At 41.2% G+C, this 286,269-nt stretch overlaps 9 protein-coding genes across 22 annotated transcripts; 4 read left to right on the top strand and 5 right to left on the bottom strand.

Moving 5' to 3' along the window:
• Positions 1 to 19,745: 19,745 nt before the first annotated feature.
• CFL2 (cofilin 2) lies at positions 19,746 to 25,925 on the bottom strand. Of its 2 annotated transcripts, none has more exons than XM_030481727.1 (4): positions 25,400 to 25,925; positions 23,573 to 23,880; positions 23,399 to 23,475; positions 19,746 to 23,307 (listed from the first exon to the last, which is right to left on the bottom strand). In XM_030481727.1, the coding sequence occupies exons 1-4, from the start codon at positions 25,400 to 25,402 to the stop codon at positions 23,195 to 23,197; spliced, it is 501 nt and encodes a 166-aa protein (XP_030337587.1). In that variant the 5' UTR covers positions 25,403 to 25,925; the 3' UTR covers positions 19,746 to 23,194. The 2 variants fall into 2 exon arrangements, with proteins under 2 accessions (XP_030337587.1, XP_030337588.1); XM_030481728.1 differs by lacking the exon at positions 25,400 to 25,925 and adding an exon at positions 24,004 to 24,421.
• A 7,071-nt stretch (positions 25,926 to 32,996) lies between these two features.
• Positions 32,997 to 35,868, bottom strand: LOC115606210. The gene is made up of 2 exons (XM_030481726.1): positions 35,493 to 35,868; positions 32,997 to 34,103 (listed from the first exon to the last, which is right to left on the bottom strand). The coding sequence occupies exons 1-2, from the start codon at positions 35,651 to 35,653 to the stop codon at positions 33,431 to 33,433; spliced, it is 834 nt and encodes a 277-aa protein (XP_030337586.1). The 5' UTR covers positions 35,654 to 35,868; the 3' UTR covers positions 32,997 to 33,430.
• Positions 35,869 to 38,906: 3,038 nt separating this feature from the next.
• Positions 38,907 to 104,008, bottom strand: BAZ1A (bromodomain adjacent to zinc finger domain 1A). 6 transcript variants are annotated; one of them, XM_030481723.1, is made up of 27 exons: positions 103,091 to 104,008; positions 102,216 to 102,365; positions 94,376 to 94,654; positions 82,563 to 82,706; positions 73,978 to 74,079; positions 72,615 to 72,702; positions 71,862 to 71,996; positions 71,064 to 71,166; positions 68,829 to 68,995; positions 68,004 to 68,099; positions 66,028 to 66,166; positions 65,434 to 65,580; positions 62,937 to 63,032; positions 62,583 to 62,807; positions 61,773 to 61,938; positions 61,385 to 61,498; positions 60,062 to 60,186; positions 58,305 to 58,913; positions 55,336 to 55,499; positions 54,995 to 55,149; positions 52,476 to 52,624; positions 45,613 to 45,860; positions 45,267 to 45,493; positions 43,921 to 44,405; positions 42,688 to 42,833; positions 40,490 to 40,577; positions 38,907 to 39,961 (listed from the first exon to the last, which is right to left on the bottom strand). In XM_030481723.1, exons 2-27 carry the CDS (start codon positions 102,326 to 102,328, stop codon positions 39,771 to 39,773), a joined length of 4,701 nt encoding a protein of 1,566 aa, XP_030337583.1. In that variant the 5' UTR covers positions 102,329 to 102,365; positions 103,091 to 104,008; the 3' UTR covers positions 38,907 to 39,770. The 6 variants fall into 6 exon arrangements, with proteins under 6 accessions (XP_030337583.1, XP_030337585.1, XP_030337580.1 ...); XM_030481725.1 differs by lacking the exon at positions 62,937 to 63,032; XM_030481720.1 differs by lacking the exons at positions 102,216 to 102,365; positions 103,091 to 104,008 and adding an exon at positions 101,440 to 101,696.
• A 31,576-nt stretch (positions 104,009 to 135,584) lies between these two features.
• LOC115606206 lies at positions 135,585 to 161,674 on the bottom strand. Of its 2 annotated transcripts, XM_030481716.1 has the most exons (9): positions 161,406 to 161,674; positions 149,689 to 149,810; positions 148,450 to 148,588; positions 147,471 to 147,592; positions 145,631 to 145,741; positions 141,304 to 141,410; positions 139,509 to 139,599; positions 136,894 to 137,029; positions 135,585 to 136,432 (listed from the first exon to the last, which is right to left on the bottom strand). In XM_030481716.1, the coding sequence occupies exons 1-8, from the start codon at positions 161,569 to 161,571 to the stop codon at positions 136,913 to 136,915; spliced, it is 975 nt and encodes a 324-aa protein (XP_030337576.1). In that variant the 5' UTR covers positions 161,572 to 161,674; the 3' UTR covers positions 135,585 to 136,432; positions 136,894 to 136,912. The 2 variants fall into 2 exon arrangements, with proteins under 2 accessions (XP_030337576.1, XP_030337575.1); XM_030481715.1 differs by having other exon boundaries at positions 135,590 to 137,029.
• Positions 161,675 to 161,753: 79 nt separating this feature from the next.
• Positions 161,754 to 177,065, top strand: SRP54 (signal recognition particle 54). Of its 3 annotated transcripts, none has more exons than XM_030481709.1 (16): positions 161,754 to 161,987; positions 165,405 to 165,513; positions 166,972 to 167,063; positions 167,635 to 167,719; positions 168,686 to 168,790; positions 170,214 to 170,280; positions 170,367 to 170,424; positions 171,130 to 171,280; positions 172,068 to 172,216; positions 173,529 to 173,629; positions 173,741 to 173,827; positions 174,189 to 174,262; positions 174,520 to 174,628; positions 175,430 to 175,600; positions 176,102 to 176,197; positions 176,856 to 177,065. In XM_030481709.1, the coding sequence occupies exons 2-16, from the start codon at positions 165,436 to 165,438 to the stop codon at positions 176,945 to 176,947; spliced, it is 1,515 nt and encodes a 504-aa protein (XP_030337569.1). In that variant the 5' UTR covers positions 161,754 to 161,987; positions 165,405 to 165,435; the 3' UTR covers positions 176,948 to 177,065. The 3 variants fall into 3 exon arrangements, with proteins under 3 accessions (XP_030337569.1, XP_030337572.1, XP_030337571.1); XM_030481711.1 differs by lacking the exon at positions 161,754 to 161,987 and adding an exon at positions 162,006 to 162,186 and having other exon boundaries at positions 176,856 to 177,055; XM_030481712.1 differs by lacking the exons at positions 161,754 to 161,987; positions 170,214 to 170,280 and adding an exon at positions 162,005 to 162,186 and having other exon boundaries at positions 170,342 to 170,424; positions 176,856 to 177,055.
• Positions 177,066 to 179,131: 2,066 nt separating this feature from the next.
• On the top strand, positions 179,132 to 195,601 carry FAM177A1 (family with sequence similarity 177 member A1). Its single transcript, XM_030481718.1, has 5 exons — positions 179,132 to 179,469; positions 183,608 to 183,784; positions 190,800 to 190,866; positions 192,474 to 192,571; positions 193,364 to 195,601. Exons 1-5 carry the CDS (start codon positions 179,383 to 179,385, stop codon positions 193,574 to 193,576), a joined length of 642 nt encoding a protein of 213 aa, XP_030337578.1. The 5' UTR covers positions 179,132 to 179,382; the 3' UTR covers positions 193,577 to 195,601.
• A 756-nt stretch (positions 195,602 to 196,357) lies between these two features.
• On the bottom strand, positions 196,358 to 212,936 carry PPP2R3C (protein phosphatase 2 regulatory subunit B''gamma). 2 transcript variants are annotated; one of them, XM_030481714.1, is made up of 13 exons: positions 212,813 to 212,936; positions 211,955 to 212,082; positions 210,697 to 210,801; positions 210,006 to 210,118; positions 209,119 to 209,216; positions 205,906 to 205,976; positions 204,708 to 204,840; positions 203,475 to 203,530; positions 203,326 to 203,401; positions 202,560 to 202,696; positions 200,780 to 200,917; positions 197,473 to 197,532; positions 196,358 to 197,373 (listed from the first exon to the last, which is right to left on the bottom strand). In XM_030481714.1, exons 1-13 carry the CDS (start codon positions 212,922 to 212,924, stop codon positions 197,302 to 197,304), a joined length of 1,299 nt encoding a protein of 432 aa, XP_030337574.1. In that variant the 5' UTR covers positions 212,925 to 212,936; the 3' UTR covers positions 196,358 to 197,301. The 2 variants fall into 2 exon arrangements, with proteins under 2 accessions (XP_030337574.1, XP_030337573.1); XM_030481713.1 differs by having other exon boundaries at positions 196,358 to 196,787; positions 212,813 to 212,925.
• An 85-nt stretch (positions 212,937 to 213,021) lies between these two features.
• PRORP (protein only RNase P catalytic subunit) lies at positions 213,022 to 259,899 on the top strand. Of its 4 annotated transcripts, none has more exons than XM_030481705.1 (8): positions 213,022 to 213,127; positions 213,664 to 215,049; positions 217,277 to 217,324; positions 222,984 to 223,116; positions 235,635 to 235,742; positions 256,816 to 256,964; positions 257,618 to 257,813; positions 259,486 to 259,899. In XM_030481705.1, exons 2-8 carry the CDS (start codon positions 214,049 to 214,051, stop codon positions 259,612 to 259,614), a joined length of 1,764 nt encoding a protein of 587 aa, XP_030337565.1. In that variant the 5' UTR covers positions 213,022 to 213,127; positions 213,664 to 214,048; the 3' UTR covers positions 259,615 to 259,899. The 4 variants fall into 4 exon arrangements, with proteins under 4 accessions (XP_030337565.1, XP_030337567.1, XP_030337568.1 ...); XM_030481707.1 differs by having other exon boundaries at positions 213,022 to 213,146; XM_030481706.1 differs by lacking the exon at positions 213,022 to 213,127 and adding an exon at positions 213,256 to 213,574.
• A 3,925-nt stretch (positions 259,900 to 263,824) lies between these two features.
• PSMA6 (proteasome 20S subunit alpha 6) lies at positions 263,825 to 277,479 on the top strand. The gene is made up of 7 exons (XM_030481717.1): positions 263,825 to 264,070; positions 268,280 to 268,374; positions 269,688 to 269,769; positions 270,016 to 270,171; positions 272,016 to 272,194; positions 274,368 to 274,462; positions 276,173 to 277,479. The coding sequence occupies exons 1-7, from the start codon at positions 263,995 to 263,997 to the stop codon at positions 276,228 to 276,230; spliced, it is 741 nt and encodes a 246-aa protein (XP_030337577.1). The 5' UTR covers positions 263,825 to 263,994; the 3' UTR covers positions 276,231 to 277,479.
• The last annotated feature ends 8,790 nt before the right edge of the window (positions 277,480 to 286,269 follow it).

Below are 286,269 nucleotides of genomic sequence, written 5' to 3'. Positions count from 1 at the left end.
ACCCCACCTAAGGAGTTTCCATCTTGGCTGTTTATACACTGTCCTCGATGTCCACATAACCATAAGAAACTAGGTCAATGAACTAGATACAACCCAGCAAGAATGAAATTGCATATTGTAACTGAGGCAATCTTGACAGCCCTTTGGTACCATCACATTCCTCCCATTCTTCTCTACACACCCTGGCTGTCTACTTCACACCAGCCCCGGTCTTCAGCAGGCCCTGACTCCAGTCAGCCTATCTCACCAGCAGAAATATTACATGGGATGAATGAAGGGAAAAGTGTTTTGACAGTGCGTTGCATTGGCTCTTAGAAGGATGCAGGAGTTTGAAGCCAAAAGAAAGCAAAGTCTTGGGACTTTCAAATGACATCTTGAGAAATTATTCCCTTTACCAGCAACATCTCACTTTTGCTCCATGACATGCTCTGATTCACTTGGCTACTCATCTTTTGTCTCACTTTATCCTCCCTGTATTCCTCATTTTTTCTTTTTGGCTTCCGTGTTTTATTTTATATCATTTTTAGCTGCTAAACTCTTGAGGCAAGGATTGTCATTATTCTGAGTTTACAGAGCCAAAAGCAGAAAGAGAGACCGATCCGGCACCAATTAGGGGGAAACTGCTGCCCTATTGTAATCCATAAGTCTTCAGATTCAGAAACATTCCCCTGCAAAGACTCGTAATGTCAGTAGATGGTGCTATATACATATTTTTAGGAATGCCTCCCGGCTTTTTACCAAACAAGTAATATTTCCTTTGTGTTCGAGTGTGATATCCCCGGAAACCTAGAAGCCACATAATTTAAGAAATATTTCGGCTTTTATCAGAGAGTCACTGCAGAAATCTAAAGTCTTTCCACACCATGGCATCATGTCATATAGCACTACCTGTACTGTGTGACTAATCGTGGAGTGATTCAATGAATGCATTTGATGCCTGCAAGTGCTGTAGTTCTGATATTTCATTAGCTGATATGCATCTTTAAAAAGCGTGAGGAACTATTCTTCACGCACTTTTCTCTTTTGAGAAGTCTCTCGACCTTCCTCTCCAAATCTAATTAACTCTCAGTTTCCCTCAACCAACGTCATGTGTTGTTAATACGAAGCTCAAGTAGAACATCTTGCAGACAAACTGTAGTCATCAGGACCAGCTTTCCTGTATCTGTGCCAGACTGATTCCTCCTTTTTTGTCTTTGAGATGAAAATATTTTATTCCCTTATATACTTCATTTAAATTTTCTCTGGTGCTGCTAACTGAAACTGTATTAAGGAACCATATCATTAAAGCTATATTGCAAGGCTTTTTGTGGCAGAGCAGATAATTACATTTTAAAAAGATAAATCAATATTTACCTCTTATTTCAGTTGAAAACTAGAGCTTTTAAGTGTAATGTTTTCAGAAGATTAAGTCTGAAGGAGAAAAATGCTTCAAAACCTTATTATAAACCCATCTAAAAAGCTTAGTTAGCAATAGAGGCTTTTTACCTGTAATATGGAGATACGTCACAGCAGAAAATGACTATCGAACTGATCATATTCCTTTAGAAACACAAGGAGGATGTAAGCTGTAGGATTAAAAGAACAGAGAGGGGGAAAAAATGTATGATATTCTGGAGAAGAAAGCAAAATATAGCTTAGTACATTATGTGCCGAGTAAGTTCTAGCTACTCTGAGGAACAATAATTTCCATCAGAAAAAAATAAAAAAAAAAATCTGTTTCTCAGTGTGGAATAGACTTCTCTGAATTCCAAAGCATAATGGGGCCATATGCAAATAATAGGGATGTGTGGGTTTCTATTCAGACTGCAGGGACCCTGAAAAGGCTCACTCTGCACTTTTAAAAATCCTGGCCTCCTTGTGCCAGATGCTGACTATACGTATGCATATAGATTGTAATGCAATTCAGCACACTTCTTCCCTACTAAAGAATCAGATTTTTTCTTTTTGCCTTTTTAAAATTCATTTACATGGCATTATAGATGCATTCTGTCTTTGTCTGCCATGAATGACTTAATGCCCATATACAGCTACACTGATGCAGAAAGCTGAACTATCTAAAGCCTCGTTTTTCACCAAAGCCATGAACTAATGCCAAGAAGCTGTAAGGGGAAGAATATATTTTGCAGTAAACAGAGGTAGAAATCCCTTATTGTGAGCTCTGAACCCTTTTTTTCCCTTCCTTGGATTGCATACTGTTATTAACCTAATTGTCATATTTCTATAAACAGATTGTAGGCAATCATTGCTCTACACAAATACTTCATTGCAAATGGATGCACAAGGAGACTGCATCTCTCATAGCTCCTATAGGGTTGTCTAGGAAAGAGCTTATAAAGCAGCTCTCTCCTTCCCTGGCACACAGGGATGCATAGAAATGTTTACAAATAAAATCACAGGCTGATCAGCATTTCAGCTGCCTGCTCTGGACTTAAAGCCATTGAACTCATCTCTTTTCCTAAACTCCAGTCCCTCCTCTTTTATAAACCAGCTGAAACACAGAGCACTTCAGAAAATATTCTGAGAATCCTTTATCACTCTTCCCAATTCTTAACATGTCTTTCTTCAAGAGAAAGCCAGAATTTCTGGCTTCATCTTTGCTTCAGACTAAGGGTTTTGCTTGCACCAACCACTTGCACAAAATTCTTTAAATTATTGTAACAGAATTTATTATTACAACCGAAACAAAAACCTTTCTGTTTACATCATCAGCCTCAGCAACTGCAGTGGTAGGAGCATTATGGGAGACTTCCCCAAAGCAGTTTTATTACTCTTTTCACGTCAGATGTGGACGAGTCTGAGGTAAAAATATGGAAGGCCATTTATAGTAGCGCTTTCATCAGGGCTAGCACTGATGACTCTTGTCAGGGCTAGGGAATAGTAAAATCGATTCAGGAAAAAAACTCAGTATAAATAAGGCCTTGTTGATGAAAGTGTGGCCAAGAAGGATAAAAAGCAGATCTGCTAACACGGACCTCATACACGTCATTCCTCAAAGGCCAGCTCTGCCCAGGCAGGGCAGCACCACGCGGGGCAGACAAAGCGGCTCTTGTCATGTCTTGTCACTGGTACAATAATGGGTATCAGGAAGGACTGCACAATGCTGCCTATTTTGCCAGAACAGACTGAATGACACTTTCTGCCTAATTCAGTAGATACCTATTGTTGGGAACTATTAGTTATTATTTGTCTTTTGCTCCTTGTTATCTGATTTCCTTTTCTTCTAATACTTTTTTGTTTGTTTTTCAATTATTTCCCCTCTTTTTATTATTTAGCATTTTCCCTTCCTAATCTCTCATTCCTCTTCCAACTTGTCTCTTCCTTTCTCTTTGTTAGACCACCCTACTCCCTGCCCCAGTTTCCTTTGGTCTTGCCTGAGTATAGCTGTTCTCTCTAGCTCATCAAAAAACATCACCCCTCCCCTCACTCCCAAGTCTTCAGGTCCTCTGTAATCAGTCCCAGCTCACTCCATTTTTGTCTTTTCTTATTCTCAGTCTTATATTTTATATTCAGTCTTCTGTTCTTCTCATGTGCTCTTCACTGGCTTCTTATCATAGAATCAGCTAGGTTGGAAAAGACCTTTAAGATCATCGAGTCCAAACTTTTTACCCCAGGACGGCCAAGTCCACCACTAAACCATGTCACTGAGGGCCTCATCTACACATTTTTCTGAACGCTTCCAGGGACAGTGGTTCCACCACTTCCCTGGGCAGCCTGTTCCAATGCCTGATCACCCTCCCAGTGAAGAAATTTTTCTTTGCATCCTGTCCAAAACTTCCCTGGTGCAGCTTGGGGCCATTACCTCATGTTCTATCGCTTGTTACTTGGGGAGAAATGACCAGCCACCTCCTCTCTCCATCCTCCTGTCAGGTAGCTGTAGAGAGCAATAGGGTCTCCTCTGAGCCTTCTCTTCTCCAGACTAAACAGCCCCAGTTCCCTCATAAGACTTGTTCTCCAGACCCTTCACCAGCTTCGTTGCCCTTTTCTGGACCAGCTCCAGCACCTTAATGCCTGTCTTGTAGTGAGGGGCCCAGAACTGAACACAGGGTTTGAGGTGCAGCTTCACCAGTGCAGGGTACAGGGGATGGTCACTTCCCTAGCCCTGCTGGCTGCTCTATTTCTGACACAGGCCAGGCTGCTGTTGACCTCCTTGGCTGCCTGGGCACAAGCTGGCTCATGTTCAGCGTCCGTCAGTCAGCAGCCCCAGGTCCCTTTCTGCTGAGCAGCTTTCCAGCCACTCTTCCCCCAGCCTGTAGTGTTGCATGGGGCGCTTGTGACCCAAGCGCAGGACCCAGCACTTTGCCTTGTTGAACCTCATACCATTGGACACAGCCCATTGATCCAGCCTGTCCAGATGCCTCTGCAGCCTTCCCGAGATCAACACTCCCAGCCAACTTGGTGTCGTCCTCAAATTTACTGAGGGTGCACTCAATCCCCTCATCCAGATCATTAATGAAGATATTAAACAACACTGGCCCTAACGCTGAGCCCTGAACGACACCACTAGTGACCAGTCACCAACTAGATGTGACACCATTTACCACCACTCTTTGGGCTCTGCCATCCAACCAGTTTTTTACCCAGCAAAGAATACACCTATCCAGGCCATGAGCAGCCAGTTTCTTCAGGAAAATGCTGTGGAAGACAGTGTAAAATGCTTTGTTAAAGTCCAATTGACAATATTTACAGCCTTTCCCTCATAAACCAGGTGGGTCACTTGCTCACTTAAATTTCATTGTTGCCCTCTTTTATGTCTGGCAGGTAGCCACAATCTTCTGAGTTCTCCCCTGAAAACCTTGGGTGAAAACCTAGCACATCCCATGAAGGACAGTAATATTAGAGCATCACTTGCAGCATAAGAGAATGTTATGACCACTAACCTGGTCTGCTTGAGGCAACATTCACAAGTTTGCTAAACAATAACAGTGCATCCTGTATCTTCCTACACATATCAGGTGAGCCTACCTGACCGTCATCCTAAAGGGCCAAAGGGGTCTCATTTCAAATGATCAAAGATAACCCAAGAAAATTAAAAAAAAAACCAAAACAAAAACAAAAAACCAAACACCTGCATCTCCTGGTTGTCATTTCCTGACTTAACAGCTATGGAGATGTAGGTGGCTGTTAATTTTAAATTGTGTTGGATAGCCAGTAGGCATGGGTTAAGATGCAGCTGCACAGAGCACTCACTGTTAGCCTTACTGCAGTTTTACTTCCAGCTGTCTGGTTTTGAGTTAACATCTCCTGAGACAGCTGGCTTGGCTGATGGTACTTACTGCAAAATGGCCAGGATGTGCAGGGCAGTCATAATAGCTGCACTGAATAACTGATTCCCATAGTGTAGCCACCAGCACTGGAGCTGCAGCCCATGCTTCTGGACAGGCCCGTTTTGTCTGGTTCATCACACCATCTCTCTGGATCTGGAGATGCTCAATGTGAAACAACTATAGAGCACATTTTGGATTAAGCCTGTCATTGTGGTTTAACCCCAGGTGGCAACTAAGTACCACGCAGCCGCTTGCTCACTCCCTACACACACACCCCAGTGGAATGGGGAGGAGAATCAGAAAAAACTAAAACCTGTGGGTTGAGGTAAGAACAGTTTAATAATTGAAATAAAGATAATGATGATGATGGTGGTGGTGATGAAGAAAAGGGAGATAACAAAAATAGAGAGAGGAATAAAACCCAGTAAACACAAGTGATGCACAATACAATTGCACAATACAATTGCTCACCACCCGCTGACCTATACCCAGCCCATCCCCGAGCAGCAATTGGTCCCTCCCAGACAAGTCCCCCCAGTTTATATACTGGGCATGACGTGCTGTGGTATGGAATACCCCTTTGGCTAGTTTGGGTCAGGTGTCCTGTCTCTGCTTCCTCCCGCCTTCTCATGCCCCTCCTCACTGGCAGAGCGTGAGAGACTGAAAAGTCCTTGATCAGGGTAAGTGCTGCTAAGCAACAACTAAAACATTGGTGTGTTATCATTATTCTCGTACTAAATCCAAAGCACAGCACTGTACCAGCTACTAGGAAGAAAATTAACTGTATCCCAGCTGAAACCAAGACACCCATCAAGGGCCAGGCTGCTGCTGGAGGGGAAATCCTGCCTCCCCGTGTGTCCCTACTCCCACTGCTGTCCCAGAGACAGGCAAATGAGAGAGCTGATCCAATTTACCTGCTTTTCTTGCAGTATCAGTTTCCAGCCAGCTCACTTGAGCCAGTACGATAGGAAAAAAGAGAAAATATGAAGGGTAGCATCCCACTTTTCAGCAGCAGCAGCACTTTAGATTGGCCTAAACCAATCAGGAAGCCTTGTGGCATTACTAATGGATTATTTCAACCTGCATTTCAACAAAGATGAGCTCACAGGCACATTACAATAAAGTACCCTGCTGTGAAAACCCAGTGGGTACACCAGCAAAAATTCAAGTGGCTCCTGCTAGGGTGCTTTAGAGTAGTGTGGTGGTCTTAACTGATGGACAGGATGTGCACCAGGCAAACACACCAAGCCTGTCTCAGCGCAAATTCAGCTGGGATAGCTTGCATCACAACAGAGGTCTGCACAAAGCATGCATGCCTACAGATAACAAAGGCACTTGTCCATCAGTAGGCAGCACAGCTTTATGATGTTGACCAGGACAGGCTATGATCTGAAATAAAGGCTAATGGAATAGCATTTGGATCTCCATTAGCACTTTATTGAGTTGCAGTAGTCCCGTGGTCAAGGCAGAGGTAATATGATACTATGAGAGGCTGTATATTTGTGGGCAGAAATTAGAACTGTAATTCTGTATTTGAGAGCAAACAAGCCATGTGTTGCAATGTGGGGATCTGAAGTGTTCGGTATTTGAGACACTGATCTTCACTGCATGTGTTCAGAAAGACGCATACTTGTGATGTCCACAAGCAGGTCCAGGATCAGCTCTTCAGTGTTTCAGAGAGCACTGTTACAGGATCAGGTCTTCAGAGAAGAACTGAGCAGTGCTACGGATGCTTTTTGTCCCAGCTGGTCAACGTATGGTGGAGGGAAGAAAGAAAAGCACAGGTGCTTTGACTTTGTTCTTTCATTTTCCACGCTCATGCCTTTTGACTTACAGATTTTTGCACCTTTACGGGAGGATCTTATGGTGAACAGGTGAACCAGCCTCACTGAGAATTTTATACATGGCCAAAGGGAATGCTGGGACACATGGGTAGCTCTGCAAACGGGGACTGAGCAATGAGAAACAGCCCAGGAAATGCATCCAGTCCTCCTGTTGGGATGCAGCTCTCTCCTTCCCAAGGTACAAAATCAAATCCAGAACATTAGTTTAGGTTTAGTTTGAACTGCTGTGTTCAGATCTGTTTGCAATTATCACAGCAACTGTGACATGTAGGGCCAAATCCTGCTGATAGATGAAATAACATGGGCACCAAAAATTATTCTATCAGGGCAGTGTTTGACTCCATGCAAAAGGCAGAGGTTCAGAAACCTGTTCATTGCTACTGAGTTCCCAAGCCTCCCTGTTATCTCTGTGCCCTTATGGTAGACAGAGTTCACAAAGCAATACATACCAGGAGCGGAGCAGAGAGCTGTGCCTCAGGACTGGTAAGGTGTCCTCAGCCACACCAGGGGTAAAAAAGGAATAAATTCAGGCCCTCTTCTGGAGTGGGTGCCTAGGGCTGTAAGTGACAGCTTTGGCACTGAAAGTATAAGGACCTGCAGAACAGAGCTACAAAAGAAACACAGACCCTTAATAATCTTTATTCTTGAGAATTATTTCGGGGATATTACCTACATAAGCAAGACAGTCAGGAATGCACCTCCATCCACTCAGCTCTTCTGCTAGTGCAAATCAATGTTTTTCCATTAAAGTCAATGGAGCTTTGCTGATTACATGAAGTCAAGATCATTATGTACAATTTATTGGCTCTAGTCATCTGATAATACTCTACAAGGGGAAATCTTTTACCTCTGCTTCCTTTCTAAAGCACAAAGGACCCATACAGTTTCAGATCACCATATTTTGCTCCAGTCCTACCTTCTCTTAAAAATTCCTTTTGTTATTTCTCACTTGAGGGGGCAGCTATGACTAAGTGGCTGAACAAAACCTTCAGATTTACCAAACCTGCAATGCAGCTCATTTCCCACCATTTAAGGCAATGCTATTGTTGGAATTCGCACTCTGAAATCTCCCCACCCAGAGACTCAGTGCTGTAGGACAAAGGTAGGCACCAGCGTAAAGCCCCATTGCAAATGCACCACATAAAAGTTTTAGGTTAAAATTTGCCTTTCACATCTCATAGGAGAAAGAGTTTCTTTGCTGTATTTCTTATTTTACATCCCCACATAATCACCCAACTGTAGCACTGAAGACTGAGGAGTTGCAGTAATATGTCCTCGCAATGGATTCCCCTTCCAGTCTGGGCTGACCTTTCTTAGCTCTGGACTTTCTGTAAGCCTGTCTCCCAGTCATACAGTCACAATATCAGCTCTGAGCCACCAACAGCTAGGACTTTTGCTTAATCATAACTACTTTATCTTACAACGTACAGTAATTTCTGCTCCATAAAACATCCCAGTGTGCTGTAGTGGTATCAAATCCTGCAAGCACAGCAGAATTGAGTTACACCAAGTCGGTACCTGTTGGACAAGCTTATAGGAAAGGACAGCAAAAAGTGTCATACTGATTCATTAGGTGATGTTCTTCCCTGTGCATCAACTCTGAACCAATGCCCTAAGGTACACAAGGCTCAGACTTCCACATGAATCATAAAATGTTTTGGCTGCTTGAGATGTGATTGTGTATGACATGCATAATCTTTGTGATGAGGTAAAGCAAATAACAAGAGCAAATAAGGTTCAATCAGATTCAGTAAGGCTCTCTGTTACATCTGCATGTTTTCAGCTCAAGTTCCCTCCTAGCATTCTAGCAATTCTTCTAACCCCCTCCTCTTTGGGTCACCTGCAGTTCACTTCTGGTTCTGAATCTAAAACACATCAACACTGAAATTTATTTTAAGTATATTCAATGTTACGGCTTAGCATGAAGTGCTGCCAGCTACTGATTCATATTGGGCAACCAGGCTATCACATAGGGCTCCACAGTAAGATAACAGCATGCCCCATAGTTGAAAGTTGGCTTATGATGCTTATAGAATTTGGGAATGCCGCCCACACAGTTTATAGCTGTTTCATTCTTTTCATGTTTCCCCTCTTTTGTACATTTCTGAGACACTGTTTTATAATTATTAATAGAATACTAGAAAATCCCTTAATTTGTTCTAATTCTTAGCATTTTTATTTTGAATGAAATACCAAATACTTGGGGCTTAATTTATTAACAATAAAAGTGAGATACCGATCTCTTAATATTAATTTTTAGATGTATTCAAGAAAGGGACTAAATCAACTAGGCAGTTGCCAAAGCATGTGTGTCTGAGTGATGATGAATGATGTCATCAATCCTGAATGATGATCAGGATTTTATGACACATTTGGAAAGGAAACGTAAAAAAAGATAAAGAGGGATATGGAAGTGGGATGAAAATACCCACTTATCATTGCTAAATTATTCTAGTCTTCTTTGATATATTTATTTCATAAAATGATTGCCTTTTCTTTAATGAGATAGACACTAGACCTAATCTTGCTGGACTCCTGAGTGTATTTTGTATAACATTAATTAAGATGAAAATCAAGACTAACATATGAACTGTAAAGCATATAAGAAGCCGACTGGATGGGAGTCTTCTGTCAGGAGAAAAGGAAATTATTAATGCAGTTTCCTAGATTCACTCTGGGAACAATCTTATTTAATCTTCTCATTAAGGACCTTGGCACAAAAAATAGGAAGTAAATGAGCTAATGAAATCTGCTGACAACACAAAACTGGAAGGTACTACTGATACAGAAGAGAACTGGGGTATCATGCAGTGACCTTTATGACATTAAGGACCGCAGTAATAGAAATAAGTTGGAATTTCATGGTAAACAATGCAAGGTGATGATCTTAGGGGGCAAAAGAAATTTCTATAACCACGAGGAAAAAGCAGAGGAAGAGAAAGAAGTAGAGGTATCAGTCACATGATATATATCAGACTTTAATGGAGGAAGGCATAGGATCCTGTGATGGCAGAGAAAGTAATGCATTAAAGTCTTTCTAATATGTAGTGATAAGGCATGGTCAAACACATCCAGGAAAGATTCAGACTGGACCAGGTACCAAGAGGTGCTGCTAGAACAATTGAGGGGATAAAGAATATATTTAGTCTGGAATTAAAATAAGGCTTAAAAACATCAAAGCAGGATTCTGGAACATCATCTCCCTTGTAGTAGTAGAAAGAAAAATAATAACTAATTTTAAGGTGATCTTGCTAAATCTGGGAGGAAGAAAAAGGGGAGAGGGGCTGTATGGCTTGATAACTGGCAATAGCAAGTTTTTGGAATGAAAGCCCCATTGGGTGGCATCAGGTCCTCCATTGCCTGTCAGTCCGATTTGCATAGAAAAATTATGTGCAAACTTTCACATGCACAGCATGGAGTCCTGACCTGTACCACACCTGCTTACTGCAGACATTTCAGGTGGTGCGGAACATCATATGGCCAGTACATGGGTACAGGAAGTTTGTGTTCCTTTGGCTACGGCAGCACTATGCTTCAGCAACGCACAAGACCGAACAATTCCTACACAGGAGGAAGCGAACAAAATAGCTTTGATCCACTCAGTGAGTCCACTCTGCAAGCCTGGCAGTGTGGGTAGTGCTGTATTTGCAGCAGGAATTGATTTTTATAGCTTACAGAGACACCTCTCGCTTCCCAGATTGTGAGCATGTGGAAATATTTCTTGGCATCTCATCACTGGAGCTTAGGCTGAGAAAAACACATTCACCTCTGAGCAAGGACAGTGTTTGAGAGAAGATTTCTGGAGGAAGTAAATTAAACATACAGTGATGCTATGCCATAAAAATAAATATTCTTATGACAACTGAATCTGATTCTTAAAAAACCCGACCAGGCTTATTGAAGAGAAGTACTATACAGACTATGTGTTAGGTGTGGAGATGTTAGTGTCCACAGATACTACAGTTAGACCTGGTCAGGGCGCTAACATATGAATTGGAACCATAACAGGTCAAGAGAGAGGTGGATTCAGGCTTCTTCCATAATGGGTGGATTTTCTAACGTGTTTTCTTATGGTTTTGTGTAAAAAATGGAGGGCACTCACCCATTTTCTAATTAATATGGCAATAAGACTGGGCTGTGCAATGTTTGTGGTGAATCCAGTGCTGCTAGTATATGCTAGTCCTATTTAAAGTACCCTTACTACACTGGGGATACTTGGGTGGGAGAGCCCAGCACTGCCTTACAAATGGGCCTTGATGTCAGTACTGTTTTCTGAACTTAAATTCACAAAAATGAGGCGCACTTCTGTGCACATACAGAACACAAGGAGAGAGTACAGGGGTGCTGATCCAAAAAGATTTTAACAGATGTAAATGGCCACATGATAAAACAACAGCATTTATCATTGCATTTCAGGCATTTAAAAAGTGAGCACTATTAGGTTAAATTAATAATGCATATTTAACATAACATTTTGAGTAAAAGAATCATGGCTTCTTTTCCTGTATATATTGAGACCCATCATATTTCAGTCTGGACTATATTGTCTTTGTTGTCTAAAGCTGCAAATCTGTGATATGTGCTCTGAAATACACATAATGCATGTAAAATATTTGTCTTCATCTACTGTACACCCAGAGCATTCCTCTGCTGTCATTAACGTCACACCATGCTGCTCTAATGATTCCAGACACTAACTAACTTGTAATACGCATTTCTAACTTTCACTGATTTTAATGGAGCTACCCCTGATTATGCCTGGATTACATTAATCCTGACAAAAAAAACCCCAACATATATACTTGTATTTGCCAACTGTAGGAGAGGATCAGGTTCGAGTGTGACCTCACAGCAGCCTTCCAATATCTGAAGAGGGCCTACAGGGATGCCAGAGAGGGACTCTTCATCAGGGACGGTAGCGATAGGACAAGGGGTAATGTGTTCAAACTTGAACAGGGGAAGTTCAGGTTAGATATAAGGAAGAAGTTCTTTACTGTGAGGGTGGTGAGGCACTGGAATGGGTTGCCCATGGAAGTGGTAAATACTCCATCTCTGGCAGTGTCCAAGGCCAGGTTGGACAGAGCCTTGGGTGACATGGTTTAGGGTGAGGCATCCCTGCCCACAGCAGAGGGTTGGAACTAGATGATCTTAAGGTCCTTTCCAACCCTAACTACTCTATGATTCTATGCGTGCACCGACTGAATTCCAAACACACGTCAGGTGAGCCATTTTGCCTATTACTCTTGTTTTCTAACTTGTATGTAGTAAAATCATAATTTACTTTTCCACTCAAATCACCACTAGGTACAAGTCATCCAGAATGCTAACAGAGTGCTGAGGTTGAGCAAAGTTTGTCTCACCAACTAAATGAATAAAGCAAACCCCAAACTCTTTAGGAGTGCTGCCCTTGGATATTCAGAGCTCTGTAACATGCTGCACATGAGCATGCTTGCCCACACCCTTGGGAATACTATGGCATGGCAGGACTCCCAGTCTCCGAAAAGCTTATAGTCAGAACTTTAGAATCTGAGGAATTCAGTTAATTCATATCATGGATCTTCAGGGGGGAAGGGTGGCCAGAGCACTGTTCAAAAGAGTGAAGAGAGGAAGCAAGAGCTGGAGTCAGGCATGCACATGTCTGATGTAGCGTAACTCCATTTCACCTTATGTTAAAAATTAAAATGCCTTTACATGTCTGTGCGGCATCATCAGCACCTGAGATTTGAGGAACCAAATTTCACCACTGCTGTAGCAAAAACGGTAGAAGTCAGAGTTCTTTAAAGCATGTGCATGACAAGAAGCTGAGATAAAAGTGATCATCGGCCTTTCCTGCTTTTTGCCTGAGATTTCCCAGCAGAGACACCTATGACTGTGTCAGAATCATTCACTGCACTTACTGTACAAGATGTATGTAATACAGTAGCCCCGTGTTGCCTGGAAATGGACAGAGCAACATGCAGGAGCACAGTGGCTGTCATGAACACCAAGTTCAGCTCCTCCACAGACACCCTGCATACCATACACTGACTTAGACCAAGACCAAGGCAATTCTCAGAAACATCTGAAACATTTCAGGCATTGTGCCTTCCTAAACAAGCAAAAAAGTAACCTTTCCAAAGTAAGTGAGAAACGTAGATTCCTAAATTCACTGCCTGGTCAGGCAGGTATAAGCACCATACCTGGTAGAAAAGAGGGGGAGCATTCACCCGGCTTCTGGAGGAATCCCTCTCTCATCCCATATGCGTCATTAGATTGCCTTCACTATGTTGTCGAACAGCACCCTCAGATGGCCCTACTTCATATTTCTCTTTATCAGACTTACTTTCTTTTTAAGATCAGGAAAAAGAAATAAACCCTCACTGCAACACTGTCAGTTTCTTATGCTTGTGACTGCAGAGAAAAGCCCAAGGAGATGAATAAGCATAACACAAGGTTTCAGAAAAGGAAGCAGATGAAAACTCTTAGAAGATATTATGTAACTATGGCTACTTCATGATTATTGAACCTTTATTTATTTTTTGAACACATAAGGGGGTAATATGGCCTTTAATCCTTGTAGCAGTTTTCTATACATTTTATAATACTGAGATTTTCTTGATTTGCCTACGAAGCAGTGCATTTGACTATGAAGCTATGAGCCATGCAATTAACTTTCAGGCTTCTATGTTGGTACACAGTTTATTTCATACTGTTTCTACAGCTTCACTTTTCAATATACTATAAATTCATGCATCCATAGCATCTCCCCACTGTAAGTACTTACCACTTTTGTGGAAGTTAACAGCTGAAACCAGATGCTTTAATGATTGCAAGAAAGGACAGTTCAGGCTTCTGGCACTGAAGAAAGCATAAAATATCCCAATAAGGCAATTCCCCATCTGAATGGTGGAGTCTGGATTTCAGAGTTAAATCCTGTGGACAGAGAGGAACTGTTCAAACATCTGAGAGATTATTTCAGACTGTTTGCCACTTTGGTAAACTGTAGCCAAGTCTACTCTTTGAACAATTTCTTCATAAGGTTACATATTTTTAACAAAAGAAGCCAGTAAATGGATCCAAAGTGTTTGGATTTTTTTTCTTGTTTGCTCTATGTTTATGATAAAGACTAAAGCACACTGCTAATGTGGGAGAACAGGACCAGAGGAGAATTGGAGCTAGCAGGGAGGAAAAAGGTGGTGATGAGCAGAGGTGAAACTGGGGTAACTGAGATAAATGTGAGGATTAGAGGCAGCAGGTGAGCAATTTCTGCATGCAGGCCAGAGGGGGTAAGACGCTTTGGAGGAGAAGCGACACAGGAAAGTAAGTCAAATGGAGGAGAAAGGCTCAATTTCATCATTTTTCCAGTTAAGGAAACAGCAGGACAATTACCTGTTCAAAGGAAACTAAATGTTACTGACAAACTCTGACCTGAGAATATTTTTTATTCATTTTGCATACAGCATGACTTGTAAATTCACTACCATTAAATTCATTTAACGTCAGTGATAACAGATACTATGCACCACCAACACTCTATGTACTCTTTCACACTGTGCCCTAAAGATGGAAAAGCAAGCCTGATAACATTATAGCAATTCCCAAAAATAGATTAAGCAAACTGGTTGCTTCTATAATCTCCACTTTAATTTTTGGACCTGTAAAAGGCATTGGAGAACTACATTTCCACTAGTTATGAATCATGTCTTTAGAAACATAACATGTGAAAACATCAAAACATTCATCACAGGTATAAATACTCTATCCAGAGAGCTCCAGGTTTATAACAATGGCAAATTATCTCAGACTAATATCATAAAGTAGCTAGACTATTCATCTCAAATGCTGCTGCAAGGCTCATGAGATGGTCTATGATTATTTCAGGATTAAGCACTACAATAATAATCTCATTCCCACTGAGTGCTCCTAAATACTCTCAGCAAACCCATTAGTCCCTTTTCCTTAACTGTGATTCCATCCCTGTAAAAAGAAATAGCTCTATAAAACTGGGTCAAGCAAACAATTTACTCTTTCCTACAGTAACTGTATATTTTATATACATAATACCTCCTTCCTTTGATAACAATTTAATCCGGTCTGCATTAGACTGAAACATGACGCAGTGTGGAGAAAGTGAGAACACCAAACCCAAGTAACTAATAAACTAGGAAGAAGAGATTTTCATGGGCAATTTACAGCATAAGAAACTTGTTAGGAGAGAAAAATTTAAGTTTTTTAAAGTTGCTTTTTTTTTTCTCCCAAAATATGCTCTTTGGGAGGAATTTAAAATATTTTGGGAGGAACATAAAATAAAAATTTTATGTTTTTATCTCATAGCTCAAAACCGTGTGCATGTTCATATTAATACTGTAAAATGTGACTTACAAAAATCCTATGTTCTTGCCCGTTAACCACTGAATGTGATCCAAACACTATTTTGAGAAGAAACTGAGAGGCTCTGTATTTGCACACAACGTGAGATGCTGATGCAATGAGAAATAACTCTTCTCATCTTCCCACAGTTTGCCATTACAGTGGAAAGACTGGTTATAAACACCATTTCTAAAAAAAAAAAAGGGGGGGGGAGAAGTAAAAGCAGGAAATTCCAGGTTCCTTCAATATCTGGACAAATAATATTTAAAGCACAAGCATGAAAGTATATTATTCCATTTCCTGGATATTAATTAGTAAACCTTGGGAAAAATCTTACCCTCCCTATTTCCCAAAGAAAACAGCTGTTAAAGTAAGATTCTGAATTACTATCACTGTTAGATATATTTTTATGTGGACAATTACTTTGTGCACAGGATAACTGCACAATAAATAGAGCCACTTGCTTCTTGAATCTGGTGCGCACAAAGCTACTACTGGAAATATCTCAACTTTGTATTTCACTATTAGAGCAACAGCAGTCCTAGTGTTCCTGAAGGTGTCTTGAGCTGTCAGACACTCTGACTTCTGAAGTAGAATAGAGCAGCAATGTATAATTGTGGAAAGAGCAATTCTAGAGTAGGCCTAGCCTCATGACGCTACAGAGATGTTGCAGGGACAGAGCTAGAGTGCCAGACACTCAGCCTCTCACCACAGCTCTTTTCTGCATCCCACCAGGACATGCACAGGACTCAAGTTTGACAAGGTCACATTTTGTACCTGTCACAATAGCTGAAAACAATTCTGATGCCCACATGTAATTCCAGTGCTGTATTTTGGCCTTATGCTGCACAGTGCTATGAGAAGCATTCTCTTCTGCCTTCTGGAAATCAGGAAAAAATAAAATTCATAGCTGAAATGGTTAACTGTATGACTATAAGAAAAAGCTGTAATTGCAGTCTGAACATTCCATTCAGAATGAAAAAGGAGGTGAAATGCTTTAGACAGTGATACCACAGTAACCTCAACACATCCCAGTATAGGAAATTTATCCAGCTGTGCAAGAAAGCAAAGCAAACTGCTCTAATGTGAATGCTCCAACACTTCTTCAACCCTATCATGAAGATCTATGGCATGGGTTCAGTCAGGAGCTGTCTGGAAGGCCAGTTGATTTGTCTTCCTCATTGCAAAACTGAGACCAAGCTATAGAAATAAAATTGCCTTAAGTTACTACTAATTTTGATGATGATGACTTTTAAATGCTTATGTTGTGTTATGAGCATCATATTGGCAATGCTGGACTCTAGGCAGTTAAAGCTGTAATGGAATTGAAGGCACTGAATTAAAATAATAATGAGAGCAAAGCAACTACCAGAATTATTGAAAGGTTTTATGCCTAAATATAGCTTGTCCTGAAGGTACTTCCAACCACTGTTGAAATGAATCTATAAAACTGGCTAGAATCAAAGCCAGGTGTTTTTGTCAGAACAGTTACAAAAAAACATTTAAAAAGTGGTTATCAGTGTGAGCCTGCCAGCTGTTTCACTCAGCCTTACTAGTGAGCAAGGCATTCAGCCAGCTTGTAAAGCCTTTATCTGAGCAACATTAAGACATTCTTTTCTGTTTCCACAAATCTCCTGGGTTGGGCTGTTGCACACAAGCCTGAATGGGCTGACGTTCCCATCAGAATAACCCAACAGTCAGGGATGGCATACAGGGCCAAACATGTTCGGTGGCCATGCAGGCTAATGCCATGCATTTGTTTCCTATGGGTGCTCTACAAGATGCCTTTCTACTTTAGTCACGCAGAATAAATATTGTTTAGGAATTCTGGTTACGTGGAAGGAGAGTTCTGGGAACTGATTTTGAAGTGTGGATGCAGAGAAATAATGCAGCACTACAAAGGGAATTCACTAACGCAGAAGAATAAAAACCTTCAGGTGACAGATTCTGTAGAGTCAACAAAGAGCTAAAATTATGCTACTGCTTCTTAAAAGAATTTATGCAGGCAGTGAATTCTGTGGACCGGGAAGTGTTTCATCTCTAAGTCATGCTTAAATAACAGGGCTAAGACTCTATAAAGTATGGCCATAAATTACATTTGTCACTTGCAGTCACCTAATTAACAACTATACCCGTTCATCCTCATTCCCAGCCAATGTAATAGCTTAAATATTGTATTTGGTGCAATCAAAAAATACACATTTTTAAAGGGCTGTTCAAAGGCAGCTTAGGTGCATCACCTGTATGGTATTTCTAACCCAGAGCCCCATTATAGCATGGCTTCATGCTTGTAGGAATAAAACAAATTTCACTGGTACAGAGCTGTATGTTCACATTGCATTGCTTAAAAGCATTGAGACAGTTGAGACTGTGGAATCAGTATGTTCAGGCAGAGCAAAAGATAACATAACCTCAGCCTTTACAGCTGCAAGCTCAGGCTGAAATTGAAAGGAAACAAATCCTCTGCTGTAACCCTTTTTTCCCCACTAGATGCAAAGGTCTCTATGAAAAACTGCTTCTTCTAAACCTTCCTCTGCTTCTCTGCACCTTGTTTGCTACATGCACATTCAATTTTCTGTTGAAACAGCCAAAATGGAAGAAAAGCTTAGCTCTCACATTAGCCTTAATAGAAGGTCACAGATGAAAGCAGTGCTGCCACTAAGAGGAAGCAGACACAAATAAGGCTCTCTAAACTGGTTCTCAAAATCACATCTCTTTTTTCAAGCCAATGTATACCCTGCAGCTGTGCTCACCAGAGAGTAACTGATGCTTTTAACTTTCTGCATAATAGAAAAGCTTTTGAGGAGCATAATATTACAGCATTTAGTTTTTCTAAATCAAACCCCTACAATCACAAACAAGAAAGGAGAAAAATAGATACTAAAAGGTAGAAGTGGAGATTGTCTGTAAAGCTTTACAGAAGATGGAGGGCAGATGGTGGGGATTTGCAGTGACACAGCTGTTTTTAAAAATAAAGAGGTGGAAGAGGAGAGGCATGATTACAGCTACACGCACATTCCTAAGCCTGTTCACACAAGAGTAAAAATTAAGCTAGCAGCAGGAAATTGAAGTTTGTGTATGGTTTTTTTTTTATCATCTGAATTGACATTTATAAACTTTTTTTTAATAGTCAGCGACACCTTCAAGTTCTTTTTCCAATCATTCATTTTCTAAGTAACTATGAAGGAAAGGTGACAACAGAAATATTACCTACTATCAGATATGAAAAAGGCAACGTTGAAATTACTTTCAGTGCCTCCAAATAGCACACATTTTTGCTGTAAGCCTTATAATATAAAAAGAAAATGCTATCAAGTAAACAACATAAATTGTTACCCGTTTGAATTTCCTACGAAAGGCTTTAATTTTCCACTTTAGGGTTTATTTTGGGGTTGGTTTTTTGGGGTGGTTTTTTTTTTTTTTTCCAAATATTATTAGTAGATTGCAGAAATAAGCAATGCAAGGAATAGTAACATGTATGGGGGTTATTGTAGATTCAACAGCATGGGAGGTGAGGCAGGGAAATGCCCAAATTCAACAGGGTATCAAGCACTGTATATGAATATAGCAAGAACACTTTTTAACCAAGCAGTAATTTGTATTAAAATAATTTCACAAAGAGACCTTTCACTCATTTTTAATGCATATTCCCATATATGTCCCCTACAGCCACAGAGAAAGCATGTTAGGCAAACACTAAAAAGACTCTTACTCTACAGTGTAAAAGCCTGCCTTCTCTAGAGAATCCAATGAAGCTGTTTCTTGACAGCTTTGTTTGCAAGATAAACTCTCTTCCAGTTAAGCAATTCCTAGATCCAAGAAATTTTACATTGAGAGGACAGATAACCACTGATAGCAAGAGGATTATCTTTTGATCATTCTTCATGGAGTCTCCTTTGCCACACTACATCAGCTCACTTTCTTCCTGAGTACTGAAAATTACTTGTCAGTGTAAACATATTTTTTGCTACCTTTAAAAAAAAAAAAACAACCCATTCCATTTTCTCAACATATGAGCTAGGACCCAGCACAAGAACAAGGTTATCCAGCACCAACCTGCTAAAAACTTCTTCATACCTACCTCCAGAGCCATTGGTGCTGGCTTTTGCTACCACTGGGTACTGAACTGAACGGGCCATAGGTGAAACCCATTTCAAAAAATGCACATATTCCACCCATTTACTCCACAATCTCTCCTTTCAGTGTCTGGGCTGCTCCCAATCCAAAGAGAACAGCAAAGCAAATGGTGCAGGTGCTGCCTAGCATACAAACAAACTCAACAGCTGAAGACATTTAAATTAATTTTATTTATACCAGGTTTTCAAAATCAGAAATATTTCAAAGAAATTCAATACTTATAGACAGGTGCTACATTGATGATCTTTGATCCACCATTAGTGCCATGTTCTCACTCTACAACCATTAACTCGCCACCACAAACTAAGGGGAACTTACAGAAGTTTATAAAAAATAGGCAGACATGAAAATTTGGTTTATACTGGAATTGGCATAAGAGTAAAGCTTATTATCAAACTGTGGCAATTGCTGTATTCCACCACTCGTTCTGAGGGAATGGTATAACAAAAAAAGACTCTCCCGCTTAGAGAAACACTTTGGGTTTTAACTGAACACACTCAAAATCCATCTAATGATCTGACTAGGAGTGATTCTTACACTCAAGTCCGTATTAATTTAAGGTTTGCACTTCTAAAATCGCCACAAGCATAAACCTCACCTACTTACCCGGTCTTGGACCGATTTCCCTTTTTGGAGAAATCAAACCCGTATGTCTATACCTCTTCCAGGATTTACCAAATCAAACAAAGAGCTGCTGGTTTTAAAGTGTATCTTAAGAAAAATGCCATTTCCACACAAGCTACCCTCATGAAAGTTTCATCTAACATTTCTTTATCAATAAAATAACTGCAGCTGAGATACCCAAAAGTCACGTCTACACGGAGATACACAGAAGATACTCGAGAAGATTTTCCTCCACTTCTCTATCACAATGAGGCCCTCACCATTTTGCATAATGACAGAAAACAACAGCTGACAAACCATTTTGGAACAGATGCCAGCTGTCTCTCATTTGTTTTATAATTCAAACAGTAACAGTTCTGTAGCACTTTATTGGTTTGGTTTTTGTTGGTTTGTTTTGTTGTTTTTTTTAAAGCAAGCCATCTGAATTGGACCTCGCATCAGTCAGTCAGTCATTTAAAGAACAAACTGAAGGCAGGCTGATCCATTTGGATCCACAACTTGTTTTGGTAGGAATCTTACATAAATACAGTTTGTGCTTCAATTTTGTATCTACTTGGACTGAGTGAATATACACCTAAGCTAGTTTAAAAAAAAATAAACTTGAATATTCAACTCGGAAGCCACAGACATCTTTCCAGACTGTTTGCAGCAGAGACAAACAATAAATTTAAACACAGCACTGCTTAAAAAAAGTTTACTGTCTAAAATGAAATTCAAATGGTTTATTAAAATTTAACATTTTCCGTTTTGGCTTTTTTTTAAAGAAAGCATTTATACCTTGTGAAAAATCAGTTAAAAGATCATTGCATTATACTGAACTCAAGTCAAACATAAAGCACAAAGTAGGTCTTTACATTAAACTGGGCTTTGTACACAACGTGAATCATCAGAAATAGACTATTTTGAGAAATAAAAACTTGATTTTTTTTTTTCTAGACAACATGCATACCATCAGTTACTTCTCAACCTTAAAAGGTACCTGAAAGGAGAGTTTTGTAGAACAAAACCAAGACTCATTAACACACTTAGTAAGTCAGTGGTCATCATGCCTTTTCAGTGAAATTCTAGTAAATTTTAGTCTACATAGAACAGCTAACACAATGAGGTGTGCAAGTCATAGGGATAGCCAGAAGCCTGAAACGAAGTCTTAAAGTTCTACAGGACAAGAGAGCCTGAACACAGTACCACCATGTTATTTGATCTATTACAAAAAAAGATTTTTATTATTATCCGCTTCCTTGCTGAAAAAGGGCAATGGACTGCACACAAACAGCCTGCATTTAAAAGCTCCACAGTTCTACTCTACCAACTTTTTAAAATAAGGTAATGATAAAGAGCATTCCTTCTAGCAGCCTGTACAGTTCAGCTGCCAGTGGCTGCCTAACAGCGCTCCTTTATGCATACCAGGAGAATCATGTCCAGTTTTGCCATTTGTGGATAACGATGACAAGATACAAAAGCATGTGTTTGCCATAAATAGCTCTGGCTAACGGAGGATTGTTCACACAGAGCAGATCAAATTCTCTATAAGGAGAGCATTATTTGGCTCCCAGCCAAATCATGTCCCCAGTGCAAGCCTTGGTAGTGGCAAACACTTTCCAGTTCTATTTACATAGCCGCTAACAAGTAGAACCGTTCATTTAGGCTGTTTCTTGTACCAAGTCCGTCTTAACTGCAACACTAAAAAAAACCCCAAAGATTATTTACTGGCTTCATATTCTGCATACGACTGACATTACAAATCATCTTACCGAAAAAAAGACGGCGAGCTGCAAGATTTCGTGCCAGGTTTTACTCTGACATGTAGAACTTTAAGAACGTTCAGGTACGAAACACACTGCGTGGTTAATTACTTCGTATTTTTACATGTCTGATACAAGTGTTTCATGGAACAAATGGTCTCTAGTAGTGGTAGCTTCTTTAACGGTAAACTAGGAGCAAGTCCTTTATCGAATGATCGGAACAGAGCCACAAAGTATTGTAAAGCAGTACCTAAATCACAATTAGGAATGAAAAATTCGCATTATTCAAGACGAAATTAATGACTGTTTACCTTTACAATACTTTCCACAGAAGTTATTTGAAATATGCTTAAACATACTTAAAAACTGTATTTTCCAATGAAAACAAGGCAACGTTCTGTAATAAGCCACAAGTTTTATTGCAACGTGGCCAGTTTTTGATCTCAAAAAACAACGTTCCATTTAAGGCTCTTTTTAATACAGAAATTGCCACCATGACTGATGTTTTACAAAACTTTAGTGTTTCAAGACTCACATGGTAAACAGATAACTTCTACTCCTGTTCAGTAGTGTACATTCAATGGAAAACAAAAAGGCATCGTAACAGCTACTTCATTTATAAAGATATGCATGTAACAGGAATGAAACTGAGGTACTACAATAATTTGATGACACAGTTACAGCAACTTAATTGGCATTCCTTTGGGGGGGGCAGGTCAAACATATTACAAAAAAGTGCTTTAAATGCATAGTGTTGTGTGCTGCCATGTCACAAAAATAGGCTTGTCAAGGCAGGTGAGGTGTATGAATGCACAAGAGCCTCATGGAACTGCAATCAAGTGCAACTGTAAGTAATACTGTATAGAGTCGACCATCCGACCAGTGGACAATACTTTCAAGGCATTCCGTTAGCTTACCCTTTGCTGTCTACTAGACTATTTACATTAACTATCAATCACATTCATTGTACATGTTGCAAGGAATGCCTGCGACGTCAGTTTTGGCTAAGAGTATGACGTGAAAGCATTCCTTGGATCCTACATAAAACTACCAGGATTAAACAGTCTAATGGCAATCACTGGTAGACTGCTTAACAATGACATCTCCTTCAGGGGCATTAGGGAAGGGCCTTATTTTCTGAGGAGGGAAGGGGATGGGGAGACTAATACTATTCCAATTGAATGAGCTGCAGAAATGGAAGCTCCTTAGATCCAGATGGCACTTGTCTGTCTTTTTATAAGGGTTTTCCTTCAAGTGAAACTACCACGTTGCCTCCCAATTTCTCTCCAAGTGTTGAACGGTCCTTAATATCATCCAAACCATTTACTTGCCACTCATGTTTAATACCTGAAAGACAGACAAACAACAATGTACTTGTGAGCACCTCAACATCTGAACAGCATTATAATCAATGAACAAAACACTTCTAGGTCCATACCTGTAAATTTCTTTTTAATGGCATCTTTAGAGCTTGCGTAGATCATCTTGCTTTTTAAAGGCGCGCTTTCAGGAGCCCTTTAAAGGAAAGAAGACCACGACAAAACAGTTATTCAGTCATCCAGTGTTAACTCCAGAATGCTCAATTTTAACAGCAAGCTTTGCTTGTACACACCAGAATATAAATACCAGGTCTTCTTTCTTAGATTCCTTTGTCTCGTATGTGGCATCATACAAAGCATATCGGCAATCATTCAAAGGTAGTAACTTCACAAAGGCTGTATAGGGGTCCTCCACCGTATCTCCAATGTCACCAACCAATATCTGCTTTGCCTCCTCTACAATTATTTGTTTTTTGTCATCACTTAAGCAGAAGAGAACGGCTTTCTTTCTTTTTTTAATCTCTTCTGGGGTTGAAGATTTCCTTACTTTCATGTCATTAAAAACCTTTATGACTTCATCGTTCACTGTTACTCCAGAAGCCTGTAAAATGAGATCAAAGGAATACCGTAAACAGCAAAAATTAACACTCACTAGAAAAGATGATAGCCCACAGTGCTAAAGAAGTCTGCCTGCCCCCATAAGAATAAAAATACTATACTAAACCTGAACACACTACGGATTTAGCAATCTTCGCAGGATTGGAGCAGAAGATATAAAGGAGGTGTAAATTCTGTACTCTCTTGTTGCAGATCTCAGCATCTTCAGCTGTGATTCTGGATAGCGGTTTTATAGAGCTAGGCACACAACTGTACTACTCAAGCAGTTTTCCATTACCTTATCATGCATTTGGCACATTTGGGGAAGGGGGGAGAGTGAGCGGAGGGGAGCGGAAACTGAACACAAGAGATGAGTCTGTAGTTTTGGGTTGGGATGGGGGGTGGCTTTTTGTTTGGTTGGTTTTGTTGGGGTTTCTTTTAGCAGAACAAATGCCACAGCAGCAGCTCACATCCAGCACTGTCATGACTCTCATTCTGCTGGGTGAGGTAAGGCTCTACAAGCAGCAGAAATGTTTTCTGCATTGTGTCAGTTTCAACACTGCGCTTTAAAAACTCCTGAATTTTACTTCACGCTGCTGCAGGAGCATTATTTAATTGCTCTTCCTTCATACAAAAACACCAGTTACAATGTGCTCAGCTCCCCATACGGCTGGCAAGCCGTTCAAAACCCGAGCCTAAAGCAGCAAAGAAACAAAACACTGACAGGGCAAGCGGGGAGATCACGGCAAAAAGAAAACAATTTAGCAAGCCCCACTGCGAGCGAGCGAGCCGAGCCGAGCCCATCCGCAGCGCGCTTGCTCTCGGTCCAACAATTGCATGCGAAGAGGCGGGCGCTGCCCGGGCAGGCTGCTCGGGAGGCAGGTGCACGGCTCGCTGGGAGCCGCGGCTTTGTCCCCAGGGGAGCCCGCTGCCCCCTCTCCCGGCTTTGTTCGCGGGGAACGGCCGTCCCGCCGCCCCGCGCCCGCCAGCCCTGCTCCCGGCCACCTTCGCTCCGCCCGCAGCGCTGCCACACGATCGCTCCCGGCCGCCCCGCTCCCCCGCCGGCCGGGGGCACCCACCCCCCGGGCCCGGGCCGCAGTAGCGGCTCCCCGGAGCGGCGCCGGGAGCCCCTCTCCCCGCACGCGCCGGCGGCCGCCCCCCGCCCCTCACACCGCCGCCAGGCTGCTCGCACGCCCGAGCGATGCCGCAGGGAGCGCTGCGCCGCCCGCCCGGCCCCGGCCCCAACCCCAGCCACCGGGCCCGGGCCCCGGCCCCGCCGCGGCCCGCCCCGCCGCCCGCTTCTGCCCCGCGGCCGCTCCCACCGCCCCTTCCCCCAGCACCCGGCTAAAATTAGACTAAAATGGCCGCCGGAGGCCTCGGGGCCGCGCTGAGCCGAGCCGGGCCGGGCCGGGCCGGGCCTGCTCAGCTCAGCTCAGCCCCGCGCCCCGCCGGGCCGCGCTGCCGCTGCCCCCACAGGCCACCCCCGCCGCCCTCCCCGCTCGGCCGCGCCGCGCTGCCCTTACCATGGTGCCGGGGCGGCGGCGGCGGCTGCCTGCTGTGCGGGGCTGCTGCACGCAGGAGAGCGCTGCGCTGCGCTGGGGGCGAGGCGGGCGGGGACTCGGGCCGGGCGGGGGATGAGCCGCGGCGGCCGGGGAGGGCCGGTCACATGGGCCGCGCCGCCACCACGTGCCGCCGGGCCGCGCCGGGCCGGGCCGTCCCCTACGGGGCAGGGCAGGGCCGGGCCGGGCCTGCAGGCGGAGAGGAGCGGCCGCCCTCCCACCGCGCCGCGGCGGGGCCTGGCTGGGTACCGGCGCTGTTCCTGCGCCCGCCGGGCGGGCCGCTCCCGCCGCCTCGGCCTCGCAGCGCCCGGCGTTCCCCCTCGGCCGGCCCCAGGCCCACCCCGGCGGGTCGCTGGCTGTAGGCGGGCGAGGCAGCCTCTCAGCCGGGCGTGGAGCAGAGTAGCCGGTAGCGGCGTCAGGTCGGGCACGGTTGCGGCACGGCCCTTTCTGGAGCCAGCCACGACTGCCCGGAGCGGGGCTGTGCCCTGCCCTGGCCAGCCCATCGCGGCTTCCTTCGCCGAGGCGCTTTGTGCGGCTCGAGTCACCGTTCGGCATCGACCCCGGTTCACCCCTTATGGCCAGGCGCTGTCTGCCCGCACAGGCCGGCATAGATAGGGGGTATGTTGAAGTTGCAGCGTGCCACAACTCATTGTCCCCCCTTGAACAGGAGATGAGCTGCTGCCATGGCTGCCCTCCGTCTCTGTAGGGAAAGGCCTGGGGCGCCTGGCGCAAGGACAGCACGTTCTCTGTTTTTGGGAGAGCTGCTCAGACGATGGGGCGGGACACAACACGTAAGGCAGAAGGAGCAGCATTAAGAGATAGGAAGGTGCCTTACGTGTAAACAAGGAAGGATAACCCTCCCGAGAGCGGTTCACTTGTCCGTACTGAGCTGGACAGGGCTTCAGCTGCAGGACACCAAACAGAACATTTTATCTCTAGCCCATGAAAGCGGACAACAGAATTGTCAGCACTGTGCAGTGCTCTGCTCCCTGGACTGGTGGTGTCTGAAAACCCACAGTTCCTAAACGTGCAGGGTCTCAGCGTACGTCTGAGCACGCAGCCTGCCTTGTGGCCGCTCAGCCATCCCTCCTCATACACCTGAATTGCTAGTAGTACCTTGGTGGAAACCCACCAGTAAGTGCTTGTCAGCATGCGAGTAGGTATATACATGCATGGATACACACATTCATATTGCGTTGCGTGGGAGATGTGGGATTTTTTCCCCTTTATCCATTACTTTTTACCACCGCATTGACCAGATGAGCCACTATGTTTCTATTCACCGTTTTGAGTTATCTCCTGCTCTGTCTGTATGCAGAATTCAAGACTGAATTGGATTAATCAGTATTCAAAATTGGCCCATCAGCCTTGAAGTCACTAACCAGGAGTTGTATCACCCCTCAGCTCCTCACAGCCACACGTCCAGGACTCACCACCACCACTAAGTCTGTTAGACTCTAGTTTTTCCCAGCTGATGACCACTCGTGTTCTTACAGCCTGTTCTGTGCCAGCAACATGGGACCCAAGAAGGAGTACCTTTATTGCATATTTGCATTTAAAGAGTCAGCCATTACCCAATTCAGTTTTCAAATACAATGGGTTGCTTTTTGATCGAACAAGTAACTGGTTAGGAGAGGTGAAGAGCGTTACGGTAATTAATAGCACTAATCCTAAACCGGATAACTCTCAAGAAACTGTTTTATGGCTAGTTTAAACTAATGAAAATCGATAGGATATCTTAACAGTCCTGTTTCCAGGTATTTGCTGCTCTTGTGCAGCTTCAAGGGGTGGACTTAAGTGGTAGCACATCCTCATCATCACGATGGTTCAGTGCATCCCAAAACAGTCTTCATGACACTGCAGCGTGGCATGGCATGCTGTGTGTGACACGCGCTGTTCTCAGTGTCCCAAACAGAGGTCTGTGTCCTTGCAGCCACACACAATGACGGGAGGCCACTGTGGCAAACAGCAGCAGGGGGGTTCCTTCACCCCGTAAGCAGATATGCGTGTGTGTGGTACATCCTCCAGTGCCAGTGGCCACAGTCACTGCCAGGGGCTCAGCAGGTTTCTCCTAATGCTTGTGCATTACCATGAAACCGCTGTGGGTGAGGGCCCTATGCCCCCATGGAGGGACTCTGCACTGCACATCCCAGGCTCTTAAAAGCTGGAGAAAGAGTTACCAGCTCCAGAGTTGCATGGCCGGGTAGATGCTCTGGGGATGACAGCTCCATGACTCACCCTCCATCTTTACTGCCATGGAAACCGAATAATGAGTCAGAAGTGCTTGTTATTCTCTTCACCTCCCAGGGTGCACACCTGAGGCACGTCGGGCTGCTGCTGCACATGACTGACCAGTGCCTGCCAGTCATCGGAGCACAGAAGCAGCAAGGGCTGAATGAGGACTATTTTGTGATTTTATAGACATCTCTAAGAAAGAAATGAGTTTAGCAGAACCGGAGAGCCTTTCTCAGGGGTGAAAAACGGGTCACAGCTGAACAGAAAGGGCCCTCTCGTTTTCGAGAAAATGAACAATGGACTCCTGGTGACTGCAGCAGTCAGAGAAGGAGCTTGTGGTAGAGCCTAGTGGTGACCTTGGAAGCCACAGAAATGGCCAGTATCCAGCCAAGAGCAGTAATGACCAAGCAAATCTTACTGCTGGAGCACGCTCAGACAAAGCTGGTTCCTCACCTTGGCATCTTGCTGCACTCAGGAAGCATCAAGTTTCACTACCCTTGTGCCACAAGGCCTGCATCCCACCAGGCACCACCGAAATAGCCCTATGATTCAGAGAGCCCAGCAGCAGCAGCACTAAAAGCTTTGTGAATGATACCCTATGCGGGGCACATGCCTCTGAGGAAGCCCTCTAAGCCTCCCCTCACCCTCTGTGGATGGAAGTAATGACTCACCGTGAAGCAGAAGGCACTGTTTGTTTGGATTCAACTCCTGGATGCTCTTTAGTGTGAGGTGATTATAAGGGACCAAGTTGCTTTATGCATTGAAGCTCTCTGAAATCATAGTCCTTTCCTTCTGTATGCCGTACATCCTCTTTGCTTCTCTGTCAATGTCACTAAACTCAGCACTAACATTTCAGCCTCATTTCCCATGGAAGCAAGGCCTCTGCTTGGCCTCCTCGGGCACCCCCTCTCTCACTTGGGCTAGTCCTTGTCCCAGTGACTTTTTAACTTTTTAGCTTATTTGAGTTAAAGCTGGCAGAAGGATAGAGGTCACAAAAGTAATTAAGATCCTTAATTAAGTAATTAAGTTTCATAAAATAATTCGAGATAGAAGAAAGTGGGGCTGTATGTCTGCTGGTTCAACTCCGGAACTTGCGGGTTTCTGCTAAGAGACATCAGATCTCTTACGGTGTAGCCAGATTACTTCAGGAAGAGGACTGCAGAGGGAAAGCAGAGGAACTTGTGTAGGTGTACACTGAAATAACAGGAAATCTTAATACCATTCAGTTAAAAAAAATCGACCTGTTGTGGGAGAAATCCATAGGAGACTGCATTTGATGAGATGCGTCACTCAGGGCACTTGCCTTCCCTTTGCTTTCCTGCCTACCTCTGGAAAATGTCCAGTTTCCCTCCAACAATTCTGTATTTTCAGTGGGAGTGCAAAGAATGCTGGATAAAATCTTAACTTCTTGTAATGTAAGAGAGTGTTAGAGAAAACCCCGGTGAAAGGCGAACACTGAGGTTTTACATCTTTCCTTACACTGTGGACAACATTTCTTTTAAACAATTATACGGCAAATATATTTGACTGTAGGTAGTGGATCCTGGCATGATTTTGCTCCAAGTTAGCGAGACTTGCAGTGTCTCGCATGCGCGCTGATCCTGGGAGCCCGCAGCAAGGGGCAGGATGCGTGTGCTGGTGTGGAGCACGGGTCCCCATCAAGCCCTGCTGTCAGACCAGGAGATGGATTTCCCCCCAGGGGAAGCTCTGACTCCACCGCCCCTGGCAGGGTCCCTTCTGCTGGCTTGAGCAGCCTCTTCTAGCGGTGTGGTCCCAAAATCCCCCTGGGGCTCCGCGCTATCAGTCAGCTTCTTAACGGCGGGGGCCGGCTGAGGATGAGCGAGGTGCTGGCCGCCGCTCCTCGAGGAGCCGGGCCGTGCCCGCTGGCCCCTGCCCACCGCGGGGATGGGAGCCGGGCTGTTGCGTCACCCTCGCCGGGCGCCCCGGCTGCCCGTGCCAGGACATTCCTGCGGCTGAGTCATGGCCCCGGCTGCCACCCCGCTTCCACCACGCTCGCTCGAGGGTGCTGCAGCCTCTGGCTGCCCCAGGTGTGAGGGGCGGCCGGCCTCCCCAGCGCCTTCCCAGCCTCCACCCAGCGCCCCAGGGGTCCTCCCCGCTGACCCGTCGCTGCACCGAGGAGAGAGGGCTGTAAGAAGTGGGGTAGGATTTCCCGGAGCTGCGATGCCAGCTTGAGTGCTGTGATACTTCGGCTGGTTTAAGCAGCCCCTTTCCCTGCCAAGCGGAGCTGCTTTCCTGACTGTGCAGTGATGTGGCTGAAGAAAAGCCTTTTTTTGTTCCCTTGGAAAGCCGTTCAGCTGTCCACGTTCCCCGGCCAGGTTCACCTTCCACCAGGTTCACATCTGCCAGGCGAGCAGGCAGGGGGAGGCAAGAGGAAGCAGAAGCAGCAGCAGCAGCAGCAGCAGCAGCAGCGTAAGGCCGGCCTGGCCTGGCCAGCAGCCGCATGCTCCTGGGGCAGGGTGGAATTCCCCCTCTCCCCCCGTGGCTGTGAGTGCCGTGCTGGTAAGTCACACGTGCCGGTGAATCATAACGCCGGGCAGCCGCGGGCCTGTCATTGCTCAGTGGACAATAAAAGAGAGATTTAATTAAAACGTTATGTCTTGTAATGACATCATGTTAGGGGTGGTATTTAAACACAACAAAAAAGGAAATAAAAACTCCTCCGATGAGGGAAATGTGGAAACTAACGGCAGAAAAATGGCTAAAGAGAATAAAAAATTCCCCTGAAGTCTAAAATACAGGGAAACTCTGCTCAGCCTTATCAGTAAAAACAGGAGATAAAAGTTACATGCAAGTAATTGGCACATATTCGACATTCACAAAGGTTTGCACATTCATAACACTAGAAAAAGTAGCTACCGTTTACCCTGCTACCCTTCATGAGTTCCTGTATGCCCTGCAAAGTCCATTTTCCTCATGAGCAGTTTCTTCCCAAGCCTCTCTTCTTGCTGCCTCTTGTTCACAGCTGAGATAAATTTATAGCATAACCTCGGGTAAGGAGGATTTATAAGATCAGCCACTGACTATAGCAGTTGTTCAATTTATTCACTTTTCTTTCCCAGACACCTTTCACTTCCACGCTAAAGGCCGTATTTCTTCTTTTCTTTTTCTTTTTTTCACTTGTAACATTTTTATTTCAAGGTCTCAAAGCTGTTTATTAACATCATTAATGAGGTATCTCTGCCTGATCAGTATTACTTGCCCTGATGGATCAATTGCCTGGGGTCACCTGGGAAGGCTGTGGTGAGCCCGGGTGCCAGGCAGGGTGGCTTGGATCCCCATCCCTGCGTGAACCCCCAGACCATCCCTCCTCCTAGGGAAGGAAATGTAGGTCAGGCAGAACAATTATTTTCTTGAAGCCTCTGTTTCAAGCAAACAGCAAAGTCAGCCTTTCCTTCTCAGTAAGCGTCCTCTGACAAGAGTAGGTGTGAGGAGTTTGATGTTGGCTGTTACCTCCCTGCTAGTGATGTGTCAGAGACACATACATCTGTACATACAGTGAAGCAGAGCCCTGCTGTATAGCAGATGTGGATGCTACTTTGTAAATCCTGCCTAAAGAGAGGAAATGTAAAAAGCAGCACCACTTTCTGGGAGCACGGTAGTTGCTGTGCATCACAGAATAATGCTTATTACAGTGGAATGGCAAGAAAGGAGCCAAAGCGACCTTTAGAAAACCGGGCGTCTATGGCTGACCTATACGCAGGCTAAGTGGATTAGGGGGAGAGCTGCCAGAGCACTTTGGAAGAATGGGCTGTAACACTAAACAAGATACAGATTATGTTATTTGATTCTTCTAATAAAATAAAAGATGAGAAATGTTCTTCAAGCAGCCAAAAAGCAACAGCACAATTTGCTGGATGTATCAGTCTCCTGGAAAAAACTCTTCTGGATAATCCATTGCCTTTGGGTTCTTGTTTTGTATACATAACTTTTTCATATAAAATGAGCTGCTGGCAGAGTCTCCTGGAAGTGAGAATCTCTCACAGGAATAGCATGCCAGCTGTGAAACCAGTATGAAGAAAACCCAAACTGTTCTGTGGTGCTGCCAGCATGTTTCCAGCTGAACTGCACTGTTTGTAGCTTGAAACACATTATTCTCCTCCTGTGTCTGCAGAAGGAGCTGCTGCGCAGGGGAGGTAACACGCCTTCCCACGCCTGGGAGCTCCTGCAAGCGCCTTCCCCAGCCCACGGCATCCATGCGCGGCTGCAGAGGAATCCTCGTACTCCACGTACACCGTCCTGGCACTGTTCAAGGACACATGCACCAGTCATACAGAGGAGGTGCTGTTAATAGTTTTGCTGGTCTCTGTCAGGAGTTCCTAGCGCAGCTATAAAGCCGGGCTGCCAAGGTTAGCAGGGATGTTAATCAGCGCGATGGCCCCAGGAGGTGCAGTTTCACCCCTCGCTGACCTCTTCATGTTTATGGCAAAAATGCTCTGCCTTTGCCCCCAGAAGAAAGTTGTCTGTTACCGCAGCGGGCGTTCAGCACTGTCATGCGCCTCGCTTGAGCCATGCATCTCTTCCTGCTGCAGTGTCCTGCTATGCACGTGCTCAGCAGCGTTCAGCAGTGATTGCTCTTTCTTCCATATCTTGCAAATGGAGTGACAGTCCTTAAGCTGGCAGTCTCCAAGTTTCTCCCTCCAAGCTCAGGAGGTCAGATCTTGCCACCTCTTACACTAGGAGTAGACTTGCCCCAACACAGAAGCAGAATTTTTTGTTTCTTTTTAAATCAGAATGGAGAGGAAAATGTGGTTGTTTCCTCACTCTGTGCTGTGGCTCAGCAGTCGGTTCTTCACTTCTCAGTGTGTAAAATACAGGTACATAAATACAATAAAACTTACCCAGAGGAGGAGTGAGGACAGCATTAGTGTCACCAAAATAGAGCCACATCTACAGCTGTCCTAACAGTGGTCTGGTCTTGTTTAGGTTGCTGAAAACTTGTTCAGCCACAGAGCAGTGACTCCTCTGTGGGGAGGAGCAGGAGAGCTGGAAGGGGTAATGTCCTGCACGGCTTCAGCCTGGTTCACAGGAGAACAACTGCCAACAGTTAGGATGCGGTCGGACATCTCGGCTGATGACACCGTTTAAACTGACGCCCCTCCAGGAAAAGGTGGCAATGGTTTCAGAAAGCTCTTTCCCTCTGGATAGATGCATGTGGACCTTCGAGACGCTGCGGCTGGCTGGCACGTAAGGAATGTAACGATTCAACTTTGTTACGTTCTTCTTTACAGAAGAGCCCCCTAGAACTGAGCCCCCTGAGACAACCGGGCCTCCTGGTGGGACGAGGAATCCTCGTTTTCCTGTGGCCAGACAAGTTCAGAGCAGCACCGTACACAGGTTGCACACAGATTTTGGGCGCTAATCCCAAGTCTTGCAGCCTTGGCCCGATTCTGCTACTAACCTTCCATTGCACCGTGCATTGCCTCCTACTGGGGTTATGTTGTCTCACATTGGAATGAGGTCCTTGGAAAATGGGCTGTTTCTAATCATGATCAGCACTTCTAAGCCATTGTAGGTCTGATTTAAGGAAACATCTTTGCAATACATAAAATAATCACTAGGAAAGAAACAAATCCTCTCCAGGAGATGGAGGAAGCCATCACAAAAGTGCCAAGACAGGGGAGATTAATTCATATGGCCTGCTTAGACTGGAAGTTGCAAAGGCCAGACAAAGAGGACGACAGACACTTCTGGGTCTGAAGTTTTAATGCTATTAAAAATCGCTCCAGACAGACCTAGTACTCATTTTGCAGCATTGCATCTGAATGGAAGGAAATTCTGTTTGCTGAAAGTTGAGCCCAAGGACTGGTCTAAGAAACCTCTTAGAAGCAGAGATGGACAACTGTGGAAACAAAAGATGCGCTGACCAAACCTGCTCAAGCATTGTGAAGCCCCCTCACAAAGCATCTTGCTTAGAAATTTGATCTTGCCTTTTAAAACTGCTACGTTTTTCTTTTTCAGATAGCAATCTAAAAATACAGCATTAGCTAAGCCCAACATGCTAAATACATGAGTTGAGATCACTTTCTGGTGGTTGAGGATGGGCTTTAGGATGACAGGGGCACAGGAATATTTATAACCCTTCCTGGATTGCAGGACCTGTCGGTCAGTGCGAAAGTGTCCTGTGGTGACAGCAGCGCGGTCGAGCGGTGCCAGGACTGCAGAGCCCAGCATGTGACCGATGGTGGGATCTGCACTGGAATGCTCGCGAAAGGCAACTATGAAGCCCTGATCCCACAGGCAAATCCCTGCGCTGCCCAGAATCAGATTCAGAACTGCCATCCAAAACCCAAACATTTCAGCATCCTGGCTCACATTTCTGCCGTTTCGAACGCATGATTCACAGCAGCCAAGCCACGGCACAGCCCATGTCTTCAAGGTCCTTTCCTCCCAGACTAATTTCATCTGTAAGGTGCTTGGAGAAGAAAAATGGTGAAGCACGTAGATTATCATATATGTTCTTATAGGACTGTTAATCTAGGAAAAAATACCTATATAAAGCCTAACAAAACTGGTAAGCTAAGAATAGCAAACTGACAAAACTTGAATTGGACTGTGTGTCACCCTAGCAGAGCAGGAATATCCTCTATGAGACAACTGTTGTTACAAGGGAAACAATGGCACAAGCATGCCATTTTCTGCTCCTCCACAGGGCACTGTTAAACCCGGCTGCACACAGTGCCAGAGTAACTGCGCTGCGACACGGTGCTAGCACAGCGGCACTACGCTACTCGAATAGACCGTTTCCTTTGTGGTTCTTTGAAACAAGCCTGAGAAAGGAAAAGTGAGCAGCTGCGGAGGAGAGTAAGTGAAAGCTGATCTTCTGCGGGCAGTGGCTGTGGAGAGTATGCCGTCATCCAACATCCCTCTAGGAAACTTGGCCCAATCGAACATTTCTATCGTCAAAAGCGAGTGGCCTGAACAGCTGGATGCACCCTGCGAGCAGCGGGGAGGGCGCAGGCTCAGCCCCAGGCTTGCTGCCTTCTCCTCTTCCAGCAAAGGCTGGGGGTACCTCGCGTGGCGCCAGCCTACCCCATGCCCAGAGCCTCTCCCCAGGTATGCTCCTCTGTGCGTTGAAGCCCAGAAAACACATTTTTTCCCTTCTTCTTTCATACCTAAACACTTTTAAAGGTGGAGTCGCACCTAAAAGAAGTATTCTAAAATCAGTTTCAGCAGTTTTTCAGAAAAGCAGCACCACAAACCCAGGAAACCAATATGTTGTGGTAGAGAAACAAACCCAAAGTTGGCCTCTGCACTTTTTGGAAAACATATGCAGCTTGTGGTCTTCTGCCACTGTAAACATTTCAGGTGTAGTTTGTACTGATGCTGAATGTTTTAATGCACTCCAAGTATTAGAAAGCATTGGAAAAGTGTCTGTTTGCCAGAATGCAGCTGCAGGTGATGGAGTGTTTCACCAACAGCAGGTCAGATTTGTTTGATTACTTAGAAAAAATATGCCCAAGTTTAAGTGCAGCCCCAGCAATACATTGTCACTGAGGCTCAGGCGAGGGGACGCTGCTGGGAGCGGGGAGGCAGGAGGACAGTGGGCTTTGCTCCCAGCACCACTCGTGGTCTGAGTAAATCGCAGTTCCAGCAGCACTTTCCCAGGTACTGGAGATAAACCTTTAATGAAGTACAGCATTAATGATAACCATTGTTTAATAGACAGGGGCTTACAGCAGTTAAACATACAAAACTTTGCACAAACATACACACATAAGCCCACAAACACATTTTAGTGATCTTGCTACTTCAGCATCCCTCTTAGGAAACAGACGGGAAACAAGGTGATGGCTTTACATACCTGTCTTTATAATTCTTTTGATTTACAGCACAAGTCATTTCACCTTTTGCGTTGGACTTAATCCAAACATCTTCAAACCTGAGTGCCTCAAACCAGGAAACTTTCTTATTGGTGGTGACTGGAGATTCTCCAAGAGGGGTTGTTACACTGATAGTGGACATACAATCGAGCACTTAAAGGCAAAGTTTTACTAGGGTGCTGTTTAAGGAGGCATCAAATTAAGGGAAGAACATTGCTTGTTGAAAGGCAGGTGGGAGGAAGAAGACATCACTTGGTCCTGATGGCAGCAGGCTGAGAAACCTCGGAACATCCGTTTGGAGCAGGCTGGGTAGAGCACAAGGAGCACCTCTGCAGAGCCGGACCCAGAAGTCACTGCTGTGACAACCAAGGCAGCAGTTCAGCAATGCAGGGGAGAGCTCAATCAGAGTTAGAGCAGGCGAGCCAAATACTGTGTGGAAAAGTGCCTGCAGTCATCTGGACACTGGCAGTTTCTTCAGAGTGAGAAGGCTCTTGCAGGGTAGAAACAGTTCTTGGTAGCCTCAGGAAGTGTTAGCTGGAATTGGTGCAGTTGACAGTGATCCACCTGAGGCAATGTGACCAGTGCTTGGTATTATTCATTGAATATACCCAGATAAAACGAGATTACCAGTCCAGCAGCAGCATGGCCTGGGCAGGACTCTGGCGTGGTCTGGTCTCCATAGAGATCTGCTCCCTGCACACGTCCCTAGCACAATCTCCACTTCTGGACTGTAACACTTCCAGGGATGGCTGGTTGTGGGGCAGCTGGTGACTGTTGGGCTGTGCAGGGTCTGGCAACCTTTTCCTCCTTGTAATAACACATGTAAGTTCAGGCTGGTTTTCAGCTGCTTCTTGCTGGTTTCTAATGCCCCTATTTGCTAAGATTATACTAAAACCATCTTCCTTTACTGTTAATACTAACATTTACAGGCTGTCTGCTATGACAGGTAAAACTTCATGCTCCACACAAGAGCCATCCAGCACTTGGGTGCCAGAATGGTGGCCGCAGCCCAAACCCCACAAGAAGAGCGCTGGCTTACTTCTGTCACACACTCTGGCAGCCCAAAGCAGCTCGAGCTTTCCAGCACTTTCAAGGTTTCCAGAAATTAAGCTTCCAACAAGCAAATGTGACACCTAATGTGCCAGCCGAGGTGATCGCTTCTGTCACAGCTGTGGTACTCTGGGGCTGCTGGCTGTCACCCAAGCATGAACAGCCAGCATCAGCTTGATGCAACCACTAAACAAGGCTACATCCAGCCTTCTCCTCCTGACCTCACCCTGCTTGGGTAGGAAGGGCAGCTTCCAGTAACAGCAGCCACTGCAGGGATTTGTCTTCTGCATCATTGGCAGAAGGTGGTGGCCAGAAGGTGAGCAAGTTGTATTTGAGGAAACACTGAGATTTCCTGGAAGAGAGAGTCCTTTGGGTTGGAGCCCAATTTCTCCAAAGGACCTGGCCCCATGGTTATGAGAGAGTTATGTACAAAAACCATCAGAAGAAGTGGCCCAGGGTGGTTACCCAGTAATTCCTAGCCCTGACATGAATGACAGGGGCTGAATTTGCACAGCAGAAAACCAGCAGGTAGAGCAGCCTCTGGGTACCTGCCAGGTCTAAGGTATATTGGAGCTGCCAAGAAGGGAAAGACTTTCACTATCGGATCTTGTCAAAATGCTGCTTGGAGGACAGGCGCTGGACTTGGAGCCTGTTTTCCTGCAGTGTCTGGTACAGCCTGATTAGTCATGGCTCTGAGACAAAGCTGTTGACCCTATCCATTTCTGCACCTTTGTGAGACACTGGCTTGGAGCCCTCTGCAGATACTGCACAACGCTTTGCCTGGTGGTAACAGCACATGGCATAGCTGGTCGTGGTATGATACAAGTCCGTTTCAGGAGAAAGGTGGACAAGGAGCACAACTATGCCATGATTATGACCAGGAGGCAGATCTTAAGCAATCCCCGTTTTTCCAAAGGGATATGCCTGGGGGAAATAAACAGCCAAAGAAAGACATCTTGACATAACCCAGAGAAAACATAGCTGAAGTCTGAAAATGCTGCACTGGAAGTACTGACTTGGGCAGTCTACTACCAGGAAACAAAGGCTCTGCCCATGCCCTGTGAGCACCACTAAAGCCAAGGGCATCTTGCACATGCGGCATATATTTAAACACAGCTGCTCAAAGGAGAAGTGGCCACTTTTCTGATTTCACTTTCAGCATGTTTAAACAAGGCCTTAGGCTTGAAAACTTAATGACAAATTACTAATTTAGCTCATGGCACAAGCATACAAACACCACTGTCACAAGCAGAGAGCTGGGTTAAACTGTTCTCACCAGCTCTACCTAAACTCAGACTTACCATGGTGTTACTGAGGGGAAGCTATCGAAGGAAATAACCTTGGTGAAAGAGCGATAGGAATGAACAGCTGGGAGGTTGGGGACAGTAACCATTTAAATTGCATCTGCCACAGATGGACTTGCTCAGCTCGCAGTGCTCCCCCCACCCGAAGTATTCACATTTAAGTCAATGGGGACCATTCATGTGAACAAGAACTCGCACAACTGTTTGTGCAACCTGCTAGTCAGGATGTTCACATCCTTTTGGGACTAGACAGATGCAGGGATATCAAGTACCACCTACACCCTGCAAAGAAGTCTTCTGCTGCCCACGTTCCTTGCAGAATTTGGCATTCTTTGTGGTGGGAACAAGAAATGCATCTTTGATCTGGACAGGAGAGATGTCAGCTCTGAACAAGGGAAAGCTCACACAGAAACTCTGAAGTATCAACAGACATTTCTAAACAATATCCCCACTGTTCTCATGCTTTGATTATTAAGAAAAACCCCACCCAAATCCAACACTTCAACCTGACCAGTCTCCTGCATGTTGCCATCCACTCCCTAGGCTCAAGGGAATGCCCATTCTAGCCACCTCTTGCTACCCCCAAACTTCTGCTCCATGCTGTTTCCTCAGAGTGTGGCATACCTCCAGGTGGGCAAAGCTGGTTTTACAAGGGTCTTAAAGGTAGTGACTCAAACCAAGTTTAATAAATTTAAATTCATAAATATTGAAAGTAAAACTGCCAAGGAAAGCAAGTAGTTTAAAGAAGCTGCTGGTCAGCTAAACAAAGCTATGAGGTTTTACACTGTTAGGATAAAGATCCAAATTAAATAACTATACAACTTATGCACATACTTCTTACATTACTCCTTACATGTTGGTGAACATTTGTGTCACTCAGAGAGCAGGTATCACCCTGGCTGCAGTTGCTGAAAATGCTGGCTGGGGTACTCACATGGAAGCCAAGTTCTGCCGTGTTCTCTCCAGCAGCTTGTCCCAGTGAGTTAGCAGGGAAGATGGTGTAGCAGTGTAACGCGAAATGAAATGCCAGTAAGCTCAAAATACTTTGAAAAATGTGTCATTTTATTTGTGCACTTCCAAAGTTGTACGTAGAAACTTATAGTACAGTCCCGTAAATTTACTCATTGCTAGAAGAACTGCCAGGGACACGGGAAGGTGTTTATTGATTCATCATCAAGTTAGAGGGGAATAAACCAACAAAAAAAAAACCCCAGAAAAAAAAAAAAATTAAAAAAGTTATGGAACTCCTCCTTTTTTTTTTTTGTTTTTTTTTGTTTTTAATCCCCAAGTACAAATTTTATAAATACAAAACAAATTCACAAATTACTTTGAATGCTAAATAAATATCTACTTAATAAACTCAGACTGAATACCTCCAGCCAGCACTGGTACAGTACTTAAAAAGATATGCAGTTGTTCTCATTCATGTGTAGTGTTGAGAAGATACGCTCAAAGAAGTTTCAAACACACACACACAGTTTCTTCAACTGTGCTACAGCAGAAGATTTTATCTGAGTTGATAAAGCCCTCCATACCACAGCTCCTACAAAATCTAGAGGATGAAACAAGGTCATTTTGTGCAGGAAAAAACAATGTTCTTCTGGAAGATATTTGGACACATGAATGTATTAAAAATGTACAAAACCTCTGTAAACCAGTACTGTATCCAGTACATCTATCAAAATTATTAGACACTGAATAAAACTGTAGCAAAGGTAATCTTTCCTACATTCTCCTGAGTGCTTAATATTACATTGAGAATATAGTGCAGGCCACACTTCAAGGTGGTTAAACAGTTGTTATTGCTTTATACAGGTATGACGACTGCGTGATTTAAGATTTAACATTTCATTTTAATGAACATAGCAGATTCCTCAAAAAAAAAAATCCTTTGGAAGGTAGAGGTTAGATTCGTGACTTCTTCGCCGTGGGAGCGGCGTGGTCCACATTACCTGATGTGATTGGAAGTCCAAGCTTTTGAGCCTGAATGTGGAAGAAAGCTTGAAGTCTAGTTCCAGCTTTTGCTTCACTTGTGTTACGAGGGTTGTATTCAAAGCAGTTCGAAAACATCAGCTCAATGTCTTCAATGAATTCCGCTAGGAAATAAAAAGTAAATTAATTGAGCGTGTCTCAGAGCAGTACGATAAAGCAGTATGACACCACCGAGTCACTCCAGTGATCCTACAGTCACAACACAAAAATGTCTTTGCATGTGTCAAGTGTCTATCATTATATTAGTGCCATGTAAACATTCTTGAAATTTCTCTTATTATCAATAAAAGAACTACAGATCCAGCAGTAACAACAGTACCTTTTCTAAATATTTCAGTGCCACTCGCTGACATCAAAGGCTTGAGAAATTACCAGCAGTTCCTCAGCTGCTCATTTCTTACCTATCTGTACATCATCCATCTTGTAGTAAAAGAACTGTTCAACAAATCTTGTTTTAAAATATTAGTAAATGCTCTTTTAAAAAAAAATAAAAAACCAAAACACACCACTAAGCCCCAAACCAAACACAATTTCAGCTTCCTAATCCTCTGACACAGCTCTGGTTTATGACAAGAACTTCTTTTAAAGTGAGAGAAGAGGGTTCATTACCTCTTTCAATAAATAATACTTACATGCTAACTTATATTCACATTTATTCACTTTTTCACGGATAATATTTAAGGCAATAGGTTTTTTGATGATATCATAGTAGTCTGGTACCTAAAAAAAAAATAAAAATAAAAAAATGAAAAAAAATTTCCATAGACAAACAAATGGAAGCGTAAAATTCTACCTATAAACAAAATTAAGCAAATGATGTATTAGCAGAAAGCATTTTGGTTTTGGTTTTAAACCGGGCAGTCACAAGCAACCACCTCCATCTCCAGAACCGAATCTTAGTTTTCAGGTATTGCTTTTTCATTTCTGTATCATTAAAGTAGCAGACCACAGCAAATATTAGCCACTGAATACATCTAATCCTAAATACCCTGTGAACAACTGTAAGGAAATTGCATGAACAGATAAGCATTACGATGTTCCCATCTGTCAAGTGCAAAATGATTTCCAAGATTTAAGAACCTTTCATTTTCCTGCAACATATTACTATATTAAAAGCTCCTCAATCATGAGTAATGACCATTTTTACTCCACTGCTATTCACTGTGTTGCAGGAGAAGTGAAATCCTGATACTCCATTTAGTTGTGCTGAAGAGAAAGCAGTGAACCTTTCTGTAGCAAGGAGAACGCAGTATTCAAGTACCAGAGAGAAACAGTTACTCGTAGCAGTGTTTATGTGATAAAAGTGAGGGGAGGAAAAGGATTGTCTAACTCTTAAGGACACTGATCATTTGGTTCACAGATTTTGAATTCCAGGTAAGTACCAAGCTTAGGGTGACTGTCTCATTCACAAAGCGGGGCAGAGGGGTAAAAGAAAAGGATATCTGATCCAAATGTGACTCCCCCCCCCCAAGAAAAGATACCCACATGCACCATCATATATGTTTTAAACCCAAGGTCTTGTTTATGGCCTGTAACTTTACTATATGAAGTGCAACCTGCAAATGAACCTAAAGAAAGAACTAGTAGAGATATAGAATTAGGTTGACACATTTTACCTTCCTTTCCCTTTAGAAGTGCTGTTCACATAAGGACTAAAAAGAGAGTTTTCGTTTTCTGGCTTGCTGTGCACTGATTATTCGGTGTATTCTTTACATTGTCTTAAAGGCAGCAAAAAATTTAAACCAGAATTTTTGTCATGATGAAGAAAATGTGAGCTACTCAGGTATGGATTTTTCTTTCCAAGCTATACAGAGACTGGCCCTTAGTGACTGATTCAGGCAAACCATAACACACTGAATTCTAGCAGTGTCTTTTTAGGATCAAAATTAAGTTGAATTCTCCATCCCTCCTTGCATTCCGTAGATTCTTGCACTATCCACTGTAATTACTGTACTCGAGTAGGCAGACGCTAAGTCTCTATTTCATTCAGGATTCCTCTCCTCCTCCTCTGCACTTACATCTTTCATTCACGTTTGTACATCATTCTTTTTGTCCAGACACATTAATCCTTCCAGCTATCTGTGACTCTGAATTCAGTTTCAAGCCTTCATTTAACAGCTATCACTGTTAATTTTAACAGAGCACTTGAACACCGAGCTCTAGATACTGCTCGTATGTCTGTGCAGAGTTGCTCCAGAGGCCTTGGAGAGGACAGGCACTTGGTTAGGGTATGACATTTCCAGCAGTGCCTTACAACCGACAAACCTGTGCCACCTGCAGAAAAGCAGACATGCCTTGGGAACTTTTACTGTAATACAAACCTCTAAAGCAGCGCTTACTTTGGGTACCTACTTACCATCAAGTATTTTAAAAGCTAAACAAGAAGAAAATAATTAAGAACTAAGCCAAGAAATTCTCTTTTTTTACTGCATTATAGTTAACATCAGAGCAAAGTTTTTCCTACCTTGTTATTTTACTGCTGGTCTGTTCTCAAAAATACCTTTGCGTAAATTGAAGGCTAATCCAACTAATTAATTAATCAATGTAAGTGTACCTTTAGCAGTCCCATGCTCGACCTTTTTTCCCCCAAATCAAGGCATTTCATATTTTTAAATTCCTGACAAGCATACTTTAAAATTTCCCCAAAACACGTCAATTGTAGAAGTTATTTCTGGCACCAAATATTTGAGCTGAAATGCAAGAGTTCTCCCGAATCACATTGCTTAGCTGTATCCCCATGTTTGGGCAAGGCTATAAAATCCCAAATTTTTACTGGCAGCAAACACGATTCCCAACCATTATCATTCCCCTCTGCAGTTCTATCAGTTACCTGGATTTTGGAAACCAGTTTCATGAAAGGCCAGCTGTCATCATGTCGTACCAGTTCCACTACGAGTTGTTCAAAAGCTGAGAGTTCGTGGACTCCCCCTTGACGTCCTGAACTTCTCCTGTTCAATGAGGTTTGAGGAGATGATTCTGGAAAAGAAACAACACCCCACCAGATAAAAATAAAAACCTGAGAAGTAAAAAGAAAAAAAATTTCAAAAAGCAGTGAAACACCGTTATTCTTGGGTAGTAAAACTGCAGTTTCAGGACACAACTCATGTAGTTTGGCTTCAGGTATTAACTATACTACAGCCTTGTTATTAACCACTAAATGTCTCTCTTGCAGTACAAAATGCAAAGTACCAGGACTTAGCTGGGATCCTCCTCCATTCTCCTGCATCACATTAATTTTGGAAAGGATTTTTTTCCACTGATTTCAATTTTAAAACAATTTGTTAAACATTGAAAGAAAAGCCCTATTAGAGAAAAACAGAATAAGCCGCCTGCTCATAACTTTTGCTTCCACAAAACCTCTATTCAGAGTGGTTTTATCTGCTTTCAAGAGTAGTCAGCAGGGTGGTTAGAGGATAAGCCCAGAAACTCCCAATGGTAAAGGACAGAAATGGTGCAGAATACAAGGCTGCCACACTGGAGTGCAAGCTCTTTCACACTCTTCAGTCTCACACTGGGGTCTTTCTGTTTTTAAAAGGTTATTGTAGCTTTCCAAGTATTCCCCTACCATCAAACACTTGTTATGAGCTTAACAAGCAAGGACACTGTTAGCGCTATACCAGATAGATGACATTTTTCTTCTAGTAGCAGAAATATTGCAAATATTGCAGATTTCGCTACCTTGCCTATATCTGTGTTCTGCACTGTTTAATAAAACAAACCCACAAAAGCTGTAAGTAAACATTTGCATTTTTAAGGGTTAAGGCATAAATATCACTTTCATATTTTCTATCCACTTGTTAGCAATTGCTCCATATTGTTAGCAAATATGAAACTTCAAATATAGGTATGATATATCTCCTTGGCAATTTAAGTATTTGCTCTTTAGATGACTGAATTTTCCTTTTTGAGGTTCACTTCTGTCACTGCAAAAGAAGGGATGTGCCTTGTTAGAAGTGGTAAAAATGCCTTCGGGCATCATTTCTAGTCTCCTTGCTCTTCCACACAAATATTTTAGCAAGGAACAGAACATGGTTTTCGTTCTGGACAAACACATTTCTCTAACCTGTGGATTGTCGTTTCCTGCCCCTTCTCTTGGGTTCAGTAACAGGAAGAGAAAGCTTTGAAGTAGAAACTGGATACTTTCGAAGCCGCTCGGTCGGGTCTGTGGTATCAACAATTCTAAATCCGAGAGAATTGGAAGGGCTGTTTTCCAGTGTGTTATCAGCATTCTTTCTTCCTCTTCGTCTTCTTCGAGGACTGAGTAATTCCACGAATACATCTGCTTGTAATGAACTTTGGCTCTGACGAGTGGTCCGGCTATTAAGTCTTAAAGAAGGCTTTGTCACTGATGGAGGGGCTGATTTTACCTTTCTCAACCCCCTCCTGGTAACTTTAGATGAAGATTCACTTTGCTTAGGCACGTTCTGCTGACTCCGAGAAGCATATCTTGCCTGACGCTGGCTGTTCTGACTTGAGAATGGATTGTTGAGTTTGGCTGCTCTCATTTTTAATGGAAACTTGACCTGAGGTCTTCCTGGCTTTGACGGGCTACAAAAAGTGAACAATTACATTTATTTATCCTCAAATTCCGTGCCTCTCTCTTCCCTCAGTTTTCTAATTCAGCATTTAAAAAACCCAACCATTCAAGGTTGGACTGGTAAGCAGCTGCCTTTCAAGCTGATGCAGCCATCCAGTTACCATTATCTTAAATACTGAAGTCTCTTAATGAGCTATTACGTGGAGCACCTACTGTAAAGAAATGCTCAGAATTCCCATCACCCCTTGCAGTTTGTGCATTAACTGGAGCACCAGCTATCAATTTCTTTAAATCTCTTGCTTATTTCTCAGAGCAACTGTAACTAACTAGGATTTTTAAACTACATTACCAGCTATGTAAATAAACTGCAGTTGTAGAACACTCAATATAGAAGTTATGCTCTAGTCAGGGTTTATAACTAATACTCAAGACTCTCCTTCCATTACAGGAGAAAAGGAAGATCCCAGAGATAAATTTACTTCTCAAGGAGATGCAAGTTCTCTCCAACCATTGCATCCCAACTGTCAGATCCACAGTCTTGCTTCAGTCAACAGGTTTTCTACTGTTTGAAACTCTCTCCACTTTACATTGAAACAGTAGCTGTACAGAACTGCAACTCTGATGGCCATCTCTCACCTATATATCCTAGGCTGGAATTTTCATCCTGAAAAGCGAGTGTAAGTCCAGTGGACTTAAGTTTTGTTAATATTAAACCCATCAGTAAGAGCCAAATTCCTAACCAGCTGACATTTTTTAAAATAAACATCTTTTTCAGACTGGATTTTCAAGATATGTGCTTATGTGAACAATTACTCCACCTAATAATAAAGATATTTCAGTAAGACATCTCCCCTAAAGGGGTTTCCATTTACCTCATCTCTTCTTCCTCTTGGGATTCATCCTCCTCATCTTGCTCTTCTTCATAATGCTCTTCCTCACTTTGCCTCACTTCATCATAATTTGCCTCTTCTTCCCCTTCTCCTAGTCGTTCAGCAGTCTCTTCATCGCTTTCCACAGAAGGTCTCTGTCTGGAGGAGAGGCGTCTAGAGCGCTGTTTTGGTCGGCACTCTGGGCAAAACCAGTCTCCTTCAGGAATGACCTACAAGCAGAAGGAGAAAAAAAAAAAAAGGAAGAAGAAAGCATTAGTAACATGCAATTAAGTCGTAAGAGCTATTCCAGTTTTGTGTGAAAAGGAAGCACTTCCTTTTCTTCAGATACCTTCAGCTTGGGCCTGATGCAGTAAATATGATAGCCTCGATCGCAGCCATCACACAGCACCATGCTTTCTGCATCGCCTTTCTTCCGACACACTTTACAGCGAGCATTGAGGATGGACTTTGACCAGATGACACTTCGATCCAGTGTAGACAGATGAAGGAAGACTTGGGACAAGCTGGTAGAAGAAAGAAGTGACTCTCTCCAGCGATCCAAAACTGTTTTATAGGCCCGTCCACCATCACTGGCATCTTCCATTAAAGAAGGGGATGGAAAGAAAACAAAATACCAGAATGATCAAACTTGTCAAACATCTAGGTTATTCTAGACTATGATTCTCATAAGGCTCTGATTCTCAAGACAGCAGTATTAAACTGGGATAATATTATAACCTTTGTCTTATCTCTTCAATACTTGAATATTTCCCCTTTAGTTTCCAAGCTGCTGATGCCATAAGATTTTCCTCTTCAATACCAATTCAATTTGGAACTTGCACATACATGGGACATGAGTAAGACATAAAAGTATTACTCAGATAACAACCTGGAAACCTAACAATTTGATTGAATTTATAAAAGAAAATTACTTAAGATTAAAAAAAGACACTCCCAATTTACTTTCACTTGTATGTACATTTTAAAACCACAAAATATTTACATTTAAATATTGTACCTAGCATTAAACAGAGACTTTGCTGGCAAAAAACAGCTTAAAGAGCTTTTCTCGCCTGTACTTCCCCAGTATAATCTAGCAGACAATCTTTCAGCCCTCTCCCCACGCCTCAATGCCTTTATTCCTGTCCTGCACTTCACAAGAACCTGCATGTCTGTGCAGCTAACTGTACTGGGTGACTGCTCTAGTTGAAGTATTACTGTTTTCTCAGTATTTTATAAGCAATGTAGCACACATGAATCTGTGGTGCACACCTAGTGGCAAGCCAAGTCAGACCTGGGACCCTAATTAAGTTAGAAATAAATGCAGGAGGGGTGTAGGGGGGCGTGGGGGGGGGGGGGGGAGATGAGAAATTACAGTCTATTTTCGAACAGGTTTGGTCTGCAACCCAGGCCACCAAAGCAGCCACACAAATACACATACAGGGTAGCGAGGGAGGAGGTGCCAAATGGGAATGAGCAGCTGGGAATTACAGAATCAAATAGGCTGTTTGAGGGGCTAGAGAAAATGAGAAGATATAAATGACACCCTGCACTGCTGCTGCTGAGCAGAAGGGGAATTTCTTTATAATGCTGAAAGCTATTTCTTGTGTTTTAAAGCAAGAAGGTTTAAGGAGAGGAAGACACAATACAGTAGTACTTTTGATTATGGAAACGTTCACAGGTTTCCCTTCTAGAAGGGATAGTCCAGTTATTACTGTGTGACCTTCAGCTGATTAATGCTGCACTCCAGTATAAAATGCCACCTTGCCTGACTTGCTATAGTCACAGTGGGCACAGGAATGGCATACGATCCACCTGCCAAATGATTTCTCCTCAGCAATAGGATGAGAAAACATCTAATAATGACCAAAAAGAAAGAACAAAAATGAGACTAATTGCTCTTCTGGCAAGGCCTTTCGGACTGTCATCAACTGGCTGCCAGGATTTGCCTAATCTTGCATACATCTGCATTAGCAGCAAGCAGCACAAGAGGAGTGATGGGAGAAGGCAGAGGATAAACAGGCAACACAGCTTCATAAATAAAATGCAGCCACTCCTGAACTGCAAATTCAAACCTGGATTTCCTAAAATTTCCTATTACTTCATCCTTAGGTTTCCTGTCTGAAGTTCAGTCTTACTAAGGATAGTGGACAAGTGCAAAAGCAGCACTACAGTATATCTTCCAAGTGTGTTTTTAAAAATCAGCAAGAAGCAATTAAATCTACTTGTCAGGACACTAGACTAACATGAGACCAGTTCAGTTCTGCTGCCAATTTCTACTATCACTCTGGCAAAGACACTTTATCTTAAGCATATATATATATATATATATATATAAGATTGGCAAGCATTTCTTTTGCTGACAATAGCAGCTTGAGCATAATTACTTTTTTTTTGGTCGTTATTTTTAGCCTGAATTGGTTCACCAACATAGTTCATGACACAACACAACAAATATTTGCACTGCAAAACTGCAAATGCAATATAGAGATAGAAATTACTGACCACGACCTGCTTCAGCACGTCCTGCTGCTGAAACATGCCAAACAACACCCGCTGCTTCAGATCCCAATTTGTAAAATACGAATAACACTTTTTTCTTCCATCCATCATCTTTCTCATTTATATTGTTAACTTGGAGGGAGAAACGGCCTCTTCCTTTGTGTCTGAGCAGCTCTACACTGCGCAGTGGGATACCCCTCTGTCAGCTAAGCCCTCCAAGCCTTGCTACAATGCAAATGAAGTTGTTTGACAGATCTATGCACTCATCTATCAATAGCTATTGAGTTCAGGGAAGGGTTTCCATTTTAGTATTCCTAGAAAGGATATGCAGTTGCACAATGCTGTGAAGTTTTAAAAAACCCCAAAACACCCAGAGGCATTAAAGTTGGGGGGGGGGGGGAGGGGAAGGATTATGTGAACATGAAGATTTCTGTTCCAAAAAAAAAAAAAAAAAAAAAAAAAAAAGCCCTTCCCCCCCCCCCCCCTTTTTTTTTTTAAATCTTTGAGTTGTATTTGTTTTATTACCCATGTTTAAACCTTCGGCTTCAATATAAAATTCCTTCAATTTAAGGAACTGGCTACAAAATTATTAAAGTAAATAAACAAAAAAAGAAAACCTGATAAAATATTTAATAGTTTTTAATTCTTAGCAATACAAGTAACATTTAAAATTTACCATCTCTTTGACTGCTCTTGTCTTCCACTCTCCTCTTTTTATCCCCTCAGTGCTTCCTTTCATTATCTTCTGCATTACTCAACATTAAATGCAGTTATTTCAAATACCTTTTTGAAGTGTGGTGATTTTTTTTTTTTAATTAATTTTTATACTCCATTTTGTGTAGTCTAAAAATGTAACTAGAACAGTGGTTTCTAACATGTGCATGTGGAAAAAGGTAGGCAGGGAAGGGTAAGAGAATAATGTGCACGAGGGAATTGCACATCCCAGGATTTACTTCGACTCCCACTACAGAAGGCTTAAACCTACCCTCCCTTATCTTCCTGTCCATCTCCAGTACAAATGGCTATAGGAGCAGCTTACTGACCACAGGTTTCTCTCTCAGCAAACACCTTGTCTGGTCTATGCTACCGCAAACCTCCTAACATCTCAAAAATATAGCCAGTTTATGGGCACACTCCTCAAGGACCGAGAGAACTAGCTCGCCTGCCACATGAAACAACATTCTTAAGCCATTTTTGCGCAGGAGTGTTCTTGAGTATTAAAATTATGTGTAATGAAATGATTTCTAAAACACAATTCACCATTAAGAAATGCATACAATTCATGCTACATTTAATCACCAAACAGCAGATTAGGGGCCATCTAGCAGCTCTGCAAGGCAGAGGGTGCTGTTTCAGGGGCTTTCTAGATCTCCTTTTGCATTGCTATCTTCTGTGCCAGTCTTTTCTTGCTCTTCCACTTGAATATTTGGTATGCACCTCAACTCTAAACTTATCAGAATCACCAGCGAGGCTCTTGGCAGTCTGATAGAGCCTTAGAACAAAAACGGAGCAGAGAGGAGCAGCTGGTCCTTTTATTGCTGTGCTGGGTCCCTTTGTCTGCTCTGCACCCTGGAGGCCACCGGGATAAACTTGCCAGTGACTGCAGTGAATTTCACTGCGGTGTCTTTAGTACTAGAAGCTGTAAATAGACTGAAAACTAAAAATTGTGAATTATGGCTCCATTCCCTAATAGGAACTGAGCACAGTAAAGGAGGCAGGAGGAGAGAAGGGGGAGCAGAGAGGGAAAAGAAACTCCACAGTGAAGGGAATGACTGAAATAATGACAAAGACAAAGCATGTTCAGCTTGGCTTAAAGCAGAAATGCAGGGGTACTCTTTTTACCTAAAGTGTTCCCCTGTACCACTACCAAACAGAAGTCCTAGCACTTGCTTGACTTCCAATACTTTTACCTCAGCGATAACTGAATCAGTCTAAAAAGGTTGGGTTTGTCAGGTTTAACATTAGAAACAGATAGGCAGGCATTTGGTCTATGGATGGTTCAATTCAGCAGTTGGAACAACTATTAAAAAAACCCTCCTGTTAGAAAAGAAACGAGTGTATGGACACACTGGACTATATAAGATCAAGCATAACAAGACAGCAAACAAACCCAAAACCCCCACAAACCAAAACCTAGTGGTTACAAACTAAAAGTTAATTTGTATTGTCAAAGTACTGCTGGCCACTTTCTAGAGGGGCCAACAGAAGAGGGCATCACAGTTCTGAGCATAAGGCAGTCCCCCAGCAAGCAGCAGCATCCACTTTGTATACAAAGTTCTAGTAACACTACTAACACCTCCTTGTCAAGTTAAGTAGAAAACTTTTCTTTGCTTGTTATACATGCACAAGTTGCAATCTAAGAAACAGAACCTGCTGCAGGAGCATGCAAAGACATTGTTTCCAACTGGGGAGCTTAAGGTCAATAAAAGATGATACAAATTTTACACTCAATTTTTCAAATATGTCTGAAACACTGAAGAGTTATATCCAGAAAGGTGTGCATCCAGAACTGCTGCTTGACTGCTGAAGTGCCCAAGTTTGACAGATGCCTCTCAAACACACAGGTTTCCTTAACACTTTGCAGTTGCATGTTCTGGTCACATCCACAAGTTCCCAAGTCAGAGTACCTTTCATATAACTAACTGCCTCATGGTCATAAAGTCAAAAGTGAATAGGTGTTTTAAGCTTTCTTTACTACAGAGCCACACAAAGCCACGGCTCCTCCAAGAGCTCTCTAACGACAAAACTAAAACCTTGCCTTCATTCATTCTCGTCTCCTGCTAAAAGCAGCCCATTACGCAACCGAAAACATGAGACACTTGGCACCGAAGGTAAAGCAAGGAAGAGGGAACACGACACCATCCCTTAATGGTTAGGACAGTAAGCCAGAGCAGAGCACACCTGGGACCCTTGCTGCTCCCTCAGCTGCAGGTTATTCTATATATTACTGCAAGCTTACAGCAGTACCATTCTTCACAGCAGAAGAGATGCGCAGGCACACTACGGTATACAAATACATGAGATTTAAGACATGCAAATCATATAATATTGCTTTCCCTATATACTTTCTTTGCCACACAGTATAAGGCATCCAAAGGAAAACAGGATTCCCAAGTTAAAAACAAACAAGAAACCCCAGCATTGTTCAACGGGTCAGGCAAAAAGATGAACCATCATTAGATTATAGCAGAGTTGGAACCACTGGAAAAAAGAGATGCAGGAGGATTGCTAAAAAACTTTATCTCCAATACTTCAGGGACACTTCTCTTTCAGTCTGTTTCCTCTAACTCAGGATGTCCAATCTATGGCCATAACCTACTAATAACCATGTTTTTCCCCTTAAGGGCACACTGTAGTAAACTTACAGCTGTCAGCAAGATGCTGCAGCCAGAATACTGTCAGAGAGAGTTTGGAAGTGCAGGCATATACTGCACAACATATTACAACCTGCACATGCAAAGTAAGTACAACAAACACTGGACGTACTGTTAATTAACTCTCATGCACATGTTGTAAATCTAGTCATATAGCAGGAAATAAGTCCTGTTATGCCTGGCTTGGAAAAGGCAGACATACCTGAGTTGGTGACCTGCTGAGTAACACTTTTAAACAGATGCAGTTTAAACTACTCCTGTGCTCTCCCCTTTCATCTCAATCATTTGCCACACTTCCCTGTTCCAGAGGTCATCACAATGATAATGAAATCTTGTGGAAGGGAACCCATGCCTGCGTGTCAGAAGTCTCCGGCACAAATTAAGCTCAAACTCATCTTCAGTGGCAATTGATACCCAGACACTAGACTCCGTGCAGCAGCAGCAGAGGTGCAGAAACAGTTTTAGGTCAACTGGGCCATGGGGCACTAACGTCAAACGTTAATGCACCAAAACCTGCATTTTCCCCAGAAAACAAAGTGACTTTATGCAGTTTGACTCTCTCACCCCCAGAGCACATCAGAGGAGTTAAAACAAGGAACGTGTGTTAAAGTCAAGCTATAGTTTTGCTTTGGTTTAATTTTTTCTTACAACCTTTTATTTCCAAGTTTTGCAGCTTAAATTAAAAACCTGAGGATCTGAAAGTTTGCAATGTAAATCTTTACTATGTTATGCCATAAATATGTTATTGATGAACAAGGTGATCCAGATAAACCAGACCTATATCGCTTTCACCAAAACAGTATAAAAAGGAACATATGTTTTTGCAACCTAAAAACCACACAGAATAAACTCATTGTATAGTTGCATGATACACTGGCCTCAACAGTAATGCTGAATTACCGAGTATTCCCCCAGAAAGCTTACTCATTTCTGCATAAGCATACAATTTGTCTCCCAATGATCATTATAATTGTAGGGCCACATAAACAAGATCACTGAAATGATCCAGGTTAAATAGGCATATATTTAAGAGTAAAATATGCTGTTACTTAATACATGTAAATTCAGGACATGCAGAATAATAAGAGAAATATTAGTATTTCCTCATGATCTAAGGCCTTATAAACTGACCATTTTTTTAATTTTAATTTTTAATTTAATGACATTTCAAAATTTTACAATGATAGATTACCACAGGTTAGTTATTGTTCTTTTCCCCAACATGTCCCTCTAAAGCATCCAGTCTTACAAAAGAAGCCAGTGGATTTGGGTGGTTTTCTTTTTTATTACAAAATCTTAAGTAAAATTAGAGACAATTTCTATTTTGAAAGCTTACCAAGAGGTGCTTTGAGGAACCTGCGCTCAATTCCTTGTTCTATCTGAAGCAGTGCAGATGCCAAGTAGTGGACCACATTATTAACTGGCTGAGGAGTACTTGTACTTGTTGATGCAGCACTTGGAGCTTCAGTTTTTAACCCAACGAGTCTAGAATAGAAATGTAGTAAACTATTGTGGTTTTTTTAACATACTTAGAATTTAACACCACAGGTATTTGTTTAGGTCTGTATCTACAGTAGATTTTTATTTTCGTTTACATGCACGGACTATAGACTTGAACAGATACTACACAGGTGTGATTAAGTTAACCCAGTTCTCAAGTTTGCTTAATTAGTCTAGTCAATCTAGATAAATCATCTTTAGGAAACAAAGTTAATAATTGTATTTGAAATGTAGAGAAGATTTCCAGAAGATTGGATGCAACATCCATTGGCTAGTTCCTGAGAGATTTTCGTGAAGACTATAGCCCAAATAATTCTTCAGTGAAAACACTTCCAGCGGCAAGGTGAAGCCTTTTAGAATATTTCCATCTGCAGAAGTTCAGCTACATGTATCCCCACAATTAATAAGATTTTTGAAAATAAATAAAACTAGAAAGTAATTTTAGGATGTTAAGGCAAGAATTGTTAACTTATACGTTCTCATCCTTGGAGGATTCTTCTAAAATACTAACTCTTCAAATAACGAGGTAGGTTTCCAATAAAACAGCCTTTTTTTGACCAATGACTAAGTAAACATTTTAAAGTGTAATTTTCCTGAACCACAAACATTAAGTACAGTGTCGGAGAGCAACTCACACTAATGAAAATAAAATTCAATTTCTACTGGGGGTTTATTAAAGAAAAAAAAAAAAGGGGCAGCTAATTAGACTGTCTGGATTCTGCTTTATTCTGGTGAATGAGCGATGCTTTTGGTTGTCCCTGTTCTTTTTTTCCACACTTAAAAGCTGTTCATTATATTTTGCAGTCACACACATTTTGAGAGCCTGAAAGCAAACAGAAAAAAAAGCTGCACAGTTATTTACATTTCACTAGTCAGACTCCAAGGTCTTAATGAGATGTCACTCGCTCTGAGGTGGATAAAAGGCCCAGCATCAAAAGCAATCTGTCACATGATTTCAGAATCCCATAGTCTCTCTTTTAATATGCAAGACTTTATTCGAGTAGACTTTATTCAGGAACTTTGACAGAGTCAGTATCAAATGGAAAAAAAATGAAGCAACAAGCTTCTGCAGCTGAATCAAGCTGGCAATGGAGCAAGTGCCCAAGGTACTGGAGACAGATAAATTTTAGCTTCTTAATTAAAACAGTGGAATATTTCTATGTTGTGGCTTTTACGAGGCAAATGTCTGCAAATTGTGTCATTAATATAAAGAAGGCTGACCCTATCCATTCTGCACGTAACTAGAGAACACAGATCCAAAAGGCAGTGTTGTATGAAAATACTAATTCATCAAACTGAAATAAAAAGGGGAAAACTTTAAAGAAATTTCAATTCCTGTATCCAACAGAGCATTCAAGACTTCATCCAGAAGTACAGCTTTCATAAAATAAAAGTCTAGTTCCAGAAAAACCTCACAGAATACACAGGCAAGTAGTACGTTAGCACAATGATTGCCGCCAGTGAATCTTTTTCCTGCAGTATTTCTATATTCACATCCTATCAAGGCATACAATTGCATGTATTAAGTAAATTAAGGCAGAACTTTATTTCTGAAAAGTAGGTAACTTCTAAGAATTAAATATTTAGAAAACTTCGCAGTTTCTATAATCCGACTTACAACACACACTGATACGGAGTCCCACATCTGTCTCAAGGAAACCCGAAACCCGAAACCAACAAAACCGACAAAACACTTTTACTGTAGCACCACTGTATGATTTGAGGTTTCCTCTCTTTTACTATGTTGCAGCTTGCTCTCCAGAAGGACAGTTGTTCATGAAGCTGTATGACATCTCTGTTTTGCTGCAGTGCTAAATGTTAACGCAGACCATGGCCTGTTGCACCGATGGTTCTTATTGTGACACATGCAAAGGTGCAGTGGGCAGTTCAACCGGCAATTTGTTACCATTATCATTTTCCCTTTTAAACGCTCCCCTCTTTCCACAAAGTGGGTTGCTACTTTTTTTCCCCCTCCCCCTCCCTCCTTCTGGAAAGCAAAACAGAACTTGACAGATTAAATTTACTCTGCATTTTAAATGTTTTCATAATGAATTCACATATCCCTTGTTTGATAATTAACATCCACTTTGAGCAGTGTAATATCTGAGTAGAAGTAAAAATTGGTGTCTTAGTCTTACATGGTAATAGAACAGTGTCACGTGAAAATATATGAAATTATTTTCATATGTAAGTATAAATAATATAAACCAATGCAAAAAACTCACGTTACAACTCGAATCTTAAAAAAATACCATTCCAAAGAATTTGAGGGTAAAAACAAATTGAAGGTTGAAAAAACAGAGCGATGCTACAAAACTCATAGGGAAGGGCCATTATTTAAACCACAGCTCTTACCTGTCTTTCACAATAAATTTATCTTGATCATCAGTTTCCACTTCTTCGGATTCTTCATTCACAGTTTTAATTATACCATTTTCTTTGTTTTCATCATTCAGAAACTCATACCGCCCATGTTCTAAGGCTGCTCTCCAAGCCTGTCTGTCTGTAACCTGAAGCAAACATACAAATTTGAAGTTTCTAAAGATTCAAAGGATTCAAACTTTTAGTGCCAATTACTGTCTACACAATTTAATTATGCTTTCAGTAAAACCTGTAACATGAAAACCATGTTCTCATTTAAGCTACAGACTTGACGGCACCACTGTGTTCCTAGGTATTCTACAGTTCACAAATACCTTAATAGCCCCCAATGTTCCCTGGTAGATCCTGTCTTCAATGTCCAAAAGAAAGTCTCTAAGTCTCAGTTCAAGCTGCTTCTCTGCAGATACATGAGATCCATCATGGGCATTCTGCAACCTTCCCCGTCCTGAAGGAGGTCTGACATCACTTTGAGGTTTGTCTGCAAGAATACCAAATAAATTCACGTTAGTGGACTTTGTTCCTTAAAGTAGCCACTGGTGGAGGGAACAATAGTAGTACGGGGCAGAACAAACTAAACACACTGGTTCAAAACTCCCTTCGTGTATGTAGTGACAGTTGCCAACACCAACATCTCCACGCCAACTAAGGCATCAGATCGAACCAAGCAGAATATAATTTTAAGGGAAGACCTACAGATTAGCATCTACTCATCCCAACACACAAGATGGGAAATCCTTGTCAATTTAGAAGTCATTACTTTGTCTTAAAATACTTTCTAAAGGAGTAGATAATCAACAATAACTCTGTTGTAAGTGCAAGGAATAAAGTCCGTTTTACTTGATAACCCTTACTTTACAGGAGAACTCCTCAGTTTCCTTTCCTGCATGGATCTTTATCACAGCAACATTTAAAACAAGCATATGCAACTGACAACTGCAAAAACTAACAGAACAATATGTAACCCCTTTTAAAAACCTAACTTTAAAACAAAACAGAAAGGTAACATGGCACAGGCACAGACTAGACTGACTGTCCCTTCTAATTAAAGGTTTTGGGGGAAGAAAAGGAACAAGACAGCAAGATAATTTATTAAAAAGAAGGCAAGAGCTGATGATGGGCTGTCAAGCAAAAACCTCTTCATAAGATAACTCAAAATTGATACAAAATACCAAAAGCCACTGAAATGATGCCCAGATCCTACATTAGTGCTTGCAAATCTGCATAGGTGGCAAACATTTCTGTTCACAGGATTTACCTTAAATCCTATGAATGCAGGAGTGAAGAGGTATGTGCAAGAACTTGGAGGTATTTAATAAAAAGTTACCATAAAGCTGTTATTAAGGAAGTACAGGATAAATTTCTAAGATGCTGTCAAATGCGGAAACAATTCCCTGTAAGTGAAAGTAACTATGCAAATGTTCTCAAAATGCACGCTAGCATACTCTGACGTCTGGATGTGGGAAACATCCTTTTTGGATTAAAAGAAGAAATGTTTTTTCTTGAGCAGAACTGAAACAGCAGCAATAAGCTTGCAAATAATTGATGAGGAAAAGTCAGTGGATACTGGAATAGAACCAAGTGATAGCACATATCAACTTTATTTCCATTCTCTCCTGAGTGGGAACTGAAAAAGGGAGGAGGGCAGCCTATAGTGTAAGAGAATCACAGAGCGGTTCTCACTTGCCCTGCAAGTTATCTGAGTGAAGGCAATAGGGTAGCAGTTGAAGTCCACAGCAGTAAAGCTCCCTCCAAAGTACAGCTACACATGGCCACTTATCACTGCTTGTCACACAGAGGAAGGGGCACTGGTATTGAACCACTGCGTTTGAATTTTTTTTTAATTTCTGTTTAACTTCAAAGCTACTTTAAAAAAAAAAAAAAAAAAATCAGTGTTATTCTACAATTAGAAAGAGATGAAACATCTACAGCTGTGAAAATCAAGTTGCTTCAGGGCAGAAAGCAACATGAAATGCAACACACAAAATACAGATAAAGGTGCAGCAACTAGGGAAAGAAGGAACCACACACATACATAAATATATCAGAAAATGATAGAGATTTTTCTCACCAAACCCCACAAACATAGCCATAAACCTCCAAATAAAGCTTAATTACTATGCAGAAACTCTGTCCCATGCTAGTTTCCACTGAAAGAAATGGTAGATCAGGTATGAATTTACATATGCGATGCATTCACAGCATGCCCTGGCATATACACACTCCAGTAAAACAGAACTCGGCTCTGGTGCAAGTAATTCTCCCTTGCCCCAATACGGATAACGCAAAATCCTCACAGTAATTTTGCATAATTCAAAACAAAATGCAATTTCTTAAACATTACACTAGGGGGTTTCATTTTGGGAACATCCTCTAGCCACCAACACACCACAAACAAGCCAGCTGCATGTTTGTCTATGAAGAAATGATTTGCCAATGAATGGCAAAATACTTGGCGAGAAGAGGGGACAAATCCCCTAAATCCTAGGTCTAGGATGGTTTTAAGTACATTCCTACATTTGAAACCCATAAAAACAATACTGCTCTGCAGACGTCTCCTCCTCCTGTAACGTGTCTGCCGAAAGAAGGGAAAAAAAAAAAAAAAAAAAGGGAAAAAAAGAGCAGTGTCACAGAATTCGCTGCACTGATGTTAAGCCACATAACCAACACAGCTACACTATTTTTCTCCTCCCAAAGGAATTAGTATGACCCTGCAATATGCATTCCCTTGTTCACAATAGGCCAATAAAGGCTTTCGAAAGACTTTCATGCATTATAATGTTATGAAAGAGCATGTCCTACTCAGAAATCAAGGTAATAGTAATTGCCTCTCTTTGCAGTGTTTCCATCTCCAGTGTCGTATCTTGTGTCTGCTTTCGTCAGACTGGAAATGAGGACATCAGATGATCAATACTATGATTTACCTTTAGCAGGTATTAATCTTTATTCCCCAGTTAATCTTTTCCCAAAGCTCAAATTACTTCCTAGAGATGTTTGTTTAAAAGCCAATCCTGTGTTACTAAGCAGTGAGAAAACAGAAAAATTATTTTTTTTTAGGATAAGCCACCAGAAAAATACCAAAGATCCATCAGAAAAAAAACTCCAAAAACCAAAAAAAAACCCCCCCCAAAAAACTCCAAACCTGTTTTTCATAGAGTGAAACAATTCTTAAGAATAATTCTTATTTCTTAGCACTTGCAATTAAATAAGAATTAGAGGTTTCTAAAAATATTCTATAGAAGTTACAGCTGCAGAAGCAAGACCAAGGATTTTTCATTTCATTTACCTGGAATATTGAATTTTTCCACAGGAAAACTGCTTAGTTGTTCATATATTCTACTTTTCTCTTGTAAAAGAGTTTCTTTTAAGGCACTCTCCCTATGTCCTCGGGAATTGAGAGCCTCTAGCAGTTGGTCCAGTTGTTCCCGAGAATTGTAAAAGCACCAACGGTTTGGTTTATATACTGGCCTTGGCACCTCTACGACAACACTGGTGTGTGAATCTTGGTCAATATTGGAGGTAGATTCAGAAGATTTCAAAGACTCTCCAGTTTTACTGAATACCTGAGGTTCATTTGTGCAAGACTGTACACTATTCTGAAAGGAAGAGGTTCGAGGCAACAACATGTCTTCTGTCAGACCAGAATAGTCCTCTTCTATAAACAATCCAGGAACAGAGGGGAAAATCCAGTAGCGCCGGTACAGACGATCACGACCCAATGGGGTTATATTTGTGCAGGCTGTTGCATTCTGAATCTTTTCTAACAGTTCCTTCTCTTTCTTTTGTTGCTCCTGTTTTAAAGCTTCTTCATCTTCAGCAGTAAGAGGTTCACTCTTTTCACAAGCAGTCTCGTCTTGTCTTGTAAATTCTTTATATCCATTTTGCCCTCTCCTTCCTAGAAGTTAAAGGAAGAAGTATGACAGCAATGTGCTTACTCACAAATTCTTTCCTTAACCAAAAACTCAAGTAAAGGATAGGTTTTTGATCTGTGCCTTTGTGATTATCAAAACTCACAGTCTAAGACCGTAAGATCAGTCAAGAAGCAATACTAGTTTTACTAAAGAAAAAAATCAAGTGATTAATCCCCTTCCCTTGATAAAGGGGTAGCCATCTTTAACATACTTTCAATTTGCAGAACCTAGACCAAGTCTCATTTACTGACATGGTCATTTTTAGCACCATAAAAGCGCCTAAAATTTTAAGAAAAGTATGTTATAGAAGTACCCTATCATGATAAAGTGAAATTCTAGCAATTTCATTATTGAATGCAAACTGTTCTGGATTTAATTTATCATACTCAAAACACTAAACTTAAACCCCACAAAGACCTCAAGCAAGACCAGAATCCCTATATAAGAAGTTTTATCACAAACTCAGTTACATTACCCCTCCTTTTTTTTTCTTCAATATACATGTACTACTACTGCATCCCCTCAACTTATGCCAGCTGAATATACTCCAGTTCCCATTTTAGTTTACCAAAGAATAAGGTCCTGACAGTCATCTAGAAAAGTACATCTTCTAATTGACACATGCAAACAGTGAACGATGCTGTTGGCACTCAATTTCTACCAATTTCCAGTGTGACTTTCAGTTTCCCCAATTGTAGGAATGAAGTAACAGTTATTTGCCCTCCTGTCACAAGTCTCAAACATGGGCACTCAAGAATCTTGAAATTCTGTTTAAGGTGAGTGCACTACTCATAACTTTGTCAGGCAACAGCCTGGGTTTTAGACAATGAGGAGTCCAGAGATCAAGTATGGAAGAAAATGGAGTGTGAAAGAACATACAGCTGGAATGCTGTAACTACATCAGGCCACTTCAATGCACTTAACAGCCCATTATGATCTTGTTTGGGTGGTTTTTTTTGGTTTTGCTTGTGGGTTCGTTGGTTTGGGGTTTTTTTTCCTCTTTTTCTTTAAAAAGCTTACAAGAAAGATTGATGCTTTACAAAAATTTACTATAAAACCCAAGAACTTCCCAGATGCATGCATGTGTGTGTGCATACATGTACACAAATGAACAAATCCATTATAGCATTACCCCTTCTTCGTTTTTTGTTTGGTCCCAGCTCTTCTTCATCCTCTGTCACTGTGTCCACGTCTTGCTCTTTACGTTCGACTTCTTTGCTCTCTGTACTAGTATCAAGATCTTCCCGTTCCTCCTCCCTGACACATAAAAAAAATAACCAAAAGGTAACTAAGTGACCAACTATTGAAAGTCAAATAGAATGGAAAAAAATTACATAATATGACATTTTCAACACAAACCGCATTTTCCTCTCAGAAGTACTTAAGCTAGTAGAAGACCTATAATGCTTTTAGAAAAATGAATTTTAAGTCATATAATATAAAAGAAACCCACTGAACTGTAAATGGAAAGTTCCATATTAAAGACAAAAAACTGCTCTTTGGTATTCACTCTTTCATTTGAAGAGCATTATTGTAATCAGATGCTTTTTCGAGACATTTTATAGTGTAGTTCTACTGACCTCAATTCTTTTCATAACTAAAAAAAATGCTTCCTCAGCAAAATGTATACTGTTCTATAAAATGCTTATTACACATTTTTCCCCTCATGTAGCAAATATAATTAAAAACCTAAAGAACTACATGCAATCATTACAGGATAATATTTCCCCCCCCCTCACCTGTAGTTTCAAAAACATACCACAAATCTGCCTTTGGCCCATACTTACCTTTTGCAAGCAAATTTATTTAACTAACACCCTTCCTCAAGCAGGTAAAGATACACTGTTGTATTTACACTTTGCTTTTTTTTTTTACTGGAATCAGATAGAGCTGCATCTGCATGAACCTTACCATCTGAATCCATATAGCTTTACTAACAGAATAAAAAAATCTTGGTTTTATGGAAATCACCTGGGATAGCACGGCATTAAAACAAAAACAAACAAACAGACAAAAAAAACCAAAAAAAAACCCCCACCAAACAAAAACCACTATTAAATTTGATTTATAAACTGTCATGTGAGGTCAGTATTACATAGCTCAGATCAGACCAGTTCCGCAAACTAGAATGATCTATTATGCTTATATTCATAGATCTGAAATCAATGCAAGACAGCAAGTAATACAAAAACACCCCAACATTTTGTAAGTTTCTCATGTCAGTAGCTCTTCATAGCATTATGAGTATAATGGAAGTTGATTTTAAAAATAAAAATCTCTTTCACAGAGCAATTCTAGAACACTAAGAAGAAAAAATAAAATCAACATTGATGGCTATATACTTAAAATATACCTTCGCATATGATTGAGAAAATGAAAACTAAGTAGGAAAGGTCTGGCCACATCACTGAGAAGTGCTCTATTGTGTATATCACAGTAATAGCATGTATCATACCCAACAGATAGTTCTACTGCAGCATTTCTTTGCTCTTCCTCCTTCAGCTTGTCTTGTTTCTCTTTCATTTTTAACTCTTGTTCTTTTAATCTTTCTTCTCTCCTCTTACGTATCCTAATAGTAAGAAGGATATAGAAAACCAGTTGCAATTAATCTCGTATCTGATCTGGCTGCATCCATTTTCTTTTATACTACAGCATCACCTAAAAATGTAACAGTAACATGGGAAAGCACAACGCTTAGCACAATGAGGTTTCACTCCTGCCTAGGGTCTCAGGAAACCACCACAGAACACAAACAGTACTACTGGTTGTCACATACCTTTTGTAGCTGAAGAATTAATCTAATTTGTTGCAACAAAATTTAGCTTTCCATATCCTAGTTTTACCTTGCTGCTGCTGCTTCTCGTTCTTTGCGATGCTGTTCTGCTTTTAATTCTCTGAACTCTTGTTTTGCCTGTCGTAACACATCAACAGAGTCCTCAATGAAATCTCGAGTGGAGACGAGAGTCAGAAGTTTCCCACAGAGGGCATGAAGGATCTTCATCTTTTCTCCTAACAAAATTTAGACCACTTCATTATACAACTGATAAATAAGCCTTACACACTCCAGACTGATGATTGGTTCTCACTTGAGAAAAAATGAACAGTCAAACATTTGTAGTATAAGCGTACCAGATGCACTCGCAAAGAAGCATTTCCTGAAAGATATGCTCTGCTCAGAGATGCAAGCCTTTATTTTTAATTTATTAACTTTTAGCACTGAAAGAAGACCTAAATTCAATATTAGCTTCAAAATGGAGATAAAGTAACAGTAGGTAGTATTTTTTTTCTCCATTTCCAAACAACATACAAAAGACCTAAACCAGAACAGCAATAAAGAACAGGGGCTGAATGAAATACTCAGGTGCTTCTCCCAGAGAGATCCCCTTCCGCAAGTGAAACTAACCTTTTTTTAAATGGGATTTCAAAAAACTACTCAGAAGTAATGAGACTGCCTAGCTCTGCAATCTCTGATCTGCTTGTGGGGGCCAGAGCATAGGGGGTGGCTGTTAGTCTAGGTGACCTCCAGAGGTCCTTTCCAATCTAAATTATTCTACGATACAGTAAATTTCGACCATTATTGATCTGAAGCAGTTACAAAACCGATCACTTGATGAGCAATCGAATAACCTCTAACATTTATTGTCTTGTATTACCTGGCAACAAATCATACACTGAGGTACTTGAAAGTTTCTTCAAGAGACCAGGATTACTTAGTCTCAGCTCCATGCAAGCATCATCAGTAGCATCAAACCCTCCTCGTTTCTGGTAACGGTATTTCGCATTGGCTGATGTTACATCAGCGCCTGACGCTAGAATGTGAAGTCTGAGAATCTCAGAAAGAGTGCAGCTATCAAGATCCAAGTTTTTCAGATTGCAGCCTACAGTTGAGAAGAATGAACAGTTATTTTATATAGGCATTTAAATATATATGCATATTTAAAAACGTGCTTTAAAATACAGAGCAAATTAATAACAGCAACAAAATAAGAAGTGAAACCCACACATACCCTGATGTAACTGGGGCCATGCAGCTGCCAAAGTTGCAACTGCAGACAGTGCAGATTTTGTGGGGTCTGTATCTTCATCCAAAGCCTCTGTTAAATCTTTAAGGAAATAAACACTTTATTCTAGTGCAAATTAAGACTTGTACTGTGGAGGGGAGGAAAGCAAGCTGGTTTTTTGTAAGTTGCAGACAAAGCGGGAAGAGGGCCAAATATTTACAAAAGCATCAATGTATTCAAAACTCAATTCAACATCCAAATTAAAATTTACATGTCTTTAAATGCAACTAAAAATCCAACTAAAAGCTAAGGACATGCACCACATGCTATAAACTGTTATCCCTATAAGCTGTTAAAGCAACCACAATGCACAAAACATGCAAAATGGCAACATAAAAGGCAGCAAAAACAAATCCGTAAACACGCTTGAAAGCAAAACCAAACAACAATGCAAGAACACCCATATTTCGTTCCCTCAAATTAGCTGTTATTTCCTATCATCATTTTGGTTTTACGAAAGTCCATCCAAACCAATCACACATTTCGATACTGGTTATCACCATTCACTGTATACTTTTAATCTGTAACTCAGACATAGCCTTACTGTCTTGCACAAATACAATTAATAAGGCATTACAAAGAAACCACATTTCACCAAAACAAGCATCTGCACTTCATAAGGAGCATCACACATCAGCAAACTGACCAGGAAAGCAGGGCAGTGAAAGGGAGAAACAGCAAAATTCCTGCTTCTTAGACACAAGTTTCCTTAGCACTTACAGGTATTTCTCCAGAGGGTTGGCAGATTTTTTCCAGTGTTGTATGCGGTTTCATCTATTTCACTTTATTTAAATCCAAACTATTAAGCAGTTATATAGCCACCAAGTCGGTAAAGAGCCACAAACCCAAACTAAGACTACATAAAAAGCAAATCCACAACAGTCTCGTATGATGATTGATGTTTGACAACTGTCACCCAGACACTGCAAAAGTAACTTGTGCACCTCCTCTCTCACTTATCTGTATAACACGGTTTGAGAAACTACTGCACACACCAAAACCTGTACACACCCGTGGTGGTTGCTGTTGCAGAAACACTGTCTGTACAAAATTTCAGCGAGCAAACATGCTGACTACTACTAGTTTGGTGAGCCAGAATTACAAAGCCAAGAACATGTAATTCTTTTACAGGAAAGAAGATGTCCAAAAGTGACAAGAAATTAAAGTTCCAAGGCAAGTAACAGATAAAAGTGCCCCTCCCACAGCTCTGCTAAACTAGAAGCAAACCGGCAGATTTTTTGCAATTGCCAGACCCATATCATCAAATTAGAACATGAAAGTTACATTTTTTCTGATCAGTCCTATGAATAGTAAAGAATATAATCAACTATTCTATGATTACCTGATAATGGCATCCTTGCTTATATTGCCCAAGCAATACTCTCAGTAGTTAAAAGATACCATTTAATTGCTAAATGCAACAGTAATTAACATTCAGTCTAAATCTGTTAACACCGTATCAAATCTGTAACTTCATTCAAGTAACAAGAGCACACTCCACTGCTGAAGATAGTGCCCGTGTTTTATACTAAGGCATTTTATAGACTGGACATAAATCTTAAGAATGAGAATATTCACAGTCTTCAAGGAACGAATTAAAGGAACCTCCCTGTATCTCATGCATCTGTCTTACGGGGGCACCACAGAATTCACTTGACCTCAAATGGGGAGTGCTCTGATGTTCCTGTCTACTGCTAATGAGAAGATTAGCAGAAGGGTCAAAGCTTCTCTTTTAACTAGTCAGCAAATCTGGCAGTCCATAAACAGAGGACCACACAAATTCGGAACACAGCCTGTACCTTCTTCTCATCAGTGATTAGCACACAGTAAATGCCTCTGAAAAAGCGGGCAACTTCAGCTTTAGAGTAAAGTCCAAAGGCAGAGGGACTCCAAGATCCTTGACTGGAAAAACGCAGAGACATGGTAGTATCTGGGAGTTGTGAATGAACACTTTTGAGTCTTGAAGGGCAATGAATATTGAATTCTTGATTTACAGTCATGCTGGGGAGTTTTAAGTTTTAATCCAGTTAAGTCCAGAATTATTTTTTTTTAGCTACAGATAGAGACCTTTGAGAAGACTTAGGAAAATGCCTTGTTTCCTGACCCTCAGGAGAAACATCTCACAGTGCTGAAGGAAGAAGAGGAAGGTGAAGATAAGTTTTCTCACCTCCAAAACATTAGCAGTGCTGCTAAAAGCTTATTATGCTTTGCTGGATACAATCGTAGCAACAATAAGCTTGTTTTTTCTCTATTCCCCCAGAACCCACCCTCCATGCCCAGTTGGAAGCTTTACTTTCAGATAAAGGAGAAAAAACAAGACCATTTACATAGAATATCCATGCACAATAAGACAAGGTTAAACAAGGGAATGCCATAAATCATGCAGTTTGAAGTTAATTCCAGTGGAATTTCAGTTTTTCAACAGTAAAATTAAGGATCTGACCTTTGGTCTCAGCATCAGCTATTTGATCTTTGGCCACTTCCTCTTCCTCTTCGGCCATTGCCTGAAAGATGGCAGTCAGGAAGAAAAACAGCAATTCACATAGTGGGCCTTCAGTGTCATTTCCTACAAGAGCTTCCTCTAAAACTTCTGTGAATAAAGTTTAAGAAGCGTCACTTTTGCCGCAAAGTTGGAAAACGATTATGTACTGAAGAACAAAAACATTTTTTTTCCTTCAGGTTGATAAGTTACTTTTCCATAATTTACTGCAAATATTCCTAAGGTGATGGTGTCGGAAACATGGTGTCCCACAAAACATTATTTTCTTAATATATAACTGCAAGGGTAAAGTACAAGTAGCCATTTTAATAAGTAGATTAACAGCTTCTACACTGAAATTTTGATTTTTATAAACATTGCAAAAGTTGACCGTGAAGAGTGAATTAGATTGATATGCACATGTAAGCACTGACACATTAAAACTGCAGAGAAGATTTTGTAGCACGAGTACTTGGGTGCACCTAAGATGTTTGGCTGTTTGGTAGGAGAAGGAACACCACAAAATCAGGGCACCTTGCCACACAAATGACAACTTGCCTAAAGTCACTCCTTCAGGAAATTCATCTTGAAGATCAAAAAGTTCCCCAAAAGCATATAAAAACTCCAAAACCATCAGAGCATCACCAAAGATCTCAGGAGGAAGCCTTGTCTTCACTGGCACTGGAACAGGAAGTTCCTGCAATCCAAATGGGACAACTTAATATTGTATTTGGTTTCTGCAGAGTACGCAACTGATTAAAACAAAACAATCTATGATTCTAAGGAGTGTATCTGTTGGATTTCTTTACATTTTACTGAAAGTAATTCTGCAAGACACAAACAATTATCATGGTAACCTCTGTGGCAATACTAACTTTAAAAACTGGCATGCATGCAACTTGATGATATCTCAACATTTTGAGATAAAAATTTATTCATGTTCATGCAGTTGAACGATTTTGTATATTTGTTTAAAGGAGCTCAAACCCACTACAAGTTAAGAACACTGGCTGTCAAGATTTTTCCTTTAAACCTGTATTGTTTCGCAAGAGTTTTGTATTTAAGTTTGCTGGAACTGCCCAGACAAGCAAAAATAAACATATTCTTAAAAAGTTACTCATTATTGCTTGCAAAGACAAGCAAACAAAAACCCAACATGTTCCCATAAAAACACACCCATCTAATACTAGGATATGCAAGATCATGTCTAATGACTGAGTGTTTTGGTATTTGGGGTTTTGCATTGGTAAGGCAGTTACCCTAAAGACATTTTAAAGGGAGATGATGTAACCATGTAACAAGACCACTTAACAGAGACACCATCTCCAAATCCCAGACACCAGTGTGCAATACCAAGTTTGATTTTCAAACAAATATCTTAATGTAACTCTCCAAGATTTGTCTCACTTCATGTTTCTTAGTGGACAGAGTCAAACAATTTCCAGAAAGATGGCTCCTTGCCACAAAGGTGGAAGTTCACAAACATCAAGGAGAATAATGCCAAACACCATAAGGCATTTCATACATTTCTGGAGAAGGGCATTTTCTGAAAAGCAGTCCTCACCTAAACTCATCTTTATTTATAGTCTTGCTAATTTTCACTGTAGTGGTACTACTTTCCCACTCCTCCCTTTTTCTTATCCAATTGAAACACAGCAGCACTGTTTCGCTCAACTTCGTCTTGTTTTGGCAATGCTCTTCCCTTTCTTGTTTCTTCTCCTTTTCTAAACACAGCCAAAAGTTTTCACTCTCATCTTCAAGGGACTATACAGCTCTCCTTGCAAATACATTCAATTCTCATATTGCTCCCAACCAGTGCTACCCCTTCAATTTATTTAACACTCTTCTCTATTCCCACTTGTCCTCCTTGCACTTCTCACGTTTCCCTGTGTATTCCGAGTAAACCCCCATCCTTGTGTTTCTGACAATTCTGCCTACCTTTGCTATCCCCTGCCAAAATTAATCATAGTAAAGCGTACATAAATATATACCACTAGACAATCTTCTATTATGTACAACCACACAAGAATATTCTTGTTTAGAACATTAAGTTCTTTGGGAGGTTAATTCTTGTGAGATTCTACAGGTTTCCAGGATCATCCAGAAAGATGCTCATTAAGCAAGGATACTGCTACAGTTTAAATCAAAGGAATGCCACAGGGAGTCTTTCTATCTTTGCAGCCAAAAACTTCATTTCATTACTCCAATCTTTTAAGTAACACAGGTCTATTCGAGGTGAGCACATCTTGTATATTCAAGAGAAAAATCAGGCATGCTCAGAACCCTCCACTAAGGTCACCGCTTTAAAAATACATCTGTTCCATGTTAAGACTGAGAACAGCCTGTCAATTTTTTTCTGGAAGGTGAAAACGCAGATGGTCCTATTAGCATCACCACTGGGAAATACTACACGACTGCAGGTGATTCACAACCTCCTGCATTCAGATCAGATCTAGATCCACCTCTGCACTCAGGAATCTAGCTTGGGGACTCCTGTAAAGTACAAGCTTGACCTATTCCCAATTCAATCATACCTTAAGATCATCACACTCCATATCCTCTCTGGGCTTACTCCATTGTTTCAGGTATTCCACATATTTTCTTTTTTCTTCACGCAGCTTCTCTCTTTCCTGAAACAGTGCCACAATTGTATACAAAGTATGGTCAGAATGCCCTATTACAGTTTCTAGAACTGCATCACTTACTGTCTTAATCAAAAAATAAAATCAAATTTAAATTAAATTAATGTTGGTGGGGTTTTGTTGTTTGGCTGCTTTGGGGTTTTGTTGGTAGGGTTTGTTTTGATTTTTATTAGTGTAAGCATATGAGGGGGGAGAAAAGATCAAAAAAAAAAAAAAGTATTTATGCAAGCTGCCACAAAAAAAGATCATCAAAATCAGTAGTGGATGTGGCGAAATACAGTGGAATAAATAATTTCTTCATATTCAAAGTGACAAAAAGTTATTTAGCAGTTTCTATCCAAAGAGAAACCACAAGGAAACCCACAACCATTTAACACACTGTGAACCTGATCCAGTACAGTCTTTAACACTTCAATAGAAGACAACCATCAAATCAAATACTACCATGCATTATCGACAAAAAAAAAAACAAAACCCACCACTTTACTTCAGAAGTTCAAAGCGAACTTTTTGTGAACTAAAACTTTAATATAGAGAATTTTATCCAGAAATACAAATCCATGAGATCTTATAACTGCCTATTCTTCTAAAGTGCATTTCTATGAACTGAAAACAGTTAAAGGAAAATAACTTGAAGCAGACAGCACCTAAGAAACAAGTAAACTAGAAAGCCATTGTACTGTTTCTTATGAAATATATATACTGCAAATGCATTACTTTTTCCTTTTCTATTTTGAGTCTCTCTTTCTCTTCTTTCTTCTTCATCCTTTCTTCTTCCACAATCTTCTTTAATTCTTCTCTCTTTTTTTCCTTATCTTCTTTCTCCTTTTTCTTAGCTTCTATAGCATTTGCCTTCTCTTGTTTTAATTTAGCTTTCTCAAAAGCTATAAAGAAAAAAAAACCCCAAACAAACCATAGTTATTTTTTCTTTTATAAAATGTTAATTTTATTTATGTGTGCTAAATAGTCTGATGCTTTTATAATTACCATATGAAGAAGATATTATTATGAAGACTGAACTGTTTCTATGCCAACCAGAAATTCAATCACTTGAAAGTTCTTTAGAGAATCAGAATTTTGAGCCTGTTACACGTTTTACAAGGTTGTCATCACTGTAATAAAGTCAAATTTCTCTGTTTTTATGAGTATACAGAAGTTTATTACTTGTTTATTGGTTTCTATCAAGTGACATATAAAGATGAAAACTGATTCCAACCACATATAATTACAGCAACATATTTCATATTTAGAAATGACTACTTAATAAAAGCATATCAAAACTAAGTGTTGCATATAAGCATGAAATATTTGTGACAGTAAAAACCTTTAAATAAGTGATCTTTAAATATTTAATTATTGCTGAATTGCTGAAAAGTCAGTATGTTTGAAACCTACTTAGTATTTCAGTGGGTGTTGTGCAAGTTTCACTTTTTCACACAATTTAACTGGAACTCTAATTGGTAATAAATGTTACTGCCTGAGGAAACCCCGATTTCTTTGTAGTTGTCTGCAGAAGAACAGCAGGATACAAATTTCCACTTTCTGTGGACAGACAATGTCTGTCAACCCACTGACAGGCTAACAAATAAAAGGGGGTCAGAGGGCTTACCATTTTAATTGAATAAACAAGAAAGCTAGAATCAGAAGTGAAGAAAATTAAACAAGAACCTTACTTCCTATTACCAAGTGGATAGCACTCCAAAAGGATTTTGATTACATTTTCCTGTAAAATTCTGAAAATGGGCTAGATTGATTTCACAGATAGCTACTACACATGCCAGCAATGTCTCTCGCTCAGCAAACTGGGTTTTCAGGTACAAAAGGACAACACAATGATAAAATTAAGCCAGAACATCTTAACTAGCCTTCTAGAAGCTGTAGTTAACACCACACAAGAAAGGAAGCAGCTTTGATGTTGATCAGTATTACCTTGTTCTGTGCTGTTCTTTCCAGCACATAAACAAATAGTTGCTAATTGTACAAAAAAGTGGACACACAAGTTTAATGGAGCCCGTTAACCCTGGCGTCCCAATCTCCTATGAGGAAAACAGCCCTGACCAGCCCCAAACAACTTTGCAGTTATTTAAGCAGATGTTGGACTAGATAATTTCCAGGTGTTCCTGCCATCCTAAAACACTCTATGGTAAGGGAAATGAGAGGTAGAAACCAGAAGTTCACTGAAGTATTTCCACAGATGAAAGCTTTTTCTTAGGAAAGACACCAGTGCTTAAAATCCAGAACATTTTCTTGTCTGAGCTTTATCTCCCCAAGATGCACCACTTTACCTACTTAAACCCATGCAAAAGGCATGTGGGTCACCTTACGTCATTTGAAATCAAGTGTAAATAGATCTGAAACAGGTCAAAACCAAGACAAAATAATGCAGTCCGTCCAAAATAAAAGTATCTTAAGTGATTTGTGCTCTTTTAATTGGAAAAAATTGATAGCATACTGTAAGTAATCTTGAAGAACATTTAGACATACCTTAAATATCTACACAGAGACATCTTCACAAAGACTCAACAATTCCCTTAAGGATTACTACAGGTTTAGGAAGAACCGCAGGGTTTTTTAAATTCTGAGGTAGCTTTTCCATTTATGCATTTTCCTCATACAACAGATTGTGTTAAATGTTCATGTTTTGATATAAATGATTTCACAATCCAAATTTCTGCAAAAATTTATTTTGCTCTTTATTGATCTGAGATAGAAAGCAACACAGCTGGACCACAAGCTTCCTACATTTCCCCAGTTGAGTAAAATAAAAAAATAACACACACTAATTCAAGAAATAACCATTCTAACCACCAAAAGGAGCACTTTGCAATAGTGCTGTGGCACTTATTACATTTTCCCTATGAAAGGCACAACATCAAAAATACTCTAATTATGGCCTGCTTTCGGACCTGTAAAAACTGGTTCTACTAGTCATAAGACTAAACCTCAACTTACCCATGGCCTGCATATCTTCCTTTTGCTTCTGGAACCTTGTCTTTTCCCTTGCTACTTTTGTTTTGTTTCCTTGTGGATTTCGTTTAGCCACAATCTCGTCCTCCTAATAGAGAATTTGGAGAGGGAGTGGAAAAAAAGAACATAATATCTACAGTGAAATGACCAACAGTAGATATTCCCTTTTTTTTTTTCTCAACAGTTCTCTAAAGAATAAAAACAGGTTCTGAGAATTTCCCACAAAGTCCTCAGAGATTATAACTAATGGGGGATAGCAGTGATACACAACCTTTTTCTTCTAGCAGTGACACACAAACTTTTTCTTCCAGCTTTCTTTTTAAATAGCTTCATGCACTAAGCTTTGCTGTGTTTAAAGATAGGCAAGTGACATAACTGCTGCTGAGGGCAGGTGACATAGCTGTATCTAAGAGTACAAATTAAAGTTTTTTAGGAAATTATTTACTAATCATTTCCAGAAGGGACAAGTACTCTATGCACCTTCACAGCACACTGAAAAACTAGTTTCTTGGTGGGATCACAAAAATAAGATAGATAAAAATAAGAAGATAACATATCAATTGTGATCCCTTCTACCAGCTTAACTGTAAAGCAATCTACTTGAATAGCAATTATGCAATACATCCCAATCCATCCTAAAAAAAAAAAAAAAAAAAAAAAAAAAAAAAAAAAAAGATCTCAACAACCTTCTATTCCAACTGTTATGAAAGTTTAGAAAAAACAAAGGAACTTAAAGACTATGCTGATGTGTCTTCAACTGGAATGAAAAATGTTATTACTTACAAGACCACTGGATGCCCTCTTTGGAGGTCTCCCTCGCCGTTTGCTTGCAGGACTGAAGATAAATGTGGGTGGGTCATCAGGAAATAAGTAGGAGAAATTTTGTTCTGCTAGATTATATTTTGCAATTGATGTTGCCTTAAAAAGAAAGATGAAAACACATATTCATTGTGAAATTCTTACCTTTTCATAGATATAAGCTAATTAATGAATCATTAATTCACAAAAGACAACTGTAAAAGCCCATTCCAGCCACCAGAACTCTTCAGTACGTTTGTCTCACTGAAGAACTGGAGAACGAATTCAATCTACAGTAAAATACTTTCCACCTAAAAGCATTACAACAGGATAGTATCAGCTTACTGTACCAAAACAGAAACAGTTAATTTTTATTTGACTTAGAAATACCAGCTGCATACCCTGAAGAATGAAAACAACTCATATGGTAGACTAAGCAAAAATATATTATGTTGTAATAAAAACATTCTTCTAGATAAAAGCTGCCATTTTCATTTTGGGGACTTTTCTAAACTGGTAGCTAAAGAAGAAATTAGAGAATAGAGAATTCTGCTTCATGTACAGAAGAACCTGTACCTGTACCTACCATCCTGTTTGCAAGCAAAAGTTAACAAAAACCTGTTTTTACAGGTTTACGGAGTTCAGTATTCATCCTTTTATTTTGGAAAAGTTAAATACTAACTCAGTATATTATACTTACCAAAAGCTCTATCCCACAAATTATTCCTTCTTATTTACCTTAGTTTTAATGACTCCATCATGTGGTTCACAGTGTTGTTTCAGAAAAAGTTTAAGTCTATCACGAGAAAAGAGATGTTTCCTCCGGCTGTATTAGGAAAGAAAGATAGCATTATCAACTACATCTTTGATTATTGTTTAAGAACAGCTGACAATATGTGTAAGAACACATGTAACATCACGATTAACCTTTTTCTCATTTTCCTATTTATAAATTACACTCTTACCATTGTAACTAATAGCCACTCTTTGCAACCCCAATTCAATTAAAAATTTCCTTACGAATAAAACAAAACCCAAGTAATAGTTCAACAATTGGTTTACGCATCTGTAATTTTTGAAGATCTGGTATGTCCTCTTTTATAAGACACAGACCAACTCCACAGCCTATTCATCTCTGCTAGATCTTCCAAACATTCTTTTGTATCACAATAGCTTTTAAAATCCCTAAATAAAACTAAAGTCCAACTGCTTCAGAAGACAGGAAAAACAAACAAGCAAACAAGAACAGCAGGAAAGCAGCATTCGCATCTCTCAAAGGGGGAGGTAAGGCACAGATGTCTCAAGCCACCAAGTGAGAGGGGTGAATTCACACACTGCTTTATCAGGCTGTGGCTCTCCTCACTACAGGACAGTGTGCACTCTGAACACTTCCTGGCATCCCAGGGAACCTGCATTACTTCATGAGAAGGAGAAAATTAACTACCCAGGAGTAGTTATTGAAAAAAATTAATCTCTATTCATGCTGGAAATAGAAGACTTGAAATCACTGAAGGGGGTTTTTTTCCAAAGTATCCTTTGTTTATAAAGTTTATAAACTTAATTTAAAGTTTATAAAGTTTCAATGCACAATCTACTCTTAAAAAAAAATGTTTTAACTAAGTTCAAGACAAAGTTATTATTTAAGAAGCAAAACCTCTTTGCAGCTTTCTACTTTAAAGCAGCAAAGCAGTCTGATTGTCAAGGTTTTTTTGCTTTAATGTTTCTAAACCAGTAATGCTACCAGAGAGAGCGAGCTCACAATGCCATTACTTCATCAATACTAGAGAAAAAGGTTCTCGAACTTTTTCCATCTACTCCCATCAGACTCAGAAGTAGACACAGGTATCAGAAGCAACGGCAGGTCTCCTCCATTTGCCAACAAAAGCAGAGACTTGTAAAGAGTGGGTATCTCTGTTAATACTAAAAAGCTTAGAACCCTTGCTACAGAAAGCCTGTGAAACACAGTACTTTGTTGCAGTGCCTCTAATTAATAGTTCTAAGATATTGTTTTAAAATACCATTTTATATCAAAACCAACTTTCAGTGACTTAAACAACTTGCAGTTATAAAGTACAATTTTAACTTTCACACTAATTTTTACCTTAGTTGAGATGCTTTAACGATAACAGTTTCATATAAATCTTTTTTAATAGGTTGGACTTTGTATTTAAACAAAGAAGGATCAGTTATGGCTTTCTTCTCCCTAAAAAAAAAAAAAAAAAGAAAAAGAAAAAGGAAAAAAAAGTTAACTACATTGACAGAACACCAGTCTTACATTGTACACATTTAATATTTTTATTTGCATACAAAATGGACCTCCTGAAAATACCCGGCCATATTTAATACAGGCTTTAACTTCCACTGGTACCAAGGAGGACCTATTCACTTCTGCCAACTTTCCGGCCACTACATTTAGATCTGCATCAAAGCCAGTTCCTGCAAGGAACAGCAAAATGGATCGGGGATGTTGGTTTTCTTAGCGGGAAGATGGGAGATAAGGGAAGGGAGAACAAAGAGGGAGATGAGTAATGAATACATCCCTATCCCTTAGAAAATCATCTCCTTAATACTCTCAGTACTCGTGATAGCAACACAAAGGCAGGAAAACAAAGAAAGAGATGATGAGAGACAGAGTTAAATACAGCGAGGAAGAAGAGCAGCCATAGATCTATGGATCACATACCAAAATGAATGAAAATCAGACAGCTTATTTTTCTGAAATACCGATTTAGAAAAAACACCCTCACCAAGAACATTCTGAAAAATCAGAGGAATCACAAGGCAGTAAATTTATGCTTTAAAATAAATGCTTATCAAGTTACATACTTTTTCCCCCCAAAGCATACTTCCCGTTTACAGTTATTAGCCACAGAGAACTAGATTTTTTTTCCCCATGGAAAATATTTCTTCAGTTTTAACATAACAGTAACTGTTCTCTTACACCTCTTCCTAGGAGAAAAAACACCCAGGTATCATGTGCTATCAAAACAAAATTCACTCCTTTAAAAAACAAAGAGAAGGTTTTTGCCATAGACAATATACTTTAAATAGTGTGATATATTTATGGACAGACTTCATGAACAGAATTGAACTACTGAGATTTTCTTTAAATAATGTTACATTTTGCTATTAAATAACAGTGCAGCACTAACTTATCATGGAATGGTAATTTTTGATCAGAAGTCATATTGCTTTATCAGGACGAACTCAACTGTCATCTTGTTTCACTAGTAAGGGATGATGAAGTTATGTGATGAACTAGGAGATTTACAGCTATACATTTCATCATCAACAGTCCTTCTGGCATTTACAAAATGCCTGAAGGTGGAGTCTGTGACAAAATAAAATAAATCAATATACCACTTGCTATTCTTCACCACTATGAAGAAAACACAAAATGCAGCAAACTGTACTTTGCAAGGTTGTTGAATATGAAATTTGCTCCAATTCTTAGTTTTTCCGCACTAGCTCTGGGAAACAGAAGCCCAAAAAATGCAACATTCAGATGCCTAATAACAAACATATTAATTCATATAAATGAAGTGTAAAAGAAACAGTACTTATTCACAGTCAGTGTCATTTTAGATGAGAATAATTTGCAAATTTCTGGATAAAAATAGTTTACAATCACTAAATGATCAACACATAGTTAAAAACAAATGAAGGGACAGAAGATTCAGAGTTGTAAACAGCAATACATCTACTGGACCTACAGGTAAGGACTGGGATACATACTGTTTGCTTTGCATGATGCTATCCAAGTTAAAGTTTCAGGCTGAGTCACTCTGACCAACTCCAATTTAAGAAAAATAATAAAACCTCCCACCCAGCTAGTCATATTAGCAAAAAAGAGATAAACTGTATGAACAAAGTAAGTCAGTATACCTATTGCTAAGGTTTTAACTTCTCTGCCTATAATTTTAAGTTTGTTAAAAGAGGCTGCATATTTTGCTCATACTGTGACTTCGTCTTCCATGATCACCTTCAGTTTCAATATAGGAAAGCTAAAGGAAAGAAGGCTGATTCTTTAGGAATTTCTGGATAGTATCAAATACTAACTTGTTCCCTCACCATTCACCCCTGCATCTCCAGCCCTTTGGTCTAACAATTTAAAGAAAGACCTAACAGATAATGTTCAGGTACAAAATAAAAGGCATCAGAGCACCAACGTTATACCAAAAGTGTATCAGTTGATTTATACTATCTGTAATCAAAAGCAGGGCTCAAAGAATAATCAATTCGTTAACGCTTACACCATTAACCTTTACTTTTTAGTTTGAGTAAATCTCTCTCTCACCTTCAGTGGATCATATAACAGCCCCAACCTAATTTCCAAACACACCCAGTTTTTTCCGCTTAGTTTCTGAGTTTCCTATGATTACCCTAAGAAATTAACATATTCCCAAAATCCTCCTCCATAAATCCAAACTTGAAGTCAAAATTTTGCTTAGTGCAGAGAGGAAGAAAAAGGTCATTCAGTTCATGTAGAAAGCTTTAAAAATTATATAGCTTATCTAGTCACTTTGGCATAAAAGTCATAACATTTAGTTATATTTTACTTTATAAAGCATTATATAAAACACATAAGAGTGTCACGGTTTAAGCCCAGCTGGTAGCCCAGAACCACGCAGCCGCTTGCTCACTCCTCCCCTTTCTTCCTCCCCCCGCTCCCAGAGGGATGGGGAGGAGAATCAAAAGAATGTAACTCCCACGGGTTGAGGTAAAAACAGTCCAGTAACTAAGGTACAATACAAAACTACTGCTGCTACCACCAATAATAATAATAAGGGAAATAACAAGGGGAGAGAATATAAAACTGAAAAGAAAATAAAAACAATAAACACAAGTGATGCACAACACAACTGCTCACCACCCACCGATCGATACCTGAGCAGCGATCTGGGCCTTCCGGGTAACTCCCACAGCTTATATACTGGGCATGACGTGCTGTGGTATGGAATACCCCTTTGGACAGTTTGGGTCAGGTGTCCTGTCTCTGCTTCCTCCCGGCTTCTTGTGCCCCTCCTCACTGGCAGAGCATGAGAGACTGAAAAGTCCTTGATCGGACTAAGCATTACTTGGCAACAACTAAAACATCAGTGTGTTATCAACATTGTTCTCAGACTAAAGCTGAAAACACAGCAGTGCACTAAGGAGAAAAATGACTGTTACAGCTGAACCCAGGACAGTATCCACCCCTTATTCCATACCATTCACTTCATGCTCAGATCCCACATATTTCAATATGCCATTGCTTTTTGTCTCGTGATATAGACAGAGATATAGATATACACACACACACGAAGAGACAGATATCATTCTTTAGTCTGTGGACTATGCCTATAAAGCTCGCTGAGTTCATTCAGTCCATGTCAAGCTCCATCTGTCGTAACAGTCTTTTGGGCAGGAGAGACGGTGTGTAGTGTTGGACTGTTGCCTGCTGATGACACTGCTGAACTCATCTTCATCAAAGTTCATTCTTTGTTGGGGTGATGATCAGAGGGAAGTCAGGGTCAGTCGATGGTGACCTGAGGACAATTCTGCTGCTGCTGCCAGCTTTTCCCATGATTTTATTCTCTGCTGATGATCATGACAGCACATATCTTCTTTTCAAAGCCCAGAGTGACAGAGATGGGCATCTAGCTGATGGGCTATAGAAGTGTTATATAGCAGGCAACAGCATATAATTGAGTTCATTGTCTGTTTTCCCCCAAAATTAAATCCCCTTGAGGTACACATCGGACTTCCTCATCTTTCTGCATTACCCACCAAGTATATCCAGGTCTCTGAGCAAAAGCAACCCCACGAGTGGGTTTGCCTTTACCTGAAGCAGGAATAACCCAGACTGTCTTCCCCAACAAATTCTTTATGTGCACCACAGGAACTTTATCCCCCTCTACAGTACGTAAAAGTTCTGATTGGGCTGGGCCAGCCCTGTTGGCAGATCCCCTGGCGTTGACCAACCAGGTGGCTTTTGGTAAATGTGTATCCCAGTGTTTGAAAGTCCCACCACCCACTGCTCTCAGTGTAGTTTTTAACAGCCCATTGTACCGTTTGATTTTCCCAGAGGCTGGTGCATGGTAGGGGATGTGATATACCCACTCAATGCCATGCTCTTTGGCCCAAGTGTCTATAAGGTTGTTCCGGAAATGAGTCCCATTGTCTGACTCAATTCTCTCTGGGGTGCCGTGTCACCACAAAACTTGTTTCTCAAGGCCCAGCATAGTGTTCCGGGCAGTGGCGTGGGACACAGCGTATGTTTCCAGCCAGCCAGTGGTTGCTTCCACCATGGTAAGCACATAGCGCTTGCCTTGGCGGTCGGTGGGAGTGTGATATAGTCAATCTGCCAGGCCTCCCCATACTTGTACCTCAGCCATTGTCCTCCATACCAGAGAGGTTTTAATCATTTGGCTTGCTTAATTGCAGCACGTTTCACATTCATGAATAACCTGAGCAATAGCGTCCATTGTTAAGTCCACCCCTTGATCACGAGCCCATCTATATGTTGCGTCTCTGCCTTGATGGCCCGAGGTGTCATGGGCCCACCGGGCTAAAAATAATTCACCCTTATGTTGCCAGTTGCTCTGCTTCCATTGCTGCAACCACCCCCACAGGGAATTTGCCACCATCCATGAGTCAGTATAGAGATAAAGTACTGGCCATTTTTCTCGTTCAGCAATGTCCAAGGCCAGCTGGATGGCTTTCACCTCTGCAAACTGACTCGATTCACCCTCTCCTTCAGCAGTTTCTGCAACTTGTCGCAGGGGCTCCACACAGCTGCCTTCCATCTCCGATGCTTTCCCACAATACGGCAGGACCCATCAGTAAACAAGGCATATTGCTTCTCACTTTCTGACAGTTTATTATATGGTGGGGCCTCTTCAGCACGCATCACCTCCTCTTCTGGTGACATCCCCAAATCTTTGCCCTCTGGCCAGTCCACGATGGCTTCTAGAATTCCTGGACGACTGGGATTTCCTATTCGAGCTCGTTGTGTAATTAGTGCGGCCCACTTACTCCATGTAGCATCAGTTGCATGATGTGTAGAGGAGACCCTGCCCTTGGACATCCAGCCCAGCACAGGCAACCGGGGTGCCAGGAGGAGCTGCGCTTCAGTGCCAATCACTTCTGAAGCAGCTCGAACCCCTTCATAGGCTGCCAGTATCTCTTTTTCAGTGGGAGTGTAGCTGGCCTCGGATCCTCTGTATCCCCGACTCCAAAAGCCGAGGGGTCAACCTCGAGTCTCCCCTGGAGCTTTCTGCCAGAGGCTCCAGGTAGGACCATTCTCCCCAGCTGCGGTATAGAGCACATTTTTCACATCTGGCCCGGCCCGGACTGGTCCAGGGGCTACTGCATGAACTATTTCTCGTTCAATTTGTTCAAAGGCTTGGTGTTGCTCAGGGAAATCATTCTTCTTCTGGGTCACGTGATAGAGAGGGCTTACAATCAAACTGTAATTTGGGATGTGCATTCTCCAGAACCCCACAACACCTAAGAAAGCTTGTGTTTCTTTCTTGTTAGTTGGTGGAGACATTGCTGTTACCTCAACCCTTCCTGCCCCACGTTGGGTGCCATAAAAGACTGTCGTGGTTTAAGCCCAGCCGGTAACTCAGAACCACACAGCCGCTCACTCCCTCCGTCCCTTCCTCCCCCTACTCCCAGTGGGGTGGGGAAGAGAATCAAAAGAATGTAACTCCCACAGGTTGAGATAAGAACAGTCCGGTAACTAAGGTATAATGCAAAACTACTACTGCTACCACCAATGGTAATAATGATAAGGGAAATAACAAGGGGAGGGCATATAAAACTAAAAAGGGGAAGGAAAGCAAATAAAAACAATAAACACAAGTGATGCACAATACAATTGCTCACCACCTGCCAACCGATACCCAGCCTGACCTGAGCAGTGATCCAAACCCTTCTGGGTGACTCCCCCCAGTTTATACACTGGGCATGACGTGCTGTGGTATGGAATACCCCTTTGGCTAGTTTGGGTCAGGTGTCCTGTCTCTGCTTCCTCCCGGCTTCTTGTGCCCCTCCTCACTGGCAGAGCATGAGAGACTGAAAAGACCTTGATTGGGCTAAGCATTACTTAGCAACAACTAAAACATTGGTCTGTTATCAACATTGATCTCAGACTAAAGTCGAAAACACAGCACTGCACCAGCTACTAAGAAGGAGAAAATTAACTGTTACAACCAACCCCAGGGCAAAAGGTTAGACCCATTTTGCAGCAGAGGTCCTCTACAGCAAGTCTTGACAGGACAGCTCTGACAGACCATCAGATCCAGAGGAAAGAATACACATATCTAGTAACTTAGTAGATATAAACTGGGGCTGACTCACCCATATACTAGTTTCTACTGCACTCAAGTAGCACCTGGCAGTGTCTTCCATTTTTTGAATAAGCTTATTCTGAATCACAAACAGATAATAATCTCATCAGTCCCTCAATTACTTTGGTACACTGACCACATGACCTAGATATAAATTTGTGCTTACAGTCCTGATGTATTATATTCAGACAGCACAGGGTCTTAAGGTAGTTTTACCAAGAAACGCTTGAGTCCTTGTCCTGAGTTACCATGTCCAGGACATGGCTATCTATACTATCTGGTCTGAGTTCTGCTGGAATATAATACCTATATCTTGCTTTTACTGCAGAACACAATAAAAACAGGTCAGCAGGAACATTTGTACAGAACATGTGGCTATTTCTGCCCCACACAGACAGGAGTAGGGTCAGAGAAAGGTTGGGATCTCTAATGACATCTATTTTCAGTTAAGATTCTCAAGCCTTACAGATTCTTTAGGAAAAAATATTTGCAGATGGCCCATCAATCTGTGCTGTGCTCCCCTCCCCCCCCTCACAAACACACACAGCATCTGCTGTACCATTGTTTAACAGCACTGCAGCTTTGCACGAAGGCTGGGTCTCAAAACCTGGAGATTTGTGTGCAGATGGAGGCAGAACTGTGGTTCTGCACAAATCAACTTAATGTTGGTCTCAAGGCAAACAACATCCATGCTCTCCACAGTTTCTCCATAAGCAGCAAAATATAGACCCTGAAGGATTAGGGCTGCAAAACCATGTAATTCAGTTCAGTGGGATTTCGTATTGTTACAAATAAGGGTATGAAGAACCATAGATGCCAATATACAAAACCTGACAACAACACTCTACCTTCAGATAGGTTTTACAGGTACAACAAATACTTCCAAAGTTTGCATATACCCAGAATATATCCAGAAACTAATTCAACTGTTATTACACTCTTGATTTGTTAAAGACTTTCTTAAGTGAGAGGTTTGTAAGAGGACTGCAATTTAAGTTTGTAGTATAAATGTTAGTTAGGTATGCCATGAAACAGTGCTTCAGAATTTTGTCTATTCTCACCAGATTTCCCTAAGAAATGATCTTCCCTCCCATCTCTGCATTGTCAAAATAAGTAATCAGCTGGGGAGAACCACAGACGGAGTGTAAGACCCAGTCTTACTACCAGCTCTGTATGCATGGAAGTGACAGCAACATAAAGGGATCAAACCCACAGTCAGCTCTGTGCACGCTTGCGTAATTCCAAGAATAACCTCCTTTCAAATGCCACATGCCTTGTGGAACACAGAAAATGCATTTATTCTCTCAAAGACATAGGACGTCTTCATGAACAAGTTGGACACTGCCTTCAAGAGACAGTAGAGAATTTTTCAAGTTATTTATCCCATGTTACTTTCTTAGACAAGCCAGGAGCTACACCCTACTTATTCAAGGCATGTCAGGACATAGAAGTCCTCATGCAGCCATCAATGAGAATAACTTCCGCATCCACGTGACATCTCAAAGTCAATAGCAGTTTGTGTAAAGCCTGTATGTTTCTTGATACAAGATTGGGGCCCACTTAAAAACCTCCTCTTTCATCAACATTGTGTTTGTGTAGCACAGAAATCTTTCCTCTTGTTATACTGCTAGGATAAGCTGCACATATAAGCTCAGTTACTGGTTGGTAAAGGGATATTCCAAATTAAACACCACAATTACAGCCAAAAAGCTCTCTTATTCAATGTTATTAAGCTACTCCAGCCTACAGGCAATTCCTTAAGATAAGACATACACTGCTGTTTCATTGCACCTAAAATCATAATCAAATCATTAAATACAATGGTATATGGACATATGCACAATGAAGAAAGCTTTGTATACTTTTATATTTTGTGCACAAACACATTAAGTCTCTGGAAAGACTTTGCAGAGAGTTCCAGCAAGACCACGTCCTCTTACTGTAAGGCAATCTCAACTCAGCCCTATGAGGGAAGTCAAGTAATCATACATCATGCTAAGCCATACCAGACTGTAGAAACGCAGAACATGACTGCATTTTCCATGCTATAGCAGGACACGTTCTGCAGCACAGAGACGACTAGGCATACATGGCTCTTCCACCGTCTCCCAACAGAAACACTGCCATTCCAAACAAATTAAACAATGATTATTCTGTAGGTACTCCATTTCTCATAATGCACAGTTCTCTGGTGGATTACGCATAGCATGTTCAGCTTCTCACCTTCAGCTGGCTGAACACTCGTGATCCACACAGAACAAGTAATCTGTTTCAGTCAGACCCTGCCTTGTCTGCTTTAGTTTCATTTCCACCCAGCCCACATGCTTCGCACTGTAAAAGTATCATTTACCCATTTTGTGCAGAGCTATTGTGCGTTTCTGAGTCGTCACTGTCACTGATGACAATTGTGTCTCCGTCAGTGCTGCTGGCGTGGCCATTTGCCATTCCATTGTGATGGGCTGGAGCTATGACTTCCAAAATCTTACACTGCAACCTGAAATAAAACACAGACATTTATTACCATCAAAGTTTTTCACTAGTGAAAGGAGTCGAAAATTGTAGATGTTATTTTAAGAATACATATATAACTGAACATTGTATTGTCTACTAAATAAATTCTTAAGAGCCTTGCACCAAAATACCAGGTAAAATATTAATTCAATGAGTTCCATTTAATAAATGAACAATTTCATCTGCTTACACAGCTATCAGCTTAACTAGTCAAGACAAGAAATCAAGTCACTGCTAGAATCATTTATGGCTGGTTTTTTCCAGTTCTCACTTAAGTAAACTAAGAAGTTAACTTTATGTGTTTCTTTAAAACTAGACACCAAATCTTTAACATTTATTTTGAAAGCAGTCTAAGAAAGCAAAAGATTTTCAGATCCTAAAGTATTTTTACTTATAAGAGATCATCTTCTACTGCTGTCGATGACCTAAATAAACAAGGCTGAAATGATCATTATGCATCTAATCTTAATAATGGCCCATTTATCTGCTGACACATATTAAGGCTCCATCTGGCATGCACACAATTGACAAAACAAGTCTATCCCTTCGCCATCCTGAATGCTAGTTAGAAAAGGCAGAATTAACTACATATTAAAAAGTATAATTAATCGACGCTTCATGCTGGATAACTGTATTATAGCTGGTTCTTGAACACTAACTTTCATCCCTTTCTGGAATTCCAGGGTACATATTTTTCAGTTTAATCTCCTAAAGCCTTGTCTGCTTCATGAAAACTAATTATTACAGTCACTGGATGCTGTCACATATTACCACTAAAAGCTCAAAGAATGGGGGGAGAAAGAACACAGTGGTTCTCTTCTCTGGGCACCAAACACTACCAATAGAAATGAAGAAAATGGAGAATACATGAAGCACAGGGCTTGAACTAGTGTGGCATCATGCCCAAATCAGAAACAAACAAACAAAAAAAAAATCAACAAATCTATGACAGGCAAACTCAAAGTGCTCTTCTATCCAAACACTGGCAAAAAGGAAACAAGGTCAAAACATTTCTTAGACACCTCTTTCTGCAAGCAGACAGTACCACCAAAACCTGCAGACATTGGGGGGGTGAGAGGGGTGAGGAGGGAAGGAAGGGGAGCAGAGGAAGAAAAGTTGAAAACATTAAAATATCCTGTGTCATATTCACTTGTGAATTTAGCTAGGAACAGTAACACAGTTGGTGCACATAGCTAACCTCCCCAAGCCTCTCTCCAACAGGAACAGAGCTTCAGGATGCTCCAATAGGGTATGTTATTTAAAAAAAAAAAAAAAAAAAAAAAAAAATTAAAAATCCCAAAACAACTATTAATATCCTTACATATTCCTAAAGACAACATTATGACCACAGGGACACCAGAGCTGCCTGCACACAAAGGCAGCCCAAACCCGCTGGCCCTGCTGACCGCAGGCACACTGCCATTCCACCGCAGCCAGTTTCCGAAGCTGGTCTGGGGCTGGAATACACATTTTCCTGGTGAATGGAGCCCAACCTAATTAACTGTGCAAAAATAAATAGACTCCACGAACAGAACCAAGAGCACCCAAGCACGTAATGGAGACAGAGCCTCATGGATGTTCACAAAATCAGTCTAAGTCCAACAGGGCTTATTAAGGTCTGGCCCAGGACCAGACTTTGGCTGAGTCCTAAGAGAAAAGTCTATCATTACAGTATCTTGGTTTTCCAATATTCAGAACATCACAGCTTCCCTTTCATATTAAATAATATGGAGCTGACTGCATGACAATGTGTATCATTAGGCTGGCTTTTTTAAATCCAACAAAGAGCACCTGCTAAAAAAACCACTTCTTAGTAGAATTGTTTTTGTTTCATATTATAAGATGCATTTCCTAGAAAGTTCAATTCAACTTTAAAAACACTTTAAAATTAATTTCTAATAGAAAGTAATCAAAAGCACTAATGCTTAAGGCTACTGACACTTCTTCAATTTCATTCAGTATTTGAAGACCACTAGAGGGAGCGCACATACACTAAATCTGCAATCACAGTAAAACAGCCACATGAAGGCTAAATCGGAACCAATGCTACCCAATGCCATGAAAGGACAAAGAGGCTGAAGCACACACACACGAATCAATCCTTCTGGACAAAAAGATTTGAATATTTAGCCACCAAGTGTTTTTCCAACGCTTAATTTACCTGCTTATCCATTGGACAGCCCTGTAATTTACAGGGTATTCTATCTCCTTCTGTGAGAATCAAAGTTAAATATTCCATACACTTGATTCAGTAAGTAGCAAAATCCCCAATAGAGCTACTTCTCCCCCCTCCCCCGCCTTTTTATTACTAAACAGGAAGAATGACTAATGGAACCAGCTATCACAGAAAGCAAGTGATTCTCCATCCTCTATGCCTTCATTCAAATCATTACCATAAATCTTTGGGGAAGGAATCAAGTGAAACACACATTACCTGGCTCAATAAAAACATAATTCAAGGAAATTTAACGGTTACTAATAGACAGCAGATTGAAGAAAGTGATTCAACCCTTCCTTGTGGCATTAAAGAAATAATCTACAAATGAAGACTTTTTTTTAGCCTTGCTACAGTCAAGTCATGGCTAGTAGCAGCCAATTCCCTGGGCTACGAGTGACAGACACTCTGCCTCTAGTGCGAACAAAAGTCTGCTTCTCTCAACAACCTAATCATTCCCCAAGTTCACTTATTACAACTCTTCTTCTATTAGGCACACAAAACAGCAGAGATGAAAGCTTAAGCAAGACACTCAAATGAAGCATGCTACTTAAAATACTTTCTGAAAAGGATGCCTTAAGATCTTGACAGAGCTCATGTCAAAGTCAAACCATGCTCACTCACCATTTCCCATTAAAAAAGAACTGGGGGCACCTGAACCTAAACAGACAGCAGTATTAAAGTAAATATATACTCTAATATCCCCTTCAGTCAGGAAGCACCTTCTTCAAACAATAATAAATATTGGGGAGAAACTTAGAGCCACACTAAGTGAATCCCACAGGTATTCAGAAAATGATCAGATAAATTGAAAATAGAGCTATCATGAACTTTTACACAATAGTGCCAGCAACTCTAGCTCAGACACTGACAGCCAAAAGCTAGAGGAGTAAGCCTGCAACAGGACTACTCTATACTCAAGCAGTTTTGCATACCTCTTTCTGCACTACAAGCTGCTAGCAACAACAGGGTACATGTCCTCTGACCTGTCCCAAGGACGGCCTTTCTGCTTACAGTTTTATTTCTTGCTATGCTCAGAAACCAGACCTCATGCTCTTTGAGGTCTTTTCATGTTATGGGAAAGGTTCCAAGAAGGGCTTGGCCTATATTATTAAGGGAAGAGGGGAAATATGTTGAAGAACAACAACACAGGAGCCCCAAAAAGTTTTAAACACAAAGCCAGAGGAGGTATCACCAACATCAATGTAATTTTTTTTAAAATACCAGGGCACATCTTTCTCAAATGAAAAAAACCAAAAAAACAAAAAGCAAAAAACAAACAACAAAACCAAAACCAAAACAAAACAAAACACCCCCCCCCCCCCCCAAAAAAAACCCAAAAACCACCACATGAGATTTTCCATCAACTTCCATGAATTTTGGGTATGGCTGGTCAGCTGCAGAAGTGAAAGAACATAACTGATTCCAGCCATCTAAGGGCAAGAGACACTGCCTGGACACTGTGGCACAAGACACAGTTTCTCTGGAAACCTAGCTCCATCGGTATCTCTCTAGAACCATGCTGGGCTCTGCTTTGAAGAGCAGCTTGACACAACTAGCAGAAAACTTTAAGTCTGACTGAACCTTGTCCCTGCCAGCAGAATGGTAAGGAAGCAGCAGGGTGAAGGTGTACAAAAGCAAACTGTTCCTGCAGCCTCTGGCTGCTGCTCCACAAGATACAGAGATGACTTAATAGTTCAACACCACCAAAATCTTCCCTTGCCATTCCTCCTTCCAGCCACACACTTGGTGCAGTGCTTGCTTTTTGTAGCTCAGGCACTCTGTATCATTTTTTGATTGCCATTAAATTGAATTCAACAATGTGACAAAAAAAAAACCCAAACAAAAAAAACAAACAACAAACCACGAACAACCACCACCACCCCTCCCAAAAAAACCCCAAAGCCCCAAGCCATATCAGCTGTCACACCAGCTACATCAGGTGGCTCACTGAGTGATCTGATGAGAACTAAGCGTGTGCAACAGGCAAATATTGGCCACAGACAAAAGCAGAGAAGGAAGGAAGAAGTAGTAAGACCTGTAAGACCTCATTCATTTAGAAACCCCGACACTTCCAACTTCTTGAGTAGCTCAGTGATTTCAGCAGTTTATCCTTACTAACTGAAAAGTGACATCTAGGCAAGTGAACACTGGAATACCAGGAAAGCCTGTTCCAGGTGAACCACACACCTAATAAGTAGGTGGGCAAGACATGGTACATGCTTCAAACTCGCCAGCAGTCCAAGTCATGAGTGATTCAGGAAAACACAGAACAAAGGGTAAGTGTAACTTACTTGCCATATTTCTCTTTCATTCAGCTCAGCAACTCAAAAGCATGTACACAAGCAGGTATCTCCATCTACCTCTGCTGAAGCAGAACATCACAATTTGAAGAGAAAGAAAAGATGCACTCCATTCTAGCGGTCCAAAACAAGCCATCACAGGATGTCGAGTGGAAACCTTGACCCTGACATTATTGGCACTTTCACTTACTCTTCCCAAACACTGAGTAGGCCCTTTACATCCAACTAAGGCTGAAGTTACAAGCTGTGAGAAGGGAGACCACTGCCCATCAATTGAGAGTTCTGCACAACAGCTCTTGATCTGGCTGGTGCTAACTACTGTGATATAATAGTCTGGCACTCTGCTATGTCCTCATTTCAAGTCAAAAACACAAGATACCTTGAAAGCCCAGGTGAGTTACAAACATGCCTCTGTGCTTTACAATAAGCAGACAAAAAAACATCCCTTGGATGCAGAAGGCTGTTTCAAATGGGGTGGTGGGGGAATACTGGAATACGTTGATGCCAACTTTTAACATAAAACCCATGATCAGTGAGTCAGATGCAAAAGAAAAAGTATTTTTAAAAAGACACCCAAATAAAAATAGTTTTTCAAGTACTGAAATTTTAAAAGCACACCTTTTCTAACAGTATGTAAAGTTAGTTGAATACAGAAAACCCCAAGAGTAACACAAGAAGCTATGGCAGCTAGTAACACAAAGAACCAAAAAAGCTATAGCCTCATTCTGTTTTGTCAACCTTTAGTAAGTTTTTAAGAAGTAAATGTCAGATAAGCGCAGCAAGTCATATCTTTGTCCTAACAGTTCTCGTACACTTGAAAGTAATCAGAGACAAAAGCGAGACAAGATCTGAAGGAGTAAGTGACATCTTTTACTAAGCTAACTAGCACAGTTTAATGCACACACAAAACAAAAGCACACAACAAGGAGACGTTTTATGCACACAGTGGCTCCCTGAAGTACAGCAAGAGCTGCTATTTTCGAGTTCTAGCATCTTCATTTGTCTGTCAGTCATGCATGTTTCAAAGAAACTAGTAAGAAACATGATTTAAAAACCACACAACAAAAATCATAACACAAGCCAAAACCTGCATCTTTACGTGTATAGTTAAAAAGTAGAGAGTGTGCACAGAAATGAGAGCTAACAGAGTGGCACTGCCCAAAAATACTTGTAACAGGTGTTCAACAATCTATAAGAAAGGAGTTGCAGGTTCTTTCCCAAATACCATCACCTCATAGCTTCCGTTAGTCAAATACAAATATAATTATTAGTCAATATAATTATTAGTCAACAAATACAAATATATTTATGTCTCAAAGGACTGAAGGGCAATGGAAAGTAAAATCCTTAAGCATGATTTTTCCGATGTTGACTGATCCTTCAACAGCAATGCTGGAAGAGTGCAAACTGTACTTGCTCTATGAATGAGTACGCTGCTCTCCCATAACATCAGCTATGTTGTTTCATAAGCACTGCACTAACGTTGCTACTTGAATTCAAACTCACCTTTTGAAATAAAGTAGGAAACTTTCTTAGCATGCAGACACTTATGCTTAAGCCTTACCACTACAAGAAACGCACTACAACAACTTTCTGATTCTCTAGACATTAGCCCCAGTGCCTCTGCATCCAGTCAGCTTTGCAGCCTGCATGTCAAAGAGGAAAATGTGTTGGTGGACCAGAAAATAATTTAAATTCATTGTAACTCATTAGAGTAGAAGACACTGCCTTCTACTACGTAGTGGTCTCATACTAACTTATCAAAGTGCTCAGGAAACAACTACATATAAAAACCAGTACTACCTTGTTGACAGTTTGAATGAAAAAGTTGGAAAATTAGCTGTATCCTTATCTCTTACAAGGATTATCTTCTACCATCCTAACTCCTTATCAGCTAGGCACAGTCATGACCAGCAACACACTTCCTGTGCCCCAGTTAAGACTTACAGAGATGAAATCAGTATGTAAATCTTTTAATTGGCCTAATGCAGTGGTTAATCCACCCCGAACAGTCCTAAAGCACTGGGACACCAGCCAAACAATTGATGAGTTGAAAAAAAGAAGTTTCACTTACAGCCAAGGTTGCTCTGTCATTATTTAAGTTTCCTACAGGTTGGCAGTGGTTGACATCAGATCATTCAGATCAGAGAAAGGATGTTAACCTATACCCAATATGTGCTCAGATGCAGCAATCTTCCCAACAGAGAACTTTGTCTACTACTTCTGTAAGTAGGCTCATTTTAAAAACACTTAAAGCATTCTGGTGTTGCTTACTCACAGGCATTAGGCAAATATTCTTTTGCAGTGGTGTCATCTAGTGGTCAAATCCAATGAAAAGAGATATTCCTTTTTAGCATCTGCCATGTTCTGTATGATTTCTTCTTTCTTATACACCACCTTTAAGCAACCTATTTTAGTCTGCAGGTGGTTGACTTTTAATTAAGTTGCATGCTAACTGATGGACAACAACTGGTCATCCCCCAACCTCTGTGGGGAAGGGAAGGCATTGTCACATAAGCTATTTTTAAGGGTGGTGGAGGGGGAGCTGAAGAGCTAGTAGAGTTGTCCAACCTGAAACCTCAGATCTCTTCATTGCTCAAATGAGACTGCAAGCTTATAGATTAATTAACTAATTATCACATTGCTCACTTGTATACCCTAATAAAGACAGACATTATTTATTGCGATAGCACCATACTCAGAACACTGATGAGAAATCACAGTTGGTTGTTTACACATGCTTTAAATCTAGTTTTTCCTCCAATAAATTACGATAATTAAAAAAAACTTAAAAAAGGCAAAAAAGGCACACTGCTGACCTCAAGCAGAAAAGAACAGGTCCTACAGCTGAGTGAGTTAGGCTGTTGAAGGTTTTATTTGGTGTGCCTGAGGCATTCGCTAAGGTTATTTCAGGTAGGCCTTCCACACCACATTGTTCAAACTTTCAGGTAACTGACTTCACATGTCCAGATGTTGAAAAGCAATTTCACAAATTTTAAGTACCAATAATACAACACAGTTCTGAGACAGTAACAAATGGACAGGTTACTGCAAGAGATGCCTTTTTGTGGAGGGAGAAAAAAAAAAAAAAAAAGACAACTAGTATGTTATGGGTCTTAAACTAAGTTCTGATGCGCAAATAAAGGAAGCAATTCCAGTGATGTGGTCCACTTTTTTCCTCTGCTTCAATAAAACATAAAACATTGGCTACTTATTACTGGCTCTAGTTTTTCCCCCCAACAAGATCTCAAATAATTTCCATGCCTTTTTCAATAAATTACTTTCCATAAGCAGCAAATTGACATTCTGAATAACAGTACTTACAGTCTCAGCTGTTTTCAGTTCCTTGGCAACTCAGACAAATTCAAACTTAATTTGAGATTAAGTTTTATGTTTATATTATGTTTCTGACCAATGTTTCAAATAACAATTTAGGCTTATACAAAGACAGTACTAGAAAAATGTTGTTACACAACTCCTACAGTTCTTTAAACAGAAATTCAAGTGCCTCCTGTTTTAAAGCCTAGCACAGCTGCCACTTTGGAGAAAAGTCACACCCAGTTTGGCCAGAAAAGCTGCACACATACATACAAACAAAAAAAAAAACCCAAAAAAACACCCTGGTCATTTTTAATCAATACATCATCTGAAAAGGTTAAAAAAAAAAAAAAAAAAAAAAAAAGGCAGAATTCTCTCTTTGTTGTTTCTGATTACCAAATTGCACATCATTTTCGGAGACTACCTGAACACGAGTCATCAGAGGACTTGGGGGGGCTTTCTCTACAATTTATTTCTGGTTGATAAGGGCTGTTAAGACACTAGACATACCAAAACAAAAGGAAGACAGAAGAACATCTCCCAGAATGAATTCCTCCCACCAGACTTCACCAACAAGGCAGTAGCAGTCAAATTCAAAATTGAGCATCACAACAAAAGGCTAGAAACCCAAAGAGCCTGATAGAGACGTAAGGCCAGAAAAACTGACAGGGCATCAGATTCTGCAACCAGAACTCACAGGTTGGATACAAGAACAAGTTGCAAGCAAAATCATCTTCTACTTAACCTCTGCACAAAGCACTTGTCCTCTTACTATCTCTAGATCACCTGTCCACTGCTTACAGTACTACAGGCCACTTCACAAGCTCAAGACAAAACCATTTGCATTAAGCCAAAATGCTAACCCTTCTAGTGTTTGGGGTCCCTCCCATTTACTTGGTTCAAAATCTAGAAAGCTGCATCAAAGCAATCTATCCTTTGAGAGTACTACATGTGCAAAGTGAGGGGTTATAAAATGTCAGTACCTAAATTGCTTGAGCAACCCCTGTTACATGTCCATTATGTTGTAGGCTTTGCATTAAGTGATGCAAATAAATGATCCTGCTGGCATGTGCAAAAAACTTCATACATAAATGCAGTGGAAGAGTTCACAACACCATGACACAACTGGGTTTTCATGATCTGCCAATTCTGTTGGTTTTATAGGATACTACTACACTATAGATGGACTGTGATCTTTTTTGCTGGAAAAGACCACAAAAAAGTAGCTGCACAACAGACGTGTAAATTGCTCAGTTCAACAGCCATGTTATTTACAAGTAACATGAGTCGGTATACTTAATCCCCAACGTAGTACTTCAAAATACAGGTCAAAGTCAACTGTTAATTGAGCAGAATAACAACGCCTCACCTCCTCCCACTTCGTATTCTTTAATTATGTATCTGTAACCATACAAATCCCTCTGCATTAGTTGTTATTTGCTCTATTTCCTGGATTTAGTATTAAAGGTCTGAACTAGCTTTCTGCTATCATTTGTCGAAAATATCAGTGGCATACAATCAGCTTCAGCAAATTTTTCATGCTTCATTTCACCAGACAGAATTTTCTACTTATGTAGTTTAACACATACAATCCCTAGCAGGGTAATTCTTGATAAAAATAGATTCTATCTGTATCTTCAGTATTTTGAATGGTATCTAGCCCACCCCAAAGTCTTAAGAAATCTAGTTTATATCCTGTAAATACATTGATCTGCGAAAGTGGAACACAAACACAAAATTTTTAGATACATACTTCAACACAATTTTGAATAACCAAGAAGATTGAATTAAAGTCTGGTAAAAAAAAATAAATGATAGTGCTATCTTCATGAGAAAGAATCGTGTCACAACTTTACCTGAACAGAATTTAGCTTACATGGTAACTAGAAACCATTTTGTTAGGGCAAACTTAAAAACTGATTAATGGTGGTGTAAATAGAAAAGCAAAAGAATTCTGAATTTCAAAAGATGAAGAAAAAAGACTTATTTATTGCATAAGCCTACTTTTCATTTAAGCTTTAATAAAAAGCTAAGATGAATATGCATAAATATTTCAGCAAAAGAGTTTAGAAAAGTAATAGGTTGATCTCTTGGCAGGGAGGAGGAGTTTGTTCTTCTAAAGCATTCTTTTTGCCATTAGCTTGGAAACTGACAGTATCTTCCAGTATTGAAAACAAAGGCATTTCATTGAGCAAACAAAAACCAGCACCTGAATGACACTGACAGTTCACAATATTGAGGTTTCTAGTTAAAAAAAAACCCAACAAACAAAAACAAAAAAAAAAAAAAAAAAACCCAAACAAACAAACACGAAAACAAACAAAAAAAACCAAACAGAAACAAAAACCCACCAAAACACACAACTTAAAGCAGAATGACTGTAATACTAGTGGTAAACTGAGTCTAATCATTAGATAAAGATGAGAAAGATAGAAACAAACATTCAGATACATTCAGAAAGCAGCCACTCTACTTAAGTTGTTCTTGTCCTGGCTCTGCAGACTGGGACTTCGCTGGTTGAAAAGAGTAGAGCAGAGAAGAAATAGAAAGCTTTTCTATTAAGCACTGACCTTATGTACATGCTCATACAAATTTCCATACAACTTATCCCCTGCAGCTCACCACAGATTTTTCTTCCTGCAGTAGTACAAAATCTGCCTCAAATAAGATCTGTATCAGCCACTAAAAAAATCTCATGCACAATAACTATTCTCCAATGACCATTTTGAACCAGCCCACTCTTATCACCAGATTATGTGCTGAGACCTCAGGCTACCCATAGAAACCCCATCGACTCTGCAGTGTAAGCTGGCACCTTTCTCCTGAAAAAAGGAAAACAAAACAACCCCACAAACAACAAAACAGTAACAGCTGAACCCACAAAGGCTTTAGCACGCATTCTGCAGGTACTTCCAAGTTGAGCATGTTGAGTCCTTCCCATTTTAAGTGTGCTAGGTGAAACTACAAACTCATTTAGACAAAACATTGACCTTTTCCAGTTCTCTCCCAGAAGCTGCTTTAAAAAAAGACTCAAGCTAGTCACATGCTGTAAAACAACTTATTTGTACTACAAAGCACATGTACCAGCGACATGAGAAAGAAAGTATCTGAAGCTCAAAATTCTTCCATGTTTTTAATCAAACTAGGATAACAATAAAAACACTTGCAATATAAACATCAGTATAAGAGTAAGCACAACACTAACCCCAAGTGTGGGAAAAAAAAAACCCCATCACACTAAATCCCAGATAACCACTTATTGCAAACCTTTTACAACTCCCAACTTCTGAGAATGCAGTCACAATTTTCACTACTACCTAAAAGGCAAAATTCCAACTTCTACTGATACTTCAAAGCTTTTAGTAGTTAGGCCATTCTGAGTACACAAAACACCATGTGATGAATTACATTCTGGAGAATTCATCAAAACTTTCATATGATTTTTAATTCATAGCTTCCCCTAGTTTCTCATTAAATCCCATTCTACAAACAATCCACCTTTCTCGCAGCTGGGAACTGACATTCCTTTGCAAATCCACCACACAGACCAAAAAACTGCAGTGCCCAGACCCAAGAGAGCTGTCCTGCTTCCACAGCTGCTTCTAAGCTAAGGAAAGAGATACCAAGCCCAGCAATTCAATCCTACTTTTAATTAAAAGTAGGGAGGAACTGTAAAAGTACCACTAGCTTAAGCATCACACCTCACTTCAGATGTGTTTGATGGAGTTTATTATCCTGATTTTTCGTTTAAAAGAAGCACACACAAAAATTACCCACACCAAAAAGAAAGACGTATTTATTTTTAAATATACTTACCTTGCACCATTATTTCTAACTACTTCCACTGTTTCACCAACAAAATAACGATCCTTGACATAAGCAAAGATTTCATCACAGATCTCATGCAGTCGGGAGCAATGGGTAAGGGTTGCCAAGTAGAGAACTGGAATGATGAGTGCCTCTGGAAAACTTTGAAGATTCTGTCTGGCTTTCTTCTCCGATTCCAGTGCTTCCTGATATGTGAGTCCTGGTTTACCTGTTACAGCACAGCTCCACACAAGGCTGTTGCACAGAATAATGCGTTCAAAAAAATCACTGAAAAGGCAGGGAAGAGAGAGAAAGAAAACAGTTCAGTTTTGACTAACATTTTCAATTTGCTCACAATTAATAAAAAAGCAAATTTCTTTTACAAGCCTGAAATGAAAAGGCAGCTCTGCTCCTGCACAGGCTTTTGGATAATCAAGTGTTATTTACCACTTTTTAGCCACAGCATGGTAAATTGCTATTGTAAAACCTCCTCTCACTGCTGGCTACACTAACAATATCAAGACCTGGAAGTGCTGCAAACCAATGTTCATACAGAAGCCTTACGCATGAGAATAATCACACTGTGTTTAATAGGTGTCACGTCCTCCTCACATCCCCCACATTTCCACAAATATTTTCAAGAGGAGGGCCTAAAAGTGCACAAACATAAAATAACCTTAAGATCACAGAAACACGTTGAAACTTGAGTAAGTTTCAGATTTTGAGTGCCCTAGCTCACAAATGAAGATGGGAGAGGTAAAATATTAATGTCAAGTAGTTCTCTAAATAGTTTTTATTCCTTCACTGTTTGCATTTCTCTCAGAAGAAGCATTAAAGTATTTTTTAACTACAGATTCTTCTCCTCCCTTGTTCCATTAGCAAATATTGATTCTCCTCCTTACCTGTATTCCTAATTAATGCTAAAATTACATTGCTATTGCTTGCTTACTAGTTATGATATTGGAAGCAAGAAAGAGCAGCTTTCATTAGTCAATATCTATCAATTTTTGACAGGTATCAGACAAAGAGCAGTTTGTTAAAACACTGTAAATGAAGTAGATGATATAGGCATTCACAAAACCATGTTAAAAATGTATCATACACTATAGATCGGTGATCAGACAGCAGAGCAATATTTTAATATGCCCCAGTTCAGACAATGATTTTTATCTGCCTTCCTTTAAAAATCTTAATGGACTAGTATGGATAAGTATGCAACACACAACATGAGAAATCGAGGTTTGCTCTGCCTTTTATCAGTCCAACATAGGTATTTCACAGCAGACACACAGTACTTTCAGAACACTGAATGCTATCCAAGATACCTACACTGAAAATTCATTCATTTAAAAAAAAGAAAAAATACACTGTGCAGGGTTCCCATTTTTAACAGGGTAGAACTGTATCAATCATTTCTAGTAATGGGGCTGGAGAATTGGACAGTTCACACTGTGTTTTTTTCTTGCAGGCTCCCTTGCAAACTCAAGCTGGCAAACATGCATCAGTTAGCAGATGACAATGTTCACTGCAGATGGATAGACGAACCATAACATTTTGTAAATGAAAATGGAAATTCCAGATTGAGGACAATGGAGGGTCCTGGCTCAGATAATCCTTTCTGTATGAGCACAGGATTCCTCTAAGTGAGAGATGCTTTAGGAAGAACATCAACTGCAAGAAGGGGAAAAGGACAGAAGAGATATATTATCTAAATAATATTTAATAGCTACCAAAATTCCGATTTTTATATCACTTGCATCTAAAATATCTGCCAGTACTTGGGTCCAACACTCATAAGTAACACAGAATAATTTGGGTTTGCTTATTCTAAACAAGGAGAAGAACAAAGGAGAGAGAATGAGAGAAATTATTTTTCGATATATGAAGAATGGATGTCTGACAGTCATTCTTTGTGTATGTTTATTGCATTTTATCGTGTGTTATCTTTAAGGTATAGAATAATTACTTAAACATTTTGAAGAACAGGTTAGACAAAAACCTTTTTTTTTTTTTTTTTTTTTTTTTTTAAGGTGATGGAATACATAAAACATGATCTCTTCAGGTCTCTTCCTGCCCGACATTTCCATACTTTTGTATTAGACTGACAATTTTAGTAGTCTTAGACTTCAATGGATGAAGTAACATTTACCCAATCTTCACGCGGTTGTGTGTCTCTACATACATTTTTGTGTCTCACCGAAGAGGTTCCTGATAATTATCTTTAGCTAGAAAAGTGAAAAACACCCTGAGAGTTATTAAAAAAGTATCAGAACATAATTTTCAAAAAACGTGACATTAAAAGGAAATTAAGAAAAGAAAAAAGGGAGAAAATTGGGAGCTCAGAGAGTGAGCAGAGCCTCTCTCAGAGAGGCCGAGGTTGACGCTGGCAGTGTCCCTTTAAGAGCTGCTGTTATTCTTTGTGAAGGGACACCGGGCAGTCACGCTATTTAAAGCAACAGCATTGAACTTACAGGAAGAAAAAAAAAGGGGGGGGAACTTAAAAAAAAACCAAAAAACCAAAAAAAAAAAACCAAAAAACCACACCAAAAACCCCACAACGAACCCCCTCTCTAAAAATTTTTGACCATTATTATTACAAGTGCAAAATTCTGAGATTACTTTAACTGAAACATATTTGAGGAAAATCTGTTCCATTTGCATACAAGAGTAGTTTGTGCCTCTAGTTTTATTCTCCCTCATTTCCTCTTTTGTTTTGTGTGGATTTTTCCCCCATCAACTTACAGGGAAAAAAAAATACATTCGATTTTGAAAGCATTGTCTTTAGCTAGTCATTACCTATAGCACATCAAAACCATCTGTGGCTTAGTCTGTTAACACAGTTTTATTGCAATGTTTTAATGATCTCACTTGAACTTGGTTTGAGAGAGAGGAGAAAACAAAATCCCAGCAGCAGAGCAGTAGATGTTATTCATAGTATTCTTTCTGTCCCTCAGTGTCCTTACCACAAAAATATTTAGGAAGAGCAGACACAACAGCTAGCAAACCAAGAGAATGGTAGCAACAGCCATGATACCCCTTCTCTTTACTTAAAGAGTAATAACGCACTTGATCATATTCCACATTCAACTTAAATTCACAACAGCAAATGCATCTGCTGCTACATCACCTCTGAAGCCTTATCTACGTCTTTATCCAAGGTATTATGGTCTTTGGGGCTTCCTCACTGGTTCTAGATCTCTCTGACTCTTAACAACATAGAGAAGGAAGTTCATACAAAACGTCCACAAAGCTCACTTGCATGCTCCCACCCACCTGTGAGAAGCCAAAAGGGACTGCAGTGCCCTAGTGAAGATGCCCGTTACCAGCTCAGCTACTCAAGGAACAGGAACTAAAGGCAATGGAGTTGCCTTTGCAGTAGTAATTAATGCTAACTTCTCGGCTGAATGTCTTTTTTTTCATTTATATCATAGTTTTCCATACAAGGTAGTGTAAACAGAAAAACTGTCAGCAAAGCATTGAGAAGTAGTTTAATACTGCTACTTGGTAGGTAGTTGATAGGAGGCAGTGCATTAACAGAAGCTAGAAATAAATTACTTGCAATGTCCGTGCTGACTGCACTTGCAGTGGATGTAAAAATTCAGCCTAGAAATTACTTGAACTAACCAAGTATTTCCATTGAGTCCAAGATCTGCTTTATTTTGAGTGTGCTGCAAGAACATGTTTCTTTCAAACCATTTACTTTTATTCATTTTCTTAGCATGTATTAAAAACAAACTAGGAGGTTCTTTTTTTAAAAGAGAAGAATTATATAGAGGAGAATGTAAAATACGAGAAAGTCACATTAAGTGAAATTAGAGGAAAAAGCAGGAAAAAAACCCCAATCGAATGGCTAATTTGTAATAATTGTTAATTTTCATCCTGAAGCCCCTATGAACCCCTCACATATATAGTCTATTTAGTCTATGGGAGGAGGGTCATCACAGAACACCAACTTGCCATTCCGTATCATAAAAGTATTCTTGTACTCTGCCCTGTCTCCACAAGTGATCAACAACACATATTACAAAATAATGCCCAAAAAAAAGGAAAAAAAAAAAAAAAAAACAAAAAAAGAAAGAAAGAAAAAAAGAAAGAAAGAAAGAAAAAGGAAAAAAAAAAAAACCCACAAAAAAAAACCCAAAATATTTATTCCTTAATATCTACAGGTTAATCATGCATTCAGGAATATATTTCAAGTTATAAGCTTCTCTTCAACAAAACAGAAAAAATCCCCCCAATTTAACTAAGGACACTTTAAAAAGTCTCTCGAACAGATCTGGGTTCTACTGTAACAGAGAATTCCACAGGCCAATCTATAAAGAAGTTCCAGTAAGTTTTGAAGATGCAAAACAGCTCTTTCCCCCTGTGTTTTAGAATGAGGAATGCTCCTACCACTGTATCGATACTACTCATAATTTTCTTTTTCAGGCTGCCTTCACAAGCAAGACTTCCCATACTCTAATAGTAGCTTTCACGACACATCTCCATCAGCTATTAACTTTCACAGACAAGGTGTCAAAGACTGGTGGTAACATCCCACTGCTTTAATGTGTTTCTCATGCATCCCCCGTAATTGCGTTTCCAGCTACTACTGTGGCTCCAGAGACTCTCACTGTTTGTCTGTCCCCAGGTCTGTCCCTCTAGCCCGGAGTACAACCAAGCACAAACAACATCAGTTCCTCTAGTTCCTGTTACTCCTGATAAATGTAATCAAACACTGCCACATCACTGCAACCCCTTTTGAAGGGTTACAAAATTATGTGATGGCATTTCAGATTAAAAAGGAAACTGGGGCTGTTCAGCCTGGAGAAGAGAAGGCTGCGTGGAGACCTCATAGCCGCCTTCCAGTATCTGAAGGGGGCCTACAATGATGCCGGAGAGGGACTCTTCATCAGGGACTGTAGCAATAGGACAAGCGGAGTGGGTTCAAACTTAAACAGGGGAAGTTCAGGTTAGATATAAGGAAGAAGTTCTTTACTGTGAGGGTGCTGAGGCACTGGAACAGGTTGCCCAAAGAAGTGGTAAATGCTCCATCCCTGGCAGTGTTCAAGGCCAAGCTGGACTGAGCCTTGGGCGACATGGTCTAGTGTGAGGCATCTATGGCAGGGGGGTTGGAACTAGATGATCTTAAGGTCCTTTCCAACCCTAACTATTCTATGATTCTAAATAGATTCTTAACAGGAAAGTCACTTTACAAAATATTTGTCTTACCAAATTCTCCTCACATTAGCGTAATGATTTCTTATATAGAGAAGAGTAATACTGATGTAAGATTTGTATTCATCTCTACTAAAGCTGTCATGTGCATGAAAGAATCTTTTCAATACTAAGTTTGTGCTCTACAAAAGAAAAAAAAGCCAACCAAAAAACCCAACAAAAAACAGAGAACAACTTAAGTCTTAACCTTTGTCACAATTAAGCGTGTTCATATAGTTGAGAAAGGGGGTGAATCCAGGTTACCATATGTATCTTCACAGCCCGCTTAGATCTAGTCACTGTAATTTTTAAATCCTCCCCTCAAAAAAATTTAAGTTCCTATTGCAAAAGTAGATTCAGCCCAATTTAGACAATAGTTTTCTTTCATGAAACAGCTAATACAATTTTTAAAGAGGGCCTTCCCTATGCCTATTAATCTAATTGCCCTTGCTTAGGCAAAGAAATGGGAAATGCTGTTTCCAGAAGACATTAGCTATTTGAAGCATCACTTTGCAAGTAGCAGAGAAAAACTTGCTGACGGATGACCCTATTTTCTCCAGTAGATTATGCCACGAGCAACTAACATCAATTTAAACTTACTCGCCTGTGCCAGGACACCTTGCTAAATAAAAAAATACTGAACTTTTCAATCCAAAGCACCAAGTTTACCTAATCTAAAAAAAAGAGCCAGGAAAGAATTAAAGGGGAGAAAAAAAAAAAAGGTGTTTTCCCAAATACCATACTCTAAGCTCTGACCTCTGAGCTAACCACCCGCTAACACTTCCAGGTATCGCCTGTGTGAACACAACTCTAAATTTATCCCTTAATTTGTGAACTTTGGTTAACTATGGAATTCGGTCTTTCATACTACTTCTTAGTGACAGAATCTCTGCAGTGTAAATAAGGCTGTCAGAGGACTTAAAATATTCACCAAACCCTCTGAGAGCAGAAAGATGTTTTAAAAGGATACTTTTCATGCTGAAATCTTAGCAAAGCTACACATAGCTGAAGCATATTTCAGCACAGTGTCAACAAATACGTGAGAGTCATCTAACTATGTGATAATAATAATTGTAACCAGAAAAGCAGCTTTCCAAATATTGGAAGTTGGGGGAGGGGGAGTTAATTCCTTCAAGGACAGGAGGTTGTCAGCTCTTGCTCTTTAGGTTCTTACACACCCTATAATGAAAACACTCCTTACAAAACTCCCAACATCACATTCAACACCCCTTTTGCCCCCCACAGTATATCGTCCAGGAAACAGTAAGGCATTACCCTTCAAAGTTACCTAATCCAGCTTCTTTAAAATTTTACTAGGTGAAATGTACTCGAGTAAGAAAAACAAGCCTAAACACGAAAAAGATTTAGGTGTGCTCTAATTTCATCTGCTGCAAAGGAAAAGTATTTCAGATTTAATCTCATTAGTCTGCACGTCTTTAAAAAAAAAAAAAAAAAGGAGAGTTTGGATATGGGGGCCTTTCTGAGGGCGGGGACTGGGCTGGATCAGACTGAGGGGTGAAAGCACGTTTATCAGCGCTTGAAAAACGTCTCGCTAAATACTTTCTGTTCGTTGTCCTTACAAGCGATAAAGTCAGCGCAGCGAGATCGGGACTAACCATGCAATACGCTCGGATGTCGTTAACGCCGTTAAGGACAATTTCATAATTCCTACTAGTCTCTTTACACACGGAGAAGAGGGGAAAGAGTAAAAAGGGACAGAATGAGAGGGACAAACCTCACTAGGAGGAAAGGTCCTGAGAGGACAGGTGTTCCCGCTGGGTTTCAGGCCGGGTTTAAGCACTGGCGGTGGGAAGGGAGGGCTCGGGCTGCGGGACTCGCGCCCGCCGGACAGGTGCACTGACCCCGCGCTCCCCTACCTGGCCGGGCCGCGGGGCCCGCCAGCCATTTCCAACCGGGTCAGCCGGCGGCTCCGCGCGAAGGCGGAGCGAGCGCGGCCCTGGGCGGCGCGGCGGCTCCGGCTGCCCGGCCCGGCCGAGGGCCGGTAACGAGAGGTTAACCGCGGCGGGAGCCGGCCGGGGAGCCGAGCCCAGCGGGATCCGCAGGCGGCGGCGGCGCCCCCCGCCCGGCCGCCACCACAACAATAGGGCGGGCGGCACATGCCGGGCGGGCGGCCCCGCTGCCCCGGCTGAACGCGGGCCCGGCGCGGCCGCTTCCGCGGGGCGGCCTAGCGCCGTCCGCCGCCGACACGCGGCTGCAGTTGGAGAGGAGGGGAGGCGAAGAGCCCGGGCCCGGCAGACGCTCGTTAGCGCCCGCCGCCTCCCACACGCGCAACTTTCACTTCCCCGGAGGGGGCAGGGGCGACACCGCCGGAGGAGCGGGGCGGGGGGGAGGGGAAGGAGCCGGTTCCCCTCCTTCCCCGCGAGGGGAGGGGGCCGCGGGATACCCTCGCCGAGGAGGGGCAGGGATTCCCCCTGCCCCGGGCGAGAGATCCGCCCTCTCCCCTGCTCCTCGGGAGGCAGCGGGCTCGCCGCCAGCCGCGCCCCCCCTCACGCCCCCCGCTTCCCCCCGGCGCTGCCGGGGAATCCCCTCCCCGCCCGCCCAGGTGTCAGCCGTTCGGCGTTCAACCGCTCTCTGCCGTGGCCGGAGGGTGAGGGGGGGCAGGACGGACACAGACAGAGGGGTTGTCTCTTACTCGTAGTCCCTGAAGATCTCGTTAGTGACCCTGCAGTAGAAAACGCGCTCGTCCGGACGAAGGTCGGCGGGGGGCTTCTGCCTCACGAAGGGCTTTCGGTGCAGCAGCGGCATCGCCCCGCTCCGCGCTCTCTTCCTGCCCCAGGACCCGCTTCGAGGGGGAAGGAAAAAAAGAAAAAAAGAAAAATACGAGGGTGGGGGGAGTGAGCGAGCGCGGGCAGCGGCGCCCCCCGGCCCGGGGAGGAGGGAGCGGGCCCGGCGTGTCCCTCCCCCCGGGGGGGCCGAAGAAGGAGCGGGAGAAAGCGGCGGCGGCGGCACGGCGGTCTTTTGTGTGCCTGACGCGCCGCTGCCTGCCTGGGACTGAGCGCGGAGCGAACGGCGGATCCTTCCTCCCGCCTCCGCCTCCCTCTGCCTCACAATGGGGCCATGACGCCGAGCGGCGGGCGGAGGCGGCGCCCCCCGCCCCAGCCGCGCAACGTGCTCGGCTCGGGGATACCCCGACCGCTGCCGCGCTTTGTCTCCTCCAGCTCCTCTGCCCCCGGGCCGCCCCCTTCCCCCGCCTCTGACCCACACACGCCGGGCCGAACACCAACTTCCACTCCCCCACCTCCTCCGCCTCCTCCTCCCCGCAAAGCAAACACCCAGGAGGGGCAGCGCCGACCACTTATCGCCCTCTTTCCTTCCTTCCTTCCTCTCCTACAGGGACGCTGCCCGATGGGGGTCCTCGCCCTTCCCGCCCCACGCCGCGCCCCGGCCCGGCCCGGCCCGGCCGCCGCCGGACTCCGCCGCCGCAAGACAGCGCGGCCGCGGCACGGGGGGCTGCTGCCGTCCGGCCCGCCGCACAGCGAGCCCCTCCTGCCCTGCCCCGGTGCCCACCTGGCGCGGCCGCAGGCTGCCCTCGCTGCTCGGCCGGTACGGAGCGCCGTGCCCTCGCCTCGTTTCTGCCCTTTTCTCTGCCCCCCCGGCTCCTGGGAAGTTTTTGATCTACTTCTTCAAGCCCTCAATCAGGAAGAGCTGCGGGGAGGAGCCTTCCCCTGCTCTCCCCTACATCTTTATTGGCCGCTCGGTGCCTTCCAGCGTGTGTCACACAGGAAGACAGCGAGCTACATTATTAATTAATGGCTGAGAGGGCGCATCCTCCATTTTTGAATTATCAGCCGGAGATCTCCGGTGCGGGGGGTGGGCCTGAGCCGGCTGACCGCGCTGGGGATAGGCGGCTCTTCCCGCACGGCGCTGCCGGCCGGGCTGCGGGCGGCACGGCACGGCAATGGGGGGCGGCCCAGCCTGCGGCGCTGCCCGCCCGGCCGCGGCTCCTGCCGCCGGCATGACCAGCGCTTCCCAACCGGGCGCCGAGGAGCTTCCGAGCAGCTGGGGACCACCAGCCCCAGACGACCAGCACCGCCCGGCCGCGGGCGACCCGCTCGCTGTCCCCAGTAGCTGCCCTCCCCGGCAGGGCCAGGCGCGTCCCCGACCGGGCTGGCTGGCTGTCCCTTCGGGCTCGTCCGCGGCGGTTTCGGCGTTTGACAGTGCAATTCCAGAGACGTTTCTCTCTGTTGCAGCCCAAAAGCCAGGAGCGTAGTGTTGGCAGAGCGCACAGGGGCACACGGATAGATTTCGATGAAAGTGAGGTTATATACAATTAAGATGAGCGTAAGCGTTGTACGTGGGCCCTTTAACGTTTTTTCCCTGTTCACCGAAAATATCACTACATGGTTTTCAGTTTTCACCCCTCATTTTTTCTTTTCCTTTTTTTTACACACTAATGCATTTACAGTGCCGTTGGTAATAAAAAATTAAAACTGAGGTGTTAATTTAATCGTGTTCTTAATAGTGCTAGTCAGCTCGAAGACATAAAAACACAGAATGTCCACCTCCATTATAGTTCACTATCGCAGGGTCCAGCATTTATATGAAAAAAAAAAACCCCAACTATAAAATAATTGTAGAAACTCCACAGAACTATTATATGAATAGTATCTGAAAGATGATCTCTAAATAATTTCAGCTTACAACTTAAAGTGCTGCTCCTGCAAATAAAGGTGCCGTGCTGTTTCCTGCACCTGTGCATAGGTTGTTTTCTTTACTTCTGCAAGTAAAGGCAACGATCGGCACTGCTGTAGCATGCGTGACTAAAACCTGAAAGAATGCCTACATCCGATCCATGAATTACTTGGTTTAAAAAGTGCTCAGGTTTAATCAAAAGCACTGAGAAATGTTAATGCTGGCTCCTTCTAGTTTACAAAATACAAAGCTTGAGCTACAAAACAGGTTAACTCCTGAGTCCCACAGGCTTATTTTCATTTGCCAGCTGGCTTCACTTTCGGTTTTTAACTACTTTCTAGCAAAGGGCACAAACGCAACTTGAGTTAACGCACTTCTACCTAACATCTGGTAATTTTTACTTAGTTTTGCATCAAAACTGTACAGTACGCCATGGTTATGACATTGAGTGTTGCCAGCTCTTATGATTACAGTGAGATTTCACAACACTGAGCTTTGTTTCAAGCTCTAGCTCTTCAGCAGATGTGATTAAATTGGAACCTCAGGTCTCCTTAAAAATAATTTCATTTCTAAATACCAAGTGTAAGAGAAAAGCTTGAATATCTGAACCCGGAAGGCTCACAAATTAGAGGGGAAATAAAAGCTTTGAGCTTTATTATTTAAAATCTCATTATTTTTAAGCCAGTATCGTGATGTTTGGGAACTTGGCTGATTGTTTTTGTGCGTGCATTGTCAGCACAGCCTTATTTTAGCACTAGTTGGTACCCATGAAAAATGCATGAGTTGATAGAACTGTGACATCAAAAGCAAATTCCCCCTTCCTTCTTGCTTTCTCTTGCCCTCTTCCTCTTTTCTTCTCACCTTTTCCTCCTCCTCTTGTTCTTCCCCCCTCATTATTCCCTCGGAGATTTTCCAGTGAACAGATCCTCACTGAGTAATAAGGTTGCACTCTGTTTTCATGTTCATAGAATACACAGGAGCAGTTCATTTAGTTTTCACATCCAAATCCAGCTCTGTTCTTTGAAATCCATGAGTCCAAGCTCTGATTCTGTTCCCAATAAGGTCAGCAGGAACTGGAACAATTTTTTATTACAGCAGCTAATGTCTATTAACTGGGTGTTAAGGATTCAATGAGATTTAATGCTGAGAAACCAGAAAAAAAAGTTGCTTTCCTTCCATGGGAATATTTGTTGTATTTTTATGCTGTGTTTAATTTTTGCAATAATTTGTGTGGGGTTTTTTAACACATCACTGAAAGTATAGCTTTGATTCAAGGTACAAGAATGGGATTATTGATGACAATCAGTGGGGTTGATGTATATATTACCACGAAGCAGCAAAAAGGAAGCTGCTTTCTTTTTAAAAGATGACTTGCCTCCAACAGCCATACTAACAGAGTTCCCTGGCCAGGGAGACTGGCTCTCATTCATGGCAGTTCTCAATCATAGAACTTTAAAAATAGTTATATTGGGAACATAAAACCTTATAAAACACTTGGTATCTTTGCTTTACAAGGGTAGAACGATTTCCCCAGGACAGAGTCAGCTCAGGGTCGGGGCAGCCCCCCAGCTGCTCCTTCAAATCTCCCCACAATTTGCAAATTCTTTATTTCTTTTCACTTGCTCCCTGCTTTATCACAGATTTCTTTCCTTGTCCTATCCTATTTCTTCCTGTCTTGAAATCACTAACAACTGCTTTACACAAAGATACTCCGAATATCTCTTCAGATATTCCCAAATATCTATTCAGCTATATCTATTACCAAATGGATCTATACTACAAGTATACCATTGTTATTCTGGAACAAGTAGAACACATGAAATTATTTTACTAGAGCATTGCCACTTTAAATTCACACCTAAGTTTACATTGGAATAACTAATGTTTAGCCAAATCATATACTTGGAACCATGCAACAGCAAAGTTGTAATCAATTTTACCTGTATTATCATGCAATTGGGAGAGCTTTTTTTCTGTAGAGTATGTTTAGCTACTTGCTTTCTTGCTTTTTTGTTCTTTTTATTTTTCCCACAAAGTTGCCACTTTGTTCTCTCAGGGTTTGGTTGAAGTCAGAGAAAACTTCACTGGATTTCTTCAGAAAGAACTTCCTTGGACTTTGAATGGCATGATAGCTTCTCAACTCTAATGATTGTCAAGAACATGGCTGGAAAGATAAATGTAAAAAAAGGCACCTATTTGTGTAAATGGGAGATTGCTAGTGAGTTGTTCAGTCAAGTGACATCAATAATCACTACCTTTCAGTTGACTGGAGCATGTAAAAAGGGAAAAGTGTAACATGTATGTGAGTGTTGACTCATTTTAATGCACTGAGTAGATTTTTGGGGAATGGTATCATCCCTTTTCTTTCCAAACATTGTTTTGAAAGTCCTTCATTTCCATAATGCAAACAAACCATAGATCTCGGCACCCAGCAAAAACATTCTGTTTATCTGGTTATGCATTTTATAACTTACCAATAGAGCTTTTCTTTCAACGTTTGCCCTTTCTCTGCCACCTTTCTGAGCCAATATACTCTTTTGATCATATATCTTTATTTAGATTTTAAATTACATGAGCAAAGACAATGTGCTGGTTTTATCAATCCACCCCAGCTGTGGGTAGCAGTAACATTTGGTCTGTTGTCTTTTACTGGCTGTAAAGCACTGTGCTTGGTTTCTACTAACATACTCACTTATAAATAACATATTTCAGTCAGAAAAAAAGGAAGAGATACACAGATGATTTTTCACAAATATTTTCATCTTTCATTCTAGCTCAGTTGTGTTTCAACATGCTTTGAAAGCAGTTCTGGAGCAGGTTAGGAGGTTCTTTTCTGCAGCTGCTAGACACATTCAACGCTTGTTGCTTTCACAGGAGTCACAAATAAAGGTGAAGAATCAATCTTTGTTTCAGTAAATTTTTGGTACAGTCACATTTCTTTGGTAGTTCCTTAATAGTCTTAACCCAGGCATGCCACAGTTGCAAATGCACACATAACCTTTGGGTCTCTTGCTATCCTAGAGGGCAGTAAGTCATGGCCAGAGTCTGCTTCCCCTATTGCTAAGGTTAAGTAACAGCCAGTACAGCAGGGCCTATCCCTCAACAAAGCCCTTGGGGAGGGAGCACTGAGATGTTTCTTATATCATCAGAGTTATTCTACCTAAAGGCATTCCATCTTCATAATTTTTTTTCACAGTTTAAAAGGATTTAGACATACAGTTCTCATTGCTTTTATCGGATATTGCATGTGTAATTTCCATGGAACACCAGAAATAAAGAGATGTGTTCCTTTGAAGTTTACTTTAATCATAACCTATTTTTTCCCTCCCTGAAAAGGCTATTAGAGGTATTTAAGCTGATAACCTTATACTAGTGGGGAGGAACTCTGACCTCATCTGCTTTGCAGCTATGACCATGTACGACTGGCCTGTAGCCTGATTACAAAATGATAAAATGATGTTGTGAAACAACTATTCATTTCCTAATAGTGTCTCTGAAACCAGCTTACATTCTGAGAGGATTGGTACCGCGTTTTCTTTCTTACAGTTGTAGTGCACAGGATACAGACTATTGACACTGCTGTAATTTTCTGACACTAAAATATGCTGAATTTCTCATTGCTAACCAATATTTAGAATAGATGATGACTGATGAATGATTTTGAATGAATGATGGGTGAATTTGTTACCTTTTGCTACATATGCACATTGTCACTACTGAAGTGATGTATGGCTTTTACAATAGATTTAAATATCCTGCATCAGCCTGCTTGAAACCTGGATCTGAATCGATAATAGTCAAATTTATGCAGTCTTTATGCAGTCAAATTTAAGACTGAGGATTCTCGAACTGCATAATACTAACCTCCTACCGTTTACCAAGTTTGCATTCGTCTTATTTGAAATACTTATATTGAACACCTCTCTGTCCAGTTGATGAGTAGAATCAATAATTTCAAGGATGTTACTTTATGATTTTGTGCTATGACTATAGAGTCCCAACTTTTATTTTTTTTTTCAGTAATACTGAGATTAGACAAACCTGCTTGCATATTGAAAGAGATCCCATGCAGTGCAATTTCTGTTGAGGAGCACATGAAGAGAGGTTGGCACAGTAGCTGATCACAGCATTATTTAGTCAAAGATTACAGTGATGAGCCAATCTGAAACATATAATTCTGCTCACAGACAGACCACGCTGGATTTTCTTAGAGTCATTCACTGGACAAATGTGATGACTCGTGACTATGACTAGTATTCTGACTTACCCACTTAATATGAGACTCCTTTGGTTCCCACCTTATTTTCTTCTATTCTGCTACTTATCTCTCATAGAGGGCTTTAGGAAGGATAAGGGAAAGAGATTAACTGTCTAGGCACTATTCTGATGGTAGATGCCAAATAAGAGCGGAGTTGAAGAAGCCAGTAGCTGGCTTGACAAAGACTCTGGATGCCTCCCCACTTGATGACACACGGGTCAGTTGTGGCATGTGCAGGTGGAACAGCCCCACCATGATGCTCCTGCACGTGCCTAGACCCTGGCCACCACTTCAGCCCAGGTAGACAAGGGCTGGAGTAAAGCAGTAGCTTGCCCTGAGTACAAAATAAACTGCATTTCGATGTCATGCTTTTGTAGGACAGTGCTTTTTCCGTAACTGCTTGTATTAACAAGGTGCTGGCAGAGTGATCAAAGCCTGATGTGCTGAGTCCTAAAGCTAGAGGGAAGCCCACCATACTACATCATGGCTACAGAACATATTTCTTAGGGGAATGCTATACTCAAGGGAGATCCTCCAAAAGAAGAATCATAGAACTCCTGAGGTGCAGCCTATATAATAATTCTCCCTCTTCCCACAGATCCAGGGATAGGCATGCATTAGGTGGACACCTGTGTCCCATGATGCCCGTGTTGGGGCCTCACACCCAAGAGAGATACTGATGGAATTTCCACATTTCTTAAAAGTCAGGCACTCATAAGTGTGTTTGGTTTATATAAAGCATGTATGTAGAGCAAAACTAAAGTAAAAACAACGTAAAAGGTGGTAAATCCAGTGTGTCCTTTGGTCTTGCTGGCTTTGGAAGATTTAGGACAGCCGGAAAGTTAGTAGGATTGTTACCATTCAGTTGCTAACCATTCATAACAAGGAAGAAAATGTTTTTGTTACTGGTACCAATTTACTGCAACAATTTATAGAATTAAATTGTTAAAGATTCAGTAACTTGTGAATTTAGAACTGAAAAATATTTCAGTTGCATATTCCAGTCATCAAAAAAGTCTCTAAATAAAAAGCAAGAGCAAGACTTTACAATCCTAAGACCACCTTCACACATGGAAGTTATAGTACCTGAGACCTTATTCAGTACAACCCCACAGCATGGACACAATGTTGTAAAAATGCTTATATCCACGTAGCTTATTGTTCTATAGGAACAATTTCAAGTGATGCAGTTTATCATTATGCATCTCTCAATGTACCCATGTTTAAGGTTGAACTGGTATAAATATCTCAGGCTAAAATACTTTCAAAAAGTTTGCACCCTAGTTATCATAACTACAGAATGTCATAAAAAAAGTATGTAAATCCAGGTTTACAGAGACACTAACACTTGAAACAGCATACTGACCATCCTGTTGTACCAGAAATCAGAAAGTTACTCTTAACTGCAGGCCTCCTTTAAGGCAGAACAAAAGGTCAACTTCAGCTTTACCACGTCCCTAATGGAAGCAACAGGTTAGTCCCCTCCTTTAGAAAACGCTTTCAGTTACACTCAGTACCACTGACTCATCTGAGGTCCAGTGACAGAAATGCAGCTAATAATGAGAAAAAGGAGAAAGTGCACAAGTGTAAAAGTGTTCTTTTGTACCTTATCTCAGTAAGTACCCCTACTAAAGTCAGTACCAAGAAGAAAGGTTTAAAAGGTCAGATCATGGCCTTCCCATCACTGGCCTGAACTACCTTGGTTTTTGATTTCTTATGTCTCCAAGTGGGTGTGTTGTGCCTCTGCGACAAAACTAAAGTTCAGTGAGAGAATTTCCTGCTTCATAGATAGGGTTTTTAACCATGCAAGGCATACGCATGACCTCAATTCTCCATTTCTTGCCTGTTGTGCAACTGAAAGTTTAGCAGCGAAAGGAGTTACAACCTCAGCATTATCTAATTCTTGTGCATATTGCATGCGCACATGCTTGGATAAAAATATTTAACAGCTGACATAAGTTGAAATAAAACACTTCTAATCTCCCCCCTCTTCGCCTGAAGTAATACTTCATAATAATTCATTCACGCAGGCTGAAGGAATCTCCTGGAAGGAGGACAATTTGTCTCAAAAATCAGGAGGAGGAAAGGGAAAGGTATGCCAGGAAACACCGCCCGGGTCTGTGCCGATGGTTGGATTCTCGATGAGTTCCACAATAGCCTGTGACTACAGCCCATCTCTGACACACACCAACACATACAAATTCTTCTTAACGTTCACATAGAACCTGGTAACAAAAAGTTGTGACTTGGCAGAAGCAAATAGAAGCAGTGCTCTTACGGCCATCAAAGCCCAGTCTGAATGCATGAATGAGTAAACGCTGCCAGAGAAGTTTTATTTGCTGTTGTCAATTTGGTTCTTAGTGTTAGGCCAACACTGCCACCCCAGTGAGCACCAGTTCCGCTGGCTGGCCTGTCAGTGGGATTTGGACAGAGTCTGGCACTAACTGTGGGATCTGGAAGAAAAACACTTCTGGGAAATATGCGTTTTATGGAGGAGGCTGGAGCCACTCCTACACCAGCCATGGTTTAGCAACCAGGGACCACCACAGTGCCTGCGTGGTGGAGGGAGCTTCCACACTCAGCTCATGGCTTCCTAAGGAAGGGCCAGCTGTCTGTCTGTTTTCATGTCCCTCCTCACCACTTCACGCTTGCCTAAACCATGAGCTGTTTGGCGGGACAGGGACATCCATCCAGCAAGGGTCCTCGAGTCCCCCAAGCACACTGCATGTCTGGGCAGCCAGGAGGAGGCCAGGGCGGTGGGTGCGCCACCGCCTGAGGCTTTTTGTACCCTGGGCACCAGCCTTGCCAGCAACCCGGCCATGGGCACTGCAAACTGGGGCTGGGGCCAGGCCTGGGGTTGGGGCCAGGGCCAGAGTGCACGGCAGAGGCAGGTGGCCCGGCCGGCATGGCCCCTGGCAGCGGCAGGAGCAGGTGGGGCCCTGGGCGGTGGGCACCCATGCTGTGGGGTCTTTGCATGGGCAGTGGCATCCATACAACAAAGCACCCCACAAGCCGCTCATCAGGGGCAGCTTCATGGCGGGCACAGTGTCCGTGCTCTCGCCTGTAGATAAGGCGGCTGGTTAAAGCTTAACCCGAGGCGAGCATTGGTGGAAGGAGGTGTTTTCAGGAAAGCCCTCACCATTTGTCTGACCCATCTTCCCGGGGGTGTGCAGGAGCCTGAAAGTGGCTGCCCGGGAGGGAGGCTGGGGGTTGCAGCTGCCGCAGAAAGGCTGTGCAGTCCGTCACCTCAACCTCCTCTGCGCATCCAGCGTGTGCCTCCGAATGACGGGCTGGCAGCCTGGGCAACCTCCAGGGCTGGCACCAGCCCCAGCCCAATAGCAGTGCCCCAGCAGCCTGCCATGAAGCAGGTCACCACGGAGGCCAATGGCCCTCCCCACCTTTTAGCCCTTTGCTGAAATTTGGTAGGAAGCACCTTTTGGCTCCAAGCCACAGCAAAGCTTTGAAGTATGTGGGTTGTGAGCACAGGGTTTGGCCACCCCTTAGTCAATAGTGAAGCAGCAGCACTCAGTTTGGTGCCATAAGCTGCACTGCTCCTCATATGCCAGCCGTATCATGCCCAGTGCTCAGCAGCGGTGCGTGGTATATGTATAAAACCTCTCAGAAATTAAGAGGTCCTTCTGCTGAGGGACATAATCAGATCCAGTGGGGATTGAACAGCAAAGTGCTGCTGGGAATAATTTGGACTTTGTTTCTTCAGTTAAACTAGAATTAAACTATGTAACTAGTCTTTCACATTCCCATGGTGTATAGACCTTGTACATCTGACCATCCTTTTTTGTAAAATTAGGTCTATCCCTTCTGTCCCTTCATTCTGTAAACTATCATTTCACAAGGATTTAGGGAAGGATAAAAGCTCCTGTAAATTGTTAACAGATTCACAGTGTTAGGAAATGCAGGAGGGAACTTTCCTGACTCCTCTTTTTTTTTAACACAGTCTACTCCTAAATCCTGCCCTTAGATGTATCATGAACTTTGCATATAGTCCAGACCATGAACTAGTTTAACTAGAGTTATTTTGGCATTGGTTTAGCTGCTGTGCTCTGAACTGTCAGGTGGACACACTGAGAAACAAGGTGTGAATTTTATTTTAGCGCATTAACACAGAGGTTTAAAGGTATTTAGTCAAGTAGGCATAAAAAGTGATCAAAAGTGAGCCAGTGCAAGCTTTGTGCATAGAGTAGCTTTAGCATTACTTGGAATTAAGTTCCTTTTGTCTGGAGTTTGCCTGAGTAGGAACTCTGCTTAATTCTGTATCAGATGACTAGTGTAAGTATATACTTGTCCCACCAAAAGGAGATTTGCCTTGAAGTACCTGTAATATGTGACATAGTATGCTTTCCTCCTATACTAGTAGTAGAGCTAAAAATCCAGCCCTATCAGCTGACTTACATGCTTTTTTCTTTACACTTAAACGTAATTTATTGACTCCTTTGACAGTCAATAGCCATGTATTGCAAGACGTAAGTATTTTCCCCTGTACGAGTATGTTCCACAGCCTTTGCAAAAGGTCTGTGAGAGGAAAAGCTCATTAATGTGCTTGAACTTCTAAAGAAATTAAAGGTAGAGTGAGCAGTAAGATGAAAAAGTATCTGTAAGGAGGGGATGTTACCCCCGCTAAGTTCAATCATACTAAAATTGCTTTTTAGTTCATTATGAAACCTGATTATTTTTTTCATAATAAAATTAATATGGATTAATATGATCTGAAATTTTTCTAAAGGAGTAAATGAACACACACACATACAAACCCCCTGTGGGCAGGATCCTTAAAGATTCAGCAGTGTTCAGTATGTCAAAACACTTGAGCAGTTGTAAGATCAAAACCCAAAGGCCTACGAGCATGGATGAGCACCTGGGAGGGCGATTAAGGTAAAGTGAAAAATGCTTATATGGATCCTATTGTAGCTGCTATTTAAATAATCCTATCTGAACTTAACCATTGTACTAAAAAAAAAAATAATCAAGTCTCGCAAGTTACTTGTGCTTATGCAACTTGAAAACAGAATCTATCAGTTGAGCCAGGTCCTTGGCTCTACTCCAATAGTTCAAAACAGGTCTGGAGCCAGCTTAACTGCCCTGGCCATGATTATTTTCACTTCTCCAGGAACAGCTCTGCAAGGCATAGACCCACTGAGACAGCCTGCACTTCCCTACTTCTGAACTCTGACTCCCAGGACATAGGCAAACAAACAAACGGCCTGGGCAGCATGTACCTGCTCTGCAGTGCCTCTCCGCGTCAGGAACGCTCAACAAAATGTTCACTGCACCTTCCTTTTTTTTTTTTTTTTAATTTTTTTTTCTCCCCCCCCCCCTTTTTTTTTTTTTTTTTGTTAATTCCTCATCTTTGGAGATAGGATAGAGTCAGCACTGAGAAACTATAATTTTTTAATGTCAACTGGTAGGGTTCGGACATGTTTGCTTTTCTTTGGTCTCTAGTGAAGCATCCAAGGTATCATTTTTGAGTTCCTGTAGCTTGTTTTATACAGACACCCTCTTAAGCTTTTGTCTGGTGAGGAAGTAATGAGAATTTGTGGAGTAATAAAAAAGAGTCAACATTTTACGATGTTGAAAACTGTTAATAATCAACATCAAAAGGCTTTAATCTGTTGACAGTCATATACTTGATTTATATAGCTGGCTGCCCTACTGACTCTTCTTTCAGGCTAAATGTAGGGTGCTCCGAGACATGTGTCTTTGTACAGTGATAACTCTGGAAACATTGAGGTAGCAGCTATTCAAAGCATTGGGTTGAATCTTAAGGCCTGAGCAAGAAGTTGTCCAGGCAGTACATGTGATTTTCTCAGGTTGATGTGAGTGAATTAAGAGCAAAGGCACTGCCCCCAGGAGCAAATACAAAAACAACCCCCAAACAAAGCAGAACAAAAAACCCCAACACTAGCAGTTTCCTAGAGCAAGGGGACGGAAATTTTGGTTTTGTGTTCCTGTTGCCTAAAGTCATGTAAAACCTTTGCCCTTTTACAACTACCTACAAATCCTGAGGCTGACTGGGTGTTACACCGCGTGAGAAGGAAGAAGAAAGAGAAGAAAGAAAGAGCCTTTTGGGGCACTGAATGGGCCTCAGGGCCTAGCACAGGGCTTGGAAACAAGAAATTGCATAGTCTATTTATTTACAAAAACTATAGAGGAAGGGCTAAAGCTGGTACTACCCCTTTGTTCTCCTGATAGACCCACTAATTCAAAGATACCAATAATAACTTCTCAAGCCAGCAAGAAAATGTTATTTTCCCCTTTTATGACAATGAGATGTTTAGTGGGAGGAACACTCAATGTGCATCTAAGAGATAGGTGGTGCCAGTTATGAGGAAAAGAGGACTTCACACCCTCAAACTAAACTAGTTTGGTTGCCAGTACAGTAAGTAGCCTAAACAGTGCAAAGACAGGTTCATAGTAATTTAAAGTGTAGTAGGTAACACATAAAAAACCTTATCTAGAGACACCATAAACTTGCAGGGCTTGCTTAGCAAAATGAAATGACAGCTAAGGTTCTCCAAACGTCGACTAGTCTCTTTCCAGGTTTGACTGAGAAGGGAACAGAACAAGGACGCCTGAGAAAGATGCTGATTTCAGCCTATTTAAAGCTGCTTCACTGGCATAAGTGATTATCGTGTCCTGTCCTCTGTTTTTGCAGGTGCATGAAACCCTATTTCAAAGAAGGATTTTCACCAGTACCATGTTTTGGAAGGTCAGGCAGCGACAGCAATGAATACATGGCAGCCAAAAAATTAAAAGGGAGGACAGGTACCTGTTTGAAAGTATTGTTTTCATCATTTCAGCAGTCACCTTCTATTTGCTCCATCTGCTTATCTCTTCATGTGAAATTTGTCTCATGAAAAGATAAGAAAAAATTATGCACCAAAGGGTTCAGCTGACTCCCTATTCTGACACTCTGCAGGGAAAATGGTATATAAATGTCATCTGTACAAAGTGAATTTCACCTTGCTTTTCACTGCCCAATTTAAAAAATCCTAGATTTAAAACATTTCTGTCAATATTGCCCTTTTCAGCTGTTTCCTAGAATTTCTAGATCTGGAATAATTTAGATCATGAGGAAAAATAAATTGCTAGTGTTACTTTAAGTGCATCCTTATCAATCCGAAACACAGCTCAGCACTGGACTGTCATATCCAGTTTTACAGCAGTACTGTACATCAAAAGTTAGCTTGCTCTGATGTTATAAAAAGTTTTCAGTGGAGAAAAAAGTCACAGTTCCTTGGGATATTTATAGTATTTAAGAATGCTTTTAAGTAACTTGTAATAGCAGATGCCATTGGGTATTCTGTCATAAGTGGTTTTCTTATTCATTACAAGTATTATGGTACATTTCAAGCTAGGCCCACATTAAACTTTGTAGAAAAAAATAAAGACCACATCTGTATTACTGTATGAATTCTATTTGGATTTTGTTATTGCCACATTGTGTTTAGTTTTTTGTTTTGAATACAGCTCTTAAGTGGGGTTTTAGCCATCAATTTGGTAATATAACAGCACATGATGGACTTCAGTGGATTATGTTTAAAGCTCTAACATAGGCACTGATGGTAATGCTGAATAGTGTTACCATGGGGTAGAAAATTGACTTGTTAAAACAGGACTAACCTTTGAATAGCCCGGGCAAGAGGCCTGTGGAGTGAGATTCCTGCTCTTCCAAATGTTGGCCCCTTTTTCCCTTTCACAGGAGGCTACTTCCTCCCATCTCTGCTAGGAAGCCTCTCCCCAGGAGTGCATTCTCTTCCCCCCCTGTGTACAAGGCTGTGGATTGCTGCCCCAGCAAACAAGGACATGGCTACAGAACACCCTGGCTTGGGTTACAGGAGAAAGAAGGGCATAGAGGACCACTGGGAACTCGGAAGGGCGGGAGTACCAGTTCTGGGATCTAAACAAGGTCCCACTGTTCCAGAAGGATCCCAGATGTGGAGCTAACAGTTGGCAATGCACTGGAAAGACAGAGTTAGGAATTATTGACTTGTAAGTGATAATATCAATTCACAACAGATTTCTGTCCTGTAAGCCCCAGTCCCACTTATTGTCTCTGGCCTCACCTTTGCATCCAGCCCTGATCCCTTCCAATTGCTGCTCTTAACCATCCAGTTATAAACATCTCTTTTAACATATATGTTCAGCTGCCAGCTTGCTTGTCTTCTAGAATGGCTGTGGTTATTGATTACTCAAAGTTACACTGTAATTGGTAAGTAACAAGTGATTTCACAGCTCTTTAAAAACTTCCAAGAAAATAAAGTTGGAACTTCAGGGGCATGTAAATAAAAAATATTTACAATTGTTGTTAAATAGGTTAAAAAGTAGGTAATTCTTTTATTTCTCCTCTTTCCTTTGCTATTTAACATCGCATGTGAGGAAATTTCTTTGGTAAGTTACACAGCTGCCTTAATCAGCACTTCTTTGTATCATAAAAACCAAAGAAACTGGGCTGGGAGCTTCTCGCGTGTTCTCAGTTGAGGCCTTTAGTCCGAACTCCATCTTAAGCACTGTTAGTATGATCCTCACGGGGAAGATGTAGTTCTGCTGATTTCTGAATGGGATTTTTCTTTTTTTTTTTGTTTTAATACATTTATGTAGAACTAAGCAGATAAGTCTCTGCGTGGTGTGCCTCAACATGCTCCTTGAGTCACTCTGGCTTTGTTGAAGGACTGAATTGACACCCATCTTGGTTTACAGCTCTATTCATAGCTGCCGAGTCCTGCCTACCACCACCATCCCACAGCCACATAACTCAGCAACCTGTCCCTTCTCCTGTCAACACAACATTTCTCTAAAGAATGCTGTTGACCAAACAAATACCTGCAGAGAGGATGAGACTGCTGTTGCATGTGTAGCTTTTGAAAAAAAGTCAATCATCTGCTGAGGTGGGGGGAATTTGGGAAATTCTGTGCTCTAAATACACAGATGTTTATAGTACATATATGGCTTGCTTGTAGGCAAAGCAAGCACTCAGGAGACTTCAGCATATAGAGAGAAATATAAACAGGAGATGTTTGGTTCTGTCCTAGTGAATGTATGTACCAGACACAGAGACTGGGCATTCTGAGGATTATTTTTGAACAGTCAAGTGTATGAGTCCCACACCATTCCTAAATGCCGTGAGTGAAGCAGGGCTGAAAGAAGTCAGATCCTAGTGGCGAAGGAAGTCTTTATATTGCTGCTAGCCTAAAGTTTTCAGTTATTGCCTTTAATTATTCTTGAATTGTATCATATTAGGCATGGCTTATTCAGGTGTTTCTCAAGGGCAATGAATGTTTTGCTTCAGCACAGCGTAAGGGTTACCAAAAGAATGACTCCCAGCAAGTAATAATTCAGTACAGAAATGTAGATTTCATTCAGAGGAAACTATTTTTAAGATGTGTCATCACCAACAGAACAGACTTTGGTTGGTATAAGTTAGTTATTAATGGCTTTCTCATGTCAGGCACAGTATAGGCCTGAATGTGATTAAGTTAGCAGGAATCCTGCCACTCTTCGTTGACAATGACGTTGAGTCCTGAACTGAAAAATAGGAACATCTTAGCAAGAGAGTAGCTCTTCTGAATAGGTCAACTAAAACATTAGAAAATTTCAGGGTAAGTGGAAAGAACAGACCTCAGCATGAGTGATTAAAAAGAACTACAATTGTTAAGATCTAATTATTATGCAAAGACTGAGAAGCTTAAAAAATCCCTCATGTTGCAGTTTACCATTATCAGCCTTTTGAGTACCTTATTTCTAGGTGACAGCATGATTAGCATCTACGAAGGCAGCTCAAATTCCTTGTAATACTGCTTTAGCTGTTAGCAATGCTATCAGCCCTCACAGAATCCCTAAACCTTTTCAGCATATTGTACAGGAATAATTTGTTTCTCAACTGTTACTTTGAAACATATTGATTTTTCACTCTACACGTTTTCACTTGTTTGTGATCTTATCTTATTCAAATTTCAGAACCACACAATTCACCACTGAGATAAAGAATGCAAAATTATCCACCCAGTTCAGCTTCAGACAACCAAATTCAACTCAACACAAACAAAGGGAGTTGTATGCAAGCATTATTTGCCTGTGTTCTTAATATTTCAATACTTTGTGGAAGAAAGCAAGTTGGGTAACAAGCTGTTTTGACTTCATATCCAGTACGCTTTCAGGTTTCTCTAGTCTCCAAAGCCAAGAATCCAGCATAAAGATGCTACAAAGCTTCAGCATGCTTAAGGCAAAGCAGGTTTTTTTTCAATCTTTGTTGCCATACTTTGGAATAAAATAAAAGTTTTGCTGTAGATAAAAAGAAAAAGCATATCTGAGACATGACCTAAATCTTCTACACCTATTACATATATGATTTATGCTTGGAGGAAGGAACCTTGGGTTCGAACTGGTTAGATTTGCTTTTTCTACTGAAAAAAAGCTCTGAGCTTGAAGTGTTCAATTAGAAGCCCTCTGCTTTGATGAATTTTCAGCAATCAGAGCTGAAACCAAGCTCTCCCAAATGGGGCATCACACCAGCCAGGTCTCTAGTCTCTGACCCACTGGCAAATGGTGAGTGGATAGAGCATCCAAATCATCCATCTCGATACTGGCTGACACAACTTCCTCAAAGAGCAATTTGTGACTTTTCCAGGAAAAGCTCAAGGTTCACAAGTGTAGATGTTGGCATGTAACTGTTGCTCTTGCTATCGTGTAGGAAACAGGGTCAGCTTTGTAGAGAGCAGCCTCTTGACTGCTCTGGGTTATTAAACTGGCAGCTTGAAAGCCAGCCTCCTGCAGCCCCAGAAACCTCCTCCTGAGGGTCAGCGAGCCTGAACTGCAGCCCTGTGGAGGACTGCACTTTCTAGCTAGGCAAACCCCTTTTTGATTCCTTGTCTTTTAGTGTGGTTTCATTTTGGAGTGACATGTTTGCCCCCATCAGTGCCAGGGAGGACAGGACCTGACTTTTTGAATGACTTTTGTTTGTCCCCAGCAGGACTTGACACTTCTTGCCCATGTTATGCAAGGCTGTCCTACCTTATATGTGACAGAACTGTTTGGCAAGATCTACCACCAGTTTCTTTACAGACACGGCTGCTTTTTCAACCCTGATTGAATGGAAAGTGTTTGCCAATTTGTGTTTTATTTTAATTTCCTTTGCACAGATCTGGAGAGTGTCTGCCTATAAGTACTTGTTTAAAGGGTCCTTGGGGAACTGCTGTTTTCTCCAGGGATTAGATCGTGTTTTCTAGTCATATCTTGCCATGGAAACAGACAGGTAGTGAGGATCTGAACTGGATTTCTCTGCATCAACATCTCAGTCATTCATTCAACCAGGTGGCAAAAACCCATTACAAAATAAAGGCTGCACTCCAAAATGATCGTTACAGTAAAAGCAGGATCCCAAAAACAAAGGGTTCACAGCTTAATAGAGATAAGCAATCTTTTCCAAATCAAAATAAGTAGTGCAGTGGTACCTACCAAATATGATAAGGAAATTTTCAAGTCTGACTACAGAAAGTTTTCCAGTCAATTCTGAATACAGTTCAGATTGGCCTATGAATTAAAATATGTATATTAAACCAGAGACCAGAACGTGCGACTGAATTCCAATTCAGTCTTTGCAACTGAATTCCAGACAGCATAGAATGATTTTCAAGATGTTATTCAAAGGAATGGAAAATGTATTTTAAAGTAAGCTTAATCTTGCCCAGATTTTGCACAAAATAATTTGGAAATGCGTGCTATTGGAGTTTTTTATTACACCTTAATCTGTTACAGTATTCAAAAAGCTATTGGGAATTAAAGTCTGTGATTCTGCAAATATCACCATTAACTTCCATAAAACTACCAGCATGCTGTTAGGGGCTGCTAAATACCAAGAATTAATAAACAAAAGTTTTCTTAAAAGTCTTTGCTGAACAAGTGCAAAATTATGTCAACATTAACAGTAAAATCGTTCAGCTTTTTCAGGACGCTATTGAAATTATAATGAATTTCTGAATATACAGATCAATCAAAACAACCAAAACAATCAAAACAAGTCAAAAAAATTGAGGTTTTTGGGAAAGACCAGACCATTCTTTGACAATATGCCACACTGAAATGCCTAGAACCCCTGCAATGGATGTAAAAGATTTGCTGAGGAGCATCTCTCTGTGGTTTTGATCAGAACAAGAGACAAAGAGTATTCCCAAAAAATTCACCATGTGTTTGGCAGCCCTTAGTGAAAACTGAAGAAAGACCTTAGAAATCTGAGTTTTCTAGGCAGAGCACATAGTTTCTATCAGTTTTAGTAAACCTTGTAATAAGTCTCATCATGTTATCTTAAATATTATTTAAGAATCTTAATCTCTAATAGCAGTTTACAATACTGTCATTCCTGGGTAGGAATTACTAATTGCTTGGTATTGTTAATGTGTTAGCTAACTGCAAAGTGTGGTGGTGATCAGAGAGAATGTCACTAGAGAAATAACCTTCTTATCTTCTGCTTTGCTTAGCCTTTTTTCCTCTCTTGTGTGAAAGAGTAGTGGTAGCACTTTGTTCCTTAGCCTGATTACTCTATGGAATTGTCATTTTGTGTCTGATTGATTATCATTCAGCCCAGGCTGCACCTTTCTCATGACGCCAGCCTAGTAAAAAGGGTTGTAGGAGCATTCTGCCAGAAAGGTGAAGAAAAAAAAGCTATAGAAGGGCTATCTAAGTGAAAATGTTTGGAAGTCAAAGGGAGGGCACATGTTTGACTTCACAAAAGAAAATGCTGGTTTCTGTTGCAATGTTGGTTACACAATCACATAAGGTTTTATTTTTAAATGCAAGTAAAAAAATTATAGTGCATCAGCTCCTCGACTGGTGTAAATCAGCATAGTTTTATTGACTTTGATGGAGCTATGTTGATTTATACCAGATGAGGATTTGGCCCACTGTATGGAGATATTTTTATTTCTCTTCTCACTCTATCAGTTAAGGAAAGGGTAATAATCAGCAAGCTGGAAGCAATTATGTGTGTGTGAGGAGGGGGTAGTTTCATAATAGCTAACTTGATATTATTTCCTGTAAAATGCATCAGAATAGAGCCTGGAGCCTGCTGACCAGTTTGTTTTGTAAAGAAATATTTGTTCGAATCTGTTTATAATAATTTGTCAAATGATGGGCAGACTCGGCTCAAGCACTTGCCTTCCACTGACACCAGAGGTGGCAGTTCTGTTGCTGACCAGGGCACCAAGTGGCAGCTGATGAGGAAAGCCCCAGGCAAAATTTGGCTTTCACTTGCATCCACGTAAATCTGGAGAAATTCTACCAAAATCAGCAGAAATATTCTCTGTTTACAACAGTGTGCCTAAAAGCAAAATTTGGCAGTTTTGAACTGAGCATTTATAAGCTGTTTCTGGCAGCAAATAAGGATGGGGGAGGGGAAGATTATTCATTGCAGATGCTTTGTAAGATTAACAGAGGCTTTCTGGTGACAATAAAGTCTACTAACAGTCATTTTTGGAAAATGCTTTTTAAAATGTGATTTGAAGGAGTTTTCTGTCATCCTTTAATTCTTAGGGCATTTCATAGTGGTAAAAAGTGCTAACTGAGACCTCAAATGAAATGGTCTAAATTGTTCTCTTTACCCTGGTGAGGCGGATGAGTCCTGACCTGCGATACTAAGTGGGCTAAAGCAACTGATGGGAAGATAAGATTTCTAAGAAATCATTTTGGATAAATGCATTTCATTAGGTTCAGCTTTAACTGACAGATATTGATGAGGGAACCAAAGACTGGCTAGTCACAACTAAAATAAATTGATTTATCAAATTATTTTTAAGTTATAATGCAGATTATTCTCAAGTACCGACACTAGCTCTATTAACACTGAAGTATTCCAACCAGCCTTTGCAATATAGCTCACTCTCTGTTATCTTTGTTCTCAGGGTTGATTTAAACATATTTTTGAAATATTTTTAACTTACAAATATCATTAAAATTACTTCATGCCCTGTTAGAGTGAATGCAGTTATTCTACACTAACAGTGCTTCTCACTGTAGCTTGTACCCATATGGCTACCTCTTTCTGAACTGATCTACAGTTAAACTAATCCCAAAACTGGCATGTAGGTGAACCCTTAAGCATTAGCAGACAACTCATAAAAGACTGGCGAATACATGGTTCAGAACTTATTCTGGAAAGATGCATAAATGCAGTTCTTGCCTTGCCTACAGAGAGCCCCATGGAGCTGCACAGCCCGCCTTCCCTGTGCCAGCTCTCTTCAGCCCTCCCAGCTGTCTTTCCCTGGGAAAGGTCAGGTAGACTATTAATCACACTCTTGTCTTTGATTTGCAGTATAGTTATGTCCACTGCTTCCTTTTGAAGCAAGGAACAATGAGCAACTTTCCAAGGAAAGAGTGGGTTTGCTTATTTCGAGATTCTTTTTTTAATAGCTCAAATACAACCTCTGTAAAACCAATCTAAGATAGGGCACCGAGGGCAGGTGACAGCTTTATGACATTGAACTGAAATCTGCTACTTTCCTGTAGTGAATATGTAGCTTTAGGTATAAGCCACTAGTTTTATCATTCTGTATGTTGTTACAATGCATCTTTCACTGGTCTTGTTATTCAGCTTTTCAGCTACTCATGGAAGTTCACAGGGTGTTTTTTCCCGGTAAGTTTCAAATATATACGCTGTTCTGCACCGGAGAAGACAACTGAAGCGTCATTATAATCTTTTCTAGTGAGAACACAGAACTGAAAAACGTGCGTTATTGTAACCAATACTATATCTTGTTTGAATTTCCACAGTTACGTGTGTATATATATGTGTGTGTTGTATGTATGAAAAAAAAATCTGTTCTTCATAAATACATGCACCCAGATCCTTTTTACGGTTTAATATATTGCACAAAACATAACCGCTTACAGACAGTATTCCTAGAATCAATACCGCAAAATCAATTCACACGAAGAATAATTTTAAAAGGATGAGAAAACTTTGTGTGTAACACATCAGTGAAATGAAGGTAGGCTCTTTTCATTATTTTTCTGCTTAGGTTTTAGAACTTTACAGAAGAAAAATAAAACAAAGAAGAAGAAAAGATGAAAAGATCATTTTCAAATCTGGTATATGTGCTGTGAAAATGATATCCCAGCTGATTTTGATGTGGACAGAGGTTATGACTGAAGTCAGGAATATACAGAAGATTAAATCCTAAAGCATAACCCTGTTTTCATAGAAACATATTAAGGAAACAAAATAGAATGACATACCTAAACCAAAGCATTTCTAAGTAAGGCATCTGCCAGATTTTTCTGTGAGGTGTAGGCAGTTTAAGATGTGCTGTGACGGTATTTGAGATTGTTGTGATTTAGTATTGCTCAGCTTTCAGGGTAAGGGTGATCCAAAGCCTGAAGATTAATTTCAGGGACAGGCTGAGCAGTAGTCAGGAAAAAGGTTAATATTACCGTAACTATCAGTTTATATGTGTCAGATAATCTTTATCTTGAGAAAACACTGGACAAGATCATCATTAAACAAAGTGAAGTCTGAATGTATGAAGGAATTTGAGTTTGGTGTCAAACTACATAAAGGATCAGGTATTACTCCAGTATCTGATCCCGTACATACTACTGGAGTTGGTGTTTAGCACAGCAGAACTTCAGGCTGTAAGCACAAGATCTCATGGGCAATATCTGTAGGATGTGGTGCATCCATGTTTGGTCTTGATCAGGGACTAAAATACTCCTGTCACCAGAAAGAACTGAAGTCTGCTGAGAGATCTCTGAAAGGCACCTCTCAGGGTCCTGCAGGAACCGGCACTAATCACCTGCTGCTTTGTTCACTCACCATTACCCAGGCACAGGAGGGAAAGAACCCAAGTACCAGCTGAAACCCTCAGCCAGGCAGGATTAGGGTGAAAACTGACAAACTACCACAAGTTCCTTTCCAAGTGCTTCAGCCTGATCTGAGAATAAATATTAATCACATCTTTACTGTCTAAAGTAGAGTTCAGCTAGTATGAGTTATATATTTAAGGTTCTGGAAGCCTCCTAAGGTTTCTTGTGGGTTGTTTAGGGGTTTGTTTTTGGTGTTTGGTTTCAGTTGTTTTGTTTTGTTTTGTTTTATTTTGTTGTTTTGTTTTTTGGGTTGTTCTTGTTTTTGTTTTACTATATATGTAGCTAATTTTTTTACCAGTTAGAAAGAACTCTTTGGAAGCAAGAGGCACCCACCTCTTTTTGATCATCATGTTCCCATAGATACTATGAAGACTGGAAGAAATAAGGCTGGGAGGGATCTCTGAAGGTCATCCAATCCATCCTCCATTCTAAGGCAGGTTGAAACAGCAAAGATCAAATCGCTGGAATATCTTCACACACATTATCTGTGTCCAGTGTGCAGCCTGTGTCTGACTCTCTTACAAGATGCTACAAAAAGAATCAGTGTGAGATTTATAGCTCCCCAGGGAAGAACTGAAAACAGGAGTGGAAGTAACAGAATGACTCCTAAGATGCTGTTGCTCAGCTTGGCCTCCAATTGAGTACCAGTGTAGTAGAACTGTTAATTAAAGTAAAAAAACCCTTAATTTGATTACTCTGGTTAATCCTGAAATTTAAGAAGCTCATATCAAGGCCCACAAAGCCTGAGACCAGCTACAGTCTAATTACTAGGCTGGAATTTTTTAATTACCACAGATAAGACTATTGGGGGAAAACTGTCATGATTCAGAATTCGGAAACCACATCCTCCCTGTTTTCTAGCCATCCCACTCAGCCTCTGAGAGGGACTGTTGAGAGTGTAGTAAGTGAAGGCAGATAACCACATCCCCAATCTGCTGTCCTCCTCAGACAGCAGAATTTCCGATGTGCTTTCTGCTTAACAAAGAGAAATGATGAAAACAAAAGGGATGTAACTCGTTCGCAGGTGCCTTCACAGTAATTACTCGTAGTTGGCCTTTTGCCTACAGGCAAAATTTCCATTGGCTTTTTAGCAAATTTCTGCCATGCCTCCACTTAGAAAAGTCAAGATGAATCAGATAAAGACAGTGCAAATGATTTAAGACATCTTAAACCCTAGTAGATCCTCTTGCTCAGGAGTAAAGGGTCTGCAGAGCTCTGATGGACCTCTCCTCGTATGTCACCTCTGTCGCAAAAGGTTTAAGATAATTGTAGTCATGGAAAGTTACTGTCTCTTTTGCCAGGTAGTAGAGAAGGATTCAGGCATTTGTGAGGGGCATCCTCACTTACAACTTGGTCTCTTGGCACCAGCCCACCTTTATCACTGTCTTAAGCCAAAATACTGGGCTGTGAAAGTGAAGCGTTGAGGTGTGGTACCCATCCTGTTCCGCTCTGGGGGGAAGAGTAGCAAGTTGGTTGTGTTAATGCATTAAACTGAATAGCTAGATTTGGCAGAGGGTTCCTGTCCAAGTTTTCAGTTCGTTATAAGCAGGCTCTACTGAATAGCGTAGAACTAAAACTACTCATAACAGAAACCTCCATCTTGGGACTGAATGCGTTAAGGACTCCGGCAGATGGGCTTTGTTGGACTGAACAGCAGCAATCTTTAACACTTTACCTCCTCCGTGTCTGCTGTAACCCTCTCCCAGCGCTATCTGTCCCAGCAGCTTGGAAATGAGAGCTGGCAAGGGTTGTTTTGCCGCTGAGCCTGGCCTGGCACCCCTGCGGGTTGAGGCAGCAAGACTCTGCTTTGGCCACCGCTGGTGGAGATGCAATGACCTGTGGCAGTGCAGTGGAGGAGATGGGACATAGGCCATGTGTAGCCATCACTGCTAACCCTGACAGAGGCCAACCATGATGTCTCAAACTCAGCTGATTTGCCAAAACCTCCTGTAGCCGCCTCAGGCTGGCAGCTCCTCCAGGTGCATAATGATTTGACCACAGTCAAAGTTTTTGCTTAAAGGAAAGTGTGAGAGTGTGCTGGTGCAGCGCAGGCAGAGAGCAGAATGGAATTAAAAGCCCTTTCGCAGCTTTGATCTGAAACTTTTGGGTTCCAGTAAACCCCTTTTGCCCTGCAAGCAGTAATCCCCACAGCAACACAAACATGGGCCCTGCCTCCTCCTTCTTGCAACATGCACCCGCCTTGTGTCTGGGCATACCTGCCAAATTTTGTGCATCTCTGTGTCTGGCACCTATGCAAATTAAGCAATCTGTATCTAATTCATCTGTGGTCATAAATAAGGCTTCTGAAAAAATACTTGCTTTAGGGTTGGTTAAAAGTGTTAGGCTGAGCCTAGGCTCCACAGGGAGAGCTCCTTCAGGTACCAGGGTCTGAACGCAGGGGAGATGGGAAGGAGCCTTCTCATTAGCCAGCCTGGAAATAACAAGTTTTTATGGAAAACACAGGGGAGAGGTGAAGACCAATGAGCACAGCAGTGGAAGGACAGAACTTGAAATGAGGATATTCCCCACAAAATGATGAGTGCTGGCTGCTGTCCCATGTTGTGTCCACATTCAGTGCTACCAGACCTCCACTGGCAGAGCCCTCCTCCTGCCAGTCAGCTCCTTGGCCCCTCTTCACCCTAATCCACCTCTTCCTCAGTGTTGGATGCTCAGTTCCTTAAAATTGCCCTGGGAGTGGGGAGCACCCAAGAGGAGGAAGGAAAGGCTGTCCACCAGCTGTGCATCACCCCAGCTCCTGGGGACAGATGCAGAAACAACAGCCCACACCAGCCTTCTTGCCTGCAGCAGTTTTCCCTAATTCTTTCAGAACAAGCCTTGCTGCTCCTGCTTTCTCCTGCTTTTCCTTCTCACCTTTCCCCTCTCCCACCTCACAGGCAGGCTGGCTGGGAACCAGCATCCAGGTGAACCAGTTTGGGCAGAAATAGATCCCAGGCTGTTGAACTCTGTACTCTATCTTCTCTTACTGAGGGGTAGGGTAATAGGACAGTCCCCATGCATTTCTGAAAACACTGTAGGAAAAGTAAAAGGGGGAACACGATTGGGAGAGGTGGAATGGTTCTGCAAGGCAGGGGAGAGAAAACTGGCTGAGTCATACCAGAAGCTAAGTGGGAAGCTATGGGAAGTCGTCCTTACTTAGCAAATCCAGTGGTTGCAGCAGCAGAGGGTTGGGCTTTTCAGGACTGTGAGCAATGGAGAGGGCTCAGCTATGGCGCAGAGCTAATCAGGGCTCATCCCTAGGCTCAGGTCATCATTGGGGTTTGTAGGCTTTACTTCCTCTCTCTGGGGCACTGAGCAGTATACTGCTACTTTCCCCACCATACGATCACCAGGCTGCTCTGGAGGTGCTGAGAAATTTGTCTCTCGTTTCTCTTGTGCTGTGATCACAGCCGTGAGGTGAGCCCATTTCCATGGGCTGGAAGTACTTGCTTTGAAGCTAAGATAGCTCTGCCAGTTAATCTAGGCTGTGACCATGGGCATCAACCACCGATACATGCACGATACTTGTCCACTCTCCTCTCTGCCAGGGTCCTTCACCACCATTAAGGTCCGCATGGGGAACAGGAGAAGTAGTTTTTGACCAGCAGTGTGTCTTCTCCACTACCTCCATGCTTTTGCAGCCACTTGCAGGAAGGACAAAGGAATAATCCCAAATCTGGATACCATAACACTGTAGTTACAAGACAATAAAAAACCATAAATCCACATTACTGAAAGGGCAGTAACTCTGGGTTGAATGGTCTGCTTCTAAGTCTCAGTAAAATAACCTCTTTCTAGCTACTAAATAAAAACTAATTTGTTATTTGTGAGAGCTAAACCATATGTACAGTTATGATGAAATGTGGGTGCTGCCACTAACTTCTGTTAATTCAGAGCATGAATATCAACTCAAACTGGTGAGTAGCAAGAACATCCTTCTGTTACCACAATGTTTCAGGTGGGCATAAACTGTCCTGAATAGAAAGGCTGGGCAAAATAGTTGACCAGAAAAAGACACCAAACAAAACCAAAGACAAACCCAAGGGCGGCAGACCACAGCAGCTCAGAGAAAAAGGAATGAAGTGTTGGATTGTATGTCATACATGTACTGCTGTCCTGGTTTCAGCCAGGATAGAGATAATTTTCTCCCCAGTAGCTGGTGCAGTGCTGTGTTTTGGCTTTAGTCTGAGAACAATGCTGATAACGCACTGATGTTTTAGGTGTTGCTCAGCAGCGCTTACCCTGATCAAGGACTTTTCAGTCTCTCATGCTCTGCCAGTGGGGAGGGGCACAAGAAGCCAGAAGGGAGCAGAGACAGGACACCTGACCCAAACTAGCCAAAGGGGTATTCCATACCACAGCACGTCATGCCCAGTGTATAAACTGGGGGGACTTGCCTTGGGAGGGGCTGATCGCTGCTCAGGTCGGCTGGGTATAGGTCAGCGGGTGGTGAGCAATTGTATTGTGCATCACTGCTGCTTGTTGTTGGGGGGGTTTTTTTGTTGTTTGGTTGGGGTTTTTTCTCCTTTTAGTTTTATCTCTCTCCTTGTTATTTCCCTTTTCATTATTATCATTACTAGTAGTATTATATTGTACTTTATTTTTGACAATTAAACTGTTATCTCAACGGAAGGGTTTTAGTTTTTTCCCAATTCTCCTCCCCATCCCACTGGGGGACAAGTGAGCGAGTGGCTGTGTGGTACTTAGTTGCCAGCCAGAGTTAAACCATGATGACTGCAAAACGAGTATCAGTTCAAAAGGGACTGGAAAATTCAGAGAAGCCATCTTGTCATCTATGTAAGTAAAAATGAATCTAATTCTCACCCTGTGCTCAGTCGTGCTGTTCCCGTGAGCAAAGCCCCCTCAGAACTGAACAACAGAACAAGTCATTTTAAGGTTCCTCTTACCTGCAGGAAAGCCTTAGGAAGTTGGGAAGGAAGAAAATAGTAGCCCCAAGAGGTGCTTTCAGCCTTCTAGATATTAGCTGGTAGTAGAGACCCTGGGATAACTGATAACCAACTCATATTTGGCTATTCTGCAAGTTAAAATCTTATTTATTTATTTAATCAGAGCAAGCAAAATAATACAGATATGGAAGAACTTCAAAGGTAGCTTAAAGCTGTTTTTGTATTTTCTCCCTCAGCCCACACCTTTGGCTGTAGCTCAGGATCTGAGTATCTGTGCATAAATAGGTTTAAAGATCCATCTTCAGACGCCTTGGTGCCCTGAGTTAAAGCTGGAGAGCCACATACTCAGCTGATAAGGACCGAAGGAAATTCACTGAAGTCTTGCACACATGGAGTTATACCAGCAGGCACCCAAACCAGCACACTCCCCTTTACTTTTATCTAACAATTTCTGTGCTCAGCACCATCTGCTAGGTCACGGGGGCTCTTGTTAAGGGAAGATGCTTAAATTGTGCAGACTTCGTGCTGCACAGAAGTGCTTCAGCTCACTCAGTTACCTGATGGGAAGGGATTATGGCCTGTAGCAACCTCATTTGCTGGTGCCAGACTTCTGGCACCTGATCTAGCAGGTCTCTCATTCCTATGTGTGCCTCTGAGGCACGGGTTCCAGGGCAGCAGCACATTCATCTGAGATGAGGCACAAAGCAGAACACAGGTTAAATCCCTCTGTGAGGCATGAGCTGAGGCTCCCCCTCAAAGCCAGCACTCGCCAGGAAGCAGTAAGCAAGAGTCTGGGTAGCTGGGGTCAGGAAGCAGCCCTGCAAAGAGGTGGGACACAGCAGAGCTGGTAGCAGCCAGGGACGGGCCAAGATGCAGGATCACACCGAGGGTAGGAAGAGCTGAAAAGGTAAGCACCAGGACAGTATAGTGGCAGGAGGAGGAGGTCTGAAAGCAGGAGCTGGGAGAAGATGCTGTACTTGGAGCCTGCATGAACGAAAAAAGTAGGTACATCTGATATAGCACCCCAGCTATATCCCACAACTGTGAATGCACAAGTAATGTGGCAGAGGTAGCACTAAAAGCTGGTATAACACTCCACAGCCAAATGTCAGCAGTAGCCTAAAGAGGGAACTTCACTCTGAAAAATGCATAGCTGTAAAATCCATAGATAAAACTGATGTCTACTTCTGTTACCAAAACAGCAGTTTGAGCTAAACAGCAATTTCTGTTTGGCGTTGAAAGACAAACAGGAATAAGGTCCAGAATATGAGTCATTAAAACATAAAAAAAGCCCGACATGTACTGTATTCCACAATCAGCCCCTTCCTGAAAGGGGGCCAAAAGCTGTACATATTTTGGAGTCTTCTCTTCCACAGCAAATCTTAGTGCAGCTTCAGAATTTTTGGCTGACACCTTGATGACACTGACATAGAGTCAGTCTCTGAAGCATAGATGTTAACCAGGCAGTGGAGATCCTTACTGATTCCAGTAAGTGCATTAGAATTACAGACTCATAGTATTGCAACACCACATGTTGTACTTTCATGTGTGGTAGTTTTGATTATAAAACCCTTGAATGCTTGCTGTGACCCGCTCATTGCCTGGCTCTGTTTTGGACTTTTTTGCTATGACCTTCTGGGTTATATTGCCAGCAGGAATGGAGCTCTGACAGTGACCAGTCGTCGGTCCAGTCTTTCTAACATGCCCAAGTGAGAAAGGATCAGTGAGAACACCTGAGATGCTCCTGTGCAGACTTCAGAGGGATGGCCCTAGTACACATACATAACACAGTAGTTAAAGATTACTTGAACCTACTAGTTCAGGTTATTGTTTTCTCTAATTGTCACAGTTCCTAACTGAAATGTACTTACTATTCAAAATGCTTTCAAAATTACCATGAAAATGTACCAATTTATGCATATCCTAAGCTTGCACATCTTATACGGGACTGAAAGAAAACCTGCAGGCATCTACTATCTCTAGTACCTAATACTGCTCCTCAGCATCCAGCCCTAGTTAGTTGGCAAGTACTTTTGCAACAGCATGCTTAGTTGCATTTTAGGACACAAAGCCTTGTGTTTTGTTAACTTTCCATGCAACTTACTACTAAAATTGTTAATTTTTCCTTTGTTTCGTTGTTCAAGCAGTTGGAAGCAGGCAGCTCCACCCAAATTCTCTTCTCCATTACACCAGCGCTCTTGCAGTCTTTATCTGTGTGGCAGCTTCATGTCTGTTTTCTAGTATCTTAAATGTTTTGCCAGGAAGCCATCAGTGATGTTCCCCTCCCCCCTCTCCAGTAAACTGTGTACTATTTATCTTCTTAATGACATTTTTAAAATAGAGGCTATTTACTTTAACAGCTATGTGTGTATTTTCATGCTCACAATTGTAAGTTCCTGAATATATTGACTATAAAAAGTGCACCCACCAATCCTATAGCAGACCATGTGCGTGCAATTACCTCATTTACACAATCACAATAACGACACAAAATTCAATGCCCCATCTGGAAGATAGGAAATAATATTTCCTTTCTTCTACCTTTGTCCATGTACATAGTAGACTCTTGAGGATAAGCAGAGCCTCATTCCACGGGTGGCTATATACACACACATACACAATACCCATGCTCACACAATGCTGCAGACAATTGGGGCCTGATCTCTGTTGCAGCTGCTAGCAACTCTGGTAAAATATTCTGTTTCAAATTTTGGCATGAAATCTCCTGCTGACTTTCCCCATCCTTGCTATTTCCAGCCCAGGGTGACAGTTTTGGCTGGCTGCCTTCCATGCTCCAGCAAACCTGGGGAAGCACAGTTGGGCAGAGAGGCAGGAGGAGAGAGGGAGAGCATCCCTTGTCCCCCATTTGCCCTGCGGGCTTTTGGTGGGGCTTGTGGCAGGAGATGAAAAAGTGAGCCCTCACAACCATTGTCACACAGAGAAGGGCTGATCAGGAACAGCCCAGGAGGACTCTGATGTACACTGTGATGAAGAATGAAAACTGATTTCCTCTTCTTTCTGTCCTATTACAAGCAAGGAGAGGAGCTTCCCAAGCAGCACGAATCCAAAAATCCCTGAGATAGGGTCTACAGGTAGAGAAGTACCACAGCTGCAGGAAAGGCTGGGATGTCATGCAGGTCATGCAGCAGAAAAAAAGGGGGCAATGCAAAATGCTTAGCAGAAAAGACTTGCAACTAATAATGGAACTCTATTTGTTGGTATTCCTGAAAGAGAGAAGTGGGGAGTGACTCCAGCATGTGTTCATGTAGGGGGCTCCTACGTTACAAGCTACAAGGAACTCTGGAGGTGATCAGCTCCAAGCCTTCAAGCATACAGCTACCTTGTTCCCATTGGAAAAGTCATCCCTACGGCCACACAAACATGTCACCTTTTTAAGTGATGCAAGCTCCACTGAGCTACAGGAATTAATAAATAAATAAATAAATAAATGTTTAAGCATGATGTTCCATCTCCCTTCCCCAAAACACTGTGGCACATTAATCTGCTCTCAGATAATGAATGAGTAGAAGTACAGAACAGAACATTTAACATGCATTTGTTGGCCAAACAGCATTGCCTCCTTCTGCACTTTTATTTCTACAAGTACAAGCCCCTCTACTGCAAGAGGGCTTGTAACAGCCCAAGGGCAGCTTTTGAGAGCCACTTGTTAAAAAGCTAGCAAGAAGCGGTGGCATTGTGCATGCCAAGCTCCTGCTTTACTGAGGGTGGGGGGAAGCCACAGCCTGGGTCTGTTGTGACACCCCAGAGAGGAGATGGAGCTGGGTCTGCTTATTTCTCTGGAGTCCCTACCAAGAATTCCTGGAGAGTGCAAAGCAACCCCTTAAAACGTTTCCATCATTATCGCAGTTAGCATTGACCCCTAGAAGTCATTCAGCTGAAATTACCAGCTACATTCACTATTATTGTCTCCCAGTACCAGAGAAAACATGCAGGCTGCAGCCATGCGCAGCAGGAGGCTTCTCTGCGTGCCTCCTGCTGCACCACGGCCTGGTACTGGTACTAGAAGCAGGGAGAGGAAAGATGGCTGAAAAGAGACAACAGATAGGAGAAACCTAGGAAAGGGGGATTTGGATTTTTCAGGCTTGCTCCACTGTCAAGTTTTTCCATGCATGGTTCATTAGCCCCTTCCAGTACTGCTTACTGGGAAAAAGGACACATGGAAAATGACTCACCTTTGAGAGTCAGGCTGCCCACCAGCATTTGATGCCATTTGATGATATTTTGAGAACAAAATCTCAAGCAAAAATATTTGCGATGTTTCCTGTCTGCAAAGTTAATCCATCATTCTTACAGCTTGACAGGTTTTGTGCTATTATAGTGGATCCAAAAAGTCTTCTTTAGTTTACAAAGTAGTTCTTGATGGATTCGTATTTCAGATAGTTTGTTCTGCAGAAGCCACAATACTACATGGAAACTTATACTGCTGGGGAAGAGCGAAGCCGCTTTCTCTGTGTGCCAGAAAACTCCTGGTGATTAGAAAGAGCACTGCAGATGCGCAGCTCCCTCAGATTAATTTAGGCCTACGAATGTGAAATTTTCTGATTTATGAGCTCTTCATGACCACAGGGTTTTGGTGTCATAGCTGGGGTTAGGGCATACACAGGAAGATGCAGCACGCAGGCCGTGCAGCCCAGGAGCTGCTGGGGGCAGCTTGCAACAGCCATTGTGCCACCTGCGGTAGCTGTCACGGAGCTGCCCTGCACACAAAACCAAACATCTGGGTGCCTGTGGGGGTTTGTTTCTCCCCCCTCTCCTCCTCCCAACACTAGTGGACATCTAACAGCAAGGACAGTGTAAAAACTGAGGAACTAGGAAATAATTATTTACCCATTTTCAACACCAGTGTGGTTAATCTAGGCTTTTCAATGCTGTCTTGTGAAGGGCCAGAAAGTTTATCTCAGAGAGGCACTGGTATTTTCTTTGCCTTTCAGGTCTTTTAAATTAGGTCAGTTTACAAAGAACAGCATGGCTGTTCAGCACTTTTTATATGACAATCTCAAAGCAATTGATACTCAATGAATTCACAACCTTACTCTGATTTTGGATTTGTTACTCCCATTTTCACTCCAGAACTGAGGCAGAGAAAAGTTCAATCATCTGCCAAATACTGTGCAATATAGCAGAACCGAGAACAAGGACTCGGCCCACTGGATTTAACAGTGGAAGCTTCCTTGAGCCAACAAAGCAAAACCTGAGTTGAGGCAATACTCACACTCTTGGGAGGATTTCAGCCAACAGCCAAGACTGCCTGAGTGTACACAGGGAAAAGCAGTTTGCTCACTTTCACACAGGGCTTTGCAAACCTCCTCACACCTTACTTTTGCTACCCTTGTGTGTGGGCATCTACAACAGGACTAAAAGGGGCAAGATAACAGAAGTTGAAGCTGGGAAAGAGACAGATTCAATTAATACCTTCTTTCACACACTAGCTGTTTTTAGCTCTTTGGTAGATGAGTTAAGCAGCTCATAACATCCTTAAGAATGGCCCTATGAGCTCTTAGGAAGCCAAGTCAGGAATTCATGTCTAAAGGGACAGAGAAGTTGTATTTCTGAGTACCACTTTAACAAAAGCAAACTGAACTACCACCGCCCCTCCTCTGTGAACATGTTGGGGTGAGGGTTTAAATCAAGGACCTGTTAAAAGCAGGAGAGGAAGACAGAAGTTTCAGCAGCTTGCACTCACCTCTTGAGTTTCTCCTGATGTCTAAAAAAAGACAGGGGGAGCTTCCCTGTTGCACCCTCTGCTGCATATGAGCTCCAGATGTGTGCATGCTATTTCCAGAGTCAGAGGATACAGATGTCATTAAATATGCTGGTGATCTGCTCCAGCCTATTGAAATTTTTTTTATCTGAGATCAACACCCAAAAAAAGTATTTGAAGACTCAGCATGAAGAGGGGAAACAACTGCAATGAAAGCTATAGTTCCTGTATTACCAAAACAAGGTGCAGGGCACAGTATACCCATGAGCCAAAAGTCCTGACAATTCATTCGGGAGATCTTGCAGGACCTCTGGAAGAAGTAAGCAACATTCTGACATGGTGTTTTCGTTTCACATGGTAGTAGGGTTATGAAGTAGCTTTTTAAGACCCAGTCAGTTTTCCTTTTATAGCAGCCTATTTATACACTCCAAATTCAGTCACAGCTTCCACTGTACTGATTACTATAGTGCTCATTTCCTCATTCTGAATTGCATATGTATTTATTTTCTCATTTTTTATTCTCTCCTTGTTAGATCTATTAGCCATGCGTTACCTCCACCCCATGCCTAGCCTCTCGTGGGCTCCCTTCCTAGGGTATTTGTCTCATTGACAACGAAGTAATCAACAGTTCAATTATTATTCTTTAATAAACTAAACATTTTAAGAAAAAGATTTCCATCTTTGTTAACTTTTAAATGCAAGATTCAACACAGTGGTTCAGTATCACTCAAGGTAAAAACATCTTCTTCCACTCCAAACAGACCATGAAAATAAGACTTGTTTAAATTCACTATCCCTTCTACAGTACCATTTACTTACTATGTTCATGAGTGCCTAAGGGCCACTGTTCCTTTTTGCTTACAGTGTATATTATCAAGTTCACTGACTTGTAAATCATTTGAAGACTTAAAACCAATTTAAAGTTTTCCCATTTGCACTAGACCTAAGTTGTGTAGCAAACTTTTAACAGTGCTTCTAAATTCCCGGCACACTTAGTCCACAACTCCCAAAGTTAGTATTTTTGCACTCGGATTGTTAATGTTTGCTAAAAACTGAAACATTCTTCAGCTGACTAAAAGCTTCACATCCTTAGAACGTACGATCTAAATGTAAATGTGGTGGGCGTATGTGGATCTCTTCTCTCCGAGGAGGCTCTGTTACGAATTTCCAATGTTTTACGCCACCACCAAGCCCCCGCTAAGCCGTGACACCTGTTCAGAATTTTCAGCTTCTTAACCCCTTATTACACTTCCTACCATCCCCAGCAGAAGTGCAGGAAGTGGAACAGAGTTCTGTCGTCCCAGACTCACTGTATTAATTCTCAATGGCTCCTCAATGTCTTTTGTTGTTTTATGTTAATACCTGCCTTAAGGATAAGTAACTAAACAGAAGGACTTGCTTCTCATAACTGATGCCAGTGGATGCTCTGGTTATCAAACAGACCCTGGAAAGAAAGCCCACAAATTCTACAGGAGAAAATTAAAGATAATACTGTTAATAATAAATATTATTACTGATAATAAATGGTCTGTATCAAAACAAAACAACAAACTCTGATGTACTGCAGCCTTCAAGTAACATACTAAATGCATTCTTATCATTCACATTATTAATGATTTGCTATTCTTAAGTTTGATATATTTAGCAAACATTAGCAATGAACAAAAATTCTTTCAGCATCAGTATGTACCCACTCTCTCCAAAATTTCTGCAAAAATTAAACTATAAGGATATCTCCTAGTTAAAAATCAATATACTCTGTTGATACAGAATGCCTCCATAAGAAAACCTGTTTCAAAAGACTCTTTTTCATTACAAACCACAAATATGACTCAGATTTATCACAGTAAGAATTTTGACCTGATTTATTCACACAAATCAATCCAAATTCCTTTTAGACCCAAAATATATAACATTACAAGGATACTAGTAAATTCTCCCAGGTACTAGAGAATCTTGTATAAATGTATTTGCTCAAGTGCTTCTCTGTCAACATCCTTTTCCATATACACATCATAGTTTAGCTGCATCTCTTCGACCCATTGGCCAAGCTGTATATCTGTCTGAAATGATGAAAACAGATTCTTAACAAAATGTTGAGAAACATAGCAGGAGTTTCAAGGTCAGTACAACATTAAGAATGCAAGACATAATAAGAGAGATTAGTCATTCAAAGTTATGCAGCAATGACAAATTAATTTCTGGAAATGTCATTTAACTTAAATAGGAGCGAATAAAGAAAGATCCAAAGATAATAAAGAGAATAAAAATTAGATCCAAAGAGATACAGTGAATGGCTCAGTGTCCAAGTGGAAACCAGTAATAAGTGCTGTCCCTCAAGGGCCTGTACAGGGACCAATACTATTTAATATCTTCATGAATGACATAGATGGGAATGAGAACACCCTCAGCAAGCCTGTAGATGACACCAAGCCAAGTGATGAAGTGAATCTGCTGGAGGGAATCCATCCAGACAGACCGTGACAAGCTTGGGGAGTGAGCCCATGTGAATGTCATGAAGTTCGAGGCCAAGTGCAAGGTCCTGCACCTGGGTCCTGCAGCTGCGGCTTGCAGGGACCTACAACAGTCAATACAGACTGGAGGATAAATGTATTGAGAAGAGCCTTGCGGAGAAGGATTCGATGAAAAATTGCACATGAGCCCACAGTGTGCGCTTGCAGCCCAGAAAGCCAACTGCATCATAGGCTGCACAAAAAGAAGTGTGGCCAGCAGGTCAAGGGAGTTGATTCTACCCCTCTACTCTGATCTCATGAGACCCCACCTGGAGTACTGTGTCCAGCTCTAGAGGCCCCAGAACAAGAAAGACATGGACATGTACAGCAGTCCAGAGAAGAGCCCCGAAGATGATCAGAGGGCTGGAGCACCTCTCCTATGAGGACAGGCTGAGAGAGCTGGGCTTGTTCAGCCTGGAGAAGAGAAGGCTCCAGTGGGACCTTACTGCAGCCTTTCAATGAAGATGAGAGAGAATTTTTACCAGGGCCTGTAGTGACAGGAGAAAAGGCCGTGATTATAAACTGAAAGAGGGTATATTTAGATTGGACGTAAGCAAGATGAGGGTAGTGAGGCACTGGAACAGGTTGCTCAGAGAAGTTGTGGCTGCCCCATCCCTGGAAGTTTTCAAGACAAGGTTGGATGGGGCTTGGAGCAACCTGGTCTAGTGGAAGGTGTCCCTGTCCATGGCAGGAGGGTTGGAACTGGATGAACTTTAAGGTCCTTTGCATCCCAAACCATTCTATCATTTTATGATTTTATGAAAGATAACTTTTAAAAATTATTTCAGTGAATAACTTAGGTATATCGCTAGCACACTTCTCTATATGCATTCTGACAGAAGTATTGAGGGAGCCACTAACTGTACCATGGAAGAATTACAGGTATTTCTTGGTTTACACCCAGGGAGTATTGTATTAAGGCTACAAAGGGCTTCTCAGCTGCTGCGTTTCTACTGCCTGCTCCAAGGAAAGGTCAAGTGACACCATTGCTGCTTCTGGGCCTGAGGATCTATTTCACCCATCAACATACCAGCAACAAGTGATTTGATTTCTCTAAAGCAGACTACTGTGGTGAGCAAGCCACTATAAAAATAACGTTGTCATGTATGATCAGTGTTTTGTTTCTGAACTAAAGCCAGCTCACACAATTTGCCTAGGCATCATACACATAACAACTGTAATCTACCAGTGACCTATGGCATTGGCAGCAGAGGTAACAGAGCAGAGGCTGGTCCATCAGAAGTGGTTGCTACTCAGGGAACAGCAGCAGTAGCACAGGGTGTTGAACATCTTTGGAAGTTGCACTGTCATCATGTTTGTTTCCAACAGGCAATTTAAAGCTATGTCACGGATCCAAGACACCTGATGGTAATCACTTGGCTAGCTGGGAGACCACATCTCTCCCTAATCTGTACTTCTAACAGCTCACACACTGAGTCATTTTCTACACTCACAGCAGGTCAGAAGACAGAGTATCCTCAGGGATGGTCCTTCTTTAATAGGACTCCCACTGGCTTAACAAAACAGTTTGTCATGTTTCAAGGCAATGTGCAAATGTAGAGCTAAATAGAGAAAACATTTCAAGGTTTTGCCTCCAGAAGTCTATAAATACATATGTACTTCTGAAGTTCTACCCCTATACCTGGAAGAAGTCTGATGGAAATGGATATAATTATCACAAAAATTACTCACACCCTAATCTGGCTTTATTAACGTTCTGTGTTGGGTTTTGTTTTGTTGTTTTTTGGTTTTTTTTTAACTTCACAGCTAAGGTATTGTTAATAATACATGTAATAATATAACAAGTCATGCCGCCTGCTGATATAGGTGGGGACAATCCAAGTACAGGCAGATGTGTTGGTGGTCAACCCGGAATTAAAATCCAGAGTCCTACATATTTTAATCTACACACAAAATTATGTATCCTTTCTCACAGCAATACTGGCAAGCAGGTAACCTCAGCTACCAGACTGCCACTTTCACAGAAAGTGATAAACTGTCTTGGCTAAAAGCAGCTGAAGGAGCTTACCTGGACCTTTGAAAGTGATTCTGTAAGGCTTGGAACTGTCACTAATAAGGACCCTCTTTTTCTTACATTACAAGCAACAAATTCCCAAGCTCTGGAAAAAAAAAAAAAGCAGGTCACCAAATTTTAGGGAACAAACCACATTTGATCATAAACCAAATCTACAGTTTACCAGGCAGAGATAGACTGAACTTAAAGACTTACTATACATGCTTATCAGCCACTATGAATATTAAGCAAATATCTTGTATGAACAAAATCAAGCTTTGTATTTAAATCAGAGGGAATAAATGGTCTTACAGTGTTAGATTTTGTAACTTTTTAACTTCTTTAACATACATGCATGTCATTTTGTACTGTCAACACCTTCACTTTGGACTAGGATTAAACATCAATATTTGGTCCCTTTAAACTTTTGAAGAAAATCCAGTCTCTGAGCACACAGTTTTATTAAACACAGCAGCCTTCCAGTATCTGAAGGGGGCCTACAATGATGCCGGAGAGGGACTCTTCATCAGGAACTGTAGTGATAGGACAAAGGGTAATGAGTTTAAACTTAAACAGGGGAAGTTCAGGTTAGATATAAGGAAGAAGAGCTTTACTGTGAGGGTGGTGAGGCACTGGAACAGGTTGCCCAAAGAAGTGGTAAATGCTTCATCCCTGGCAGTGTTCAAGGCCAGGTTGGACAGAACCTTGGGTGACATGGTCCAGGGTAAGGCATCCCTGCCCATGGCAGGGGGGTTGGAACTAGATGATCTTAAGGTACTTTCCAACCCAAACCGTTCTATGATTCTATGCTTAAGCTTAATAACAACCTGCTCTTTACGTACACACTTTGAAGTCACAACAAAATGCTTCTCTTAAAACATTAGCAATCGAAGTATTTAAATATTGCCTCCAGCATTCCTTTTCTTCTGATTTTGCAAGTCAGATCATTTTTCACAGCATGGCAATTCAGACTAAAAAGAATTGTATTGCCAGTATTCTTCAAATGTCATTTGTCTTCATGGTACTAATGCAACATTAAACCACTGTCCCTGAGTTCTTGAAGAATCAAATGAATTCTCAGACATGTGCTCAGAAACAAATCTCCTGGCAATTTGAAACACCCACTACTCTTCACCCATCCACTCTGTGTCTCTCCAGCTGACATTACTGCCTGGTATCATGGGCAGTAGTAGGACAAGCCTTAGCTGAAACTGCTAGTGAATGTCAGGCTGTTGGCTGGGATGGTGAAGACACACTTTCTTTTTGATTGTCCATTACAAAGGCACAGTAACTTTGGACGGTAAAGTTATTTATGGTATAAACTGATACTGCCGGATTAGCAAAAGCTCATCTGTGAGTATCTTGTACCTGAAAGAAAAGAACCCTAGTCACATGTTTGTTTGCTACTGCATCCTTAAGAAGGTATGTTAGAAAACAGGATTAATAGCCATGTTTTGCAGTGCATCTATATTAACGCTGTGACATCCACAAGTCAGTGACCTGTATTCTTTCTGAAGATCAAGCTTATGCCGATATAGTAATTTCAGATCCTTTAACAGCAAGATACTATTTTAACAGATCAGTGCAAGGATTCAGGGCAAGGTTTGGGTAAACAAAGCAGCAGTGTTTAGTGGGTTTAACGACAAACCACCATCATAACGCTTTAGCAGTTAAGTGTAACAAGTGCAGGCAGTTTAATTTATGTAATTTATGTGACTTCAAAAAGCACAACCTTAAGGTTTTCCATAACTCACAAGGTTACACAGACATTGCCAAAGAAATAGATAACTTGTTCGGACACATAGCTTACCTAGCCTGTTCCTGTCTGTCAAGAAAATATTCAAAGACATTATTCATTACAACAACATCAGCCGCCTGAAGAAGTGAAGCCTGAGTACAGATGTCTGCGTGAACCACCTGAAGGAAAAAAAATTCACAAGGCATAAATTAAGAGACAAACACAGCCTTCAAGTAGCCATGAAGCCTGTCAACCTGATACAGCACCTGCTACCACCATTTTGAACCAGTCACAAAACTGGTATTTCACTGGCTTCACAGTAGATGAAAAGAATAAGCTTTAAGAAATGAAAAAACAAAAATCAGATTTATCTCCTCTAATTAAAATATGGGATTTATTACGTTAAGTGAAATAAACTACATCTGACTTTTGGTCTAGAACGCTGTGTGCGATAAAAGAGGAGATTGTGTATGTGATGGCTGTTACATTTCACTTATCTGTATTTTATCACAAATGCTCATTAATTTCAGGAAAGAAGCTAAACTAGATAAAGGTTTTTTGAGGATATTAAAAGACATCTCACAGGCTCAGTGGGTTACTAAAGGATTACAGCTAGAAAAGACACTACAGATCCAGGTTTGACAGCTGAATTCTCACAACATATATTGGGACTGGAAATGCTGGAAAGGCAGGATGCTCAGTGGCACTGGAGGACAGCAAGTGCTTTACTTTACTAAACAACTACCCCTCCAGTCAGCATAGCAGCTGGTTTGATTTCATCTACCTTCACCTACCAAAAAGGATATTAGCACATCATGTCATTTTCAAACAGGTGAGATTACAGTGACAGGAGAATATGGATGCTCATTAGCACTCTGACAAGATGTGTTTGATTTCTTCTTAAACACGAAGAAATATATCACATCCCAAATCTGAGGAGAAACGTCAACTGGAACATCTTTTGAAGGGATAACAGAGAGAAAGCCTATTTGAATATTACTCGCTTTCCACAATTATTTTTTCATCCCTATATGTTGAAAATAGACAGAAAATCTGAAAAACTTATTTTCTTTCTTGTGTGACCTATTACTAGGTTGGGCTGGGAACATACTAACCTGATGTATTCAACATTTCACATTTTGTCAAATCCTTCCAATATTGGACAGATGTAAAAAGGAATTCTTAATTCTGACAGGAAAGCTGAATGTTAGTACAAAAGATTAAAACACTTATCTGCTGAAAAACATTTTGCCCACTTAACAATACATCAGTACTTGTCGGGAGGGTAAATTATGTATTCCTCCTCATAACGAACATGCAAAGCATTCTGTTCTGATTGACAGAGGAAACAGATACTACCACCCCTGCAACTTGTAAGGGTTCAAGTGCAGAAAAGATGATGAGTTGTCATAGTTTATGACTCTGGTCCATACTACCAGAATGCACTATAGCAATTGCAATTACAGCCAAATATTTCAATGATGTCAGTAATAACAGAAACCAAACTCTACCATTCATGAAAAATTAGGCATTGCAGCATTTCATCTTTGAGAGCTGTATTCCATGGTTTCTCTTCAAGTGCTCCAAATCAGTAAAACAAACACCTTTACCTCCTTAAACACATTACCATGCCAAGTTGTTCACCACTGCCTGTAGTAAGTGGAAAGGAAGCAACTGTGGTCTTGTACCTTGCCCAGAACTGGCAGGTTCTGGCTCACTGAGAAGTAGGGACAGTTTAGTTGTTGGAATGACTGGTCAAACTTCTTTCACCTCTAGTGTGTGGACACCTAAACTATTTATCCACTAGTTCATGAAAGTTAGAGCTTTTTATGACAATTAAGATTGGCAATAATTTATTTTCAAACAGTGCACTGTAAATTGTAGCAACACGGAAGCTGATTAAAAAGTACAAGCATTCAGGCAGCAGAGAAAGAAGACACACCACTTAGGCCACCATCAGCAGTCCTAAATACAGTAGGTCCTGGGTGTAAACTCAAGTCCTCCGCATAAAGCCCCTGCTAACTGTTGATTAAAATGAAAGACCATAAACTGGGGTGGTAAAGATATGGATACAGGCTTGACTGCTGCTCTGTTACACAGGCAACAGCCTCCTGCAGTGGGGCAGGACAGAAAGCTAGCGGCAAAACACGCCTCTGCTACATCTGCCAGAACTCACATACCAGAACCTAGATTTTACCTCAACTGTAAGCGGGATGTGGATCACTGTTCTGAGGCTATGGAGACATTCTACTTTGCTCTCTTATATTCAAGGGGCAAAAATAACAGAACCACAGAATTTCTGTACAAAAAAACCCACAAAGCAGCAGTCCTTTAATCCAAACACAAGTGACTGCTGGACCGTTCAATCAGTGGACTTCTTGCAGCACAAGAAATCACAATTAGCACAAAATTTTCTTAATGCCCTACTAATGGCACACTTAGTATTTCAAGTCTCAGTTCAGAAAGACGCTTAAACTACTGGGAAAGCCTGGACTTGTGCTGATGTCTCCTTGACTTGAATAAACCTTGAACCTTAACTTAAAATTAGTCCACATTTACAGAGTAGGTGACCATGCTGACTATAGTGACCTAAGCACCCCATTCTCCCCAAACACATCCTCATTCCTACTGGGGAATGTGGAACCACATAAGCATGCATGGCTGCACCGTCAGCCTGACCCAGGTATTGCTCCAACCAGAACACCACTTTTTTGCTGGGTTCTTTTTCAGTTGGACCAGTTCCCTGACCTGCTCGGCTGTGTGCTGGCACAACGGAGGAGGCAGCAACTGATTTTAAAACTGCCCTGTTGCACCAAGCCTTTAATGATTACAGGCAATTTCTGAATTGAGGTCTCAAGTTTCCTAAGATCTGTTGACCTGTTTACTTTCCTCCCAGCATCTGTTTGCTCAAATGGCAAAAGATGCTGAGCAACTTTCTATGTACTTTAACAAACCAAATGTTGACCAAAGAAACACAGAGTTAAATCAGAGATTTAGCTGCTAAAGATATCATTCCACCCTGCTGTCCTTTGGGAACACACTCTAATAAAAATTCAGAATATCTTGAAAAAACAATTGTCATTTAAGAAGGGTCTCATAAAAGTTTTTTCAAATTTGTGTCATAAATTATTATCAGCAACTGGATTCTGACTATGTTTCAAGTCCAGAATCCTGGAGAGGATTCATTTGGAGTGAAATAAAAACCTAAGACTGAAATGTTCAAAGCAGTGTGATAACAGGAGTCACATGACTAAATTAGCATCTAATGAGACTCAAATAGCTAAGTCCTCAGGCACTGCTTTGAAAACTTATTATCTTCTAATCTTTATGCTCCGAAATGAATACTTCAGCAGAATTACGAGGTGTGAAGGAAAAACAAAAAGGCTTATAATAAAGAATATACAAGGCTGAAAAGCATGCATACAGATCTCCAGCTCCACTGAATTAACTTGACAGGGTTCCTAACTGCACTTTCAGTCCCATCACAATAAGGTGTTATGAACATAAAACATACGCAAAACCCAAAGCTTACGGATAAACCGGCAGCAACTGGGGTTGAATTGGGCAACCCAATGATGCTGCTTACACTGTGTCAAATATGTCATGTTTCTTATTTCTTTCCAGTTTAAAATTGGTTACTTTAGTTCCCAAGAAATTAATACAGCCAGCAGTTTCTGTGACTCCATTCAAGAACACATGCACACAACACAGGATTAAAGCCAGTATTCTACCCAGTACATTCTACTTTCCAACTTTTACTGGCAACAAAATAACTAATATTCCCCCCCCCCCAAAAAACCCCCCAAACCCAAAAAAAACCCCAAACTGATTAAAATAGTAGTAATTCCATAATGGGACTAGGGAAATGGTTCCCATAATGACAGCACATTGTTTGAAATCCATTTTGTTTGTGAAAGGTACATATGCACTGACATTACAACAAAAGAAATACCAATAGCTGTAAGTTCTTTAGGTGTTCTTAGATGCAAATTTGCAAATTCTACAAATATCTTTCTGCTAATGTTAATGAAACACAGACATTCAGTTTTGTTATTCAAGACAAACTTTTTACACACTCAGTTTCACAGAAGTTAGTGGCAATGTCACTGATTTCACTGGGAAAAACAGCTAAGATGTATCTGGTTTGTGTGAGCCAGTAGGTAAATCCATTCAGTGACAAGGCTAAGCGATTCAACACACATTATCATATTTTGATAATCTCCTCCTTCCTCTCTGCTATGAGATTTTTTTCCCCCTAAGGCAAAGCTTTTGTTTAGGACCAAAACAAGCAAAAGCAGAAATTTCTTCTCAGAATGCCGATTTACCAGCCACTCACAGAAACAGGATACCTAGTACACAGTGGTTAAAAAAACATACACTAAACCATGTAGTGAGTTACCTTAATTCTGTCAATGAACTGGTATTTTGTAATCATCATTTCTTGCAACTGACAAAAGTCTGCATTCATTTCTACTCCATACAGTTGGGATGCTGAGCTATAAAGATAACCCTACATTAGGAAAAGGAAATTTAGTAACTGTGATGCCTTTAAAACAAGTTCAAAAAATTCAATTAAAGTGGAAAAAATAGAACAGAGGTTAAGATTAAGAAAGCATTTTAAAACAGCAAGTTGAGAAATGTCGTTCAGTGGACGTGACATGTTTTTCAGAGCTAAGCCCCTGATGTGGCAATTCCCACTTACGTCTCACGAATTTTAATAAGAGATCCAAAATGACATGTCAAAATAATAAAAAGGAAAGCTCTAGCTTCACTTCAATTGCAAAACAGATGGAAAATGGTCTAAGAAGGAAAAAAGCAGTACAAACCGAGTTACAAAAATAGTGTAAAGCGAAAAGAGTGCACATTTTTATTTCTTGGGAGAATGGAAGAAGAAAATAACAAGAAGAAAAGGGAAGTAAAAAAAAAGACACACAAAGTCAAAGTGAGTGACAATGGAGGACGATGTACCAGTAATATATGGGGATATTTTGGTACAAAGCCTTTGTCAGCACCTCTAAATACAGTATTATGGCCATTTTCAGGTGCTTCAGACAGATACATATGAAAAAAGGTAAATTATCCCTTAATAATAAGACTAAAATAATGGTTCAGTTTCAGACTGAGATTTTTGGAAAGTTGTTGGAGATGTTAGGAAAAAAAAAAAAGTACAAATACTTCAGCCTACAGGGCCCTAATGAAGACATTGCTTAAAGTGCCATGGTCTCCACCGAACACCACAATTACATGTTGCTACACTGGTAAAGGCAAATAAACGATGCTAAAGATACAGAATATCTGAGCTATCTATATACTACAATCTAATTATTAATGTTTTCTGAAACCATTCAACTCAGAGAGCAGAAAAGCAACCTGTGAATGTGAAGTCACCCCTCCTCCAATGCAAGGCAAGAACATGATTAAACAGGAGAACTCTTCTTTTTAAGAAACATTTCCCCTGCTTTAGTTAAGACTATCTTCTGCTGTAACAATGCAAGTATTTAAGTACTTCACAACAAATTCAGGCTAGCAAAAGTGTTACCATTTAAGGATCCAATGCTGCAAATATTTACAAATGGGAGTAACTTTCCTCATCCGAGTAGTCCGAAATTACATTATTCAGATGAGCAAAACTACATGCTCAAGTGTTTCCAAGATTGAGCCCTAAACAGCCATCGGCTTTTGTAGGAAAGTTGTAATGTGTGTTTTGCATTGCTTTTGGCCATATGTTGCACCAGCCATGCCAAAAGCAATCAAAATTGTACTCAAGTTTCTCGATGAAGTATTTTATGTGCATTTTTAAATGCAGAGCAGGACAATATGTTTTTGGAGACAAATTCATATCAAAGTCTTCCTTTGTATAATTTAACAGTTTGTCAGCTTCATAAAAGAATTTAACATAACTAATCTATATATAGACATGGTCAAGACATAGAGGGCAAACTTACTTATGAAGAAGAGAGAGAGCAGGAACTAGCAAACGAGCAGCATGTGTGACAGCAATATGCTACTCTGTTGGACAACAGACTTTTTCTCTCAATAAGCAAGATCATTTATATTCCCTCTTGTGAGGAACAGAACTGAAATCACTAGTAAACAGCACCTTATACTGTTCAGAGAGTCAAATCTGAGGTGCCTCTCAGAATGACCCATCCAAGATGGAGTAACAAGAGCAGGCAGTCAGAGAAGAGGGAAAATGTTTGTCACAGTAATAAAATATGAATTCCTGTGCTGGAAGTTACCGCAAATAGCACTGCACCAAGCCTGGAGCCAACGTCAACCACTACCTTTCCTGTCAGGTCAGGCAGTACATGTTGATAAAGAAACTTCAGTTCCATGAGGGAAAAGGAATGCGAAATAAACTCTGGGAAATAAGAACAGAACAAAGGTGTTGGGTGGGCAGTACTAACTACTGTGTTATTAACCAATGAAATACTAATCTGAAGAGTTATCATCACTGAAAACCTATATGGCTTCCTGCCTGAGCTAGTGCTGGGGACCCCAGATATCCAGGGTTTGCAGATCAGAGGCAGCCTGCCAAGTAGCCTGTCCTGAGCCTGGGGATTCCTTCCCTTACATGGAGAATTTTGAAATCCTTCATGAAACTGAATTACCTTTTTCTGCACAGTGACATATACTAAAGAACACAAAACAGAGTAACTTGGAGTTGTTTAAATGAAAAAGGAAACATGGTACCTAAGGCTCAACACGATTCACACAAAACTTTTTACGGGCAGACATATTAATACGTTGAATTTCAACTCCAAGGTTTTAAGGAACGGAATGTTCTCCATATAAACCATTCCTCCAATGCCGTGCTACACTAGCAACAGCACTGATCTGTACCACAGCACACACCAGCTTTAAGACAGATGGTGATTTATACTGCTTTTCAGGGTGCAAGAGGAAACTGAGGCTACTGCATAGACTCCTACAGTATTGTCTTCCTCTTGCATCTTCCTTTTCAGTGGTACATAGCCCTGTCTCTTCCCTGCCCCGTTTTTGTGGGCAACTGGTGTCACTCATAGACTGCAAATTAATTCAACTTACGTGTATAGGAGCCTCCTTCCATTGGTTATGGGAATTAATTCTGGCCTGTGTACGGCACCAGTGTGGACAAAGTTCTCCATCAGCTGGATGCTGTGTTGTCTAGCTGAGTCACTGCACAAACCAGTTTAGTCAAACTGAATTTGTTTCTCATGTTCCCAAAAGAGCACTTACCTAAAGATGCAGTCTTGTATGAGCCACACTCTGTGCAGTAGCTCCTACTCATTTTCCCCTCCTCACACAATGAATCAACAAAATCATCATCATAAAGGAATGCATCAACATGAATCATGGGCAGTGGATGCTGGTGTATCTGAGAAGAGGAACAAAACCTAAGAAAGGCACAACCAAGTCTCTCAATTTCATTTACACTGTTACACAGTTAATTGTCCGACCACCCTACCTTTCCCAAAAATCCATGAGATACAAGTTTTTCCCCACTCAAAAGTTACATATCGAAATGAAACTACAAAAATCCTGCATGTAAACTGGATCATTAAATCCCACTGAAATAACCAGTAAGTGGAATTTGACAAAAGCAAGCTCACTTCGATAGCCAAGTAGGAGACCTGCTGTGAATTTGGTCTCCTTACTGCTTGCTTGGCTATAGAGGAGGTATAGGGTAAAGGAAGCTTTTTCTCTTCCACTTTAATTAGGAGAATGCAACTTAAATTTAGGAGAAAGGGCATTATTGCTTCTAAACTTCAACTGTCCGAAAATTTTCATCTTCATGCCTTATGCCCCAAACTAGAAACACTCCTGATTAACATGGATGTCATTTTCAATCAAAAGCATACCAGTTGGGATGCTTGCCTTCTCATAATTTCAAGGGGTATAATCTTCATCCTCCTACTCCTCTTTCCTCTCTCTCCCAGGCTTGCTTCATGTGGCCAATCCACTTTTCCCATTTAAGAGCCACACGTCACTTTTCTGGGAAATGCGTTAACTTTCCACACTTATTGACAGCTCAAGTAGAAAAGGTGCTCTCCCCTCCCACAGGACTCACAGCCTACCTCTTTCTGAGCCATCAGAATCTGAAAAGAGCTGGAAATCATTTCTGCACTGCCCACATTATGGCAACAGTGGAACACTGGCCCTGTATCTCTGTTTTCTTTAAGGGGGCTGTTAAGAGTCTGTTATGGAGCTAACGTTAAAGAATCACTGTGACAGGTGCCATACCACACAAAATGAAAGCTGTGCCAAATAACTTATGATCAAAGCATTAAGAACTATGAAACAAATTTCTTGGGGTCACACAATCATGCAGCAACAGATCTGAGAACCAAACTGAGATTTCCTATACCTCAATATGGTGCTTATTCTCTACTATGAACTACTATTAAAACTGAAATCAACATAGTCCCCAAACAAATGACGTGGTTCAGTGAAAGCAGACCATAACAATTAGCTTACTTTCTGAACAGCTTGATGTTCCGAATTAAACATTGCCTCCATGGGTAAACGATTCCGCAAATCTTCAGCGATATTTTTAAGCACAACATCATTGTTAGTCACCACAAGCTCATCAAAGTCATCTATAAATCAAGACAAACAAAACCCCCTGAACAATCATATGTAGATCATGTGGACTAAGTGATGACCAGTACAATGCAGTTGAAAGACATAAACAATACCAGATGGATAAGGTTTTTATTAGAAATGCATTTTTCAGCCTTTGTTAGCTTTTCCAGCCAATGACAGATTTGGAGTGTAATAACTTTGCCACTTAAAATAAACGTAGCGCTTTTTTGAAATCTCAAATTATTTTCATATTTATAAACTTAGAACTCACATATGATGGCCTGGGCTGCCACCAAAGTGATACTGTTTCAGTTTAAGATATAAAAACATCAAAGATGTTTTTGAACTATTGAAGAAATTACAAAATTCATAGTTGCCCGAATGCATGCTTTTTTATATATATACAAGTTTCTTTTTATACATACCATCTTTCTAATAAAGTGGCTACAAAAAAAATTCAAGGATAATGCACAGTTCAACAGTTCAACTTAGAATACATTTTACGTGACTTAAACTATCAAAATATTTCAAACGCGAAAGAAAATAGAAATGGATGTAAAATAGTATGTTTTTGCAAAGCTATATTGTAAATTCTTGCTATTTTTCCAGCATATCTCTGCATTACTTTAACTAGAAAAAAGATCAAGAGAGACCCTTGAGAAGTCACCAATCCTTTCTTCTTCCAAGGCTGAATCAATGTGTCACTATTTCTCCAAACTATTCTTTTTCAATTGATTGTTAATGCTGGAGACTCCACAACCACCCTTAACAATCTATTCCACTGCTTGACTACAGTTACTTAACTTACACTTACTAAGGAATACTTTTCTTAAGAACTGATCTAGATATACTCTGCCACAATTTCAAGTCAGTACTGTCTGCCCCACTCACAATGGAAATAGAAAAGCTTCTTCCTCTCCTCTATGTAGCAACTTTTTACTTCTTTGAAAACTTCTCATGTGTCCTCCCAACAGTCACCTCTTCTAGAAGAAAGAAGATCCACTTATCCAGCCCTTTCCTGCATTTTTTCTAGGAGTCGGATCATTCTCATCACTCCGCTTTGGATCTACTGGACTCTCTCATCCTTTATGGCCTGCAGTATCATGAACTAGACCCATTACTCCAGCTAAAGGCTTATTTGCACTAACCAGACTTTTCACATATTGCAGCCAACATCCTGCTTACATATGCCAGTTTCGTGTGAAGGGTCTGATGTTCCTAGCTGACATTCAGCATAAGATCTGCTGTATACCTGTACTCTGTTCCTTTTCTGTTACATTTTCCTCAAAAGAAGGACTAGATGAAATTTCTTTTTGTCTGGACATCTCACTGCTCTGAGCACACTGAACTGATTCTAAACAAAGGCGTATCTCAGGTCAAAACTACATACCTGTAAAAGAAACAAAATCCGCACAACAAAAAGCAGTCACAAACCTAATACTAAAAAATATACCAAACCCAACTCTTGATTCTTGTCTAAAAATAGACATGTTTGTCCTCTCTTCCCTGTCCCTTCTGGTTTGTTCCTTGTTCTATTTAGACTGCTGCCATGCTGGGCAGGGAATGTGGTTTTTACATATATGTGTATCACTCACCAAAAGAAGATCTGACAGATTTCAGAAGTGTTTAAAGAAAGTTAAATGTTTGTTAGCATTGCTTTCCCAGGTGGGAACATTAGTATAGACAAGTTTGATGGCAAGCAGGTTCAAAATATAAAACATGCTACAAGTTTCTCTGTGCTAATATACTTAATCTTTCCTGTAGAACACAGGCAATGCTAGAAACAGTGAGAAATTTTAAGGCTAGTATAAGAAACAGAGACCAGATAACCTTTTAACTATGAAAAGCTTCTGAAATGCTTTTTGTTTAAGCAATGTAGTGAGAACAACATCATTAAAGAAACCCTCACTCATTAGCACAAGACACTCTCTTCTTAAGAGTGTAAATGTAAATGGTTCTTTCAACACATGCCAAGTGATTCCAACAGATAATCCTGAATCCTCCATTGGAAGCAGCAGAAACTTTAAATCATCTGGATTCCCCTAATACATATTTGGTTTATTGTTTATTAAATGCATAGCAGTAACACTCCAAGGCCCTGACGGGCACAACAACATTGATAGTTGTTACACAAGAGGAAGACAATTTGCTGTTCCAAAGAGCTCACAGTTAAGATCTCCAGAACCTCAGCTCCTAAAGAGAAGCAGACTTTGCATCGAGGAGGGATAGAGGCGGCAGCTGCAAGAGCAGCAGCACGAACAACACAACAGGTGCAATGCAGCAGCTCCAGCTTGTCAGCATTTTAATGTGAAACCTCTAATAAGCACCCATCTCCTGTTAACTTCACGGTCCATCCAACGACTTGCAGATTTGTTACGAATATCCCAGCAGCAGTGAGTGATTTTTCTGATCAGCTCAAAGAAGATTTCTGTGGATGTGACACAGCACAGAAGTAAACCCAGAGATTATACAAAGAGAAGGTGGACAGATTTAACTGCTGCTTAACCAGGACCATCAGCACCACAATAGGCCCTCAGAGTGCAAAGGAGCCAGAGTTTGCTGAGGTGGGTAACATGTGAGGAAAGAAGAAGGAGGAAAATCGTGCTACAAACTGAATGAGAGAGTAGAAAGCTGATATTAGCAGCTGTACAGACCAGTGCCTGCGGGCAATAAGCCTCTACATCTGGCACATGCTTTAAAACAATACTATTACTATGCAAGAGACCTCATCCAGCTGTTATACTGCTTGTTAAGAGTATCAAATTCATATATAGCATTTAATGAAGTGCAGGAAGTGCTCATAGACCACCAGGCCAGACACATCACACTGTAAACGCAGAACTTCAGCTCCCTTTCTCTCAGGGGTTGGTGCATCAATAAGACCTGTTCCCTCATGGTCTCGGTGACCTTTTCTGGCCAACATCAGCAGTGGACAGCTCTCAAGGCTATTTGGTGTCCCACCTCTACAGTAGAGAAATAGGTACTTATAGTGGGAGACAGGTAGCAAACCCATCTTCCTCAAATCCAGAATACTCCTCTGCCTCAAATCCCATTTGTACAATACTTGTCACAACACTGACCATCTTACACAGGGCCCTCTGAGATCTTACAAAACCAAGTACGACACACAAGAGTTCCTGTAGATGCTCTGTATAAAACAGGTCCGAAGGAAAATCTTACTACCCATATGCATCTTCAATGAAAAAATGTTAAAACACAGATACTGAAACATAAATAACAAACGGAAGTGTTCCTTCCCAACTACCAGTCGCTACTGTAAAGTGTAAGCATGCAGAAACAAAAAAAGAGAAGTTCTGAACACACTCCTCCTCAGATGACAAAATGGCAGCTTCAGCAGAAGCAGCACATGCAACGCTCTGTGCTTGCGCATACAGTCTGTGACCAAACTTAAGATGTGAAGAGTCGCCTCATTCCTGTCAAAGCAAGAAACAGCAACAGCTACCACAATATCTCATTTACTTTTGCAGCATGCAAATATTTATAGATTGCCATCAAGTACAGAACACAGGTGCCAAATATGAGAATACGCATTTCTGCCTCCTCTGGTACAGTTTTATCAACTCCACCCCTGTGTTTAGCAAATTGTTCCCACTTGAGAATCTCAGTATCACCTTAAAAGGGATCCTCAAATAAGAAACAAAAATAGGAAACTATTTTTGATATCATTTTAGTGCCTGTTATATATATCAAATGGAGAGTATGCAAGCCAACCCCTGTGTTCATTGAGCAGGCAACTAACCAGGAAAGAACCATAAAGTTCATGAAATACTGCAAGATGAATCACAATCATTTGTTTATGGAGGAAGTCTGAGTGCATAGTGTTTGTATTTTACTTCAAAAACCGGTTCCACTGGATCTACTCAACATGCATTTACAAAATTTAATTAACACATTGCAAAAAGCCTAATTAACACCCTGGTGCTGCTCAGCCTTTCTACAGCAAATATAACACAAGCTAAGAAAACATCACAAAACCTCACACCGGAGAGAGAACACCGCTATACCAACATCTAAACATCCTGGCACTGCGAAATACATGACTGAAGATAAGCAATGCCTGATTTCCAAATGAGAACACAAGATTACATGCCACGTGGAAAGAAGACGATTTAGCAAAGGCAACCATAACAGAAAGCACCTTATGGTCTTCTAGATATATATTCAGACTATATTCAGACTCACAGAACTAAAAAGCAAATATTAACATTCATGTTACTTAATACGAGGTTAATTTAATCATTCAGTGTGTTTTAATGATACTGAACAAACAGACCAAGGAGGAAGTCTCACATCTCTAAAACCTTACTATCTCCTTTTTTGGCTAAACAGTTTAAGAAGTAAACTGTGACCTCAGAGTAACAACTTCTTCAGGAACTCTAAGTACTATTTCTAACCCAAGCATACTTAACTTTTGGTAGAAAGTAATCAGCTTTTTCCAATAGGAATATAACCAGATCTTATTTTATTAGTTCTTTCAGCCTTTTACATTCATTTGCAAGAAGCTTCAAAGTAAAATTTTAAACAAGGTAAGTCACATCATACCTATTTTGCAATCACTAGTTTTCCCCATCATTATTAAGTTTCAGTGACTAACAACTTAGAAGTACCTGGTATTCTTGAGACCCCTCTCACAGCAGTATCATTTGTCACAACAAAAGAAATTAATGCCAATTCCCAAAGTGGGTGATTCATCAAATTACAGGTAGCATCCCATTTTAGTTTACCTAACAACAGAGTAGTGGAAAAGGTTTTCAGTACAGCATAATTTTAACAAAGAAATAGATTCCAGTTAATGTGGATCTGCAATACTATTTTGATCTCTTCTGAAAGGCTGTTATACTTGGATAAATCACTTCTACCAATTTGGATATGAAGCCCTGTACTAAATTGCTTTCTCACATACACACAAAATTTACATATTTGTTACACTGCAGAAACCCATGCTTTCATCCTTTTGAAGAGGCTCATTCCACTTTAGTTCCACCTGCAGTGGCAAGAGTACTAAAAGGAAACCTTAAAGACCATTTCCTGTAAGAGTCACAATTTTTCTTATACTATTTTCTATCCTTGTCGTGTGAAAATCATAATCAAATAATTTTATCTAGCAGGTCTAAGAACACGATAATGACTAAATCATTAAGTACATAATAGAAAAAGCTGGACAAACTTGGTCTGTTCCTAACAGTATGTTGAGAAGTTTCCTGGAGACATTCAAGGCCAGGCTGGGTGTGGTCCTGGGAAACCCGATCTAGGTGAAGATGTCCCTGCTCGTTGCTGGGGGGTTGGACTAGATGACCTCTGAAGGTCCCTTCCAACCCAAACTATTGTATGAATCTATAAGCAGAACACCGAAGTAAAGCAGCACATCCGCCATTGCCTGGTCAAGTTAATTTTGTCAGATACCCCTGCCTCACTGCCTGTTAAAAGCCTGAACTTACAGCATCTGACTGCCCTCAGCTTTGAGTCACAAGACTAAATCCTATGCCAATCTCTTAAAAAGCTGGTTTGCTCCCAGTACAAGTCAATCCACAAGAAAAAAAACCATAAATTTGTACTTAAGTATATGTTGTTTATCCTTAACTTAGAGGATTTACAATGGTTTATTCTTCAATGATTGTTTTGAGTAATACATTACTGTATAAACACTCAGCCATTCAAACCAGTACACCATTTTGAAATCTTAGTTCTGTATTTAAATGTTTCTAATGAAGCGTATAGAATAGAAAAAGTTTGTAAGATTGTTTCATTTTATTGTTACATGACTTAAAAAAAACCAAAAAAGCACTAGTATTAGAACAGTTTTAGCCCTGCTGAAAAAAATTTTTTTTAATCTTTATCTATCTTCATCTTAGACTCCGTGGCAGTACATGAAAAACCACAAAGGGTCTTTTTACCACCTTATCTGTGCTTCACTGACATAAATTGAGAGCCTTTTGTAATCTGCATTAAAGCAAAAGTGTTCAGTAGTACCCAGTAAGTACAGTGGTTTGGTGACTTCAATCTCAAACTTGAAATTAGATTAATGTATTTACTTCCTCTGGTTCCTGTATCTCTGTTCATGCATACAGATAGCTTGATCAATTCTACTTTCACTGCTTATCTCCTCCAGCACCCATTCTTAACAAATGCAACCTCTCCCGCTATTGAAAATTCTTAAGAGTCTGGGCAGTGGAGGAGCGAGAGGGAACATGACCATGCACACATTTATACAGAAGCTATACATCAAATGCTGGGACCCAATTGAGGGGGATCTTCAGGAGGGAAAGGGGGTCCCCAAGTGGTCTGAATTAGCTCTTGGGCTTCACCCAAGTTTTCTTAGCCAGAACTTCTGGAACGTGGTTATTGCAGAAGGATATTAAAGCATTAATCATCCTATTATAGAAAAGACACCAAAGGTTCCTGTTATTCTTTTCAACTCTTATTATTTCATTTTCTTTGAGATCTAAGCCTAACTCAGAAGAAAGGCTGGAATGCATGTCACCGTGAAATGACGTACATTTCACTGCAGTGTGTGGGAAGAGCTGTCTGATTGCGAAACACCAAAGCAGTGTTGCTAAGCAGCTGCCTTAAAACAGTAATGTCTTCTTCCATCATATGTAAAGATTTTGGATTTCTAAAATTCACAATAACACTGGGGAGGAGAGGGGGGAAGGGAAGCATGACTAGTTAATTTATTGTGTATTCGTATAAAGAAGAAAATTAATAGCATCTTGTATACACTTACATTCCTATAATTACTAAGGAAGATTAGTCCAAAATCATAAGAGTGAGAACCTGTTCAATGTTTTTCCAGTTCCACATACACAAGAGTCTTTACTATAGATAACTTGCTTTACTATAAAGTAATTTGCCTCCTCCGTGAAAAAGTTTCTCAGCAACATCCGAGAGAAATGCAGTCGTTTCTGACTGCATGCAAGTCAGAAAACACAGATTAAGTTAAACTAGTAAATAAGGCTGTCTTTGCAATAACGCTGATCCTAAGGGGCAACTACTTTATGCAGGGCTTTATTCTAAGGCTGCATTGGCACTTTACATGAGAGAGAGGAAAAAAGCCTGACTATAGCCAACACTGGAATCATGCCCAGTCCTTCTCAGCTGGAAATAAAACTATAAGCTCAACATCTTGACAGAAACAGGAATAGGATGGCAGTAGGAGGTGAGGGGGTGGGGGGGAACCCACACGCCACAGAAAACCAACTTGTCTGCGAGGATGCCATATTTGTTTCCATTTATCCTATCCTTGTTTGCTTAGTTTTTTCATTCAGAATATTAAAACACACACACACCCCCATCCCTACAACTATCCTCTATCCAACCAGTGTTAATTATTATAGCACTATCTAGGTGTTGTAACGGGCAGTATAACTACTCAAACACAACGATTCCGAGGGTGGGAAGCAACCTACAGTAAAAGTTACTGTCAGTATGCAGCCACAGAAGCAGCTCAGAGAAACAATACAAAGAGAAGTAACATCTAGAGTGTTGTGTTGGGGACATCACCCAAAATATTTGCAACTCTGGGGAAACTGCAAAAGGGTAAAGGAATGTGACCTGCTGGACAACTGCCTCTGTTCACTTACTGTTCAATGCTGCAGGAAAATGAAACCATTAAGAGGCAGAGATAGCTCTTTTACTCCAGTCCTGTACTCACTCAGTGTGAAGAAAAAGAAAACTGGAGATAAACCAGAAGGACATAGCCATTCAGAAAAAAAACAGAGAAAAAAACTATGAAGAGGCTAACAGTCCAAAGAGGCAATGAAATGTATCTGAATTGGTAACAACAAAAAATTCCTACAGATAAGCACAAAGCTTTCTAATTCCCTCCCCTCTACCATATACCTACATGTACACAAATATGTACGTTAGAGAGAGAGACTGCAGCACCTCAAGATAGCCTAAAAATTGGGCAAACATTAACATTTTTAAGTAAAACATCACAATCAGCAGATTCAGAAACTGTTAACTTCTACAAGCAGTATCATGACACCAAATTCTATAGGCATTATATTTTTCCAGAAATGTGGCAATGTGGGAAATAAAATTAGCCTAAGTCACACGTCTCAAATGACACATACGGGAACAAGTATGGTTACCTATAGCTTTATACTCCACCAGCACGTGGCAAAATACAATCGCAAACTGTAAGGAAATGCGAAAGATGCAGATGCCCAAAGTGTAACTTCATTTCTCTGAAAATAAATGAATAGCATCCAGCCAGGACATTAAGAATGACTTTTTTTTTTTTTTTTTTCTGAAAGAGAGAAAATTAGTATAAATTATTATCAGAGCACAAACAAACAGAAGACAGTAAAACATCATGGATAGTGACTACAAGAATCCTAAACCAAAAAAAGATTCGGAAGACAGTCTGTCAAGGAGACTACAAAGATGAAATTATATTCATTACTTTAGCTGCTTGATTGCTTGATCTATGAGCTATAAAGCCATTGAAAGGCAACTACAAAACTAATTATGTTAGTTTTAAGATTATGTACCTAGTGAAGCAGCAGCAATCAGCACTGATGCAAACAATATAAAAATTTTGCTCCATCAGTCTCCTACTTCAGACCCAAGGATTTCTTGTATCCGAAGCAGGAGGTTGACAGGATGAGGGGTGATGGTTTTAAACTAAAAAAGAGGAGATTCACGCTGGGCGTGAGGAAGAAATTTTTTACAACGATGGTGGCAAAACACTGGCACAGGTTGCCCAGAGAGGTGTGGATGCGCCATCCCTGGAGACATTCAAGGCCAGGCTGGAGGTGGTTCTGAGCAACCTGATCTAGTTGACCATGTTCCTGCACATTGCAGGGGGTTGGCTTAGATGACCTTGGAAGGTCTCTTCCAAACCAAACTATTTTATGAGTCTATGCTTCTATGAGAAAGATTTCTCATATATATCAAGCACAAAGTAGATAAAATTTGGAACATGATCTACAATTTAGCTTGTATCTTAATTATGAAGAGTAAATATGAAGCAACAGTATATACTTGCCTTTCACTGAAAGACCTAGGCATGGATCTGAATCACTAAAAATCAGAAAAAAGTATTTGAGAGCTCACGATCTAATAAAGGCTAGTAACCACAGCGTACTTGTCTTTCACAGAAACTATCTATCTGTGCGAATTTCTGGAAGCTGCAGCATAAGAAGAAAAATTGTAGAAATTATTCATTGACAAAGGATTTTTGCAAGTCTACATAAACTATGCCATTGGCTAAAAATTCCTATGGAAGAGATAAAGCACAATCATAGAATCAAAGTGGAGAAAACAGTAAGGATGTGTTTCCTAACTGAAACAGTTTAGCATTTTCAAGTTTCACTAATAAGTTCCCATGTGCTTTACTGTATTTGTAAAGGAGTAAGTAAGCAAGCTGAGAAAGCCACATATGCACACCACACAAACCAATACAGTGTAGAAGAAGCTGAAATGCTTTCTGTTAAATGAACAAGCAATAGGAATGATTGCATATGAAATTCAATGAGATTTTTAAATTATAGCATATTGGATGTAAGGAAACCACTTCTAACAGGATTATTTACAGTAACCTAGACACCCTTTAGCAAGCAGAGCATGTTAATGAATCCAGACAAGGACTCAAAAAGGAAGGAACGAAATACTGCTTACAGCAGATTGCGCCACCATTATGGATATACACACATATGTGCAGACATATACCTGTACGTACACACACAGAGAAAATAAGAATGTTTAGTTACAGTTAACACTAACACCACCCATCAAACTTCAGCCTTCAAGTGTTGGGGAGTCTCATCTCTGCTCTAATAGTGAAGGCTGACTCACAGATGCTCCGGGCCACCTAGCAATATCCACCTAGTTAAGGACCCGCTGGGGCTGGAGGGCTGCGTGCCCACCGCGCACGGTAAACACTGTGTTCCCTTCTGTAATGCCAGCAGAGGGCCCGCTCAGCCAGAGAACGATCTTTCCTGCCGCTCTCCTCCTCAGCGGCCGTGGGAGCTGCAAACCACGGGGCAACAGCGGGTCTGCAGCTCCAATTACCCGGACAACTTCTAGGTGTCACAGCTTGCCTTTGTGCAACGGTCCCCGTGTGATTGCTTATGAAGATGCTTCCCCCCTACAGTGGAAGTGCTGTAACAAAAGGCCTGAACAAGAATAACCCTAGAATAACCCAATCCCACAACAGGGCATGACTTGGGGAAGTAAGGTACCGGATGACAATTTTCTCACACCCAATACATGATCACCAGGCAGTGGGTTTATCGTCCCAGCAAGCAATGACTAATGAACAGGACATACGCTTACTGGCTGCTTGAGACCGGATCAAAGGATCGGGGCGGGGGGGAGGCTTCCAGATTCTTATCTGCAATGACAAAATGCAAAACCACCCACAGACGAAGCAGCACTTAGTTTATTTAGCGTGGCACTACGTGCCTACAGCTTTAGAATCATAGAATCATAGACTGGTTTGGGTTAGAAAGGACCTTAAGATCATCTAGTTCCAACCCCCCTGCCACAGGGCACTGCCTCTATTTGGGTTTTCCATATCATCTTTTTGTTCACCTGCAAATGAGCAGCTTGTACACTGACCCACATTTCCTATCTTCATCTGCCACAAGATGCTTGATTGCAGCATGCTGATGAAATTATACTGAGGCACAAACAAGAAAGTAAACAGAAAGCTATGTTAAGAGGACATTAAGTGAGGAAAGCAGTGTTTGCTAATAGCTCAAGGCACTGTTTTCAAGCTTCTGGAAGGTTGCTGTGAACATGTGTGAAGTGGAACAAGACAAGACAGACGTCTAAAAACCTCCAGATATGCCAGCAGCAGAGTACCTCTGTGTGACCTCTGACGCTGGGGAGTTTAAGAGGTTACCACCCCGGCTGTCTGTCCTGCTCCTCTGCCGGGAGCGCCTGCCTCTGCTGCACAGCTGGCAGAGCAACCCCGAACCGCAGCTCCGCCGACACTCGCAACCCTGAGCACACCACCAGCTCCGCTTTAGTCCGACGCGACAGCCTCATGGCTGCGGCGGTTGAGAAGCGCGGGCCGGTACCAAGCGGTAGCTTCAGGGACAGGAGCCTCTGCTCGGAGCCAGAGAAGCAGGCGCCATCGGACCGGCCTCGGCTTCAGCCCTCCCTGAGTACTGCTACCCACGCGGCCTCCCGGCGGCCTCGCTCCCGCACAGCCCCCGAGCCCCGGCCAGGCCGAGCTCGGTCACGGCGCGCTAGGCGGCACGGAACGGACGGACTCGGGCGGGGGCTGCCGGCCGGCCGTGTGCCACCGGCGGAGCCGAAGCCCTGCCCGGGGAGCGGAGCGCCCGGCCCAGGCCTGGCTCCCCTGCCCTGACTACCGCACCGAACTGCTCCCCCCGCCTCGCATCCCCTCCCCGGCGGGGCTTTCCCGGCGCCGGTGGGGGGAACACGCCCGCTCGGTGTCAGCACCGTAACGGAGCGGGTCAGCCAGGCCGCAGAGGGTCGCCCTGGCGGGGCACGGCTTAGGCCCGCTACGCCCACCCCCTCGGTCGGCCCTGCCCGGGGGCGCGGCAACGGCGCCCGCAGCGCAGCGCCCGCGCCGTGCCAGTCCGAGCCGCGCCGCGCCGGTCCGCGCTTACTGGTGTTGCGCATCCAGTGCAGCAGGCGCGGCAGGTCGGCAGCGCGCGTGCCCCGCACCGCGGCCAGCACCGCGCGCCGCGCCGCCTCCAGCTCCATCGCGCCGCCGCGGGGGGGCGCCGCCGCCTGCCCCGCGCGCGCTGCCCGCACCTCCTCACTCGTGCGCATGCGCGCGGGGAGGGGGGGGGCCGCCGCGGGCTTTCCCGCATGGCCTGGCCGGCCCGGCCCGGCCCGGCCCGGCCCGGCCTCTACCCGCGCACGCTCACGCTGCCGGGCCCGCCTCCCCGCTCGGTGCGCGCGCCCGCGGGTAAGGCCTGCCCCTTAAGGTGGCGCGCCGCGGAGCGCCGTGCGGCTCCCTTGTGCGGCTCTCCGGGACTACCTTAACGAGCGAGCGGGAGCGCGCGCCCCGGAAGCGGAAGCGAGCCGTGGCCAGCGGGGAGAGGGCGAGTGCTGACGTCTCCCCGGCCGGCGGGCAGCGGCAGCCACTGCTGTGTCGCGGTTGGCAGCGGCGGTTGGCAGCGGCGGGTGCGCAGCGCTGGGCGGGTGCGCCGGGCGGCTCGATCGGGCCCCGCGCCCTGCTCCCGGTGAGTGCTGGCGCGAAGCGGGGCCGCGGCCAAGCCCCGACGGCGGGGAGGGCGGGCACCCACGCCCCGGCGGCCCCGGGGAGCGGGCGGCGGGGCTGCCCTCCGGCTTGCCGAACCGCTGCTGCACCGCGCTGCCCTGGCTGCCGTGGGGCTCCTGCGCCTTGCCAGGCCGTCACTGGAACAGGGCGCGCCCGGCCCGGTAGGCGGCCGTTGGCGGTCGCTAGATGTGGGTGCGCGGGGAAGAGGCCGGGGCCGGGCACCTGGGAGGGCTGCCCCTTCACCAGTTTTGGCTTTTCAGTGAAAACGAGGCCGTAGGGCAGTGAGCAGAATGGCCAGTCCCTGCTGCGGCTTTGGGGCTGCCTTCCTGCCCCTCCTCGGATAATTTTGGAAGGTGGAAGCCAGTATGTTGGGGCTGAGTGCTGCTGCAGCAGCTCAGGCTGTTCCCATCTGTGCTTCAGCCGTTGCTTTTGTTACAGTATTAGACTTGCAGTGGGTCTTAACCCATATATGTATTTAGTATAACTTTATTGTACAGACTTTAAGTATTCCTTTTACTTAAATCCCTAAAACAGCTGTTATCTGTTAAAGGTGTTATCTTTTAAAAATTACACCTGTTAAGGAGTACTGGTAGTTGAGCTGCACAACGTTTGGTTTGAGTTTTATACTAGATGGTTATGCAGGGGCAGGTGGTCTGTCTCTTGAGAGTTTTTACTGCTGTTTTGTTATGGCTTAATAAAGCCCCCGGTATTTCTACTGCCCCTTTGTTCCTGAAATGCCACTTTTCAGCAGGAAGCGGAGAGGCCTTGGGACTCTGCAGTGGAACAATGACCTGGGAGCTCAGCGCCGAGGTGCCCAGGCTGTGTAGCACTCACGGCCTTCCTCAGCACGAGGCCTGCGTGGTGCAGCCTGGCTGGTTTGCTGTAGGGCCCTGGCAGGTTCACACCGGTACAGTGCGCTTATGGAGTGCTGCATCAAAGCTGAAAAGCTTTTCCAGAACTGCAGATGCTCTGAACGCAGTGTGTACTCATTCTGCAGTGCGGTCACTGTTAATGCCCATCTGGGCACCTGCCAACTCAAGCTGGCTACCTGCTAACACAGCCTACGTGTCTTTTCATCTTGTTGGATGGATTGTACGTGAAAAGTTATATTAATTTCTGTAGTTGGAATTCCTTAATAATTCTGATGGCTTATAAATCCTTAATGTGCTAGAGCCAATAGTAAAATGTTTAAACTCATCCCCTCAGTATGCTATTTGTATTATTGTTATAGGCTGTTGGAAGAAGATTTTGGAGTTCTGCAGTGGACATATTTGTTTATTAGTACATAATTAACTTTTTGGAGATCCACAGAACTCTGGAAACTAATTTTAAATACTGAGTGTTCACCTGGCTGCTGTATTTTGGTCATGCTATCAAATTTTTAAGCTCTTGTATCTAAGTACTGTAGTTAAAGTTTGTCCATGGCTGCAGTTGTAGCAGCTCAGAGCTTCCTGAGATGCAATACTGTTTTTAAAGGTTGTGGGGTTTTTCTTTATTTGTTTGGGGTTTTTTTACGATTTTGTGATTTTCATGGGAAAGGAGCTTGAAAAACATTTTGAACATCTGCTTTCCTGACACTTTTTGGTAGATCATATTGATGATGATGCTTTTTCAGAACTATTCTGCAAGAATGTGACTTACGTGCCTTGTAAGGAAAACTTGTTTTCCCACATCAGATGTCATGTAGAAGTCCTCTTCCAGCAAAGGAAGAAGCTGGATATCCATATTTGTTAGCATACTCATTTGCAAATATTTTACAGGCAGAGTTCCTTAGGAAGCATAGACAGATTTTTAAATGAAATATGATGATGGCATGGTAGTGTGTGTCACTTTGGAATTGCCCGTACATATAATGTACTTTTAATCTAAAATCTGTACATGTCTTTATTTGCATCATTTGCTACACCTGGGGTCTGTACTTAGACTGAATGTATTTATCCTGAAACTTCTGGAGACTCTGTTCCATGTCGTGGCCTCAGATTCAGAGGGGTTGGACTGGCAGTTGTGTTTCATGGGTTTTTTCCTTAATCTGCCAACTTTGTGACAATATTAACTCTCAATTAGGCAAAGCAGTCAGGAGGTTGGCTTATGTGGGTGATTTGTTTTATATACTTTGGAATATATCTTCGTACTTATTTATAAACATATAGTAAGCTTTGCTTTTTGGGGCCTGTGCAGCTGGTAAATCTTGATGCGTGTGTATAATGAGCTTCTTTCTATCTTACCTAGGTTGGAGCCCGCTCTCTTAAATAAAATCTAAGCGTAGTTAATGATGTATTCTTAATTTTACTAAACAGACGAGCCTCTCGTGTCTGTTCAGTCCTCTACTCATTTGAAGAGGGAGGGGGAAAATTCACCAAAATCTGGGAAACTCTCAGCTGCTTTGATTAGAGAGGCTCTCATCATTGGCAAGTTTGCTTTCTGTTCTGGAAGGAGGAACTCAAATGTGTGATTCTGAATTCAGCTACTGGCAAGGGAGTAATTTCAGTTGGGTATGAGGGAAAAACCCTGTGAAATTGGAAGATAAACAAGAAGTATCTGAAGGGCTCCACTTCAGCAGTAACTATGGTGTTGCAACTTTTTTTGCTCGTTAGACAAATTTGGTTTGCCCTTTTCAGATTTTTAGGTTGCTGTTTCTACCATGTGTTTTCCTGAATATCTTGCCACCTTGTATAGAGGGTGGAGTGGTTTAGCATGTTGACTAAACTATGCATACCCTTCAGAAATTAACTCTTTATGGTTTCTTAAGTACAAGTTTTGGTATGCTTTAGGCTTATATGTAAATTTGTGTCTGTAGTAAACAAAAATAGGCTGGTTTAAAAAACCAAAACAACCCACAACAACCTTTCCCCTCCCCCCAAACATTAAAAAATACAATGTGAATTTTGCTTATTAAAGTTGAAGCATGTTTGAGGGGTTACTGGAGTGGGAAATTTGGTTTGATTTAAAGTAGATAAAGTAGAACCAATAAATAATGTTCAATTTTGCTAGCAAAATATTTTGCAGGATGCGGAGCTTCTAGGCCATTCTGCTTGGTTTTATTCTGTCCTGTAGCATATTGCTGATAAGATAAAAAGCAGTTAGCACTCTTTCTGGAACTCTGACTGGACTGTTTTTTCACGGTGAACTCGATGCACAAATATTCCAGACAGTGAAATGCTTCCTAATGGCAGCGTGGTGTCTCTATTTTCAAGTAGGCCATCCAGATAGACTAAAATTAGCTTCAGGCCAGTATTTCCTAAAAATAACTCTAAAAAAGTAAAACTTGTGTGCTTTCTGGGAATGCGAAGCAGGTTTCTTAACCCAAAAGATACTGGAATAATTACTTTGAAGGCATAGCTTCAACTAGTTTTAAATTTAATTTTTAATTGTTTTACAGATTCTTCTAAGTTGTACTTGAAGCCGCCAAAATGGTTCTAGCAGATCTTGGAAGAAAAATAACTTCAGCATTACGCTCACTGAGCAATGCTACGATTATCAATGAAGAGGTATGTAGTATGCATATGTGATGGCAGTAACATTTAGAAAGCAAAGTTCTGAGAAGTTCTCAAAGGCTGATGAGAAACTTGAAATAGGTTGGTGTTATCTTGAGGCTCTTTTCTCTCAAGTAAAATTTCCAGCTAGAGGCTTCACCCCCCTCATACTACTGCCAAAACTTAGAACCAGATATAGATGCATATAATCATCTCAGGCACAGTGGGTCGGAGGGTTCTTGAGCGTGGTGGCTGTACTTACAGAGATGAGTGTTCTGAGGAGGTAACACTGGAGGAGGCAACATGTGCCTAAGGTTGGGTGGAAGGTAGGCTGTGAGACTGCATAGAGTGCTCTGATTTATGCATGTGTGTGCAGCTAGACTATGGAGATGGCTGCGAGAAGCTGAAGTGTGGAAGAACAAATAGCTTTCAATGTAAACTTTGCTGTCTGAAATGTGAGGATTATGTTTTTTGCTGCCTTTATATTCAAGCCAATACAGTATGTGGTTCTGGAAGCTGTCTTGGAATAGTCTGTTCTTTTTGTTTTCGTTTTTTTTTAATTAAGGGTTTGAAATTATAAATAAGTGTTTTCTGTTATATGGACTGAAAAGCAGGAGGGAAACTAATTGATGTGGTGGTTTAGAATGGCCTCTGAGTAAATAAACTGCTGGAAACTCTTTTTGGGTAGGCAGACAGGTGGCTTAAAGTAACTAAAAAGTAGGCTTATCAAGGGTTGTAGAGTTGCAACTTGTGCACAGAGGAGAGATTTTAACAAATCTCAAGCCGGGAGACAACAAATCCTTAACTGAATCTAACATAGCCCAATTTTGGTTTTTGTTTTCAGCAGTAGAAGCTTTTCTCCTGCAAGAGCTCAAGCTGTGCAAATGAAACCATTTATGCATTATGCATTTACTTTAAAAAAAAAAAATCTTTCTGTTCAAGACTTTTCACTTTGAAAAGTCTTAGAACCACTAAATCGGGTTCCTAACTGAGGCACCTATTTGCCTAAAAGACATACCCGAGAGCAGCAGTCCGGTTTCTGAGAATATAGGTAGCTGTGTGTCCATTTTTGCATTAAGGGATACTTTTATTTACAGAGGTTGTGTTAAGAGATTCTTTTGTAGCTTTCTGTTACAGCTGACTCTAGGGAGTACCTGTAGGGAAGTTTAGGAAGACTCACTACCATGCAAGCTGCTGTTGTCCTTAATGCGATAGGAAGTGTTCTGTGTTACTTTGTTATAGTGTGCATACTACAAATTGAGGACCCTTCTTTTCCAGTATTACCCTTTCAAGTTTAAATTGCATTTACATAGGAACAAATGCACAGACTTTTTTTTTCTTTGTGGCAGTCAGTATGATAGGACTGCATGTATTTAATTTGTAAAAGCCTTGGTTATAATGGTAAATACTTTCACGTCTTGTTTTGGACTAATACTGTGTATTGTAAAACTATTTTTCTTTTATACTCCAAAGGTTTTAAATGCTATGTTAAAAGAAGTATGTACAGCATTACTGGAAGCTGATGTTAATATTAAGCTTGTGAAGCAACTCAGAGAAAATGTCAAGTAAGTAAAATAATCAAAATGCTTAAACTTCTAATGTTTGTAAAAGCTGTAATTCAAGGTTACAGAAGAATAACTTGTAACTATAAGGTTTTCTTAGACACACACAGTTTAACAGGAAAATACAGTTTAAACTAAATGTCTAGCCAGTTTCCTCAAAAGAATCTTCGTGAAGTTTAGCCAGTTATTGTTGTTAGGCTTGCTTCAAAATAATGTTGCTGTCATCAGTTGAATGGTAGGATAAACAATTTCTTTGTTACTTCCTAGTCACCTCATCTTCACATGTTCTGAGCTGAATATAAGTAGATCTGTGTATAAGACCAGTACTGTTACTTGGCTATTATCAGATGTGTAATTCAAGTAGATGCAAGTTTGAAAGATGCAAGTATTTTAGAAACCCGTTTTTTGTCCTGCATACAGAAGTAACGTTTCAAGTGCATGTCTACTTAAATATGTCCTGTCTGAAAACCCAAGGCAAATCAGAGTGCTGTTCCAGTCGCAAAGATTTCATTTATGACTAGGTTAAAGTGATGCTGTAAGTTATGCTAGTGTTTCATGGGTTTCCTAAACTCAGGTCTGCGATTGATCTTGAAGAAATGGCATCTGGCCTTAACAAAAGAAAAATGATTCAGCATGCTGTCTTTAAGGAACTCGTTAAGGTAGGACTTCAAAACTCTGTATTACGTCACGTTTCTTGTACAGCCTGGGCTGAAGAAGCAGTACAGTAGCAGGCCAAGTGTTAAGGGTATTGTGTGGTACCTGCAGTTATGTTGTTGTAAGGCTTCTTACTGTTGCAAACAGTAGTATTCTTCTGATTGAAGCTACTTCCTGGGAATCGGTCCGACTAACTTCAATTTAAGCTTCAAGTTCAGCTGTTCTTAATCTTCAATTGAAATTTAAAGACAAAATAAGGGTAAAGTACTGTTAGCTTCTGGACTGTCCTTGGTTGTCCCAGAAACACACCTTTGCTACCCTAATAAAGATTTGCTCAAACTACTTAGAAGCCTTTGAAGAAGTGTTAATTAACAACTCAGCAGTTCGTGGCAGCATTTTTCTTTAACCTCCCTGCTGGGTCAGATCAGTACCTGAGTATCAGTATTCCTTCCTCTTTCCAATTAACAGTGCAGTCTTTTGTTCTTCTGTAGTCTATGCCACATCTGGATGTGTGCACGTCCAGATGTGGATACATTCCCATCTGGAACATATGTACCTTCTACTTGTTTGAGAAGTGAGGCAGCAAACCTAAAAACTCATCTTTACTGTAGGATTCTCATCAGAAGAGGTCCGTCTTGAGCAGTGATGGTCGGGTTGAGGTCATTCTGTGCTGTCTGTTATACTTGTGCCATGTATACAGGCCACCCTGACTTTGGTGCTTGGTATTAGAAATAAATTAACACTGTTACTGTTACAGAATTATTATGCATAACATGATATACTGTTAGATATCTTGCATGGACTGTTGCTCTTCACTATAAATCAGCAAGCATCTAAGCTAAATTAAGACTAGACTATGCAAAAATTGGTTTGCTCCATTGAATATAAAACCAGGCACCTAGCATGACGGTGACACTGTTCTGTGCTTTTGAAATTCAGTTCTGCAATATACATTATACTCTGTTCTTTAGCTTGTAGATCCTGGAGTCAAAGCATGGACACCTACCAAAGGAAAACAGAATATTATAATGTTTGTTGGTTTGCAAGGAAGTGGTAAAACAACAACCTGTTCAAAGGTAACTTGCACTGTGAATCTGTTTGCATGTTTTGTTTGGGTTTTTTGTTTCTTGGGGGAGGTCATGGTCATTGGACTGCTTTGGTTGCTTGTGATCAGTGCTGTTTCTATTAGTAGGAAAGTACTAACTGATTAGTTAGTGTAGTTATCTCTACACTATTAGTGTAGAGATATTTTTGCAGAGGGGTTTCTGAGATGAGGAGAATGTCCAAAGTAATATTCTTGGGGGGCAATTTATGGTTCGTAGAACTTCCTTCAAGATTTCTTTTTTTTTTTAAACTAAACTCTAGATGAAACAGTACTGTAAATTGAAATATTCTATTCTTTGCTTTCTGGGTTTAAGACTAGTATTATAAATGGAACTGATCTCATTCCATTGCCTGTTTAGGGGGACAGTAGAAGCTGGCGTCTATGTTAGATATCTCAGTTAAGTATGAGTGGCTGGTGTGAAACCTCTTCGAGCCCTAAACTCATTGATGAGATTTGGATTTGTTTTTTTAAGGCTAAAAAAGAATGCTCTGATTCAATGCTTAACCTATTTATGATGGTTGTTCGAAGGAAATAATGTGGGGAAAAAATGCATCTTTGTTGCTTTTTTCAGTCGTCTGCTTCTGAGATTCACACATAGGCTATACCACATATACCACTGCTCTGATTTCATAAGTCTCCTCTAGTGCTTCTGTAGGCAAACTATATTTTGGAAGTCTGTCTTTGGTCAACCAAATGTTCTGTGAATGTACATTGTACCAGCAAAGCTGGTGAGGATTCCATTTAATCCTTTAAAACATGTCCTTGCAATGGAAATATCTTTGCTCCTCTAGAAGTACACAAACAATGAGCTGTACAAGTTGTAGCCATTAGTATTGAAGTAATACTAAGTATTACTTAGTATTTTTATATTATTATTTTATAATAATATAAAATACATTATTTTATGTTATTACTTACTACTGCTTTGGGTAGTGTCCTGATTTTGGCTGGGACAGAGTTAATTTTCTTCCTAGTACAGGAACTGCTGGTACACTGCTGTGTTTTAGCTTTAGTATGAGAATAACTACTACAACAGGTAGTTTCTAAAAGCTAGTTCTGTCTGCAGTATTAAAACAGTAAGCAGAATCCAGGAGTTAGTAAAATGGGAACTGGAATTATTTGTAGTCGTTCCTAGCTCAGGAAACTGAAATCAGAAGCAGAGTCAAGCAACTGTTTTCATCTTGCCCTTAATAATTATTTGTGTAACATACCTTTCTAAACAACAGAGATGCTAACATTGGGTACTTGTACAGTGTTACTAAGTAGTCTTAAGTTGTAGGAAAGCTGGCTTGATTTTTTGAGTCTGTACTTCAGTGGCTTATAAGTTGTTATATAGTGTGATGCTTTCCCATGGCATTTTGATGTAACTACTTGTTTTGGATTTCTTTTCACAGTTAGCATACTTCTATCAGAGGAAAGGTTGGAAGACATGTTTAATATGTGCAGACACGTACAGAGCAGGTAATACAGTCTTTAACGATGTGGTTCTTTAATATCTACAGATTTTATTTTTTTTAAATAGTCCTTTGACTATATTTGTCTTACAGGTGCTTTTGATCAGTTAAAGCAGAATGCCACAAAAGCAAGAATTCCCTTTTATGGGAGGTAAGCATCTTTCAGAATCAGTTCAGGGAACAATTCAATTCCAACGATGTATTATTGTTCCTTATTGAACGTCCCTCACTAGGCCCCATTCAGTGTTGCATAATTACTTAGATTTTATTATAATATTTGCTCTGATCAGTTGAAAATTCTGTCTAATCCAGTATACTGTCTGCCAGAAGTAGCAGGTAAGGATAGTTTAAGAGATCAGGCATCTGGGGATAATTCCCTTGAATGTTCTCTCAGTATATGGCAGTTTATAGGCCTTTACCAGACAGATTTTCAGGAAGTACCATTACAGATCAAAGGATATGATTTTTGGACCCTTAATTTTTATTGTCAAGTAGAGGCAGCAGTGAACCTAAAATAGCTTTTATAAAGCAAGAAGTAAGTTTCCCTTAAGCTTCACTGGAGGTGTACTGTCTAGGTGCTCAGTTAAATCTTCTTTCAGAGAAGGGCTAGAGAAAGGCTGCTTAGTGTGGTTTTCAGCAGGGGAGACAGGCAGCCCTTTGTGCTTCACTTTACTGAATAGTAAGGGCAAATGGCTTAGGCATATTTTAAATCAATTTTTTGCTTGACATGAGAGGAAGTCACTCTTGAAATTCAGATCGTTAACCAGTTTACAGTAAGGTGGTGAAAGTCTGAATTAGTTTCTTTGCTGCTTTGTTGTTTATTCATCTTGTTTTCTTTGTTTTCCTTTGTGGTCAGTTATACAGAAATGGATCCTGTAATTATTGCCTCAGAAGGTGTTGAGAAATTTAAGAATGAAAATTTTGAAATAATCATTGTTGATACAAGTGGACGTCACAAACAGGAAGACTCTTTGTTTGAAGAGATGTTACAAGTTGCTAATGCCATAGTGAGTAGTTTCAAGAAATACAATAACTTCTGTTATAGTAATTTGACTACAGTTAATTTATGTTTATCTCCTAAGGTTCTGTGTGGATAAACCAGGGCTGGATGATCAGTGCTTGATAGTTCTGTGTCAGTTTTAATTCTTCTATCTGTAATTCAAGCATGCTTGCATGTAACTAGACTATCATTCCTGCTTTAACTTCTCCTTTTCAGGATCTTTATATTGAGAAACTAGATAAAAGAACCAGTCTGATCTGGTTTCCTGTGTACTGAATTTTCTGTGATTGTCACAAATAATTGCCCTGAAACAGAGAAGATGATTGGCTTTGATACGTCAATGAAGCTGGTGTTTCTTGTATGGGTTTTAAAAGCCTGGCTATTTGACACTTCCCACGCAACTGTTGCTAATGGCTAACTTGTTTTCAGAGGAATGGATTTCCTAAAGCTCTTAATGTAAAACCCAATGAAAGATGTTGTTAGCCATTAATTGCTTGTAGATCCTAATTAGCTTATTGGCTCAGATACTAGCTAAAATCACTCAAAACATAAGTAATAACTGTAAACCTATAAAACTGTAATAGTCTATGTTGTAGATAAGTCTCTCGTATAGTAATACAGCATCAGTTTTCAAACGGTCCTTTGACAATACTGTTTGTAAAACAGTTGTCCTTTTGTTTCAAACTGCACATCCCTTACATACTGTTATTGCAGTTCTGCTACTGAAGATAATGCATGAACACCGTCTAAGGAAGCAGGAAATGATTACTTTATGTATCTCTCATTTCTCCTAGCAACCAGATAACATTGTTTATGTGATGGATGCTTCCATTGGCCAAGCTTGTGAAGCTCAAGCTAAAGCTTTCAAAGATAAAGTAGATGTAGCTTCTGTTATTGTTACTAAGCTTGATGGACATGCAAAAGGAGGTGGAGCTCTTAGTGCGTAAGTATTGTGACGCAACTGTGTCCAGCACCTGGCCGTGCACGGACAACCATGAAATATGTTAGTGTCTCACAGAAGCCTACCTATGAAAGTGTCACTGTCACACTGCACAGAATCTAAGCTTTAAGTAAGTAACAGTTATGTTCTTTTCCTACTTCTGGTGGATAGGATCACCCATGGACTATTTAACATCAGTCAGTATCAGATCTGAGGTACTTCCAATGCAGTAGTGTGTATTGTTACATGTCAGACTTACACCTTCTGAAACCAGCATCAAGCAGTTGTATTTACTGTGTCTTGCCTATTAGGATTTTTTTTACAAAAACATAAATTTGGACTTAATAGATAGAGCTTACTTCAAAATTTTGCTTCTTATTTAATGTCCAAGATTTTTTTTTCCAAAAGGGGAAAAACTCTAGTTAGTCATATCTAATGGCCTTAAAACCGTTATGCAAATCAAACTTCAGTGTCCAGCAATTTAGTAAAAAAATTAGTATTCATTCATGCTTTCCTGAATTCCATTTTTGTTGGATTTCCCTTGTGCTGTATCTTGACAGATTGGATTGACTAGAAAATGTTAACGTTTTATCTTCAGCCTTATATGATGGCGTGTCAGACTAATCTTCAGCTGTGCCTCAGCGATATAGCTTGTATGCAGCTGAGATGACTTGTCAAAACAGTCAAGTTAACGACTTACTGAACTGCTGTCTTTGATCTTAGGTGTTAGAGTTCATGAACTGCCATATTTATTTTGCTGTTATTTATAGCATAAGATGGAAGACTAAAGAGCAAAATGAAAATACCGAAAGCTTGTTCCAGTTGTCGTGTGCTTGTATGTGTTAAGTCTGCTGTGTTTGTTCTATACATTCTGCAGACTGGAAGCTGAGTTAATGTAAAAACTAGCGCCAATGATTGGTGAAAAAGTTCTTACTTATGTCTAAGCTTTTCCTGATTTGCAAACAAGATTGCTGTCTGTTGCAGGAGGTATCTTGAAGAAAAAGTAACCAATGCTTGCCTCATCTGTCCTTTCAGTACTAGCGAGGACAATACTAGGATAAAATGGAGAATATTTCTGTTGCTATTTTTCAAAGCAGAGTTTGTATTTTACAAAGCACAAACTAGAGAAACATCTTGTCAGCTTCTCCCAGCTACCCATCCTAAATGCTGGATGTTTTTGATTAATAGTTTGAGGAGAAGGATGAGGAGTTGAGAGAGGATACACTGTGTTGATGCCTTGCTGATTATGTTAATAGGTGGTACAAAAGATGGGTGGTTTTTGAGAGGCCATTTCATAAAATATATTTTACTGCAGAGTTGCTGCCACAAAGAGTCCTATTATTTTTATTGGAACTGGCGAACACATAGATGACTTTGAGCCCTTTAAAACCCAGCCCTTCATCAGCAAACTTCTAGGTATGTACTACTATGTACAGCTGTACTTAAAAGACACTTCAAATTGGATAATAAAAGTTGAAGTGTCACTTTTTTAATGCTAACTTCAGAGCTGGGTTTTTTCTTTTCCAGGTATGGGTGATATTGAAGGATTGATAGATAAAGTAAACGAGTTAAAGTTGGATGATAATGAAGCACTCATAGAAAAGCTCAAACATGGTAAGTTATTCCCAAGGACTGAATTGTAGGTGTATTACCATAACCTAATCATGGCAAGTTGTCTCAGAGATGTAGACCATTGAGTTAATCTGTAGACAAGTAATTTGTTTCATGTACACAGTTGTGTTGTTTTTTGAGTGGTAGGTCTATCAGACTGCAGAATAACTAGCTTAATGCTTAAATGTGTGCTATCTAAAACCGTTTAGCCATCGTAATAGTGGAGAAGTTGATTTATCTATGCAGTATAGTATTTACCTTGTGAATATAAAGAAGAACTGGGAAAGGACAGCAAGACCAAAATGCTAGTGTGACTTTTGCTAATCCTTTTTTTGTTGTTGTTGTTGTTGTTGTTGCTCTTCAGGTCAATTTACATTAAGAGATATGTATGAACAATTCCAAAACATCATGAAAATGGGACCATTCAGTCAGATCTTGGTTAGTTATCTCCAAAATAATTTTATTTTATCAGATTTTCATTTGTGTTTGGCAAACTTCTGCTGTAAACTTAAAACTCTTCATTGAAACTGGTGTTACGAGTCTGTGCTTTGTTTTTCAAAAATGTGAAATTATTTGCTTACTCTGCGATACATAACTACTGAACTAAAACTTGCTGTTCATATTTCTGGCTGCTTAATTAAAATTAGCTTTGCCTCTTCTGACACAGTATTTGTTTCCCATTTTTTAAAAACAAGGGTATGATCCCTGGTTTTGGAACTGACTTTATGAGTAAAGGCAATGAACAGGAATCAATGGCAAGGCTAAAGAAACTGATGACTATAATGGACAGTATGAATGACCAAGGTAAAATAAACTTCACCCGCTATTTTTTTTTTCTCCATTGTTGAACAAGCTTATTTACAGAGATCTTTTTGGAAACAAGTTGGATGTAAAGGCAGCATCTACAGTGACAGAAAATGATGAAGAGCATTTATTGCTCTTAGAAATGGCAAAGAGTACACGTCTCAAACTTTCTGAATGAGTCTAAATATTTAGATATACCTTGACAATTGCCTGTTGCTGCCTTATCTGTGTGGAATAGGTGGGATTTTGAAGCATTTGGAGATTACTGTAGGGCAATTATTGGAAATGAATGTACTTTTATTTTTCATGCTATAGCTGTGCTTCTTGAATTATTAATGCTATACTTGCAAAGTAAAAAGCTACATTCATCTTTAATCTGTCATTGCTGTATGTCTTCCTACGCACCCTCAAATTTACTTGATGACATAGCCTGGTCTCTGGAATTCAAGGTGGTGTTCCTAATCCATCCATAACTCTTGCAGGAGAAGTATGCTCTTACCCTTGTGCTAAACCCATGAATATGGCTTAAGACCAAGTATGTTGAAAGCATAATTTATTCAGGTGACTTTTTCTGCCATGGCGATTAACGTACAAACGTAACAATGTTTTAGTACTACTCCTTAGAATATTCTATCTCAATTATTTATGTTAAATCCTGCATCGTCACTTCTAAAACAAGGTTTTTGATCCCTGGCTCAAAACTAAGTTCTCAACGATGGTGAGAACACGTCTGCTACTAGCTGTAATAGATTTTAATGTCAGTAACTGAATGGATTTTTCTTTCCCACACTGTAATTGCAGAACTTGACAGTACAGATGGTGCCAAAGTTTTCAGTAAGCAGCCGGGAAGAATCCAAAGAGTAGCAAGAGGTTCAGGTGTTTCTACCAGAGATGTTCAGGAGCTGTTGACCCAATATACTAAGTTTGCACAGATGGTGAAAAAGATGGGAGGCATTAAAGGGCTTTTCAAAGGTAAAAAACAAAACCAAAACAGCAACCCAAAACAACCAAGCAAACCAACCAAGCAAAAAACCAAACAACATTTATTAACTCAGTGGGGAGGTTACTTGATGTGTGAACACAGAGGAAATTTGAAAATGTTCATCAGGTGTTGAGAGAGGACAAAGTAGGCTGTAGCTTGCTTATTTTCATGATGTTTGAAAGCTCTTTTATGTAACTGGTAAGAGCTGCACTGTTCTTAACGACACTAATGTGTAACTTAACGGTGAAAATTACTGGTTTTGGGTTCATCAATGTAGACTTCATTACTACTACGCTGCTGACACTTTAGTCTGTTACGTGGGGTGCAGGGACTGTTGATCATTAAAATACTTTTAAGTGGCTGATATAGTAACTTTTGATCATGGAGTCAAACAGATTTGAATCTAGAATTAGGAGGTAGAAGTCTGATTTATTTTTAGCCCCGTATGTTAACCCACTTTCTTACAATTGCTTCTTTTGTGTTTTTTTTAGGTGGTGATATGTCAAAGAATGTAAACCCATCTCAGCTGGCCAAACTGAACCAACAGATGGCAAAGATGATGGATCCAAGAGTTCTTCATCATATGGGTACGTGTTGGGTTTTTACAGCTTCAAGAGGACTACCAATTACAGTGAAGCATTTGAAATATAGAAGTGAGGAAGGTGACATAAGAGTGTGCATTATATGTCAGTATTAAGTATTTCTGGGTTTTCTAACAGGAATCATAAAGTTTAGTCCATATGTTATGAATGCTTTGCACTTAACAGTGCTTAATCTAGTCTCTTCATTGGGATTCAGCTCTCAAAATGATCACTTGGAGGAGTGTTTGAAATAGTAATGTGATGACTGGAAGCATAACTGTGCTAATCTATTCCGCAATTTCCCTTCCCTTCTTTTGTAGTCTTTGCCTCAAATGATTAAATTTGACAGGAGCACCTTTATTTAAAGACTCCCATACTGGAACCTTACTAATTGATAATGGTCATTACTTCAAGGTTTTTATCTTTTGGCTAGATCTTAATGCACAGGTCACCTTAAAACCTACTTCAAGCCTGGTGTTTTGCAGAGCTTTCTGTAACTACTCAATCGTCCATTTTCAATAGCCATTGAAACCTAGCTTCAGTCTTGGGCTTTTGCATTTGTATATTATTGAAATAGTGTATGTTCACTGTGACGAGGCCTCAAGCAAGATAGCTGTGCTTCAGAGTTAACTAATACATCCCTGTTCCCACTTCCCTTCTGCAGGTGGCATGGCAGGATTGCAGTCAATGATGAGACAATTCCAACAAGGTGCTGCTGGGAATATGAAAGGCATGATGGGATTCAATAATATGTAAAGAAGCCTTAATAAAAATGGACTTTGACTCTTCATTGCAACTTCAGTGAAAGAATTTGCTTTCTTCCTTTTTACAGTGATTGGGGGAGTAGTCTTTTGAAATCTTATTGAGGCTTCTCGGTTTCTACATCTAATTTCTGAAAACTATTTTTGCTTAAATTAGTTCCTCTCCACTAATACCTGATGGCACAAAGAGTAATTAAATTTAATAGAACAAAATCATTATGTAAAATTTTAATATTTAGAGACACTTTTTAATTGTTTACATCAAATGGCAGCCATTATATTTGTAAACAACCCTGATCTTTGGTTATAGTAACATAAAATGTCACAAATATACTGTAAAATAAAATTTAAGTGGTTATAAACAAGGGAATGGCCTGTTTCTTCAGTTTTCATAACTGTGCTTTGTCAGTATGTAATTACATGATTTCCTTTGTTTGAGTTGTTTCTAATGACTGTTTTAACTCGTATTTGGCTTTGATACTATAAGAATGATTCAGTATCTGAAATGTGCTGTTGCTGCTCAGGTGTTCTCCTTGGAGCATTTGTAGAAGATGGATGTGCTGTGCTCAGGTTTGTACAAACCTTTGTGCTTCAGAACGTTATTGTTTTTCCCCTGTACACAAAGAATGAAGTGACGAAAGCCATATGGGTATGCGGTTATCAAGCTGTCCCATACTGAAGATACTCTTCATACCAGCCTGCCAATTAAGCAGTTCTTTCATTATGGAGATAATTTCTAATATGTATTAGAGGGATTCTGTGCTGGTACTGAACTTAAAACAGACACAGATAGCTGAAGAGCATATTACCCCAACATTACCAGCAGTCTGGTTTTAGTTTCCTACATCATTTCTTCTTTTAATATTCCAGTTTTACTGTGTTGGTCTCAAAAGGGTGGACTCTACAGGCATACTTCAGAAACTAGATAGACCAGACGAACCTTGAAATCCAACATACATCTTGGCAAATATGGTAACATCTTTCACCCTTATCTTAAGGCAAGGGGGTATATTAAGAATTTATTTTAATATCCTGGAGAGTCCTTGGGTTGTAAATGGACACCCATCTCTGTTGCTTAGATAAAAAGCAAATGCAGTAATTAAAACAGGTGTTCAAATGCAGTGATTAAAACAGGTGTGTCCCTCTGTCAGCCAGTTCTTTGAGGTGGCAGCTAACACAGCAGACAGTGGCTAGATTCTATAGGTAATTATGCTCCTGTGCTAATAAAACAAGGTGTGCTGTAACTTAGTTGAGAACGTGGAAGTATCTTTTGTGCAATTAGTCACATGTATATTCAATGTATGGAGGATGCTGAAAAATCTTCAGGTATGCCATTTACCTACAGGACTGCATTTTATGCAAAGCATTAGTCTGTAAAAGGACTAGTTAAGTTGGGTCTTAATATTTTAAATATAACAAAAGAATGAGCCCTTTCATATCACCAGCTTGGACAGCTGTCCTCAGCTACGTTGTAGGGAGCGGGCATAATTTTTTTCATGTCTATGGCCCCTGCAGAGCACACTGTAGAAGAAAATCCTGAACTTGCAGAACAGAAGCTATCGTGTTCTGTATGTTCTCTTAGTTCGGTATTCTGAAGACCTGCCTGCATGAAGCAGCCAGCAAGTGCCATGAGTAACAACTCTCCCAGAACCATTTTCTGGCAGGTTTGATGGCCATTGCCTACAGTAAGCAGGCCCCAGCACAAATGAGAGACAAAAGGAGTGTTAAGGTCTGTGCTGGAACAGCTAAGCAAACCAATTATCTGCCATCCGTTTTCCCTGCCTCCTGGGAATAAATGTTACTTTCTCGCACAGACACAGCCCAAGGGCCAGGACACCTTTGTTTTGCATTTCTTTCTTGTTCTGTGGTTCGGCCTTTAAAATGCGTAGAATGGCCTGAGCCAACACCAGGTACTTAAAAGGCTTAGTTAGCAAGCTTGGCTCTTTTTTGAGAGACACAGAAGGACTCCTAACTACTGTCAAGTAACTTGATGTGCTTCTCAGAACATTCTTGTATTATTTTGTACATGTTTACAATATTCTAGGAGGCTGATGTGTGTATTTCCCCACAACACGCAGTTTCACCTCTTCGTAGAGCGGGTATGCTTCTGCTGTGTGTAGGTATGGCTGCGCCTGCCAGCCCGGCTGTCTCTGGCCTCCTCCCCCTCTCCCGGCTCCGGTTGGTGCCGTGCTGTGGAGAGAAACGACCGAGGCCGGTAGCCGCCCTGTTACGGGTGCAGACCGGGTCCCTGGCGGGGCACCCCACCCGTCGGGCGCGGAGCAGGGGCGGGCTGCGGCCCACCAGGCCGCGGCGGGCTCGAAGCGCCGCCCCGGCAGGCGGTGGTGATGGGTGGTGCCGCCCGGCTGCTCGCCTCCCTGGGCCGCGGCGGGCCCGCTGCCGCCCTCCCCCGGCGCCGCGGCGGGAGGGAGGATGGAGCAGGGGCTGTCCGCCATCACCCTCTACTGCGCGCCCGCCGCCGGCCCCGCGGCTGCCGCCTGCGCCATGGAGCCCGAGCAGGTGAGCGGGGCCGGGGCTGCCGGGGCGGCCTCTCCCCGGACCCTCCTGGCCGGGCCGCCCGGGAGGAGGCCGCTCCCGGGGCGGGCGAGGCCTCTCGGGCCGCGGCGGGCTGGCGGGGGCGCTGGGGTCCGGCCGCGGCCTGACACCCCCGGGTGTGCGGGAGCGGGGGGCCCGGCGCAGGCCGGTTGTCCGCTGTGGGTGGTGGGGCCTGGCCGCGGGGGGTGGGTCGGTCGGTCGGTCAGCCCGTTCTCCCAGCGCTCTGTAATTACAGTCAGCGGGCGGGCACGCGTGTCTCCGGTGTCTCTCGTTCACCGGCACGTAATGCCTCTTACAAACGAGCCTGATGAATATTAAATTGAGACAGGTTTCAGCTTCCCTCCGCTCTGCCAAGTTGGAGAAGGCGTTGGAGATGGTCAGGGGCACCGGCTCTTAATTAAGTGTAACCTGGCGAGCTGTCCTACCCCTGCCACAGCCTGCTCTATGCACTGCACCTTCACTGATGATCGCGGTGCCTCTCCAAGGATTGTCTTTTTACAGTCATTCTGTGGCTCTGTTATTCTGTTACCTTGTTTCATAGAGACTTGTGCTGTTTAAGGTCAGCTGAAACACAGGGGTGGAAAGTCAAGCTGTATGAAGAGAAAAAAAACCAAACAAATCCCCCAAAACTGTGTCCCCAAAAAGCCCCAAGCCCCAGAATTAACACAAGTGAAATCAGTAAGGCAGGCAAGACAGCATGAATGGGTGGAGACATTTCTCATTAGCTGTTACCACCCTTCTATTAAGTAGCACTGTCAGGTCAGTAGATCTGTGCAAATTGAGTTACTTATCTTTCTGAGGGAGAGTGGACATCACAGACTTTGGCATTTGGGGTCATGAACTCTTGTAAAGATACCCAAGTCCAACAGATTAAAAGATGCCAAAGTGAATGGTCTGGTCTCCCTGTTATTTTTTGCTTTTCTTTTTCCTCTCCTTGATGAAGCTTTATGTTATTGCATCACCTAATACTAGTTGTGTGAGCTCTACTAGCTTACCTGCAGGTGTAGTGGCACGCCCCATCCTTAATTGTCATTTATTTATCTTGGCATTTGGGCTGTGGACTGGTGTTCCAGTGTGCTCGGTGTTGTACTTACACTGCCAAAGCATGCCCTGCTCTCTCTCCGTCTCTGTCCAAAGGGTGAGATAAGAGAGTGGTGTAAAGAGGGTAAACAAGGAGCAGCAGTTTCAGATGCTGACTTCCTGATGGGCAAGGTTTGTATGGGTGCTATAAAGCCAAGAAGAATTCGAAGAGGGCATTTAAAAGTAACAGGAAGTCGCTTTACAGCGTTCACCGAGCACCTTAAGAGCGTTACATGGTGTGACAAAAGCACAAGGGTGACTGGCCTTTGTGTTTAATAGCTACCAGAATAGAAGCCAAAGTAAATATCTTTGCGGCGTGAGGTTAAGACAAGTGCTGAGTCTTTCAAGACCCATGTGATGTGTTGGAGAGGGACAAGCCTGTGGAAGAAATGAGGTGGCAACCTGACCAAGCTGTGGACTGGGAGGATGATCTTTGTAACAACTTCTTGAATTGGGAAAGAAGATCAGATTTGTAAAGGAAGATCAAAAGTGTAAAGCCTCAAACAGGAGATACTCTATCATTTGAGCTATAAAGGGAGCCTAGCTGACAATTCTAGAATAGATCTGCATTGCCACAGTTTTGGCAATAAATGAATAAATATAAATTTAGCAATAGATAAATACAATTTACTATTGCTGAACTTTCTGCTTGCAGCTGGGAGAGATGGCTTTTATTGATCTACATGCATGATTGTGTGCATGTAGAAATTAAAAGGACAAATGCTACAGTGATGACTAAAACCCACATCCAGGCTTGTTGATTAGGTAACAGCAAAACAACAGCTGATATGTGTTACTTTTATTTGATAATTTAGGGCCCTGAACCAGATTACTAAGGAAACGAGATTCATCATTCCTTGGTGAAACCTTATTGTCTTGAACAACTGCATTTGTGTGAAACTTTGTTCCAGTACCAGCTATATGGATCTGTTTACTGTAGGTAGAGTAAATGGAGTGTGGGAATTGAAGCCTGCCTTTTCAACTTTAAATGTTATCTACGGTTTTTTTCTAAGTTAAAATATTTGAAGCATTTGAGTTAAACAAGCCAAAATCAGACTGTGCCTTTAGAGGAGCTCTAAGGAGAGGCTCATGTCGCTTGCTGTTGTTAATCACAGTAATATTTGTGATGCCGTGCTGCAAGATATAGTGTTCTTCAGCACTGTGACTAAACATGAAAAATGGCATCATTGTATGATGCCAAGAAAGGAGTGTGAAATGTTCATAAAAGGCTGATTCTGTGGTGCTCTTTGCTCCAGAAAATACAGAACTGAGTTGCAGTAAGTGGTGCCCACTTTTATAGCAGCAGCAAGGCGTGCTCCCCGTGCTGAGGTTGCCTCGCTGTTTTTAGCATTCATGTTTTTGCAGCTTTGCTCTTCTGCTCCTGCCATGTTCCCAACACTGGTACGCAGCAGAGAGAGCGCGCTGGGCCCCAGACGGTCAGTTCTGTCTTTCTACATGAACATGTAATTCTGCATGAAAATGTAACACTTTCAGCTGAATTACCCCATTGAGAACTTGCTGCTTCATTCTGCTCTGCTCTTCCAGGAAAATGCACAAAATGTGCCACGGTAGCTACAGAAATGCTAAGGGAAGCTGAAATGACTTGCAGTTTTGAGAAGCAGTGGCACGAGGGCTAAGGATGATGAATGTGTGCACTCCCTGCCCGCTTTGTAGAGCTCAGCACATGATCTTTTCCTTTCCTCCCTCTTCTCTATGGGCACAGGAGAAATCTGTGCCTGGAATGAAGGAAGCTGTTCTGTTCCCCAGAGCCCCCTCCTGTCCTAGCGTGCCCACAGGCTTTCCCAGCTAACCAAGCCTGTTTGTGTTGCACAGCTGATTCATGTAATCTAGTGTAAGAGAGAGGAATGGTGATGCTGCGCTTGCAATGATTAAGGGATGTTTTTAAACTACGTGATAAAATACATATTTTCATTAATAATTTTGAATCATAGTCTGTGGAGACTGTTAAGTTTGCATAGGCAAGAAGTCAAAAATTGGAATGTGCCCCTTTTCTGCAGCCTGAATTCTGTGTACACGTACACACATCTCGCCCCTTATGCTGTGGTTTCCAATTACACGAGCTCGTGCATATTTAAAAACCTTCACGGTACATTAAAAACATGTGGTTGGCATTTCCTGGCTTCTGTGTCCTTCTCTGCATGACAGAAGTGTTTTCAGAAGAGTTTTATGCATTTGATGCAGTAGTGTCTAAAAGCTCTACCAAGGTGGAGGCTCTGTTTTGATAGCTACCATACAAAACCTTACTAACATTCTCTGCCTGCAGGAGTTACTAGCATAAAGAATTACTGATTGGCCTTTGAATTAGAAGTATATTTTTTTTAATGCTTTTGACCCAAAGACTGCATTGTAGTAGTCAGCAGCTGGAAGAACAAAACCAGACATTGTACTTCTCTTTTTATATGTCCTTAGCCACAAAACTACGTGTTGTTCTGTTAGCATGGTCCCGTGTACTAATCGTGCTTGCTGATGAAAGCCCACAGAAGCAGATTCCTTGATGCATCTTTTTAAAGCTTGAGCCTGGCTGCTTCGTTGTCCTTGTGCAATTCTAGTGCTAGAGGTGTCTGTCTAAGCTTGCATAGAGATGGCTACAGCCTATGAATTGCTTGATTAATTTCACAAGGTATTCCAAAACCAATGGTAGTTTTAAGTGTAACACTTAAGTGCTCAGCAAATTAAGGAAAAGTGTCCTGCTAAGAAACTCCCACATAACGCAGTGCTCTTTCAGAACAGTTGTTTCTAATACCACCTGTCCATGCTGAAGTGAAAGCACTTACCTTTTGGTTATTTTTAATGATGAGATCAGGTTTTATGTATCTGCAAACAGTAATGTTTCAGTCCTAGCTTTTATCTGCAGCCATGCTCTTGCAAATATCCATTGTACGCACTAATCAATCCAAACTATTTTAAATATTTCACTAAGTTTCTTAAGGGGGAACTTTTCCAGTTCCAGAAGCATGTACTTGAGATAATGGTTTTATCTTTTTTTTTTACTTCATTGTAGCAACTTGCAAATGGAGATAGAGGCTTTGAGAATGTGGAGCTGGGTGTCATAGGAAAGAAGAAGAAAATTCCAAGGAGGGTTATTCATTTTGCAAGTGGAGAAACAATGGAAGAATATAGCACAGATGAAGAGGAAGATGAACAAGAGAAAAAAGACCTGTTGCCACCCGTAGATCCTGTAAGTATTTTACTTGATAAATTGCTACTTCAGGTTTACTGGGTAACTGCCCACATTTTATACTTTAATTTTTGTGTCACAAATCTGATGTAGTATTGAAGAGTCCCTTAATTTGATTTGCTCCAAGCACTGAGAAATCTGTGAGAAGTATTCCTGAGAATTTTTGTCGTGGAGTCGTCCTCCTCTAAAGTAGCCCTATTACTTAGAAATGGGTTTCATTTCTTCACAGTTCTAGTCTGTTCTCTCCAGTATTTCTTCCTCTAATAATATTTGCTTGGTGTCTCCTTGATTTGTACTGTTGTCTAAAAAATGTGCAGGGAAGGCATTTGTTTCCTTATGCTTGGTGACAGTGGAGAGCTGAACCTCTAATCTGGTGTTACCATACCAGCAATTTGATATAATTAAAAGAGTTAGAAGGGAAAGAAACATGACTTGCGGAAATAAAGGAAAACTGGTGTAAGTCGTGATGTATCAAGAATAGCTTTTAAAGGATATGCCTAGTCTGTGTATGTAATTTTCATCTGCCTTGTAAGATGTTAAGGTGCTGCTCAACCTGTGAATGGATTCTCCATTTATAGGTCCAAATTCAGGTGAGGTTTTGACAATTAAAGCTGTCTCCTGTAGCATGTATTGTAGCTGTTAAAATGCATTTTCCTTTTTGTCAATGATTCTGGATCTATACTTAGAGGTAAAATGACATATATAATCTGTTTTAGTCTGTTGGTGTGTCTGATGATCTATTCTGTGGTGATGGTGTATTCGCAAAGCTTTCAGCCATGTGTGCCAGCACTGGCAGCAGTAGATCCCTGCCCTCTGGCAGCCAGTCCGAGAGACGATCTGCATCCTTCTCTTCATCTCTGCACATCCCTAGTCTCATGTTTCTTTTATGACACCCCACGAACTGGTGTCCCAAGCATCTCTTCTCTACCCTCCTACAACTACTCTTACCTCAATGAATTGGGTCTGTAGTGCTACTCCCTGCCTGCCAGTGGGGCTCCCTTCCTGTCTCTCTCTGGGCTTGGTTGCCTGTATTGAGCTAGAGGCTGGTCCTTTCCCATGTGCTGGAGTGCACTCAGGCAGCCGGGAGTCATTGCTTTGTGCAGTGACTAGTCCTGCCTGCTGGCAAACCGGAGGCAAATACCAGTGTGGACCTGCTTGTTTCCACGCTTCAGATGAGAGTCTTTGCATGCACCGAAACCAGTGTCCTGTTGTCTACTTGACATTGTTGTTGAAGTGAATTTTGTGCCATCGTTTGGGAATCCATAATTAAGAAATGTGGCAAAAGCTCTCTGTTTTCTGTACAATAGTAGGCCCTGTATTTATTTATATGTATATTCATCTTGGGAGAGCTTGGCTTTGTTGAAGGGACTGCATTGAACTATAAGGAGTTGCTTTGGGAAGGACTGTCAATCAGTTCCTCTTTCTTCCCCTCTGTAAAATGAATTTATCTTGAAGAGAGGAAAAAAAAATCCCCAAAAGTGGTTTGAGGGCTGCACTGCAGTGAGACCGTGGGAATTCAGCTGGGATTGGGGGTCCTAGTGATTCATGGGTGAAGCTGTGTATTTCATCTTGGAGGGATTGATGGTACTGCTGTCTCTCTCTTGCTAGGCAGTTCTTGTGCACAACAGAGAATAACATTAGCCTGCGAGCAGGTAGGATATTCTCAGTGTAAAGTACAACTGAAGTTTACAGATTGAAAATAAACGTATTATACTCACAAACAATGAGTAGATGTTAAGCTGCCTTGCCGGGTGTTGGTTTTGTTTTTCTTTTCCTCCCTAAGGACCTACTCGAAGAAATGAGAGAACTGTGAAACTTACTGAATGTCCAGGTATCATGAGGGTCAGATCTGTTCCCAGCTATGCAGGTCATGTCACATATCCGTGGATTTTTTTTTCCCAACTATGATTAGCAGGGGACCAGACCTGTATAATTTTTTGTGCCATTTCCTCTCAGTAGAAGAGTTTCACTGTGGTGCAGTGGTAGGAGGCTCAGAAGCCTTGACTTACGTGTTGTGAGGCAAGAGACGTGCTGTACAAATGGGCACAACAGCAGGAATGCTGTGTGATCCTTCTCCTGCTTGCCTAATAAGGATTTTTATGTTTTTGTTCAGAATACTGAAGAGTATATTGTATGGCATGGTTAAGATGGCTTTATTCTCCTTTTATAGTTTATGAAATTCTCAATTTTTATTACGCTTTTTAATAAAAGGACCCCCAAATCCAGAATAGTTTATTGTGGAGCACAGTATGCCTTATTATGTATTGCTTTGTACCCTGACAGAATAAACTTGATTAGACCAAAGGTTGCCATTAAGTGAAGTTTACCTTATCTGCCGCGTGCTTCATGTATCCCAGCTGAGCCACTCAATGAAGAAATGTTAGTCCAAGCTGAGCCTCGATGTTTTAGCCAACTGCTGCCTTAAGAATGTTTTTATTGTAGGATTTCTATAAAAGCAATTAAACAGTCAGTTTGCTGAGACCAGCACGTCTAAAACTTGTTATCTCAGTTGGGATATGAAAAAGTATGTTGCAAGTAATAGCTCTTTCTGGTCCAATTTATTTTTAGAAAAAGCTCGTTTAATATTTTGAATAGAAACTTTGCATCACGAAATTTCAAAGCTCAGCTGGTATTGGCATCCTGGCAGCTTCTGAATGAGTTTAAGGGAAACAAATATTTTGCCACATTGTAAAGAATGTCTTCAGTAAACACCTTGGTTTAATTGTGTTTTGGAGTTAAGCAGACAGGGATGATGTCTTTCTTACTAAGCAAAGTAACATGTATATATCCTGGTAATGTGATAACCAAAGCTCTCAGTGTGGTGGACTGCTGCCCTCAGAATAAAATAAATTCTCCAAAAGTACTAGGTCTTAAATTTTGCTTTGAAACAATGATTCTGGTACTTGTATAGGTCAGCATTCAGGTCACTAAGATTCTTGGAGTGGAGTGGCCACTCTGTTGTGCTTTGGTTTGTCTTTTTTTCAAGAATGAGTTGAATCCAGAGCACATGGTATGCTTAATAAATTTGGGGGTTTTTTAGATAATAGCACTCAGTATTATCTGAGTGTTCTCAAATAAAAGATTAAATAAATGTTTTAGTAACATAAATGCTTTCATTGTAACTGAGTCTTCTATTCTGTCCTAAAATTTAGATGCTTACACATTATACACAAATCTCCTTTTGCTTCTGTCCACCAAAACTTTATTTTGTAGTAATTAAATTTCCCTAACCTGTTCTAGAAGATACTTTTTGTGTTTATCCCTGGAGTGCCACTTGCTATAAACTCTTTGTTTCATTCACCAATTACATGAGTAGGCAGAAGGTGGAATGTGTGTGTCTTTGCAGAGCAACTGAAATGTAGCTGTTGGTGATAACCTTAGAATTCATCCCGAGTACACCTCTGCAACAAAGCTCCAGAAGAGATTTAATTTTATTGACCTTCACTGCTCAGAAAGATCGAATCACATTCTTGAAGGAAGATTATCTTGATGTCCTGTAGTTAAAAGGAGCTTAACTTTAAGTAGCAAAAAGTCTTTTCTAGAGGGCTGTCAAACTTTAATTTTCTCTTAAGAATTTGGGGATGAGAGAGAAACATAGTCACCAGCCAAGTAATAGCAACTCATGATATAGTAGGAGCTTCATGATGGAGGATGCTGTGTGTGTTTCAGGTCTTGGTTTCATTGGCTTGTCTTAGATGCCACAGTTTTATATGGTGCGCATGCTGAAGGACCTATTATAGCAATGATCACTCAATAATTAAACTAATTAAAAAAGCATCTTGGCACAGTGAACAATATAGAAGTATCTATTTGGTGGTGCATATTAACTCTTAAATATGGGATTTGATTTTTCTTTAATCAGAAAATTATTTTTTTCTTCATCTTGCCATTTTTCCTGGCAAAAAGAAACCCTGTGTTCTTTGGAAAGTTCAGGTGTTACTAGGGACTGAAATCTGGCAAGAACAAAGATAGATGTGGGTTGTTTAGGAACACGGAGCACTCAGAAGTTCAAGGGAGTGTGTTTGCTCCTTTTGGCAGCCCCATACTAGGAAACAAAATCATATTTAGTTGTTGAACCAGAGCCCTCTTGGTTTTATCAATGGTCGAATCCATTATGTTCATTCCTACTTAAAATGCAGTAGTTGGATTAAAATTGTATGTTCAGAATTTTTGTAATTTAAAAAACAGTTGTCATAACCATCGTGTTTTCAGTTTTAGACAACAAAGGAAAGTCAGGATAGCTGAATAGTATAATCAGGCATTGTAGAAATGTATACTGAAGAGACTGATGGCAGGAGCAATACTGTGCCCTTATAATAAACCAGTGTCCTGTGTTCCATACTGCTGCTCCTTGTTTCCAGCCAAGAAATACAGTATTACCATGTCCTTGCATTGATTAAAGACTGAATGTTAAGGCTTCTCTGGCCAGAGGAGGTTGACATGCAGAATCTGGGTATGTGCTTCTTACTGAACACTACTAGGGCCTGACTTGGGTACTGTTTTCCAGTATCACTCAATGTATTAAAGCTACTTGATGGAGTAGGATTAGTTTATACTGAGCTGTTGCCTAACAGGCCTGTTCATATCACTCAAACAGTTCTGGTTTTCTCCAGTACCTCTTCTTGCCCCACATTCACCATTCCTGCTTTGATCCTCAGGGTGCTCTGGGAAGCCACCCAAGCTTGCGCTGAGGAAGTAAGGAGGAAGGAGGGAATTATTTCTTGGATGCGTTCCTTTGTTCCTGGTTGTTCTTGCCATCTTTCTCCTGCTGAATTTGTGTGTAGCAGCTTCTCTCATGGTTTTGTGTTGCCTTTTGAGACCCTCAAAAGAATGCTTCTTTTTTAAATTGAGGGGACTGGCAAAACCTTTTGTGGTGGGGGTAGAAAAGTCTCCAGTTGGGGTTTGTCAGAAAGGTTTCCATGAAGCTGAACTTAGAAGTGCTCCTAACATACCAAACTGTTCTTTAATTGTGGTGGGGGAAGAGTATAAATAGGCAAAACTTATGTGTCTGCCAAGCCTCAGGTGTTCCCTGCGTTTGTGTTGCCACAAACACCCTAGAATATTCTGTGCCTGAGTTACTTCTGTCACGTTGAAGTTCAGCTTCTCTTTTCACTCTTAAATGTCTTGTAGCTTCTTGCTCACAGTGGCACAGCAGGCCCCTGTTTGTCCTGCGCACTGTGTGAATGCTTTTTAACCTTGTTCACCTCGTCAGGAAGGATTGTACAGAGCCTCCTCAGTGTCATTATTTGCACCTGTGGCAACAAGCTTTTACAGCACTTTCCTTGACTCCTTCAACTGAACAAACTCCAAAATGATTGTTGTTAGCCTGTCTGCCAACTGAGCGCGTAATCCACAAGCTGGAGGTGCTTTTGTGTGGGCAGAATAGCAGCTGGGTTTGCTTACTTTTACCTTGGCAGGACATTTTCCATACCCACTGCCAAAACTATATAACATCTGGCTTTTTTCAGCCTTGCCCAACTTGAGTTTCTGGCTTGACAGACGATTTCTTGCTGCGCTAATTTTAGAGGCTGTGCTTGGAAAGCACTGAAGTCTAGTAGCTTGTGTATGTGCATACTGAGGCTGTATTAACTAGTATCTGTAGCTGTATTATTTACAGTAATATTGGTGTCCTGTACAGATATCTATCAAATAAGATCATTGAAAATGGTTACTATCAGACAGTTTTTAGCAACAAGTTACAAATACATATGCAACTGAGTGGAGCTAATGGGTTTCATTGAATAAAAGCTGACACTTTGAATTGCTACTTTCCACAAGGAAAGTACCTCTAGAGAGCTCTTTACTGAGGGGAAATACATAACAAAGAGCTTGCCTGAATCTCTTTGAAGGCTGTTAACTATAAACATGTTTAAGTTCACAATGAAATTTGAGTTTGCCTTTTCACAAAAGTGAAAGCCTACTGCTTTTTCCCTGATAGATTGGAATCTGTTTTTCCCCTTCTCCTTTTTATTACATGGCTTGTTTTATTTTTATTTTTTTTAAGAGATACAGCCTCTTTCCTTAGTGAAGAGGATAGTCTGTGTATGGCCATTAATGTCTGAATCTTCTTTAAGTTCCTGAGTGTAAATACCTCAGTTTGTCTGGAGGCTGCAGCACTTCCTCTGTGGCAGTGAGTTCACCATAGTTGCACAAAGGGTAACTCCCCCTCCTTGTCTTCCCAGCCTGTGCTTCCTAAAGAGTCTGTATCCCTCCACTGAACTGCACTGCAGCAATGCAAGCCATCCACTGCATCTCTGGGGTCTCAACAAGATCCTACCATTGCAGCTGCACGCAGATCTCTAATTCCTTGTGTTTAGCCCCATGCTGTGTGCCTCAGTGTGCAGGCACTTCAGAGAGACTTCCTTGCTTACATGCAAATGCTTGAGGTGATGCCACTTAAGGCCTGTTTTGTTAAGTTTTGTATTCTTCTTGTTCACATCACTGCAGGTGCTTTGCTTGTCAGCCTGTCCATTGCTCCCTCAGAGCTGCAGTAACTCTCTCCCATCCCTCATGCTTCCTGGTTTTGTTCTTCAAACAATTCCAAATGGTAATTTGTATCTGCTTCTAAATACTTGGAAGTGGCCTCTTGCTCAGGGACAACTTTGAAGGTTTGGTTGTAAAGAGTCTTTTGCAGTTCTGTCATTACTGTAGTGAGGGGCTACTTGATTAACCCACTTCTTGGCCTGATGAAATTCAGAACATTGTGGAAAGGTCTTTCTAGTTATAGGAGTTACCTGAGGATTGAGTTGGATACTTGTCATTTCCTAGTCTAGGAGTAGAAAACAAAAACCAGTGAAACAAATTTTCCCAGATGTAAACTGTGGTTATATCTTATGTTGACACTTTGCTTCATGTTTGTCTGATCTAGACTTATTTTGAAGCAAAAATACTGTGGTAGCTGGCAAACAGGAAACATTGCAGATTTTTCTCCTCAATCTGTTTGAGCTTTTTCATGTATTACCATGTGCCATGAACATACAGTGATCATGTATTCATATTACTCTCGTTCTTACAGACAACGCTCACGTGGGGACCGTACTTGTGGTTTCACATGCTGCGAGTTGCCACATCAACCTTATCAGGTATCGCTTTATTTAATTCTTGGGTAAACTAGTAATGGAATATTGAAAGTTGCATTGACAGACTGTAAATCATCTTTGTGAGCTATTTTACTTTGAGTCAACAACTCTTGAATGGAAGAACAAACAGAAAATACCCTTTTGCTGAACACTGTTTTCCCCCTTTTTCTCCACATATGTAGATAGGGTGGTGTTGGCAAGGGAGCGTATCAGCTTTCTACTAGGTTTTGTATGGAATTGTTTTGTGTGATGTTACCTGAAAAGAATGCTGCCTGGAGTAACTGAACTGACCGTTTTTATGAAGAAGACTAGAAATTACCCCAAGAACACATCTAGCCATGTTGCTTTACACAGGCTTCTGAGGTTACAAAATAAACAAAAATAAGGCTATTGTCAAGCGTCTTAAACTCACTGCGGTTTATTTGGCCTGTGGACCTCATAAAATGCTGTGACGTTTTAAAAATCCTTTTCCTAGTTTGTGTTCCTCCCAACGTGTAAAGTATCTTTATTTTTGGGGGGTGGTGGAGTGTTGACAAGCGTGGAGTTTCTGTCATTGTACACCTAATTTTGACTATTTTTAAGAACTAGTGGCAGTCCATTCTGTTAATTAACCTGTCCTTACTTTTAGAAACACTTTTTATCTAATGTACAGTGTAATTCTGTTCCTTGTCATACCTGTTCTTCATACACAAAGGTAGATAGTGCTTTCCTTTTTTCCAGAAGTCTTTTATGAATTGGAAGATTAGCACTTCCTTCTTCCCACTTCAGTTTTGCCTCCTACATTTGTAATTTGAACTGGTCTTTTGCGCAGAGCTCTGAACACCAGGAAATCTATAAAATGAGTTATTGTGAACATTCACTGAAGCAGTCAGTTGCTAACTTCTAACTTGTTTTCCCTAAAGATGACTAATTCACTTGCATTCTCGGGGCAGATTTGCAATTTGAAGTGCAATATATTTGACTTCTTGCTTGCCTTTACTCAAGAACCAGCGCTGCAGCTATCATCGTGGTAAAGAGACTGACTGCCACAAGCCCTCCTGTTTCATACTTCTAAGTGTGAGCTACTTGTTTCAGCCAAGTAGCACTGCATGTAGCCTCCAGCTTGGAAATGGAGGCAGCTGAAACCTAAGTATTTAATTAACCCATTAGTATGCAACATAGAACATTGTTAAAACTGATAGTGTATGCATGTTTCAATAAATAACTTGCTAGTTTGCTGATACCGTTAGACTCAAGTGCCGTTATGATTGGTAGCCATGTATATTTTAACTGAAAAATATTCAGTTAAAATTGTCCTTTAGCTGATTCCCTAGCAAAAGAAACCTAGATCCAAAGCTGAAACTAGTAAAATTCAAACAACCACCACCACCACCACAATTCATTGATTTCCATGTTCTCCTTTTGCTCATTCGTTATCTTAAAGAACACTTACTCATATATTAAGCTAATAATTACATGTAAGTACATTAGCCTAGCAGATAGTTGTTTTGTCTTTTGAGTGAAGTAGGACAATGGAAAACCATTCAGGAAAGATGATGACACCTTTTAAAATAAAACTGTGCTTAAGAATTTTCTTCTAGACACTAATGGTATGTAAACCTCTCTTTTAGTGTGTGATTTCCTTGGGGAAAAGATTGCATCTGTTTTGGGGATAAGCACACCAAAATACCAATATGCCATTGATGAGTATTACCGAATGAAGAGAGAGGTATGTGATGGGGTTCTTGCGCTCCTTCTCTCCCAACCTGCTTTCCCTGGTATTTTAAAACATTTGTATTACAGCATTAAAATGAAATTTTAGAACCTGTGTTTCCACTTGACATGTGATTAGTGCTTGTTTTTATCATCAGCCTTTTCTCACCAGCTCAACAGCCTCAGAACTGGCTGGGTCCTGACCACTGCTCCATTTGTTCCTCTTGCACAATGCATTCTCAAGTCAATAGTGTGAGGATGTTGGACAGAGCAGTTACTGGACACTGTAAAGAGGCAGCTGCCAGGAACGTACTTTCCAACTTTAGAACTTGCTCAATGAAGTGTCAAGGGTAAATTGAACACGCTGTTACCATTTGTTCTAAACCATAACTGGAAATGACTGATAGGTAGTCAGTGCTTTATGCAAAAAACCCCACAAACCCCTCAATAATCTTAATTTTCAAGAGATGGAAACAGCTTTACTGCTTTTTATTTTTGATAGCTGTTTAAGAGTTGAAAAAGCTTTAGAGAAGGTAGTGAAATATCATCATCATTGCTATTGACTTAAATACTACTTATCTGGATATGTGACTTTTTGGTGTTTAACACAGCTTAATCTTTCACTTTTTTCCCTTTTTTTTTTTTGCAATGGGAATTCTGGAATATGCCTTATGATCAGCTGGTGACCATTTTCCAATGGAACAAATGTCCTTGCCTTGTAACAAGAACTGTTACGCTCTTATGGAAAAGACTCACAATGGGTGTAAGAGCTAAATAGCAGCTTATGAATCTGGTTATCCATTTTTAGGAAGAAGAGGAAGAACAGGAAAACAAGATGTCAGAAGAAGCAGAAAGACGGCACCAGGAACAGCAGAACAAGCCACAAGCTGAAGTTCCTGTCCAGACAGACCAGCCTGAAGCAACAGCATGCACTTCATTCGTGAATGTAAACTTTGAACATGAGGGAGATTGCCAGTCCCTTGGGGAAAATAAACAGGATGTAGTTCCTCTCCCTCCTTAAGTGTAAAGTCCTGTATGATGTAGGAAGTAGGAAGTGTCAGATGTCACACTCTGGCTATAAAAAGCAGGAAATATAGGATTATACTTGTTCAGTGAAATACAACTTCTAGTATTCTTATTGATCAGGAGAGAGCTCGGCGATGTCTGTTCAGTCTGTCTGCCTAAGAAAGGCTGAGGCATCCTGCTGAATTGGCACTTCAGTTAAAATGAAAATTGCACTATAAACATTTGGGCTAAAATTGAATGTGTAAGCTAATTTCTGTGTAAAGCCAGTAAAAACGTCTTTCTTTTGAATTGCTGTGTCTCTTACACCTGTGGATTGCAGATGCAGGGTGTTTCCTACTTCTAAACACCTATTTCTGATTTGCACATTGTTTGCAACTCAGCTCTCTATGAATAGATTAATAGGAATCAATATTCTGTAACTCACAAGTCATTATAATAGTGTCTGTTTTCCCCTATTTATTGTCACTGTTGTATGCATGTTGTTTGGTTTCTTTTTCCTGTTGTTTAACACAAGAGATAATGTTACATTTAATGTTAATTAGAGGTAAGGGTCCATTGAATGTTAATTTTTATTTAAAAAAGCAACTTTAAAGGAGGCTGTAAACACCCTTAAGGACTTATTAACAAGTACCAGCATTCTTGGAGGCCCATAGTGCTCAGCTGTTCCACTCAGTGCTCTAGCAAAGTACAGAACTAGCATCTGTGTAGGATGTTCTCACTCAAAGTCCAAGAAGTAAGAGATCCACCTGCTTGAATACTTCACATGCTCTGAATGGTCCAGAGAAGTAAACTAACATTTTGCTATATGATACTGAATGCTCTGGACACTGTGTATGGAACCAGTCAAGAACTTTTTCAGACACAGATTACCAGAGTCAGTGTACTTGATTAACCTGGACTATTTGTTTAATGTTGAATTACCAGTAAGGGACATGCCATTGTAGTATTCCCCTCCCCAGAATACACAAATAACTAGAACTCACAAAACCGAACTTATGATTCCTCCTTTTTCTTAAATAAACACTTGTTGCAATACTGCAACAACAGGGATTTTTAGCTAAGTGAAACACAGATGGCTCCAAAACTTTTAAATAGCCCCAGATGCCAATGAAGTCCGTTATACTGCAATGACTGTCATTCTACTTGTAGCTTGTGAAAGGAGAATGGTTAACTTTGCGACAATCTGATGTCAGTGCCCGAGTCACTTTTACTCTGTAAAGAGTCATTTTAGATCAAGGAGCAGAGAACCAAGTTACCATATGAAACATTACTTCTGAAAAAACAGTCTCCACTGAAATCGTGTTGGGCATTACTGTATGTCTGTGGCCGTGGTTCCACTACCAACTGAGAAGCCTGATGCAACATCACAGGCCACATAACGTCCTGTTAGTTTCCAGAGTTCAGTTACGTATTTTGGACAAGCTCTGCCCCAATTAGCGTCCTGTAAAGCACAAATCCCTTCTCCTCTCACCTGCCCATAGCATTCCAGCACTACAGAAGAATCTTCTGAAGAGGATTCAGTCATCAGCTCTATGACATCTGTTTTGATACTCTGTTCTTTGCCTCCTTCTTTAATTGTAAAACAGAGGGTGCTGACAGCTGTGTAAAATCAGTCCTTAGCCTGAACATCTGCAGGGGAGAGCTTGGTTCAACACCTGGGGAATACACAGAACAACTGCTTGTTGGGAGTTCTTATACCATCACAGATAGAAAGCCTCACACAGCTCAAGAGTAAAGCCTTTACAGCTGACGGATGCTTTGCTTTTTCTGCCAAGAAATTAATGTCAGTAGCATTGGCTGTCTCCCCCCCGCCCCACTATCTGTTGTATCAGAAATGCTGTCACTGCCTTGGGTTTAAACTCCTCTGTATAAAATACTGTATTACTCACTGTGCCTTAACTTAATCCTTCCTTCAGTTTTTTTGCAAACTGTATGAAAGTGGTTACTTTCATAATGGTTTAATTTTTCTGTAAATGCATTAATTGGTTATTTTATATTTAATATAATTTTTGAAGTGGAAGTTGGCTATGGGTTTTCTTTAAAAACCTATGTGGTCTGTGCAACTTGACGCTTGCACACAGGTGCAGGTGCCTGTTCACTGTTTTCATCTTCACTGAGTCACACATCCTGGTGAAATTCAAATATCACAGTAAGTACCCACACACCCCTGCGTTACAATCTCATGTAGTACTTGTTAACATACTCTGTGTGTTCAGTACTACCTCACACTAAAAAATAATGCAGGATTGCAACCTGTTGTACTATTGGAATTTTATCTGAAAGTTTAAACATTTCTACAACTTTGTTAAATTCACTGCTTTAAATACCGCTGTAGCTTAGCTGTACAATTAAGTTAAATTACATAAAGTACTTGCGCAGGAGGTTATGTTGGTGAAAGCCTTCGGACAGGTGCTTGGATTAACTATATATAAAGCTAGTGCAGTTTTGTTAATGAACCTCTTGACAACTAGGCAACCATTCACTCAGTTCAATAGTTATTTACTTATCCTTTCTGTTAGACACTTAAAGCTGGTCACATATGGAAGAAAGAGGCCTAAACTTTCTCTCTTACTGAAGACTTCTGCCTTTTCAACAGAATGCTCAACAGTGCTATCATTAGAGAAAGCCACACGGAACACAGTGGCAGGGCTTGGGATAGTGGAGTGGATACAGGCCAGTGCTGAAGATACCTAGAATCACATCCTTACTTTGAGGGTATATTCACATTTAGAATAGGGTATTCAAATAAATAAGAATAGGGCTTTGTACACAGGTGAAAAGTCCAAGAATATTTATTAAATAAAATAAAATTAAAAAAAAAGTAATTTTTACCTCTTTAAGAGTTGCATTTTTGGTTTCAGAAATTAGTCCTGCAATTCCTGTATGTACCACATTTTATACTGGGAGGAAAATAAAATGGAAGAGGCATTGATTCAGATAATGAATGTTTCTAGCTTCCAACAGTTGGTGCACCAGACTGAGGTATCTCTACGGACACAGCATGCTCCTGTTCAAACTCACGTATCCTCAACATCAGCAGTGTTGTCATTATCACTTGCCACAAGGACCTCTCTGTTTTCATATGTCCAGAACCCATTCAGATCAATTAGAATGCTGGTAACAGTGTCTCCTTGGCTGCTATTGATTAAGTCCTGAAGGGAGATTTTGTAAGGATCCTTAGGCTTTACCATATCAAAGATTTCATCCTATGAAAGAAAAGTCAAAATTAGGGAAAAACACCCCACACATTAATGAGCAGAATAATGGATACTTCATACCATAATACAGAGTTATCTCTGGGTAACTAGTGCCACCCTCACCAATTTACAAAAAAAAGCTGTTAAGTCCCACACAAAGCACAATACTGGCTGTGGACAGGAGCAATGTGCTGAGCTCCCACTTCTCAGACAAGAATTTGCTTTTCTGGGGAGGCGCTGGCCTCAAAATGACAACATGAAACTCAACGTTTATGAGCTAAGTTGAGAAGTGGAAGAGCTTCTAATTAAGTAGTAACACTGCTAAATGTAAAGCAGGCAGTAATAAAGAGTTTTGTAAGACATGTTTTTTTAGTCACCAGTCTGCTCCCTGCTCCAAGGGATGATCCTGAACCATAAAATAGACATACCAAGTATATTCAAGTGTAAGACACAGCAACATGTGTTTAACGAGTAATTTGTGTATTAGTAAAGAAACTACTAGAACAGTTACATACCAGATTTCTCACAGAGCAACTGCCAATATAAAAACATTCTGCAACCTATGAGTAGGACATGTCAGATCATCTCTACCAGTCTGCAAATAAATATACAACAACCTAGACACTGTAATATAAGTCAATTATGAAATGCTTATTTAAGTATTTCACATCATACTCTATTCAGTAAAACTAACCTTGACATCCTGAAAAGAAACAGGTTCTTGTCCATGGATTTTCATTTGTTCCTGAATAGCCTGGGGGGGGGGAAAAGTTAGGAACAGGTAATGCAGTATTATACTGACACTGTATGAAATTTTTTAATGCTTCTGCATCTTAAGCCATATTGCCCTGTGACAAAGCATTCAATGCCACAGCCTGCAATCAATTCTCTTCCACACCGGAAGTATGAGGCAGGGGGGAGTTCAGGCATTACAAATGATATACATGTGTGGGTTCACAGTTCGTAGTCACTATAAGAATCCAACTTTTGTTATGACCTGTGTTTGAGCACTCTGCAAATGGGATATGCAGACATGTGAACATTATCACTCAACGCTTAAGATACACTCAAACCAGAAGGTTCAGTTTTCTGACAAAGTGTAAAATACACACTAGGGAAAGCCAGAAGGGGAAAGATCAACCAGCAGACAGGCAAAGCAGTGTAACTGCTCACACTTTCCATTTCTTTGAAAATGGAACCTGTATTCCGGTTGATCAAATAATATCGTGAGGGAGACTGTGTTGTGTATTTAAGCATTTGTCCATGCATGGATGGGTTCTCCCAGTTCATGCTGTAACTGGGCATTTCTCATTTTGGCAAAATAATATTCCCTACTATTAGTTCCTTCAATGTGGTACTATTTAAACAGCTGCATCACCAAACCTCTGCCTGCACATAACAACTATGAACAAAACTGTTTCACGAGCACAGGCTGCACAGCCTGTATCAGTATGGCCTCTGTAGGTGCAGACCTACCCTTGCTTGCGCTAACAGAAAAGTGGTTACTCACAGAGTCAAATGAACTGTTCTGATTTCAAGGAAAACTTAGAACATTCCATTTCCAAAAGATTAAAGGAAGGACACACTTTAGAGTATGATCAAGCATCTGCTGTAGTCGAGGAATCTTTTCCATAATGAAGCCAATACAGTAAGCACGTAACTGGAGACATGCGCAAAAACAGCTATGCCACAGTAGCTTATGCAGAATTACATTGCTAAATTGCTTTCGTTTTAGAATCACTTATATACTATGACGACACTAAAATTCATGTTTTGTAAAATATAAAACTGTAAATTAAACACCCTTTATTAAAATCAGAGACAGTTGACATGGCCCCTGGTCTCCCTGTATCCTAATGTCACAGGAACAAAAGCAGAGAGAGTGGTGGGAATGGTGAGATGTAAAAGCAGAGAGAGATGTTAAGTCATCGCCTCATTTCTCTAGGACCCTTAGTATTGCCAAGACCTGGCCTGACAGCTGTCCATCAAGCATACAACACAGCTACAACTACTAAACAAAGCTCTTGATGAAGTCCAAAAAAACCCATGCAAAAACCCTGCCTGCACCTGCAGCAGAATATCCCCATGCAGCAGTACTCTGTAGGGGCCAGCTGGCTAGAAGCAGCTTGACAGAAAAGATGCTGAAGGTCTCGGTGCACAAGAAGTTGAACAAGAATCTGCAGGGGGGTGCCCTTTTAACAATGAAGGCAGATAAATACTGGGCTGCAGGTTTAGGCAGTTGATCATGCCTCCTGACTCATCATTTAGACACAGTACTCCAGACGCAGCCTCACAGTTTTGGGTTCCCCTTCACAAGACCTCGGCAAACCAGTTGGAGCCCACTGGAGGGCTATCAACATGCTTTGGAGGCTAATGCACAGCACAGCTGAGAGGAGAAGCTTGAGATGGGGATTAATTCATACGGAGAACAGAAGGCTGAGGTGGTGGGGGGAATCTCATTACCACCTTCAACTACCTAGCAGGTGGTTAGAGACAACGCAGCAAGACTCTTCTTGGAGACACACAGAGAAAGGGCAAGAGGCATTCCAATTAGAGGTGGCAGAAAGGCTGAGGGGAGAAAAGTCTTCCCAATCAGGGTACACAGACATGGGAACACACTGCCAAAAGAGGTTGTAGGATCTCCCTCCTTGGCAACACTCAAAACTCACCCGGACAAGGCCCAGATCAACTCAACCTAACCATGAAGCTGGCCCTGCTCTGAGCAGGTGCTGGGAGCAGGTGACCTCCAAAGGTCCATTTCACCCTAAATTATTTGATGGTTCAAAGGCACTAAAAGAAAATAAAGGTGGGTGTGTGCTGTGTTTTGGGGTATTTTTTGGGGGGGTGATTTAGTTTTTTTGGGGTTGTTTCTGAGGGGAGGTGTTTGTTTTTAAAAAAGCCTTTCCTTTTTAGAAAAGGTCTACAGGTCTTTGAGATAAGTTTTTTACAGAATGGTATGGCTGTAGTCACTATCAAAGTTCATGTTCAACTAGAGACTTAGTACAATATAGAAACAATGTGGATATAAGATTATGCCTTGAGCAGGCCTGAAAGCTTTACCTAATGAGCTGAATGATGTACCTTGCTCGTCACTCTTTGCACATATGGCTAACTACAAAGCTATTGTTATTTTTACAATTATCATACAAAGAGCCACATAAAGAAAACTGAAGTGCCTGTCCCTCTGTCTGAACAGATAATCACTGGAGGGATCTTGTACATGAAAAAAGCATCACACTCATAACTTTGCCTAAACCATTTACAACAAAAGTACTACTTTCCTGCAGGGCATTTCCCTTTCCAAGATACCTCAGGTATATATTAAAATAAAAGACAAAACAACAGTCCTCCCCCTTCCTCCTCCCCAAAGAAAAACCAAACCCACCACAAGCCAGAAGAAAAACAAAACCCCACTCACACAAACCACAGTTTGGAGGAAGACTTTGCAAGCCTTAGATTTAAAATAAGCTTATTTTTTTAGTTGCTGTTAACTTATTTGGAAGCAACAGATAATTCAGAACAAGAAAAATGCAAGAAGCTCTTTGCAATCAATAGACTGAGAAATCCCACACCTGTACAGGCCCATCACTGCACTTCATTATTTTAATTTCTACTGAATTTTAGGATTACAGTGGAAATTAAAACCATGGGCAACAGCCAATTAGAACCCTCATAAGAGATTCTAATAGGTAATCATTAGACAATTTTCGGACAATTTCAATTTCTTTAAAAAAATTCAATACAAAATATTTTTGCTAAACAAAATCAAACCAGTTCATTTCAACTGCAGATGAAATGTTTGAAATACCCTTTGAGTTCTTTCCAAGTTTGGGATTTTTATTTTCTTTTCTCAATATTTTAAATCTTCTTAGAAGTAGTTACTGGTCCCCTGGTGGCTACTGGTAATTTAAAGTGATTTCCTGCAGTTCTGCATGCAGAAGCACACAGGCTGTAACACTATAAACACAGAAAATGGCCTACCTGTATAAAAAGCGACTTACCCTAAAGAAATAATTAAGGGAAAAGACATTCAGGTATCCTTTGTTCTCTATATCAAGCAGTTTGAAAATATATTGCAGAGCTGCAGGTTCCTTTCTGTTTTCTAATGCAAGCACAAAGTCCAGGTAGGTTTTATAGTCCTAAAAGTAGATACAATCATGTTTATTACAGTCTTCTTTCTAAATCGATTTTGCAAGCAGGAACTCTATAATTGGCAGCTATTTCATTGTAGGGGATCAGTCTATTTTCTGAAAAAGACAACATGAAACAGAAAATGGCTGCTACCACCAACATGAACAGAAAAGTTACTTTTTAATAACTGCTGACTATAGGAAATCATGCCATTTTAGAAATAAATTTGGATTCCAAGCATAAATCCAAATTAAACATGATATATATACTTTTAAACAATGTTCAAAATGCATCTTTAGACTGCTGAACATACCAAACTAGTGAAGAAGAGTCATATAAAAGGTTTTCACTACCACAAATTAAACATCTAGTGGCAGTAAGGCTAATGCTACCAAACAGTACTGTATGGGCCAAATCCTTTATAGATCAGAGTAGGCAGTTTGACAAAAAATGTGGTAGAAGCATTAGTAGACCTCAAAAACATGTATCACACTTTTTCATTAGGGCTGATTCTTGGTTTCCCGATCAAGATCTAGTTGTGACAAGGATAGAAATCCTTCAGTCCTATGTATATAATAATCCTGTCTATCTTCAACACCAGAGAGTTGTGCTGCTGTTCAGAGGGAGCTTGACGGGCTGGAAAAATGAGATGACAGGAGCCTCATCGAGTTCAACAGAGGAAATGCAAAATCCTGCATTTGGGGAGGAATAACCCCATGCACCAGTACGTTATGGGGGCTCACTAGTCACAAAGCAGCTTTGCACAGCCAGACCTTTGAGTCCTGACAGGCAACAATACTGAACACACACCAGCAATGTGCCCTTGCAGCAAAGGCTGCTGACAGCATCCTGAGCTGCATGAGGAAGAGCTCTGCTGGCAAGCTGAGGAAGGTGATCCTTCTCCTCTGCTCAGCACTGCTTAGTCCACATCTGAGTGCTGGGTCCTGTTCTAGTCTCCCCCATAAAAGAGACAGTTGGACCTACTGTAGCAAATCCAGCAAAGGGCAACTAAGAGGCTCTTTCGTGACCTCGAAGATTGTACAAAAAACTGCTGAGGCGGCAGAAGGACTGCATAGAGAATTTATAATTTATCGCTTTTAGAATTCAGTCATCTGAATGCAGGCAACAAGAGTTGACAATACATTAAGAAAAACTTTCAAAATAAATACTTAACTCTAATTTAGACTTCCCATTTTTCACAACTATGGAAAGCTCACAACAAAAACACTGTTGTCTCCACAAAGAAATGGACAGGTTAGCTAACTTGCTCTAGTCTCAAGTGTGCCACTTGTCTCTGGTTCTCTTTAAAGAATTATATGCAACCAAAAAGCATTGCTGCATTTATACTTCTTTTCAAAATGTGCTTTATGTTATTGAATCTACAAGAAGCTTTATCCTAGGCTGTCTGGATTTCGTATCACCTCTGCTTTTCAAAACAAGCAACTTGTCTTTAAGCCAGGCTGCAAAAACCTTGCTGTTAGAAAAATCATTTACTCATCTGCTGCATGGTCATTTGTGTGCACACTGACAAACAAAGTTACTTTACCTCTTTTGGTTACTTTTTATTTTAAAGATCCTGATTATGAGACATTTCCCATCTCTACAAGCCAAAGCTTTTATATTGTGAACAAAGTGAAAATATGTGATTACCATTTCACCATCATAAGTTAAGCATTCCTGAAAGACACGATCCAGAAATATGTTGGTCAGAGTCCCTGTTCCATACCGGGACAGTTCTTCTTTGCTGAGCATGCCATTGTGATCTTTATCGAGGTTTAAGTACTGGCCTAGGAAGGAGATATAGAGGGCAAAACATAATATACCTGTGTCAGCAAGGAACTGTTTAAACAGAGGAAGAAAATTTAATGCTTGTTTAAACATTTATTTAATCATCATAAAGTTAATGCAGTTAAGTGGGAATATGCTAGATCCACAATAATATTCACAGAGCATCATAAATGAGCACAGAACATGGGGTTAGGGAAAGCGGGAATCCCATAACAAGCTGTTCATAATTTTAAGGTAATGGCTCAAAAGTAAAGGCTGTGTGTACAGAGAAAAGAGCTGAAGGATAAGACAACTTTATTTTAAACAGATCTGCTTAAGCATGAAAAAACGAGCATGCAAAAGCATGAACAGAACAGTCAAAAGAGAAGGTTACAGAGGAACCTTGTACCTTGTGCAACAAGCATAAAATGACAGAGGATAAAACCACAGTAAAGAGCAACAGTGGAGAACTGAAACCATAAAAGTCAGGAAGATATACTGAAAAGATGGCTACAGGAGTTGAAAAGACAAGTTATCCGGAGGATTTAGAGACAAAAACAGAGGAAAAATAACACCATGAATGCAACCAAATCATACCAGGCAGAGAGGAGATGAGAGGAAAAAAGTGTCCACAAATCAAAGAACCTACCATAAACTCTTAATGCAGAAGGAGCAGAAAACCAGTTTGTCTCCTGACTTTCTTTAGAAAGTTCTTCGTCCCTTAACTGGGTGAAACATGAAGTTAGAATTCAGAAAGACTAAATTAAAATACAATAGTATATGCTAAGAGATCTTTACCTCTAGCAAGTCATCCAGGAAGCTGCAAGCTAAAATATCCTGTATCTTTATCTTCCCTGCAGCAAGAAAAGAAAACCACATTTTAACAGTCACCCAGCCAATATATCCATTTGACTGTTCTCATTTAGGTGGTTCCACTTAAGAAAGAAGTATTCTGAGGAAAAAAAAAAAAGAGGGGGCAAAACTAAACAAAACCAACTTCTAACATCGAGGATAAAGCTGTAATTTAAGAGGCAAAATAAAAAGAGCTTTTAAAATGACTGAATAAAAACTAGCCTGATATTGCTAGAAGGAGTTATCCTGAAGCCTGAAAAGCACAAAGCTAGATTCAAATAAAAATAAAAAATGCAAAGAAATTATGCTTAAAACATTTGTTGGAATAATAGAGTCTCTCAAGTGATGTGATATTTTTACACGTTCAGAAACTGCAGATGTGACACAAAGCTAAGGTGGCACAACACACTTCTGCTGCTGTAGCTCTAACCGGTGCACGGACACTGCGGAAACAGCTGTGCAAAATAATGGCATTGTAACTTCACACACACCCTCTCTACGAGTTTGTAATTACCTCCACTGGAGACTACTGCCCACACAACTCTGACACTGTCAAGTGGCACAGCTAGAGCTTGAAAACACACGCAGTTTGTGACTTCAATCAAGGGCCTACGGAAAAGCAAGCTGTTGTCCAAGAGAGCTACAGCTGTAATAAGGATTAGCAGCCATAGCTGCAAACCTTTTGTAATGAATTTACATGGTGCACACAAATTTAATAACAGGAGAAGCACAGCACAATAAGCATTCTTGAGCATTTCCACAGCTCTGTGGATGTTCTGCCAAGCAGTTCTGTTGTTAGTTGCTGTGCTTTCTATTGACCATAAAAACTTAAAATCAGCTACTACTAATGATGCATTACGATGAAACAATACCTTGTCAGTTTCTATGAGATAATTCTATAAATCACAACTGATGGTTATATCATACAAATTAATTAGCTGTAGAAGTAGATTACTGGACCCACATAAAGACTCAGTCTTCAGTGGGGATTAATCTTCAAACACAACATTGCTGGGGGAAAAAAAAAAAACCAACCAAACACACAGAGACACAAACCAAAAAACCCCAAACCTACAAAGACAACTACATTCTACTTTGAAAACATAAGTAGCTTTGGTGAAAACATTTTAAAAGTGAAAATACTCCCACATATTTAGCATTTTGAAAACAGGGACCTACCTGTTCTGAGAGGATCCAGAAAGAAGAAAAACTTTCTAACTGCTGTGCAGACATAGAAGGAGTAAAAAGATTTTTCTAAACCATCCAGTTGTGGCAAAGTAGGGATGAGTTCCAGAATGTAATTTTCTAAATCCTGTAGAATTAAGAAAAAGAAACAAGCTTTAAACACTACTATCATTGCACATTTGCTATACTCCACCCTGGCTTTCAAGTATATTTTGTTAAAAATAAAATCCTGCAATGATACAGAAAGGCACATGAAAGCAGGCAAAAAAGCCTAAGTCATATACATGCACATGTGCATTGAGGCCCACTCTAGCCACCCCTTTTTGTGATTTCTACTCTATTTTACTAAATCTAGTAAAGTGCTAATGACATAAAACCTTGGTAGCTACAATGTCTTTTTCAAATAACTACCCGTATGTTAAAAAGGCTAGCAGCACTCTAGCCACCAAATCTCTAGAATACAGAGATTGGATTGTATACTGTCCTGGGTTCAGCTACAGCAGTCATTTTTTCTCCTTCTCAGTAGCTGGTGCAGTGCTGTGTTTTTAACTTTCAGCCTGGGAACAACGCTGATAACACCGATGTTTTCAGTTGTTGCTAAGTAATGTTTATTCCAACCAAGGACTTTCTCAGTCTCATGCTCTGCCAGGGAGGAGGGGAAGCCGGGAGGAAGCAGAGACAGGACACCTGACCCAAACTGGCCAAAGGGGTATTCCATACCACAGCATGTCCTGCCCAGTATATAAACTGGGGGGAGTTACCCAGAAGGCCCAGATCGCTGCTCATGTCGGGCTGGGTATCGGTTGGCGGGTGGTGAGCAATTGTATCCTCTCCCCTTGTTACTTCCCTCATCATTATTATTATCGGTGGTAGCAGCAGTAGTTTTGTATGGTACTTTAGTTACTGGACTGTTCTTATCTCAACCTGTGGGAGTTACATTCTTTTGATTCTCCTCCCTATCCCTCTGGGAGCAGGGGGAAGAAAAAGCGGGGAGTGAGCGAGCAGCTGCGTGGTTCTGAGTTACCAGCTGGGCTTAAACCATGACATATATCCATCTAAACAAATGTGCCCACCCCAAACTTAGATTACAATATACGCTTTTATGACATAAGACTGGAAGAAAATTGGAACCTTTTTGATGCTCTGCCATTTAAGTGAAGACAGACATTAAGTTAGTCAAGAATTTACTTACTGATTCTCTGAGGTACCCCTGTCCTGCCACATCATATAAACTGAGACCTATTCTTGTCTGATGAAGCCACACTGTAAAACAGAAAACACAATTATAATGCAAAAAAACCTAGGGGGTTTTTGAGGCCTTGCCAAAATTTGAAGTTATTCTAAAGGCCACAGAGCACTGTTGGATGTTAAGCACCTCTCTGGTTCCCATTTTTCTGAGATTTAAGCAAAGCCATGATATGTACCAGTCCTGATTAGAAACACCATTTCAGTCTCTCAGTAAGAGTCGCTGGTGATATATTGTACACTGTGGCCAACGCTGCCTTATAATAACTAGGTGTGAGAAATGGCTAAGCACACACATTTTATCTGGTACATGGAATCATATGGATTCATTTGCTCTTGCTGACCTAGAGATATATGAAGCAGTGTATTTCCACTGCATTAAAAACAGCTGTGCAATGTCACATACTGAGTGCTTGTCAGATTGCTACAGCCCCTTGTGCAGTAGGAGGCACTGCAGCTACTGACAAAGGTCCTGCCCTAGCTTCTGAGTTACAACAGGAGAATTAGAATAGCACAAGTACCTATTTTTGCAATGAGAAAGCACATTAATCAAACTATAGGACAATGTGCTTGAGGCCATTGTTAAAGTACAGTTATAGAAATGGAGTACAGAATAGGCATAAAAACTATTATTCATACACTCCATGTTAAATTTAATTTCCATTTTATGAAGAAACAGTTTAAAAGCTCCTCTTACGAAATACGAGCTGCCCTTTACACCAACATTCATCTGTTCAAGGTAAGTGTTTGTCAGGGTGGACTAAGTATCACTTGGAGATGACAGAGGTTATATAGTGAGGCTGTTTCTTCACTGGCTGAAGTTTAAAGGTATGCGATATACCCTGAAGTGATTCAAGACACTTTTACTAGCCTTGACTTATTTGGAAAAAGTCAACAGGCCTGACTCTTTCCTCCTGAAAGGGAAGCATTACTGGAGGCAGAAGAAATCTTTCACCATTATTCAATTATTAGCTACCATTTTTCTCATTCCCTCCCAAAAGGACTGTGCAGATTGTTAAGAAAGGGGAAAAAAGGTTGTAATCCATGGACTGTACAAAATCCTCCAGCTACAGGTAGGAAGGAAAAAGACAGACTGCTACATGTTCAGCACAAGTATGTGATACATGCAACTATTCCTAAAACTTTAACAAGCATATGAAAAAAAAAAACCCAACCCCCAAAGTTCATTAATGAGTTAAGCTGGTTAGAGAATACTATCACATGCCCAAGGCACAGCTGTTTAAGATGTTTTAAGCTCAGGTGATAGGGCCTCTTCTCTGCTGCAGCACCATTCTGGAGGCTGACCTCTCCACTCCACGAGCTTCACCAAAACAGGTGAAACATGGGACTGCGTTGCCCCAACCTGGATCAGCTCAAGCTGCTGCAGAGTAATTCCCATCTTCATCTGTTACTTTCCTCTCCTTTCAGTGCCACAGTGAAGGACATGTAGCAGTAAATACAGATGGAAATCAACTAATTCAAATCAATCAACTAATTCAAATCAATCAACTAATTCAAATCAATCAACTAATTCAAATCAATCAACTAATTCAAATCAATCAACTAATTCAAATCAATCAACTAATTCAAATCAATCAACTAATTCAAATCAATCAACTAATTCAAATCAATCAACTAATTCAAATCAATCAACTAATTCAAATCAATCAACTAATTCAAATCAATCAACTAATTCAAATCAATCAACTAATTCAAATCAACTAATTCAAATCAACTAATTCAAATCAACTAATTCAAATCAACTAATTCAAATCAACTAATTCAAATCAACTAATTCAAATCAACTAATTCAAATCAACTAATTCAAATCAACTAATTCAAATCAACTAATTCAAATCAACTAATTCAAATCAACTAATTCAAAGTATTAACTGAAAGTTTCTACAGGAATTTAGGTCTTTTCTTCCTTTAATACCTGGCCTGGTCTTTAACCCTCATAGGGAACACTGTACAGCAGAGAACAGAAATCATCTCTGGTACTGCACAGACATGCCATAGGGCTAACTTTATTAGGCAATTCCAATGCTGTAAGCTAGAAAAAAAAAGAATCCTTATACAACTGACCCAAGAGGGACTTGCAAACAAACATTGTGATGGGACTTTATGTTGGCCAGCATCTGCAAATGAAATCTGACTGAGATGGGACATGCCACAAGGCTTCCTGTCTCTAATTGGGTGGTGGTTCTTTGTTTGTTTGTTGGCGTGTTACAAGAAAGGCATCACCACAAATACACAAGACTTAAAACTTCTGGGTGAAACAAATGAAGACCTCTGAAAGAATCTGTGTTGCGTCCATCTGAATAGGCCTTTTTGAAACGCATACAATTTTCACAGACTTCTTCATAAGTCTCCTATTAAACCCAAAGCAGCTTTTGGGTTTACTGTTTTATTGCAAATGATCTTATTGCTCCTTTCCTGCATACTCTGCATCATGTCAACTCGCCAGGTTTCATGCTCAACACATCTCTCATCCCTTGCACCACAAAATTTTAAGTTAAACAAGCTGAGCTGCTCTGAGGAAAGGTGCCATTCTCCCCTCCTGAAGGCCCTACCAGACCTAAGAACACAGTAGCGAGGGGACAAGGCAACGAGGCAGCCTTCCTTCCTGCTTGCCAGTCTCATCTTAAACAAGATCTAACACAGATATTTAAAAAAAAAAGCAAAAGCAATAAAGCTGCATTTTTCAGCCCCAAGTGGTTATTTGTAATAAAAATACAGCTGAAAATACAGTAAGTCTATAGTGACAAGCAAAGTTAGAAAACATAGGTAATACCACTCTATAGAAGGAAAAACAGTAAACAAAGCTATCTGCAGGACAATCTGATCACAGTGGTTAGGACCATACTCGCCACATAACTTCAGGTTTTTGCTCTTCACAGTACTGCCTGAATAAAGAAAATCAGAATGACAATAACAAACAGATCAAGGATATCTCTGGCTGAGAGGCAGATTTTAGAAATAGGGTGAATTCCCACTTCCTAGTAACCAGTGAAAAATCCCAAGCCTCCAGGAAGACAGCATTAGCAATCAAGGCCTAGAACTCACTGCTGTTGAAGAGAACAGCAAGTAATTAATAAAGCTTAAATTAGCCTTGAAAATAAAACAACTTCTCATTAAGACAGAAAAAGCACCAACTAACCTTTTCGCATGACATAATTGAAAAACTGCATGATAGATATTCTCCCATAAGGATCATTATGGAGTAATTTAGCAAAGATCTTAGCTGTGAAGAACTGCCTGTAAAACATAAAACACAAAGCTGCTTCTAGGCATCCAATTACACTGCACTGACAGATCCAGTTACAGTATCCAAAAACTTACAGACACTTTAAAATACTATTTTAACAATATAGAATGTGTTATGTGTATTCAAAGAGGTTAATTTGCTACACTACAACCATCAATTGGAATCCTACCAAGTAACAATGGTAAACTCAATAAAAAGCAGCTGCTTTTGCTGCTCATGAGACTTCAGTGGGGGTTTTGAGAACTTTCATTCAATTTAATTTCTCTTTACGACAATATATTTAGTAGCTTCCAGTATGCACATAGAAGGGACCACTGGTATTGACAACTAATCTGCCCAACTCAATTACAAAGCTGTGGGCACAACAGCAGTCTCCAACAGGAGCATAAAGAACGTTCAATGTATGCTGCACATGGAACATCTAGCAGAACATTTTCCATCTGTAAATATTAGGGAAGGTTGGGCAATATCACTGGGGACATAATTTCCTCTTCAAAGTGTGCTGTTTACTGGCCACTAACATCATAAAAACAGTCATGATGACAAGAATTTCTTCAAAAAGATGAAGTACCCCTCTTGCAGACATCTCCATCAAAAGCTCCCTCAGAGATGTAGGGGCAATATACCTTTACAAGGATGCAAAGCAACTAGTTCATCAATAACTACACAGACATGATTTTATCTTGCCATTAAACTGTTTCCATTTATTTTAGCAACTGCAAGTTACAGAGCACTTAGGTTTAGCCAAAGTAAGCCCATGCAAGAGAAGAAAGCCTTACTTGCATTTAGGTCCAGCTTTTTCACCAACTTTCAAAAAGTTCTCATAGTTGATCATTGCTTCTTCCCCAATCATTGGTGATGTCTGATGTTTGTCCAGTAGAAACCATAGATTCTTAAAAGACATTTATGTTTGGTTAAGAACGTATTTCTCTAGAGATGTCAGTGTGCTTAGGACAGAGCATCAAAGAAATGCAGCAAAAGAGCGGTTTTGCTGCAAGGTTACCTCTGTTAATTGATACACATTGTCAGTTCAGCCAGAAAAGCAAGGAAGTGATATTTCCACTGCTCTAAACTCGTGTTAAACACACGCTCTCTCTCTTACTCACATCCCTTTCGTTTTTGAACTGCAGTAAAGTCAATCATCTTTGGAGTCTCTCTCAGTGATATGTAAACAGAACTTACTATTTCTTCTGAGCACACTAGGGAAATTGTTGGAATGTTCTGGAAAACCAGAAGCCATTGACTTAGTCCTCATATACATTATAACAAGGAATCTTTACACTGACATTACCAGCCCAAGACTATACTAAGCACTTCAGCTTTAGCTAGTACTTCACAACCAGCCAACATACCCAAATACAAAGCACCTCACCACAGGATCCTGTGCACAGACACTAGCTAATCAAACTCTGCAGAACAAAAAAGTCTCATCAGAAGCTATTCCGAGACATACAGAAAATATTTTCTTACCTGCAGCTCTTCATTATCCAACAGCTCTCTGCTTTTTCTTTGCAGAAAGACTGCTCTAGATTCTTCTCTTAATTTCTGAAGCAAGATTTCATCTTCAGCCGGCAGCTAGAAACATTGTGGTGTTTTAGTTTTCTGTACAGTGGTACCATTAAAAACCTACACATCTAGCAAGTACTCTCAGGCAGTCCTGGCTCACACACTTTGATGAAGCTCTTTACTTAACAAAAAACAACAACCTATCTACCAGAATGGTGTACAGTACCTGCTTCTTCTGCAGGGACATCACTTGCATACTGCCTCAAATTATTTCAATACTGGAATATTTATTTAAAACAGGACATCTTTAACTTGGGAGACAAAGACCTACCCCATACCTGATAACCCGCCCACTAAGCACTTTCTCACATTAGCAAGATAGAAGGGCTCATACGTAAAAGACATTTCTTACTGTGTTTTCACTCAGGAGAGCACAATACCTTCTATTTTGACTCTCAAGAGTAAGTATTTTACTAGACTTGTTTTGACCAACAAAACAGATGGAAGAACAGTTGGTATGAAAGTTCTGGTGATGTTTACATGCAAAACTGTACAGCAGTACCAGAACTTGGATGGTTGCATACGTATTCATCAGCTGAAACATATGTACTTAAGAACTTAACTGGCAGAAGCTCATAATCCTAAGGAATACAGGACCACTCGAGGTTAGACAGCAGCTGAGGGGTCAAGCTGGCAAGTGCCAGGAATATAACAATGTTGAACTTGTGCTCCCATATTCTCTCCTCCCAGTCTGATTCATCTCACACGTAAGTTGCCAGACCAAGCATTTCTGCTGGATGATGCAAGCAACAAACCTAACTTTAGTCTGCAAGACCAATGACTAACCATTTTCATGAAGCAGCATCCCATTGAGTCTAAACAGAACCAAGAAGATACGTATTTATAATGCTGGTATGTCAAAATTCAGATAAAACAGGAAGTTCCTCTGAAAGAGAAGGAGGAGTTCCTGTCTTCCGTAAGCAGCCAAGTCTACTGCCCGATTAGCAAACTCTTTCATAGCCTCTGATGAGATGCTTAATAATTACTTGAAACTGCCGAAATTTGCACTTCTACAAAATAAAAAATTACGCTTAGCAATCAACATCATTCAGATTTCAATCTACTTAAGCTCCTGAAGCTGAAGTGTCCCTCTGAATAAGCTCTACTTTCTTTATAAGATAGAACAGTCTCTTGCTGAAGTTTATCTGGATACTTCACTTACCCTGTAGTAAAATCGTGGTATGTTCATATATGACGTATTGCCACTTTTTCTCTCTCCTTTCCATTCCATGTAATATTTTGTGAACAATTCCATTTCTTCATCTTTTAGCTCTTGTTCGCTTTTTTTGGCTGATAAACACAGAAAAGAATTTGTGTTGTACTCCAGAGCTTGAAAAAAGGGAGTTAATGCTGAGGCTGACACAGCTATGCTGTTCAGTAACACGAATAACGAATGGAGCACAGGCCTATTATATAAATTATAGAGCACATACAGTGAACGCGTCACATCTATCTTCTATTTGAGTATCTACAGAGCACTTCTTTCAGTACCTGCATTATCTCGATGCTCTGTACAGCACATAGTTGCAGCAGGCACACAGTTATGACTGACAAAGCAGCAGCACTCTTGTTTTGCGGAGGTAGCATTGTTTGCGATACTGCTTACTGCAAGCAGCAGCATAAACCCCACCTTTCGCTCTGTAACACCAGGGATATCATGGCACGCCTGCACAGGCTCTCTGAGCGCTCACTTATGAATAAAGAGCCACCAGCCGCACCGTCACGGGAGGACACACTACAGCCCAGCCGGCCGCCACACGGCTCCTCAGCCGCCCCTGCTGTCACTAACCCCGAACATAAACGAGTTTCCTTCTCCGCCGGAGCCCGGCCCTGCTCGGCCCCCGCGGCAGCCCGCACACGCGCAACTAAAGCACCACGGACACACCGACGCTCGCTCCACCACCCCGCCAGGCCCGACCCCTCACCCCTCCACACCGCGGGCACCGCCGGCCGCGCTCCCCCGCTCACCCAGGCCCCTTCTCTCCCTGCCCTCCCTCCCGCCCGCGCCCCGGGCACTCACGGCCGTGGCGGGCAGCCAGCCGGCTCCTCAGGCTCCGCTGCCAGTCCATACCCGGACCACGCCAGCCGCTCCCAGTGCCGTGCCCGCAACCAATATGGCGGAGCGACCCCATCCGCCCTGACGTGACGCGCGGGATCACGTGTCAGCTAGCCCAGTGAGACGCGATTGGCTCCAAGCCCAGGCGCGGGCTCGGCGGCGCTTCCGGGTTGGCGGGAAGTGAGCGCGCCGCTCGCCGTGGGGCACCTCTGCGGTAAGCGCCTCCCTGCCCGCGCCTCACCGCGCCGAGGGGCCCATAGGCGCCGCGCACCGGCCGAGGTAGGCCCGTCCTGGCGGGGTAAGGGCGCAGCCGGCGCCGAGACCGCGCTTCTTCACACTCTGGCGGGGTAAAGCGAGGAGGGGGGGCGCTCTGCGGAACGCGCCGCTGTGCACGCTGGGAGTTGTAGTGTGCGGGCCGGCACGCGGGCACCGAGAGCGGGACGTGCGGGGCCTCCTCATGAGCCGCGGCGGCCGCCTGCCCGGCTGCCGGCGAACCTCCGACATTTGCGCTTGTAGCCCAACGCTTACGTGAGATTTCACCGTCATTACTGCTGGTGGTGTCGCTCTGCCTCTTGGGCAGCGGTGTAGCCACGGGTCTGTGGCTGGGGAAAGCTGTTCGGCCAATGTCTGTCACAGGTTGAAAGGTGTGAGGGAGCCAAGGTAGGAGTCCCGTGCTGGGGCTGCCCGAGGGATCAGGATTGGAATTCCTCACCTGAAGTTGTCAAGGTACCTTGACCTTTGTGTTTGCTAGCATGCAAATGTGAACGTGACAGGAAAGCACAGGACGCATTCTGATGTTGCCGTGTTATTTTTAGGAAACCCGACTCAATGTGGACAAAGGCTGGAAGAACCAGACCTGTGCTTTTTGCCTAGCTGCATCAGAGTGTCCGTGTACTCAGCTTCACTGTAACCAGCAAGCAGAAATGATAAACTGCAAACCTGCAAAGCATCTTCTCTAGAAGAAAGATGCCCTGATTTTGGATGAATGTTCCCGCAATCTAAGAGACTGATTTTTTGTGCAAAAAGACTTTACCATTTTTTGTTTTCATAAGAGGCAGAAGGGACTCCAAGAACAAGCATTTTGGAACTGAAGCTTATACAGGGGGACAGCCCTTGGGCTTTTATAGTGAACATGCCCATGCAAACTGCATTTTCTGTTTTATAACCGCATTAGATACAGTGAGAGAATTTCTTCTTGTGATGGCACTCTTTTCTCAAACCAGCCTGCATGGTTTTCAGGCTTTGCTATGCAAATACCGTATGTTCTGGCCTGTTTCAAGATGTCCACAACTGTTTGCTGTCTCTTTCAGAATCCCCAGTAGGGAAAAGGTTAACTATTTCAGTTTTATGACATCTTCCAATGCTGCATTACCAGTGGATCCCAAAGGAACTGATGTTGTTCTTTCCAGAAAAAGGTCTGAAATTGATTATGAAGAAGAAAAAGCATGGAATAAGGAGGCTGAAGAAATATCTGAAGGGAAACTCCACTCTTCTTCCTCAGTGAGAGCTCCAAAGAAACAGTTATCGAGTCATGCTTTGTTAAGGCATCAGTTTACCACTGTACAGCCTCCAGAAAAACCTTTGCAGGCTGAAGAATGGAAAAGGCTGAGGGAAAGCTTTCAATCACCTGAAATATTTGAAGAAGTGATGCTTAACAGTATGGTTAAATGCAACAGCCCCATTGATGTGGCTAAGTCCTTGCTGACCCACGTGGCAAAGAGTAATGGTGACATTGCATATAAATTGTTGGTCAAGTATCTGGTATTGTGTGTCCAGCAGAGGCAGACTTCAGAAATTCTTGATGTGTATGATATAATGAAAAGCAGGTTTAAGATAATTGAAAGTGGGGCTTTCACCCTTTTTATCAGAGGGCTGAGTAATTCAGATCAATGGAGGAAGGCCTTGACTATTTTGGAAGAAGTAAAAAAGATGATGCCTCCCTCACGAGCACAGTATGAGTCCTGTATCAAAGCAGCCAGCCGTCACCAAGAAATGAACCCTGCATTTGAACTTTACCATGAAATGCTGGCTAAGGATTTGGTCCCAACCTTGGATGTCCTGCAGGCCTTTTTTAACTTCAGCAGGGGTATGAAAGGTGCTGAGTTACAAAAAGAGCTGTTTGGTATCCTCTTATATTTGAGAGAGAACCAATTATACCCTCACAAAACATTTATGCGGAGTATAAAGCTATGGTTTGAAAGGTAAATAATGTTTCAATAGCAAGCTCCATGAGGATGGGTTTCACATTATTATACAGATCAACTCTAATAGATCCCTCAACATCTCATTTTGGTTATTGCTTCTCCATAACAGATACATTGTCATGAAAAGATGCTAAATTAGTATAAAAATGTAAAATTCTTACTGATTTCACTTTTTCTTGAAAGATTTTACCTGTTAAGTGTTATTCCTTGGTATAGAAAGTAGCAAACTGTGATAGGTCATGGCTGTCCAAAATATGCGACTCTGTCGCTTTCTAGACTTGGTACATAAGGAATATTGACATGTAAGAGGAGTTTTCCTATAATCTATTGGAGTGTAGAACTAGTAAGTTATTTGAAAATTAGATAGTTTCTTTCTTTAAAGGAAAGAGGCAGCAAATATAGCTTAGATTTAAGTGAAGTTTAAATGTTAACTTTGTATAGAATAATAGAAGAGGAATAATCTTAAGAGGAGGCGCTTTGTTTTAGCACAATATTTAGCAGACCGTGCAGTTACTTTTCATAAGTAGTGATGGTCAGACTCCACAAACGACAACTGGTTATGCTATGCATTTTTTTAACTCTTGGCCTTGGTTTATGTGAGCTACACAGCCATTTTACAAGTTAGTCTTCCTGGATGGGAAATACACCTGTGGAATGCACTACCATCATTAGAACGGTTTATACTGCTGTCCCCTAGCTATTTTCATTCCTAGGAATAGCTAGAGAGCAGGCAGAGTAGGCCTCAGTGGAGATGAACTGGTTTAGTGGGTGAGAATCTGTCATGGGGTGCTCTTTTGCCAGTGAGTAGAGAAGAACTTACCCACAGGTATGTGCTACATGCACAGGAAACTCAGTATAATAAAAAGTCCTTGACAAGGAGACTGCATGGGCAATGAGTACATTGAAAGCTATATATTGCCTATATATAGTGGCAAACCAGTGCTGTAAGCTGAAGTTAGAAAGTTAGACAAACCCCTGTTTGTATCTTTAATAGTGTGTTTGTCTGTTAGAATAGTTCAGGAAAGATTGCTATAGACTCATGTTTTAAGACCAATGTTGGGTGCTTTACTAAAGGTACTGTTTAAAACACGAAGAAGAAACAAAGTGCGTAATAGAGGGATGAAATTAGATGATCAGTTATCCCATCTGGATTTTGTCTGTGAACCTGTACAAAATGCTCAGTTTTACCTGTATCTTCCAGTTGCTGGTGCTGAACTTAAATATGCTGGTGGTTGAAAATAAAATAAGCATGGAATTCCTAAAAAGCAATAGAATCTGATAACCTCTAGTACTGTTAGTCTTGCAAAACCGATGCAGATTGGGATGTAACTTTTGGTAACAAAGGAAACCCATGGTACAGTAAGCACAGAAGTGACCTATGTGAGTGTAACTGAATAGGTGTTAGTTTTAAAAAAATATTCTTCCGAAGAGCATACCAGGACTGACTAGTAGTGAGTAAAGCCAGAGATCTCAATACAGAGATCTGAGTGTTCAGCAGAGAATCTCAGTATTTTCTGTTATCTTTGTAAGAAGACGAAAGAACTGCTATGTATCAGTATGAGAAATGAGAAAGGAGAGCAGAGGCAGGATGATTATTCCAAAGCTCATGGCATGTGTGATTGTGCAGCCTATGGTAATAAGCAGTGGCAAAGGGAGAGGTGTCTCCCGTTGCATCTTGGCATGAGTATTCCTGTTCTGTAACCTATTCTGTTTTGGATCTCGTGGGCAAAAAGGAATATTTACACCAGCATGATGGCAGCTGTGGTAGTGGTGGTGATGTGGAGTCAAAAGGTCTCGATGCAGCATTTTGATATCTCTCTTTGGCATATCTTTCTCAATCTCTCAGGATGACACGTGCATAGAAATCTTGATACCTGCTTTCCCATCTGTTTTTTTGTCTGCTTTATGAACACGTAGGACAGCAACCTAAAAATGGTCAATGCGGCCAGGTTATTTGTAGGGTTTTTAATATTTAGGAACAACATAAACTGGGGAGGTTGGTGTTAGTTCTCTGCATGTTGTTAAATGTTGATTCTTTATATAATATTTTCAGGTATTGCTAAATTATATATGAATCTTTGTATGATTTCTTTGCAGAGTAGATGATCGATTGGTCTTTTATTTCTAAATGTTGACCAAAATAGAATTATTCTTTATCTGTAATTCAGATATTGTTAAATAAGAATCTAATTATTTTATTTATCTTTCCCTCTGTGTATATTAGTGTACCAGAAAGGAACTGGAGAGGACACCTAACCAGCATTAAAGACAGGTAAATGCAACGTTCTGTTTAAAAGTGAGATGTTGTCTTGATTATTCTATCTTGAACTCTTTTTTATAAGTATAAAAAATAGCTTTCCTTGTATAAAAAATTATTTTAATCCTTGAGAATATGAACCTTCTGGTGTATATAGGATTCCCAGACTCCAGTTTCCAGCTCATTCTTGTGCATTAAACAAGACCCAACATGCACATTTGGAAAGGAGTTATGCTAAGCAGAGCTAAGACAGAAGAACACAGACAAAAATAAGAGCTGCCATTTTACTGGGTAGCTTATTTGTTTACTGTTCAGGAATTAAAGACTTTTTTGGTTGGCTTTATAGTATCCAGTGTTTAACACGATATTCAACAGAGCAGCTTCGGTGTGTAAATAGATGTCTTGAAAACTGATACTGTTCCCACACTGCAGTTAATTTGTACAGGTGGAAGGGTTCTCCCTTTCCACCTGATTTTCAGTGAAGACAAAATGATTTTTTATGTTAGGTTTTCACGGGGATAACTTGGATATTCATTTCTATTACAGCAGTTTTCTTAATGACTGTAAATTCCTATTTTAAATGTTTATTCTATTTGAAACCTAATTCTGTGTTTTTGTAGCAATTTGGCAACTATAAATGTGTTAATTATAAGAATGTCTCCAATGGAGTATGATTATTTATGGTTGTTTATAAAAATATACTGCATTGCATACTCTGAAGTAAAAGCAAATGCAGTCTCCTGCTTTTGAACAGCATAACTTACTGTCCTAAGAGTAGGGGTTGTTATTATTGTGTAGAGTGTGTGTGTTACTATACTGTATTATGATAATTCACCATATTTTAGACAACCTTTTTCAGCCTTTAGACATGTAAAATTCTAAAGCTGACCAGCAGGGAGGGGCTGGTTGGAAATGTGATGCTCCAGCGCAGCCTTGGCTGTAGTGGTCATGAGATGGTCAAGTTCGAGATCCTCAGGACAGTGAGAAGAGCATGCAGCAAGCTCACTGCCCTGGACTTCAAGAGAGCAGACTTTGGCCTCTTCAGGAACGTGCTTAGTAAGGTTCTATGGGATATAGTCCTAGAGGGCAGGGGGGCCCAAGACTGCTGGTTCACATTCAAGGATCACCTGCTCCAAGCTCAGGAGTGTTGCGTCCCGACTAGATGGAAGTGCGGCAGGAGGGCCAGGAGACCTCCATGGATGGATAAGGAGCTGCTGAGGAAACTTAGAGGGAAAAAAGAAGCTTATAAAAGGTGTAAGTGAGCACAGGCGGCCTGGGAAGAATACAGGGATATTGTCCAGGAAGCTAGGGACCAGGTTAGGAAAGCTAAGGCCCAGTTAGAATTAAATCTGGCAAGGGATGTGAAAGATAACAGGAAGGGCTTCTATAGGTACGTAGCAAATAAAAGACAGACCAGGGACAACACGGGCCCTCTCCAGAAGCTATCAGGAGAACTGGCTACCCTGGATTTGGAGAAGGCTGAGGTTCTTAATGACTTCTTTGCCTCAGTCTTCACTGGCAAATGCTCTGACCACACCACAAAAGTCTTGGAAGGCAGGTGCAGGGACTGTGAGAACGAAGACCTTAGGCCCACTGTAGGAGAGGATCAGGTTCGAGACCATCTTAAGAATCTGAACGTGCACAAGTCCATGGGACCTGATGAAATCCATCCACGGGTCCTGAAGGAGCTGGCGAATGAAGTTGCTAAGCCACTGTCCATCATATTTGAAAAATCCTGGCAGTCAGGTGAAGTTCCCGATGACTGGAAAAAGGATAATATAACCCCATTTTCAAGAAGGGGAAAACGGAAGATCCAGGGAACTACAGACCAGTCAGTCTCACCTCTATGCCTGTCAAAATCTTGGAGCAGATTCTGCTGGAAAACATGCTAAGGCACATGAAAAACAATGAGGTGGTTGGTGACAGCCAGCATGGCTTCACTAAGGGGAAATCCTTCTTGACCAATTTGGTGGCCTTCTATGATGGAGCTACAGAACTGATGGATGGGGGCAAAGCAGTTGACATCATCTACCTGGACTTATGCAAAGTGTTTGACACTGTCCCGCACGGCATCCTTGTCTCTAAATTGGAGAGACATCAATTTGATAGATGGACCACTTGGTGGATGAAGAACTGGCTGGATGTCTGCACGCAAAGAGTTGTGGTAAACGGCTCAGTGTCCAACTGGAGACCAGTAACAAGTGGTGCCCCTCAGGGGTCGGTGTTGGGACCAGTCCTGTTCAACATCTCTGTTGGCGACATGGACAGTGGGATTGAGTGCGCCCTCAGCAAGTTTGCCGACGACACCAAGCTGTGTGGTTCGGTTGATACGCTGGAGGGAAGGGATGCCATCCAGGGGGACCTTGACATGCTTGAGAGGTGGGCTGATGCCAACCTTATGAAGTTCAACCAAGCCAAGTGCAAGGTCCTGCAGCTGGGTCGGGGCAATCCCAGGCACAGCTACAGGTTGGGCGGAGAAGAGATTCAGAGCAGAGAAAGACTTGGGGGTGTTGGTTGATGAGAAACTGAACATGAGCAGGGAGTGTGCACTTGCAGCCCAGAAAGCCAACTGTATCCTGGGCAGCATCAAAAGAAGCATGACCAGCAGGTCGAAGGAGGTGATCCTGCCCCTCTACTCTGCTCTCGTGAGACCTCACTTGGAGTACTGCATACAGTTCTGGTGTCCTCAACATAAAAAGGACATGGAGCTGTTGGAGCGAGTCCAGAGGAGGGCCACGATGATGATAAGGGGACTGGAGCACCTCCCTTATGAAGACAGGCTGAGAGAGTTGGGGCTGTTCAGCCTGGAGAAGAGAAGGCTGCGTGGAGACCTCATAGCAGCCTTCCAGTATCTGACGGGGGCCTATAAGGATGCTGGGGAGGGACTCTTCCTTAGGGACTGTAGTGGTAGGACAAGGGGTAACAGGTTCAAACTTGAACAGGGAAAGTTTAGGTTGGATATAAGGAAGAAGTTCTTTACAGTGAGGGTGGTGAGGCACTGTAATGGGTTGCCCAAGGAAGTTGTGAATGCTCCATCCCTCGCGGTGTTCAAGGCCGGGTTTGGATGGAGTCTTGGGTGACGTGGTTTAGTGTGAGGTGTCCCTGCCCATGGCAGGGGGGTTGGAACTTGATGATCTTGAGGTCCTTTCCAACCCTAACTATTCTATGATTCTATTCTGTCTTGGTTAAGAGATAATCTTACTGTCTGTAAACTCTGTTAGACTTTGAGAGCTAAACTAATTTGGATCACCTCATATGTTATCATGGATTAAGAATCTGTGAACAAAGTGGTGACAGCATGCAGTGTGGTAGTTATTTTGTGGTAAGTGTACGAACACTTTTTGTTTTGAAATAAACAAGTTTTAGGTAGTCTACCTGGATAAGGATTTGAATAAAATGAAGTAGTTTCAAGAAAAGAAAAAGAATATCAGAGTTTTGTTGTGTTTAAGTTAAATGGCTGCTGACAGAAAAGATCCTTAGGATTTAAGAAAGCAAAAAAAAAAAAGTTTGTTGGTTTTGTTCGGTTTATTTTGGTCCTAATCATAAAGGTTGAAGCCCTTAACGTATCTCTGAAACTCATGTGATTGTTACTGGACTCATCTCTGCAGCCAGCGTAACTGATGTCTTAAAACATGAGACTTGAGTTAAAAAATCCAGAAGAACTGTTTTTTCCTAAACTGAGTTTGACAATTTAATAGGCTTATTCATAGGTTATTCTGATTTTGTATAAGTGCTGGCAGTTATAGCTAAGATGCTCATATCCAGGACATGTTCTTCCTCTGTCACTGAGCTCCTAGTTTATTTGACCTGTGACAGTCAGAAGCTTGAACCCCCTGCAGACAAACTTTGACATTTGCTGACCATTTTTCTTTGAGAGTTACAAAAGTTTTACATTTCCAAGGCCAGAAAAGCTGCAGCTGCAGCTCAAGTTTTTTGAATCTATGTTTGAATTACTGTAGCATGTCTGACTTTATGCTTGATAAGTAGGTGCCATGATACTTCAAATCTATCTCAAAAAAGTAGTCCCTCAAAAAAGTAGTTAAATGGTCAATTAGCTGTAAGGACAGCTATTTATCCTACAGAGGTGAAAGCTGTCTGTGTGGGAATTTCTTGGCATGAAATCCTAAAATGATCAATGAGAAGTTACAAAAATTGCAAGTAGTTTTAAAGCTACAGTTGTGGAAAAGCAGCAGTTAGACAAAGGGTCCAGTCTTGTAAGATGCTGAGTGTTTCCTGTGCCTGTTTTGCCTCTGCTCCCTTTGTGAATCCGCATTGAGAATTCACAAGAAGAAACTGGCTTCAGGAGCTTTGGTTATTGGTAGGTGGTTGGGGGTGTGTGTGATTTATTGGGGTATGGGAAGGTTTGTTTTTTTAAGTAATCTGAAAGTGGTAGTTGCAGAAGTATCCAAATGAACTATCAGACAGGTCCTAAAATTTAGGCTTAATAATTTTGAAATAGTCTCACAGCAGTTTGTTAGGCCTTTCTTCTCTGTTGCCAAACTGTGATAATTCCTTAGATGTATTAATGGTAACTTTACATCTATATGAGCAGCCAGTCTCATTGCTTATATTACTATGTAGGCTAAGCCTGCAGTGGCCACAGTGGCTTAACCAACTCTAGCAGTGAATGTCCCTTGTTGGGATTCCATGTGTAACATTTTTTGATTCAGTAAATGCTCTGTCAGCATTGCAATTAATGCAGTCTTGGCATATGGTGTGTACATTAATGTACACTAGACATCAGTTGTTGGGAGAATTTAACATTTCTGATTGCCATGGTTTTAGAAAATTACAGTGACTTAGCATCTCTAGGATATCTCTGTGGAGACAGCCAGGGGAGAATAATTTGTTCTATTTTAACACTTAGAACTGAATTGTAGGATTTGAGCTTTAAGATTGTGCTTGTGCAAATACAGTATTTGGATGGATTTAGAGAAAAAATGGTTATTCCTTCAGTTCAAACTGCACCCCACTGGGCGAATGAAGGCTTCTGGACAGAGCATGATAAATTAAAAACATGAAACATCAACAACATATCCTGCATATAAGAGAAGCTTTAAGTGGGAGCAAGTGGCAAAAAAGTTATTGTCTGTCAGCCAGGAAGAGCCAAAGACCCATTTAGACTAAATGTTGTTTTACTGCCTGTTGGAGAAGCTATTATCTTCTGTTTGTATTGTTGGTACCATGGCTGGAGTGTCCAGTCTGGTGATGAACATGCAGGCTGGATCTCACATCTTGTATTCTTGGCAGAGGTGCTTGAGAACAGACATGACTGACTGTGTATTTTCTTAGTGTATGTCAGTGTCCTGTCTGGCCATTTCTTTTGCATTTTCACGTAGTTATTAAAGAATTAAGCTTGGAAAAACTTGTAGGTTTAACTCACAATCAGAGGTGCAAGTCAAGAAGTGTACTCATGAAGCCTATGTGTATTTGTAGCTAATCTGTTTGTCATTAGACTGATCCAACTAAATCACATAAAAATATTTCTAGTGACTTTAGTAGGTTTTGGATGCATCCCAGAAGGAGTACAACTAATGTTCTGATGATTGTACTGTTGTGGAGTTCTTGTAAAGAATGTCCTCATACACAGACACTCAGTAAGTTAGTAAAATTTAATGTATTTCTTATTTAAAAGTCTTTATCCTTTTATTTTCTTGTTTCCCTACTATTACAGTGGACAGTGCCCAGTTTGCAACCGTCGGTTGGAGGACAGCAATCTCACTGAAGAGGAGTACAATAATCTCAGCGAAAGAATAATAAAGGATGTGATACATGGAACCGACACTTTCAGAAAGACAAGCCCACAGGTAGGCCTTTGCACGCTGTCAGGTTCATTGGCTAGGGGGGTAATATACAATTTTTGTTCAAGTACTTTGAAACCACAAATCTTTTTTTGTTTGCATTAAACATTAATAGGCCATTAGATAGTGAAGTATCCATGTATCTTTTTCAGTTGTGTTTATAAAATGGGTCTAAATCATGGCCGCATTCATATCGTCTTTACTCTTATATTTTCCGTCAGCTGTTAATGGGTACTGAAACAATTCAAATGTAATTTATTTTTTTTTTTACATTCAGAAATGTATGGAAATCTTTTAATCCTTCAAAAGCTTAATTTTAAATATGAATAAAACCCAGTAATTAGAACAAAAATTAAACGTCTAGTATTTTGAGCTTGCAAAAAAATAGGAGTCCTAGTGTTTCTGAAGTTCAGTTTTGTATCTGAAGCTTACGTTCATGTGCTGAATGTTTCATTTTCCAATTGGGCAGCTGTTTGCCAGAAACAATAAAGAACAGATTATCACTTCAGTCAACTTTCACAACCCACCAACCAAGCAACTACCCCTCAATTTTAAATATACACTTTCATATTTATAATTACAATATACATTAGGAGTATGAAGCTTTTCAAAGGTCACTGTAAACATATAAGAGGGCATAATTCCCAGACACTATAATGTATTGCAGTTCTATTTCTTACTCCTTTTGTGTGGGGATTAGCGATTCAGCCCCAGCCATATGGAATGAAGCTGAGCTCCGCTAGATGGAGCACACGCCACATCTCAGCGTGGTTTTGCTTTAGCTTTTCAAGTATTGATGTCATTTTGTTGCAGCTGGCACCTCAGTTCTGCACCGGTTCAGGAAATATGGAAGAGGACACCAGGTTTAATTCTCAGGCTTTCTGCAGACACAGACATTGTGTAACAGTTGCAGAAACTTAAAACAATTAGTGTGGGGTGCTTGTACTTGCAGCCTGTTGTTCAGACATCTAATTTCCACACATTTTCTCCTCAGTTCAGGACTTCTGGCTGATCTAGCTGTGAATTGTACAGCGGAGTAAAAATTATCCTTAAAAATATAGAAATAATTTTAAGTATTTAATGGGTACTGGTGTTCTATAATATTAAAAGATAAACAAAAGGATGTGTTTCATTGCACACTGTACAGCAATATCTGTTCTCTGAAAGCCTTTGTGAAAATTACGGTTGAGGTTGGTTTATTAAAGAAAGCAACAACAACAAAACTTCTACTTCCTTAACCAGTTAACTGTCTTAGCCTGTGAGGTTTCATTTCTGTTCCTGTGGAGACTGCTGGCTTGAAAGTTTCAAATCTGTCAGGTACGCAGGGCTAGATTAGCAGTACCTGTTGAAGGCGGGAGATGTAGAAAGGGAGCTCTGGCTAACAGGACATTTCAAGCCCAAGCTGTGCAGTAGTGGAAATGATGTTCCCCCTGTTTGAGAACCTGATAGATCAAATGAATGTAATCTAATAAAGACTCAATACACTATTTTAAGTTTTGATGTCAATAGGTTTTGTTAGTCCATGTGATAGCTGAAATTCTGTCATTTACCACTCTGGGGCCACCCACTTGCTAGTTCCATATCAGCAGGCAGTTACCCGGCAGCTGAATGGAGATGAACTCAGCTGTACAGCTTAAAGTCTGCTCCCTCAGTGAATTTTGAGCATGGATGTGTGGGTAGAGGAGGCAAAACAGTGTTGTGATATGTCAGAGGTTTCCAGAAATAAATGTGGGACTTTTTAGTTGCCTTTGTGCTGTGAAAGCAGATGCGTGATGATGAAAATATGCTGCCCATTTTAGGTATGCCGGACTGTGTGACTTCTCCTGTAGCCAGGGTTTTCCAGAGGGGAAACTAGGTGAAAAGGCTGAAAATAGGATGTAAGCAAGTACATCTGAGACGGGGGTTTCCATTTTCCAGTCAGTTACATTTTTGTAGTAGCCGCAATTCAAATAGAAAAGATTTTAGCTTTCTATTCCTTCTTTTCTCCTAAGTAGTTTTCTTTAGTTCGCCTGTGTTTCTTGCGATGAAATTATTACTCAGGGAAACAGTTTGAGTTGTTTGAGCTGTAAAAATTTTATTCCAGTGTTTCAAATTGAATATGTAATGCATTGGAATCTTTTTGATTTTGGGGTCCCTCCCTCACTGAGGAATAGTCTTTTGTCTTACTTTTGCGGCAGCATTGTGGCTTTATTTGATTTTGTTTCTCTCACTTAAGAATAAATGCAGTCAGAGTAGAAAACCGGGAAGAAAGATTTGGTTTGTTGAAGACCTCCCAAAAGTAGTCTGTTGTGCTGCGATTAAAAAAAACCTAATCTTTTTTTGTAATTAGTTTTAGGAAGGAAAATCAAACAATTTAGATTTGTACATCAGAATGGTAGTGAACACGATTTACAAATACATTGGAAAGATGGCTTGCATGAATTATAAGGAAATACCTGTTATCTATTAAAAATAGACATCGATTCAGATCTTTATGTGCAGCTACTGAAAGGCCTATTAGGATGTCATACAATGATCTAATACAATGAGCTGCCACCTTGCAGGCTGCTGTAGAAAGAGAACAATTGTAAGATTGTCACCTTTTGTACCAGTGTCTATATGATGTTTTCAGTTAGATGCCTGTTTACTCTGGCTTCATTTAGTTGGGAGCTATGCCATTGAGCCTGAGATGATATAATTGGTATACTGAGAGGCAGAATCAACTTTTACTGTGGTGACTTTCATGTCACAGCTGCTCCCAGGTGTTTCTCTCAAATACCCAAACACAGTAATTTCATTCCCTTTGTGGCTACCTCATACCCATGATAAGCCTGAAAGGACTGCGGTGCAGGGGGAAGGAAACGTGGGAGATGTGTATGTGCTGTCAAGAAAGCAGGAAGAGATGGATTTGTGGGCATGTAAAGTCCCCACATTAGATCTGGACTAAATGTGAAAGGGCGTTTTACATATTCTTCTAGAATGTAGGGGACTGGAGGGGGAAGAGAATGTGACCCATTCATGTCAGTGTTATTTTTCAACTGAATGAGGTCGTGCTGTTTCCAAGGAGCTTTGAAAAAAGCTCTATCTCTTAGTTTTAGATTGATGCCTTTTCTGTAACGCTTTGGTTCTCCTTTCACATGTGCATGTTTCCCAGCTCCATGATTTGCCCCAAAGCACTGTGTGGTATATATCAGTCCTGTTTTGAATGGACTAATTTATTACTTCCAAAACCCCTATGTACTCTGAACTCTTAAGACCATGCCTGAGACAGTCTGCCCTAACTTCATCTGGCAGAGCCTTCACTCCCAACTTCTAGTGTACTTCTCATTCTTCTACCTGCCTTGTTGACTCTCAAGTTGTGGTCAGTCAGCTAAATTGCCTGCACTTGAGCAGTTTCTAAGGCGAGCTACCCTGAGATGCCTGGGTGATGATGGCTGTCCATCTTGCACCTGGATGTCATAGCTGCTTTGCTCAGGGAGGAAAAGAAGGGTAGTTAATTCAGTTAGGCCTTGTGAGTCTCCTGAGAAGGTAGGGCTTGAAGAGCAGAAAACACCTTCACACCAAATAGCTGCTGCTGTGTGCACAGTGTGTGCCACAGCCAAGGGTATGTGTGCTGTTTACCTCCTCTACATCTATTCCCATGTATGCTATCTCCTCCTGGTCACTACCAGGAAACAACTCTCTGAGAGGAGGAAGCGTGGAAGGAAGGGGAAGGCTAGGTGGAATTTCTCTTGTGGGTTCATGTGCCCCCTTACCTCCCAGATATGTGCCACATTGCAGCAAAGGGATCAGATTCATGGTTAAGAGTTTGTCCTCTAGAGTAGGAGTGCAAAAATTTGGCATGTTGCTGAATGCTGCAAAGCCCCTTGCACTGGGATGGGAACTGTTTTGAGCAGGAACATGTTGGTTCCTCAGATTTTGCAGAATAGAAGATTGATGACCAAGTCCGATGCTGCCTTGTTGCTTTTTAGTTATTTTTAGTTATGGGAAGGATATGGTCATTAGCTTGTAGATAAGGAGATAAGGGTAGGGTTAGCATTGCAATTGCAATTCAATACACTGATATCAAGCCTGAAGAGTCCTGGATCATGAAGATGTGCAGTCATAGGAGTCTAGGGAAACCTTTAAAGGTGAGACAACATTTGCAAGTAAGGTTGAACAGCTGCTGCTTTGTCCCCTCCACCCCACCCAGTTCTCTGCTAATATGAGCCACTGGACTTAGTAAGGAGAGGTTTAGTATTTGGTAGGGCAGAATCCTGCATTGCCTTTAGAGCCAGGTTTGCTGCTAGATCTTGTAACATCCACAAGGATAGAGGAGAGCTTGTCTGAGTGGAGATCAGGGTTAGCTGTGGGTTCATTTCAGTTGCCGTTTTCCTACAACTAAAGTTAGTTTGGGGGCAAGAGAGAACACTAGCCTCAGAGCTTGATCCACTATTCAGTCTTGTAGGTCTAGTAAGCACAGAATAAAGACAGGTAATGGTTTATGGCTGTTGTTGAGACAACTGCAGTAGCAGAGTGCTCAGAGTCTGAGAGCACTGCAGGCCAAGCTGCAGCTTTCATCCTGCTTACTGTCCTCCTGCCTCCATTTAGTTCAGGGTGGATGTTACACTTTTCTTGTGATATGATCTATTAGTGGGGAGGGAACTCTGAGGAAGGAAAAGGAGGGGAAGAGAGGAGGCCAAATGGGAAATGGGTGGTGAGAGACAAAGGCAGTTGTAATTTTTCTAAGGTTTCTCTTGCATATTCCCTTACCCCAGAGGCTCCCGATATTGGAAGCAAACAGAAGCACAGTCATTTGGCAGGAGGATAAAAGACTTAGCTGCTTCCTTAGCAGCAAGAAATAGATATAGATGAAAACATTATAAATTCAGCGCATATTTCTTTCCCTCAGTTACCTCAGTGTTAGAGAATCCTTCTTGAGGATGGGTCAGATTCTTCTGGGGTGGTCCACAATCCTCCTTTTCTCAATTCAGATAGCAAGGAATGAGTTGGGATTTCCTTCAGGTCACTTGGTCTCCTCTGCCATCAAAATTAGGCCGCCCTGCAACACAAGAATGTTCCTTTCTTCCAATCTATTGTCTAAACAGATTGTGTGCCAGTGCCTCATTACCCTCACAGTAAAGAATTTCTCCCTAATGTATAATCTAACTCTATCCTCTCTCAGTTTAAAGCCATTCCCCCTTGTCCTTTCACTATATGCCCTTGTAAAAAGTCTCTTGCTAGATTTCTTGTAAGCCACCTTTAGGTACTGGAAGTCTGCTACAAGGTCTTTCCAGAGCCTTCTGTTCTGCAGGCTGAACAACCCCAGCTCTCTCAGCCTGTCTTCATAGGAAAGGTGCTCCAGCCCTCTGTTCATCCTCATGGACCTTCTCTGGACTTGCTCCAGCAGGTCCACATTCCTCTTGTATTGGGGGCCCCAGAGCTGAATGCAGTGCTACAGGTGGGGTCTTACAAGAGCAGAGTAGGGGGAGAGAATCACCTCCCTTAACCTGCTGGCCACGCTCCTTTGGATGCAGCCTTGCACATGGTTGACTTTCTGGGCTGCAAGTGCAATAGTGTTTTTAATTTTGAAAGCACTGTGAATTCAAAATATTTGTGCCTTTGCAAGGGTTTGTTTGTTTATTTGTTTTAAAAGAAAGGTTCAAATGGTGCATTTCTATACTTATGTATGGCATTATGTACTTATGATGGCAGCCTTGCAAAGATGAGGTTATTTTTCCACTAAGGACAGCAGCACAAACTGCTTATTCCTCCATGTTAAGTGTGCTCAGGAAGGACATTTCAGAAGTGCATTGCCTGAATTGTTGAGGGCCACGTTTTGCTTTGGCCTTGCGACTGACCCTCTGCCATCTGACGTAGGCAGTCAGGAACAAGTCCTGCAACAGCACTGTCTGCAGGCAACATAGAGCACATCTCAGCCATGTCAATGTGCCTGTGAGTACCTTCTTGTTTGTGACAGTGTCTCTGAAGGGTGCAGCCACAGGAGTTTGTGAGTCCTGGAGTATTTGTTAGCTTTAAAAGCATGTAACAGAGGGCAAACAAACAGTATGCAATCCAGAGTACATAGTGTTACCATACACAATACTGAGAAAAGCCTTCCTGCTTATAAGGGTTCGAAGGGGATTTCCAAGCTTTGAAACTGTGAGGGAAATATTGAAACCCTTCAGGCATAGCAACAAACAGATTTAAAAGTACTCCAGCAAGGCACCTAAAAAAAAAAATTGGCTGGATTTCAGTTTGACAGCTGAATTTTATTTCTCACACTCTAATGCTAATTCCTGTGTTTTTCTTCTGATACCAAGAAACAGTGCTGAAAACAAAGCAACCCCCGTCACTTTGTATTTTATACAACTGTTAAAAAGTGAATGCTTTCACTTCTCTAAAAGCTGCTCTTACGGTACTGGAAAACACCCTGTTTGATAATAAGGGTAGAGTTACATAGTACGTAAGAGCAGTATAGTATTCTGTTAATTAGAATTTGTTCTTTCCTTGCACTTGAGAATATTGTTATTCAATATGGAGAGGGGAAGCACTGCTTTTTCTGCTGTACAAAGCTTAAACTATTGTGAATGCTTCTGGAAACAATATATGTTGAATACTGTAGTTTTGCACTTAGTTTGACTTCAGTGTTTCTCCACCATTCCTGATGAGTGAGCATAAACTTTATTATTTAGAAAAAGTGACAAGCAGCCTTTTCTGCAGTGATTTTAATAAGTTTTGTTAGGGTGTTTTCTTTTTTTCCCTTTCCACCCCCCCCCCCTTTTTTTTTTCAAATACCATGTGTTGGAATGAACATAATAGCCTTTCTTGTATTTAAAAGTCCTCTATGGATTTGTTCATGTATCTCCTTTGTATGTCATATTACTTTGGATTTTGGCATGTAGATCAGTAGATGTTTTGGATTCTTGAAGAATTTGAGCAATACCATGATTTTTATTTGTAGTTCCCAACATATTTCCCATTTAGACTTGAGGGAGAAAAGTGCTCAAGTGATCTGACCTTTCTGTGATCTGAAACATGTCATACCTTTCATCTGTTACAGACATTAAAATTGTTTCAGAATACTCATTTGAATTACTCTCATTGCTCTTATCAAAGTACATGCTTGTTTAGCTATGTTTTCTCTGTTTTGTCTTCATTGTAATGTTTATTTCTGTGTTAACCAGATTTAATATAGTAAATCGGTGAATACTAATAATGAATTCCACCCCTCATTTTTATTGTGCTTTTGAGGCTTGTAGTCTGTGTGTGCACTGGTATTGGAAGAAAAACACATTTCTGTTTATAAAGGTATGACAGAAGTTGAAATACTATTAATACTCTTACAGAAAAGTCCTATTTTCAGATTTATTACTACTGCTGTTACACAGCCAATATTATTGGCTCTGAAAGCCAGACCTTTGAAGTCTGAGGTCACACTTTTTTTTTAATTTTTCAATGAACTTTTTAAAATGGCAAAGCCAATCTTCTTTCCTTTCTTTCTCTTCTCTCCTTCTCCCTCTCCTTCTCCCTCTCCCACTCCTCTGCTCTGCTTCCTTTCCTTTTCAAACAATAATTCCTGTACTTCAGGTTTTTAAAACCAAACCCTACCTCTTGTTTTGCTGCAATACCTTGTGTTGAGAGATAAATCTCATAAAATGTTGTAGTTTCACAATCCAGTCAGTTCCCATAGGTAGCCCTGACTATGCTAAAAGGTGATCCCGATAGTCTCACCAGGCTCATTCTTATTCCATGTCCTGGCTGGATTTTCTTGGCAGGACAGACCTCTGTGCTTTGACCTGAATGGAAGGGCTGTTTCAGGCCAAAGACTGTTATATTGGCTCAGTTCATCCATTTCAGTCTTTCTCGTTGTGCCAAAAAATGTGTGTGTATAGGTAGAGGAGGGGACAAGGCTAGTAATGAATGGCTGAAAGGAGAAGATAGAAAAACCTCTTTCTGTGTCAGCACCAGTACATACCAATATGAAATGATGGTGAAATAGCACGAGTCATCCAGCTGGTGTGGAATACCAAAAAAATGTGAGACTGTTTTGGGCTTTTGCTAAGATGTGAATGGACTTGAGCCACCTGCATGCTAGTGGTTTAACAAAAAGTTGTTTTAAATGTCTAATTCTTCACATCAAGATAAATTCCATCATGGGTTTGTTATCGCTCACTCTTACTTCCAAATTGATTTACAAAGATAAGTTTTCTTAGCAGAAGGTGTGGTGAATCATTTCTAACGGTTGCATAGTTGGCATTCCCCTATTTTCCCAGATAGACAATGAATGAAATCAGGTGGGATTTTTTTAAATTCCCTTTTCTTTTGTATATGGTGCGAAACAGGACATCGCTGGAGCCTCCCGTGAGCATCCTGCTGCATTGCACGTATTCCTGCTGCAGGGAGGCATGTTCCTGAGGTAACAGCCTTGCTGCATTGCAACACTTTCCTGTGGCTCCCGAGCATTAAGAGGATCATGTCAATAAGCAATGCTGAATGTGTTTTTTAAGTTTTGGCCCTTCAGTTGTGAACTCTGTTGAAGCAAATTTGAGTAGCATTTCTGAGGCTGGGAGAATGGACTTTTCCTCGGAAACTTTGTGAGATGTACCCAGTCAGAACAAGTTAGAAATCAGTGTAAGGTTTGCTGTATTTGTTTTGGTGCTCTTACCTCGAGAGAGAGATGTTTTGCTACTTGTTGGCATGTTGAAGGGATTCATCAGAAGAGCCCCTTGTCGTGTTTAGCAGGACATTTCCATGTAAATGTTCCTTCAGCATATGCAGGGGTGTATGCAGATGATGTGTTGCCTTGTCCATTTGGAAGGGGAAGCCTGTATGAATAGCTCCTTTTTGCCTGAAGAAAGACAACCTTCATGTCACTGTTGTACTGCATTGACAATTACTGTGTCTGGTTTCTCTTGATCAGCTGTACCCTAGCTGCATCTGTGCTCTACTTCATTTACTGCTTATAAACATCTTACAGTTGGTTAGTGAGGGAAATATCTTTAGAGAATTGTGGGTGAATCAACTCTTTATTACTGTAGCTGTAAGATCTGCATAAAATCCAGACAAATCCTGATCTTTGAATGATAAGCATCCTTCACATTGTTTATTTTCTCTCTTTGTGGTGGGTTGACCCTGGCTGGATGCTGGTTGCCCACCAAGCCTCTATCACTCCCCTCCTCAGCAGGACGGGGGACAGGGGACTGGGGGGAAAGGGAGGAGGAGAAAAGAAGATGGTGAAAAACTTGTCAAGATAAAGGCAGTTTAATAAAGCAAAAGCAAAGGCTTGTGTGTGGAAGCAAAGGAATGCAGAAGATTTATTCTCTACTTCCCATCAGCAGGCGATGTCCGGCCACTTCCCTGGAAGCAGGGGTTCAGTATGCGTAGTGGTTGGTCTGGAAGACAAACATTGTAATAACAAACACCCCCTACCCCCTTTCTCTTACTTTCATTGCTCAGCAGACGCTGTATGGTATGGAATATCCCTTTGGTTAATTTGGGTCAGCTGTCCTGGCTATGTCCCCTCCAAGATCTTGCCCACCCCCAGCCTGCTGGCGAGGGGGGATGTTAGAGAGGCAGCTACCACCTTTCTAGCTACCAGTACAAAGCACAGCCCAATGAGGGCTGCAATGGGATAAATTAACTCTGTCTCAGCCAGACCCAATACTCATAGTGTGTGTTTGAATAATCCTTTCTGCTGCATCTGGATTATGTAGCCTGCTGCTTGTTCCCTTTTCCTTCACTGTATCCAGAGAAGATGGGAAATACGGCCACTTGAAAATTGTCTCTCAGGGGAGCAGGCCTGCATCTTCTCTGTTGTTCTTTATGTTTTGTTTTGTTTTTTTCTGGAAAGGAGCACTCTTGTGTGTTGCTGGGGAAATATGGATAGTGAAGAGTAAATGAACCGATCCTTGGGGATTTTTAGTCCATCTAAGGCTTTTCACTGGAGTCTTCCGTATTTGGTGACATAAATTAAACTTGGCCATTTGTCTTCTGCACTTACTCTGCTGTTAACTCCTCATCTCCCTGTGTGGATAAGCATCTCCTGTACCAGCAAACCATCTCTCCCTGTGTATTGCACCGTTTACTGGTAATGAGGCAAAATAATTGAGCAGATCTGAGAAGCTGGCAGGAACACACTGCCATGCACCTGTTGAGAATGGAATAGGAGACACGGACAGGAGGAATTGGCAGGGAAAGTTGGGTGGCCAAGGTATGATGCTGAAAAAGCTGCAGCATCTCCCCAGCTCCAAAAGTAAATCCCAGAGAACCAGGAGCTGGCTTCTGAGAGGTGCTGAGACTATCCTGGTGCCTCTTAGCAGGACCCTCCTTGCAGCTCCTGCTCCATCTGCCCTGCTGGGAGAGAGGGAGCCAAGCAAAGAGTGGGCAGAGGGGGCACTGACCCACCAAGCTCCTCTGCTGCTCCCCCAGCTCGTGCTGTAGTGTTCCCTCAACAAAGCACTCCACTCTGCCCATCAGGGGAAAGTCACCCCTTCAGGAACTGCTCTGGAACTATTGTCACTTGAAATGAAATACCACTTTAAAAGTTCTCCACAACGTGTTTGTTTTGTATTGAACCGAGCCCTTAAGGACAAGATAACATGTACACTATACTTCATAAAAATGGCTACTTGACTGTAACTATGTTACTTCAAATAATACTGCCATTTGTTGACAGTATGAAAACAATGCTCTACTGGGGTGTTTACTGTGTGTTTTTCATCTGCTTCTACTGACTTTTGACTTTTCTGTCTTCACTCATCTTTGTTTCAAAGCTCTCGTATTTTACCTTCATTCAGTCTGCATGTATTTTCCTTCTTTTTATCTTTCCCACATTTCAGATAGCCATCCAGTATTACAGTTTGGTTCATCTGATTTTGAGCCATGGGGAAGTCTACTGGATGGCACAAGTCTAAAGTCAGGAATCACTGTTGTTTGGGTTTGCATTTGTTTCTACTCCCCCGCACTGCCACCGCCTTTGCTAGTGAGGTCCTTTCTGTGTCTTGGTGTCCCTATCAGGTGGCAATAAGAATATTCTTCTGTATAAAATACATTAACATTGGGGCTGGGGGGGGAGGGGGAAACACTTCACAAGTGCCAACAATTTCTTTTTGTTTGGGATGATCGTTTTCTTGCCCAGCCTTTTATACTCTCTCAATAATAACATTTAAGCCATGGAGAAATGAAAGATAACATAAAAAGCAGTTGATTCTGCTGGTGCTAGACTGAGCCCTGTGTTGTCTGTGTTCTCATCAGTGTGCTTTTGACCAGTACGCCTCTGTTCACTTGGAAATTATGCCTGGAATTTTAACACCTGAGTGAGACATCCTTATCTCACTTGGTGGTTTGTGCTTTTAATACAAGTAACCCTTTTCCTGGTATAATTTGTCTTAAGCATTCTGACTAAATTTGAAGTCAGTGATCATTTGTTACTGCCTGACAGCAGTGTATTTTCTGGACAAACAAATTCTTTCTTTCATTCCTTTCTCTGAGGAAGAATTGTATGTACTCTATAGGCTTTTGTTTGGATGCTGAGGGGATGTTTTTTATTTAGACTTACATGTTGCCGTATGGCTACATGGGAGAAAGCAGGATTGGAAGAGTGCTTCTTGAATTTAGAGCAGAAGGCATGAAATTTGCAATTGTTTTGAGTTCCTATGAAAGTTCATTTATAGCCTGAGGCTGTGAAACCTCTGTTACCAATAAATAAGTCTTGTTAGTAGAAAGGTCATTTATGAAATCAGGTCACTGCCCACCAGGATGGCTTAGGGTTCCTCTGCCTATTAAAAACAGTCAGAAGCAGGAAGTAGAAATCTTATGCAAGGGTCTGCTAAAAACACTAAATCTTTCCTCAAAAATCAAGGGAGAAATTCCTGAAGATTTTATTAAAACTTTGTATTCTGTTCTCTTCCTGTGGGGGTCTCAAGCCTAAGCAATTGTGGTTTTCCTTCCATTGGAAGAACTAGATGGAGGCTGTTGGTTTGCTCAATCACTGCATTATGTTTCTGACCTAGTAAAGAAGTCCATTGTTTTGCTAGCCTTAAAGCTGCGTATTTCTCACAAATGGAATGCTGTGTTTCTAAATGTATGTTTATGTAAATATTGACTGGCGTTCAGAGATTTCAGAATTCTTACAGAGAAACTAAGTATGATGCTTATCTTACACTTGGAAATGTTAAGAGTTAGTAATAGTGTCACACTACTGGTTTGTAAAGTTGCTTCGTTTTGCAGCTGTTGTGTAACAATATAGCATGTATCTTTATAAAAGTGTACAGTTTGGATTATAATTCTGAAAATCTGGATGACTGTAAACTTTTGGGTCTCAGTTGTAATGTAATTTAAAATTATATTGGAAGTAGCCACTGTAACACGGCTTTTAAAGATTTTTGCATGTGTGTATGTGGTTGCTTTACCAAATGTGCAAGTAAAGATGTGAAGTGTAGCCAGCAAAGGCAAAGTGAGAGATTTAGGCTTTATTTCATTTTTTTTTTAATACAAAATGAATGAAGTGTCTTTCTGTTAACATATTCTTCGCCTGTATGTGTTTGTTTCTTTCTTTGTTTCAGGAATTTGAAGCCTTTCAAAAATTTGTGGAAAATCGGCTTCCATTTGATGTTGTTATTGATGGACTCAATGTTTCCCACATAAACCCCAGAAAGATGCAGTGTGAAAATGTAAGTGCTGGTTAAATATTCATTAAGAGTTTTGTGTATGCTGATTGTATTGTAAACCAGTGAGTGCCTCATTATTACTTATCCTCTTGAGGCATTGATCAGGCAATTTTGTAGCACATGTTACAATGAAGTTCAAAGTTATCTAGATTTCATAAATTAAAAATGATCAGTGGGAAGATGGTTCTTACATATTTGATTGCATTAGCCATAAAAAAATTGTACCTAAATTTCCTCATGTATCTAGTACTCATAGTTAGAGCTAAGGTATTGATAACAGTGTTAACAGGACATACACTCTGTGTGTTTTCATAGTAATAGGGATTTTAGGGAATAGACTAAATCGACCGTATAGGAAATTTAGTCTTATATAGTTTTGCTGGTAAGAGTTCTTAAAATAACACCTTTCTGAGTTCAAACCACCTCCTGTACAAGTTTAAACTTTATTTCACTTGCTGTTGCCTTAAGCATTGGAGTTCTGTGCTTAGAAGGGCAGCGAGAGAGGCAGTGAAGTTTCATGAGATACTGGCTCATGAAGAGGGTACTTTCCTTAATATAAAAATAGAAAAGGAAGTCTACAGGTTGTTTGGATGGGATCAGGGAGAAAGTGTGGATTATCTGAGAAGAATCTCAGGCAGCAGGTAGTGGCACAGAGTTTTAAGATCTAGAAAGAAAGACCTATATTGCCAAAGAGGGGAAGGAGAAATGAATGTCCTTCCTCAGTGCATGCCTGTCCCAGTGTGGGATTCTGAACAAGGTCCTGAATGGTCTGTAAAAGCTGTATGCAATGGAACAAAGAGACAGATAATTACTGCTGATTTCTGATCAGAAATCTTACTAGGAGGTATTAGTAGGCTGAGCAGCATAAAATGCCTTTGAGTTCCTCCTTAGCTTCTTCTGTATGGGAAGGACTCTGGGATACACGGTGCTGGGGAGCTCCAGAAGGATTGTATGGAGACATCAACTTTCTGTTTAGGTTGTTCCATACAGATACAGGTCAGATCTCTCTTGAATCCCAGGTATTTACAGATTAAGAGTTTTTTTAGGAAAATCTGCCTTTCCTTCCTGCACAACAGAGCAGGAACTTGGACTCACCCCTTCTTACCTCCAGAAGAAGATTCTCTTCACTAAAGTTTACTTGTTCTGTGAGCTGTGTTGCTATTAATTATTATTACATTTTGTCATGCACGAAAAATGTTAATTATTGGAGCTTCTGCCAGTGGGTCTTTTGCTGTTCCAGTTATCTGGATCCTGTTTTTAAGAGTGTGGAGTCATTACATGAGATAGGATGGACGTTCCCATTACTCCTGCCTTATACCTGTAGATATTCACTGGCTGGTAGAACCTTTTTTGGCATGGGAAATGTGTATTTGCACTCTGAGCAGCAAGAGTTCCTTCACTGCCCAAAAGTAATACTCTTCTAGACGCTGATTCTTCTACTAAAGACTTTTTCCTGTATTGAGCCTTTCTATTAATTGAAATAACTTTAAAATTATGTTTATAATAGATGTTTTGATACACAATTACAGTGTTAACTATGGAGTTAACAGTTTTTTCCAATTGGAAACATTGTTTAAACATGAGATCGTGCTGAATGCTGGCGAATCTGGTTTTATTTCTTCATGACCCCATGTTGTAACATGCCAGGAAAGGACTGTGTCTTTGTTCTTATTTTGGATACTTCTGACAAGAAGCATGTATTCATGTTTTCTTGCTCTTTTTTTCAAGACTGCTAAAAACAGAAAGGAAAAAAAAAAAACCAACCCTAAACCCACAAAGCAGAGCAATCCTTTCTTCCATCTCCAAACTTTTCTTCCAGAGGAGGGAGGGGAAGGCCACATTAATCTCTGCATGTATTGCCTTCCCTGGTTACTGGTGGTGCTGCCAAGTAATCCCCTATCTGCCACTGCTGACCTCGCTGAATGCTGTAGTATGTCCTTTGAGGGCTGACTCTGCCACAAAACATCCTCTTTTGAAGGCTGCTGTCCTCATGCCAGAGGCAGCTGAATGGAAAATGTGGAGTGGCAGGTCTGGGACATTCACAGTCTTTTAATAAAACTCTTCAAGGTACATAGGGAAGCATAGTGCAGAACTGAGAGGGTGGAGAGGAGAAATAGATGCAAGAGAATTTGGAGGCAGAGCACAAAGGATGGAAAAAGCCAAGAGTGAAGGCTGCTGAGGTCAAGCTTGCTGGCCAGGACAACGTGCCTGACCCATTTTGAAGAGGGGCATGCTGTGACTCTGTAGTGACCTCTTCTGTTCTACTTGAGAGATAATAAAGGAGCAGTGTTTCCAAGGACCTGTGTTAAAAGCTGCTCAAGCCACGTTTTGGTTGTCTAAAAGCTAAATTAAGTCTCCAAGTGGGAGTCAGTCTGTGCTCTTTGCAAGGCTTCATTACTGCAGCTGTTGGACCCAGTCAGGATATTGCTTTATACTTTTCTGTTCCAGTGTATAGTTAATATGCAGCAATGGTTGAAAGAGAAAAAAAAAAATGAGACTGTTCTCCATTGATAACACACTGCAAGCATTACTATTTGCAAATTGGTAGGGTTTTTTTTGGATTGTGTCCCTTATGTGATTTAGAGTGAACAGCAAAATAAAGGGCATTGTTAAACACAGGAGAAGGCCTAAGATTTATGTGACAATAATATGGTAATTTAAATACATTCTGGTCTTTGTTTAAATTTAACAAAAAATACTGTTCCACTTTATGATTTAGCTTTAAGAATTGTAACTGTTTTGCTGAAGACCAACTCCAGCTAACTCTTAGTCATATGATTAAAACAAGAATGTTTGCAAACATTCTGACATTTATCATTCCATTTAGGCATTCCTTAGGCCTATTAGGAAGACCTTAGGCATCTTGGGAAGGGGCTGGATTGTGTGAACAAGGCACAAATACCTTTAGGAATGAGAAGTTATAAAAGCAAAAGTTGAAGGAATGATTTTTACTCATTCAATCCCCAAAGTGTTCTGACATTCTGGAAAACTAGATATGTGATTTCCAGTAGCCCCAGGCAACTTCAGTCCTCACAGCCAGCACTTACTTAGCAGATCATCATGAATATTATTGACTTGGCAGATTTACAGGAACATCCTGTGGCAGTTTCTCTGGTACATGAGACTGTCGGTTTGTAATTACAGTCCCTTTTTTTCCAGGTTGGTTTTATACTAGGTCTGCTTCCTGGTACAAATCACCATGTGGCTGCATCAATTACTGACAAAAAGAGGAGGTAGCATGAGGGTGGGAACAAAGATTTTTGAGGGCTAGGGAATGGTTAGATCATCTGATTTGAAGGCACTGCACAATGTAGAACTGAGACCCTGGGTATTAGCCAGCACCTCTTACCAGCCCTTTGCTTCCTTACTGCAGCATTTTAAACTAGACATTAAAGTTGACTACTAATTAAAAGAATTATAGGCTGGAAATTATAATCCAGACAATAGAAACAAACTCCCATAAAGTCTAAAATCATTCAGTATTGTTTTTCTCCAGTTGTTTTGGGGTTTTTTCGCATTCTGGTGCTGTTCAAAACTGTACCTGATGTGTGTTTGCCGTGATGAGTTAGTCACTGTACTGCAAACGTGGTAGTTAATAAACTGAGGAATTCTTGCAGTTTAACTAAGCAGAGTTGATTCAGGCTGTGTCATGATGTTGAGTTAATCCTTTCCTCCAGATGTATCTAGTTACATAAATCCCTAGCCAGCACAATGGCATTTGGAACTCCCTGTCCTCTGCTGCCGTAATTCCCTGTAGTGCCCCCACCTTTCACCTTGCAAAGGTCAAGAGAGGGAATTTCCATGCACGAATTGTTTGGTTCTCTTACTAAACACAAACTGTTACATAATTATTAAATGCATTTTTGTCCTGTATACCACAATTTTCTGTAGAAGTATTCCTTGGAAGTGAGGGGGAACCCAGGTGCAAGCAGGATGTCTAGGCTCTGGAGCATCTTGCTTTGCTTGTGGGAGAGGAGTGAAGGGACTACAATGAACTGTGCTCCAGCTATCTCTAGACTGTGAAGGGCCGGGGTAGGGGATGAGGGAGGGGTAAGGGAGCACAATCAGCAAGTGCAATTTAAAGAGTACTTTGCTATTTTTAATTTACACTGAGACTGGTACATTGTAAATGAGGTATCAGTCAGCTCCTTTTTTAGCTGGTACCCATCTGGTGCTAGATGTAACTGAATATGTATTTCAAATGTGTGTTGGATCAAAGCTAACTCACAATTCCCTCTTCAAACAGTTTGGCAGTTGGGGTCAGCTCTGCCCTAACTTTACCCTCTCTAATCTCTGTATTCAACTCAGACATGTGAAAGACTGGTAAAATAGTTCCAGATTGAGTTCCATGAGGCTGACAAAGGAATAGTTTTTGCTCTTGGCGAATAGTTCAAAGTGATTGCTCCCAAACTTAATCAGCATTTCTATAAATGGACTACATAAGTTCATATAATTCCCACGTAAATTGCAGTATGCCTGTACAACAGCTGACAGAGCCAGATCCTTGCTGTTCCCCTCTCATCCCATCCCAGTCTGGTGGCAGCAGCTGGCATGGCGCCCCTACCACACCTCCTGCATGCAACAGCAGCCAGGCCTGCCAGCAAAGCCCCAGACTTGCCCTCCCACACCTCTCACAGCCTGCCACAAAAAGTCTGGCTGTGCCTGTTGTAGTTGGGATTCTTTGTGACAGGCGGAGGGGGCAGGACATGCCTTGCAACTATTCCTTTTCTCTTCCAGGGAAACAGCAGCAGACCTGTTGAGTGGAGGCTGCTCTGAATTGGAGAAGGGTTCTTTGACTAAGTGAATTGTGTGGTCCCGAGTAGCATAGTAATCATGTGTGAACACATTATTGCCTTTTGGTTTTCCACATGTTCAGTGTTTTTCCAATATTATTTATCAAGGTGATTAAAAGTTCAGTATTACAGTTTTAGTTATTCTAGTGGTTCTGTACTAGTTATTCCTGGACTCCCTGCCTACTTTAGCAGTACGGAAAAGAGTGGGGACAGAGAGGTTGCTGCCTCGGAAGGAAAGCTGGGAGTGAGAAATAAAGTTTCATCAGGATAGAGGGGAAAACCAGGATGTGGGATACTAGTCTACAGGAAATGGTAAATGGTCTTGTTAATTTTTTTTAAAAAGCCCAGCTGTGGCCACAGAATTGAAGAACCTTTATGAATTATATCCCTGGAAGCGCCCAAGGCCAGGTTGGATAGGGCTTTGAGCAACCTGGCCAAGTGGGAGGTGTCCCTGTCCATGGCAGGGGGGTTGGAACTAGATGATCTTTAAGGTCCCTTCCGACCCAAACCATCCCTTGATTATATGACTTATGCTTTGTAAATTCAGCTCAGAACCATTGTTTTGGTATGCACTTTATTCACATTTTCAAGGCTCATTTTCCAAATATCAAGACAAAAATAATAACTCTTCAAGTGACGTTAAAGTTAAAAAAGAGGGGGAAACAAAAAAAACCTCCAAAGAAAGAAGGCACCTATGACCCATCATTCGCTTGGGTTAGTAACCCAAATCAATTGTGAAGCATAATTTTGTTTCTTCGAAATTTCTTCTCTTTGCCTACAAATCCTCTATCTTGAAAAAATGGGTTAAAAAGTATTGGAGTAAAAGTAAAGCTTTCTCTCCTGCTTATTAAAAATTATTTTGAGGCCATGAAGCAAAGAAATTAACACCTGTTCATACATATATAGTTGACAAATACATGTAGTAACATGCTCAGGTTTTCATGTGGTAATTTTTTCCAGTCTTCAAGTCTGTCTTAACTGTGCAACATGCCTGTGAGAGATCAACTGCACAATCAGTGATACAAAATACGAGCTCTGCTGTATGAGCTGTCCTGCAAAACAAGCGGTTATCAATAAGTTTGACCCAAAAAAAGTTATGCTTGGAAAAGAATTTTTTTCTTCTTTGACTCATTTGGCAGCATCTGTGATTTGTTCAAGTACTTTACTGTCTGTAAATGAAGCAAGAATTAAGTAGATCCATGAGTCATTCTCTGTTCAGAATCAATACATCCAACAGAGGTCTTATTTGTCATACTGTGACAGTTCATCAATTCTTCCTCCCACCAACTCTTGTCTTACCACTCAACAAAGCAGTCAGACGTGTTTGTTCATTTGCTCCCAGCCTTTTTCATCTTTTTTTTTTCCTTCTGTCTTCTAATGGCGGTCCAAGTTTGCATTTCCACAGTAATGAAACATTTGCCCTATTGCTCAAGATTGGAGAAGTTTCTATCTTTGCAGCATATGTTTCATTCTTTAGATCTGTACTTTCATTTCCTTTATGTATTGCACAAATCATAAATATGAAGATCTTTGGTGTTTTCACTGAAAATCACCTTCAGCCTCTGTGTAATATGATCTTAGGAGAGAAAGATGCTCAAGCACTAAGGGTACCCTTGAAACTTCACCTATTTTTAGCGTTAGAGATGTGTGACTGAAACATTCAGCATTGCATTCATCTCTCATCAGTTAATTTCTGGGGTTCCTTGAATATTTCAGCGGGAGGACTGAGCACATTCTTCTACGAAGCCACATCTAAGAGACTGATACTGATATGCTGAAATCTTCCCCCTCCCTTCCTATATTGGGCCGTCCTAAAACAGAATAGATGAAGCTCAAAAATTTTGGTGACCAGATCCAGAAAAGCAAAGCTGCTAAGCTTCTCAGGGGAGATGAAGGAGACTAGACGCACTTGCCTGTGAAACCTAGGGGAAAGGCCTGGCCTGCAAGTCTTCCTGCTCTCTTCTGAAACCTGACAGCTTCCATTTGTGGCTAAAAGAAAAATAAAAGGTCATGTAATACATTGAAATTTGTATACCGATACAAATGGTGTGTTGGACATGCATTTCAGAGGTTCTAGAAGTACTCCTGCAAGTGGTTGGCATGTATGCTTCCATCGAGGAAACACACGTGTTGACTACATACCTTGAGCCACCAAGTTTGGCATTTCCCATAGGGGTACGCTCCAGCATGTTTTGCTGCTTCTGCAGCACTGGGGGGAGAGAGTAGGAGGTAGCTAGGACTTCTTAAGAAAGGAAATAGAAAGTCAGACTGGCTACCTGTGAATACAGGGAAACTTTCTCAAAACTTTTAACTTCCAACATTGTGAAATGGGGGTTGGGGGGGGAATGAAGCTGGCAGGATTCCGTGACTAAATGCCTCAATGGTTGACTCAAAGCAACTATTTTTCCTTTCAGAGGTTTCCAGTCTGATTTTGCATTTCCTGGTGAGAAGAACAGAGCAGCAGTAACTGAGCAGGTTAAAAAAATCTGACTATCAGGCATTTTAACAACTCCTCCTTGTTTTCTCCTGAAGTCAGACACTTCCTGGGGTTGCCACCCCTGAATTACTATTTGCAACCTCCGTTTCTGGCTATAAAACTGAATAAACCCCATGTGATTCAGTTAACTATCTCTATTGGTTTCTGTCTGATATTTTTAATTTCTACCTTTGTATTTGGCAATAACAGCAAATCAAAAGTTAAGGTAAGGACAGGAGCACCCAAGCGCTCCTTTTTACGAGAGGAATTGCATTGTATCTTTCATAACAAGAATTCTTCTAATCTCTAGGAATATAAGCTTGAAATTCAGCAGAGCAGAATCATAGAATCACAGAATAGTTAGGGTTAGAAAGGACCTTAAGATCATGTAGTTCCAATCCCCCTGCCATGGGCAGGGACGCCTCACACTAGAACATGTCACCCAAGGCTCTGTCCAACCTGGCCTTGAACACTGCCAGGGATGGAGCATTTACCACTTCTTTGGGCAACCTGTTCCAGTGCCTCAGCACCCTCACAGTAAAGAACTTCTTCCTTATATCTAACCTGAACTTCCCCTGTTTCAACGTGCCTTGATGATTCATGTCCCAGTGAACTCGGTAACTGTAGCAACAAGTTGTTTGTTGTGTGTTGTAGAGAAGACCTCCTAAAATCAGGATGATGAAGTCAAATTAAGGTATCTTCTGAACTGGATGAGTTTCAGTCTTGCTGTTTTCAATTCTCCCTTCAAAACCACAAGATGAGTTTTCTTTGGGCAGCCCAGCTGATTCACCTTATCATGGAACTGTTATCAGTGTGGCAGTAAGAGGTGTACAGGGCCTCCAAATCAGAAACCTGATCTTAGGGAACTGAACTGCTTCTTTAGAAGTGGTTTTTGTATGAAAGGTCTCCATAACTGTGAGAGACTGTAGTGTTATTAAGATATGGGAAGCAGGCCAGAAAATGTGAAGGCCAATTCTGTGTAAGAATAAATATTTTATTTGAGCCTGAGAAATGCTGGGGTTTAGTGCTGTCTTAAAGGTAATATAGATAAGATCCTCAGAACAATGACTGCATTCATTCATGTACCTCTGAATTTATTTATATATTTTGAAAAGCAATAAATTTTTGGTTCACACTTTGCTTTTACATCTGATAAGCTGGTTTTTAGTAAAAGCAGGAAAGAAAACATTTGAAAGCTGTGTTATCTGAAGGAGCCTAAACTGCATTTGGATTTATTTATGAAGTTACGAAAGCCTAAATTGTTTGAACAGTAGGTTATTTCCAGGGATTTCAGTATATTAACATGCTGATTAATGATCCAACAGTCTATTAGCCTGCATTTATTGTTTTTTCCCTCTAGTTGCGTTCTACTCGTAGAGCAAGAGTGGAAAAGACATTTATGTATAGGTAATTAAACATATTTAAATTGAGGTTATAAAGTTATTGTAACCTGCAGTGAAGTTTAAAACCAATGTTAAAGTAATTTTATTTTTTGTAATCTTACACTCATAGAAGGTCAAGTACAATTGTCCACAGCTTTTAATCTAAATTTACTCATAAACTGATTGTTTTGTGTTGTCTGGAACATGGAAATAGGAACTTCTATTTGAATCTAGGAGACTGGTTTCACCAGAATTAAAATTCCATGCTTGGTCTTCTGTTTGACTGTGAGCAACTCAGTTTGAAGTATCCTTGTCTTGCAGGTTACGCGTATTTAATATAAAAAGCCAAAGTTTCCTGTGGATTTTTCACTTATTTGTCATAGAATGAAAATTCCTAATAAACTTATTATTTCTCCTTACTTAAGTGTAAGAGATGGAATAATAAATAGATTTTAAGTAAAAAATAGATTTTAAATAACATTGAAAATTAACTGCACCTCATAAAGGCCATGTGTGCCACTGCAGCAGTCCATTGCAGCCTCCGATGGATGATGTGTAGTGGGCCTCTGCTGTGGTTAAATTAAATTGTGACATAGCAACAGAGATAGCAGGAGCAGGGAACAGTGATTTGGCATCATCTGTCTTAACTCCCTACCACCAATGCAATCGAAACATGGTCTTGCATAGTACAAGACATGAAATGCCTAGAAGCCTTGCAAGCATGTCTATTAATGGTTACAATCAGACCTGATCTAGCCATACAAAATGTAATTAAGCTATTCTCATACATGCTGGGACTTGTAAATGATTTTGTTGCTTGTTGTCATGTGAGGAACAGGACTGATGCAGTAAAAATACCAGTACCAAGAACATACTAAGCAAGCTATGGCTACCTTTGCCACTGGTGTCCTTTCAATTTGCAGAAGAAAAAAAAAAATAACCCACAGGCTGATTTCTAGCACAGGCAATGCTAATCTACATGGGTTCTTCCTCTGTCATATAGAATGAACTCTAGGAAATATGGGAATTTGGGGAACTGCTTCTAGAAGAAGAGTCATAGCAATATGACCCAAGCTGAAATAAACTGCAGAGGAAGTCCTGGGTTGCAGGATTTCCTGAAAATGAGCTTCGTATCTGCTGGGTCATCTCATATGCATGTCGTGCTAATGTAGCAGGTCAGTGGCTACAGAGGTTGATCTTGTGTATAAGGTCATCCCTGTCTTCATTTGTAAAGCAAAATAATTTCCTTCGTAGTTGCAGAAACACTTCCTTATTTGCTTCCCCACCTGATCTTCCCTGTTGCTTACATGATTTTACAACTTTTTAGATCTCCTGGCTTGTATTTTCTGAATGATAGATAATGAACTAAAAATTTAAAACTATGTATTTACTTATTAGTATCCATGGTCCTAACTGTTACACAATAGAAATCTTCACTCCCCATCCTCCAAGAAATATGCCTACCTCAAGATCTTAAAAATTAGTCATTGAAAAAGCATCATTTATGTTCTCCTTTTTATGTGCATTTCCATCAAATAAACATTTATATTCTCTACTCTATAAATATTATTTTCTAAATATGGTCCCAAAAATAGATATAAAATCATTTTGAATGCTTAATCTCTGGCATTGTACTTACTGCCTGTCTCATTGTTAGGAAAAATTGTTCTCATTGTTCTTGAGAAATTTTCTACTTCAAATCGTTTACTTATTTCATACTAATCTTTACAAGTATCTGCTGGTTTTTCCTTTACACACAGAGATACTAGCTTGTGGTGTGTTTCTTCCTGATTTATTATTCACCAGTCCTTTTATGATCCAAATAGTTCTTTTCACAGTTCTAGCTGGAAACATGTGTTGAAGTTATAATGAGTTAGGTGAGTCAGAAGCTGAAGAGGTTGTCAAAATTCCATAAACATAATATACTCTATTTTCCAACCAGTTTTGTGAAGTATTAACTGATACTTCTGACTAATTTTTCCAATAATTTCTACCATTTCCAGTGGCTGCATTGTCCTATCCTTGCACAGTGTTTCCTGTAATGACTGTTAAAACTGGACCTGTGTTTCTGTCATCCTAATGATGCCAACTTACCTTTTGCATAAATCAGAAAATATTAGTGATGCTTATGTCTGTCCTCATCATTATCCAGCATTCATTCATTTACCCACTCACTTCTGTCACTGCCAAAAAGGAAACTGTGAGTTGGCAGTAGGACTTCTTCTGCCTCTAGTATTTTGAGTCTTGAGCTTTTAAGGAGTCGTGTTGACGTGGCTTTGTGAGCAAGCTGTGTCCATGATGTGCCATAAGCTCTCTAACAGAAGTTAAAAGCCTATTCAGCTCCACTGGTTCTGTGGAGTAGTTCTTGACTTATGTGGTATACCAGTGTGGGAAGATGAACCTTGCTGATGCCGTCTCTCCTTGTTTATTTCCTGATTGTGTGATGTTTGGGTAAACTAGGTAGTGCTTACACTATATACTGAAAAAAAGAAAAAGTAGAAATATGATGCAGGTGCTTGTTAAAGCTGTGTTTCATTGCAATTTGAGCTTCTACATTCAGTGCAAGTTTGAGGAAAGCACAGTGGAAGATAGGTATTCCTTGAATACTACCTACACTACTACCTGATTGATTGATTGATTGATTGATTGGAATTTTCTTCCACCACAGCCCTAAGTTGCCACACATTTGAATAAACAAAATGAAGTAGTAGTAAGGGGGTTGCAACAGGTAGTTATAGAGCAGAAGCAGTCTTAATGATGTTGATTTACCCTGCTCGTTATTAGGAGTAGTTATCCTGGGCTTGTCTAATGTTAATATCACTATGCTGCTTTCAGCATCTGAGGTCATTTACCTGATATCTGTACAACCCTGCACTGTACTTTTTAAATCCATTTATGTATGATGACCCTAAGCCTCAACAGTTACATGAAATGGCTTAAATAAGAGAATTGGAGGCTTTTGACATTTCTACTTCTCGTTGATTTGTATGTATCTTCATACTTTCATGCCTTGCAGAGTGAAAAGCTCTGACTTTCCATTGAATGGATGTCCCCAGGCGGGCTTTCATAAATACAAATGCTAGAGGTTAGGGATTTCTTTTTTCTCATCCCACTCACTCTCATTTCTCCAAGTCCTTTCACTCTGCTAGCCTAGCTAACATAGCCAGTAATACAACACAGTGTTTTAACCCTTAGCTGTCTGCTAAGTTTGGTAAACAAAATACTACTGAAACTATAGCTCTCTCTTGCACTTAAGCACTGCTGTTTGGTCCTGGGTGCCCCAGGAGTTGTTAGGTGGGTATAAGCATCCTTTCCGTGGAAATGGACAAAGGAGGGAAAGATGCAACAGAATTCCTCAAATTTGGTGGCCAGTATAGTCATACACAGATATCTGGAAACTGCAGTGCTGAGTCCCCAACCCAAAATTTGCTTTAAAAAGATAGATCCTTTTATGAAATAGGAGATGAATGGTTCTTATTTGGCTTTGGCTGTCCAAGCCATTTTGATGTTCATAATTTCATATTCTCAGGCTTATGTATCTTGACTACAGGGTTGAAAAATGACTAAGTAGACAAAGATTTTCATATAACCGCTTGTTCCCAGGAGGTGGACCTTTTAGACAAAAGCCACATATCATCCATAATTAATTTGTAGGAGCTGACAATATTATCTGTTTGTCAAATTGATGTATCTTATCTTCCAAGTGAAAGAAAAATACTTCAGTGGCCTGTCCAGTGTCCAGCTATTGAGTATTGTGGGCTGTTATCAATAAACTTACATTAAAAGCATTGAAGTAAATTAGATCTTGTGGATTGTAGCTATTGTGGGGGGCTTTCAGACCTTCACTGCCTAGGATCTCCAGGCAGAGATGCTGCCTGCCATGTTACTAGTAGTAAAATGGCATGAGTTTGCAGTGATGTACAATGAAAGTTAATGACTGTGTTAAGAAAAATAATGCTTACCCATAGTTTGCATTCACTTATGATACACTGCATCATCTTGCTGGTTTTGCAGGAACAGTATGTTACTTACCAGGGCGTAAAGCCTTGATCCAAATAAGACAGTTCAACCTCTGCCTCATGGGACTGGCAGTGAAGGTGTACTGCTGTATATGAAAGTCCCCTAAGTTTTCTCTAAGCTGGTAAATACCAGTTATGCTCTTACCAGTATTAAACCAGTATTAATCTTCCTTGGTCCCTCCTTGCTGAAGGCCTTGGTGCATGGTCTACCTGGGGTAGGTGCACCTGACTCTGACCACACAGCTTCTCCTCCATCTCAGACCCTTGTGCTTTAGTTTGCTTCTGTTGATTTTTGTCCTGTTGAAGAAGAACATTTTATGTGTTCTCTTTCATATTAAACAAATTTTTCGTCTTTCTGACCTTCAAAGAGAAATCACCACTCCAGTAGTGTTTATTAATGTATTCATTTGTGTTAAGAACTGCAAAATTGTTCTTACTGGAACAATTGTTTTTGAAGGTAACCTCTTTATCTCTGAGCAGTAATCTGTAGCAAGCAACTGGAAAATAGTACTAATGAGAAACAGAAGAAAAGCAGTGTGAAAACTGTGTTATAAATATTTGGTGCATGTTGTAGTCTAATTGTTTTTTTTCAACTGCAAGCAATACATTTACTAGTGGGTTTCCCAGGTTATCATGTCATTCTACCTCGATGATATGTCTGTTGACCTGTGAGTGTAGAAATAGTCTTTATTTTAAAGTTTTTGTGGAACTTTAGTTTATTAAGTTTATTAAAACACAGGATGTCGCTGCAGAAGTGTAGGTTTAATGTGCCTTGAACAGCATCATGCCTGTGGCTTCTGTAACAGTGATCTCCCCAGCTGCTGCAGCACCTTTCCTCAAAGAATAAAAGTACCATCTGGGACTTTTTCAACCACAGATTGGAGAGGGGGAAAACACTTAACATCAGACTTAGGTCAGTGACGCTGTGCAGACATCTGCATAGGACAGTGCTGAGAGCTAAAATATTGGTATTTTTTAAACTGTCAGTTTCAGTCTTGCAAAGCCAGTTTCAGTCCTGCACCAAGTTATTTCCTATCTATGGAAAGGATCAGTCAAGCTTGTGCTTTCATTTTCATAACATCCCATCACCACTGCTCCCGCCACCAGCCGAAGATCCTGCTCACATTTTGTATTTTGTGTGGGTCAGAAGTTATGACCCACACAGTGAAAGTCCAAGACTGGCACTGCTGCATTTAATTCACAAATGTTCCCTCCTAGTAGCTAGCTTTTTACATAAGGAAGAAATGCTTCACTGTGAGGGTGATGAGGCACTGGAACAGGTTGCCCAGGGAAGTTGTGGATGCCCCATCCCTGGCAGTGTTCAAGGCCAGGCTGGATAGGGCCTTGAGCAACCTGGTCTAGTAGAAGGTGTCCCTGCCATTGTAGGAGTGTTGGAACTAGGTGATCTTAATGTCCTTTCCAGCACAAAGCACTCTATGATTCTTTCTGAAATGAGAAATGGTAAAAGAAATTCTCTTGTGGCCTTAACTTGTTGTATGCAGCTGCTACAATAATAGTAGAAATGCAAGAGTACAAATGTAATGGCAAAAACTGGATTTACAGTGAGAGCTGGGACAGTTTTTCCATTTAGTCAGTGGCTCTGATAAGTAACATTTCGCTTCTGAAGCCTATACAAAAATAAGTAAAACCTCATACCTTTTCATTTTCATGTAACTTGCTTCCTCAAGAAAAGAAGATAATGTATATGTAGTAGTTGTTGCAATGAAGCAATGTGTGGTGACCAGTAAGAAAATAGTGTCAAAGAAACAGCAGTGCAGGCAGAAAGAATTCGAGGATGAGAACAAAGGATAGTATTGATATGTGGAAATGCATAGGTAACACTTCAAGTCCTTTCAGCTTTTACATGGTTATTTTTCTGCCAGGTTGGACGGAGTCTTGGGTGACAAGGTTTAGTGCGAGGTGTCCCTGCCCATGGCAGGGGAGTTAGAACTAGATGATCTTGAGGTCCTTTCCAACCCTAACTATTATATAATTCTATGGGAAGAGAGATTTCTCTAGCTCATCTCCTTGGGGTGGAATGTTGATACTGGTAACTCTTTTTAATAATTTGTAGATCTCCAGGTTTTGATACAAAACAGTAAGCACTCAGGAGTGGTCTGGGTAAAAAAAAAAAATCCATGTAAGATGCCCATATGTATTGTCAAGATCTTGGTATTTTTATTGCAAGAAAAGGTAAGTAAGAGGAGTCTTTCCAAACCTAAAGTTAACTTACACAGGTTTGGTTTGTATTGTGCTGTTCTCTGAGCTAGTCAGTAGAATAAAAAGCAGGGATGGCTCTTCAAGCTTGTTTGAAATTGGAAATTTTATCTACAGTTTATAATATAGCAGAATATAATGTCAGAGCCTATTACAAAAATATTACTTCTATATTCAGAACTGTTTTAGAAATATCTTGAGCAGGTTGCACCTTCAGGTGAAATCAACTGAATTAGAATTATAATTAAAGAAATCTCCATTACTGGCATAATAGCCAGGGTAACCATGAATACAGGAAAATATAAATCATGCTATTGCTTCTGTACCTGACCTAAATCTGTTTACAGTTACTCTGCTTTACTCTCCCCACTATCGAGGATTCAAGAGGACTCATTAGCTTGTCCATTATCTCAGTCTATGGAGTATCCTTGTAATCCATTTTGACCTGGAAGTAATATGTCTACATTCACCCAGTGCTACAGTTGAGCCAAGTCCTCCAGTCAGTGGGAACACTGGGCTGTGCAGGGGCACCAGGTGCCTTAGTACACAGTCAGTTTGGACCTGGCTGCGAAAGCATCCTCAGGATGCCTTTGAATACAAACTTAGCTTGCAAGCAGCAGATATATATTTAGGCATCACCTCATCTGAGCAAACTGAACCTACCATACCTTCCTCAATCTGTATTAAATCAGCTCAGGTATCTTTGCTTCTGTGGTTTAGTTTTCTTTCTCAATCAATAATCTGCCTTTGTTTAATAGAGTTGACTGTGAAGTCAAGAGCAAAAGCTGGCATAAAATGAACTGCAAATTTTAATGAATTGTGGTAGGGAGTTAAGACATATCTCTACTGAATGCGTCAAGAGAGAGTAAGTCAATTCTAGGTGAGGGGTCAATGGAGACGGGTTAAAAGATGTTAAACTTTGCATGGTTGCCGTCACTGATGTATGAAGTTGTATGATAATGTGTTGCATCAATCTAAATAGTCCTACTGTAATACAGGATACAAACATTCTCAACAATATTGTTTCTGCAGTGTTGCAGAGATCCCCAGTGTCGTAAGGGATAATTCCCAAGGGTTAGCTGTTGGCTGTCTCAAAAGCGTAAAGTAAACATGGCTGATTAAGCTTAGTCACTGTTACTTACTCATTCATTTCCCTTTTTTTCCTTTCTTTCCCTTCTAAGTACCTGCCCCTTACTAGTCATGGGCAGATAATCTTTAGGGAGTTCAAGAAATGTGTATGCTGCCCCTGTAGTTGAGTAAAAAGGACTCTGAGACTAATTTACACTGTGTCGTCAGTAATAATGTAGAGAACGTAAGAAGCAGTTTCCATTGTGTTTGGTGCTGTGATAATGGTGTTGAATCTGCTTTGGTAAAATCACCAGGCAGAGTGAGAAGGGCCAGCCTTTCTTGCAAGCAGCACCCTTGGTTTTTTGAGCTTCTTTGGCTACAACATGTAACATGGGAACTAAAAATGATGACACTGTAAGTCACATAAATGTGGTGATGGTGAGAATTGGTTCCTTGCTAACTTTTGGAGAGAATGCTCACGCTCAGCCCCACCCGACAGGGTACTTACGGCAGCTCTGTACCTGTGGTCAGCATTGGGGTTTCCTCTGCAGTTTCACAGCTACAGTGCTGGGTGGGAGGCACCAATAACAACACATGAAAACAACGATAGGGGAGTTTGCTGCTGTTATTAGCACAAAATCTGATTACAGGCGTGTTTTGCTTTTAAATGGCAGTTAGTGAAACCAGATGTTTAGAGGACGGCAAACATGATTTGTTAATAACAAATCTGATTTAAACTCTGGGGGTGATTACTTCTTCATGCTGTACCTGTATACAGGTGAGGCACTTTTTGCTGAATCAGGGAATGGTGTGCCTCCCAGCAGCAGTGTTTAGGAGTTTCCCATCTGACAAGTGGGAAGCCACCAGTAATGTTCAAGGAGAAAGCTGTCCTACAACATACTAACCTTTGAAACTGGGACACGTTGGCACAGCGTGATCTAGTAATCCAAACAGGTGACAGGCATTAAAGCCCTAGGAAATCTATATTGTGTTCTGCTCATAGTTCCTTGTATGCGGTAGAGTAATTAATCCGTCTTCCTTGTGCTCTGTTATGCACTTGTGTAAAATGGAGGTGTAATGATGCATTTACTTCATAAGGCTGTTGTGAAATTTAAAGAATGAGGATTAATCTTGCAGTGTGAATAGGATTCCCTGCTCTCCCAGCTGCTCCCAGTGTTTGATCTCCATTAAATTCTGCAGAATTATGAATGTGGGTCACCACAAAACTATTTCCAGGAAATTGTATAGAAAAGTTCCCTTCTGATGGGAAACTGTTAATATTATTCTCACCTGAAAAGTGGTTCTTTAAAGTATAACTTGCTGATTTTTAAAATGCTCCCAGTTACTGCATTTTCAGTTGCTCTATTTCATATTTGCAAAGCTTGGGCTTTTTACATATGAGGAGTTCAACATCAGCATGATCCTGTGGAGTAAGCATTCTCTGTCCTACTGCTCTGCCTCTCCACCTCTTTTCATTTCCAGCTTCTCTGACCCAGAGGCTCCTGCCCTGGTGTGTGATTGTGCTATGATCTGGTTGACAGCATGGCCCAATAAATGGATTGTATCTGCACAACGGAGGGAGAGGGGGAAATTTTGTACTAATTTTGTAATCCTCTTTCTCAGGAAGATGAATAGCATAGGGAATGTGTGTTGTATATTTTTTAATGTTTTATATAGATTGTGTTTTGAACAGATTATCCAACCAAGCATCTGATGTTTGCTGCCTAAATTATGTGGAACATTCAAAAGGTGCATCTACATAGAGCTTGTGGCATAAAGTATGTTTGCATTGCATAGTGGCAGATAACAATTTTTAGGAAACCTTTGGAAATACCAGATTAATAAAATACTTGTGCCTTTTTAAGTGAGAGATCATGACCGCTGGGTTTTTGTTAGCAGTATTATGTTCCGTTTCCTCTGTGACTTAAAACAAGTGTTACCGTGTGTCTCATGTCTTCCTTTCTTGAGAAGCAGCCAAGGCGTGGGAGAAGACACACTTAGGGAAACCCCCCATGTAACTTCTGTGACTCCCTCAGACCACCCCTGTTAAGCCTAAAATGAGGTTAAAAGCTCTTTAGTAAAGTTGCATCAGGCCAGGGAGTGTGCAGAACAAAAGTACCTTTATCTTGTGAAAGCAAAAATAATTTCTGTGTTTTAGTTGTGTAAGTAAAGGTTCATCTCTGTGGTAAGCAGAGGAGGGACAGTGTGCTGGTATGCTAGCAGGAGTTTCTGAATTTTTTTATGTGATTCCCATTAATTTTATTATGATTTAAGCTTATTTTGAGTTTTTCCATTGCAAAACTGTAGCTAGTTTCTACCAACCTCCCAGTTTTTGCCAGAAGCACTTCATACTAGAGGACTTCATATGCTGATAATATGTAAGAGAAGAAAGTCCATATAAGTAACACGTACAAAGTATCACTAGTTACACCCTTCAGTTCGAAAGACTTAAGGGGTCTGGATCCAAGCCAGTCAGATTTTTTATAAACTTGGGAATAGCCCCAGCTGACCAATCTGTATCTGGAAATCCAGATGCCTTTGTGTTGAACCATAAGTGTAATTAAAAGGTGTTTCCATGGTTTTTATTGGGGGTAAACTCCAGGAGTTCAAATCCCAGCAGTTTGTTGTTGACATTGCAATACCACTAGTGCAGCTACATTCCTGAGACTCTTACTGAATCATAGCGTGCTTTTAGGACTTGCTTCTTCTGTTGTACCACCAGGATGCTCTTGCCGTCAAGTTTGTGTTTTGTTCTGGGGTTTTTTTCCACATGACTTTCACATGCTAACCTTCCCTTAACATAGCTAAACATTAAGCAAAAAGAGAAAGTATTTTCATTTGGAATTTGTAAGGGGTTGCTGAAGTTATTCGTGGTTGATACTTCTTCACTGTTGACTTCTCTCCGTGAAAATGTGTGTGGATGCAGTAGGTACATTCCTAACTTTTATTAAGCCTAATGAATTCAGCTTAACAAACTTAATTCTCTTTTGATATTCCAACTATTTGCAGGACTAGGCCAATGCATGAGAACTGGAAAATAAAAGTGACTGTAAACAAGTAAAATTGCTGAGCCAGTTTTTCCTGCCCAGATGAGACATTCCAAAAAGAAATGTCACTATTGAAAAACTGAAGTTCAGTTTTTTAATTTTTAATAACCACCTCATTTAATAATCAAATAAATTATGTGACATAGATGAGGAGATATGTTATTGCATAATATAGTTACTTTGAAAGCTTTCCAGTAACATAAAAATGGTGGCTTTTGTTTGTATCTTTCAATTCTGTGTTCCAGTAAGAATTCTGAAATGTATCTCCAAAGATTCAGGTCATGCACTGGAGACAATGCAGTTTTTATTTTTATGTGCCATTTTATAGGCAGAAATTACTGCATTTGGCCTTTTCCTGCTCACATTATGTCCTGTTTATTTTAACCAGGGAAAAGTAGAGTGTATGCATGCATAGCTGATGTCCAGTGCGATCTTCTGGAAGCAGGAAGTCAATTCTGATAGGTACTGTTAGGCTCTTGTACTTTGTATTAGCACTGAGACCTTATATCTCATGAAAACAGAGCCTTCATTCCATGCAGGTAACAGCAGCTTATAGGTCAACAGTTAAAAGTAATGTAGAAAATCTTCTGTCCTCCTCTCTCAGATCCTCAGATCCAGACTTACGGCACAGTTAATTTGATCCATCTGCAGGTCCTTTGTAGAGAGGGGCAGTCCCACACTTCCTCTCCCCGCCACCTCCAGCAACATGTTCCCATCAGTCATCACCTTTGACTCAGGTCTATCAATTGCGTGGCTGCAGGCTCAACCCTGCAAAAATACTGCTTTTGTTGGATTAGTGAGCTCATGGGTAGTTGTGACATTGTTAGATTGACACAATGGAAGTAGTGGGAATGTGCAACTGGAGAGAGGATTGAGTGGGACCACCCCTTTCCACTGATACTCACAGGTAGATCAAACTAAATGCATTGTAAAATTGGACCCAAGAGCTAGAAGAACAATTCTTTGTAGCCCCTGAGACAAAAGACAATGATATCAAATAATGGTCAAGATCACAAATAGGAAGGAAGGAGGGGAAGGAGCAAGAGAAGGAGAAAGGCAATTGGAGGTATTATAAGGAGAAGAAATAGGGGAGAGGGAGGGAGCTAGAAAAAGTAGGAAGAGGGATTAGAGAAAAATCAGGAGATTGTATATTGCCAAATACAGCAAATGCAGATAAAAATTAGGAAACGCCTTTCCCTGGTGGTTGAGCACTGTCCTTGGCCTTCAAACATGATGCTTCAGTCTCAAGAAACAGTTCTCTCTTTCTGGGCAGAACTGAAATGCCATTGCTTTGCGAACAGTCCACAGGAATAACCTGGAAGCTGAACACCAGCCGAACTGTGTGAAGCAGAGAGGGAATGCCGCAGGCACAAGTGCCAGTCCTGAGAGGCATTTATTGCCAAACAGGCGCAGCCCTGAGTCTGGTGAGAAGTCCCTCTGAAGAGAAGCTGGCGCAGCAGTGAATTTGCCACCTCAGGATGTTGGTTCATAAGTGGGAGGCTGGCCTGGATGTGGCTTTCATAAACCCTCAATCCTGAGGCCGCAGATTTCCTTTTACTGCTGCTTGCTTCCTCCCCGCAGGGCAGCCCAGATCACATGTAGTTCTCCAATTTCGACAACAGATGGGGCTGGAAAAGCGGGATGGCTTAGAGCTCGGTCCTCCTCCCATACCAACAAAGGCCTCAGTGCTGAATCATTTCCAAAAGTAGGTATTACCTAAATCCCAATGTGATTCAGTTCCCTCGGCTGACTCTGAATTTCTGAAATCTCCATACAACTCTTCCCGAGTTCATTCACGTCATTTAAGCTGGAAGAGCTGGGAAAAGTTTATAACAGCAATGCATTTTCTGTGTGGTTGAGAGCAGCTTCCTACAATGAATTGGTTTGTTGGGTTTTTTTTCTTTGTCATTAGGGATTTAAATTAGTTATCTACTCCATTCGTATTGCAGTTAAGAATTGTGGGAAATGGTGGTATGGTAGAAGTCCCGCTAACTGAGACACAGATGTGAAATTGTTTCCTGTCACTCTGTTTTTACAGCTAATAAAACCTTTGGTTTTGCTTTGTTTTCTGCAGCTATTTAATGCTGTCAACTACCTGGCAAAAAAGAATACCCGGTTGCTTGTGCTGGGCCGTAAACACATGCTGATTAACTCTTCAAATTGGAAAAAAGAGATTATGGAGGAGATGCAGAATAAGGCAGACTTCTTCTTTGCTGAAAATATGTAAGTTGAAGAAAATGATGTAATGGAGATCAACACCTGATTTATGTGCATTTTCCCATAGTTTTTAGCACCATTACCAGTATCTCCAGCTCTGTGTGTGTGAAAGGGAAATATCATATCCCTTACTATACTTTCTTCAAAAATTAATACAGATTAAAAGTTGCATTATGAAGAATTTCATCACTTGGAATCCTGTAAACTATATGGTTTATTAGGATTTATAACCATTAAAACCACTGCCAACACCACAGTGGCCTGAACCTACAGAATACCTGATAGCATCAGTATACAGTTGTGGTCAGCTGTGTTAGCCCTGCAAGGAGAAGAGATGAAGTTCATGCCTGGCTACTATTGCTTGGTAGTCCAGGAGCATGGAGAGTCTGGAGCGCTGACTTCCTTGCTGCTCCCAGAGGAGACCATTTATGTGGATGGCAATAGACCCTCTGCCTCTCTGTTTAGGAAGTGCAACCCCTTGCTCTTGTCCGGTCAAGCTGCCCTTGTCTCTAAACTCTATTTTACCAGGGAACTGGAATGGTGATGGGATATTCATCAGTGTTGCTGATGAATAAATATCAGATTAGCATTTGATTCATTTCCTGCAACTACTCACAGCCTTGTGAATGACGTCTGTCTTTTCCATTTGTTTTGTTAAGCTCTGAAGATGATGCCTTCTTGTTATATGCCACTCTTCGATCAGGCAAGCATTGCAAGTTTGTTACTAGAGACTTCCTCCGGGATCACAAGGCTTGCCTTTCCGACAGCCTGACACGTCATCTGTTCCGTAAGTGGCAGCGTGGACACCAAATAGCGTTTTTCCCCTCTGCAGAAGGAAAGCATATACATTTTTTGGTAAGTTTTCTGCTGCAGTCAGGAAGCACACAGAGCACATTGATTAAAGCTACACAATTGCAAACTCTGGAAGCAAAAAGATTCTTGAAATTATCTAAGAAATGGATTTGTACCAATGGGCTCAAAATGCCCATGTTTAAAGATTCACTGTGTTCACGAAGCATGCCACAAGCATCAAAACTCTCAAAAAGACAGGAAATGCTGCCGTAATGTTTACAATGTAAATACAAGTTTGTGTATTTCCATTGCTGTAAAACCTAAGTGCCAATATGTTTTCATTTGTTTTAAGCTTTGAAATATCTCCTCTGTAGTACTACTATAAAAAATCGTGCTTCTAATTCTAATAGAAATTCTAATAGAATTTCTTTCACCTTTGTTTTAAAGAAGCAGGAAAATACAGTTATTTCAGTATTCACTGTAATATTAGCATAACATACATAGAAAGTTTCATGAAGGAAAGCCCGGACAGTCAGATTAATAGTCAGTGTTCAGCAGCAGAAATTAGTGTCTTCCAAGCATAGTATCATCTTACAGCAGAATACTACTGGTATTGTCTAGGAGAGATGTATCCTTGTGAGCCATGAGCAGTACATTAACATACATTAAGGAGTGGGGCTGCTTTAAGATTTTTTTAGGGAAAAATTCATCCTGTGCCATTTCCTGTCATGCATTTTTTTGTTATCTGGTCTGTCCGCATTGTTATTGCCTACTTAAAGGAGTATTGCATCTATGCAGATTATTCTTTCTTGCTGCTCTGGTTAAAATTGTAAAATAATATTCATTATTACAAACAGACTGTAGAGATACAATCGTACAAGAATGACAGCCTTTCGTGCCGTGTTGCCATACATACATTTCCTTTTATGGAACCAAATACTGAAGGTAGGGTTACCTGAGTAACACGGCTTTAGCTGCACTTTCTTCCTTTCTTTTGTACAAAAGGGCTAGTAAATTTCACACCTTAATTCCCATAGAAGTGACTTAGATGATTGACATTCCCAGTCACAGCTGTCTTCTAGGTTATTCTGGACATTGTCATGGGGAAGTAGACTTGCGCAGACTATAGTACGTTCTGAAAACCAGAACTGACAACCCGTAATGTTTCTTTTGTATTTGTGTCATATACGTTCAGTCAGTATACCTGTAACATAACAGACTTTGTTAGATTTGTTCGACTAGACTCCCTTGAAAGTGTTAGTGATAAACCCTTTTCTTACATCCTCCTCAGCAAAGAGCAAGACAATCTCTGAGGAGGTACACTGGAAGAATAAACACAAGAGGTCATTAAATCCTATCAGTTCAAGCCTATAAACTCCACATCCTGAATTAGTTCCCAAATGATTTCATTTAACTGAACAGGAAAACAACAATTTTGCTATTTCTAGAAATTAAGTGCATTATGTTCAAATCATTATTATCTGGTAGAGATTGAAGACAGAATTTTAACCATTTATAATGACTCCTAGACCACAAAATACTAAAAGGTATTTTAGTTTTTCCTCCAGTACTAAAATTCAGAATTTGTTTGTTATAAGGAAATAAATGAGAGTTATTAAAGAGATGAGTCTATGGGGATTTATATGATAAATGTTGGATAACTACCTGTAACTGGTATTTTAGTAATGTATTGGGTAATGTCTAAAAAATGTTTTTCTCTGTCTTTATTCAACAGCCTGCTTTACGTTATGACTGTGTGGTACAGACTACAGGTGATACATGGCATATCCCCTATAAAGACATTTTTGAGGAAAAATATTCCTATCAAGTACCAAGAAAATGGCTCTGCATCCAACAGAAATGATGAACAATGTAATTGCACACGCTGAAGCTGCTTTTTTTTCCTTTTTTCTTAATCACTGTTGCTGACCAGGAGAACTCAGCAGTACAATTACGGGATTAATGTGTGAGGCCTGTAACTGAAGAAAATTCAGTAACTGCATTTTGTCAAAATCATTCCTGCAGTAAATCTGTTAACATCAATGGTGATCCAGCAGGGATGAATTACTTCCATTATTTCCATCTTTATGGGTGCTTTCTGTGGCTTCTCAAAGTAATCTGAATTAAAACTTGATTTTTCCTCTTGCAATTTCAGGGTTTGGGTGGGTTTTTTGTTTTGTTTTGGGTTTTGTTGTTGGGTTTGGGGTTTTTTTTATTCCCTCAAGCTTTTCACCTACACTGAAATGCATAAACTCTTGTACTTCAAAGAAATTAAGCAGGATTTGCAAGACACTTCAAAGTCTGTGGGGCTGACCTTGCAAGAGTGTTATGCAATGTCTGCCACCAGTAAAGGGAACTAAGAGGGCCAGATGATATGTTTACTGTTTGCCAGACACATATTAGCCCTAATAGGGCTAATTCTAATTACAATTCATTTGATCACACAGAATGCAAGAGACTTGTTATAGCAACATACATTAAGATTTTGATTGAAAGAAATAAGGAAATGGCCAGTGGGATATTGGGTGGCTCTTTCACACTCTTAAATTTGCTGCTTCTGACAGGATTTCATGTCACTGGAATAGTTTGCTTATGGAAATGCATGAATTTTTTAAACAACAATTGATGATAACTAGAAATTCTTACAGGCAACAGTAGAACAAAACTGAATTTTGAACAGAGATTTCTATAAAACCTATCCCACGTTATAAAGCAAGAAAAAGACGTATATATTCCAGGAGAAGTGTTTCAAGTTATTATTTGTGAGTATATAGTAAATGTGTTCATTTCCTGCACTTTCCATTTTAATGCAAGCCTTTCTTCCCCAAAAACTTAATTACACATTAATCTCAGATAAAGTGTCGTGGGTTTGTTGCATTTATCTTGTACACTGAAAAATCCTCTATTTGAAACTGAGCTGAACCATGGAGATCTTTTTGTATAGTACTTGCAGTTCTGAGCTTTTGCAGTGTCCCATGACAAGCTCTTAGCATTCAAGCATGTTCCCTGCTTTTTTTTTCATGTCGGAGAGCAATCCTGACACTTGTTCTACTCTTGTTATCAGTTTGTAAACCAGCAGGTGTGATGTGTATACAGTCATGTCCTTCAGGTACTGTGCAGAAAGTGTAGAGGAGCTGGGTACCTCTTAGGGTGACCTGGAACCTTGGTTTTAAATTCATCATCTTCTTGGCAGCATTCATCATAGACCCCGTTTCTGACAGAACATGCCAGCTCCTATACGTCACCTGCTTTCTGGAGTCCACCAGGCAAAGCAGAGAGATTGGATCTACTTCCCTCACTCATGAAACTGATTTAATTCTAATTTATCAGAAGATAGGTTTTGCAATTCTGTAAGCTGGAGAACTCCCACATCTCCTTGAACGTGCAAATACTGCTTTGTTAAAGTAAGCATCTGCTCCTGTACTGCTTAATTAGCAACTGTTGCTCTGTAAGAGGGTTACTTACCCTCTGTATGAAGTTCCATAACGGCATAAGCTGATGTGAATCAGTGATGTTATAGTCACAGTTTGGTACTACATCTGGTGCTTGGGCAGTCCTAACCAGTTCAGAGCTGGGTCTGCTGAATGCAAACCCCTTGAAAAATTGGGTTTGGCTACGTCAAGACTAGTGCTGTTGCACTGAACTAGCACCACTGCACAAGTACTGGTACCTGTGTGGTAGGGGAGCTGAAATGTCAGGCTGCAGCACATAGGTCCCTGCAGCTCTGCCTTAGGTCAGATTTAGCTGACCAGAAACTGGCACCTTATTCACTTCATTGCCAGACATGTTCATCCATTGAAGTTTGGTTTTTACCTCACCCTGGTCACTAAGAGACATGCATAATATCAACATCTAACTGGAATAAATGCATCCTCTACTTCCTTTTGACTGAGAATGACATGCCCCATACCAACAATTTGGGTTTCATCTCAAAAACTGTTCTTGCAGAAATACCGTAATACCTTCTAAATAGTAATACTTCATACACATTCTTAGTTTATTTTGGAGAAGATGGAACAGAATCTGCTTGATATCTATTACTTTGTATACAGTGATACAGTAAAAATCCAAGGATTTTTAATGTCTGTCTAGTAGCAGTTTATTAGATTGATGGTCCACGCTGAATGCTGGAAAGGCAAGTCCTCCAAATGTTGCAGCAATTGGTACACCCAAAACTATGGCAAATGACACTGACTGCCCTTTGCAAGCACTCTGAGTGAGGACAACAGGAATCAGAAGTAAGTAATGCTCAGCTTAGCCTGCCATGTGCCATGGAGATGGAGTCTCACTGGCAAGGTAGCCCTGAGGCAGACTGAACTGATTCAGCCTGTGCTATAGGTATTTTGTGAATAGCTTCCTCTCCAAGCTCAGACGCTTGTTTACTATGTTAAAGAACATCAGTGAGAAGAGTCTTCCTCAGGATCCTGCAACAAAGACTTTGTGTGGTGGATCAGAGGTGATCCACACTAAACCAAAAATACATGATTGCTCTGCTGAAACAAAACCATACTTTGCAAGTTGACAGAATTGCTGTGTAGATGGAGAAGACTTCTGGAAGCTATATTCTGAGAGTAGCATGATTTCCACTCCATCATGTCCATGGTATTGAGCAACTATTACTCTTTCCTTGGTCCAAGTCAAATATTGAATCTCTGGATGCAAACACTTAAGGATTTTCTTGCTTGGTTACTTTATGGCAATCAGGCTGAATGTTAGATAATTACTTCCGGTTTCCTATCCCCTTTTTTTCAAGTGGAAAAAAAAAAATCCAACATTAAACTCCAGTGTTACAGAATGGAGGAGCTTTGTACGTGAAGGACTGTGAGGGCAGAAATCCTCAGCCTGGAGAAACACAGGTCTTCGAGAGATGTAGAGGCCATAAGAATCACGAGTGTTATGGAAGGGATGCACAGGGATTGTTTGATTGCAGTGTCTTACAGTGCAAAGGTGGCACCAAATGGTGCTGGCAGATAGTAGGTTCAGATAAAAGGTGAGGTTTCAGATTAAACCAGACAACACATCGTTATGCTGAGCAACGCTTTGCCACAGCGTGTCATGGATGCAAGAAGTTCATGTGAGTTCAAGGGGAGACGGGCATGTTCATGAAAGAGAAATCCAGCATAGCTTATTAAATACCCAGACACAACCTCTGCCTTGGGAAGTCCCTCCAGACAGCTGGAGACTCAGGGAGTGTCTCATTGAAGGCTCTCTATAGTCTTAATACTTCTCCTTGGGCATCCACATCTGTCCATGGAGCACGGGGCTAGGCAGACTTTGCCTCTGACCCAGCGGAGACCATCTTGCGTTTTCATGTTCTCTGCGTTCCAGGGAGAAGCATCGCAGCATTGAACACTTCATGTCTGCCCACAAAGTGCTTCCCTAACAAAGGGGACAAACTGTCTGTGTCCTGTAATACACAGGGAGATTAGAAAGCAAGGTAAAGTATACTGAAATACTCAAGCAGAGTCTTGATGTACAATGCACACGAAATGCACCTGCGACCTGCTGTTCCAACAAAGAGTAAGCTCATCTGTCATCTTTTAAAACAGAGGTGGGATACCATTCCAACTCTTCTGACGACCGACTTTAAAAAAACAGCCTTCCCACAAGGAGTAGGGGAAATCCAAGATGCTGAAAGGCAAGAAGAGCGTAAATTCACGAGTTTAAATTTGGGGAATTTCCCTTTGTACTGGACACCGATTAAATAGAATCTTTTAAACATCACACTGTAGCGCAGCTGCGGCAACAATTCCTCATTACGAGTATCTTAAACGCGGTTTTTGAGGTTAGTGTATCCCTGTACTTTAAAACGACACTCATTGCGTGGAACGTGGAACGGCTGTCAGAACGGCGCGGGGCGGTGCTCCCCGGCTGGCCCCCGCCCGCCTTCCCCCACGCAGCCCCGCTGGTTAAACGCCTTACAGCTGCCGCGTTTCTCTCACGACATAGGCGACATGTCGCGACAGAGGAACCCTCGGCCGCGCGCATGCCCGGCGGGGGGGAGAGGGGAGGGGGGGGGGGGGGGTGTGGGTTGGGTGCGTGGTGCGAGTGCAGGAAGAGGCGCCGCTGCTCTCGCGCATGCGCGGTGGGGGTGGTGGAGCGTGACGGTGCGCGAGCAGAGTGCGCCTCGGCGCCTGCGCGGCGCGCGTGACCCGGAAGTGGTCCGTCGGGTGCCGTGTGTGCGGTGTCGGCGGGGCCCTGCACGCTGAGAGCCCCTCGGCCGCGCCGCGCCGCCGCTCCCGCCATGTCCCGAGGCTCCAGCGCCGGCTTCGACCGCCACATCACTATCTTCTCGCCCGAGGGGCGCCTCTACCAAGTCGGTGGGTGTCTGGCCACGGGGATGCTGCTCCCGAACTGCCCCGTCACCGGCCCGGCCTGCCCGCGCCGCTTCCCGCCCCGCGGGGCCGCGCCGGCCCGGAGAGCCTCCGCCGAGCCTGGCTGCCTCTGGGGAGGGGGGAGAGCGGCGCTGCCCGCCGCCGGCGGTCTCGGTTCCCGCCCTGCCTGACCCCGCGCTGTGCGGGGAGAAGCCCGGTGGGAGCCTGGAGCAGCTGCGGTCCCGGCCGTGCATGGCGTGAGGGGCTGGGAAGGGGATCCCCGCGAGAGACAAGGGAGACTCTCCCGGGTGTCCCTGCGCGGGAGCGGCCGCCCCTGGCTTCCCAGGGTGCGACTTCAGATGCTCGGAGGCCAGGCTGGCAGCTGTCCAGAAACTCTGTGCTCTCCCTGAAGTGGGTTTTTAGGTTTTTCAGTTTCTCTTGCCAAACTTAGAAGCATTGTGTTTTGGAGTCTGGGAACTTGTATAGCTGTTTGGAACAGGACTTTAGCTGCCTCAGATGCTGCATGTCAGAGTAACAAAGTCAGGTTTCGGAGATAACCCATGCTCTCTCCTGTTACACCTGAGTGCCATGTGTTCTGTGCCTCATGGCCTGTGAGACAGCAGCAAGCAGCCCTTATTTCCAGGGATCTTTGAGCATTCTGCAATTAAGCTGCAGCATAGCTTCATCTTGCTTCTTCCTGTAACCGCTGTAGGCCTGAACCTTTTATTCTTATTTTCACAGTGCACCTGGTTCTGCAGAAGAGCCTCATGGTGCTCCTTCTGCAGAATACTCTGTACCAGCATAGTCAACTTGTGGTCTGGCAGGACAGTTCACTGAGAGTGGTCCTGGAGGATCCTCACAACAAGGCCAGATGAATTGCTCTGGCAGCATCATCCTGATGCCTTTTCTCCCTGGAGCTTAGTGGTTCTTCCCCAGCTGCAGTGGCTTCATGAAGCGGCATGTCTGTACTGCCGTCTGTTCTCCAGGAAAGAGGTTGCTAGGACCAGGCTGCATGAATTCTCCATGGTAGTCAGTAGTTTCTTTTGTGTCTGCCCTTGAGTTGTTCTCAGAATGAAGGCTAAGTGAAATAGGCTTCATGGGCTGGCAGCCCAGTCTTGAGCAATCCTTTTGCCAAGGAGCAACTAGAAAAGCACCTGTGTGTGTCTATACACAGGAAGAAGTTACCTGTACTAGGTACCTGCATACAGGTGCTGTCTCATTCCTGCAGTGTGTACAAGGCTTGTGTGCAAGGGATTGCATAGTAAGCCTTATACATATGGATGTTAGGGACACTGCTTCCTCACAGAGGATGTCAGTGGCTCTGTGATGGAAGAGTCATGGGCTCCAACCTTCTGTTGCCATTAGAACAGGCTGGTTGGTCTGCATCACCTTTCTGGCTGTTTCTCTGTTTCAGTACTATGTGTTGGGAATGATTTCTGCATCCTGTAGCAGAGGAAACCAAGCCTTAGTTTTCTACCTCCTGGGTATATTCAGCAATTAGGTTAATGTATGAGAAGGGTGCATTGCCCCATACCTTTTACTGGTTTCTTAGAACCAAGTCTCTGCACGTGTATTTGAGAGCCTCTGCACACAGCCTGAAGCTGTCTTAAAGATATTTTAAGTACTAATATGCTATGGGAATTAAAATACATAGGTGCGCATAGTTAACTTCAAGCAAGAATGAGCTCACTCTACCCACTGCCAGGCTGGTAACCCTGGCGTGGTGCCACACTAGCGTCTCTGTTGGTCAGCATCTAGCCTTAGCATGGGCAGAAAGCTCACATTCGCTTGTGGTCAAATATCAGAATCTAGCTGCCCATCTTCCTTCCCTCCCTTCCCTTCTGAAGCTTATGTGCCTTTAAAGTGATCTCATATTATAGACTCGTAGAATGTTGAGGGTTGGAAAGGACCTTAAGGTCATCTAGTTCCAACCCCCCTGCCATGGGCAGGGACGCCTCACACTAAACCATGTCGCCCAAGGCTCTGTCCAACCTGGCCTTGAACACTGCCAGGGATGGAGCATTCACAGCTTCCTTGGGCAACCCATTCCAGTGCCTCACCACCCGCACTGTAAAGAACTTCCTTCTATCCAACCTGAACTTTCCCTGTTTAAGTTTAAATCCATTACCCCTTGTCCTATCACTACATAGATATATTAGAAAAGTGTCAGTTATTTCACATATATTTTTCATTGCTGTTATTAAAATCCCTCAGAGCATCAGTGTTATCTTGCCACCTATTAGTTCCTGTCTTCAAATGTGATGTTTCATCTAAGTGGAATTTTGGTAGGTGAAGAAAATAATTATGGTCAAATTTGTCGCTGTTGTGATGTTTTCAGGGAATAGCAAGGGATGGCTCTACCCAAAAAGAACATGTGCAGTGCTACTGAAATACTTAAATGGCAGAAAACAGACTTAAAGCACCACTAGCCATTTGCATTGGTTATACTTTAAGAGCCCCTTCACTTTTTGGCTTGTCTCATTGAAAACCGAGCAATGCAGATGATAGCTAGGAATGGCGCAAGAGGGGACTGCAGTTCAACAAGCCTGGTTGTCCGTGCTTGTGAGCAAAACCAGTTTGTGAGGGCACCTATTCCTGCTCCCACAGAATGGTTGAGGTTGGAAGGGAACTCTGGGGATCATCTGGTCCAATCCCCTGCTCAAGCAGGGCCACCTAGAGCCGGTTGCCCAGGACCACCTCCAGACGGCTTTTAAATATCTCCAAGGAGGGAGACTCCACAACCTCCCTGGGCCACTCGTGCCAGTGCTTGGTCACCCTCACAGTAAAAAAGTGTTTCCTGATGTTCGGATGGACCCTGCTGTGTTTCAGCTTGTGCCCATTGTCCCTTGTCATGGCAGTGGGCACCACTGAAAAGAGCCTGGCTCTGTCCGTCTTCTTCACACCCTCCTTTCAGGTATCTGTACACAGGTATCTGTAAATAAAAAAGTGTTGCAGAGCCCTGGCCTGGGGCTTCAAACATGACCAGTCTGCGGACAGTGCCAGTTCATGTCTCACTGGGTTCTGTGCTTTGCTGCAGGCTAGCACTGGTCATCCTGGGGAAGGCAAGTGAAGAGGTGAGCAGAGTTATGCATCTAGCAGAGAGAAGGGGAGAACATTCCTTATGGCATGTTTGGGTAACCAGTAAATGCTCTCATGCCTGAAAGTAATAAATACAGTGCCATAAATACATGGCAGTCAGCTCTTCCACAACGCTGACTCAGCAGATTGAACATCAAGGCCCTGGTATTGCAAGAGTTGGTTGTAATTTTCAGATTATTCCTCTTCTATTGTGCAGCTTCTTCCATGGATCTGAATGCAGCTTTTAAAACAGTTGAGTTTCTTGCCTCTGTTATTATAGACGATAGTTTTAGGAATTTGCTGTGCTGCTAGACATGTTCTAAATTCAAGTTTCATTCACATAGCTAAGAAAAAATTAATCTACATTTAGCTACAGCCTGAAACTTGCCTCTCCTAACCAGATAGTAGGAAGTTTTGCATGTTTGTCATATATTGCTAGATAAACGATTTATAAAGTTGTTCCTGAAGCTTTTGAAACCATTAATCAAGGGAAATTTATTTCATGGATCTTATCAAGTAAATCGTAATCTATTATATTTATCTAAATAATGCTGTTTACTTGGCATGTGCATAGGTTTCATTTTAAAAAGTGAACAAAAGCATTGCAGGGTTTGAATGTCAAGTCAGAAAATGCAATAGTAAGATTAAAACCCGTCTTCTGTGCCTGGTCCATCATTTCAGTTTTCATCTGTATCAGTTAAAATCTGCAAAAGAAAATTACGTCCTTGCAACGGTAATAATGCTTGAAATACTAAACTTCTGCATGGTAAAAATCTTCTGTGAGGGTTTACTGTAGATTAAGGTTGGACCACTTTGGTCAAGCGCAAAACAACCTCTTTGTTCTAAAACAAACTCTGTTGCTTTTAAGCATTCCAACTGAACAAAAAGGCATATTATTAGAAATACTTGAAAGAAGCAGTGGTAGTGGGTTTGTGAAGAGAGTCAATGACTTTAATTCCCATCAGAAACTGATGTGCCTTTTACTAAAGACCTTAAAGACACCAAGTGTTGCAAAAGTATTAAAGTATTAAAAAAAGCCAGAACTTGGTGAGATTTCTGTGTTACGGGGAGGTGTCAGACTTAATTGTTCTGATATCTCTAACACTGGTTTTTATTAACATTTATGTATTTTTCTAGAATATGCTTTTAAGGCCATAAACCAAGGTGGCCTTACATCTGTAGCTGTTCGTGGGAAAGATTCTGCAGTAATTGTAACACAGAAGAAAGTACCTGTAAGTAGTCTGGGTTTGGGGGTGGGGTGGACTGGAAGGAGGTGAGAAAAAAGATGTGGGGGACGAGACTCTGACATTTGTTAGCATTGACCTATATTGCTGCTTGGATTGATTATCTTACTATCATTCTGGTTATTACAAGTTCTAGCTCCATTTAGTGCTCAATTGCACATTTCTTCACTAAGTACTGTAGTACTGGTTTTCTCTATAGTTGTGGGAGGGATGGAGCTAAAACACGAAGTTGTTCCTGCTGTACATTAGCATGCATACATTTCTCTGGCTTGTGAGGGCTGTAAGGTCCATAACCAGTTTCATGATTTCTTTAATTCCCACTCAGACAGTGTTGTACCAGTAGCATGTAGAACTATTTCATGAGTGTTTCAGCAGAGTGCTGATGTGGTGTTGACAAAGGCGGGGAAACCTTGTGTTTGAAGGGCAGCATGCAACAAGAGCTGTCATGGTTTAAGCCCAGCCAGCAACTAAGTACCACACAGCTGCTCACTCACCCTCATCCCCTCCCCAGCCCCCAGTGGGATGGGGAGGAGAATTGGTAAAAAAATGTAAAAACTCATGGGTTGAAGTAAGAACAGTTTAATAATTGAAAAATAAAAGTAAAATATAATACAATAATAATAGGAAATAGAGAGAGGAAGGAATAGGCCCCAGCCCCCCAAGGAAGATGCCCAGCTTGTTCCAAGCAGCGATCAGCCCCTCCTGGCCAGCTCCCCCAACTTTATATACCGAGCATGACACTCTGTAGTAAAGAATACCCCTTTGGCTGGTTTGGGTCAGGTGTCCTGTCTCTGCTTCCCCCCGCCTTCTCATGCCCCTCCTCACTGGCAGAGCATGAGAGACTGAAAAGTGCTTGATCAGGGTAAGCGCTGCTGAGCAACACCTAAAACATCAGTGCGTTATCAGCATTGTTCTCAGAATAAAGCCAAAACACAGCACTGCACCAGCTACTAGGAAGAAAATTAACTGTCTCAGCTAAAACCAAGGCACAAGCACAAGTTTTTGTATTTTGTGTTTTCAAAGTTTCTTCGGAGGGAAAAGGACTTTGATGTTGGTCACGCTCTGTCATCCTTTTCCAGATATTGCGGTTTTATCTCCCTTATTCTCCTATTTCTTCTTTTCATGCCTATGGCAGTAAGTAGTGGTGAGCCTGAAAGACAACTTTTAGCTGTTAGTTGATCCTTTTGGGCTCTTCTGTAGATACCACAGCATCCCAAGTCTGTTTTTTGGGGTTGGTTGGGTTGGGTTTTTTCACTCAAAGGACAGTGTTTTCTATTAGATTATTTCTGTTTCGATTTTAGGACAAGTTACTGGATTCCAACACAGTGACTCATTTATTCAGAATTACTGAAAACATTGGCTGTGTGATGACAGGAATGACAGGTATTTATTTCACTATCTTTTTTAAGTATCTGAAGCCCGTGTAGTTTGCCAGCTTTGCGTCACGTAAAACAAATAAGTGCTCTAGGAGATTTGTTCCACTCTGTCTGGTTTTGGAAAATTTATCTAGTCCTGATGTGTGTATGTAAAGACGACGTAAGGTTGACCCTGGAATTTGCATTCTCAAGCAATGCTAGGAATAAACATGGTACATGTTCAGTGAAATTAATATTGGTTCTTTCTGTCTAGCTGACAGCAGATCTCAGGTGCAGAGAGCTCGCTATGAGGCTGCTAACTGGAAGTACAAGTATGGCTATGACATCCCTGTGGATATGCTGTGTAAAAGGATTGCAGATATTTCTCAGGTCTATACGCAAAATGCTGAAATGAGGCCTCTTGGTTGCTGTAAGTATAGTGTATGAAATTAATCTTTTCTGTCTCTTGTCTAAGCTTGCAACTTAAAGTATAAGACATTCTCACCCATTTTCAAATTGTGCAACATACAGATGTAACTGAAGAAGTAGGAGGGGTGAACAGCCAAATGAGAGAGCAGTCTTGGAAGTCTTGAATCGGAGCCATGATTTTGCCATTGAATCAGCATTTGAATTGGAGTAAATGACTTAGCATCTTTAAAATGTGCGATCCTGTTTCACCTTGGCTTCTGGGGCTGTGCTTGTGCAGATTTTCTGCATGTGTAGGACAAAAATCTGAATAATTTTTGCTCTTAACCATGATATATGTAATGTAGAAAAATGGTTTAAAATATGTCACATGCAAACATTTCTGCATCTGTCTCGTTTAATAACAGCAGATGCAGCTTATATTAAACAGATATGTGCAAAGTTGTTTTTCGTAGGTATTCCTGGTCATCTCTGTATTCTGAGGTTGGTTCTGACTTGTTTTTTCTCTTACATTTGGCTGTAAGCAAATTATAACTGTACTGTTAGGCTGTCCGGGAACTGAGCTAAAAGACTTAACGCTTCCTCAATTACATTTTCATTAAACATTCTATGTGGGTTTCTTTTTGTTTGCTTGGTGGGTTTGGGTTTTGAGTTTTTTTCCTCTTTTTTTCCTCCCTTCCCCCCCCCAGTGGAATAGTTTCAGAATTGATGAATCACTTCTCGTAATCATGGTAGGCACTAGCACTTCTCACTACAGAAGTAACAGTCATGGTTGCACCAGGGTTTCCATGATGGGGCAATTTTCCTATGTTTGTAATGTTCAGGAATGATTGTTTCTTTCTTCCCTTGGCATTTCCCCGTGCCTTCATACTACTGGAAAGTGATTTTTGACGGTGTTTGTTTTTTGTTTTTGCAGTTTTTTTAATAGATGACTAAAAATGTCTTTTTCTTAACTTTCCTTAAGGTTTTTTGAAAAGATGCTGAGAAATTGTTTTTCTGTTGTAGTAATAGCTGTTCAGAAGCTTATCAGCTGTAATTACTACTTAAAAGTTTCACAAGTGTAAAGCAAAAATAATTTAAAACCTTGGTCCTGTTCTGAGATTTTTTTTTTTTATTGTTGTTTTGAGTTATTTTTAATGTGCATATTGAGACTATACAACTGTAAATCTAGAAGTGTGGGTGAACACAGATGCATTTCAGTGATGTGATCAGTTTGTCACATTCAACTTGGAGCACTTGATCAGATGGTCTTCAAAGACTCAGTTTTAAGCCCATTATTTTCCCATATTTTAAATTTTTTTTTTTCCCTTTAAAGAAGAGAGGAAATGGGATGTAATGCAGTGCTTTTCAGGATTGCAGTCAAGAAATCTAAAGTTGATCTTTTAATATTTCCATTAGTTTCAACATATTTGTAAAGTTGCTTTCTGGTAGAAGACACATGTTAATAGAACTGTGGTTTACACTTCTAAAAGGTGTCATATAGTAAGCAGGATGTGAACTGTGGCTGGGTTAACTTCGTGTTGGGGTTAAATTTTTGTATTTCCGGACCTTGTGGTTCTCTACACACATGGCAAAACTGTTTCTATGTTTAATGAGGAGCCTTCTTTGGTAATGGCAGAAATATAGTTTGCACTAAATGGAGTTGCACAGCTGGTAGGGAGATGCTGGTAAGAAATGGCAAATTGGAGGTAAAGAGGAAATCACAGCTCTAAGTATGGAACTGGTTCCCAAAAATGTACTGCTGTGCATGCATGATTTTCACAGGAGGGGAATATGTAGTCTGTTCTTCAGCTTAATGAAATTGCTAAAATTGGGGAAAGAAATAAATTAACAAATTTTCTCTTCAAGGTATGATTTTGATTGGTATTGATGAAGAACACGGCCCTCAGGTATACAAGTGTGATCCAGCAGGTTACTACTGTGGATTCAAGGCCACAGCTGCAGGAGTTAAACAGACAGAGTCAACCAGTTTCCTTGAAAAGAAAGTAAAGAAGAAATTTGATTGGACATATGAACAAACAGTAGAGGTAGGCCAGCAGAAGGAAATAAAGATCTGTTGAAGTATTTTTAATGAATATGCTGTATGTAGGCTTTTGATGTAGAGGAATGCAGTCGGGCATTTCCTGTTTTCTTACAGTTCTGTATTGCTGCCAGAGCAAATATAGCTACTCTAACCAGAAAATCTTTTGAAGGTATTTTGCAGATGTTCGAATGGTCATCAAATCTGCTTTACGTTAGCTGAAGCAGAATCTATAATTGTAGCACTTCCACCGTAGCTGGTGGTTGGTTACTACAGTGCTTGATTCTGGGGATACCAGTGCAGTTTCCATCTAGTGGCACTTAAAACAGTCATCACATTAGAAAGCGTTTCAAACAGGAAATGCTTGTAGTAGCAGTAGTGCTTGTCTGTCAGTTTAGTAAACATAACAGTTCTCACAGTAAGCATAACAGCTGGTGTTGTTTGGGGCCTATTAAAAAAATGTATCCCACTTACAAAATAGGCCAAATATATCATCCTTAATTTTTCACTTGCACTGTAGAGATCTGTCTAAACAGTCCTTTTCCATGGCCTACCTGTTTCCCCTTCCAGGCCTTGTTCTTCTCTCATAATGTTACGTTTCCTGCATCATGAGATCAGCAGTTGAAATATAGAATAACAACCTAACAACTGATTCCTCTGCACGATTAAACAGAGTATTGTATTGAGATCTCTGTGAGTGCTCTGCAGATTTAGACCTTCAGCTAAATTACTTGTGAAATCTACATTAGTGTGAAAGTACCATTTAACCCAAAAGTTCTTCAGCATAAATTCATAAGGTTTAGGTGTGTATCTTAGTAAGTACTGATTTCCTTAATATGTGCATTCTTTGATCCTGAGGGGCTTAAATAATCATATCATACTGAAATTGAATGTATTTGCAATTACCTCAGAGATCCTTTCTTATCCTGGCTAAATATTTTTCACATTAAATGTACGCTTTTTCATCACTGTTTGATGATACGGTGCATGTCTCTTGTTGAGCAGTCGGAGGTAGATGAAACAATCTTTTCATATTCTTGTTTTTAATTCATAAAACCTCCATGGTATGGCACAAATGCCTAGTTGGTGATTAATCTGGCAGTCGAATCCTGGATGCGCTTCCATACCTTTTGTTGTCTTTGTAAAAGTGCCGAGATTGTCCATGTAGATCAGACACTGTTACTGTAAAAGTTGGCAGTGACAGGGAGAAGCAAGTCTCAAGCAGAGACAAGAATCATGTTTTTGTTGTGTTCTTTGCACACATACACACACTCTGCCTTTTCCTTTATTTAAAGCCTGTGGTGCAGTAGAGGTGCTGCTCCAAGGGTAAGAATTGTGTTTGGGTTTTTTTTAGTTTAGTGGGGGTTTTTTACAACTTAGCAATCTTCTGATAATAAATCTATATAGTCTTATAGAATTATTGCAGAATCAATGTATTATCATCGTATTGAAAATAAACTTCATCTTGTCTGGTGTTCTACCCTTACTAATGCTTTGCTGATCAGAATTAAATGCCAGCATGTCAGAATAACTGATTTTATAAGCATCTAGCTAGATAGCTGTTTTATGGAACTTCTTTTTGTGCTCAATCATCATTTTAAGAATACATCTTTAGCATTATTATGACACTACTGCAGGCTTAAGTATGAGTGAGGTTACAAAGAACACCTTTTAAAATAGGTCATGATTAGGATGCAACAAAAAATAAGTTAAGCCACGATGAAATGCAGCTTTTAAAAACAGTTGACATAATTTTAGTTACCAGAAGAAAAAGCCACAATGGAAGCTACACAAATGACATGTGCTTTGAGTAATTTTGGACTGTAGTGCTGATGTCTGTCTTATTTGCCACTAATGAAACGTGTTCTCTCTTTGGGACCTGGGCTTTTACTCTCTGCATGACAGAAGGTTTGGGTTTTATTGTGTGGGGTTTTTGTGCTACGAAAATAACATGTCCCTTTGTTTTTTGTAGATTGGGCTTTTTAGGGAGAGGACTGGAGCAGGACTGTGTTTTGTAACAAGGGGAAACTATTTGAAACTTTTCAGCTAAGGTTTGAGGTGGAAGGAAATAACTTAAAAACTAGAAGGAAGGGTAGTTGGTAATGCTGTGTCTGTTTAAAAAAAACACCCAAAACCTTAGTGCTTTCTGTTTTATGATAGGGGTTTTTGTCATTTTTCAGACAGCAATAACATGCCTGTCTACTGTACTATCCATTGATTTCAAACCTTCAGAAATAGAAGTTGGTGTAGTTACAGTGGAAAATCCTAAATTCAGGTAAGTGATCAGTGTTATAAAACTTGGTGTGTTTCTCTACATGCAATTAGTGTAATTAGTTTGAACGTCTGTGTAATGAATGGTAAATCAAGAAAAAAGGGATAAATGTCAGAAGTTGACGTTTTAGAGGTTTTTTTCTTGTAACTTTTTGAAACATGTAGGTTAAAAACCAAACAACACAGAACGCATCTTTAAAATGTTTGACATGGTTAAAGGATGTCAACAAAAGTGTTATCTTTTGTTATTTAAAAGAGTATTGCTTTATGTGACAATTAAAATGTAGTTGCATCTGGTATAGGTGATTTTTCATGCTTAAAAGAATAAAAATTTTTCTTTGTATTAATATCTGGAGTCCACTTCCAAATCATAGTCATGACAACTAACACAGTGAAGTCTCTTTTATATAGGGAAAATTTTGCAGGTCCCTTAATTTTTTTAATCCTTTTCTAAATGGGATCTTTAAATGACTCTTGCTTGTCTTGTAGTTGTAGCAGATTTTAACATCTCCAGTATACAGTTAATAATTGATTATGAATTTGTGTTACTTGAAATGCTGTATATATTTGGCAAGATTAAAAGATCCTGGGTTTAAAAATCACTGCAGTGATATGAAACTGTCTTGAACTTCTTCTTTCTGAGTACACTGCATTCCCACCTACCATGAAAGCACAACGTCTGCAATCTCCTCCCTCCCCTGTTACCGCCTGAATCTGAGTGCAGTGCACTGTGTGCAGCAAGCTTACTTGGTCAATCTATCGAGACAGGACCTGGAAATCTTGCTGCTGAGGGCTGTACCTCACATCACATACAGTGTACTTGACAGCCTTCTCACAACACAATGTATAGCTGCAGGAGTATGCATGAAATGTGGGACATTTCTGGGCTTTTTTGTTAATGCAAAAAGACCCTCTAGGTATGTCTTGCCAAAATTTAGGTAAGTCTGGGTAACTGCAGAGGAGTGCAGTTATTTGTGCCTTAGCCTCTTGTTAATTATTATTATTATATATATTTTTAATATATATTATTTGTAAAAAATTGAGAGGGACAGCTAAATGGGGAAGAAAAATCCTCTGCTGCTTAAGTCTAGCTACATGGTAGGTGGGGACTGGAGAAAGGCTTCAAAGCTTTGGGTCTTACAGGTGCAGTCTTTTGAGTGCTTCCTAATGTGTTTAAAGTTGACATGGTGATGACAGGTGGTTTTGCATTTGGTGTGTTCAGGACAACAGAATAGCATAGATTTTTATTTTTTTTTGAGAGAGCATGCAAGGAGCTGCATTACCCCTTTTCTGCTGCTGCTTAAGGGTCCAGTGCTAGCTTTCTGGCAACCTTCATTTACCAGTCTATGTGCTTTTCAGAAAGGATGGATAACAAGTAGAGGGAGAAGGCTATGAAAACCTGTGTCCCCCTTGGAGTATCATACTAATTACCATAGCCATTCTTCTCACAAGGTCCCAGCTTGCAAATATGTTAGTCATAAGGAATGAGGAATGTTGTTGTTTTACCATTTGTTACCTCTTTGCTCTCTAGTGCCTTTAATTCTTCTATTTTTCAAAAAGAATTGGAATGTCGGCCTGTGGCCTTAACAGCAGGGCTTTAAAGGGCTGAAAGATGCATTGTGTATAACTTACTTGTGTAGGTACTAGGTTGTAATATTGGAGCTTGCGGGGAAGAATCATTTAAGCTATTTAAGATTTCATTTTGTTCTTTCAGGATCCTTACAGAAGCAGAGATTGATGTGCACCTTGTAGCTCTGGCAGAGAGAGACTAATTAGCATTCCCATTTCCATTGTCTGTGCTTCTGGCCAGGATATTTGGTGAAATGAAAACACTTATTAATGGCTTTAGATTATGGGTGGAAAACCATGTTCACTATATGATGTATTTTACTCTGTACAAATAAAACAGAGGTTTTTGAAATACGTAGTGTCTCCTTTTAATGTAATTTTTTTAACTTTCAGTTCTATGAAATTATCAAAATGCTTCATGATCTTGAATGTTTCTGTGATGATTGCCTGCTTTTTAGTTGTATTTTAAGATAAATTTTATACTCTACACTGTATTTTTCATCTGAGCTATTTGGCTCCTAGTGTAAAGTTTTATATCGGATTATGTGGTGTGTATGTCTTGAGAATTCTTACATTGACGTGTATTCTCTCCTTGTCCTGAAACTGAAAGGCTTGTAACATTACTGGTTTAACTGTGGGGAAATTAAGAAGATTCTTACTATTTGCTAAGGTCTGTATGAGGATATAGTTAAAGGAAAAAACTTGAGCTTCGATTCCCAGTGCATTCCTTTAAACTGATTTATTTGGGGTGCAGATAGCGAATTTAACAGACATCAGCTATTAAGAGCTTTGAAGCTAACATTTATTTAGGGAAGTAGATTGTATATGTAGTATCCTTTCGGATTTTGGCTGCCTGTCACCTACCTGGTTTTGCAGCTTTGGGCAGTGCCAAAACAATATTGGGGCTGGATGGGGCTGATAGACAAAGTCCATCACCAAGAATGTGCCTGGGAAGCAATTCCCCTTGCCCCTTCAAAGTTCTGGGTTAGGAGAAAAGAGAAGACTGCAAAAATTTGAGTCAAGGTGAAAAAAAAAATGCAGTTTTGTTTTGCTGAAACGGAAGAGGTTTCAGTCTCAGCAGCAAAAAGGCAGATGAAGTTGTGAGGAAGGAGACACTGAGGAGAAAGGGAAGATTACTAGGCATTTTTAGCTGTTGGGTAGACATGGGAGTCATCTTGGAAGAATGCCAAGCTAGTAGGACTTACCTCCTTACCTTCAGTCCTGTCGCACTATTCCTATATTTGTTTTAATTACTTCAAAATTCTCTTTGGTTTTCGTTTTTTTGAGGCCTTGGGGAAGGTCATCAGAAACTGGGATTGCTTGATTATTTTTTTTTCTTGCTTTACAGTTAAAGCCCCTTGAATGTGTATTTTTCAAGTTTGTTGTAGTAAAGGAGATGTAATTCTGTGTTCAGTGGCTTTAATAAAAGATAATGCTAACCTTATGTGATAACTGAGGAGACTCAAATGTACTGTGAACTGTTGACTTTACAAAGCTTCCTGAATATCCATTAGGGCCTCCAAATTTCAGCTTCCCTCATGTCAGATAGTGTAGTATAGGTGATAAGGTGAAGCCTCCCTTGCTTCTGGTTTTGGGTTGGTTATCTGCAAATTCTGTGTGCTTTTGTGCAACAATTGGCAGAACTAATGGCACAGTTGGAAAGGTCTGTATCTTTCCAGCTGTTGGTGACTGCTGAAACTTCCTAGGACCTTTCTTCCTAATACTCCAGTTGTACAGCAACAGGGAATATAATCCACTGATACTTTGTTCTTGGTCAGCTTTAATTACGTGTGTGAAGCTTCACTAATGACTACTCGAACAAAACAAATGAAAAGGAAGATGACAATCAGGGAGCTGTATGACTAGAGCATGTTTGCATAGTATTAGTAGCTAAACACCCTGCAGTGCCTTTAATTCTAAATTTTGGAGCTTGTATGTGATTGTATAACTCAGGTGGTGGTTCTGAGAGCAATGGGTGTTTGTTCATACCTTACACTTTTGCAATACAGAACATCGCATCTTGTGTTCAGACATGATGAAATAAGCTGTCTACAGTATATTAGTTTGGTATGTTGCATCTTGTTTTAATAAGCAAAGTTAAAATTGCAGCAACTGAAATGCCATTTTTGCTAGTATATTGTCCTATAGTGGAAATTCACAGTTCTCTTTTCATACTAATGCTGGGGATTTTCCTTTTCCAGTCAAAGCTTTTTGTTGTTTAAGATAAGGCAGCTGTGCAGATGGGGATACCTGACCTAATGGGAAAACCCCGTGTATTGCACATACACGTGATCGCATTCCTCACATGCTGGAGCAGATAGCACCTGCAACCCTATTGTACCAGTCATGGCTGGTGTTGAACTGTACCTGGTATCACCTGTTGTTCCAAGCCTGGCACTTGCAGAGAAATGAGAGTATGTGTGATGTGATCCTCATGCTTCTGGTTTGAGTAGAGCTTACCAAGAGTGATACCAGACTTGGGCTCACTCCATGTATTTATGGTTTGTTTGCCAGTGCTGAAAACTCTGGAAGGTGCAGTTACAGCGTGAATGCACGAGTAATTAAGCAGGAATAGGATCAAGTCTTATTTGCATATAGACCCAGTTCAGTGTTAATCTGTACTAAACTTGGACTGGCTCTGCACAGCCTTGTAACTGTGTCCACGTTACGTTCCCAGTGCTCCTTATTGGAGGTGTAGAGTGTAAGGATGCAAGTGCCAAGTACATGCGGTCAGCTTAGGTAAATCAGGATTTGATGGAGTATGTGAAAAGCATCTGGATTTCTTATGAGAGGTAGATGGGGAGTTCAGGTGGAGTGAGTATGCGTAGATGTATTACAGCAATTTTAATTACGTGCAATAATATGCGGCATTTTTCTCTGCCTTCTCTGTCCAGTTTCTCATTTAGCCAATGTCCAGGTGTACTAAATAAGAAATATTTTTATTCACTGCACATTGTGGGAAGTAAGATGAAAGAACTAGATCTGTAAAAAACCAACCAACCTTACCATTTTTTCCCTGACACAGAAGCAAAACCTGCTGTTTTGAGTTCTTCCTAGCAGCAGCATTGTTGGCTCATGAGATCAAGTTCTTTTGAAGTGTTTCCATGACAGTATTCATGTTTTCTTCTAGGATAATAATGGCAGGAGCATTGCTTTTCATTCTGTAATCAGTGACTTTTTTTTTTTAATTTTTTTTTTTTTTTTTTTTTTCAGATGGGAAGTTCTTAAATTGTCATAGCTTGTTCCAGCCAGTTCTTGCTGGTAACAGTTTGTTCTGTTCTCTTGTTTTGCCATAACCCAAACTATTTGGAAACAATGCAAGACATCCTGTAGTTCAGGATTTGTTGGAACAGTGAACTTAAACCTCTCATGCCCAAACAGCCAAGGATCATCTTATGCTTATGCAAAGCTGATGAAAATAGTGTCTGGATTTTTTGTTTATCATGATTTTAAGATTATAAAACAAAAACAAGCCCTCAAAAAAAAAAACCAATCCACCCAAAAACCAACAACCAAAACACTTTATCCTGTCCTTTGTCTGTACAGATAAATTTGCATTTCTTAAATGACTGACAAAAACTCAGCTATTAGTAGTATTTGCTGCCGTTCGCCAGGCTTTTTTTTAGCACAAAACCCTTTTCTGTAGAAGCAGTCTTACCTGTGTCACCATTACCTATGAAAATTCTGTGCTGCAGTGCTAAATATGGAAACTGTAATGTACTTGACAGTAAACCTGGTAAATAAACAGACCCAGCAGATGACTGAGTCAATACCCAGCTAACTGCGTCTGGCAGAATTGAGTCATATACGAAGAAGTGTGGTTTTCCATTTTTTGAGTTAATATTTTTCTTCTGGTCCTTTTTAGAACCTGTCAGCCCTAGCTGAGCTTTCCAGTGCAACAGATCTACTACATGGCTTTGCTGTGCAACTCATTGTGGGTTAGCTGATCCATACATTGAACCACAAGCCTCTGGAATAAAGTTCCCTGGCTAAGCTTTAGCTAAGGCAAGGTGTGCAGGACAGATTAGGGGACACAAACCAAGCTGTAGTGTTTTTGCCAGTAAATTATATCTGTTTGTTTTCTGTCCCAGAAACTGCCTCTTGTGACACCCACTGGCATAGAGTTGTGAACATAAGCTATTTAATCCTTTATGGGATTTCTTAGTCTAGAAAGCAACCCTCTCTCAAGTTAGAGAGTAAAACTTTGTAGTTGTGGGTGGAAGAATATGGCATGAATGTGCATGGACTGGGATTGCATGATTAGGACTAAGGATGCCATTCAGTGACATCTGATCTTGCTGTGGTGTTTCCAGGTACATCTGCTCTCCCTGTTTCGATCCCAGCTATGTCCACCCTCTTCCTGCAACCAGCACTCCTGCTCATCTACATTTGTAATGAGCTGTTCTGTTTACTAAACTGATGGAAAACATTGTTTTGTTTGATTCAGTTCTCCACTGGATTAGTGACCTGAATTGGCTCACTGCAGGCTGAAAGTGGCTGTAGTGCTGGTGTAAAGGAGGGAAGAGGGAAATGGGATTGCACTGCCTCTGGCATAGGCTACGGTGGAAACCACAGCTGGCATCACCAAAGGAACGGGAGCATCTGTAGCTTGTTATCCCCTTGACTACTCTTTGACTTAAGCAATGTGATGACACCTGGTCCACCAAAGTGGTATTTGCCTGTGTCATCAGGTGACAGAAGCCATCACTTGAGCAGCATCAGGACTGCCCCCTTCTAGTCTGAAGAATGTTTCTTTGGGGCTGTGCTGTTCCAGCAGCTCCTCCCTGACTCCTCTGCTCTTACACCCATTGTGTAGCTCAGCAATTTCCAGGGGAACCTGATTTGGAAACAGAGCTATGTTTGGGGGGAAAAAAAAAAAAAAGAAAAAAAAAATTTAAAATTCCATCCAGAGAGGTATCATTACCTCAGTTTGGATGCTTCAGTGCTTGTAGAAGGGAGAGGATAAGATCTTGTGGAAGCAGGGAGGGCAGGACTCAGTTTAGCGCTGGTGTTTAGGGGAGGACCCGGTTTAGGCTGATGTTTTACCATCCTGTTGGAGTGCAAAAAGCACAACCCTCGATTTGGCTGTGCCACATACTGCCGGTTGCCACGGTTATGTCTTGTTGGTGTTTTAAACTGTTACCTAGGAGAATAAACAGTTGCTCTTGGCCAGCTTCGCGCACATTGCTCGCTCGTGGCACTCTCCCACAGTAAAGGTACAATCCTCCAGATGGTACTTCAGCCCGCACTGCAGGTACACGCTCATTCACAGCCATACAAAGAATGTGAAGCTCTTTGTGCATGTGCGTTTTTCAGCTTTGTGTAAAACGGGTGCTTGAGAGGGCTGGATTTAAAAGCTGTGCTTACTGCCTGGAATTGTTCCTGCTGGTGAAAGGCTCCCGCTCCCTCCCCCTGGTATTGACAAATACTGTGGAGCTGCTGAGACAGGTTAGCTCTGCTGCGTAGTATGTTGTTGCCTGCTCTTCCATAATGTTCTGCCTCTGATCTGCCTTCGGAAGGTCAGTTGAAAGCAAATAAAATAAAGCAAAAATCTTAAAGTGCACCTATGCTGAAAGAGACGTGTTTAACACAACTTTAGTATTTGCAATAACTGTAAGCAAAACCTGGGCACCTGGTTTTGCACATCTGTTGACTTTTAGAGCTGGGAAAGAAAACAGTGTTGTCCTCAGTAAGTAGGGTCATGTGGGGATAACTGGCCTAGAAAGGAAGTCAGTCCAAGCGCTGCCGTGCTCTCGCGAGCCTTGTGCCATGGGCTGCAGGAGCAGATTCAGAACACCAATTAAATATAGTTGCAGCAGAACCTGCTTGGCTTGTTTCTGCTGCATCTGTGCTTTAACATTTCGATTAAAAATATCCTCGCATGGTGCCGTCTTGCCAACGGTAGCAATAGGGTGGACACTCTGCACCAGCCTTTAGCCCTGCCTGCTAACCCTGCAGGGCACCGTAGTTAGCTCACTCTGGGCAGCTACTGCGCTATGCCGCGGCTGGCTCTTGAGGAGCCCTATGCCACTGTTAACAGAAATACTGCCACCCTTCTTGCTTTTCCATTTTTCATCATAAATTACAATTATTCCAACATTTTTTTAACATGTTTAGAGAGTGGTCTCATGCAGACTGACCAACTCCTATAAACTGCTCTTGTTTTCAGGTGTCTCTAAAAGTCTTATGCCCAGGTCACAGGCATACTCTGATCTGAGAGAAGGGATCAGGCTTCTTTTTTGGAGACAAAAAAGATGAGAAGTTCTGGTACAATTAAGTTATAAAAGAGCAGGATAAGGATAGTTCGGTATTTGTCACATCGGCGCTTGTCCTAGTCCTGACCCCTCCAACTTCGATACACTTTGCAGGTAGTTACCCCTCTACTAAACTGTAAACAGGAGAAGCTTTCCAAGGCAATTTTCCCCACCCCTAGCTGCTCCGAAGGCCCACCCTGAAAGGAGCAGTGAGTACCTGGGCTTGTTTACGTTGGTACCACACCTACAGCGCAGGGCTCCACCCGGGAGGGAATTCCCACACTTGCAGGTAATTGCACTGCAGCAGTACTGCCAAGGCTCAGCAAGCCCAGGGCCGAACGTGGCTGCAGAGCTTGTAGATAAAGCACAAGTCAGTGTGAGCGTGCTAGGCCTTTTCAGAGACCTTCCTCCTCTTAAGATTATCTATGCTAGTGCCTTTGAACCTCCTGCAGCTGAGGCAAGCCGTATCTGGTCAGTGCAGAGAGATAGCAAGGCCTTTGCAGCCAGGGCAGTGTGAGTTTGTTTAATTTTTGACAAAGAGTGAATAACAGGGTTTGTGTGATAAGGCTAGAGTGGTCTGGTCTGTGCTTTACCTCTTATGGTCAGATGGGCAGTGACATCTTTCCACCTAGGGGCCGTACGTCAAACCTGTGTTTCAAATACTGCAATGCAGATAATGGCTTCACAGCAAAATTCCCCGCTGAGTTAGCTGCTGCTGCAGCCAAGCTGGGTGCTTAAACCTGGGGTTTGGTCTCCTCAACAAGTTTGTTGAAAAGGTCTGCTAGGGCCAAATTAAAAGACAAGTTAAAGTCAGAGGGTGTGAGCGAGGAGGTGTTGAAGGCTGTGTGGGGATGGTGCAGCTTATTTGCATCCAGGCACGTATGCATCCCGCATTGCACTCCCCTCCATGCCACAGAGCATGACGTGCTGCCACCGCTCTGCAGGGTTGTGGGACATGGCACGGGAGGGCAGTCAGTGATCCCAGTGGCCCTACAGCATGGTGGGACACAGGAGGTGCTGGGGAGAGGTGGTGGGTGCAATGCTGGCTGCTGCGGGTGGATGGAGCTCGTGGGTCAGTCCCACCTTCATGGTCCAGCCCAGCCCTACCAACAGCGTTTTGTACTGTCAGCAGCTCCACAAGCAAATGAGGCAGGAGGTTGGTTGTGTGCTTTGTGTGCACCTTACAGAGCCTGCAAGGTGGTTCTCATGGGCTGCTTGGGGTGGGGAAACTGCCACAGCTTCAACCAGGATCTGAGATACTGGCTCAGCAAGAAGTAAAGGTAGCAAAACCCCCTCCTGGTTTCCCTGTTCCCAAACTTGTGCTCCATTCAAAAGTACCGTGTATAAAGACAGTGTTGCAGTTTGGGAAACCCCTGTCTTGCACAGTTTCCTTCCTCTTTTCTTCTTCCTAAAACGCCGTGGCTTTGTCATTACACAATCACGCAGTGTCCTCTTAGCAAGGAAAGGAGAGAGCATGCTACATCCCAGCCAGAGTGAGCACTGTGCAGCTCCATTCACGACAGTCTCTGCAGACCCACCTCCCCAGGAGACCCTTCTGGTAGGAGGAGGAGGGGAGGAGCCTCCTTTCATCCTCAACCATTTTGACAGGAGAATAGACAGTGCCTCTAGGCACAGGCAGCTTCTAAAAACCACAAACATTCTAACTTTTTTTTTTGGCCAAAATGTTCCTGATTTTAAGCAGATAAGGAGCAAGGAAAAACAGACTCGGTGTGCAGAGAAGAGGTGCTTTACAATCAGCACTAACAGAGTTTTTAACTTTAGTAGATTTATGTTTTTCACAAAGAAGAAAATCCCTTCAAGTCCCTCAAACCTGATTAGTCAGCTACATGGTCTGGAGAATGAGGGGCTCTCTGAACACTGCAAGCCTTGGTTCTCCTCCCCCTGCTATCAGCAGGATGGGGACCAGGCATTACCACAGGCTGTGTGGCATAGTTCACCCAGGTCAAGTGCATTTGCTCCTCTTCTGGAGGTCGGGGATTATTTTCTGGCTGCTGAAGGGAAGCTGGTTTAGCTACAGCGCCGATTACCTTCCTCTAGAAATCCCCTCGAGGAGATGCTGAGTAAGCTGAACCAGTGGATGCTGAGGCCAGAGCAATGCTTTCCTCCTAAAGCAGCTGTTGCCACATATGACCAAGCAGATGAAAAATAAGAAAAAAGGACAAACAATCAAACAAAAAAACATGGAAAAAAGGAAGGGAGGGAAAATGGGCACAGGGAGATGTTCTGTCACCATGTAGATCTCTTGCTGTGTTCAGCTACAAGGCAAAGCTGGCTGAAAGAATGGGAGGAATGTGCTTTTTTTTTTTTTTCACATCAGGACTGCAGTGTGTCCATCCCGCAGTTCCTCTGGGCTTGGTTTTCATACATTTTTTCCTAACTAAGCAATCTGCTTTTGAATGTATGTGTTTTCCATCCCGGTCCTGCAAGCATGCTGGAAACATCCTCAAGCGTTTCCTCCTCCAGACAAATAATCAGCAGGAGTTGGGGAGACCCCAAGTGACACCTGGATTGGGAGAAGGTGTCCCAGCTTGTGGACTGAAACTTCTGCTTCCGCAGTGCTTCAGAGCAGTGGAGTGCTACAGGGCGTTAAATGGGACTAGGATGAGGAATACAACTGATTGTCACTGACCTTTGGATCAGCATGTGGCCCTCTGAGTCTGAACACTCAGTGGAAATCAGGCCTTGGCAGTGTTTTTCACTTGGATCACTATGAGAGTGGTTTCCCCGTGCTTGCTTGGGGATATCTCGGTGCAGGGAGCCACAGGAGCATCCCCACCCTGGCCAGTGGCTTGGTCCCAGCTTGGGCCTGCGAGCAGCACAGGACACTGCCCACCTGCGTTAGGGAGGTGAGAAACGCTTTAGTAAGACCCATCAGGTGTGTGCCATGTTTGCTTTGGTCTGGGCGATTCCCCGGAAAACCACAGTGCAGGCTGTGCGGGTAGCTTGGCGCCAGTGCTGGCACAGCTCCATCACCCATGGGATTTGCAGCAGCAGCCTCTCCCCCAGCTCCTGCAGCAGCCAGGAACCCCTAAAGGAAGAAAAGAGTGTGAGGACAGAAAGATGATCCTCCTGGCTGCTCCCAAGCCCACCAGAAAGCTCTGCCTTCTCCCCAGCACGTCCCATCAGGGACTCTCCCTGGGGGGCATGGAAAAGCATCTTCCTTCCAAACTCGAGAACAGGAGTTTGTCTTTGCAAGTTACCACAGGAAACACTCCGCTTTCTGAGCAAAAACACTGAGAAAAAAAAGCATCTGTGTGGCACACCCATTTGCACTGAAATCCAGTACGTGCAGCTAGAAATTGCATCAGTTTGATCTGGGGGTCATCTTGCTTACAGGATAGCGGTTTCAGGCAGTGACTTCATCTCTATCTCTCCGCCCTCACCTCCTTTGGTTGCCTGACAATTGTCTTCCTCCATTGCTTAAAGTTTCTGCAAGTTTTTGTGTTTCTACCCCTGCCGCTGGCCCTCACTAAGAAGTTTTCCTGGGTTCTCACAGATGTTGTGGGTAACGTCATATAGTTGCCATTCAAACCAGGGTTTGTCTGGCTGCCCCAACGCAATTCCACACTGGCATCTGCTTATGCTCCTTCAAAGTGTGATCCTCTCCCACTTCAGGGTCTGGATCTTTTCTTTCACAGCTCTTCTGCAGCACTCATGCTCAGTGCAGCACATCACCAGTTACAGTGACTTCAAGGCAAATCCACCCTGTAGCTCTCTGCCTTCTAAGGAAATAGAAGAAGGAAGGGCACCACAGCTTCTACATAAAGCATCCATGAAGCAGAAAAGAAACATCAACTCAAATATGTGCCTTGCTAGCTTAGCTAGTTTGAGTGGAAGTGGCAAAACCCTCCTTGATGAGCAGCAGCAGGTCACGAGAGCTGAGTCACCAAGACACCTCTCTGTCAGCAGGTGATTTGGGAAATTTCAGCCGTCCCTCAGAGGACCCGCACATGCAATAGCACGTGCT

The sequence above is a fragment of the Strigops habroptila genome, chromosome 4 (assembly GCF_004027225.2).
Source record: "Strigops habroptila isolate Jane chromosome 4, bStrHab1.2.pri, whole genome shotgun sequence".
Taxonomy (NCBI): domain Eukaryota; kingdom Metazoa; phylum Chordata; class Aves; order Psittaciformes; family Psittacidae; genus Strigops; species Strigops habroptila.
This window is presented reverse-complemented; position numbering and strand designations above follow the sequence as displayed.

Excerpts from the sequence above, each read along its gene's own strand:
- CFL2 (XM_030481727.1), bottom strand. Across the intron at positions 23,476-23,572 it reads GACCTGGTATTTATATTCTG|GGCTCCTGAAAGCGCGCCTT; the intron begins GTGTGTACAAGC and ends TTTCCTTTAAAG. Across the intron at positions 23,308-23,398 it reads CATTAAAAAGAAATTTACAG|GTATTAAACATGAGTGGCAA; the intron begins GTATGGACCTAG and ends TCTGTCTTTCAG.
- LOC115606210 (XM_030481726.1), bottom strand. The coding sequence starts at position 35,653 with ATGTCCACTATCAGTGTAACAACCCCTCTTGGAGAATCTCCAGTCACC. Across the intron at positions 34,104-35,492 it reads CAAAAGAATTATAAAGACAG|CACCTTACAGATGAAATTAG; the intron begins GTATGTAAAGCC and ends TTCTTCTCCAAG.
- BAZ1A (XM_030481720.1), bottom strand. The coding sequence starts at position 101,681 with ATGTGCCGCCCGCCCTATTGTTGTGGTGGCGGCCGGGCGGGGGGCGCC. Across the intron at positions 62,808-62,936 it reads ATGGCCCCAGTTACATCAGG|GCTGCAATCTGAAAAACTTG; the intron begins GTATGTGTGGGT and ends TCTCAACTGTAG. Across the intron at positions 58,914-60,061 it reads AAACAAAAAACGAAGAAGGG|GAAGGAGAGGGCAAAATGGA; the intron begins GTAATGCTATAA and ends TTTAACTTCTAG.
- LOC115606206 (XM_030481716.1), bottom strand. The coding sequence starts at position 161,571 with ATGCGCACGAGTGAGGAGGTGCGGGCAGCGCGCGCGGGGCAGGCGGCG. Across the intron at positions 149,811-161,405 it reads GCACTGGATGCGCAACACCA|ATGACTTTGATGAGCTTGTG; the intron begins GTAAGCGCGGAC and ends CTTGATTTATAG. Across the intron at positions 147,593-148,449 it reads ATACAAGACTGCATCTTTAG|AGTTTATTTCGCATTCCTTT; the intron begins GTAAGTGCTCTT and ends CTTATTTCCCAG.
- SRP54 (XM_030481709.1), top strand. The coding sequence starts at position 165,436 with ATGGTTCTAGCAGATCTTGGAAGAAAAATAACTTCAGCATTACGCTCA. Across the intron at positions 175,601-176,101 it reads CATTAAAGGGCTTTTCAAAG|GTGGTGATATGTCAAAGAAT; the intron begins GTAAAAAACAAA and ends TGTTTTTTTTAG. Across the intron at positions 176,198-176,855 it reads AAGAGTTCTTCATCATATGG|GTGGCATGGCAGGATTGCAG; the intron begins GTACGTGTTGGG and ends TCCCTTCTGCAG.
- FAM177A1 (XM_030481718.1), top strand. The coding sequence starts at position 179,383 with ATGGAGCAGGGGCTGTCCGCCATCACCCTCTACTGCGCGCCCGCCGCC. Across the intron at positions 179,470-183,607 it reads GCGCCATGGAGCCCGAGCAG|CAACTTGCAAATGGAGATAG; the intron begins GTGAGCGGGGCC and ends ACTTCATTGTAG. Across the intron at positions 192,572-193,363 it reads ATTACCGAATGAAGAGAGAG|GAAGAAGAGGAAGAACAGGA; the intron begins GTATGTGATGGG and ends ATCCATTTTTAG.
- PPP2R3C (XM_030481713.1), bottom strand. The coding sequence starts at position 212,924 with ATGGGGTCGCTCCGCCATATTGGTTGCGGGCACGGCACTGGGAGCGGC. Across the intron at positions 203,402-203,474 it reads TCCTGGATGACTTGCTAGAG|TTAAGGGACGAAGAACTTTC; the intron begins GTAAAGATCTCT and ends TGTTTCACCCAG. Across the intron at positions 196,788-197,472 it reads TTTCTTTTCAGGATGTCAAG|GATGAAATCTTTGATATGGT; the intron begins GTTAGTTTTACT and ends TTTCTTTCATAG.
- PRORP (XM_030481705.1), top strand. The coding sequence starts at position 214,049 with ATGGCACTCTTTTCTCAAACCAGCCTGCATGGTTTTCAGGCTTTGCTA. Across the intron at positions 235,743-256,815 it reads GAAAGATGCAGTGTGAAAAT|CTATTTAATGCTGTCAACTA; the intron begins GTAAGTGCTGGT and ends TGTTTTCTGCAG. Across the intron at positions 256,965-257,617 it reads TTCTTCTTTGCTGAAAATAT|CTCTGAAGATGATGCCTTCT; the intron begins GTAAGTTGAAGA and ends TGTTTTGTTAAG.
- PSMA6 (XM_030481717.1), top strand. The coding sequence starts at position 263,995 with ATGTCCCGAGGCTCCAGCGCCGGCTTCGACCGCCACATCACTATCTTC. Across the intron at positions 269,770-270,015 it reads TGTGATGACAGGAATGACAG|CTGACAGCAGATCTCAGGTG; the intron begins GTATTTATTTCA and ends CTTTCTGTCTAG. Across the intron at positions 274,463-276,172 it reads GTGGAAAATCCTAAATTCAG|GATCCTTACAGAAGCAGAGA; the intron begins GTAAGTGATCAG and ends TTGTTCTTTCAG.